This window comes from Oncorhynchus clarkii, chromosome 10 (genome assembly GCF_045791955.1).
Source record: "Oncorhynchus clarkii lewisi isolate Uvic-CL-2024 chromosome 10, UVic_Ocla_1.0, whole genome shotgun sequence".
Lineage (NCBI taxonomy): Eukaryota > Metazoa > Chordata > Actinopteri > Salmoniformes > Salmonidae > Oncorhynchus > Oncorhynchus clarkii.
In genome coordinates, this window is record NC_092156.1 from 47,573,754 (window position 1) to 47,812,419 (window position 238,666).

Genomic DNA, 238,666 nt, shown 5'->3' on the forward strand with positions numbered 1-238,666 from the left:
TCGGTCGACCTCTAGTCTGAATACTTTCCGAATGCACTGTAGTTCCCGTCTGAGTTAGAACAGTCATGAATTCTCCACTTCCATTTTACGTGGACAGAGCACGACAAAATAACTGACAATTAGGCACCTGCAGGCGTCAGAATTGTCACCCTCTCGACTGGGTCTGAGGACCGTGTGCGGGAAGAAAAGGAAATCCCGCTTTACACTTCGTTCCCCTCTCGTTTCTTTACTAACCTTGTGGGCACACCACATCTTGAGGGCGGGGATACAACCACAAATCTCACGTGCAGTCTCACCAAACACGCTTCCCATCTACACACAATGGAGGGGCATTGTGACGCGGACGTCCGGCTTGCCAGGCTATTTAAGATTTTTTACATTTTTTAAAAACATTACTTGGGAGATGGACAATCTGTTACAGTTAGAGGATGGGGGCAGCATCATTTTGTCTGTGAAAGACGATGGCTATTGGCGTGACAGCGCTTTAGGGCACATTATTAAGAGGCTGCACGTGAGCTCGTCAGGAAGCTGGAGGTGTTGGGAGGCCTTGACCCAAGTGAACCTGCCTTCAGTACAGCCAGCCTGCTACCGGGAGAGTATACTGATATCTATCTCTTTCTCCCACACAGGCTGAAACCTCAACACTGACAGAAACACTTCCCACTACTTCCCCAGTGTCTGCTGCCCTTTCTAACATTCCACAACTGTTATTGTATTTTGTTACTTTGTTCATGAGACACACACACACACACACACACACACACACACACAAAACAAGTCTACTGCCTCACGGCAATAGCTACACAGAAATCAATAACATGGGTGAAAGATTACACACCATACCATGCACGGTTGCCACTGGTAACGTTACGTTTATTTTCCATCTCAAAACAAATCATGACAGGACAGGATGGAGTTTTAGCTTTTACGGTTGAAATCGAGTTCGCTGCTATATTCAAGAGAGACAATGAGAAACATGGATGTAAATCCTTTCAGTTTCAGACCTCTCCGAAGCTTGGTCCCTAACTGCGTATCCATTCCCAGCGTATTCAAATCAAGACCAAGATCATTTAGTTCATTACACAAATTCCTAGTATAAAAGACATAAAAGTGATGTTGCAAATTATTGAGGTCAATCAATAAAACAGGTCATTGTGGAGGGAAATAATTGAAAATATACAAATAACTTTTTTTATTATTCATCACTAAGTATGCAACAGAGTATTTCCATCCCAATAGCCTTATTCCTCAGCGTGTCACTTTCCACCAATCAAACAAGGTGTGGGGGCAGTTTAGCAGATGTCAGGCAAGACTGTCCTTTTATATGCTGAACACAAGGAGGTGTACAGTGATGTCTGTGTGTCTGTCTACGTGTCTTCTTCGTCACTTCCTGCCAGGCTGCTGTCAGTGGAACTTACTTCTGCATCCTCAGAGGTCTTTGGTTCCACCCCAGGGTCTACTGCTGCCTTTGCTCCTGCTTCCTGGCTCTGAGAGTTGGAGGGCTCTGTCACAGGCCCCTCTGCCTTGCTGGATGACTCCTCTGTGGTTGTGGTTGGTCCCTCTGTACTCCCTGGCGGTGCCCCCGGCGGTGCAGGCCCCTTGCTCCCACCCTCTAGGTAGGCTGCCCATCCTTTCAGTCTCTCCTCTCGCTCCCTCGTGGTTTCCTCCACCTATAGACAGACACACGGCAAACACAGTTATTTTCGCTAGGGTACATTAACCGAGGTGGTTGATATGTTCCCCGGAAACAATTGACGAGGTGCTAAGCCTCTCTCAACTCTAACGTGATAGTGACCTAGCAACTGTACTGTACTACCTGTCGCTGCCTCTTCATGAGCCCCATCTGTGCTGACATGTGGGCCATAGCAGCTTCTAATGTTGCAACAGCACACGGTTCTTACCTGGTAGTCAGTGGATCCATCCCACAGCTGTGCTGATAACTTCTTGCCACCAAACCAGCGGCCGTCCAGCGCCATCTGACACACGTCTGCATCCTCTGGCTCTTTGAAGGCTACCGAGGCCACTCCATCAGGATGTCTCTATGGAGGACATAGGAACCCATGTCACTAGCTAGGTTTCCCCTCCAAAATTGACCGAAAGATTTGAATGCGAAATTCCCCCCCACCGGAGGTGTTTCCTTCTAACTTGCTGGTTTGCGAATCAAGAGCTGCAACCCAGTGACGTCACACGTGACAAAACACTCATCGCAGAATCTTTGATTGATCCATTTTAAAAGTTTGAAGGGTTTCTATTGGATTTTTTTCTGACATGGTAGCCTACACGACAGCGAGGCACCGATCATCACGTCACCAGCAAACAAATACCCCGGTGACGTGAAAATGCAGTCCCTTCACCACCCTGTCACCATAACTTACTTCAGTCCGTTCACCTGCATAGCCTAATAACCTCCATGGTTATCCACCATTTGCTTTTTCCACCAGGCCGGCTGTGAGTTTGTTTTATGCAACAGGGCATTCACTGCATAAAAATGGTTGGATAGAAACATGGCTACTGTCAGAACACTAAAGATATGGTTCCCAATTGACACCTTAACGGAGGACATGTTTCGAATTTTGGAGTGTGTTATTTTGCTTTATAAACTGGATGGTTTGAGCCCTGAATGCTGATTGGCTTACAGCCGTGGTATATCAGCCCGTACACCACGGGTACGACAAAAACTTTTTAAAAACTGCTCTAATTACGTTAGTAACCAGTTTATGATAGCAATAAAGGCACCTCGGGTTTGTGATATATGTCCAATATACCACGGCTAAGGGCTGTGCCTAAGAACAGCCCTTAGCCGTGGTATATTGGCCATATACCACACCCCCTCGGGCCTTCTTGCTTAATTATACCAGAGTGACAGAAATGAAGTGAGCCGATTCCCATCAGTAGGCACTTACATCAAAAATGATGACCTTCTTCACCTGACCAAATTTCTCACATTCAGTCCGGAGGTCGTCTCGGTACTCATTTAACACCAGGGGGTCTTCCTGTAGGACAGAGATACAATACACAGGTGTACTACAGTGCAGAAAAGGACTGGAGGTGAAGTGTTGGGATGTGAAACTAGAACACAACGATTCCTGACTCCCTAAAATACCACAGTGCTGTCGATGGTAAGGAGTCTAAATCAGTTTAAACGACTCATTGCACTGGGGGTATATGCTGTCCTCACACCAGTCATCTATATCTATTCACACCAGCTCTTTGTGGTCGTGAGTGAGAGAGTGAGTGAGGTATTTGCTCACCTCAAAGTCACTGGGGTGGAACATGTTCTGGATGATGAGCACACGTTCATGCCTCTTGCGCGCCTCCCCTTTCTTCTCTGGCCTCCAGTCCAGCTGCCTATCAGTTAGATCAACGGTGAGAGATGAGCCACACAAAAGCCAGTTAAGGGACACCTAATGCCCAGAAGCATTGAGCTATTCCAATTCCGGTTGCAGAATTTGTCAGGACGGGACATACTTCTGCTGTGCCTTCATCCTCTTGCGGTAATCCTTGCTCTTCTTCTTCTTCTTACTGGCGTCGTACTGGCCCTTGAGCTCGAACCTGGCAGCCTCCACGTGGAGCTGATACCCCCTGATCTCTGACTCGTCAATCAGTCGCTCAGCCAGGGCCACAGACTCCTTCTGCAAGGGAGGGGGAACGGAGAGGCATGCTGAATGGAAATGCCACACACTACACACACACAACCTCTCATGGAAATAGACGCATAGCAACAAAGAGATCCAGCGAGACATTTCCCACTAACGCTGGGAGAACACTAATCGTCTCGATTACACTCCTCGTAAGACCAAAACACACACAACGATCCATGTCAACGCTAAGCCCAGAGCACTCACCTTTAAGTAACAGCAGAGTCCGTCGCCTTTCTGGTTCCCCTGGCCGTCCCTGTAGAGTTTGACTTTGTACTCCTCGGAGATGGGGTCCCTCATAACAATGCCACACTTAGACATGACCTCAACAAACTCCTCCGTGGTGATGTCCGGTGGAAGACCTGAGGAATAGAAAATAACTTTCCTGACTGAAAGGACAGTAGGAACTTGCCCGAACAATTCATTTCTGCCAAAACAGTGAAACTCAATTGTGTTGGTAGCCATCACATCTGGGTTCAAAAGACAAGTGTATTTAAATATTTGTATTTCTTATTTTTCTGTGTATTTGAGTATTTTCAAATACACTGGCCAAAGCACAGCCAAAAACAACGACTTATATTTGAAGTAGTTGTAAATACATGCCAATACTTTCAAAACATATTTCCAAATCAGGGATCCAGACAGCGACCATTTAAATCGCACCACCACACTAAATACATCCTATTTTTGGGGGGAGGCTCAAATCATGATTTGTAATGGAAGTGTCTTCCTGCCCCTGTTCCACTGGGCCCTGATGCTGTGTTGAGCGAGTCTCTCTCTCTCTCAAAAATGCTCCGAGGTAATTTTGTAAAAAAACATTTTAAAATCCAACTGCGTGTAAAACACAGCTATCCTGTTGTCACGGTTGAAGAGAGGAGGTTCTCAGATTTCTATAGGTATAAAATGTTTGTTTTTTTCAACTCTCAATGTTGAGCTCAATAGCAACTATTTTACAGCCAACATAATTGATATGGCTTTGAGATACAGAGTGCGCTAAATGGTCATCAGCCATTACGATTGCATAGGCCTCAATTAATTGTTAGATTAACGCATGGCTACTAGCAGTGGGAATTATATTTAGAGCTAGCGATTTAGCTAACGTGTTTTGCGTTTCCATTTACTCAGGTCGTGAATTGGCCTTTGATATTAGTGCACATACACTACCGGTCAAAAGTTTTAGAACTCCTACTCATTCAAGGGTGTTTCTTTATTTTTACTTTTTTTTTGTTGTTTACAACATTTTTGGTTACTACCTGATTCCATATGTGTTATTTCATAGTTTTGATGTCTTCACTATTATTCTACAATGTATAAAATATTAAAAATAAAGAAAAACCCTTGAACGAGTAGGTGTAGATGCAGGCAAATAGATAAAAAAATAAATACATGTAAAACAGCATTCTAAAGGCCTATTTTAACTGTAAAATATAACAACAAAAGCCTACTGTCAACCCACAATTCATGACATTAGATGGATTAGGTTGCACATCTAAATATTTAGAATCACAACATGTTAAATAAAACAACTTATTTATTGAATACCATCTCATTAGTCTATTACACTTTTTAATAAAGCACTGTGAATAACTTTATATGATGAGTACACGTTTTCTAATGCGCGACGCTGCAAAAAACATTGGAGCATGGTGCCACCAAGAACTTAGTGGTACCAGGAGAAAATGTTCGTCTGGAGCCCTGCAAATACATTCCAATATTCAACTACTTGTATTTTCAAAGAAACTTTGTCTAAATAATTGTTTTGAAATGTATTTGAAAGTACTGTATTCAAAATACAGTAAATAGTATTTGAACTTAGGTCTGGTAGCCATATTCAGAGAAGGGAGACTTACCTGACACGTACACATTGGTATTCTTGTCGGTTTCCACATCAAACCAGGCTGCAAAGACAATGACATTTGTTTGAGTATTCCCTTTGAGGACGCACCAAGTCACATGTCGATTTCACGCTAAACACATGTACCTGCAGTATCAGCCTTCCTTTTCTCTCCTTTCTCCTTTTTGCCATCTTTCGGCTGTTCCGTGTCAGTGCGCTTCTCGGCTTTCTTCCCCTCCTCTGGCTTGGCTGTTGTGTCCGTGTCAGGTGCACACGCAGCATTTGGATCATGCTGCCCATCCTTTGTGAAGCCGTAGTTAGCTTGATACGCAGCAAGGAAGTCCTCTGTTATCTGGACAAGACAAGAATTAGCCCAACCACTATTTCGCACAACATATTCTCACAACCAAAAGGTGATCAATGGAAACTGACAGAGGGTCATGGCAATTCTAAAAGGTTCTAGAAACATAACATTAAAACAGGGATGGGCAACTTTGTTGGGGGTGGGAGCCATCAAAAAATCAGAACTCGTCATGAGGGGCCGCAGTGGCACGTGGGTCATCCCCCACCATTTCTCACAATTCTGCACATTTTGCCATGGGGCGTAGAGAAAATGTTGCCGTTTTAAAGCAAGTTTGCTGCAATTCTAAACATTTTGCTATGGGGAGGAGAGAAAAATGTGCTGTTATACAGCTAATTTCCTACAATTATACACATTTTGTCATAGAATGGAGAAAAATGTTTGCAGTTTTTTTTATATGATAACTGATGACCAAAGTCGGTTTTTCGACCATGCTTACAACACGTTATGATAGCTGGCCGCTAGACTAATTAACCAATCTAAAAATGTTTGCTGACATGGGCTAATTGAATGACTGCTGATGCACAAGCACAAGGGTGGAAATTGGTCCGCAAGCCTACAAAAAGGTGGGCCGCATCCGTCCGCCAGTTGCCCATCCTTGTATTACAACATCAAGTTGTTGCAGACAGAAATTAAAGGTTGTAGTTAAGCAGAAGACGTGAAGGTAACACACTTTAGGAAACCATGCTTTCTTGTCATGGTCCCAGTCATACACTGTCCCATCCTCTGGGTCCACGAAGGTGTTAGGGTCAGCTCCGTCCCCCTGTCTCTGGCCATACAGCTGCTGCAACCGGAGCTGCTCATGGAACTCCTTATTTCCATCAGTATCACCACTCATCTAAACAACACAGGAAAACACAGGTGGATACAAGAACATACATTGAAGATCTTGCTTGTTTAGAGGACATGTGTTGTTGTTGAATGGGCCCCTACTAGCTAGAATAGTGGGCCAGCCAGCCAGCCAGCCAGCCAGCTAGAATAGTGGGCCAGGCGGCGAGCCAGCTAGAATAGTGGGCCAGCCAGCTAGAATAGTGTGCCAGCCAACTGGCCAGCTAACAATTTAAAACAAACGTAAGACTTGTGAACTGTCAAGAGTTGCAGCTAGCAAGCTGTCGATAGCTATGTGGACAGCTAGCTGGTTAGCTAATGTTAGTGAACTAGCTTTAAATCTATACTGAACAAAAATATAAACGCAACATGCAACAATTTTACTGAGTTACACTTCATACAAGGACATCAGTCAATTTAAATAAATAAGTCCCTAATCTATCGATTTCACCTGACCAGAGAGGGGTGGGCCTGGGAGGACATACGCCCACCCACTTGGAACCAGGACAACCCAACCAGAATGAGTTTTCCCCCACAAAAGGGCTTTTTTACAGACAGAAATACTCCTCAGTTTCATCAGCTGTCCGGGTGGCTGGTCTTAGACGATCCCGCAGGTGAAGAATCTGGAAGTGGAGGACCAGGGCTGGCGTGGTTACACGTGGTCTGCGGTTGTGAGGCCGGTTGGATGTACTGCCAAATTCTCTAAAATGACGTTGGAGGCGGCTTATGGTAGAGAAATTAACTCTGGTGGACATCCCTGCAGTCAGCATGCCAATTGCACGCTCCCTCAAAACATCCGTGGCATTGTGCTGTGTGACGAAACTTCACATTTTAGAGTGGCCTTTTATTGTCCCCCAGCACAAGGTGCACCTGTGTAATGCGCATGCTGCTTAATCGGCTTCTTGATGCGCTACGCATATCAGGTGGATGGATTAGCTTTGCAAAGGAGAAATTCTCACTAAAGGGATATAAACAAATTTGTGCACAGAATTTGAGAGAAATACGTATTTTTGTGCGTATGGAACATTTCTGGGATATTTTATTTCAGTTCATGAAATCAAGACTTTACATGTTGCGTTTATATTTTTGTTCAGTATAGCTACAGTAACGTTAGCTAGCTAACGAGTGAGCTACGTTAGCTAGTAGCCCATGGGTGCTGCGTGACAATCTGAAATCAGACAATGAAAATTATATTATACACATCTTTTTAACTACTAACGTTACTAATATCTAGCCAATTGACTGGACCTAGCTAGTTAGCTTTGTTTATTTATAAAAATTGTAGCTACTAAGTTAACGTTAGCTGACAATCAAGCAAGTGTGCCTAGTTAGCTAACAAGCTAACGTTAGCAAACTCTGCTTTGTGTGTTTAGCCAGGAATTTAACTAGAAAGTAACGTTACATAACGAGCCAAATGGAAGCAATGTTTGTCTTTGAAGATAAATTATTTGTATGTGGATTATTGATTAGTTCGCTAATTAAACGTTAAAACATTAGCCAGCTCAGCTACCTTTGGCTTTGACGGTCCGCCGCCAACGATGACTGAAGATACACTTCCGGTGTCAAAGAAGAACTTCTGGTAGTAATAAACCCATGGAGTCAAGGTTAGAACGATTCCAGCTTTTGTCAACTCAAAACGTCAAATGTTTTTTTTAAGTACAAAATATGAAGCATTTTAGCTAACCCTAACCTGCTATGAAAAGTGAAATCTGACAAAAGCTGGAGGCTTTCTAGCCATAACCAAAACCTGTGTCGTCACCAAGGGAGAACAACTGCCTCTCAATGAAGCCAGAACAAACAAAAAATCCAAAATTCGATTGGTTTGCTAGACATGTTTGATGTAGCAATGTAAGTTGATTTTTCGTATTATGAATAATAAAAATAAAAAAATGAAGCCAGAACATATTTGATGAAGCCACGCAATTCAAGGCCGACCCTGGTACTACAGGCAGGCATTGTTTGCAGAAAACAGGATCCCCCAATATAGTCCATGGAAGTATGGCGATTTTCATGACTTTTTATGGGCAAAGATGATGGTATGTGTAATTGCAATAGTCTGTAAAACAATGGACAAAGCAATTACTGATTATGGTCCCAACGCGAAGTAGACAGGCTTCTGAGTGGCACAACGTCTAAGGCACTGCATCTCAGTGCTAGAGTCGTCACTTCAGAACCTGGTTTGATTCCAGGCTGTATCACAACCGGCTGTGATTGGGAGTCCCAAAGGGCGTCGTACAATTGGCTCAGCGTCGTCCTGGTTAGGCTTGTTAACTGACTTGCCTAGTTAAATAAAGGTTAAATACATTTAAAAAGACAGCACCTTGAATGACGTTTTACATCGTCACATCCGAATGAGCCTTGATCTGAGAGGCAAAGTCCTTGTTGGAAATCTTGAAATTGAGCCAAAAAAACAACAATATTGAATCAGTATCGAGCAAACATTTTTTCAACCAGTTTATCTTGAAAGTGTTATTTATGTCAACAAAATCCAACACTTCTAGACCGCCTTCAGCTCTTTTGTTAGAAAGGACATATTTTTTTTTAGTTTGTGAGACTTATTTTTCCAGATGAAGTCAAGGAAGGTCTTATTGATCTCTTTACAAGTAGCTGGATTTACACATAACGATAATGAGGGGTACACAAACGAGACAGTCCCTCTGCCTTGGACAGAAGTACTCTCCCAAGTATAGAAAGATCTCTTTGTAGCCAATTATTAAATATATTTTTAGTTCTCTTCATTTTAGGAGAGAAATTCAAATGTTGTCTGACTAAGTGGTTTTTTGACAGATGTATTCCTAAATATTTAACACAGTCCTTTACAGGAATATTTTCAATTTCTTTATCATCAGAGTCAAATAAACATAAGATTTCACATTTAGAAATATTCAGCATTAATCCTGATGCAATAGAAAATGCAGTTAGAGCATTAAGGGCATGTGCGACCTGGTCTTTGTCTCTTAAGAAAAGAGTAGAATCATCAGCCAGTTGGGAAATTTTGATTTCTTTGTTAAAAATGGTTAAGCCATACAAATTTGCATAATTCAGAGGTAGAAGTTCCACAACCAAAATGAATACAAATGGCGAACCACATTATATGTTATAGCAATCTGTCAGTCGCTGACACAGTCGATGACGTGGCACGCAACTATTGGTTGATGCATGCAACGTCTAAGCGTTAACTCTAGTTGAAGGCCGACTCGGGTACTGCAGGCTGCCATTTGCAACTAAATTATCCTCATGACTTCTGTGTGCGCAATTTTTTTTATCTGTTCATAATTAAATTGTCAGGTTAGGAGGATTAATGTAGCCGGTTAGGAGAATGAATGTAGCCAGTTAAGATAATTAATGTGACAGGTTAGGAGAATAAGGTTAAGGTTAGGAAAAGCGTTAGGATTTGCTAAAAATGCTACAAGGAAGCAGCAAGCAGCCACTGAATGGTCTTGAGAGGCAACCAATCTTCACATTTAGCTGTTAGGTTTCCATACATACACCCACTTATGTTGATCCCCCCACTTCTTTCTCAACTCCCACGTTCAGACACACTCCACATATGCAGGTACCCATGACACTAACCATGTAGCATACCAGAGTGGAATGAGTCTAAACAGAATCCTTGGGACATCTTGCCAGTGATACTCTAATGACGAGATGATCCAAGTATGGGTAACTGCTTACGAATTCTGCATTCATAACCAAGTAGGAAGGTGGTAATTCCCAGTTGGAAAGTCGTAAATACCAGTTGAATGCATTCACGGGGTGAGTTCTAGTAGTACGCCTAACAAAGCCGACTGCAGACGAAAGTTGAGTAAAGTCTGACACTGGTGGTTTTCCAACAGCAAGGCTCAGATCAACACGGCAATGTCAACATAGCTGCTATTGTTTCTCAAAGTTTCCGTATGTCCAAATAAACTTTTCTATACCCCCATATTACACACTCACAAACTGCAAACATAATGCGTGGAAGATGAATTGGTTAGAGCGAGGTCGCAAATATCACTTTCATGTATATCTCCCGTAGCTTTAGAACCGTGGCAAAGTTGGCTCCTGTTTCAGTCATGTCTTTGGCCACATTCACGTGGGTTAACAAAAATACCCTAATGATTGGTTGACAAATAGTGTCTCCAACCTGCATTGTATAGTGATAAGCAATCGCAGCTACTTGAAGGCGACTTCATCAAAAACTGCATGTCCTTTGATCACATGATTTTTGTAAAGTTTATACACTCATCACGTAGTTGCAAGTCGGACAATTTGTATGCCCATAATGCAACACACCTTTGAAAGGTGGTGACCATTGAGAGTCACCGACTTGACAAAAGTGATCACTCAAACGCGCCCACGTTCTTGGAACTCCTTGAGAAACTCTGATTGGCTAATGGCCAACATGCTTTGTCAACCATAAACTCAAAGTACAGCTATCATGTTTGTAAACAAATCATAGTGTTCAAAAACTATATTAATAGATAGCTTTTTATAAATAATGTATTGTTGTTGCAGTTAACTGTCGAAAATATGGCCTCCCGGGTGGTCTAAGGCACAGCATTGCAGTGCTAGCTGTGCCACCAGAGATTCTGGGTTCGAACCCAGGCTCTGTCGCAGCTGGCCGCAGCTGGCCGCGACCGGGAGGCCCATGGGGCTGCGCACAATTGGCCCAGTGTCGTCCGGGTTAGGGAGGGTTTGGCCGGCAGGGATATCCTTGTCTCATCGCGCACTAGCGACTCATCGCGCACTAGCGACACTACCGACTGTGTCGGACGGTGCGCAGTGCACGCTGACCAGGTCACCAGGTGTACAGTGTTTCCTCCTACACATTGGTGCGGCTGGCTTCCATGTTGGATGTGCATTGTGTCAAGAAGCAGTGCGGCTACGTTGGGTTGTGTTTCGGAGGACGCATGGCTCTCGACCTCCCCCTCCCGAGTGCGTCCAGGAGTTGCAGCGATGAGACAAGACTGTAACTGGATACCTGCAATTGGATACCACGAAATTGGGGAGAAAAAGGGGTAAAAATATAAATAAATACAATTACAAAAAAATCTGCCGAAAATACTGATATCAAGGTAATTTCTTTAGTAGTTGACATCAGAGGTGGGAGAAGTCGGAGCTCAGGGATGATAGACTAGTAATTACCAGTTGAAGGGTCGTTCAAGTTTATTTTTCCATTAAAATACTACTTTCCCACTTTGTTAAGAACGCAGCATTAGAGTGTGTCTGAAAGTGGGTGTTGTGATAGAAATGGATGGATCAACAGCAATGGGTGTAACATCTGCGCTCTGTTATTTGTTAGACGGTTTTGAGTGAGCAAAGTTTTTTTTTTCTTACCATGCAACTACCATACCACGAGAGTTTGGACTTCTGTTTTGTCTGAGTTGAATTTTACTTTTACTCTCTTGTATATTTTTCAGTTAATAAAACTCACAATTGTTTATATTTGATTAAAAGTACTGATGATGGTGGATGTACTGTTGCTGGTATGTGTGTGAAAGTGATCCCCTCGAACACGCCCATGACACAGATCGTCTTGTCTCGTCCCTCAAAAATAGGAGTCGTTGGGCGTGTTCGAGCGGATCACTTTTATCAAGTCATTGGTCACCGCCTTTCAATGTGTGTTGCATTATGGGGATAACAATTGTCTGGGCTCGATTGAGTGGTCGGGCGTCAGAAACCGACTGTAGACAAATTGAGGATTATGTGGATTGGCGGTAATGCACCATAAATAGAAGGCGGAAAGGCAGGCGACAGGAGGCGAGATCAGGTGGGAACATTCTAGCAAATGAGAGGGCAGATACGTGTGCACAGCAGACAACTTTTTGTTGATGCCACGTGCGTCCACTTATATCAGTACATTCGTAACTACCGTAACATTACAAAACTATTTGATCAAATCAGATCCAACACTCTCATACAAAGAATCCTTAGTCGGTCTGCTTACCGCTGTATTCTCACATGGACAGATTCTGACAGGTGTGGAGCCTCTCACTTCGAAACTTGCTCTCTGCCCGTGCATATAATGCATGGCAACAGGGGGCAGTAGAGAGCACCACCCGTTAACCACAGATCAATAACATCTCCCATCCCAACTTTTCAGGCACATACTGGTATTTTTCATCTCGCATAAAACTTTGATACACAAATATTAATATTAAAAAAAGATTGCAGCCAATGTCATTTATTGTCCGTTTTGCACACATGCATACTAGTCTAATTTGTCACACCTTCAGTACAATAAATAGATCAGTGAAGATGGACAGGACATCATTCATCAGATAGATCATCACAAAGAACTTCATTTTTAATTTGCTCCAAAGTAAGTAGAAATTAAAAACACCATTCATATTGTGTCCTAAATGCTGCTTTATCAGACATGTGCATTCATGTCCCAGATTGAGGTCAAAGCGAAAGCTGCCTTGTTACACAGAACCATGCCTGGTCTGATATCTCAGATTGCACAAGTTACAATCTTTGTTTCTCTATTAATTCATTTAGCACAAATTAAGGTGTTCCTCCTTGCCATATTTCAAAGGTCTTAAGGAATGGGTAGCCGATGTCTTGGGTAAGATCCGTCTTGCCAAGAGGGCCCCTCGCAGTGCCCCTCCTCTGGGAAAGAGGCACTCTTGTGAGGTAGAGGAGTGGAGTTGCGTTGGACAAGTGGTAGTGCCAAGTTATTCTCATACACAAGGTCTGCCGAAAACAAGCAGAAAATATATTTCTACACCATGCGCTCGAGCTCAAATCACTCATTATAACGTCATCACAGGAGTCATAGAATAATTCAAAATCAGAATAGTTCTTCCTTCAAAAAAATGGGATCTCACCCAAGTTAGGTCTTCTGATGGAGACCTGTCGTTGACTGGAGTCGGAGGAGGCCGAGGTGCTTTCTGTGGCACTGGACTTGATGGACCTCACCGAGGGCATGCGCACCAGAGGGTTAGGTCTGGATTTGGCACCAACTGTAAAAGTCTGGCTCCACTCTGAATAACAAGACAAATTACACATCCATAACTTTAGATTTTCAGGATCAACATAATCCATACAGTACCAATCCAAAGTTTGGACACACCTCATTTCAGGGTTTTTCTTTATTTTTTGTATTTTCTACATTGTAGAATAATAGTGAAGACATCAAAACTATGTAATAACACGTGCAATCATGTAGTAAACATATACATATTTTAGATTTTAGATTCTTCAAAGTAGCCCCCCTTAGCCTTTGACAGCTTTGCACACAGCTTTGCATTATCTCAACCAGCTTCATGATGTAGTCACCTGGAATGCATTTCAATTAACAGGTGTGTCTTGTTAAAAGTTAACTTGTGGAATTTATTTCCTTCTTAATGCGTTTGAGCCAATCAGTTGTGTTGTGACAAGGTAGCGGGGGTATACAGAAGACTTGCTTGGGCCAAGAAACATTAGACCGGTGGAAATATGTCCTTTGGTCTGATGAATCCAAATTTGAGATTGTTGGTTGCAACCGCCGTGAGACGCAGAGTAGATGAACGGATGATCTCCGCATGTGTGGCTCCCACCATAAAGCATGGAGGAGGAGGTGTGATGGTGTGGGGATGCTTTGCTGGTGACAGTCTGTGATTTATTTAGAATTGAAGGGACACTTAACCAGCATGGCAACCACAGCATTTTGCAGTGATACGCCATCCCATCTGTTTTGGGCTTAGTGGGACTGTCATTTGTTTTTCAACAGGAGAATGACCCAACACATCTCCAGGCTGTGTAAGGGCTATTTGACCAAGAAGGAGAGGGATGGAGTGCTGCATCAGATGGCCTGGCCTCCATAATCACCCAACATCAACCCAATTGTGATGGTTTGGGATGAGTTGGATCACAGAGTTAAGGAAAAGCAACCAATAAGTACTCAGCATATGTGGGAATCCTTCAAGACTGTTGGAAAAGCATTACAGGTGACGCTGGTTGAGAGCATGTCACGTTCTGACCTTAGTTCCTTTATTATGTCTTTGTGTTAGTTTGGTCAGGGCGTGAGTTGGGGTGGGTAGTCTATGTTCTTTTTTCTATGTTGTATTTCTGTGTTTGGCCTGGTATGGTTCTCAATCAGAGGCAGCTGTCGATCGTTGTCCCTGATTGAGAATCATACTTAGGTAGCCTGTTTTCCCCATTTTGGTTGTGGGTGATTATTTTCCCTGTCTGTGTTTGCTCCATACTGGGACTGTGTCGGTTTCCATTTATTCTGTTATTCTTTTGTTTTCTGTGTTCAGTTATATTTCATTAAAATTACATTATGAACACTTACCACGCTGCGCATTGGTCCGATCCTTCCTACTCCTCCTTAGAGGAGGATGAAAACCGTTACAGAGCATGCCAAGAGTGTGCAAAGCTGTCATCAAGGCAAAGGGTGGCTACTTTTAAGAATCTCAAAAATAAAATATGTTTTGATTTGTTTAACACTTTTTTTGGTTCTACATGATTCCATATGTGTTCTTTCATAGTTTTGATGTCTTCACTATTATTCTACAGTGTAGAAAATAGTAAAAATGGAGAAAAACCCTTGAATGAGTAGGTTTGTCCTAACTTTGACTGGTACTGTATATATATATATATATATATATATATATATATATATATAAAAATGAACATTTGTTTTATTTATTCAAACATTAATTACATTTCTGATTTGGGTGGTTATATTACAGTATATTGATATGTGGTTGCATTACCAGAGTAGTCTTGGAGTCTGAAGCGGCCAAAGCACAAATGGATTCTCCATTGTTTTCTCACATTCTCCTTCATCAGACAATGGAACAGAAATATAAAGAACCCTAAAACACACCAGTGACACTGGCATCAGGTTTATACCCTCTATACATTACACCCTATGATAGGATAGTGCAACATCTTGGCAATTCCATTTTTGTTCTACTTACCCAGAGTCAGATGAACTCATGGATACCAGTTTCACGTCTCTGCGTGCAGTTTGAAGGAAGTTTAAGGTCATTTCTGGAGCCATTGCTAACTAGCGTTAGCGCCATGACTGGAAGTCTACAGGAACAGCTAGCATGCTTTAAACAAATAAACGCCTGGCAGCAGTCACTCACCTTGCAGACTGTTGAGGACACAGAAGAGGTAGAGGAAGGGAACCTTGGCTGGCCCCCAGGCGAAGAAAGCCACAGTCCAGGTGAGACCCAGCAGGAAGGTGAGACTGGAAACCCCCTTCAGGTCCTGCAGAAGGAGGCCGCTGTGGATGCCAGCCGGCTGATTGACCCGCATGTGGCGGATCTGGACCAGGACCACCACGAAGATAGCCATGTTGCACAGCATCACTAGCAGAATGTAGCCCACCACAGACACATAGAAAGCCACTTCATCCTGGATCCAGCAGCTGATAATAGGATAGAGGGACTTTATCTACACATCTGAATAACAACCTCAGTCCAGAATCCAGGGGTGTAACTTTCACTGGGGACTGGGGGGGACATGTCTCGTATCCCCCCCCCCCCCATTCTGAAATTGCATTTTTGTCCCCCCCCCCCCCCCCCCCCCAGTTTTATCATAGGAATGTGATACAAAACGAGGCGCGGTGTACTTGAGGACCAGGTACCAGGCCTCTGAGCTGTTTGGAGTGTTTATCTGACTGGAAGAAAAAAATATATATAAATATATATGTCCCCCCCACTTCTAAAACCAAAGTTGCCCCCCTGCCAGAATCTACAATACCCAGACTTTAGTACCACACAATGATCATTCATGATCTACACGTAGCCCAATGTAACTGTCGAAAGTTTTGAATTGACATTGAGTGTCAGATACATGTCATTCAGGGTCAGAAAAAGGTGCTGTTCATCTAATGATAGTGACATGGAACAATCAAAGTACAACAGGATGAATCTAATACTTACAACGCCTCGGAGTTATCTAGTGGTTCCATGGACTCACTGCCGAGGGAGCTGCCGTAAGACTCTCTCTTCACAACCAGAACTACGCAGCATATAGCCAGAGGGATTCCTGCGAGAGGGGAGGAAGATGGAGAAGTAGAACACGTGATATGGTTCAACTGATAAGACTAAGGGGGAAATACAGATAACTGTAGTTTAAAAAAATATAGCATTTCACTATTGTTCTAATTGAATGAAGTTGATCTCACCCCATCCTAGGGAGCAGAACTTTAGGATGTATGAGGGCACATAAACATTGAAGACTTTGACCAAGGCAAAGTACATGTGCACAGCCTCCAGGCCCATCCAGGTGAAAGAGGCCAGTAGGAAATAGTGCAGTGCGGAAGCCACCGCCACACAAAGCCCATAGCTGCCAAAGGAGGAGAGCCAGGAGTTGACCAGGAAAACCATGTTGAGCCCCAGCAGCGCCAGAGACAAGTTAATGAGGATCTTGGATGGGTAGTCTCTGCGGAGCTTCCTGTGAGGGAAAATGGGGGTATGTGAGATTGAGAGAAAGCTGAGAAGGCAAAATTTGAGCAGATGGTTTAAAGTACATGAAAAAAAAGGAGGCTGTGGAAAGAACACTCTAAGCCACTTTACAAAACGCACAAAGACGATACAGTGTGAAAACAGGAAGACGGTGCCACTCCAAAAACTGAAGGTGCAGAGTGTAGATGTAACTGAATTGATTCTTACTCAAATGCTGTGTATGTCAACACAGTGATTCCCAGGAAGACGGAGGACACACCGCAGCCCAGATGAGTGATGATGGTCAGGATTTCCTCATTTGGTATGTCGATTTGAGTCCTGGATACATCCTACAGTACGAGGGAGGATCGTGGCATAGAGGAGAACATCGTGGTGAGGACAAAGCTTGTGTACCGTTTTTTTGCAAGGTAACCACCCTTGGTGCATTTCAAAGAGGCTCATTACCAGAAGTACTCCAAAATGAGTGAGGTGGTCACACAGGCATGTGGTATAGTCAGCACTGGTGTTGTGCTTCCTGCATCCATGCTGTTCCCATCCTCCCCTTCCTTCTGTAGTAAAATACAATATTTATCTACCCCATGCCTCCTCTGTACCCCACACACACACACTACACAGATCAACTCGGAGTACACACTTTCCAAAATATTAGGATTTCATTTGCTGGATTATTCCTCTGCGGTTTATAATAGGACCCACCATTTTGATTGAAGTCCCAGTAGACACACTGCACCTCCTTGCCAAGCTTCAAGAGAAAATCCAATTAGATCAGGCAGCAGAAATTATGGGTTTGATTGATAATTTTACAAGTGATTGTTCAGTTGATTTCTTGTCAGGAAGTGTTCCACATACTGGATTGGACGTCAAGTGATGTAGTGTCACCTCTACATCCTCCTCTAGGTCCTTGATGGGGCCACTGGCATTGGTGACACTGGCTGAGACCACATAAGTGTTCAGGATCTTCCCATCCGGGTTGTTCTGAAATTTTAAAGCACACAAGACCGGCGATTTAATTCTATCCAATAATACAGTGCCGCTCTGACATAATAAAGGCAGCCCTGCAGGGGTACAACTCGGTTACCATGAAGAGAGTTGGGACTCCATAAAACTGAAACTGAACCCGCGGCTGGGCTCCACTGTGTTGAGGAAATCTGTACTTCAAGGCTGAGGGTAGGGAGATGAATGCAACAGTCCCTTTGAACGGATCCTTGTTGATATAAATCTACAACACCAAGATTAAGGCCAGGATCAGAACAATGCCATCTTAATATCAATGACTGTACAGATGGGTAAAATGGAGGGGTTATATCACCTAGTGTTTAGAAGTATATCTCTGGGGAATCATTTTAATGTTTGGCAATGAATTAGCACTAACCTCGGGGCTTAGGCCCTCTGCAGCAGACGAGACGCCAAAAGTGAGGACCTGAAACTGGCCCCGGTCTACGTCCACCACGGAGATTGCCATAGCAGAAGTAACCAAAGTGTAATTTGTTTGGTCAAAATAAGACATCTTGTCGCCAACCATCTCCGTAATGTCCAGTATTCTGCAGAGCAAAGAGCAGGGGGAAAAGTTGAGGACACAGTAAATATTGATAGCAGGACGTACAGGAAAATGAGAGAGAACACGTTATCCATTTGTACAGCTTCAATAGTCCAGGGCTACGTTCCAATATCCATACTAACATTAGCCCAAACATTCCTTCATTCTAATTGGTAGGCTAGTATGGATCCTAGATCGGATCCCAGGCGTATCTCGTACGACCGTGTGGTTTTGAGGAAGCCTCCTCCTGATCACCCCTCCATTTCTTTAACCACCTGATCTGTGTGGGTGGGATGAGTGGAACAGAGAGAAAACACCCACTGGTTGGTGACATGCTGCAGGTAGCTCTTAGACTCCAAGATGTCTGAGATGATGTTGATGATAGCTTCGCCCAGAGGTGGGGTCATACAGCTGATGAAAACAACGTTTTTGAGTTTCTTCAGAATGGTGCTCAGTTCAGTGCAGTTGAGGTCTGGATGGTCTTTCAACAGGCCCTCTATCATCTCCACCACATCCATAGCATTCTCTGAAAACACAAAAAGTACAATGCATTGGTTATTATGGTCACAGACAGTGTGCGTCCCCCCAAATGGACGCAGTAGAACTACCCAGGTAAAGTCAACTCACCAGGAGTGACATCAATGTTGTCTAGGTCTGGAATGGTCTCAACCACAAACGGGCACTGGTGCAGATCTGGGACGCCCCAATGGATTGGAAAACCCAACAGACTGTCAGCAGGACAGGTGTGTCAGGCGTCATCCACCCATGGTCAAACAGATGACAGACAGAAATATCAAAGTCAATGAGTATAATATACACTGAACAAAAATCTAAACAACATGTAAAGGGTTGGTCCCATGTTTCATGAGCAGAAATAAAAAAAATCCCAGACATTTTTCATACGCACAAAAAGCTTATTTCTCTCAAATGTTGTGCACAAATGTTATATCCCTGTTAGTGAGTATTTCTCCTTTGCCAAGATAATCCACCCACCTGACAGGTGTGGCATATTAAGAAGCTGATTAAACAGCATGATCATTACACAGGTGCACCTTGTGCTGGGGACCATAAAAGGCCACTTTAAAATGTGCAGTTTTGTCACACAATACAATGCCATAGATGTATCAAGTTTTGAGGGAGCGTGCAATTGGCATGCTGACTGGAGGAGTGTCCACCAGAGCTGTTGCCAGAGAACTGAATGTTAATTTCTCTACCATAAGCTGCCTCCAATGGCATTTTAGAGAATTTGGCTTCACAACCGCAGTGTAACGTTCGTCGTCTTCCTCTGATGAGGAGTACGTGTTCATTTTAATAAGACAAACTGAACACTACAAACATACAAAATAACAAAGTGACACAAACGAAACGGTCCCATGTGGTAACAAACACTAACACGGAAAATAATCACCCACAACTCAAAAGTGAAACCAGGCTACCTAAATATGGTTCTCAATCAGGGACAACGATAAACAGCTGCCTCTGATTGAGAACCATACCAGGCCAAACACAGAAATCCCAAAACATAGAAAAAGGAACATAGACAACCCACCCAACTCACGCCCTGACCAACTTAAACAAAGTCATAATAAAATAACTAAGGTCAGAACGTGACACGCAGGAAAATTCTCAGTGACAATTTTGCACGCCCAATTTTTCAGTTTTTGATTTGTTAAAAAAGTTTGAAATATCCAATAAATGTCGTTCCACTTCATGATTGTGTCCCACTTGTTGTTGATTCTTCACAAAGAAATACAGTTTTATATCTTTATGTTTGAAGCCTGAAATGTGGCAAAAGGTCGCAAAGTTCAAGGGGGCCGAATACTTTCGCAAGGCACTGTATTTATTGTTATGGAGGCAAACAGGTCTCAGAGACAAACACTATCACGTCCCTCGCAAACAGTATTTAACACCCATAATAAAATTGATCATGGTTATAATTTAAATATTAACTCTGCTTATTATCTATAACAAATTCATGCTTTTATTGCAGGACTTATTCCAGATGTACAGTCATCAATTGATTTAGTCATAATTGTTCAATGCAAATAGCCCTATTCTAATGTTAAAGAGAGACAGCTTGGTCATTATGTTGCAGACAGCGCATTGTCTCTGACAACAAGATGAAATTGGCTATAAAATCAATGAGCCAGAAACGATAAACCTCTACAACTCAAGTTGTTCACTGAGAGACACCATTTGAGACCACAAGAGCCCTTTATACGTTGGTAATTTTCATGACCTTGCATAACATACTAACTACATCATGTACTACAATATTCTAGCTTGACAGCTTGTCTCACCAGAGCCTGCTAGCTGTCTTGCTGGTGTCTCCCTGACATGGCAGCGTGGCAGTCCGGGGGGCCCAGGTGCCTGGCCACACAAACAGGCCCTGTCTGGTCTGGTGTCGGTGCTCAGGACAACTCCCTGGCGCTTTGGGGAACAAGGAAGACAAGGCATCAACTCCTGCACAATTCACAGGGACAAAGGGTGTATTTTCAAATCATTCACATCAAAGGGAATGCAATTGTTGTCCTGGTTCTTAGATCCCTAAACCTCTTTTGCTCTTGTCTAGACAGTACCAGAGTCCATTCAATTTCCGTTTTTCATGGGTCTTGTTTCATATCAACAAAGTGAAACTGACGTATATGACGGATGTTAATGTCGTTGGACTTGTTTTCCATGGTTATAGTGCCATTGGTGTATGTCCTCTCCAGGAGGGTACGGATCCGTGTCCTTGTCTCCTCTTGACTTGATGACGTTGTCACCCGCATCTGGAATCGGCAGCCGTGTCTGTGGATGGATGGGGAAACATTACATACATCTGGAATCGACAGCCGTGTCTGTGGATGGATGGGGAAACATTACATACATCTGGAATTGACAGCCGTGTCTGTGGATGGATGGGGAAACATTACATACATCTGGAATCGGCAGCCGTGTCTGTGGATGGATGGGGAAACCTGACATACATCTGGAATCGACAGCCGTGTCTGTGGATGGATGGGGAAACATTACATACATCTGGAATCGACAGCCGTGTCTGTGGATGGATGGGGAAACATTACATACATCTGGAATCGACAGCCGTGTCTGTGGATGGATGGGGAAACATTACATACATCTGGAATCGACAGCCGTGTCTGTGGATGGATGGGGAAACATTACATACATCTGGAATCGACAGCCGTGTCTGTGGATGGATGGGGAAACATTACATACATCTGGAATCGACAGCCGTGTCTGTGGATGGATGGGGAAACATGACATACATCTGGAATCGACAGCCGTGTCTGTGGATGGATGGGGAAACATTACATACATCTGGAATCGACAGCCGTGTCTGTGGATGGATGGGGAAACATTACATACATCTGGAATCGACAGCCGTGTCTGTGGATGAATGGGGAAACATTACATACATCTGGAATCGACAGCCGTGTCTGTGGATGGATGGGGAAACATTACATACATCTGGAATCGACAGCCGTGTCTGTGGATGGATGGGGAAACATTACATACATCTGTGCGCCAAACTACTTGCTCTTTAAGTTAAATCATACATATGGCTCACTCCCATTTCATCATAAACGACATGCGGTGTCTTGTTGTCTTCAGTGTATGTCTGACTTTTGGGGTATTCTTTTGTATGATCATACCTTGACGTTTTGAGCAAGGAAGGCTGTAAGAAAGAATTACACTGTTTAGTGGTTACAGACCTTGAATATTTGAGCAGAAACAGTAGCGGAAGGTCAAAGCAGTTTTTATTTTCAAAAGGAATATGTTAACCTCTCGCAATTACATGTATTGCTGCCTCAACTAATAATTTGAATGTCCTGCCGATACCTAACCCACTCAACAGTGTTTGATCGTGGAGATGGATGCTGCACACTGAAAGATAGAACACCTACTGATTAAATTGATACTCTCTGCGTTATCAGTTTTTTCTTAAAAGGCCCAATTCAGCCATTTTTATCTCAGTATCAGATCATTTCTGAGTAACAATTACCTACCATTCTGTAATAGGTTCCCATTAAAATTGTCAAAGGAAAAAATAACTTTTACAGTGTTAGTTTCATCAGCTCTTTTAGAATATGATACAAAACACAGGACATTTTATATGTTTTACTGCACTGGGCCTTTAAGAGGTTCAAATTAAGAGCTCACTAAATCCCACAAATGGAATTATGGGAGATTTTATCTTGCTCTTAATTCGAACCTCATAGGCCCAGTGCATTCAAAATGCAGTTTTTCCTGTATTAGTGAGTGTTTTTCTGATACATACCTGTATGCCTTTCCCAAAAGCTGGAAGGTCAGAACAGACATCTCACCAGGTAGAGTGACATGCAGCTGAAATTGTCAGAGAACAGGCAGTGTGAGAGGAAACCTGGGTTCATCAGGAAATCAAGGATTTGAATGAAGAAAAGCTGTCCTTTCAGGCTACATACCCAGGTAATGATTGTCAGTTCCGGATGGATACAGAACCCAGTAAGGGTCACGTTCACATCAACTTCAAAATATATGTCTGTGATGAAAGACAACATTAAGTAGTTTAACACTGAGAGTGTGAGATATTTGAAACCAATACACGTATTTCAGGCCAGATATGATATCACATGCTGTAATTAGTTTGGTTGTGTCACACCCTGACCATAGAGAGCCCTCGGGGTGTTTTTTGTCAGGGTGTGGCCAGGTTTTTTTTCTAGTATTGTTATTTCTATGTCGGTATATTTGTATGGTTCCCAATTACAGGCCGCTGATTATCGTTGACTCTAATTGGGGATCAGGTTGTCCCCTTTGTAATATAGTATGTGGAACTCTACGCACGCTGAGCCTTGGTCCGCTCATTATGTATACGACGAACGTGACAGGTTGTGGTTGGATCATTTCCTGAAACAGAAGAGGGCACTAACCTGAGAGTTCGCCACCAGTCGTGACAATAAGGTCTGTGGCTGTGTCAGAAGAGGTTCCAGTGGCCATGACAATGGGAGGATTGACTGTGGCAGGGGGGAAGTCCTCTGGGGAAAGAAACAATCACTCTCATCATCACAGTGGAACCATGGACCTGCATTGGCATCACTCTTCTATATCATATATAGGGCCAGGAATCTGTCCTCCTGGCCATGTGACCAGGAAAAACTCTGGGCCTAATCATTCAGTAACCGTTCTTCCCCAGTTGGCTACTCTTTAGTTATGACTTTCTCTCCAGAGGTGGGATTCCTTTTGGAATGGTTTGTGACTTACCTACAGCGTTCACTTGGATGCTCTTGGGGTTAGCCATTAGCGTGAGATATCCGACGTTGTGAGGTGTGTTCAGCAACTGAGAGACCTGTTTCTGCACTGTACTGACATCAGAGCTGGGGATCACGTTGAGGTGGACCAGGCAGTCAAAGCTGTGTGGTGAATACAGCAATTATCAAACCACAACAAGGGCAAGTCCTTTTAGTCCCAAACCTATAGCTTCAATCAGCTCCTGGACATGTTAAACAGTGTGTATATTTTTGTGTTCATTTCTGCCAATTGTAGTGTCACAGAGACCATAAAAACAAAAAGGGAAACTCAAAACTTATGAACGCCACCAGAATAATGTCTTTCTTACCGGTTTGCATCAAATTCAGCCCGCAATATTGGTTTGTCCTGGGGAATTGAAATTGTAGTACATGCAATCATGTGTGCTCTAAAAACGTTGCACGGATTATCATCAGAGTAAATGTATATGTAACTATCACGTTATTGTTGTTACTGTGTAGTATCGTCATTCTGTCAAGTTCAACACTTACATGGGCCTCGTCCTCATATGTCTCACCGACACTGTCAAAAGTGTGAAATAGCTTGTGTTGGTGATTGCAATTGAGATGAAAAGATTATTGATGAGAATATTACATGCATAAATCCATGATACACCTGTACTCATTTTGTATTTTGTACTTTCCTTACCTGGTTGACACAGACACAGAGACTCTGTACAAATGATATTTGTTGGATGGTAATATGTGTCTGAGCTGCAAGGACATAAAGGTAATGTAGACATTCAAATTGAGAACACTGCATGTGCTGAGTCATCTCGGAACCATTTAAAACACTGTGCAACAAACAGTAAGTGAAATGTGACCCCATTAGCTTACCCATTTCTGTGCAAGGTCTCTGGCTTTGTATACGTCTGTACTGTTTCCATCGTAGCAGATGATGGCGATCTTGACTTTAAGTTCGTACAAAGACCAGGCTGACACAAATTAGGAAAATTATGGCATTGATCAGTAGCAATGTATAACAGACAAAGCATTACCTTGGTGTTTAGCCCATTTACCTTCTGATTTGTAGCTAACGCTACTTAACTTACCTATATATCTACACTGAACAAAAATATAAACGCAACATGCAACCATTTCTTCGATTTTACTGAGTTACAGTTCATATAAAGAAATCAGTCAATTGAAATTGAAATTGATTAGGTCCTAATCTATGAATTTCACATGACTGAGAATACAGATATACATCTGTTAGTCACAGATATTTTAAGAAAAATGTAGGATCAGAAAACCTGTCAGTATCTGGTGTGACCACCATTTGCCTCATGAAGCGCTGCACTTCTTCGCTTGTTAATCAGGCTGTTGACTGTGGCCTGCGGAATGTTGTCCCACTCGTGTTCGTACACGTCGATCCAGAGCATCCCACACATGCTCATTGGGTGACACATCTGGTGAGTATGCAGGCCATGGAAGAACTAGGACATTCAGCTTCCAGGAATTGTATATAGATCCTTGTGACATGGGGCCGTGCATGTCATGCTGAAACATTAGGCGATGGCGGCGGATGAATGGCACGACAATGGGCCTCGGGATCTTGTCAGGGTAACTCTGTGCATTCAAATTGCCATCGATAAAATTGAATTGTGTTCGTTGTCCGTAGCTTATGCCTACCCATACCATAACCCCACCGCCACCATTGGGCACTCTGTTCACAACGTTGACATCAGCAAACCACATCGCCCACATGGCGCCATACACGCTGTCTGCCATCTGCTCGGTACAGTTGAAACCGGGATTCATGCGTGAAGAGCGCACTACTCCAGTGTGCCAGTGGCCATCGAAGGTGAGCATTTGCCCACTAAAGTTGGTTACGACGGCAAACTACAGTCAGGTCAAGACCCTGGTGAAGACGACAAGCACGCAGGTGAGCATCACTGAGATGGTTTCTGACAGTTTTGCGCCGCAATTCTTTGGTTGTGCGAACCTACAATTTCATCAGGCCGTGTTGGACATACTGCCAAATTCTCTGAAACGACGTTGGAGGCGTCTTATGGAACAGAAATTAACATTAAATTATCTGGCAACAACTCTGGTGGGCATTCCTGCTGTCAGCATGCCAATTGCACGCTCCCTTAAAATTTGAGACATCTATGGCATTGTGTTGTATTACAAAATTGCACATTTTAAAGTGGGGTTTTATTGTCCCCATCTGTGTAATGATCATGCTATTTAATCAGCTTCTTGATATGCCACACTTGACGGGTGGATGGATTATCTAGGAAAAGGATAAATGCACATTAACAGGGATGTAATCAAATCAACATTTGAGAGAAATAAGCTTTTTGTGTGTATGGAACATTTCCAGGATATTCTATTTCTACACATGAAACATGGGAATAACACTTTACATGTTGCCTTTATATTTTTGTTCAGTGTACTTAATACAATGTTAAAGGACCATCTCTAACGACATGAAAACATCTGCAGTAAGCTTTGATGTTTAACAAGTTTAATTATGCACCCTGTGTGTGCGCCATTAAAATGGGTTCACAAGATCAATATTTTCCAGTCACGTAACAGGAACAGGAGATGAGGCCACCAGAGACGTGGAAACATGACAAAAAAGGCTGCTCATTAAAGCGAACACCAATCAGTTTTTCCATAGAGAATGACATTCAATATACATTTATAGACAATCAAAATTGATATAAAATGTTAATGGTTTCCTGCCTCACCACACTGTAGATGGGAGTCTGGGACTGGAGGGCAGCTCAGGGTAAGCCAGTCAACAGCATCCCAGCGCACCTCATCCCCCTCTGTGCAGCTCAGGTCCGACACCTGTTCAGGGGTGCGTGCCTGCCCCCACACGCGGAACAGAGAAACACTCCCATTGAGGTTGGTACCGTTTTCCACATGCATCTCCCCTTGGATGAAGTAGTGGGAGACACCCAGGGTGAGCGTGCCGTGCGTGGCCAGCCTGCAGCAGGACGGGGACAGGGGGGATTCGTTAGCATGGGCTGTAACATCCACACTGGTCCCATTGATGTAGAGGGCTGGCTGGTGAGAAGCCCCAGACCAGGTTATACAGACGTAGTGCCAGTGGCCCAGGGGGAGGTGGAGGGGGGCTGACCACCTCATCCCAAACAGCCAGGTGTGGACCAGGCCCTCCTGACCCGCCAGGCCCAGCTCAGCCTGCAGCCCGTCAGGGTGGCGGTACATGAAGGCTGTCCAGGCTGGTGTGCTGATGTGCCGCTGGAGGTGAACACACACGCTGAGCTCCTCCAGGGCAGGGATGGAGAGGTCCGGACTCAGCTGCCAGTAACTGCACTCCCCTGTGAAGTCAGCCATCTTCCCCCACAAGCTCACGCTGGAACATTCTGGTGTACACAGGGTAAATGGGCCACTGTCAACAGGCACATTTGGATTTTGTTATCTTCTACACTGAGTGTACAAAACATTAGGAACACCTTCCTAATATTGAGTTGCACCCCCCTTTTCGCCTCAGAATAGTCTCAATTCGTCGGGGCATGGACTCTACAAGGTGTCGGAAGCATTCCTACAGGGTTGCTGGCCCATGTTGACTCCAATGCTTCCCGCAGTTGTGTCAAGTTGACTGGATGTCCTTTGGGTGGTGGACGATTCTTGACACACACGGGAAACTGTTGAGCGTGAAAAACCCAGCAGCGTTGCATTTCTTGACACACTCAAACCGTTGTGCCTGGCACCTACTACCATACCCCGTTCAAAGGCACTTAAATCTTTTGTGTTGCCCATTCACGCTCTGAATGGCACACATACACATTCCATGTCACAATTGTCTCCAGGCTTAAAAATCCTTATTTAACCTGTCTGCTCCCCCTCATCTACACTGACTGAAGTGGATTTAACAAGTGACATCAATAAGGGATCATACAGTAGCGTTCACCTGGATTCAACTGGTCAGTTTATGTCATGGAAAGAGCAGGTGTTCCTAATATTTTGTCCACTCCGTGTACATCTCCAATATTAACTTACACATCTTACAGATACAGTGTCTCTCAGAGGATTGGCTACGTGCGTGTTATTGATCAGTTGTGTGTGTTATTGAGTGTGAGTAAAGAGTGCTGAGCAGTGCTGTGGCCAGCTGCTAACCTGGATCCCGGCGAGAGCCACAGCTTAGTAGAGACAGGCTGAGAAGGAGGAGTGTCTCACTGAACTTCATCACGGCTCTGAAATAAACACAAATAAGAATAAGACCCGTTCTCAAGCTTTTGCTCTGATGTTTTATCTATCGGTATAATGTCTTTTCTTTGAAGATCGTATTTTGCAGGACAAAATGTGGTTCTCTGTAGTATCAATCTATCAATCACTGTATAAGCTTTACATTTGGGTGAACACTTTACAGGGCGGTTGTCAAGACTGCTATTATCCGACACGATACAATATCAAAGCAAATGTAGCTACCCAATTGCACTTTGTTCATGTGTTTGCATATTTTCTTTCTATTATATTGCTTCCACTGTCAAAGCCTTTCTAGTCCGTCGAGGGACGGTTGAATTTAATTCCAAATGAGACTGACAATATTTACAGTAATGAACATTTATAATAATCCCAACAGAATTATGGACAATCATAAAAGATGACAATGTAGGACATGAACGGGAGATGACATTAAGATTCAAATGAAATTGAGTTGGAAATGGATTTTCTCAGAGAATAGAGTTTAAAACATCACTTTACACTTTACCGCTGTGTAAACCATCATCTTAAAGTACATTTTAAAAGGTCAGTAATATAAATGGTAAATTGACTTACCAAATCATTAGAAGGCATACAACTGACTGCAGATATGATATGTAGTAGCCTATTGTATGGCGTTATTAAGCATCCATCGTCTCTATCCCTGGATGGATGGATGAGACCGAAGGTGTTTTCTAGTGTCAGTGAGACCTGTAGGTGTACACACATGGAAAACCCCGACCTGACTGTCGCTCCACCCCCCCCCCCCCCCCCCCCCCCCCCAGCCTTCAGGGTATGAGCTCTTCTCTTCCCCACTTTACTGCGCTCTCCAAACGCTTATAATCAATGGATGTTTGTTACATTTTCAATCTCTTGGTTGGGATGGCACAGTAAACCGTCTGTGTTGCTGGATAATATTAGGCATTTGTCCATGGGTCTGAGATGTTGTATTTTTATTTGAGTAAGGATGTTATACCTAGTATATACTGAACCCAACATATGACAATTCAATGTAATTACAACGATCATGACAAAAGAAACCAGAGTCCCTCCCAATGCTTGGGAACACAGAAAAAGGAAAATCACACAACTTTGTGGAAATATATTTTGTTTATTGCTGATTACAGACCCACATATGCAAGACACCAGACATGCAGTTCATTATATTGGATTTTCAGATATTTTCATTGGCTTTGTGCACGGTAAGTGACAAATTAAAAGTGCTTATAATTACCCATCACAATAACTATTAGCTAAGCAATCTCTCTGGGACACTGTTTTTCCCTTTAAGACTTTTGAATTAACAGCTACGGCTTTGAAGTTCCCCAGGGTTGAAATGTCTCCTGTAGAACATGACCCCAATCTTTAGGAAGATACTCGATTACCCCACCGAATCCACAGATTTCATCCAAATATTTGTATCCCTCGCTATCGCTGTAAAATGAAAAGTAAAACAATTGCTTTCAGCTTCACATCCCTGAAAAGCTGGCATAGCAGACCCACTGTTTCTGTTCCAAGTTCACATCAGTCCTTGGCACAGTCGGAGCAGAAGATGTTCCCTCCATTGGCCACAAAGCGCTTGTTAGCCAGGCTCAGGGAACACTTCTTGCAGTTGAAGCAGTACTCATGCCACGAGCTGCCCTCGTAGTTCACCACATTGGTGGCTTTGCCGAAACCTGGATGGGACCGAGAAAAAACAACAAACAATTACAAATGTGTACAATCGTTCAATAGTGGCGTTAGAGAGAGAGAGAGAGAGAGTGTGTGTGTGCTTGTGTGTGTGCGTCTGTGGGTGTGCGAGCGTGTGTGTGTGCGAGCATGTATTGACCTGTTATGGGGTTCTGGCAGCCGCTGCATTTCTTGGCTACAGTAGTCTTGTAGCAGTCCACACAGAAAGCCTTCTCCTCGTGGGAGGTGAAGCGGGTCCCAGACAGAGGCTTTCGGCAGGAGCTGCAGACAAAACATTCTGAGTGCCATGGCTGCTCCTGGTAGTTCACTCCCCCGGAGGTGATGGTCTAGACAGGGGTCGGCAGAGAGTCAAGTCAGTTTAGAGGGGAATCGTAATGTCCTTTATACAGGAGAACCATTGGTTTCAAATCAACCACTTTGGTCCAATTGGCTTATTGACAATGAACATCCATCAATGATATCCAAGAATTTGGAGGTCATTGAAAAAATGAAATCTTTATGTTACCTGCTTACAGCTGACACAGGTCTTAGCAAACTTCTTCTCATGGCAAGGGCCACAGTAGATGTCAGTGCCTTTGGTCAGGAAGCTTTGGGAGCGGATGGGCTTTTTACACTGGTAACAGGTGAAGCAGTCCTCATGCCACACATTGCCTTTATACTCCACATTCTCAGAGCCTTTAGGAAAGAAAAAAACACACATCAGTCTCTATGATGGTTTAAGGGGCAATCTGCAATTGGTACATACATTTTTTGACTTTTGAATTAATGATATATAGATATATATAATATAAATATATATATATATATTTATATTATATATATATATAATATATATAGATATATATATATAATATATATATATATATATATATATAAATAAATAAATAAATATATATATATATATATAGTCGTGGCCAAACGTTTTGAAAATGACACAAATATTAATTTTCACAAAGTCTGCTGCCTCAGTTTGTATGATGGCAATTTGCATGTACTCCAGAATGTTATGAAGAGTGATCAGATGAATTGCAATTCATTTCTAAAGTCCCTCATTGCCATGCACATGAACTGAATCCCCCAAAAAACATTTCACTGCATTTCAGCCCTGCCACAAAAGGACCAGCTGACATCATGTCAGTGATTCTCTCGTTAACACAGGTGTGAGTGTTGACGAGGACAAGGCTGGAGATCATTCTGTCATGCAGATTGAATTTGAATAACAGATTGGAAGCTTCAAAAGGAGAGTGGTGCTTGGATTCATTGTTCTTCCTCTGTCAACCATGGTTACCTGCAAGGAAACACGTGTCGTCATCATTGCTTTGCACAAAAGGGGCTTCACAGGCAAGGATATTGCTGCCAGTATGATTGCACCTAATCAACCATTTATCGGATCATCAAGAACTTCAAGGAGAGCAGTTCAATTGTTGTGAAGAAGGCTTCAGGGCGCCCAAGAAAGTCCAGCAAGCACCAGGACCGTCTCCTAAAGTTGATTCAGCTGCGGGATTGGGGCACCACCAGTACAAAGCTTGCTCAGGAATGGCAGCAGGCAGGTGTGAGTGCATCTGCACGCACAGTGAGGCAAAGACTTTTGGGGGATGGCCTGGTGTCAAGAAGGGCAGCAAAGAAGCCACTTCTTTCCAGTAAAAAACATCAGGGACAGACTGATATTCTGCAAAAGGTACAGGAATTGGACTGCTGAGGACTGGGGTAAAATAATTTTCTCTGATGAATCCCTTTTCCGATTGTTTGGGGCATCCGGAAAAAAGCTTGTCCGGAGAAGACAAGGTGAGCGCTACCATCAGTCCTGTGTCATGCCAACAGTAAAGCGTCCTGAGACCATTCATGTGTGGGGTTGCTTCTCAGCCAAGGGAGTGGGCTCACTCACAATTGTGCCTAAGAACACAGCCATGAATAAAGAATGGTACCAACACATCCTTAGAGAGCAACTTCTCCCAACCATCCAGGAACAGTTTGGTGACGAACAATGCCTTTTCCAGCATGATGGAGCACCTTGCCATAAGGAAAAAGTGATAACTAAGTGGCTCGGGGAACAAAACATCGATATTTTGGGTCCATGGCCAGGAAATTGAGAACTTGTAGTCAATCCTCAAGAGGCGGGTGGACAAACAAAAACCCACAAATTCTGATCAACTCCAATCATTGATTATGCAAGAATGGGCTGCCATCAGTCAGGATGTGGCCCAGAAGTTAATTGACAGCATGCCAGGGCAGATGGCAGGGGTCTTGAAAAAGAAAAGTCAACACTGCAAATATTGACTATTTTTGCATCAACTTCATGTAATTGTCAATAAAAGTATTTGACACTTATGAAAAGCTTGTAATTATACTTCAATATTCCATAGTAACATCTGACAAAAATATCTAAAGACACAGAAGCAGCAAACTTTGTGGAAATTAATATTTGTGTCATTCTCAAAACTTTTGGCCACGACTGTATATACCTATTGATTCTTGCTGAAAATAACTTATGAGCTTAGTTGTCGTACCCCATCAGAACCCAAAATAAAATATTGTTTTACTCCTTTGGTTATCAATAATGTCATTGTAAACAAGTACTGAATAGTCTCAAAACATCAATTTTATGGATGGTCAGTCATTCCATCTATAGCTCTGTCTATGCATTTGAAACTGGTTACATTTCTCCAGACCCAACCCTCAGCTATTTATCAAAACAGTAGTGGGGTGTCCACTTTGTTATTTTTTGAACTGCACATTTCCACTTAACTAAAATTCAGGAAAGTGTTTACTAATCTAAGTTCACGTGATGGAGAGCATCTAAGAAATGAATCATACAGAGGGCATAAATATCACTAGCTTCATCTAGTGTCAAACGCAAATCAGTGAGTCTTAGCCCATAGTGTCCCTTACCGGCTAGAATGGCTTTGTAGCAGGCGTGACAACGAGGGGCATCCTCCCGGGAGCTGCACTTCCCACACATGATGCGGTCATCCTTAGCACTGAAGGACTCCTTGGCTAATGGCTTGTAGCACTTGTAGCAGCGAAAGCAGTCTGCGTGCCAATAACGGCCTTTATGTTGCAACTCCTGAAGGAAGGAAGGAAGGAAGGAAGGAAGGAAAGAAGGAAGGAAGGAAGAAAGGAAGGAAGGAAGGGAGGGAGGGAGGGAGGGAGGAAGGAAGGAATGAAGGAAGGAAGGAAGGGAGGGAGGGAGGATGGAGGGCAGAGAGAAGAAGGGAATGGAGGAGGGAAAGAAAGTCAATGTTTTCAAATCAAATCTAATGTTATTGGTTGCGTACACATATTTTGCAGACGTTATCGTGGGTGTAGTGAAATGCTAATGTTCCTAGCTCCAACAGTGCAGTAATACCAAACAATACAAAACAATACACATAAATCCCCCAAAATAAAATTAAACAAATTAAGAAATAGAAACATTTCAAAGAGCAATGTCAGAGTCTGGAATATAAATATATATGTATATAATGGTGTGTACAGACATTATGGACAGTATATGAATAGACAAGGTGTGGGCAGCAGTAGTTATATAGGATGAGCCTTGACTAGAAAACAGTATATACAGTTGAAGTCGGAAGTTTACATACACTTAGGTTGGAGTCATTAAAACTCGTTTTTCAACCACTCCACAAATTTCTTGTTAACAAACTATAGTTTTGGCAAGTCGGTTAGGACAGGGACTTTGTGCATGACACAAGTAATTTTTCCAACAATTGTTTACAGACAGATTATTTCACTTATAATTCACTGTATCACAATTCCAGTGGGTCAGAAGTTTACATACACTAAGTTGACTGTGCCTTTAAACAGCTTGGAAAATTCCAGAAAATTATGTAATGGCTTTATAAGCTTCTGATAGGGTAATTAACATAATTTGAGTCTAATGGAGGTGTACCTTTGGATGTATTTCAAGGCCTACCTTCAAACTCACTGCCTCTTTGCTTGACATCATGGGAAAATCAAAAGAAATCAGACAAAATCTCAGAAAAAAAATTGTAGACCTCCACAAGTCTGGTTCATCCTTGAAAGCAATTTCCAAACGCCTGAAGGTACCACGTTCTGTACGAACAATAGTACGAAAGTATAAACACCATGGGACCACGCAGCTGTCATACCGCTCAAGCATTCTGTCTCTTAGAGATGAACTTACTTTGGTGTGAAAAGTGCAAATCAATCCCAGAACAACAGTAAAGGACCTTGTGAAGATGCTGGAGGAAACAGGTACAAAAGTATCTATATCAATAATAAAACGAGTCCTATATCGACATAACCTGAAAGGCCGCTCAGCAAAGAAGAAGCCACTGCTCCAAAACCGCCATAAAAAAGGCAGACTACGATTTGCAACTGCACATGGGGACAAAGATTGTACTTTTTGGAGAAATATCCTCTGGTCTGATGACAGAAATAGAACTGTTTGGCCATAATGACCATTGTTATGTTTGGAGGAAAAAGGGGGAGGCTTGCAAGCCGAAGAACACCATCCCAACCGTGAAGAACAGGGGTGGCAGCATAATTTTGTGGACATGCTTTGCTGCAGGAGGGACTGGTGCACTTCACAAAATAGGTGGCATCATGAGTAAGGAAAATTATGTGGATATTGTGACAAACCTCTTCAAGGTTAGGAGCGTTTGTCACAAATTAAGTGGTAAACTGTCACCAAATCACCCAAGAATGAGAGTTCTTTCGAACAGGACAGTATCTGTGTGTTTGTTTCTCCATCCTGGTCCACCCAGGCCGTAGGCGAGGTCAAGGATAGCAGGGTTTGGTACACGAATCGGGTTCTCGGTAGGTCCAGGTCCAAACGCCAACAGGTAAGTCCAAAACAATCCAGCTCATACACGGTAAATCCAGCCAATCTCTATTGTCTCTTTCTCTATTGTTCATAGATCGTTCCAGCACTCTCTCTCCCTCTTCCTGGTTTTTCTTGACCCTTTATCTGTGGGTCGGCTCCACCTTCTGAGGGTTCCCCTTGCTTCTGGGACTTGTAGTTTTGGCGGTCGGCCATTTTGTGGTCTGTAGTTCTGACAGGGGTGGCCATTTTAGTGATCGGGCAGAGCCCATTTATTAGTTCTGCTCTCACATATCTGCCATTTATCACTCGACCCCCTTCTTTGCCACAATATATTGAAGCAACATCTCAAGACATCAGTCAGGAAGTTAAAGCTTAGTCGCAAATGGGTCTTGCAAATGGACAATGACCTCAAGCATACTTCCAAAGTTGTGGCAAAATGGCTTAATAAGGACAACAAAGTCAAGGTATTGGAGTGGCCATCACAAAGCCCTGACCTCAATCCTATAGTTTAAATATATTTGGCTAAGGTGAATGTAAACGTCCGACTTCAACTGTACATATAAAGTGGGTAAAAGAGTATGTAAACATTGTTGAAGAGACCAGTGTTCAATGCCTATGTACATTGTATCATGACGCCGGAGAAGATGGCTGATGTTTTACGTGCTCCTATCCAACTGTATGTTTTAGTTTTTTTTTTGTGTTGTTTATAACTTTTTTTTTTTAAACTTCTGGACATCAGAACAGCGATTACTCACCAATAACTGGCAGAAGCTTTTTTTTCCTTTAACGAGTCAGACGAGCCCGATGTGAACGACATACTGCTTTCCCGGGAACAGGCCCAAATCCCCGTCACTTGGCGAAGAGACGATGAAAAAAGAGGAAGGAGGTCGGGCTGCCTTCTGAGAATTCGTAGGTGATCGAATAACCCCCCCCCCCCCCACCTTCTGTTCTACTAGCTAACGTGCAATCATTGGAAAATAAAATCGACAACCTACGAGGAAGATTAAACTACCAACGGGACATTAAAAACTGTAATATCTTATGATGCACAGAGTCGTGGCTGAATGATGACATCATCAACACACAGCTGTCTGGTTATACGCTGTATCGGCAGGATAGAACAGCGGCGACTGGTAAGACAAGGAGGGGCGGACTATGTATATTTGTAAACAACAGCTGGTGCACGATATCTAAGGAAATCTCAAGGTGCTGCTTGCCTGAGGTAGAGTATCTCATGATAAGCTGTAGACCACACGATCTACCTAGAAAGTTTTAATCTGTATTTTTTTGTTGTTGTCTACATACAACCACAGATCGATGCTGGCACTAAGACCGCACTCAATGATCTGTATTCCGCAAACAGGAAGACGCTCATCCAGAGTCGGTGCTCCTAGTGGCCGGGGAATTTAATACGGGGAAACTTAAATCGGTTTTACCAAATTTCTATCAGCATGTTAAATGTGCATCCAGAGGGAAAAAAACTCTAGACCATATTTACTCCACACACAGAGAAGCGTGCAAAGCTCTCCCTCGCCCTCCATTTGGCAAATCTGACCATATTTCTATCCTCCTGATTCCGGCTTACAAACAAAAATTAAGGCAGGAAGCACCAGTGACTTGCTCAATAAATAACTGGTCAGATGAAACAGATGCTAAGCTACAGTTCTGTGTTGCTAGCACAGACTGGAATATGTTCCGGGATTCCTCTGATGGCACTGAGGAGTGCATCAATGACGTTGTCCCCACAGTGACCGTACGTACATGCCCCAACCAGAAGCCATGGATTACAGGCAACATCCGCACTGAGCTAAAGGCTAGAGCTGCCGCTTTCAAGGAGTGGGACTCTAACCCGGAAACTTAAAAGAAACCCTGCTATGCCCTCAGACGAATCATTGCAGACTACAAAGGGGAGCACAGTCGAGAGCTGCCCAGTGACACGAGCCTACCAGACTAGCTAAACTACTACTATGCTCGCATCGAGGCAAATAACACTGAAACATGCATGAGAGTACCAGCTGTTCCGGACGACTGTGTGATCACGCTCTCCGCAGCCGATGTGAGTAAGTCCTTTAAATAGGTCAACATTCGCAAGGCCGCAGAGCCAGATGGACTACAAGGACATGTACTGTGAGAATGACCAACTGGCAAGTGTCTTCACTGACATTTTCAACCTCTCCCTGACCGAGTCTGTAATACCAACATGTTTTAAGCAGAACACTAAGGTAACCTGCCTAAATGACTACCGACATGTAGCACTCACGTCTGTTGCCATGAAGTGCTTTGAAAGGCTGGTCATGGCTCACATCAACACCATTTTCCCAGAAACCCTATACTCACATCAATTTGCATACCGCCCTAACAGATCCAATGATGCTATCTCTATTGCACTCCACACTGCCCTTTCCCACCTGGACAAAAGGAACACCTATGTGAGAATGCTATTAATTGACTACAGCTCAATGTTCAACACCATAGTGCCCTCAAAGCTCCTCAATGAGCTAAGGACCCTGGGACTAAACAACTAAACACTGGATCCTGGACTTCCTGACGGGCCGCCCCCAGGGGGTAAGGGTAGGTAACAACACATCCGCCATGCTGATCCTCAACACAAGGGCCCCTCAGGGGTGCGTACTCAGCCCCCTCTTTTACTCCCTGTTCACTCATGACTGCACGTCCAGGTACGACTCCAACACCATCATTAAGTTTGCCGATGACATAACAGTGATCACCGACAACAACGAGACAGCCTATAGGGAGGAGGTCAGAGACCTGGCTGTGTGTTGCTAGGACAACAACCTCTCCCTCAACGTGATCAAGACAAAGGAGATGATTGTGGATTACATGAAAAGGAGGACCGAGCACGCCCCAATTCTCATCAACGGGACTGTAGGGGAGCAGGTTGAGAGCTTCAAGTTCCTTGGTGTCCACATCGCCAACAAAATAACATGGTCCAAGCACACCAAGACAGTCGTGATGAGGGCATTCCCCTATTCACGCTGGGTCCTCAGATCCTTAAAAGGTTCTACAGCTGCACCATCGGGAGCATGGTGCTACTGTTTGCATCACTGCCTGGTACAGTAACTGCTCAGCCTCCGACCGCAAGGCACAACAGAGGGTAGTGCGTATGGCCCAGTACATCACTGGGGCCAAGCTTCCTGCCATCCAGGACCTCTATACCAGGCGGTGTCAGAGTAAGGCCCTCAAAATTCTAAACAGCTTCTACCCCCAAGCCATAAGACTCCTAAACATCTAAGAAAATGGCTACCCAGACTACTTGCATTGCCCCCCCCCCCTCGTTTACACCGCTGCTACTTTGTTATTATCTATGCATAGTCACTTTAATAACGCTACATACATGTATATATTACCTCAATTACCTTGACTAACCGGTGACCCCATTGACTCAGTACCAGTACCCCCTGTATATAGTCTCGCTATTGTTATTTTACTGCTGCTCTTATTCCTATTATTTCTTATTCTTATTCATATTTTTTAAACTGCATTGTTGGTTAGGGGCTCGTAAGTAAGCCTTTCACGTGTGACTAATAACATTTTATTTGACCTGTTCACCGGACGTGCTACCTGTCCCAGACCTGCTGTTTTCAACTCTCTAGAGACAGCAGGAGCGGTAGAGATACTCTGAATGATCGGCTATGAAAAGCCAACTGACATTTACTCCTGAGGTGCTGACTTGCTGCACCCTCGACAACTACTGTGATTATTATTATTTGATCATGCTGGTCATTTATGAACATTTGAACATCTTGGCCATGTTCTGTTATAATCTCCACCCGGCACAGCCAGAAGAGGACTGGCCACCCCTCATAGCCTGGTTCTTCTCTAGGTTTCTTCCTAGGTTTTGGCCTTTCTAGGGAGTTTTAGCCACTGTGCTTCTACACCTGCATTGCTTGCTGTTTGGGGTTTTAGGCTGGGTTTCTGTACAGCACTTTGAGATATCAGCTGATGTAAGAAGGGCTATATAAATACTGGGTGGTAGTAACAGTGACTAAAGTTGAGGGCAGTGTACTGGGCGGAGGCCGGCTAGTGATGACTATTTAACCGTCTGATGGCCTGTAAATGGAAGCTGTTTATCAGGCTCTCAGTCCCAGCTTTGATGCGCCTGTTAACAGGCCGTGAACAGGCGTGGCTTGGTGGCTGAGGACCTTGCTGATTTTCTTGGCCTTCCTGGGACACCGGGTGCTGTTGATGTCCTGGAGGGCAGGCAGTGTGTCCCCGGAGATGCGTTGGGCTGACCACACCCCCCTCCGGAGAGCCTTGCGGTTGTGGACGGTGCATTTGCCGTACCAGGCGATGACATGGCGCAACAGGATGCTCTCAATGGTGCATCTGTAGAAGTTCATGAGTGTCTTAGGGGCCCTCACCTCCTCCTTGTAGACTGTCTTATCATTGTTGGTAATCAGGCCTAGCACTGTTGTGTTGTCTGAAAACTTTATGATTGAGTGGCCATGCAGTCATGGATGAACAGGGAGTACAGGAGGGGGCTGAGCACGCTCCCTTGTGGGGCCCCCGTGTTGAGGATCAGGATAGTGGACTTGTTGTTGCCTACCACCACCACCTGGGGTCAGCCTGTCAGGAAGTCCAGGACCCAGATGCACAGGGAGGTGTTCAGACCAAGGGCCCCGAGCTTAGTGATGAGGGAACAGAAACTATGGTGAACAGCTTGAAGAAAATAGGGACAACAGACTGGGATAGGGAGAGATTGAATATGTCTGTAAACACTCCAGCCAGCTAGTCTGCATATGCTCTGAGGACGTGGCCAGGGATGCCGTCTGGGCCGGCAGCCTTGCAAGGGTTAACACGTTTAAATATCTTTCTCACGTCGGCCCCTACTACTGACGAGGAGGAGTAGTAAGGATCGGAGGACCAATGCGCAGCGTGCTACGTGTTCATGCTCTTTATTAAAACAAGCGAACACTGAAACAAAACAATAAACGACACGTGAAATAACCAACCGAAACAGTTCCGTGTGGAACACACAGACACAGAAAATAAACACCCACCAAACACAAGTGGGAAAAGGCTACCTATGTATGATTCTCAATCAGAGACAACTAACGACACCTGCCTCTGAATGAGAACCATACCAGGCCAAATGCAAAACACAACATAGAACACGGAACATAGACAACCCAGACCATACTAAAACAAAGACATAACAAAGGAACTAAGGTCAGAACGTGACAATTGAAAAAACAATCCTGAAGCATAGATTCCGACTGGTCAGACCAAAGTTGAACAGTCCTTACACGGGTACTTCCTGTTTAAGTTTTTATCTTTAGGAAGGGAGGAGCAGAATGGTTTTCTCCCTCAACTGCTGTGTAGACAGTGTGCACTCATAAACAAGTCTAGACAGACAGTCTGCAGTCATGAAAACACATGCTGACCGTGTGCAGGTATAGACAAACCCATATGGAAACACACAAAAAAACATAACATGTAATATGTAAAATACATTTCATGGCAGTATATTAGACATGGGAGGTGTCACTGAACACACACACACACACACACACACACACACACACACACACACACACACACACACACACACACACACACACACACACACACACACACACACACACACCTTGGAGTCGATGCCAATAGGACGGCGGCACTCAGTGCAGTTGTTGGCACAGAACTTGTCATGGCATCGGACACAGACAGGCTTCTCCTCCTGTTTAACGTACTTCTTCCCACTCAGGTCCTCCCGGCAGTATTTGCAGTTCATACTGTCCGCCATGGCAACATCAACAGCAGGGTAGCAAACACCTGGAAAACACACAGGTGTAGAGGACATACTGAGCTGTTGCTCTGTTTACCACAAGTGGTATGTTTCAGGAGCTGTCGTCAGAGTAAAATGGTGTAAGTCCTGCAGAGTACATCAATACAATTGAAAGCTATCAGATGTGGTAATGACTGGGTTTTACATTACTTGGCCACTTGCATTTACTTCTTGTTGCCACAGAGGGACAGCGTAGCTCTAGTAGTGTAGCTCTAACGATATGAGGGAATGAAAGAAGTGAACTGTGAACAAGGAGAGACGGAACACTATTCAATCGAAACCGTTCCCAGGGAAACCATGCCGTAATATTTACTGAAGGTGTTGATAAGATGCTATTTGTTCAACATCTTTTAACAAGGGAGAACATTGAACTGGGTTGGAGCCCGGTTGCTTTGCTGTGTAATCACAGCAAACAAGAGGTAGACTGTGCATGTTCCTCACATCATGCTTATCTTCAACTAATATGACCGGCAGGGATGTTGTAAAACAGAGAATGAACTGTGACTGGTTGAAAGGGCATAAAAAGGTCTGGAGAAAATCACCACGTGCCCTGCCATAGATCACAAATAGATCCCTGATGGTAGGGTTAGGATGACAGAAAATAAATCAAATCCATATGTAAAATGAGTGGAACCTAAACAACGGAGACTGATTATAGCCTACACACACCTTTTTGACTATATCAGCATGTTCTTGTGCATGTACTAGGTGTGAACGGTATGTTTGTGCAGGGAGGTGTGCACATGAAGGAATGCCTGGTATGAATGTGGTGAGACCTGGACTGTTGACACAGCTCTTTGACAGACCCAGTGAACGTACCCTCCCTTTGGACCCCCTCTGTGAAGCAGAAGAGGTACTAAGGACCCACAGCACACAAAAACTAGACTCTTACGTTCATCTATTACAATGTGTACGGTTATTCCATTGTTGCTAGGACAGAAATATGCACGTTTAACACAACAAAATCCAATATGCTGTGTGCAAACACTTACAATACAGAACCGATGGTGTTTGAAAAAAGAAAATCATGTTAAAGAGCTTGTTGTTGTAAGTGCAGTGTAAAACAGTCAGAACCCAGGGAATGTCTGCCACTTCCTTAGACCTGACCACAGACTCAAATAGCCCGGCCATTTTCACTGCAGTAGCATATTTCAGACAGTGACATTTTACTACAGTCTGAATGCACAAACCAAATTGGAGCTCATTCATGTCACATGTTGTCTCTACCTATCTTCCCTACCATCTCCTCATCTCCCGTAGTAACCTGTAAAAGACTGACGCATCACTTAAGCACATGAGAAAACAAAAACGAGAGGGGCCAGTGCCCACAGAAAGTTTCCATAATCGAACGTATCTTCTGTTGAGTTGACAGCCGAGGCCAACCCACACCTTCTCTGTCTTTTCTCTTCTTCACTTCCTCGGTTGAAATCCTTCTTTTTTCCCCTTCTATTCCACCATCGCTCACCCCCCCCCCCCCCCATCTCTTGCTCTCTCTCTTTCATAGACACACGTGACGTTATCTACATTTCCCCCTCCTCTTATGTTGCTTCTACCCCCCCCCCCCCCCCCCCCCCCCCCCCCCAAAAAAAGGAGAACTGGCATCTATGTTAAGGTATGACCAATGAGAACATTGAAATGAAAGAAGTCAATGACTTTATCTCTGAGTGAGCCACCACCACCATTATCAGTAGCCCGGGTGGTTTGGCAGTCAGAGGTAACTTGAGCTACTCAGAACAATGACCACCATTCATAGGCCAGCCATTCTGCTCTGTGCTGCATGCTATCATCACTGTTTTCTGGTCAATCCTCGACAAATGCAGACACGTACACACAGGAACTTAACAATGACTCTGACGATGACGTCAGAGGTAAGCAAACTTCTTTTATCTGAATTGATCTCATCTCCATGGAAACGATAAGAGTTATTTGGAAACAGAGCGGTAGACTCTTGCTTCTCTGACATCTCGTGCCAGCATCTGGATCCTGGTTGGGTATGTGTGAAGGGCTACAGCCAAAGAGGGGACACGGCAAAACCAGAGCATCTGTGGCCAGGTCTCTCTCAGCAGGGGATATGCATCAGCCACGGGACTCTACGGAAATTCCAAAGTGGTTAGCAAGCCATATACTGCCTTGTGGCCTCTCTCCCCCTCCCTCTCTCTCTGTAGTAAAGTTGTTTTTATCCCTCTGGCCATGGAAAAGGGTTTGGTGCTTTACCTCACCCTAACCAGTGGCACAAATGAGGGAGACCTAATTAGAATTGGGACAATGACATCATCCTGTGGTTCAAACAGCTTTTAGACACACACACACACACACACACACACACACACACACACAGAGAGAGAGAGAAGACAATTCAGCAGCTGGGGAAGCATTGTAGGGTTCTGGTATGTTGGCATGAGCTTATCACTAAAGAATGTGGAGGAAAGCTGAGAAACAGGACGTCTGGTAGACTGGTGGCACAGTCTGCTTCAAGCTGTCAACCGTCTGCAAAAACTGCCAAACTATTTTCAGAAACTGCCTATAGTCTAGTTCACACACAAGTACACACTATCCTTCCAGCAATACACTTTTACTAGACATGAGCCAGATATCTATCAGCAGCTGACTGACACCGACCAACATGGGCATTTTACAAGACATCTGTGTGAGTCATACGTTATGATCACTTTCACAGATACTTGTAAAAAAGGTTGAAAGTAGGCCAAAACAGGCAATGTATGCCCCCCCCCCTCCCCTCTCGGTCTCTCTTGCTCTCTCTCAGTACCTCTTTCCCTAAAGAGCTCACCTGAACTCAGTAGCTCGGTAACTGAGAAGTTAGGTTGTACAGAAAAGAGCAGACACTAAACAGCTAACAAAACCTTGGGGTTACTTGCATAACCCTGGTTCCACGATAATGTGAGTGAGATGTCTCACAATCGGATTCACTCAGTGGATCACTTATGGCTCGAGTAATGACTCACACAATGTCTGTTGGAGACAGACAAGGTGAGTGGCGAATGAGGTGAGCCCCTCTCCTCCGAATAAGACGCCACTCGCCCACCCACTGGTCATTCTCAAGCGTGCCTCTGTTCCTTGCGCTCTTTCGAGCATGGAAATGCGGTGAGACATCTACTCATATTATCGTAGAACTGCTTCGATGTCTGACGCTCAAATCAAATCACATTTTATTTGTCTCGTGCGCCGAATACAACAGGTGTAGACCTTACCGTGAAATGCTTACTTACAAGCCTGCAATGCAGTTTTAAGAAAATAAGAGTTAAGAAAATATTTACTAAACAGTCCATGACTCGGGTGACTGGAGTCTTTGACAATTTTTGGGGCTTTCCTCTGACACCGCCTAGTATATAGGTCCTGGATGGCAAGAAGCTTGGCCCCAGTGTGTACTGGGCTGTGTGCACAACCCACTGTAGCTTCTTACGGTCGGATGCCGAGCAGTTGCCATACCAGGCGGTGATGCAACTGGTCAGGATGCACTCGATGGTGCAGCTGTAGAAGTTTTTGAGGATCTGGGGACCCATGCCAAATCTTTTCAGTCTCCTGAGCGGGAAAAGGCGTCTGTCTTGGTGTGTTTGGACCATAATAGTTTGTTGGTGACACCAAGGAACTTGAAACTCTCAACCCGCTCCACTACAGCCCCTTCAATTTGAACGGGGGTGTGTTCGGACATCCTTTTCCTGTAGTCCTTTGTCTTGCTCACGTTGAGAGAAAGGTTGTTGTCCTGGCACCACACTGCCAGGTCTCTGACCTCCTCCCTATAGGCCGTCTCATCGTTGTATGTGATCAGGCCTACCACCGTTGTGTTGTCAGCCAACTTAATGATGGTGTTGACGTTGTGCTTGGCCACGCAGTCGTGGGTGAACAGGGAGTACAGGAGGGGACTGAGCACGCACCCCTGAGGGGCCCTGTGTTGAGGATCAGCGTGGAAGATGCAACCTGGAGACGGCCTGTCAGGAAGTCCAGTTGCAGAGGGAGGTGTTTAGTGCCAGGATCCTTTGCTTAGTGATGAGCTTTATGGACACTATGCTGTTGAACGCTGAGCTGTAGTAAATGAAAAGCATTCTCACAATGGGATATGGCTAACTCCCGTATTACAGACATGTTCTCCAAAGCCAGGGTAGTCCAAACATCATCACCACTCCTTCTTCTGTAGAAGTCAAGGGCGGCGGGTGGAAAGCCATAAGCTCTAAGGCGAGACAATTGCAATTGAAACGGACCTCAGGTGTAATGGCGGGATTGAGTAAATGTTACCTTGGATAAACTTTAGGCACGAGTGGTGGACTGACAGTGCGTGTAGCTTACTCAATCGCTTTGCAGATGTAAGGGCAATCAGCAAAGATGTTTTGAAGGAGAGATATTTCAACTCCAAACCTTCCAGAGGCTCAAAAGGTTGCTGTGGAATTGCCTCAAGCACAATAGACAGATCACAAGATGGGGCTAAAGGCCTGGAGAATGGGGGTAAGCGTAACATAACAGAAGGTGTTTCCCAATGATGCAGATCTCGTCCCATAGGTCCTGGTTTGGCTGTCTTTGATTAAGAGATTGCCCATCTCTTGTAACAAATCTGCCTGGTAAACCAACAGTGGGGATGTTACGTTCAACGCCTGTACTGGACGTGCCGCAAATACGTAAACTTTTTTGAATATGGAGACTGTGAAGCGCTCCGTCTTCCCATGGCGGGTCATAGAAGAGAAACTGGGGTTGAGGTGGCTAGCCAATGACGGCTCACCACCGGCAGCTTGCCAAGGCCTATCAAAGTGTCTGGTTTGGACCTTGCTGGACAAGAGCTTGTCCCAGTTGAGTTGGGTTTCCGCCACGCAAGCTGGGACCACTGGGACCACTTCACCTTGATGGAGAGGAGCAGGGATGTTCTCTTGATAAGTGCGTGAATTGGACCATTTTCATGTCATGCTAAGCATTCAAAATATAACAAATACTTTTGTGTGTCAGGGACAATGTATGGAATAAAAAATACATTATTTTCCTTAGGACTGTAGTGAAGTAAAAGTAAAAGTTGTAAATAATATGAATAGTAACGTACAGATACCCAAAGAAATTACTTAAGTACTTTAAAGTATTTTTGCCTGCTATCATAGCCCAGCATGGACATGGGTGTGTCAGTGCTGGGGCAGGAGACCTGCTCAATTCTCCCTGTGTAAGGGCAGCATCCTCCATGGCTCTAATAAATATTATTCATTGAGCAAAGTGTGATCTAGCTCGTGTTCCAGGTAGAAAAGCTAGACTGATGTAGCTAGCCTAGACTGGTGCGTCTGGAATTTTCTCACTCATCATTATTCACGACTCATTCAGGAATATCGGTAATCGTGGTAGCATCCACATGAATGTAAAAGTGGTTAGAAACATATTCGATTCTTATTTGCAGTAAAAGTGACTCCAAAATGACACAATACATGATTTACCATTCATTTCTATTGGGCACAAAATAATCTGAAACATTTACATTTGAATTTTAGTAACTTAGCGGATGCTCTTATCCAGAGCGATTTACAGTAGTGAGTGGATACATTTTCGCACAACCAAAACAAACAGCAAATGCATCCAACAAGTTTGTAGAGTCACAACCTTGATTTAATCATTGAGTGAAAGGAATATGGGACCAAATACTAACTTTTGACTACTTTGATACACATACAGTAGACGTGAATTTGTCCCAATACTTCTGGTCCCCTAAAATCTCATAGTCATTGTATAATTTCAAATCCGAAGTGCTGGAGTACAGTGTCACGCCCTGACCTTAGAGAGCCTTTTTATGTCTCTATTTGGTTTGGTCAGGGTGTGATTTGGGGTGGGCATTCTATGTTTTTGTTTTCTATGATTTTGTATTTCTATGCTTTGGCCGGGTATGGTTCTCAATCAGGGACAGCTGTTTATCGTTGTCTCTGATTGGGAACCATACTTAGGTAGCCCTTTTCCCTTTAGGGTGGGAGGTTATCTTTGTTAGTGGCACTATAGCACTGTAAGCTTCACGGTTGTTTTCGTTTGTTGGCGACATTTACTAAATAAAAGAGAAATGTACGCTCACAACGCTGCACTTTGGTCTCCTTCCAACGACGGCCGTGAGATACAGAGCCAAAACAACAACTAATCTGTCCCTGTCCCAATACTTTTGAAGCTCACTGTATGTAAAGATATACAGTACCAGTCAAAAGTTTGAACACACCTACTCATTCAAGGGTTTTTCTTTATTTTTACATTGTAGAATAGTGAAGACCTCAAAACTATGAAATAACAAATATGGAATCATGTAGTAAGCAAAACAGTGTTAAACTAATCAAAATATATTTTATAGTTGAGATTCTTCGAAGTAGTCACCGTTAGCCTTGATGACAGCTTTTCACACTCTTGGCATTCTCTCAACCAGCTTCATGATGTAGTCACCTGGAATGCATTTCAATTAACATGTGTGCCTTGTTAAAAGTTAACGCATTCTTAATGCGTTTGAGCCAATCAGTTGTGTTGTGACAAGGTAGGGGTGGTATACAGAAGATAGCCCTATTTTGTAAAAGACCATGTCTATATTATGGCAAGAACAGCTCAAATAAGCAAAGAGAAATTACAGTCCATCATTACTTTAAGATATGAAGGTCAGTCAATCAGGAAAATTTCAAGAACTTTAAAAGTTTCTTTAAGTACAGTCGCAAAAACAAACAAGCGCTGTGATGAAACTGGCTCTAATGAGGACCGCCACAGGAAAGGAAGACCCAGAGTTACCTTTGCTGCAGTGGATAAGTTCATTAGAGTTACCAGCCTCAGAAATTGCAGGCCAAATAAATGTTTCACAGAGTTCAAGTAACAGACATATCTCAACATCAACTGTTCAGAGGAGACTGCGTCAATCAAGCCTTCGTGGTCGAATTGCTGCAAAGAAACCACTACTGAAAGACACCAATAAGAAGAAGAGACTTGCTTGGGCCAAGAAACACGAGCAATGGACATTAGACCGGTGGAAATCTGGCCATTGGTCTGATGAGTCCAAATTTGAGATTCTGTTCCAACCGTGAGTCTTTGTGAGACGCAGAGTAGGTGAACGGATGATCTCTGCATGTGTGTTTCCCACCGTGAAGCATGGAGGAGGAGGTGCTTTGCTGGTGACTGTTAGTGATTTATTTAGAATTGAAGGCACACTTAACCAGCATGAATACCACAGCATTCTGCAGCGATACGCCATCCCATCTGGTTTGCACTTAGTGGGACTGTCACTTGTTTCCAACCGGACAATGATCCAACACAGCTTCAGGCTGTGTAAGGGCTATTTGACCAAGAAGGAGAGTGATGGAGTCCTGCATCAGATGACCTGGCCTCCACAGTCATCTGATCTCAACCCAATTGAGATGGTTTGGGATGAGTTAGACCGTAGAGTGAAGGAAAAGTGTTCAGCATATGTGGGGAGTCCTTCAAGACTGTTGGAAAAGCATCCCAGTTGAAGCTAGTTGAGAGAATGCCAAGAGTGTGCAAAGCTGTCAAGGCAAAGGGTGGCTACATTGAAGAATCTAAACTCTAAACTAAACATATTTGGATTTGTTTAACACTTTTTTGGTTACTACATGATTTCATATGTGTTATTTCATAGTTTTGATGTCTTCAATATTATTCTTCATTGTAGAAAATAGGAAAAATAAAGAAAAACCCTTGAGTGAGTAGGTGTGCCCAAACTTTTGACTGGTACTGTAGGTATTTTGGTATTTTATTAGGATCCCCATTAGCTGTTGCAAAAGCAGCAGCTACTCTTCCTGGGGTCCACACAAAACATAATACAGAATGACATAATGCAGAACAGCATTAGACAAGAACAGCTCAAGCACAGAACTACATACATATTTTTTTTTTTTTTTAATTTTAAAAACGCACACATAGCCTACATATCAATGCATGCACACAAACATATCAATGCATACACACAAACTATCTAGGTGTCTAGATCTTTGTGGTATACTGCCTACCATTTTACAGGATGGATAAGAGTCAGCTTTATATAGCAGCCATACAGAAATATGAGCAAATTAAGATTTTATGGAGCACTGAGCTCATAGTAATTAATTTTCTGCGTGCGACCTCTGACGTTAGCTCTTTTAAGGGAGCGGGAAAGCTGCTGAAAGAACGCGCTCTATGGCCCAACATCTGTCCGATAGCACAATTGGACTTTAAACCAGACAAACACAGACACACAGAGACGGAGAGAGAGGAGGTGAGAGAATGAGTGCGATACATAAAGAGAGAGAGCGATAGAGAGAGAGAGGACAGGAATTCATTTAATTGATCTTGGTGATGCATGTTTCTGCCATCACATGCCTCAGTCCCAGAGGTCCATCCCTACACTGAAAAATCTTAACAAGAAACAGATTTTGGAGGAAGATTTTCACAAGTCAGCATGTTGCATATGATATTTCAGCCAACGCCCCAACCAACTCAACACATTACTGCAAATAGCCCTACAGCATTTTTAAAGTCTCTAATTGATACAAAGGAAATAGTATTCGGCGTTTAAAGAAAGATGACGATCTATTAAAGCAGGCATATTCCTATTACTAACGCCGGCGATTTAACCGAAGTCGCCAGAGTTTGCTATGTAATCATCATGGAGCCAATTCATGTGCAGAAAACTATTAATAATAGGCTTGTTAAAATGCGGTATATATTGCTGATTCTCGAATAAAAGACAGACATGAAATGCAGAAGTCGAAGATGCACATCAGAAACAATATCAGTATATGTTGCCATGTTGCATTATATGGACTGGCTAACGGTACATTCGTGTTTACATAGCTTTTACATTCACAATTGAATCGAAAAACATGCCTTGCCAACAGATCTACAAATACTTTCTAATGTCCTTGTATTAATCAATAACGACAAGATTTGGATCTGTCCATGCATCTTACCAAGTTCAAATAAAGTTGTGGGACGCGCACCCTGATCTGCACAAGCGCCAGTTATTCTGCACAGGATATAGCCTACTACTGTATAAGGCACCTACAAAAAATGCAAACCACTCTGGAGGCAGGATATAGGGTAATAAATCATGACAGGATATGACTGCCTTGAATAAACGCAAAAGTACTGTATTTCCATGCAGAATATATTGGCCAGGTCTTCAGGAAATGGTTGAATTAACAATAAGCCTACTTATTGGTCTGAAATGTTGATTGATCTTTGTTTTTAATTGTAGCACTATTCTTTACACAATTCTTTTAAACTGAAAGTGTAGCCTATTTTAGGGGTTTTCAAACTGGGATCTGCGGAGGTACTGCAGGTGGTCTGCGATTTTTAAAAATATATAATTGGGAAACTTTTGGGGGGGGATTTTTTGGTGATTTAAAAAACAAAATTATGAATAACGCTAGGTGCAAAAGAATACCATCATGGATACAATTTCTATGTATTTGCATCCAGTATGAAAGAAGTTAGAAGTAGTTTCATGAGCCAATGTTAACTAGCGTTAGCGCAATGACTGGAAGTTAGCATGCTAGCTGTTCCGGTTCAACGGACTTCTGGGGAAGTAGATAAATGGCTTCATTGCCAAAATCTCGAACTATTCCTTTAATATGGAGGAAATTACTGGCGCTAATTACAGGGTTGTTTCTGCATAGAAGTGGTAATTTTCGGGATGGAAAAACAGTTAAATGACCAAAAACAGATGGAAAGCAAGCAGATTTTTTAAGATAGATAGATATATCTATATATATTTAATACCATCTTTGAGAACTAACAATCAAATAAAAGCTCGACAGTAAGGAAGAATCAAAAAAAAAAAACAGGCATTCAAGGCACATGGCCATTGATTTTGTTGAGCAGAGGAACATTTAGCCATGGCAAAATGCATAGAGCTAAAATGTCTCTCAGCTCCATGCCAAACTTGCTGGAAATTAGATTCAAAACTGCAAAGTGTTCTCTCAGCTCAATAGAAAAACCTGAAGAATTGCAGAAAATTTGCTTTACAATAGCAACATTTTCTCTACTTCGCCAATATACCTTTCTAGCTAGATTACTGAGTTCACACTTGCTCTTCCAATGAACTGTGGGGAGTTCAAATAATGACTGTCTACCAAATATATTTATTTTATAATGTTGATTAACGTTACTTCTACTTGCCATTATCATTCACTTGATGATAAAACAAGACGTGATGTTGTTTTGTTATGCTAACATAAATTGGGGTCCCTGGGTCGCTGATTTGCCTGGGCAGGGGATTCGGGGCAAGAAAAGTTTGAAAACCCCTGGCCTATGTGATATAAAACAAGTTACAGTTTAACAGTTATAACATACTTGCACATAAATACACACACAGTGAGATGGATTTGCTTTTTTTGGTAATAGCAACATTTATTTTTATTCACCATTAAGTTCACATTAAGTTCACATAATAAAGTATTTTATTGTGCTGTTAGTAACTTTGTCACGTACACATGAATAATACAGATCTAAGGTTTTGTTTCTCCCCACATCCACCAATTTAACTTTATTTTTTGAATTCACATTTCAAGGCAAAAACAAAATATACATCAATATCATACACCCAAATACGGTTGGAACAAATAAAGAATGCCTCACCTTTTCAGGTTGAATTTGCTGCTACTTCGACAAATGGCCTTTTATATACTAAATATCTACAACCCCACCCACAACCCTACTTACAGACTAGATTTGTTCCAGGGTAGACTATGTGAAGAATTCCATTCATATACTGACTACAATACACTGGTACAGTTACAGTACTCATAACATGTGGTTACACTATCTACTGTCTGTGGTAGGGTAGAATTTGTTAGCGTAAGTGGCTTATGTTAAATAAAGATGACAATAAAAGAAAATACAAAAATGTAATATAGAACAAATGTCAGAATATGTCTATAGTTGTATTCGGCGCATGTGACTAATATGATTTGATTTAGATTTAGTTTCTGCCTACCTGACTAAAAAAGAAAGGGTTTGGCCAGGTATAATTCTTTGAAAACAAAAACATATCCTGCATAGCGGGAGCTCGGAGTTACAGTTCCAGCTTCCTGTCTTGGAGCCCATACACACATTAAGCCAGGGTGTACTCCATAGACAGCAGCTCTGTACAGTGTCATATCAAACCCTTCTTCGGGTCAATAGATTCAGTATCAAGGCATCTGCTTATGGATAAGGACATTGTAGTGCACAGAGCAAGACTTGAGTAGGCAGGGATCTCCTAACATAAATCTGCTTATGAATAAGTCTGCTCATACACATTATATTCCACAGTGTATTGGTATAACATTGAGCTGGGTTTCAAGTTATAATAATCCAAATGATTTGCTGTAAATTATTCATTAATATGTACAAATCACAGAAGGCTCAGGGGTGTCGTCCATGGGCAGGACCAGACATGTTCCCCTTATGATCAGTTCATGCTCCCCAAACACCACCACCTGGTTCAAGGAGGTCACACCCCTTGTGGAGGCAGACAGGCATTTGCGGTTGGTGGTGCGGGTGCTTGAGGCATCGGTGCTCATTGTAACGTCACAATACATGGTTGCATTGCCGTCATTCAGTTCGTCAGATTCATCATTGTGCAGGCGCCCTTCATTCTGGACAGAGAACGAATCAAGAACCACTACCATTACATTACCAGTGTGTGGGAGTGTGTTTGCTTGTGAACACTCACCTCATATGCCTGAGGGCTGGTGAGACAGCGTGCCAAGGGGCCACAGCAGCCTGGCAGGGTGGCAGTAAGGGGTGGGCCGCTGTGAGTCAACAGCGGATTCAGGTAGCTGGAGGAGGCTACACTCAAGAGATCTAATCCTCAAAACGCCACGGATTCCTTTAGCAATTCATTAGGAGATTACTATACATTAGTCTTGGCCTTTTGGCTCGGCTCCTTCTGGGTAGCTCACTGCCAGAGCATATATCATGTAAGATATAATAATAGCAGGCAGTGAACAAGGCATGCTATACCAATCCCCCTGACCGAAACAAAAGCAGATCCCAAACAGGTGGAGGCCGGGGTGGTTGGTGGGAAAGCAGAAAACAGATAAGCGTTGCGAGTAACGCATGTTACAGCATTAGAATGTCACCGAGAACACCAGCCATCAGAGAATGTGTGCTCAACCTGGTCGGCTAAATAGACCAACATATTAAGGGTAGTGTGATGAATCTATTTCATGTGATGCTATCAGCTAATGAAACAGTCGGGTTTCCTGTATGAAACTGCTGCGCTTGATTTATAGTAGTCTGAGCACAATCATCATCAATAAAGGAATAACCTCTATAAAGGCACTCTCGTCATATTTTCATTGATTGTGTATCACATGAACTGACTTTCCTTTACATTGCAAACGGAATTCAAAGAGTGCCCTCTAGCGTATAATGTTTAACATTGCATCTGCACTGCACTATTCTGTACATACAATCACCATTGAACAGTGCTTCCCGAATGGTGGGTCCAAGTTGAACACTGGATTGTTATGGCTAGAACTGTTGTGTTTATCTAATGAAAAGTGAACATTTTAACACCAAAAATCTAAATTCAAATGTCAGGCCAGGCATTGTCTAACAAAAACCAACAGCATGGTTTTAGAGACCAATGGACTGGCATCTGTTCCAGTACCGGTTGGACTCTGTCCTGGGAGTCAGACGAAAGGTCGTTGAAGGTGTAGTGAGCCTGAGTCCTCCTTCACAACAACATGGCCGCCAAAACTGCAGGACAAAGCACACACACACAAGCATGTGATAGACTCACCTATGAAAGGTAGGGTGAAACCGTGTGCGTACCTGTGTGTAAATATGTGTACCAGTGGAGGCTCCTCAGAGGAGGAAGAGGACTATTCACCTCCTCAGTGAATTTAATAAAAATAAAAAAGTTATCCTTTATCCTTTAGATAAAACTACACTAAATATCACACGTTGTTTTGGGATGAAGGTCTACAGAAGTCTCAGCGGCACTCTGTAGGGTAGCACCATGGTGTAGACGGAGGACAGCTAGTTTCCGTCCCCCTCTGGGTACATTGACTCCAACACAAAACCTAGGAGGCTCTGGGTACTCACCCCCATCTATAGACCTACACAGTAATTATGACAACTTCCGGAGGATGTCCTTCAACCTATCAGAGCTCCCCAATCAAAGGATCAAAGAATGAATCTAGTACTGAAAGCATAAACTACAGCTAGCTAGCACTGCAGTGGCTAAAATGTGGTGAGTAGTTGACTCAAAGCGAGAGTCAACGACCAGCAACACGTGCCAGTATTGTGGAAAAACTCAATAATTATACCCATTCCTAAAGCATCTAATCCCTCTGGGCTGAATGACTACCGCCCTGTCGCCTTGACAACCTTAGTAATGGAATGCCTTGAGAAAATTGTGAAAAGTCATGTTCTCAGCGCCACCCAGAAGCTCCTCCATCCGTTTCAGTTTTTATTGGTCACATACGCAGATGTTATTGCGGGTGTTGCGAAATGCTTGTGCTTCGAGCTCCGACCGTGCAATAATATATATCAAGTAATATCTAACAGTTTGACAACATAAACCCAAAATACACATAAATCTAAATAAGGAATGGATTAAGAATATATATACATATATTTCAGAGCGGCATTGGACTAAGATACAGTGGTATAGTATAGAGTACAGTATATACATATGAGATGGGTGATGCAATATTTACAAACAATTAAAGTGACTAAGATACCGTAGAATAGTATGGAGTACAGTTAACACATATGAGATGAGTAATGCAAGATACTGAAACATTATTAAAGTGGCTAGTGTTTCATTTCCTTAAAGTGGCCAGTGAATCCTAATCTATGTCTATAGGCAGCAGCCTCTGATGTCCTGGAGCTGGCTGTTTAACGGTCGGTGGTGTAGTACAGAATACAATACAGTATGTGAATGTGAAATGGGTGATGCCATATGTAAACACAATTTAAAAGTGACTAAGATACCGTAGAATATTGTGGAGTGCAGTTTATACATATGAGATGAGTAATGCTAGATACTGAAACATTATTAAAGTGGCTAGTGATCCATTTCTAAAAGTGGCCAGTGATTCCTAATCTACGTCTATTTGTCTACATTTTTCTGATGTGCTAGTGATGGTTGTTTAGCCGTCCGATGGCCTTGAGATAGAAGCTGTTTTTCAGTCTCTTGGTCCCAGCTTTGATGCACCTGTACTGACCTTGCCTTCTGGATGATAGCGGGGTGAACAGGCAGTGACTCGGGTGGTTGATATCCTTGTGTCACGCCCTGACCTTAGAGATCCTTTTTATGTCTCTATTTTGGTTTGGTCAGGGTGTGAGTTGGGGTGGGTATTTTATGTTTTGGCCGGGTAGGGTTCTCACTCAGGGACAGCTGTCTATTGTTGTCTCTGATTGAGAATCATACTTAGGCTGCTCTTTTTCCCACCTGTGTTTGTGGGAAGTTGACTTTGTTTAGGGCACATAGCCTTTAGCTTCACGGTTTATTTGTAGTTTTTATTGTTTTGTTCGGCATCATCTTAAATAAAGAATATGTACGCTCACCACGCTGCACCTTGGTCTTCCTCCTTCAACATCCATTACACCTTGATTATCTTTTTGGCCTTCCTATGGCATAGGGTGCTGTAGTTGTCCAGGAGGGTGGGAACTTTGCCCCCAGTAATGCGTTGGGCAGACCGCACCACCATCTGGAGAGCTTTGCGGTTGTGGGCGGTGCAATTGCCGTACCAGGGGGTGATACAGCCCGACAGGATGCTCTCAATTGTGCATCTGTACAAGTTAGAGGGGTTTAGGAGTTAAGCCAAATTTCTTTAGCCTCCTGAGGTTGAAGAGGCGCTGTTGCGCCTTCTTCACCACACTGTCTATGTGGGTGGACCATTTCGGTCCCATTGATGTGGATAGGGGGGTGCTCCCTCTGCTATTTCCTGAAGTTCACGATCATCTCCTTAGTTTTGTTGATGTTGAGTGAGAGGTTATTTTCCTGGCACCACACTGTGATCAAGGATTTCTATTGGCAAAAACTGCTTCTCCAATCTTCATACTGTACTGTCTTTGGTTCTAGGTCGATTTTCAACCATTTTGAATGAAGTGCCGTTTGGAAGCCAAATGATGCGGCATTTTTAATCAAGCAATCAATCAATCAAACCTAGAGAAACCTAGAGAGGAAGCAGGCTCTGAGGGGTGGCCAGTCCTCTTCTGGTTGTGCCAGGTGGAGATTATAACAGTACATGGCCAAAATGTTCAAACATTCATAGATAACCAGCAGGGTCAGATAATAATAATCACAGTGGTTGTAGAGGGTGCAACAGGTCAGCACCAGTAAATGTCAGTTGGCTTTTCATAGCCAATCATTCAGAGTTAGAGACAACTGGTGCGGTAGAGAGATAGTCCAAAACACCAGGTCTGGGACAAGGTAGCACGTCTGGTAAACAGGTCAGGGTTCCATAGCCACAGGCAGAACAGTTGAAACTGGAGCAGCAGCATGACCAGGTGGACTGGGGACAGCAAGGAGTCATCAGGCCAGGTAGTCCTGAGAAATGGTCCTAGGGATTAGGTCCTCTGAGAGAAAGAGAGAGAGAAAGAAAGAGAAAGAGAGAAAAAAATAGAGAATTTGAGGGAGCATATTTAAATTCACACAGGACACCGGATACTCCAGATATAACAGACTGACCCTAGCTCCCCGACACAAACTATTACAGTATAAATACTGGAGGCTGAGACAGGAGGGGTCGGGAGACATAAATTCTGCCAAATGATGCTCCACACCGAAAAGACTCGGATTGAGAATGCTAACCAGCTGGCTAGTAACTTGTGACTCGAGTTCACACTGTTCCGCCAGCCTAACAAACTTCAGAACATCCTGTTGGAATTATTAAATGCATTAAAAAAATGTAGCTCATCATTAGGCCTAAATACCGTAACTTATCAGTGCAGCTTTTCTCATGAACTGCACAAAAATGGGCCTGTTGTTGAGTCGTTAAATGCAAGTGGGACCTGAAACACTTCGGTTGGTGACAAATCAAAAATACTTAAAAAAATTAAAGTTACATTTTTTGGGGCATTTTAGTATCGGCTTGCCAGATACAGTATGTCTGGATAAAGATACAGTAGTTCACTCAAGCCCAGGGGCATAATGTATGGAGATCGATTTCCAGAGGTGTGGACTCAAGTCGCATGACTTGGGCTGGAGTCACAAATATGATGACTTGCAACTCGACTTTGACTTTAACACCAATGACTCGTGACTTGACTTGGACTTGAGTCTTATGACTCGACCTGACTTGATACCCTCCCCAAGCCCAAATATTAAAAATGATGCTATTAAAAAAAGTGTGCAGCGCATCAACTCTTCATTTAACAGATTACAGTTTGAATCGGACAGCAGCCAATCAAATTGTGCCAGCTGAGAAAAAGCTGTGCGTGGCAGTGTAGAGGAATGTCGGCGGGTGAATTCAGATGGAGCCCTTGGAAAGATGATAACACCAAATTATTATTTTCGGACATAAAGACAACGCTGTATCAACAAATAACGGATTGCAACTTGCAAAACATGCAGGAAGAAAATTACAGACATTTGATGCTGCACAATGAACGGTAAGTCGTGGCTAATATAGCCGACAGCTATATATTTTATTACTTTACTAGTGTATCATGTAAGCTAACGTAACGTTAAATCAATGAGCCTCCACATAGTCAGTCAGTGCAGGAACGTAATCATTGCACCCAAGATTGAGCTATAACTGGCTAGACAGTTGGTAGCCTAAATCCTGCCTGATGTTACTGCTGTTCCTAAAACCATTGACATACATTAGCCTACTGTAACCACACAGAGTGTGTGTTAAGATTGGGCGATTGTGTAGAAGCCTACATTGTCTAACATAAATCATGTAGCAGATATAGGATATGGTATAAAAAGTAGGTGGTCTTTTTTGTAACTCCAGGCTGGAGATAAAATGTATGACAATGTATGAGACGGACACTTTTTACATTATGCAGGTTTATCCAATCAAATAGCATAACCTAAATGGCGCCCAATCAAATAAAAATGCTTTGTCATGTTAACAACAAACAACATGTCCTTAAAACAGGACAGGTCAAAGTAAAATGGACAATATGGAATGGACAATCACAACTGTTGTCCAGGAGTTTCACCCCCCATTGTCATGATCAGTGGTTTCCATCAAGTCCATCAATTTTTGATAAGCTGACCATTGCGAGAGAAAAAAACAAAAACTTCTGAATTTCCCGCTGTGTAAACACATTGCAAAGAGGCTCACAATACCTCCTGATGAAGTTGGGTAGCTGATATTCCGAGCTTAAATAGACAAATTGATTCACATTTTTGCAGACATTGTAGGCTACACCCCAGTAAGCACGAGCCAATGTCTTTTGGACATATTTTTTTGGTTCTTGATTTCCTCATCCACAGACATTGGTTTTTGGTCTGGTCTAGACAAAATCTGAGCCACTCATAGATGTCTATCTTTGGTTCAGATTTGGTGAGGTCCAGACCAGCCTGGATTTGGCGAAAACATAAACAACAGGTAATGAATGGGATTGAAACCAGGTGTGTAGGAAGACGAGACAAAACCAATGAAAAATGGATTAATGATGGCTAGAAGACCGGTGACGTTGACCGCCGAGCACCGCCTGAACAAGGAGAGGCTTCGACTTCTGCAGAAGTCGTGACAGTCAGTCCTGTTATTTTTTTTTGATGAAGAGCAAATACCTATGCATGTGAAGCTTGGTTATGTAAGATATGCTGTAAGAGCTTTTGTCTCCAAGCCATTGCAGTGTAAGAATTGTAAAGTATTTGGCCATGTTTCAAGTGTGTGCAGACGGACAAAGTTATTGAAGAACGGTGAGTAGAAGGATTACGGACGGTGTTGCAATTGGCGTGGGGATCATGATCCCGAGTTCCTGGAGTGCCCTGTAAGGGTGAAAAAGCTTGAGGTAGCAAAAGTTAGAGCGGTCAATCGAATCTTCTATGCGGAGGCGATACAAATAATTGAGAATACAAGTGACGCTAGTGAAGATATGGTAGTGGACGCATCACAGCCTGTATTAAATGTTTGCTGCCAGGCAAAAGATACCCTGTGTGTTAAAAAGGTGGATTTTGTGGCATTCATTGACACAGTTATAAACTGTATGGCACAAGTCTCAAAGAAATCTAAGTAACTGGATGTTATTGTGGCTGCTGCAGAAATTCTTTGGGGACTCAGAGGCAGGACTTGCAGAGAGATCTGCGTCGCAAATATAACTGACTTCTATTTTACAGGCTGTCTACACCGCCCGCGTTGCATCTGCGTTGCCAAGAGCTAAAATAGAAGTCAGTTCTATTTGTGATGCAGATCACGCTGCTAGTCCTGTCTCTCCCATCTCCTCATTGGTTTATAGAAGCAGGTACCCATGTTGGTGACTGAAAGACGAAGGAGGTCAGTGGCGGTAATGCACCTAATTTATGAAAGTTGCCAATCGCAATATAAAGTCTAGAGAAGAAAAAGCCTAGAAGATCTCAATGTTTATATCCCAGGACAAATTATCTAGCAACAGCAAGCTAGCTAAATTGGACAAATTAGCTAGCAAGTGCAAGCTAGCTAAATTGCCATAAATGTTTAATGCTTTTCGACCTGTCCCCAAATGAATGTAAATGGTTCAGAGTTTGTTTTGATATTTTAACCTGTTTGGTGTAGGGTGACAAAATAAATGTATGCACGATGGTGCAGGCACAGCCGGTTTGGGTTCCGTCGAGCGAGCAGTGTGGGTGCAATAATTGAATAATATATAGATTTCTACATTTATTTTGCAACGCTCGCGTTGCAGAAGTCAGTAGTTGTAGTCAGCCTGTTACAGTCGACTACTCTCTACAATGTCTTCAGCCCAACTCTCCCATATGTCATTGAACTTTTACTGCTTGCATCTCGTAATCCAATCATTTCAATGCAAGAATGGAAACCCCATTGTCATTTGTTAATTAAAATAACTCAACCCCTGCACACAAACCCCATTGGCTATTTGCAACCATTTAAACTCTAAACTCATTAACACATACATTTGTCAATACACCACATTTTGGTATTTTGTTCCATTTTTGCGAATCCTGTCTCCATCCCGGACAGTAGGTGGCGGAGCACATATTCCATCGCACAAAAAAAAAAATATATATATATACCATAGAAGAAAAAGATTACCGTTGTGTGTGTGTGTGATGTGTTTACGCCGCGTTGAAATTTGCTGAACACATCAAATCAAAAGGAGAGATCTAGCTGAGAATTGTTCCTCGCTATTGAGTTTTATAACGTGAACATCCTGCGGGTTGTCGGACAAGGAAGATGTCAGATCCCACGGTGGCTGATACTCGCCGGTTAAATTCAAAACCTCAGGACCTGACGGATGCTTATGGTCCCCCCAGCAATTTTCTTGAAATGGATGTTTATGACCCCCAAACTGTTGGAGTCGGGCGGAACCGTTTCACAACGTACGAAGTCCGTATGCGGGTAGGTTATTATAGCTAGAAGTCTGTCGTCACGACATAGTTAGCTAGCTGAACATGTTTGTAGCTTTTGCTAAGGTTAGATGGATGAAAATCGAGGCCCAGGACTTGTTCTGGCCTACTAGCTAGTTAGCTTTGTGAGCTAAGGAAGTGTTTAAAATTGCACGTCAAGCTAAGATGGGTTAGCTAGCTTGCTAGCTAGCGTTTACTTGATGGCTGTCTATTGACGAGAATATATAATTGTATTGTTTTTGTTTTCAATAAATGCAGACAAACCTGCCGATTTTTAAGTTGAAGGATTCTACTGTGCGAAGAAGATACAGTGACTTTGAGTGGCTGAAGAATGAGTTGGAGCGAGACAGTAAGGTGAGTGAAAGATTGTAGCTCTGGCTTGCCTGATTAATCAGACTGTGATACACATTAATTTGAGGGGTGGCCTCCACCAACTTCTGTTTTTAGCTCTTGCCATAGGTTGTGATTCAGATCTGGACTTTTCGCTGACCACTCCAGAACAGTCCAGCGTTTCTTTCTGAATATTTCCAAGGTTCTGTTGATGTGTCTTTGGGTTGTTGTCCTGATGGAAGACCCACAACCTTCAACAGCAACACTTGGTTGGACATAGCACTCCTAAACACATTGATAATCTGATGATTTAATGATGCCTCCCCAGTACCAGAGACAGCAAAGCAACCTCGCAAACTTCTCCCATGTTTGATTGCATAGAGGGTGTTCTTTTCTTTGAATGGTTAATTTGGTCTTTGGTAAACATAGGAAGACCCCACTGCTGAAGGAGACCCAAGGAAGCCTGATTGAAGAAAAAATATGAACCAAAATTACAGCTCTTTGGCAATACAGATCTGTGTTAACTGCCGACCAAATGAAGCATTCCATGAAAAGAATGCCCTCCCTACAATCAAACATGGGAGAGGTTTGATAATGCTATGGGGTTGTTTGGGGTTGTGGTTGTTTGGGGTTGTTTTGCTGTCTCTGGTACTGGGGGCCTTAAGGGTGTGAAATCAGCAGATTATCATGTTTTGAAGTCCAATGTTCAACCCAGTGTCCAAAAACTGGGTCTCCATTGAAGGTTTTGAGTCTTCCAGCAGGACAATGACCCCAAAACACACACCAAAACCCCCCAGGGATGGTTCAAGAAGAGATGTTGGCCACTCCAGAATAGTCCAACAACAGCTTTGAAATTTAGGCTTACAAGTGTTTTAACAATGCAACGGGGAAAAAATGCGTTTCCCAAAACGTCACGCAGAGAAAACGTTCACTAAGTGTGACGTTGAGGCATTTGATACTGATAGGATTGAAAGAAAGCCAGCTCTGCTCTCAAATCCACTTTCTCCATTCAAATCTTACCTTAGCATTAGAATTGTTCCACAATAGTGATTGATCAGCTCCTGGAGTCCGATTCAGACTTTCCTACGCACTTCTCAGTAGCTGGTATTCAGACTTACCTTACGCAGGTGCGTAATGGGCTTTGCAGGCGTGGTTGCCTTGCGTGCACTGAGTACATAAAATCAACAGCTGAATACCTTCCCACTTGCTGTCCAACAGATTCTCATGGAGTTCATTCGAGTTTTCAGTACATTTATCTAAAGCCATCCCTTTCAATTTGGTGATCCTTTAATTAGAATTTTCTCGACAAACTGACTACTATATGGAGAGTGTGCATATATTGGGGCGGCAGGTAGCCTAGTGGTTAGAGCGTTGGACTAGTGACCGGAAGGTTGCAAGTTCAAACCCCCGAGCTGTCGTTCTGCCCCTGAACAGGCAGTTAATTAACCCACTGTTCCTAGGCCGTCATTGAAAATAAGAATTTGTTCTTAACTGACTTGCCTAGTTAAATAAAGGTTAAAAAAAAATATATATATATATTTGTGTACTTTTCAGGAGCAATTTGGTTGTTAAAAAATAAATAAAAAATCTATTAATTTAGGGTTAGGAAGTATTTATATGAATAATAAAAAACTGGTTTGAAAAGCCTTTACGGACTAAATATATTGGTGAATCAAAAATAGTGGTTTGATTCATCCAGAGTTGCCGTATTACATTTTTCAATCATGGCGCAATGAGAGATGACATCCTCCTCAGTTTCATCAGCTGTCCGGGTGGCTGGTCTCACACGATCCCACAGGCGAAGAAACCGGATGTGGAGGTCCTGGGCTGGCGAGGTTGTGAGGTTGGTTGGACTTCCTGCCAAATTCTCAAAAACAACATATAGTAAAGAAATTAACATTAAATTCTCTGGCAACAGCTCTAGTGGACATTCCTGCAGTCAGCATGCCAATTGGATGGTCCCTCAACCTGAGACAACTGTGGCATTGTGTTGTGTGACAAATGCACATTTTAGAGTTTTTTTGTTGTTGTCCCCAGCACAAGGTGCACCTGTGTAATGATCATGCTGTTTAATCCGCTTCTTGATATGCCACACCTGTCATGTGGATGAATTATCTTGGCAAAGGAGAAATTTTTACTAACAGGGATGTAAACATTTTGTTTTGTTTTTTTCCTGCTCGTGAAACACGGGACCAACATTATACATGTTGTGTTTATTTTTGTTCAGAATAACAACACTTTTTTGGTTGTTTTACGAGTGGTCTGAGGCAGTCGGTAAAAAACAAGGATTTTCAAGTGAAACTTTAGTAACGAAGGTTTTGGGACGCTACTCAGCATTCTAACTATGACCTAAGCCATAAGATGCTTTTAGGAAATCGGCCCTGATCTGAATCGCATCTAAAACCTATGGCGAGATCTGAAAGCAGCAGTTGGTGGAGGACACTGTAAAACATTGAAGAATTAGAGCAGTTTTCTGCTAAAAGTGGGCCAAACTGCCAGCAGAAAGGTGCAGCAAACTCAATGATGGCTACAATGAGTTATCTTGGCCAAAGGCTGTGCAACCAAGTAAAAGCTCCAGGGTGCCAATAATTTTGTCCATGCCATTTTGTTTTAATTTTAAAAATGTAACTTAAGTTGACAAAAATAAAATTATTCTGCAATGTTAAATCCGATTACAAGATGTGGTGACCCATTTATTTTTTAAATTTTATTTTTTTAAATGTATTTTAGAAAAGAAAGGTGTAACTATTTAAGAAAGGTGCCAGGGTGCCAATATATTTGGCCTCAACTATATCTACACTACACAATATGATTTTACTCCATGGTGATGTCTCCATAAGTTAGGCTAAAAACATTTAGCTAGAGCAATAATTAATGAATCATGATTAAGTGGATCTGCTATGTCCTAAATGCATTGCTATTGATTTTCTTCCCCCAGATTGTAGTGCCTCCCTTGCCTGGGAAGGCACTGAAGAGACAGCTACCTTTCCGTGGGGATGAAGGCATTTTTGAAGATGCTTTCATTGAAGAGCGGCGTGTGGGTCTTGAGCAGTTCATCAACAGGTGGCCCTCAATTTATTAAACATTACAGATGTAATGTGAAATAACCTGCATAAACTTGAAGTTTTTTTTGTGGCAGATTTGGAATTGGCTTCTGCTGGTGTGGGTCATTTAAAATGCATTCATTTGTAGACACCATTTTTGAACTGCACATAAATTACTTTTAATGAATTCATGTCTTATATATTTTTTTCTAGAATTGCAGGTCACCCTCTGGCCCAAAACGAGCGCTGTCTTCACATGTTTTTGCAGGACGAGAGCATCGACCGCAACTACGTTCCCGGAAAGGTACGTCTGTAGGGTTTGGAGTTGGGGTTGACAATGTGGTGTGGAAAGGACTGCTTTCTATTATTGTCCCTCTGCTCTTTCGTTGTTGTTTATACATAGAGCTCTTTGCCATTCAAAGTGGTGCAGTACTTTTTATTTGATATTTTGTATACAGTGGGGCAAAAAAAGTATTTAGTCAGCCACCAATTGTGCATGTTCTCCCACTTAAAAAGATGAGAGAGGCCTGTAATTTTCATCTTAGGTACACTTCAACTATGACAGACAAAATGAGAGAAAAAAATCCAGAAAATCACATTGTAGGATTTTTTATGAATTTATTTGCAAATTATACTGGAAAATAAGTATTTGGTCACCTACAAACAAGCAAAATGTCTGGCTCTCACAGACCTGTAACTTCTTCTTTAAGAGGCTCATCTGTCCTCCACTCGTTACCTGTATTAATGGCACCTGTTTGAACTTGTTATCAGTATAAAAGACACCTGTCCACAACCTCAGAGTCACACTCCAAACTCCACTATGGCCAAGACCAAAGAGCTGTCAAAGGACACCAGAAACAACATTTTAGACCTGCACCAGGCTGGGAAGACTGAATCTGCAATAGGTAAGCAGCTTGGTTTGAAGAAATCAACTGTGGGAGCAATTATTAGGAAATGGAAGACCTACAAGACCACTGATAATCTCCCTCGATCTGGGGCTCCACGGAAGATCTCACCCCGTGGGGTCAAAATGATCACAAGAACGGTGAGCAAAAATCCCAGAACCACACGGGGGGACCTAGTGAATGACCTGCAGAGAGCTGGGACCAAAGTAACAAAGCCTACCATCAGTATCACACTACGCCGCCAGGGACTCAAATCCTGCAGTTTAAAGTTTGCTATAGAGCATTTGGATGATCCAGAAGAAGATTGGGAGAATGTCATATGGTCAGATGAAACCAAAATATATGGTAAACTCAACTCGTTGTGTTTGGAGGACAAAGAATGCTGAGTTGCATCCAAAGAACACCACACCTACTGTGAAGCATGGGGGTGGAAACATCACGCTTTGGGGCTGTTTTTTTGCAAAGGGACCAGGACGACTGATCCGTGTAAAGGAAAGAATGAATGGGGCCATGTATCGTGAGATTTTGAGTGAAAACCTCCTTCCATCAGCAAGGGCATTGAAGATGAAACGTGGCTGGGTCTTTCAGCATGACAATGATCCCAAACACACCGCCCGGGCAACGAAGGAGTGGCTTCGTAAGAAGCATTTCAAGGTCCTGGAGTGGCCTAGCCAGTCTCCAGATCTCAACCCCATAGAAAATCTTTGGAGGGAGTTGAAAGTCCGTGTTGCCCAGCAACAGCCCCAAAACATCACTGCTCTAGAGGAGATCTGCATGGAGGAATGGGCCAAAATACCAGCAACAGTGTGTGAGAACCTTGTGAAGACTTACAGAAAACGTTTGACCTCTGTCATTGCCAACAAAGGGTATATAACAAAGTATTGAGAGAAACTTTTGTTATTGACCAAATACGTATTTTCCACCATAATTTGCAAAATAAATTCATTAAAAATCCTACAATGTGATTTTCTGTATTTTTTTCTCCTAATTTTGTCTGTCATAGTTGAAGTGTACCTATGATGAAAATTACAGGCCTCTCATATTTTTAAGTGGGAGAACTTGCACAATTGGTGGCTGACTAAATACTTTTTTGCCCCACTGTACAATATTGTGTAGGAATATATACAGTGCCTTTGGAAAGTTCCTTGACTTTTTCCACATTTTGTTACAGCCTTATTCTAAAATTCCTCTTTGCCTTGATCCTGATTAGTCTCCCGGTCCCTCCCGCTGAAAAACATCTCCACTGCATGATGCTACCACAACCATGCTTCATCATAGAGATTGTGCCAGGTTTCCTCCAGATGTGACGCTTGGCATTCAGTCCAGAGTTCAATCTTGGTTTCATCAGACCAGAGAATCTTGTTTCTCATGGTCTGAGAGTCTAGGTTTCTTTTGGCAAACTCCAAGCAAGCTGTCATTTGCTTTTTACTGAGGAGTGGCATCTGTCTGGCCACTCTACCATAAATGCCTGTTTGGTACAGGGTGCTGCAGAGATGGTTGTCCTTCTGGAAGTTTCTCCCATCTCCACAGAGGAGCTCTGTTGCGTGACCATCGGGTTCTTGGTTACCTCCCTGACCAAAGCCATTCTCCCCTGATTGCTCAGTTTGGCCGGGTGGCCAGCTCTAGGTGGTTCCAAACTTGGTGGTTCCAAACTTCTTCCATTTAAGAATGAGGGAGGCCACTGTGTTCTTGGGGGGCCTTCAATGCTGCAGAAATGTTTTGGTACTCTCCCCCAGATCTGTGCCTCGACACAATCCTGTCTCTGAGCTCTACGGACAATTCCTTCGACCTCACGGCTTCGTTTTTGCTCTGACCATGTACTGTCAACTGTGGGACCTTATGTAGACAGGTGTGTGCCTTTCCAAATCATGTTCAATCAATTGAATTTACCACAGGTTGACTCCAGTCAAGTTGTAGAAACATCTCAAGGATGATCGATGGAAACCAGATGCACCTGAGATCAATTTCAAGTCTCATAGCAAAGGGTTTGAATACTTATGTAAATAAAAATGTAAACCTGTTTATGCTTTGTCATTATGGGGTATTGTGTGTGCTGTAGATTGCTGAGGAGTTTTTATTTAATCCGTTTGAATAAGGCTGTAACGTAACAAAATGTGGGAAAGTTAAGGGGTCTGAATACTTTCCTAAAGGCACTGTATGCTAACGTTATGTAGTGAGTTTACTGATTGAAATGTATTCTCTCTCTCTTATGCAGGTATGAATGAAGTAAGTTTGACTTTTTTTTACACTCTAAAATCTATTAGAAGGTTTAGATCATAGCATGGACACAATCATTAGTTTAAAAAAAGGTGGACTCCCTTATCCCGGGGGGCTAAAGGTCCCGAAGCGTCTGCGCATGTGCGGGATTCTCTATTTACACAGCTTCTCTGCTCTATTTACACAGCTTCTCTGCTCTACTCGTAGAGAACAAGCTTCTCTTGCGAATGGTGCTTGTTCAATGAAGTTAGATCAAAGCGGAATCAATATCTGCAACATCACGTTATGATAGTATTGTACATAACAGAATCGAATATGATAGCATAGTTTAATCTTACCGTAAGACACAAATTACTGCATTTCTTATGAGATTGTAAGGTGATTGTGCGAATGGTCACTTTTTTTCCCCGTCTTTTTATGTGGCCACAGCTCAACAGTGCGCGCCACTAGGCAAAATGTAGACTGCAGTTTTATTAACGTCAACGCCTCAATTTGCTCACCGCACATACCAGTAATTGAAACAACACTGTACATAACCAAGAATATCTTATATTATGGATATAATGCATATTCCCATGAAACTGATTGAGATCCAATGGTTGGCATGCAGATGCTGCATGGACATTTCACCAGTCAAAACTTTATAAGAATTATAATTCAAGATTGACAGTGAGAAATGTGAAGGGATGGTAAACCACAAAATGTATTCGTAAAGAAACACAGAACACGATATGGATCTTTTCAGGGGGGAAGAACAGGACAGTTGCCTACGAATCCGCAGTCTCAGGCCCCCTCAACAAACAAAAAAAACGAGTTGGACCTGACACTTTGAGGATAAGCATTTCACAATTTTTGCAACATCTCTTTCAGTAATGGAAAGACCATCTGATCATGTGACGCAATTGTTTGGACTCCAGATCCAGTAATCCAGAGGCAAGACGTGCCGAACGCAGACCAGGACTTGTCTGTTTTATCACCTCTGCCTGATTAAGCCTACCGCACCCTATCCCCGTCGTGGCCGCAACCACCTTTGACAGCTGCCTGCGTCACTCTCTAATGCCTTGTACTGTATACAAAAAGTATATTCTGCTAGTTGCCCCAGCAACAATGGTGCATGTCCCTCTGCAGCACTGTATTGGGGCTGTTTACTCCAAGAACACTAAATGGGGGGTGTGACAGGGAAGTTGGTGCATTGTTGGAGATATATAAAAATACATGAGAAATAGTGTTATCCCATCTAAGTATTCAATCATAATGTCTCTGTCCCTTCATACCCACAGTAACCAACATTGTTCTTCCAATTGTATGTTTCCCATCTCTGATGGATGTCAGTAAATTATACCTTCCAAAGTTAAGCAAAACAACTATTTTAAATGGGAGATTTACTTCCTGTAGCATGACATTCCATGTTTCTTTGCACGTCAACATGCTCTTCTTAGTGTGATTTTTGTATTATGATTTTTTTCTTTCTGTAACTTTGCCTTGAGCTCTGCATAAGTTGTCTTCAGTCTGCTTATGGAATGTCAGGTAATCAAACCACTGTGAAAACAAGGGGCTGATCAATAATCCACAGATTTTTATTGATAAAGCTTTCGGCATGAAGTTTATTGACCCAAAGTATTCTTTCAATTGCTTTCTGTCATGTATTTTACCTTTTCATCATTCTGTACATTTAATCATGCAGCTTTCAGTTTTCATATAAACTGCCTTGTTTGTACTATCAATAAAATCTCTGCCTGCTGTGCCATGTCCAAAACGGTATTTTCAAATGAATTTCAGGGGATGGTATATGGTTCTCATTTGCATCTTGTACGTTTTATTTTTTTCTAGTGCATTTCCTTATGTCGCCAGTTCTTATGTGGCCAGCTAATTATGGAAGTAGAATGGCATCTCTGTTCCAAGAGATTATCTTATGGAAACACAGTTCTTGGCGAAAGAAAGTCCATATTTTCTAATGAACCTAGTATTTTCCAGCAATCACAGTACTTGTAAAAACATAAGATCTTTTAATAACAATTTAATAGGTCCGCATGTTTTTACGATTACACTACGTGGACAACCAAAAGTGCTGTAGTTTGTGTGGATGTATGGGGTTACTTTGTTAAAGTTGAACCTCTTCAATTTAATTTAGTAGCGTACTCCAGGAATTGACAGGATTAACAGGGAGGAGGGGAATGTAGTCAGGTGGATTAAATGTACCCCAAAAATAGCTTTTGATGTGTGCCTTGACCTGTATAGTGCATGGTTCAAAAATAACACACAATTTTCCCAAATAACCGTCTGTTAAGTTTTAATTGAAAGTGTCATTAAGACTAGTAGGATTTTCCACTCCTTTGTAGCCACCCGCATATACAGTGGTCACTCAGTTACTTTAGCAGGGTATAAAATGTGGGTGGAGGAAATGATCTGCAAAGGGCTGTTCATGAACAACTATTAATAGGAATCAGGGATTGACATTAAAGTCTAAAATGCAAGTCAAGAGTATTTTTGGGGGGGGGGGGGGCTGCCTGAAGATTATGATCACTGGCCCAAAAATGTAAATTGTCTAATATGCAGAAGTACCATATATTGTCTGCCTTTCACGTACACAGGGGAGGAATCAAAAAGTTTAGTACTGAAATTCTTCGTATTTTAGTTATCAGTCAAGAAAATATATAATATCAGGCTCAATTTGCCTGTCTTTCACTTAAACAATGGGTAAGAACCATTGTGTCTTGTCATTTTTAGGCTATTGGAATTCTTTGCAGTTTGGTTGTTTCCATTATTCTTTTTAAATCACCTGCCCAATGGGGAAACCTCGGAGCAGGTTCAACTTGCTTGACTTCAGTCCACTTGCCCCAGGCAATAGGACAACCCTTAATGTCAAGCCCTGGCCCTGGGAATGCTAGGGTTACAAACACAACACACTTTTTCATTCGAACATGCATTCATGTCCCCATGTCAAATGTCTTGGACTATAGTGCTATACAAAAATGATAATGTATGTGTGGTCATCTGGTTGTGAAGTAGAGTTTAGCTTTTGCAGAACCCATGACGAAAACTAGAGTGCACATTTGATGCCAATCGAGACTGACTCAGAATATCTACTGAAGGCAAAAACCCACAAGCCTGTCTTTGATCTCCAGGCCTTGTCCTGTTCAATGAAAGCAGACAAAATGGATGAGCTGTATGGGACAGCAGTGAGATTAGCAGTGTTATGTTAATGGCGCAGATGCAGATACAATCCCAGAATGTAAGGCTGTAGCCTGGTTTTCAGCGGTGACGCTTGTTTTATTTAGGGAGACATGCAGTTTTGCTAGCTTGATAAAGTGGAAGTTAATTGAAAGAGCAACTCCATGCTGGCCTGAAGGGAGGCAGATGTCACTGAGCAAGGACAATAGGTTGGGTATTACCCAAAGTTAAAGGGCAATTCCGCCACTTTTCAACCTCATATTCATTATCTCAAGCATAATACCCGTGTCTACATAATATGAAAAAGGCAAGACAGAAGGTCCTAATTACTGCTTCTCTGTAACCACGTTTCCATCCAGTTTTTATGCCAGTAAAGTCATAGCGAAAACTGAAAATATATCTGTGATTGAAACAGGACGTTTCGTTATTTTTAAAAAATGCAGACAGAATTTGTTAGTTCGACATGATGGGATCTTTTTGGGTCGGTAAAATTAATTATGCGAGAAATGGCAGTGGAAGCACCTTTTATGTGAAAATATTTCTATAATAACCATATCGAAGTAAACTTGGAGTCACGTGACTCGGGAAAAGATGCAGTTTATCAGGATACAGATAAAATAACTTGAACTTCACAGGGTGGTGAAAGTGCACGTTAATCTTGATGCTCCTTTCCAATAAATATCTATCGATGCTTGACTGACGTTTGATAAATATAAATATTCTCGTTTTTAGGCTACCCATAATAATCTCATCATGTAGATTAGTCTACCTGCACTGTTTGGCTAGAGCGCAAATGCCAAGACCATAGTAGGTACGTTTGCTATTTAACGCAACAGTTTTCGTGACAAAACTATCCGTGGAGTTAAAAATGTGATTGAAACACATTGATCTTTAGATTATTATTTGGAACATGAGCAAAAAAATACATTTTGTGTGAACTACATCATAATGCAGTGAAGTCCGTTTGGTGGAAACACCACCAAATATTTTCTTTAGGAATGTAGTTAATTAAAAATAGTAAAAAAATAGAAATAGTAAAGTACAGATACCCCAAAAAACGACTTAAGTAGTACTTTCAAATATTTTTACTAAGGTACTTTACACCACTGGTAGACGCTGATATTGTGATGGGGAGGTAATGAAAATGAGTTTGAAAAGTATTAGAGTTGCCCTTTCAACTCAAAATATTACAGTAGAAAGAATAATTGTGTTTTCTTCTTTCCTATCATGGTCTGATTGGTGGGAGTAATATACCTCTCCTGTTGTGGAGTTTGCATGCCAGTGAGATTTCAGGACTGGGAAGGGCATATGTCATACCATAAGTATAGCCTCATTAAACATGGTCATTGCACCTCTAACACTCCAGACAAGGGCATTGAGTGCAGAGATGAAGAAGAACAATTCCCCCCCTACCCCCCTTCTATTAATCCGGTTGACAAAGCTACAGCGGATATAGTGAAAAGCCCTCAGTTGCTGGAGTGAAAGATCTTGAAAGGGGAATGACATGCACTCACACGCACAACACAACGGGCTTGAAAGGGCATAATGACTGCACACCTCTCCTGGATTTGTAGTATAATTTCTCTGAATTTTGCTTTTAAAAAACAATGTAAAATCAAAGTGTGGGTCTATCTCAATCATTTTCAAAAAAGCTTCCTCTCCCTGTTGCATTTCCTTCATTTGCACCGACGCGAAAGAAGTCGAGAAATTAAAGCGTAATTGCGTTTCGCCTCGTATGTTTTAAGATCAGTGCAATTGGTGGCGTGGAGGCGAATCGAGGAAGACACTGTAGTACATTGGAGATGCACCCTGGAACACATGAATGGTTTGCGCCACCCGACATAGGCGAGGGTTGTTTATACTACGAATATCCACGTCACTGTGTCCGCCCTGTTAACCAAAAAAACCGACACACAAGAACTAAGGAACGCGGGTTGTTTCATCAGCGAACGTGAAGTCAACTGTATTTGGTCGTGTTGTCGAGCCTTCGAACATTCCAAAGTAAACCCAAAGGTAAAGTAACAAACACCACACATTTTTTTAATTGTACTGAGAAGTATGTGCTTACGTTTCGATGTGGTGGTCCATGTGTAGAGACTCCGTAGTCTTTTACTCGCGCTCATTCTGACGCAATCATACCCTCGTGTGTTGTCAGAAACACTTAACTTTAGCCAACTATTATAACGATATTCCCTTTTAAAATCGTACATTACTGGTTACGTATTTTAGGGGTTAGAATAGTCATTAGGCTGTTTATTTTGAAATAAATAGTTAGATGGGTACCTAACGTTCTCCAACAAACGTTAGTTACCAATAGCATTGCTCGCGAGGCGGTTGTTTTTAGCGGGGAACGTTAATTTAGCCAGTTAGCATATTGACTATTAACGGTAGCTAGCTAGGTAACGTTATAATCGAAGATGTGCTGTGTAACCTAGTTCGTTGCAGCAACGTGGATTTATCTTGTCGGGTGTAAAAACTGCCGCGTGCCATCATTCATTGTTTTACTTGCTAGCTATCAAACAAAGTCCTCGGTCAACTAGTTCAATTTACTTTGCTAGCTAACGTTAGTTAGATAATGTTATCTAGCTATAACTATCGTCAGGTAGAAATGTACACATCAGCGAACTGTAGGCATGCATGTGTGCAACCTGTAAACTTTATCTTAACAGTGGGAATGCAACTGGTTTGTTAACTAATCACAAACAACTTTCATAATATACCAGTCTAGCTAGACAATAGACGGGTCCTTGGCTTGACTACTGCAGCTAACTTATTTTTTAACATGTTGCATCAGCTATTGCGTCAGCTTGAGTTCGCTAGCTAGCAGGATTTTATAGTTGCTGCTGTTAACTAGCCACAACTAGCAAACATGTTACACGTCACATTCACCCTCAGGAAAGTTGAAAGTTGTTCGCCCTCAGTCTCATGTCAGACGGTTGTTCATGGATCGCCAGCCCAATATGTACTCTTAAGGAACATAAACTTTACCGCCTTACTTAGTAATTGTTTCATGTGCAGGTTGGTCGTCATGCAGAGGAACATTTTTGTTTTATTGTAAGGGGGATTGAAGGCATTTATTTGGTCACCCTAGTATTCTAAGCTGATGGATGGAAATACAAATTTGCTGGGACATTTTCTGAAATGTTCAGGGGCAAATTTGCCCCAAGCTCTGTGTAGACTGGTAATGGCAGAGGCATTGAGGAAGAAGGAAGGGATCCTGTTGGCTCTGTTCCAGTGGCTTGAAGTTCACTCATAGCAGTAGTCCTTTTTTGACTAGAAAACGGATTGCACCATAGCGTCAAACAGCTAGACAACCATTGACTGTCTGTGATGCATGAAGTGTGCAGCCCATCACTCCAAGGGTGACCTCTCCCACTGAGATGAGAATGCTGAAAGGGCACTCTGCACCAGCCTATTAAAGTATGAACATCTGAAAAAGCATATAAAAGGGGCAAGAAACACCATATGTAGGTGTTAAAATAATTTCCTTGTCTGCTTAACGTTTAATATATGGTAATTGTACCCACAAATTGCATGGTGAGCCAGTTTGTCAAATGATTCCACCTGGTCAGGAAGTCAGCAGTCATTAGTTGAACATAAAATGCAGGGCTGGAGTAAAGCTGTCGTTTTGAGGCATTTTCAAATCTGGTTATGTTATACAGTGTACCCATTAATTGATATGCTTGTTACAATGAACATCTTTGAAGATTATAGCAGTGGTGCCTGGACTTTGCAAACTGTTTTGCAAGCCTGTTGAGGACAAGTGACAGGCAGAACCACCCACTCACGTTCTCTGTCCCACACTCCAGGACTGAGAGGTGCAAGAACGCTCTTTTTAGGAACCAGGAAATTGTGGCGTGATTTCGGCGTAGTGCATCTTTTAAAATATTTTGGGTCGGATTGGATATGATTGTTATCTCTGGTATGTATTACGTTAACTGACTTGTCCGGAAGGGCCTGTACAGATCTGAACACGATAATTTTTGCTGCTGCTCTTGCTTTTCATGAGTGGGGTGTGGAACGTGTAGTTTGTTGTTGGAAATCATAAGTCATCAAAGTGGCAATAGTCTACAGTCATAGAGCCTCCATGTGTGGCCAAAGTAAGGAGATATCTAATCAATGGAAGATGGAATGAAAAATTAAAGGAGAAGGATATGCAGAGAGAAAACAGGCTGCTACTTAATTTTTTGAATGGAGTTATTTGTAATTGTAGGATGACGACAATTTTAAAATATTTTTTTTTTTAACTTGGGGGGAGAATACTTTCTTGCCATAGCCCTGACTGGCTTTAAACATGCGCTTGTCTGAGGTGTCGGACTAGACAACAGTTGCTATCAGATTTGACCGCTGTGGTTGGTTGCTCAAAATTATGGGATGGGGTTTAGCATAGGGTACATTTTGGGGAGGTACTATCTAAATCGCTCAAATCTCAATTTAAGATACTGACTTTATGACATTGTGCTATTTACACTTTGTAGTACATTTTTACACTGTTTTTGACTATCAATGTAACGTCGGTCGTTTTGAAGCAGAGAAGTAGGTTTTTGAGGTCAGCTGCCTTTTAATAAATCTTATCTTAATTGTGTGTAATTATTTGTCTAAATTTGGTCCATATCCATGTATTTCAGTGTCTATTGCTAGGTTTCCATCCAATTTGGCAACATATTTTCATTCAAATGGTCTTAAACAAGTGCCGTGTTCCCACCAAATGGACTTATTGCAGATACAAAGCAGTGGGTGATTACAGTGCACACAATGTACCTTTTCACTTAAGTTTTTATGTACCGAATAAACATCTAAAGTTCGATGTGTTTCCATCACATTTTCAACTCTCGATAGTTTTGTCACAAAACTGTTGCGCCAAATAGCAAATGTGCCTACTCTGGTCTTGGCACATGTGCTCTAGCCACCAGCTTGCATTGTGGGTAGGCAAGTCTACATGATGACATCATCAGTTTGGATAAGTGAGAATGTTTTTATTTGTCAAGCATCAATTGTCAAGTCGCCAGATTCAGACCCTCAATATTTATTGGAAAGGAGCATCAAGATCACCATGCACTTTCACCACCCTGTGAACTTCCTCATAAGTTATTTAATCTCTAGCCTAATAAACTGCATGGTTTTCTAAGTCGCTCTGGGATGACCACACACCATATCATTGCGTGACTCTACGACTATTTCTTTCATGATTTAATTGTACAGACAAAGATCCCACGATGTCGAATGAACAAATTGTACCAAAACAACATCCTATTTCAGTCATAGCTGTTGTGATTTTATTATTTTATAAGGTTTGACATAACTGGATGGAAACTGCCACGAGGGAATAAAAATAAATGTGATCCTACCTACCAGTGAGTAGGAACACTAACCAATAAGGGAATCCACTCTTTCCACTTTATAGAGTATCATAGGTTAGCTAACGATGAGGGCCTAGGTCTTAACTTTTGTTTATTTCATATGCTATCATAAAGCCAAGGAAGCTTAGGACACCCTGATAACAAACTAGGCTAATCATAATACCGTATCGTGATGGCAGAGTTGAGGCTAGACAGTGAGTCAAAAAAAAAAGTGCTTTGTGTGGAGTGAGCAACGGTCTGTAATGAGATTCAGAGCTAAGATAATCCTCTTAGTCTGTTGCAGCATGTGCTTTGGAAAAGCTCAGTGAGGCAAATAATATACAGTATCTGCGGAAGCTTCCGCTGGGTGGTTACTTGTGTGCTGGAAGTCCTAGTTAAAAGCCTTATAACATACACCTAAATCTAATCTTTATGGTATTAGGTAGCAATACCATGGCTCTCTTGTCCCCCTGCGGCAGAGGTGAGCAATATTTGGAACATCGAATCGCAATCAAATTACAGTATCGAATCTCGATACATTTCGTATCGGCACCTAAATATTTTGATAATATCGTATTGTGATGTCCCTAGCAATTCGCAGCCCAAGTATTAGGCAATTAGACAAGCCTAGTTTTTAATGCTTTTTAAGTGGTTGAAGTACTCCTACCCATTGTATACTATAGCCTACCTATTACAGGAAAAGAGTCCCACTAAACCCTTTGGCCTGGAGGCTCCAACGAGCATGCCTGATTTTGAGCATCCAGGTGGTAAATTAGATTAGCTGCGTGTTGGTGTCTTCACAACCTGGTCTGAAGCTGCCGCTGTTTCACAGAGGCCAGCCACCCCTCGTGAAGACCACAAGGAAAAGATTAGCCTAGTTGGTCTAGGTGACGCAGGGTGGCCTACCTCCAGAGCTTACTGTGTGGGCAGAACAGACTAAACCTCTCAGGCGCCGCACATTAATCGCAGGCAGGGGGACTCTCAGAAGTGAACCTTTCCCAGGGCCGGAGATGATGCCTGCCCTGCCCGCCGGCCTCCTAAAACAGCTAATGCAACTCTTCAGGAGAGCAGACCCTGTATGCGGTTTCAGTCTTGCCTAACTATTCCGTTGTTCAATCATAATCCCTGGAGAGCACAGCCATGGTGTGTTTTTTTTATTTTATTTTTTTAAACACTGGTTTAAGTTACAAAGTGGATATGCCAAGCCCATGCAGACTTCAGTAAGGAAGCCATTGTGCATGTCCCAAGTGCAGGATGGAATATAGTTGGTTGCACCATTGTGATCCAATCACGGACGCTAGCCCAGGCTGACTGCCCGATCAAACCAGCGTTGACTATTTTCCCTGTAGACAGTTTGTGACAGTGACAACAATGCCCGATACATGAAAGTTATTTTTGAACAGTTTTAATTTCCTGTTACCTTCAGAGACCAGGGGATATGTTTATTTTATACTGACATTCCTCCTTTTTTTGTTCTGTGTTTGCAAATTGTTTTCTCAATAACCTTCCGGTGATTGTGCACAGTGTCCTATGGATAACAACGTAGAATGGGCCGAAAACCTTTATTATTATAGGTGTTAGAGGCTAAGCTACACCTCCAAGTCACCAACCTTTTGTGGAGTATTTGGTGTGCTGCTGAAGAGGCAGTGTCTCAGATATCTCGAATAAGCAGTAGCCATGATGACCTTACGGTTGGTCGGGACAGGGACCAGACGTTCTGTGCAACGTGCTTAATGTCAACATGGAGCTGTGTGGACAGCTGCCGCCAGTTAGACAAGGTCATGTGACCAGAGCCTCCAATGCTTATGAGGTGGTTGTGTGTGAGTGTCCCTGCAGTCTGGCACCTGCACAGATAGCGATGCTGTCTGTCCTTGAGCTGAAGGGGGCCGGGGTTTGTTGTAACTGGTGCTATCAGTATTAGTCAGCGATGCCAAAACGCTACGTCGCTGACGTGAATGCTATGATTTTGTTGTCGTTAACACGAGATTGCTGAGCAAAAGTTTTGCTTGAAATGTTGCGCTGTTGTCACTTTTCTTTTTTTTGTGGGACATGCTAGATGTAATAGAATGTGGGATACCAATTTGAAGACTTGTTATAACACTTGAGTTGTGGCGTGTTTCTGCTAGTGTAGGGCCAATCTACTGCCTAGCTCTTGGAGGAAGGCAAATGAACCTTGTGAACTTAGATAATGAAAAATCTGATTTACCTATCTAGGCTAAATGCCAAGTGGTTGTATCACTTCATTTGGTTTTGAATTGTAACTCTGTATTTTGACATGATATGGGCCTCTATTCAAGATAGTCTATTGCGTACTACCACGTAATAGACTACACAACGATTGTTTCTGATGACTAAAGGTGGTCTGCAAAGGTGGTAATGGAATTTCGCCGAGACTCGGGATTGTTCAATTTGAAACGTATGCCAAACCACCACCATTTTGATTTCAAAGTTGAACAAATCATCGCGCTCTATGGACAAGGACTACTTTTTTTATTATTATTATTATTTAATTTTTTATAAATGTACACGCATTTTACACAAGCACATTTTATACGAAGAACTGCAGGTATAAAATTTGCTAGCAGAATACAACCAAGGGAGATTTTACTGTAATTCTGTTACCAAAGTTTGCAAAAGTTGTTAAACTTTTGGTTTGGCATACATTTTTAAAGTGAAGAATCTGAGTCATTGGGAATTGCCCATGTCTTTTAAAATTGTAGTCTTTCAGTAAGGTTATTAGTGAATAACGAGGCACAGAGAGATTGGTGTTCACTATCGTGTCTGCTTATCGAAGCTCTCTACCGGTCAGGTCATGTTTAGAAACATTTTTTACAAAGCACTATTGAAGGTGGAGAAATGTAATTCTGGGAAGACTAATAATAGCAGCATGCTGTTCCTTAGAAGAATGTGGTTTGCTTGTCTGGAAACCTGCAGGAGGGGAATTAAAACATTACTGGAATTACCCGAGTAGGAGGAAACAATACGAGTGTGGCACCATACAGAAATGTAACGTATCAACTTGACTAAATACGCACATGAGAGCTAATCAGTCAGTTCGTTATCCCAGAGACGGTTGATTTGCAAAGAAGAGATCCGCACGAAACAAAGTAAAGCAACAACAGCTAGCTTAAACTGTAGCCTAATCTGCTTCCCTTCTGTTTGATCATAGGATCTCTCCCGCTCCGTCTCAACTCTTCGCCGCTCTGCTCAGTCAACCCCTTCAGCTTCGCAGCTCCCTCCGCAGGCGCGACCATGGTAGACCAGATGGCCTCCTTTGGGCGGATCTTGTTGCGACGTAGGGTACTGGACTGTTCCGATGAGGGAAGCCGATTCGCCCGCTGCCTCTCCACACTGGACCTGGTGGCCCTGGGGGTGGGCTCTACGCTAGGGGCAGGGGTGTACGTCCTAGCTGGTGAGGTAGCCAGGGAGAAGGCTGGTCCTGCCATCGTGCTCTGCTTCCTCATCGCCGCGCTCTCCTCCATGCTGGCCGGACTCTGTTACGCCGAGTTTGGCGCCCGCGTACCCAAGACTGGTTCGGCGTACCTGTACAGCTACGTGACGGTTGGTGAGATCTGGGCTTTTATCACGGGGTGGAACCTCATCCTCTCATATGTCCTCGGTGAGTTTGTAGATTGGATATTGCTTCTGTTTTCAAATGCTTTTGCGTTGGGCCACAATGTTCACTGTGGTTAGTCTCTAGTCTGCCTTATCCTCTTGAGTTTGGTCGATGGTTTCTATGACGTTTACTTCTTCTCCATGGTCCTTTTTAGGTACAGCCAGTGTGGCCCGAGCCTGGAGCTCTAATTTCGATAGCCTGGTGGAGCAGAGGATATCAGACTTCTTCAGGTCATCCATGGCCATGAGCGCCCCGGGTGGGGTGTTGGCTGAATACCCGGACCTGTTTGCGCTCATCCTTGTGCTCTTATTAACCGGTGAGGACTTCAGTCAACTACAATGTATAGTGTTGGGGGAGGCAACACATAAGTTATAGCCTCATTGTAAAAGCTTGCATGTATTGTAACATACATGTACCTAATGCGACTTGATTTGTGTCTCCTAATGCCATACTGTTGCTTCTTCCAGGGCTGCTGGCGTTTGGCGTGAGTGAGTCGGCTCTGGTGAATAAGATCTTCACAGGGGTCAACCTGGTGGTGCTGGGCTTCGTCATCATCTCAGGCTTTGTGAAGGGAGACACAGTTAACTGGAACCTTACTTTGGAGGACTTTAACAACGCCAGTAACACCAACGTGTCCAGCTTATCCAAAGAGTGAGTCCTCCAATACAGATTAATACCGGCTGAGATTTAGCCAGAGATTCCATTATAGGACACTGGCATTGACTAAATCATGCTTTCATGTGTCTAGCTGTGTTTTAATCTCTGCATTTGGCTTCAGAAATAAAACCGTATAGTTGACGCGTCTCCCTGCCGCCTCTATGTCCCTCAGGGTTGTGGATAAGACGTTTGGCACTGGTGGTTTTGCTCCTTTTGGCCTCCGTGGCATTCTGTCTGGTGCTGCCACGTGTTTCTATGCCTTTGTGGGGTTTGACTGCATCGCCACTACAAGTGAGTTATTTACTGTACTCCAAAGCTAAACATTAGATAGGACCACGTCGTTTGTTCTCAGTAGATTGAGCGCTCACTTACATGCCACTTAATCAAAATGTAGCTTTTTTTTAATATGGTGGCCAATTTTCGCTAAATAGTTGGAATGTATAGTTCTACTTGGTTGTTACTCTCGCATAGTTCCAGACAAATAAATGTTGTGCCTTGCCCCCCCCCCAGGCGAAGAGGCTAAGAACCCAACTCGCTCCATCCCTGTGGGCATCGTGGCCTCTCTGCTCATCTGTTTCTTCGCCTACTTCGGGGTGTCTGCGGCCCTCACACTCATGATGCCCTACTACCTGCTGGACACCAAGAGCCCTCTGCCAAAGGCCTTCATCCACATAGGCTGGCCTGCTGCTCACTACATCGTGGCTGTGGGCTCCCTCTGTGCTCTCTCCACCAGGTCAGTTAGGCTGATAGACTGCACTATGGCTACTGTTCTGTAGCTCCCTTGTCTTCTACACTCCTCAGTACTTGGTGTTCTTGTCAAGCTATCAAATGCACTCCCTTTGTTACGTGTGTGTATATAATGTTGGTTTTGTTGTCCTCCTAGCCTGCTTGGGTCCATGTTCCCCATGCCGAGGGTTATCTACGCCATGGCAGAGGATGGGCTCCTGTTCCGGGGCCTGTCCCGCATGAACACGCGTACCAAGACGCCCCTGATGGCCACCATCGTCTCTGGCTGTGTGGCATGTGAGTTCAGCCCTCCACCCTCTCTGTTCATTCATCTGGTTCTGCTCTACTACCTCTGGGTTCCACTGTAGTCCTGCTGTTATGTTTTTGTTTATGTATGAAACTATGAATGTGCAGCAGGAGGGACGCCTGTGGAAATAGACCCTTTGATCAGTGGAATGCTTTTTAAGTGTTTTTTTCTCTCTATTTTTTCTTCATTGTTTTTGAATGCCGGAATAACTAGAGTAAATAACCAACTGAGGGGATGTGGTTTGTGTTTTCTATAGTATGTATGATGGTAATGCTCATTGTCCCCTCTCCCTGTAGCTCTGATGGCCTTCCTCTTTGACCTGGCTGCCCTGGTTGACCTCATGTCCATAGGGACACTGCTGGCCTACTCACTAGTGGCCATCTGTGTGCTCATCCTCAGGTGGGTGACGACTTGTGCCGCTTTTTCTTTTAAATATACTATAATGCCTAACACCGCATTTTTGTGGTATTGAAATTATGATTTGTCTCCAATTATGTGATTTGCTAATGGTGTTTGACATTCTCAGTGCGATTACCTCTCATGGTCCAGGAAACTGACCTGCTCTTCCCTCCTGTCCGTGTGTGTCCAGGTACCAGCCGGGCACCCTGAGCTCGTCCAGTCAGAGTGAGAAGCTGGTGGAGCTGGTGGGAGGGGAGAAGGTGGCCGTGTCCGGGCGAGACAGCGGTGACGAGGACGGCCTGGATCTGGAGGACCGACCCCTCCGGGAGAAGTTCTCCCCCCGCCGCCTCCTCTTCCCCAGCGGGAATCTACCCACTAAGATCTCTGGGAACATCGTCTATGCCACCACGGCCATTATCTGTGAGTGCCGCCTCTTCTCTTTCTCTCTCACTTATGACGTTGTAATGCAGTTGACCACGGGTTGTTTTCAAAGCGGCTCTTTTTAGAGAAAGCACATTTTGATTCTCTCTTCGTCCTCTCTAGCGGTGCTCATCACTGTGCTGTGTGTGGTGTTGGCGGGGAAGCTGGATGAGTTGATTGAGGTTCAGCCTGTGTGGGTCACGGTGTGTGTAGTACTGGCCTTGCTCTGTGCCCTTTGTGTCGTCATCATCTGGAGGCAGCCCGAGAGCAAGGAAGCTCTCACCTTCAAGGTTAGTTTCTGGATACTTCAGTGTTTGTTCACGGCTTATAACCAATTCATAATACAACTTGTATGCAGTAAAACAACTCACTTGTTTCACCCCCCCCCCCCCCCCCCCCCCCAGGTGCCCTTGTTGCCTTGGCTGCCTCTGTTCAGTGTCTTTGTCAACATCTACCTCATGATGCAGCTGGACCTGGCTACGTGGTGCCGCTTTGCTGTTTGGATGGGCATTGGTAAGTTAGATTACATTTATACAGAGTAGGAAATGTTTCTAAATTCACAATCGAATCACATGTTAATCACGGAATCTGCTGTAGTGGAAACCGTCTGCCCCATGGTCAATGTAATTGCAGTACATATTCTGCTGTTCTATCGCACGTGCAATGATGCCGGGGGGGGGGGGGGGGGCGTTTGTTTGCAGTAACTTTGTAATATCGCAAACCGACGTGGCAGATTCACCATTTTAAACATTCCCTCTTTAATTCAGTCAACTTAATTCCTCTCTCTTTCTCCTTCCCCCAGGATTTGCAATCTACTTCTGCTACGGGATCTGGCACAGCAGCGAGGCAGTCAACAGCACCCCCCGGAAATACGAGCCTGCCCTCCAGACCAAGAAGAAGCCCATCTACCTGGGGAAAGACGAGAGTGAGGCGGAGGGGATGAGCACCTGAACGGCTAGGGGCTGGAGGAAACCCCACACGTCTGCCTTCCTTTCAGTGGTATAACAATTCAACTGACACTGCAATGTGTGTCTATAGATTGGTTACCTTTCATTTTTGGGAGATCTGTCTTACACTTTATTGGACAGTTGATGAGTAATACTTTCAACACTTAAAGTTGCTATTAACATTACTAGTGATTTTTTTATTTATTTATTAACCGTTAGTCTCTTGCTAGTTGGTGGCCGTGCCTCCAATCGTTAGCCCACCCGGGGCCTCCAGCAGCAATATGCTGTACAGGATCTGTTGGTTAGGGCCATATGTATTACTGGGTACCAGTGCGTCTGTGGGGTTTACAGTCTTGGTCAGGGCCTCCATAGACTTGTTAACCGTGCCGAGGCCCGATGTGGGCGTTTTGTTTTTGGGGTGACTGTCGTAGACGAGCTGTCCTCCACCTGCCAAAGAGCAACCGATTTAACAGTAGTACCTTGTGCACCTAGTTGCAGAAATGAGAATTTTTGTTGGTGGTGTCAGCTTCTTCAGTAAGCTGCATGAGATGGAAATATCACCACGGAGACCTCAAACTACATATCCTATAATGTTAAAGGCGTTTATGAACAATCTGTTGCCGGTGATTCTTTCTGTCGTACATTTTGTCTTCGAACGTATGGTAAAAATAGTCAAAGTAATGATGTATGTTATCATTTTCATGGTGATGTAAGTCCCTGTGTTACTTGCCTCTGAGGTCCATCCAAAGAATTGACTGAGGTAAAATCAACCTTTTGGAGGGTGATAACGCATCCCAGCACCTCTGCACTGTCTGCTGAATAATCTTTAATTTCGGTATCATCATTGGGGCTGTTCTGTACTCTTGTAAACCCCTTTTATATGCATTTCTATTTATCTCTGGTGTTTTGATTTACAAATTCGAGCTACCCTTTTTATATGTAAATACTTGAGTTTGAGATCTCTGCCTCGATTGCTTGAGCTGTCTACAGACGTAGATTTAACTGTCAAACAAAGAAATGACCCGCGTGATCTAGACGATGCGCTGTATTGAGTCATTTTTTTAAAGGCAGTGATTTTAGTCCTGGTCAGCTATTACCACTAATATTACTTTAGTTGTAGCTTCTTGTGAACCTATTTTCACAAACATTTTTAGTTTCCATTGAAACTTGTTCTTGGCAGCTTGGCTGTCGAGTTTGCATCATTTTAGTCATCTATTTTCCTGCTCTGCCCTTCAACTGACTTTAATCGAGTAATGTGCTTTTTATAGATGTTTTGTGTTCTTTACATGTACTCTTGATTACCCCCTTGCTTTTAATGTGTTACTGTATATAGCAAAACTTGCTTCACCAAATAATTGACAGGTCTACTCGTGAATCTATTTGTTAATAGTCACTAGTTGTGGTGCTGCTTGACCAAATTACATTTTGCTTTGGAGACACTGGTTCAAGAACATGAGTATGACCAGCAAAAACTGGTCTCTAAATTTGAACTTTATTTGCTCATCTCCAAAGACCCTGGAGATGGCGAGGATAATTGATAGATATGGTATTGTAGTACAGTAGTAACTGTAGATAATAACTGTAGATGTACAGTGTGTATAGCTGTATTTTTATTAGTAGAATGCTGTATATTATACAAATGGATATGTTTTATAGTTGTGCTTCTTGGCATTACTTTTAACATCGTTTGTTAGACATCTCCAAAAGAAACCGTTTCCTAAAAATGCCTACCACCTCAAAGATCCCACTGGCTGGTAAACCAAGACACAGGTTTTATCTTCGGTTTTATATACTGTAAATACACTGCATGACCAAAAGTATGTGGACACCTGCTCGTCAATCATCTCAGTCCAAAATCATGGGCATTAATATGGAGTTGGTCCCCCCCCCCCCCTGCTGATATAACAGCCTCTACTCTTCTCGGAAGGGTTTCCACCAGTTAGAACATAGCTGTGGGGATTTGCTTCTATTCAGCCATGAGCATTAGTGAGATCAGGCACTGACGTTTGGCAATTAGGCCCTGCTCGCAGTTGGCGTTCCAATTCATCCCAAAGGTGTTCGATGGGGTTTAGGGCAGGTCTCTTTGCAGGCCAGTCAAGTTCTTCCACACCGATCTCGACAAACCATTTCTGTATGGAACTCGCTTTGTGCACGGGTGCATTGTCATGCTGAAACAGGAAAGGGCCTTCCCCAAACTGTCTAGAATGTCATTGTATTCTGTAGCATTAAGATTTCCCTTCACTGGAACTAAGGGGCCAAGCCCAAACCAGAAAAAATGCCCCCAACCATTATCCTCCTCCACCAAACTTTACAGTTGGCTCTATGCATTCAGGTAGCCTTATTGTGCTGACGTTGCTTTCAGAGGCAGTTTGTAACCCTGTAGTGCTTGCAATTGAGAACAGACTATTTTTACGGGATTCAGCACTCACCGGTCCCGTTCTGTAAGCTTTTGTTGCCTACCACTTCACGGCTGAGGCGTTCCTGTAGATGTTTCCACTTCACAATAACAACACTTACAGTTGACCCGGGCAGCTCTAATGGCAGAAATTTGACAAACTGACTTGTTGGACAGGTGGCATCCTATGAAGGTGCCACGTTGAAAGTCACTGAGCTCTTCAGTAAGGCCATTCTACTGCCAATCTTTTGTCTGTAGAGATTGCATGGCTGTGTGCTTGATGTTATATGCCTGTCAGCAACGGGAGTGGCTATAATAGACACAGCCACTATTTTTGAAGGGGTGTCCACATACTTTTGTGTAATTGCCTGTATAAATGAGCTGTATTTTCATTGTTCTTTTCTAAATAAAATGGTTAATTATCAATTCTATGCCTTTTTGATTCTCAAGAATAAATGGAATTGTTTTAGAAAATTCATAATCCTATCAAGCGGGGGAGGGAATACATTCATAAAACAAATTGCCCTCATCTACAGAGCCACAACTTTTGAATGTTGCATGTACAGGTAACTGCCAAAATAGTTTTAATGTGCCTTGAAGGGATGGGAAACCATGTACATTTTTTTTTTTTTACATTTATTGGTGGTCCCTAAATAGCCCCATTGAGATCAAAAGTGAAACCAAATGTACCATGGTCAGTGCTATAGATGCCACAGGCCATTTTCAAACTTTTTTTTTGTTCAGTCGCTCTTAATTTGGTTCATGTGATGAATATGTGTTCAGATTCTCCTGGCCTTGGTCTGTGCCCTTTTGTGTCATCTGGAGGCAACCTGAGAGCAAGGAAGCCCTCACCTTCAGGGTTAGTTTCTGAATACTTATTGAAGGTGTAAACAACAGGTGCAGTGTTTATTCATTGGTTTTCAACCTTGTCGTCACAGTTTTTTATAATACAGCTAGATATGCAGTAAAATGATGACAGTTTTCTCTCCCCTTTCTAGGTGCCCCTGCTGCCTTGGCTTCCTCTGTTTAGTATCTTTGTCAAAATCTACCTTATGACGCAGCCAGTGGTGTAAAGTACTTAAGTAAAAAATACTTTAAAGTGAAAACGGCAGCTACTCGGCCTCCGACCACAAGGCACTACAGAGGGCAGTGTGTACAGCCCAGTGCATCACTGGGGCCAAGCTTCCTGCCATCCAGAACTAGGCGGTGTCAGAGGAAGGCCCTACAAATTGTCAGACTCCAGCCACCCTAATCCTAGACTGTTCTCTCTGCTAATAATGTACTTTTTACTCCATACAGTTTCCCTGACACCCAAAAGTACTTGTTATATTCTGAATGCTTAGCTGGACAGAAAAACATCCCTGGTCATCCCAACTGCCTCTGATCTGGCGGACACACCGTAAATGTCTGAGTGTTGGAGCGTGCCCCTGGCTATCCGTAAATGTAATAACTAGAAAATGGTGCGGTCTGGTTTGCTTAAATCAAGAGGTCTGAATACTTTCCAAAGGTACTGTAAAAGTATAAATAATTTCAAATTACTTATACTTTTACAGTACCTTTGGAAAGTATTCAGACCTCTTGATTTTTTTCCCCACATTTTGATATGTTATAGCCGTATTCTAAAATGTATTCAATATTTTTTCCTCAGAAATCTACACACACTACCCCATAATGACAAAGTGAGAAAAAAAGGGTTTTATAAATTTTTGCAAATTTATTCAACTTAAAAAACAGAAACCTTATTTAAGTATTCAGACCCTTTGCTTTGAGACTCAAAATTGAGCTCGGGTGCATCCTGTTTCCATTATCCTTGAGTTGTTTCTACAACTTGATTGGAGTCCACTGGTGGTAAATTCAAATGATTGGACATGATTTGGAAAGGCATACACCTGTCTATTTAAGGTCCCACAGTTGTCAGAGCAAAAAGCAAGCTGAGGTCGACGGAATTGTCTGTAGAGCTCCGAGATAGGATTGTGTCAAAGCACAGATATGGGGAAGGGTACCAGAAGGAAAGCCATCTCTGTAACACTCTGCACCAAACAGGCATTTATGGTAGAGTGGCCAGACAGATGCCACTCCTCAGTAAAAGGCAAATGACAGCTTGCTTGGAGTTTGCCAAAAGAAACCTAGACTCTCAGACCATGATAAACAAGATTCTCTGGTCTGATGAAACCAAGATTGAACTCTATCATGAATGCCAAGTGTCATGTCTGGAGGAAACCTGGCACCATCCCTACGGTGAAGCATGGTGGTGGCAGCATCATGCTGTGGGGATGTTATTCAATGGCAGGGACTGGGAGACTAGTCAGGATTGAGGGAAAGATGAACAGATCAATATGCGAGAGATCCTTGATGAAAACCTGCTCCAGAGCACTGAGGACCTCAGACTGGGGCGAAGGTTTACCTTCCAACATTACAATGACCCTAAGCACACAGCCATGACAACGCAGCAGTGGCTTCGGGAAAGTCTGAATGTCCTTGAGTAGCCCAGCCAGAGCCCGGACTTGAACCCGATCTAACATCCCTGGAGAGATCTGAAAATACCTGTGCAGCGATGCTCCCCATCCAACCTTACAGAGCTTGAGAGGATCTGCAGAGAACAATTGGAGAAACTCCCCAAATAGGTGTACCAAGCTTGTAGCGTCATACCCAAGAAGACTCGAGGCTGTAATTGCTGCCAAAGGTGCTTCAACAAAGTGCTGTGTAAATGGTCTGAATACTTGTGTAAATTTAATATTTCCGTTTTTTATTCTTAATACATTTGCAAAAATGTATTAAAAAAACTGTTTGCTTTTTCATTATGGGGTATTGTGTAGAGTGATCTATTATTATTTGTTAAATCAATTTCAGAATAAGGCTGTGATAAAATATGGAAAAAGTCAAGGGGTCTGAATACTTGTCCCGAACACACTGTACTTTTGATACCTAATTATATTTTAGCAATTACATATACTTTTGACAGTTAAGTATATCTAAAACTACTTTTCTTTTAGACCTTTACTCAAGTAGTATTTTACTGGGTGACTCACTTTTACTTGAGTAATTTTCCATCTTTAATTTTACAATTGGGTACTTTTTCCACCGCTGGATGCAGTTGGACATGCTGCTTCGCTGTGTGCATGGGCGATGATGATTAAGATGACATTATATACACATTCAATAGGAATTCTTTCTAGATCTAGGGTAGAATCCCATATGTTTTTGTCACCCTGTATTTGAACCATATGTGTCTTTAACTTTTAATGTTGCGCCTTGTGATTGTTACCGTCCAACCATTTACAAGGCCAACTCTTTAGTGTGTGCTGCCCTCTTGTGTTTGTACATGACATTGCAGCATTACACTAATGGAGACTACAAACGGATGTTTTCGTATCAAGTGTTCACAATTTAATAGGGAGTTAGTTCATAGTATCTTTGTGGTACAAATAGATACATCACCGACATTACATTAATTTAGTCTCCATGTGTTTGACCTGCTTGTATATCCAGTTTCACTTACGGAATATCAAATTCTTTCAACTGCTTGTTGAATAAACAGTGTTTTTTCCAGGCTGGGGGAATATCTAAGTCATTGGGGTTATAAGTGTGCATGCAGAGGTAACTAACACTGAACACATGTATTTTGGATGGGCATCATAGAGCATTGGTAATATTGACTGTGCCTTTGCTGAGATGAAATGTTTATTCCTTACAAGCATGAGACATCAAACCTGCCCCTTCTATGCACCCCAAACCTATACAACGCTAAAGGAACATGGCTTTATGTTTGTTTCAAATAACATTTACAAGTCACATAAATGAATTGGAAATCCATCTTTGCTTTGACTAGAGATATATGTCGCCATTTCAAATTGCCACGCGACGTTGTGCAGGTAAGCTGCGTCATCCAGAGCCTCCGGTGTCTAGCAGAGATCATGAACTACGGAGAGCCGTCTGTCTGAATGTTCTCTCGACATACCCTGTATTACAGTCAGTCAGTGGTTTAGAAAGAAAGACAACGGTTGTTTGGCGCCAGTGCTGTGATTGTAAAATGAGCAGCTGTTCTGGTACCTGGCTTAAGCAGAGATTGCAGACAGGAATCCATTCAACAACAGACTGCAATGTGTCTGGCACATGTAGGCTCAATAAGCATGTAGGGTATTTAGGTTCCGGATGACAATATGAAGGTTGCGGACGTTCATTTCTCATATATCTCCTTTCATATGATACATGGGTACGACTTCAGTGAAAGTGGGGGAAACCAAAACTCTCTTAATACCCTGAACAGAGCAACACCCATTCAAAGCCTTCTCCCTTTCCATTCCAGTTACTGTATGATACATCCTACAAATATTGAAGCATATGGCATTTTCTCCCCATATCGTGAGAAAGTAAAACTGGAATTCTATCACGCCAATATTACCCTTCATGTTCTAGAAATAAATACACCCAGTACACCCTGGCTATTTACAATATGTTATATCAGAAATCCATTAAGACACTTGTAATTCTTTGGAAAATCAAATGTAAAATGGGTGAAATGCAACTATACACGTGCAGCAATGAACAACCCTCTTGTTCAACACATTGTGAGGGTTTGGAGGACAGTAAAATGAATGAATGCATGTTGTAGCTTTCCTTTAGAGCAAATGGTTAGTTTCTCGGTGCATAGATACTTTGAACCCAGGAGGCTCCTGATTATTGCTCTCAGACATGGTCTGCTTGCAGAAATATGGACATGGGGGCCCTTGAAGCAAAGGGGTTTGTAGCTTACCGAAAAGTTTTAATAAGGTGGGTGGAAACTGGCATTGAGGAAGAAAACTGCTTAGGAGGTACTAAGGGTTGAGGTTGGAAGTCTTAATGGTTAGATAAAGCACATGGCTGAGTCTAATACACTGTAAAAAAAAAAGTGGGAAGATGCTGTTGTTCTGCAGTGCATTTACTGATTGGAATGATAACAAATTACACTTTGGTTCATTCAACCTATTCTATAAAATTTCCCTGAAATCAAATAACAAATTTGACAATCAAAAAAATTATTGAATGAAAGTTCTAAATTGCTTTCAACACCTCATGAGCGAGCGCATGTGCATTAAATAGCGGTGGGGCAATGTAGCGGCGGCAGCCTATCAAAAGCGCTGGAGGTATAGCTTATTGGGGGGCGTGGCTTTCAGTTAGTTATTTTTGCCCACCTGTGAGAGTAAATGTCGTTCCTGTTAATGTGGTCTATTGTATCTGTTATTCAAACTCAAACTCGTACACTGACAGCATCTGTAATGATACTTGCATGAGTGCATATGGTACTAAAGAGCCTGTTAAGGTTTCTATGTTAAGGTAGCTAATTCTTGGTTATGATATTGTGGCTACTAAATGTATAAAGAATATGTTTGGAAACATTATTTCAAGTTATCGAACCAACTTAATTTCTTGATTTACAGGGAATTGATTTAATTGGATTTGGATAGGTAATTCCAAATTAAAAAGTGAACTTGAAAAAAATTGGTTACATTTACATGAAATATGAGTTTGTATTTGTTATTTATTAGGTTTAACCGAAAGGGGGAAAGTAAGTTGAGTTTAAAAAAAAATACATTGCAACTTCAAATATAGGTTTGGTAATAATGAAATAAAACTGTCGTCATTGAATCATGTACAGTCGTATGAAAAAGTTTGGGCACCCCTCTGAGGCTGCATAATAATTTACTCTGTCGTCACAGAAAATGATCACAGTGGCATGCCATTAATTTTCTAATAAAAGCTGAGTACTGGGGTATTGTCCAGACAAAGATTTTTAGTGTAGCAATATTAAGTTGTATGAAATTAAATCAGATGTGAAAAATAGGCTATGCAAAAAATGTGGGCTCCCTTGTCATTCTGTTGATTTGAATACTTGTAACTACTTAGCACTGATTAATTGGAACACACAATTGGTTTGGTGAGCTCATTAAGCCTTGAATTCCATAGACAAGGGCATCCAATCATGAGAAAAGGTATTTAAGGTAGCCAATTGCAAGTTGTTGTTCTCTTTGACTCTCCTCTGAAGAGTGGCAACATGGGGCCTCAAAACAACACTCAAATGACCTGAAAACAAAGATTGTTCAACATTATGGTTTAGAGGAAGGCTAAAAAAAAGCTATCGCAGAGATTTAACCTGTCGGTGTCCACTGTGAGGAACATAGTGAGGAAATGGAAGACCACAGGCACAGTTCTTGTTAAGGCCAGAAGTGGCAGGCCAAGTAAAATATCGGAGAGGCAAAGGATGGTGAGAACGGTCAAAAACAGCCCACAGACCACCTCCAAAGACCTACAACATCATCTTGCTGCAGATGGTGTCACTGTGCATCGTTCAACAATTCAGCGCACTTTGCACAAGGAGAAGCTGTATGGGAGAGTGATGCGGAAGAAGCCTTTTCTGCACACACGCCACAAACAGAGTCTCTTGAGGTATGCAAACGCACATTTGGACAAGCCAGCTTCATTTTGGAATAAGGTGCTGTGGACTGATGAAACAAAGATTGAGTTATTTGGTCATAACAAGGGACGTTATGCATGGAGGCAAAAGAACACAGCGTTCCAAGAAAAACACTTGCTACCCACAGTAAAAATTTGGTGGTGGTTCCATCATGCTGTGGGGCTGTGGCCAGTGCCGGTACTGGGAATCTTGTTAAAGTTGAGGGTCGCATGGATTCCACTCAATATCAGCAGATTCTTGGGAATAATATTGAAGAATCAGTCACAAAGTTGAAGTTACGCCGGGGCTGGATATTTCAACAAGACAACGACCCAAAACACTGCTCAAAATCTACCAGGGCATTTATGCAGAGGAACAAGTACAATGTTCTGGAATGGCCATCCCAGTCCCCAGACCTGGATATCATTGAGAATCTGTGGGATGATTTGAAGCGGGCTGTCCATGCTCGGCAACCATCAAACCTAACTGAACTGGAGACGTTTTGTAAGGAGGAATGGTCCATAATACCTTCATCCAGAATCCATACACTCATTAGAGGCTATGGGAAGCGTCTAGAGGCTGTTATTTTAGCAAAAGGAGGCTCTACTAAATATTTATGTGATTTTTCTATTGGGGTGCCCAAATTTATGCACCTGTCTAATTTTGTTTTGATGCATATTGCACATTTTCTGTCAATCCAATAAACCTCATTTCACTACTGAAATATTACTGTGTCCATCAGTTATTTGATAGATCAAAATGAAATTGCTGATCCAAACCCCCAATTATTTATAAATGGAAATTGTCAGGGGTGCCCACACTTTTTCATATGACTGTATTTGGTTTCCACAAATGTGTTGTTTTTCAATAATGAGAAACCTTAACTTAGTTACTTGTAACCAGTTGGAGTAATTTTTTTTAGGTTGATCCAAAAAAGTCATTTTTATTTATTTATTTATTTTACAGTGTAGGGTGGGAAGAAATATCGGACATGTTGCGTTATGCAGAATGTTGCTTATAATCGTGTTAAAACTACAAGCATACGACCATACTGTATGGAGGTCTTAAGACACTAAAGGCAAACAACCCTAGTGCAGCCGACCCCATTTAAAGCTTCAGTGTTCATCAGGAGGCATATGGGTAGATGTCAATGTTTAAGGGGTGGGCGTACAGTTTAAGCCAACGAAGTACATAAAACGGCTTTCTCATGAGACACATTCTCTGTAATGATTATGATCGATGGACAGGGAAGCTATAAGGGGTGATATGTTGTACATCTACCTTCTGTCACCAACTGTGCATTTAATATGAGCAACGGGGACGCAAACCGCAATAAAAACATTGATGTTAGGCATTTCACAGTGCATACCCACACTCAACGGTACAAATTCCCTGTGGATACTCATATAGAAACACAGTTGGCAACTGAATCGGTACACACAAACTTTGGTTCCATCTTATCTATGATCAAAGGGATGATGGCAATGATGTGTTCTCAGGTTGTTCATTTGTCTGGTGGTGCCATCAGTCTCACGAACTAAAGCAGAGGAGGCATTGAACACAGCAGTGTGCCATTCCCCGCATGCTCACGCAGTGCTAATACAACACATGCTTCCCTCTGTGAATTGGATCTTTCCATAGAGAGGGTTTAAAGAGCAGAGCTAGATTTGGTGTCCCCTTGTATTGCACTCACCAGCCAGCAACAGACTAGGGAGGTTAGGTGTCCTCCCGAAAGTTGTGTGAGTGCTCCAGACTACAGGACAGACTTGTAAAGTTTGAGGTGTGTTCCTTCCGTAAGGGCACAAGATGAGGCATAACTACAGAGAGGAAAATCTCACCATAAAGCAGGGCATTTCTTTTCTTTCAAGTGCATCTAACAGGTAAGACAGAGGCGAGGAAGGTTACTTTGGCAATTGGGTCGTTCCACCAATTCGGTGCCTTTTGAGAAGTGTAGCTTGGTACATTTTTGGGGGAGGGGGGGGGGGGTTCACCTAATTTTAACATTCTGTCATAACGTGACAGCACATGTTCAACTTCATAAAAAAAAAACGAGTTTTCCCATTCCTATAGCAATGGCCTATTAAGTGCCAAATAGGGTTGACCATAACAGGGTTGACCATAACAGGGTTGACGATTTCATCTGAAATCAGCCATCAATCCCCTTGTGAAGGGGCAATGGAAGCTTGTTGTGTGCACAGGGATTGGCAATTGAATGCGAGCTTCACCCCCCCCCACAAAAAAACATTTCTAGCCTGTCTATCTATGGGTGACAGGGTTGATGTGTTGTGCTCGACCCGCTCAGTTTTCCACCACAAAACACCAGAAAATGGCCCAAAATTGTAGAACCAGCTCACCTGCTTTTACTCTATGATTTCGCTATTAGGATGTTCAATGTTTCTTTAAAGGAAATATATATATATTTTAAAAGGAATAGCTTCACCATATTAAAACGGGAGTTCAGTTTACCTTAAAATGAGGGACGGACATAAACACTAATCACATGAAATGAATAATAATCTTCAGAAAAAACTTTGGCAAAGCAACAAAAAAAATTTACTTTGAGAAATGTTGGGATTAAGTGGGTTAAAATCCTCCTAGAAGAGACACGGGGTTGAGAGAAGGACATGTCAAAATGCAACAAGCTATTCAAATTCAATATTGGTGCACAATTTCTACTTAAAATATCCAAGGGACACAAAAGGCACTCTTTTCATGGAACGACCCAAATCGCTTTGTCCATTTTTGCTCCAGTGGTAGACTAGAGCTGATATGGCCTTCCAGTATTCAGGATAGGAGTGAGAGAGCCAAATAAATGGCAGGTGATAAGATAGGGAGCTAATGGGTCATAATGTTACAGGAATACATGGGCTGAGCGAGGGGGGGGGGGGTAAAGCCAACTAGACAGACAGGACATTCAGCAGAGGCACCGGCGGTCACTCTTGGTGACCTCTTCTGAGGAGTGCACCACATTGGGCACAAAGCCACTCTTCACCCCCTCCCAACCCTCCTGGATGTTGATGTCACCGCTCTTCACGAGCTCAAAGATGTCCTGCGTTAGCTCAGTGAAGGCCTTTTCCACGTTGATGGCGTCGCGAGCCGATGTCTCCACATAGCGCATGCCATAGGCACCTGCCAGCTTCTCAGCCTCCTGCTGGCTCACCTGCCTCTGGGACTCCAGGTCACACTTGTGACCCACCAACAGGAAGACGATACTGTGAGGTTGGACATGACTGCGGGCCTCCTCCAGCCACTCATGCACATTCTGGAAGGAGCGACGGTTGGTGATGTCAAACAGCAGTAGCCCACCAACAGAGTTGCGGTAGTACGCCCTGGTAATAGACCTAGAGAGGGTTGAGGGGGTTAAGCAAAGAAGAGAGAGAGAATTGAAAGAAATTGTAAATATACTTATTGAGAAGTGGGGAAATGGAAAAACAAAGGATGTGACAGGGAAGTGGTGAGGTTCAAACATCAAGACAACGAAAGGCTCCGAGATGAATAATACAGAGATCTAAATACTATATTGTTATAACAATAATATTGACAGATGACTATCAACAACAAAAAAACGTGATTTATTGAAAGACAAATGATTTCGTCTTTACAATGGAAGATTTAAAAAAGGAAAATACAATCTAAAAACGTAACCTGAATCGCTCTTGTCCAGCAGTGTCCCAGATTTGAAGTTTAATGCGTTTCCCTGGCTCTATCTCCACTAGCCTTGAGAAGAAGTCTACACCGACTGTGGGGTCGGACACCTGCGCAAAGCGTCCCTCGGTGAATCGCCGGATCAGGCACGACTTTCCTACTGTCGAGTCCCCAATGACGATGAGTCGAAACTGGTACAGCCATATCGCTTCCATATCTCACAGAATCTATGGCACAAAAAAACGAATAGTAAATGGCCTATAATCAACCTATAATCAAGTAGACTAGCTTAAATCTAGACTCCTTCGTATCTACAGTACATTCATTAATGATCGCCTATATACCCACTGATTCTTGAAGAATATCACTTAAACAGTATATTTCTCATGAGCTTAGTTGAACTGGTGTAAGCTTCCACTGGGCACAGACGTCAATTCAACGTATATTCGTTGAAATGACGTGGAAACAACGTTGATTCACCAGTGTGTGTCCAGTGGGTTGTTTTACTCCAATGTTTTGTTTGACTCCAATTTTTGTAAACATTGTTTACAAAGTGTTATCCTTATCGGCCTATTTTTTTTATGTAGTTCTTTGATGGGCCTGACAATTTTGTCGAGGCCTATTCGTGATGATGTGTGCGCAACATCCAAAATCGACATGAGTGGTGCTAAGAACTATTAAATGTAGAATTTCAATAGCCTACTGCGGCCGGACTAATTGCGTATTCTTGAAAAACAGTAGTCTGCCTGCCCTAGCCTACATTACAATGAGGGAAAGGCCGCTCCTCTTTCCAGTGTAAATGCACAGACAGCTCTAGCAAAATAACACTTGTGTATTCTGCTCCCATAGAAACACCGTTGGTTCTTAACTCGTATATTTAGCTCTCATAGAAACACCGTTGGTGTAAAGCCAATCAAGTGCAATAACATAGATTTTTTAATTACAAACTAAATTAAAAGGGCAGTTATGGACATTTTATATACAAACAATAGGCTACATATTGAATACTCATTTCACCCGTGTCAAAATTTGGAAACGTGTTAGGTCTGGGCTACATAAGTCTGACATTTTACAATAAGCCATCTTAATTTAAAACACATTCAACTGATCTTCTTTCCGCCCTTCATAGATCGAGTTACAACGGTCTTCTCTATGGCAATGCTATATTAATCCATAATAAACACAACATCGGCATGTAGGTCTACAACCTTATGTTAAATTACCTTGTTGGATGGGCGATCAACGCCTGGCAATAGCAAACCCCATGATCTTGAGAAATATTTTCTCTCGAAGATGCTCTCTGAAACAGTGATCCCAGGAGGCCTAGTCAAACACCGTGTTTTACACCAAGGAGTAATCCGCAAATAGGCCTTGTCCTAGGCTATCATTTTATTTAATTATACACTGAGATTTGTTACTATACTGGCGAGTTTCATGTGAAATAGGCTAATGGCCGTCCTTAAAACTTGTCGATGGTTTCATTTTATGGTAATTCCATGTTTAAAGATGGAGAGATATTTTTTGAAAATCCGCTGATGAAATGGCAGTAACAACAGCATCACATAGCGCGACTCATCCCTCATCAGCACCATTACCGTAAGAACCCAGACAGCAACGCAGCTAAAATGTCTCCGAAATTACGCGCTGCTCTCCATAGAGGGTGCTACACCGGGTGCTATAAAGGGACATTTAAATGTAGGTTTTTTTTCTCGTAGATTAGATTCGGGTTATCTTTGTGGACTACTGTGTAGCCTAATGTCCCCGAATGATTAAATAGCTTGTGCGCGAATCCTGCTCTGAAATAGACCTACAGTAGGCTATTGCAGGGTAGAAGATAATGGGTGTGGCTGAGTCTTGGCAGCTTTCAAATGTTTTGGTATCATGACATCGTGTAGCAAACTGGTCTCGAAGCGACTGGAGGGAGGGAAACTCATTGCGGGGGTGTTAGAGCTATGGAGTAGACTTTCTTTTGAGGAGAAAGTTGGCCTATGCTGAAAATATTATAAGATTACAAGTTAACATTTCGTGTTGGCTACGGTGGATGGAATCAAATTGGATTACATAATTTGCTCGACTTCATCCTTTGGATATGAAGGCATAATTTCGTATGGGTGCACGGTGACATAAGCCTACAGTCAACATTCAATGTTCTATATGGAAACACTTGAAAGAATGTAGGCTGTAGTTGGAACAGAATTAGTATTAAATCATAATCTGTCTTTTAGAAAGCCATCATCACTGGCAAATAGTGAATCCTGTGGTGGTGCGTTTTGAATGGGCTGTCAGACCATGCCGCAGGAGCATTTGTTCAAAGTTCTCGTTATAGGCGACCTTGGGGTCGGGAAAACGTCAATCATCAAGCGTCATGTCCATCAGATCTTTTCTCAACATTATCGCGCAACTATTGGTGTCGATTTTGCGCTCAAAGTTCTGCACTGGGACAGTGACACCGTTATACGACTACAGCTTTGGGATATTGCCGGTATGTCTTAACCAGTCCATTTGACTTTGATATTTGACTTTATATATCCATTCATTGTAATACCAGTGGTTTGGACGATTCGTCAGACTTTATTCATGTTTAGCATTTTGCGAAAAATCACATTGATGTTTTCAACAACTCAACAGGCTTATCAATGAATTAATTAACACACTTTTATGAGACTTATATTTGGTTTTATCCATAGATAGCCAATGTTACATTAATCATCCTAATGAATAGTGTAAAGTATTTCTCCCTATGGTATTTCATGTGCACTGTGGAGGAATGTTGTCTTGTGTTGGGCTCAGCTGGTGTCATGCTCATATTAGAGAGTCACATGAGCACTGCAGTTATTGCCAGGAGTCTCTATCTCTCTCTCTGTAATATGAAAAACCTGACCAGTTTTCGGATCGTGCCAAGTCATAATGCAATATAATTAGATAGTTAAATACATATAATTCAAGTATAGATAGACCAGTGCTGTGTGCCTCTGACTCTGATGTGTGCTGTTCTTGTATTTGTTTGTCCAAGGACAAGAACGCTATGGAAATATGACTCGTGTGTATTATCGGGAGGCCGTGGGAGCTCTGGTGGTGTTCGACGTGACCCGCGCCTCCACATTTGATGCCGTGCTCAAGTGGAAGGACGATCTGGACTCTAAGGTCACCCTGAGTCATGGCAAACCTGTCCCAGCTGTGCTGCTGGCCAACAAGTCCGATCAAGTCTGCTCCCAGCAGCCCAGACTGGACACATTCTGCCGGGAAAATGGATTTGTGGGATGGTTTGAGACCTCAGCCAAGGTGAGGAAGAAAGATACTGAAGCTTGTGTACTGTAGTCATAGCTTCTCCCAACTGACGCATGTGGGCTGCTTCATGGCTGGCTAGAAAGTCTATGGTTGCCCTAAAAGACATAATGTCTGATCACTTGGAGTGTGTGTGTGCATGTGACAGACAAGCCTCACAATCTCAATGATTCTAAATACATTCCACCGACTCCTGCAGGGTAATTTTTTGGCTGCTAACATTCGACAGTCTTGCCCCTATGGAAGATCACTATGTAGTATGGTATCTCTCATTTTTGGGGCTCCCGAGTGGCGCAGCAGTCTAGGGCACTGCATCTCAGTGCAAGAGGCGTCACTACAGTCCCTGGTTTGAATCCAGATTGCATCATATCCGGCCGTGACTGGGCGGTGCACAATTGGCCCAGCGTCGTCCGGGTTCGGCCGGGGTAGGCCGTCATTGTAAATAAGAATTTGTTCCTAACTGACTTGCCTAGTTAAATAAAGGTTAAATAATTTAAAAAACAAATGAAATTATAAAGAGCATATAAAGAGCTTGACAACAGCCTTTGATTGTCAGCTTGGGTTACTTTAATGTGTTCAATGAAATGCAATCACACTCGGCTGATAAATACATGAGATCAGTTGGAATGAAATGTTAGCATACCCTGGGGTATAAGGACTACAGGCTAATTAGCCGTGGGGAATGTGAACAGGAACGTGTGAAATGGTCCAGAAGGCTGTGAAAGGTGTGTTCCCTTCTCACAGACGAGTTGGGTATTCACCCAATCAGCCTTCACACCCAACTGAGTAACTCATTAGAGAGTGGCTGTGAGTGTCCCCTTCCTCTCAGGTTCACCAGTTGGGTGTGAAGGCTGATTGGGTGAATACCCAACTGGTAGCTTACATTAATTTATTTTTACCTTTATTTATTTATTTAGGCAAGTCGGTTAAGAACAAATTCTTATTTTCAATGATGGCCTAGGAACAGTGGGTTTACTGCCTGTTCAGGGGTAGAACAACAGATTTGTACCTTGTCAGCTCGGGGGTTTGTACTTGCAACCTTTCAGTTACTATTCCAACGCTCTAACCACTAGGCTACCCTGCCGCCCCATAATAATGATGGAATATTAGCAACATCCTTCTGCCTGAGGTAAGAGGATTTTGAATCCTGAGCAGATCTGGCCAGGGAATACTTCCCATCTGAGGTCATTCTAATGTCTATTTGTCATTTAGCTGTACATGAGTGTCTTCTGTTTCATCTTGTAGGAGAACACTAACATTGAAGCTGCAGCGAGATGTCTGGTTGAACATATCCTGGCCAATGAAGAGAGTACAGTCTTGGATTCAGACCCAGATGTGCAGGTTCTGCCTGGGTTCAACAGCAGTGTTAAAGAAAGAGTTCGCTGTGGATCATGTAACAAATTCTGACCCATCAAAGAGAATGGAGAAAGAGGAAGATCTTCAAGGGTCTGTACGTGTCTCTCTGTAGTCTGTCGGACCGGTCCAATTAAAGAACATCTTCAAGAGAAGCTGAGAGGGGCCATGGGAAAAAATATGTTATGAGAGAGACGTGGTGTATTTCTCTATGTGGATTTATGATCATGTTTGTGTGGGAAATTGTAAAATAGTAATATAATGAGTGGAACATTTTTCTATTCACAAGAAATACATTATTGTAACTTCTTGGTGTGAACCACCTCTCTACATTGTGAAAGCAGGGCTCCCCCTCATTTCAGTCCCTCAGACAACTAAATGACAAAGCAGAGAATATCAGCAACGAGATGACACACATTGTGACGTCTACAGTTGTATAACCAAGGATATATGACCGTGTGATATAAAGATGTCGTTTGATTGACATCAGACTGATACAAAAGGGGTGTTTCTGTTTATAGGAGAGGGACAACACTGCCACAGTGCCTTTGTGTACCTATAATGTACATGCAGTGTAGGCTTATAGCTTTAACTTCATTAAAATGGCTTTGATGTGAGTTGTCTTGTCCATTTTTGTAGCCTATTTTGACCATGTCAGTTGTCCAACATAGCATGTTAGTGCAACATTGTTACTATGTCATTGTATTATTCCTACACAGGTATAAAAGGATAGCATTGATGTCAGTTCTCCTCTCATCCTAATCTGCATCCTCCACCATGAGTTGATCCCAGGACGAGGCTGGACCAGAAAGGGAGGAGAACCAGTGAATTTCAAACCTTTTCATACAGTTGGTAGCCTATGAAAAGGCATATACATCCTGTACAGCATTTGTAAAATAGAGGAAGACATCTCAATGCCAAATCCGACTCATATTAAGGATTTTATCTCACTTGCAGGCCGAGTAGAGTCACATTTGGGACAATATGCCTAGACATTACATGTACTGTATGTCCTACATTCCTATAGAGAGCTGCAGGAAACTGAGAAGCTGGTGCTTTGTGAAAGGTTGTTGTTATAGTCCAATGACAATGGTATTAACATCAATAGCATACTAACCCAGGGGGTTGTCTTCAGATGTGTCTGGATCTGATTGGACAGTACTGCAGAGTCGGACAGATTCCATCCACTTCAAATCAAGAAGCAGCTGCCTAATATTCAGTTGCGGTGTTCCGCTTTAAGGTGCCCTCCCCGGACCCTTTCTGTGTTGCCCAATCAACCCCTTTCTAAGTCACCTGATTCATAGGCTACACTGCCATTTTACACATGAAGTTTAAGTGAGAAAAAAAAAAGAATAATCGACTACCTAACAAAAAAAATAAATTGTAGAAAGATTAAATGCATTCAGAATAAACCATATGGAGCACGTCAATTAAAGGACATGGAAAAACGAGGAGGAGTCACTGTTACAAGACTTCGACACCAACAGAGGGGAGCTTGAGAGAAAATACATTCATATGCTATTTTGTAACGTCTTCAAAATTAGTCTAGCCCCAATCATAACCAGAGAGAACGTCGCGTGATCACCGACCGAGGATTGGTAGGCTAACTAATCAATGATTGTCTCTCTCCTGATGCTCAATTGTATTCATGCAGGCTACTGTTGCGGCTGTACACTCTAACCGGAATCACCATTGGAAAGCTATTACGCGGATACATTGTAGCATCGCGACCTCCGAACGAATCATTCTGAGCTGATATTGGTGTGGGTCGTTTGGTTTAGGTTTTTGTATTTGTGAGGACAATTGGATTGCCATTTCGTTGACTGAATGTAGCCGTCAATTTTATTTGGCCGCCGTATGAATTCTCACATCGGATTCGCGTCAGTGTACGTTTTTGTTTTCAGACGGGCAGTTTGTTTAGAGGGCACCCTCTCTATCACAGCTGAAGACAATTTGATTTCTGATTCCCCAATCACTGCTTCTGGAATATGTCTGGACAGTCTATCACGGATCGGATCGCTGCGGCTCAACACAGCATGACCGGATCCGCTATAAGCAAAGCCGTCTGCAAGGCCACGACGCATGAAGTCAGCGGACCCAAGAAGAAACACCTTGACTGTAGGTTAAGTACACCACCAGTGCACCGCCGTTGTTACATATTAGCGACAAAAGCATTGGTTACATTGAATATTCAAGACGACCTTTATTTGTCGTTATGTACATCATGTTTGGTATGGCCAAGGGTTTATCGAAATGATTCTATTGGGCTATGAATAATTGCGCATCATAGGCTTCAACAGCTCAGTAGTCAATCATTATCATACAGTGTCATTATCCTACGGTAGTCTTCCGTGTTGTAGTCTGAACACGATGAGACAAATATTATTATTACTGAGTGTCATACAAGAAAATCAAATGTATTTATTTATAAAGCCCTTTTTACATCAGCAGATGTCAGAAAGTGCTGCACAGAGAGAGACCCATCCTAAAACCCCAAACAGCAAGCAAATCAGATGCAAATGCCCACATAGCCTACTACACTTTGTTCAGCACTGTATGCAGTAATAATTTTGTAAATGTCCCTTTTTATAGGCTATGAAAATGTTCATGGCAGCGTAGGTTTAAAGAAGCACAATTGGATTCAGTCTACCTATTGCAAACCATTTCTTAATTTCCTACTGAGTTCTAGATTAAAATGTGTCTAATTTAGGATTAATACCTTAGTATATTGTGGTGTATGTAGCCTTTGAGTTTCTCAGCTACTTCAGTTTGTGATGAGCTGGTGTCCATGGGTCATTCATATTTATTCAGTGGCAGCAGCGTCATAGACCATCTTGATCTCAACGTGTGTGTTGATCTGTGTGGAACTGGAGCAATTATTGGGTCGAAAGTGTTTTCTCCACGTTTAACTACTGATGGTTAGGTGGCTTTATACCCAAATGATGACATGACACAGTCAACATTGTGTCCAGTCAATCAATTAAGATCAATCAGTCCCGGTTCTGGGCTGCAACAAATGCCATAGACCCAGAGGGTTATTGGTTCAGTGAAACAAGGTAGGCTCGTTGGGTCCCAGGTCTCATCATGGGCTGCCAGTTTGATTATTTTCTGAGGAAGGAATGTTTTAATTGTACAATTCTTTGCCCAACCTCTATCCAAAGTAATCCAATTGTGAACATTTTAGTCACCTTAGAGTCACGCAGAGTGGAATTACATAAGCTAAAATCTTGTAGTCATATAAAACTGCCATTTCTCTGAGTGGCATTTGGGAAGACTTTCAAATGTGATTTAAAAATGTGGTACCCGACTGCAATTTAGTTAAAGAGTGTAATTCCTCTGGATTATCCCGGATGCCTTGATATTCCGTTTATGTTTCCTTTATGTTCCCTTTTAAGGTTTAGCATAAGCTTAGACTCCTCCTACAGTGAAATGTCTTGAAGGACTGACGACACAATCGTATGAGGTTTATTTTGTTTATGACTGTCTGTTTTACAATCAGATTTCCAATTTGAAATGTTAATTGCAGGCTTAGTCGCTGTAATTTAAGGCATAATAAATGGGAGTTAATTCACTAGTAAAAGAATGTCTCTTTTTGAAGGGTGTGAGGGGGCCGAGCAGAGATTCCAACTGCTGCTAGGAATTTTCAGCATGACAATGTTTTCACTAACACTTGTGTTCAGCCTCGCCACACAAGCTTTGCCCTTGTGTGGGTGCAAGCAAGCTGGGTAGTGCTAGGTATCAGCAGCCTATCTAGCAGGGAGGGGGGGGGGCAAGCCATAGTGAGCCTCGATTGGTCTAGCTCATCGACATCGCAGAGTGTTTGCATGAAGTTCAGCTTCCCCGACTCTGGTCCCACCCTGTTCACGTTTGTCGCCCAGGCTCGCGTCGTCAAAATGGGCCTCCGCCCACTTCGCTTCCATTGGGAATGAATGGTTTCCCGTAGTTTCATCGCCCACATCGTCTTCAGTGAAGAGGGAACTGAGTTGGTCAGCCTCAGTGTAGAGTAGAGTACAGCACTTCTTAAGCACTATCACATTTTTCTAATGTCACCATTCTGTGTCGTCGGCAGACCTGATCCACTGCACCAACGAGCTGAACGTGAGTGTCCCCCACCTGGCTGACACGTTGTTTGAGAGGACGGCCAACAACAGCTGGGTGGTGGTGTTCAAGGCCCTCGTCACCACGCACCACCTCATGATGTACGGCAACGAGGTGAGTCACCCGCTGACAGACTGGCTTCACTGTTAAAAGTGGTCCTCTTGTCGCTCAGCTGGCAGAGCATGGCGCTCGTAGCGCCAGAACAGTGGGTTCAATTCACGGGACCACCCGTACAAAGAAAATGTATGCACGCACGACTGTAAATCACTTTGGATAAAATTATCTGTTAAATGGGTTACAGTGTATTATTAGATGTTATTCACTGATTTAATCTTTCTTCTTACTGTTTATGACCACGCTGCTGCTCTCTCTCTCTCTCTCTCTCTGTCTCTCTCTGTCTCTCTCTGTCTCTCTCTGTCTCTCTCTGTCTCTCTCTGTCTCTCTCTGTCTCTCTCTGTCTCTCTCTGTCTCTCTCTGTCTCTCTCTGTCTCTCTCTGTCTCTCTCTGTCTCTCTCTGTCTCTCTCTGTCTCTCTCTGTCTCTCTCTGTCTCTCTCTCTCTCTGTCTCTCTCTCTCTGTCTCTCTCTCTCTGTCTCTCTCTCTCTGTCTGTCTCTGTCTCTCTGTCTCTCTCTTTGTTTCTCTCTCTCTTTGTTTCTCTCTCTCTTTGTTTCACCAGCGATTAATCCAGTATCTGGCGTCCAGAAACACACTTTTTAACCTGAACAACTTCTTGGATAAGGGAGCATTACAAGGTACTGTTGGGAATTTGTCCGTGGAAGCAATTCCACGCCACACTGTACATAAGTCACAGGTACAAAACAACGTAGAAACGTGCAATGCATGAACAAAAAATGCCCCAGTTCAAAAATTCAAACCGTCGTTCTGAACGCGTTGCAGAGGTTTGGCTCTGTAAGCCACCAGCTAGCACTTACACGCATAGTAATACAAGTGCTCCCTCTCTGCCAGGTTATGACATGTCAACGTTCATCAGACGCTACAGCAGGTATCTGAATGAGAAGGCCATGTCCTACAGACTGGTGGCTGTGGACTTCACCAAGATGAAGAGAGGGTAAGATGTCCTGTTTGTGGCTAGCGTGGAACACCTCCCCTGTGTCACACTAAAATGCATCAGTAAGCTACATCAGTGGAGGCGGGTCTTAAATGGAGTCACGGTAACTCAGCTCAACTGGCCAACTCATTTCAGCAGACACTTTGGAAATTGTGTGCCTTATATTGAGTTTCAGCATGATTGACACGGAGATGCTTGATCTGTTCGCGTTTTGTCCGTCGCTTGCCCCGTTAAAGCGGTCCTCCGTGCCTCTTGTCGACAGGGTCGACGGTGTGATGCGCACCATGACGGTTGAGAAGCTGATCAAGACTCTACCGATCATTCAGAATCAGCTGGATGCACTGCTGGACTTTCAGGTAGGCTGCAGGGGTCCATGGTCTTGGCGTTGGTGGTCCTTAAATGAACACGGGCAACAAGATGACCTTGAGCTCTCTGCATGAACTCTCAATGTGTGGTCTCTCGATCTGCTGTTTTCCCAGGCTAACTCTAACGAACTGACCAATGGCGTCATCAACAGCGCCTTCATGCTGCTCTTCAAAGACTCCATCCGCCTCTTTGCCGCGTACAATGAAGGAGTCATCAACATGCTGGGTAAGTACACTCTATATCTGTTAGATAACTATGGTGCCGCTATGCCACTATGCTGTTTGTAAGTGTACGCTATATAAAAGAAATAGCCCAAGTCCTTTTTTTCTTTTTTTCAGTTAACCTATCTTCTTTTTTTGTACCCTAAAGAGAAATATTTTGATATGAAGAAGAACCAATGCAAAGACGCCCTGGAGATTTATAAGACGTTTCTGAACAGAATGACCAAGCTGTCAGAGTTTCTCAAAGTTGCAGAGGTAATGTTTTCCCTTTTCCACTTGTTTTGAGGAAAGGAAGGTGTCAGATAGATCCAGCAAGAAGGTGGGGCTCTTCTCCCGGACCTCTGCTCCTCTCCCCCTTTCTCTCTCTCGCTCTCTCTGTTGCCGTGTGGTGGAGGCTAATGCTGGTCATGAATGCAGAGGTTGGCCTATTAGTGAGCCTGAAAAGCTCAAGGTGAAGGCCCCTCCATGTGCTGCCTGTTCTGATGCCTGCGTTGCATGTCTTAGCAAGAGTTTTTTTTCCCCCTTACTCTTTCCTTCCCTTTCTCTCTTTTTCAATGATGAATGTCTGCTGTTATCCACGTAAAGTACTACTCGCAATTCACAAGGCCCTATTGCAAAGATAATCCGTATCTCTCTGTAGTTTTCTCATTTCTCGTGCATTATTTTATTGAAAGGCGTTCTTGCTGTCTTTACTGATTTGGTAACTATTTGGAGGAAGGTTTGGGGTGATGGGGGTGTGTTTCTATCCAAAAACGGACTAACGTTGACTTTAAGGGCCCATTTCATTTACTCGTCTAACAATGTGTTTGTCATTTGTTCCCCAGCCTTTTTTTTGTCGTTTGTTGTTCAAAGTCAACATTAGTTGTGTGTTGCTGTTGTTTTGGATGTTTCTCACCTTGCAGTCACATGACTATTACAGCCCAATGTACCCGGCACACCTGTCAGTGGCATTTCAGTGTGTAAACATTCATTTCAAACCCAAGTCTTCAGATCCTGTGCGTGAGTACGTATGTGTGTGAGTACGTGTGTGGGCATGCCAATTCCCCTGCCTGTTGTCTTTTTGTTGTTTTGTTTCTAGTCACTGCATGGAGTAATGGATTCTTTGGTTTGATTCTTCTTTCTCCCTCCTCCACACACCTACCCCTCCCCCTTTTTTTATTCTGTGGTTGTGTTCGTTTGTTTATTATGTTTGGTTTTTGTTTGCCCCCCCCCCTCCCTTTTTTTTTTTGTGACACAGCAAGTTGGAATTGATCAGGGTGACATCCCCGATCTCACACAGGTCAGTGGTGCATTTCATCTCAATATCTCCCATGTAGCTCCATTCTGAACGCTCCCATTCCCTACTCACCCTACAGGCTTCCAACCGCCCCCTCCTTTTCTCCCTGATTTTACCTCCCTCTCTCTGAGCTCTAGGGTAGAGAGGGCCTACTTCCAAAAAATGGCTTCCTAATATGTGAACCTTGGATTCTGCTGCCCCATATTTCGTTTCCTCATTTTGGAGATTGTGCAAAACACCGTCTTATGTCTTTTGGCAGATTTTTAGGTAGACCGATCCTTTATGTCTTTACTTAGACTTGAGTCTTTTGTATAGTTGAGCCGCTTGTGTAGTTGAGTCGCAGTTTTTGAAAGTTAACCCACAAAAAAAATTTTTTTTTGTTTGATTTTGAAATGGTGCTGAAAAGTCAGGCACCTCTTCAGCCTCTGTCCTAACGAATATGGGCGTATGGTGCTTGTGTCAGGCCCATATAAGCCTTTTGTACGTTAAGGGATGACATCTCTTGATAGAGTTCAAGCTCTTGATTTCTCTCGCAGTTTAACTTTGCGTTGCTTCAAAATGAACACTATTTGTATATCTTTTTTTCCCGGAAAAGATGTCCCATCAAAATAGCTGTGGGGAGAGCAGTGAATGGTTTCTACCAAATAGGTTTCTGCAAATATTACTTGAATGGTATACATAATGCAATCCTAAGCACTTGCGTAACATCTGACGTGATGCTACAAACACTGGTTGAAGCTTTCTTCAATGACACTAATGGTGTTTCCCTCCACAATAAACATGAACAAATGTTTCTGTCAATTTATGTCATGTTTGCAGTGCTTATGAAGATCTTCTGTATCCCTGTTCAACTAAATAGTAACCCATGTCTTTTCTGAGCTGTAGATTTTTTTTTCTTTCTGCTTATTTGAAACTTTTAGTATATTCTAGATTTCTCAGAAGAAGGATATCCAGAATTCTCATTATTCTCTCTTATTACCCCAAAATAAGTATATGGAAATTCTTATTTTTGCAAGTTACTGCACGTGTTAAGATTGCATTCTGTAATGAAACGCAAATGTTGGGTTGAAACCTGGGTATCACGTGTGGGGAATTGAATTCACTGATCCTTGGTTTATTTAACCATCATTTTGTTATGTCTTTATAAAATACAAAGTTCATTTCCCAAGTGCGTGTACCTCATTTTCATCAGACGTTTTGCCTTTCTGTGAGTCAACTCGTTCGGCTTCCAAACCTTTTTGAACTAGACACTAAAGCTAATGACCAAATTTGACCGTCTGCTAGTAGAATTTCTACTCTAACCTGTAAAATACATTTATGAAATGTGATATTCATGAATGAATAGTTACCCAAATGATTATAGGAAACGGAATCCATTGGTTAACTCACAATTTATGCACTGGGATGTGTGTGTGTGTGTGTGTGTGAGAGAGCATTTATACACACCTGTGAATGGGCTTCTAAGCTCCTTTCCATATGCCAACAGACGATGTGATGTGTTCTGAACCCCACAGGAGCTGACACACTGTACAAATGACCTCCCAGGCCTGTGTACTTGCTTGCATGAGAGAGGACTGATCTGTGCATGTCTGGCTTGGAGCCAAACCTAATTATACCAGATGTATTGTCTTACGTAAAATACCTGCAAATATGGAGACTAGACTGAACATGAATAAAGCTTAGGACAATGTGCCACTTGGCCGCTGTGTGTGTGTGTGGTGTGTGTGTGTGCGGGCACGTGTGTCTGCGCGGGCTTGTGTCTGCGCTTGCGCCGGTGCCAAATGTCTGTGTGCCTGTACGCGAGTGTATGCAAATGCAGTGTGTGTGTGTGCGCACGCGTGATTGTTTTCCCAATTGTTCTACACAGTGCTATCCTCACTTGGTGCATTAATGTTTCCCCATACCCCCCCCCCCCCCCCCCCCCAGGCCCCTAGCAGCCTCCTGGAAGCTTTGGAGCAGCATTTGGCCTCTCTGGAGGGGAGGAAAATCAAGGAGCTCTCCACAGCCACCAGGTAACCAACAGACACATGCGCACACACAGATGCTAATGTTTCAGGCTTTGTGTCTGAAAGAGGCATTTAGACTGAAGCAGGCATTTCAGAACATTTGTCACTCACTAAAGCTTTGATAGGTATGAGGACGAATGTGCAAATGATGCTGTGCCAGTGTTCCACCCTTAGCTACTATGTCATCTGGACTACAACGGCAATGCGGCCTCATTTATCCTGGATTTGGGAGTGTTTTAATGTGTTTGTGTGTCAGACCTGTCTACTATATGACAATTACGGCACGCAAGAGTCAGAAACGTTTGCCAAAAAAAAAAAAAAAGAATTATTCATCAGTGGTCAGTCCCAGAATGGCCTTGTGTGACAGTGAAGTGTACGTGGTGGTCACTGATAAGCGCTGTGTGGTCTCTCCAGAGCTAACACCTTGTCCAGTGCTGTGTCGTCACTGTCCAGCACTGGAATCTCCCTCAGCCGCATGGACGAGAAGGAGGACGAGAACAGGCTCAAGGTCAGACAGGGTCACTGTACAGCAACTTCTCATTACAATGTCGATGTGCTACTGTATGAATGAGTCTGAATATATATTATTTTCTCAACCCTGTTGTACTGTCACATTTTTGCGGCTTGACTTGATGTGTTTGTCCCGGGCAGGACGAGGGAGCCAAGGTGATTGACGTGCAGACGCCGACCGTCTCTCCCAGCTCCCAGTCAGTGGGCAGTGCCAATGGCAGCAGTGGGGTCACAGACCTCTTCTCCAACTCATCTGTTGTATCTGTTACAAATAAGTAAGGCAGACCCTACGGTCTGACAATCCTTGTGCTTGAGTTAATACCTATGGGTATATTTCACACAGGTTGTTCAGTTTGTTTAATATAACCTGTTATTTTAAAATGGCAGGTGGTTAAATCACTTCACAGTATATTAGTTGGGTTATTAGTGGGAAGGATCTGTGAGCCACGTTAAAATGGATGGCTGAATGGCAGTGCTCCAAGTGGTTGGTCCTGGCCGCTGTAACTCTCTTCCTCTCTGCCCTGTGGCCTGAAGGGGTCTGCTCTGCTATGATTTTTATCTCTGTCTCTCTCTGCTCTTGTTTCCCCAGCGTGCCAAATCTCACCAGTGACTTGTTCAACCTCCAGCCCACCTTCAACCCGAATATCCAGACCACACACACTGTGCCGTCTAACAACAACGCCTGGGGAGGTGAGGGACACAAAAACACATACTGACACATGCGCACACACACACACACTGTATACTCTTGAAGACTAGTATTGTATTTAAAATGAAGGCAGATATATTGAGCATATTGTGATGGACAGAAATCAGTCACTGCAGGACATAAATAAGATATTAATTGATGTCAACCCCAACCTTTATTAGAAGAAATTAAATGTCCAGTTGTGTCCCCAATGCAATTTTTTCCTCTCCTCTTCCCTGCTACGATACCTATCCCTGCTGGATGCCCTCTCTCTCTCTCTCTGATTGGTGAGTCAATATGGCTTGTAATCACTCTACTGGACAGCTGACAGGACTGAAATAGCATTACAATATGCCTGGGGCTAGGGTTATTGCCTGTAGCCTGATTCACTCTCTCCCTGTGTAACCTGCATCCTGTCTCTCTGTCTCTCTGTGACCTGAGACTGACTTTGACTCTCTCTCCCTGTGTGACCCAGGGAGTGCTAAGCGATTAACCATTTTTGTTTGTTAGTTGGGGTTATTAACCAGACCTGCCAACATGCAAGCATTTAGCGTACCAACTAAGCAATTCTCTGTCCATGAGATCCGAGTGAAAAGTATGCAGAAATGAATAGGGCCTGATTTTAAAAAATATATATTTATATTTTAATAAAAACATAAATCCACTGAGTAAATCTAACATTCCGATTCTCGAGCTGCAACACATGTACAGAGTTTGTGTCAACGGACATGGAGATTAATACATCATTATTCGACACAGCTACCCCGTGTCTGCCTCTCCTGTTTGTTGTGATGCTGAGTTTGCCGACTGTCAGCTGTAGGTAAACACATGGCCAAATCCCTTTTCGATTCTGTGTGTTGTGGAAAGGTAAACACTAATTGTTTCAAGCTAAAGTTAGCGAACATAAGATGGACATTCAGTGGGCTCTAAAGTGCCAGCAGTTCACTCGCATTTGCTAGTGAAAGAAAATCAATACAAATACGACAAAATACCTGGTCGCATTTGTGCGAGTGTGATATACATTTTAATTTTGCGTCCCGTTAGTTGTATTTTCCACAACATTACGAGGATCACGCAATCGGATAGACTGTAATTATGATCCACGTCACAAAATGCATAATAAAAAATAAATTAAATGGAGTCGGCAGTTTAGAAGACTGCGAGATGATGCCTACCCAATGAGTGTCCGGTATTAGCTATAGAGGCAATGCTTTTAAAAATGCACTTGCACTAGAATTACAAGTTGAATCTCCAATTTGCCGCACGCGTCTGGTACTCTAAAAAGTTGGACAGGGTTGGCAGGTCTGTTAAACAACTAATTGACCGATGTCAGTACTATTACTTGAATTCCATTGAGTTGTGTTTTATTTGTGAGCCCAGTGCGCGGTTTCTCTAGAGATAAATCAAATCATTCCCGAGAGAAATAATATCAAGAACTACGTGCGACGCTGAGATGAAGGGAGTTGTAGTTTTCACGAAGCAAATATCTAATTTATTTCAGCGCCAAAGTGTGGTAATTAACGACAATTGCCATAATCCATTGCGCCTGTCGTTTCCGGCTCAGACAGAGACTGATACACTTTTCCGCCTGGTAAATTAGGATTCACACAGACCGCATGAGAGAGGAACGTACACAACACAACGACAGAGAGGAATAGAGACAGTTCGTGAAAGTATGCGTTATCTACCTTGAATAACAAGTCAAATGATTTCGTCAGACAGCTCTGCAGCATACTTAGGCAGGCTAGCCTAGCTAAATAGGATGACTAAAGACAGTACAGTATGGGGAGCACAGAGATGGCGTTAGATCAGTGGTATTCAAGACTTTTCAGCGGAGATCCTATTCCCTATTCCCCCCCACATAATTTCTTGCAACTCGAAGTCACCCCACATCCGATGATGCAACCTTAAAATCGATACATTTAGATTTTGAAATCAACAAATGACCTTCAATCAATTTAATTTTCTCGTCAAAAGAAAATAAAACCAATCAAGACATTTACTCAATACAATTATATATTTCAAATGATCTTCCTCAAACATTTGTATATCGTCCCATACAATAGTCTGTACTCTTAATTTTTTGTTCCTAATTTTGGCTACCCCACTGCAGTTGGGGTCGTGACCCCTACTTTGAATACCACTGTGTTAGATGGGCTGGCTGGCTGGCTGCTACTTCCTAAGCCGAGATGATGTTCTGAATAAAAAATATTAGTAATGAAAATGAAGTAATATACAGAACGGAAATATTGTATTATTTCATAGCAATTTTTCTATTGATGCCTACCCAATGTGGACATGCCAGAGACTATGGAATATTTTCATTGTTTTGGCAATTGAATGTTCACTATTTCGGGGTTTGGAATTTCCAGTAAAAAGCTCTAAAATTTGTCATTATTTCATTTCCTTGATTCCTTTTTTAAATAATCAAACTGAAACCGAACCGACCTCAAAAAGCACTAATCACTCCGCATTAGCCAGACCTGACTCTCTCTCCCTGTGAGACCCGGAGCCTGACTCTCTCTCCCTGTGAGACCCGGAGCCTGACTCTCTCTCCCTGTGAGACCCGGAGCCTGACTCTCTCTCCCTGTGAGACCCGGAGCCTGACTCTCTCTCCCTGTGAGACCCGGAGCCTGACTCTCTCTCCCTGTGAGACCCGGAGCCTGACTCTCTCTCCCTGTGAGACCCGGAGCCTGACTCTCGCTCCCTGTATGTCTCTGTCCTCAGGTTTGGGGCTCCCAGGGGACCTGTTGAAGCCAGCTCAGCCCACACACATCCACAGCCCTGGGATACCACTGCAATCTGGGGGGAAGATGATGCCCACTGACCTGGACTCCTCCTTAGCCAACCTTGTTGGCAGTGAGTCTCTCTTCCACCCCCCCCCCCCCCTATTTTACATGTAGCTTTGCATATTATAACATTTTTCAGTAGTCATAAAATGGTCATACACAGTAATGCTCTGTAACCGCATCTGAACATGTAACATATCTTAATCGCTCATTTTCCAGACTTGCAGTTCGGAGGAACACCAGCCAAAAAGTGAGTATATGATATTTTAAAAGGAGCTGAGAGCACCTACAGTAATATATTTGGATGTAGCTATTCATCCAAGCATTTATGAATCCTGATCTAATCTGTCTTGCTCTAATGCTGTGGGTGTATTTGAACCCTGTGTTTGTCCATCAGACCAGAGCCCCAGTGGGCCCAGCTGGTAGAGAAGAAGCCCACAGGAGGGACTCACTGGCAGTCCAAAACCATGTGCACCAGCCCCAACTGGAACCATCATACCCCCATGGCTCCTCAACCTATGCCCATACCACAAATGGTGAGACATACACGCCTGGTCACGCTCACTAAATATAATACAGAGAACAAGCCAGCAATGCAGAAGGTAGTGTACTTTTTTCCTTATGAAATCTAGTAGCACACATTAGAAAACTCTGTCTGAAAATCACATCTTCGAAAAATGGAAGGGGTTATTGCGGCTTTTCCACAGGCGCTGCCGATTCTCATTTGCCCTCTTGTCTATTTGAATTCGTTTGCACTCTAATTATTTGTCTCTCCTCTTCTCATTTCGCGTTTCATCTGTCTTCTCTCGAAAAATTCCCACTGAATTATCCACCATCCATTCCTATCTCCATTTTCCTCGTTCCCTCCTCCTCGTTTCCTCAACCCTGCTGCAGAATGGAATGATCTATACTGGCTATGTAAGTACGTGACTCTCTGTAGAGGGAGTCGCTGCATTCTTCCACAAGTCCATTTCTCAGTGTGCTCTACTGGTCTTTCATTTTTCCGTTCCGCCCTTTCTCTCCGTAAGGCTCCGGCTCCAGTGGCTTTTCCTATGACGACACCTCAAGTGCCTGTTTATGGAATGGTAAGGAATGATCTGCACCCGTGGTACAGTACCCAGGTCTAACAGTCAAATCAAATTGTATTTGTTGTCACGCGTCAAATACAACAGGCGTAGTAGACCTTACCCTGAAATGCTTACTTACACGCCCTGAAGCCCTTAACCAAGAAATAGAGTTAAGAAAACATTTACTGAATAAACTCAAGGAAGAAATCGAATAAAACGTCACACAATATAAAATAACAATTCCAATATAAGGTCGGGTCTAAGGGGAGGAGGGGGGGGGGGATCTGCACACCAAGACCATTGATACCCAGTTTACATTTAATCTCTCTCTCTCCCTGTTGGAGATGCCGCCTCATCAGATGGGGCAGATGGGTGGAGTCCCTATGATGGCACCACAGCATATGATGTACAACCAACCTGTCCTTCGGCACACCAACCCATTCGCTCCCATGCCAGGAGCCCAGGTAATCCCACTGTCCACTCCCCAACCACTTCTGGCATGTGAATCATGATTCAAGGCATCAGTTCCTAAAGTATGTTAATCATAATTGTAATGCTGTCTTTGCTGCTTTATAATGTCACTGTTTTAATACTTAATTTGCCGACGCTAACTACTGTTTGTTTACCACTAGGTTCTGGAATTATTTAAGATCTTGTTACTATGAAACCTTTGGTATTACAGTACCCCTTTTTTATTTTTTTTTATTTGACTGAGATATTTATAATCCACAGTCTCGAGCCTTTTTAAAACCAGACGGATATTATTAAACCGTAACAGGCTTATTTTCCTATGCAGATGCACTTCATGTAGGACTGGGAGCATCTTACCATGACAGTAAAAGCAGAGAGACGAACCAATCCAGAACCAAATGCAACGCGAGGTGGAAGAGAGAAAGGAGCGGAAGACGGTGGTGGAGACAGACCGGTGATGTGTTGGTGTCGGTGCTCTTTCAGTGGCCTCCCTGTGGGATGGAACCTCTGTTACATTCTGCATCATGGCTGATATAAGAGTCCCATTCAAGTCCTTTGACAAGTCACAGCTCACATTCATTCTGTATTTGATTTGCTCATTTGAATGGGTATCGTTCCAACCTGTTTGAACCCATGCTATGACGACAGCTGAATTCCAGTTTGGAGCTTGGCCCCTTTGCAGTGAATTCTAGACAACTGCCATCACCCCCCTCATCCGTCAGTGTCAATGGACATCTCTTTCTCTGATAGTTTGCACGCACTTTAATCAAATGTGAACTTTGCCACGGGTGTACATACGCATTGTCCAATTAGGGTCTCATACAAACCACTACAACACTCCTACGTCTTTTCTCCCCAATGTTCATGTCAGAGTTGCGGTAGCTACCGTTTTCATGCGTTTCAATCGATGTTCACCAAACATTTTGGAGTCGACTCCGTATTCATTCCATTTTTTGTTGTTTCACAACCAGTTATAGTATTGGATAAATGGCTTGGAGACACATGGTTTGTACGCGTGTGCATGTACAGTATATCTGTGTGTTCATTTGCGGTGCACTCTGATCTAAATGTACAACCGCTATTGTGTCATGTTTTCTTCGGTTCCTGTGAAAGCCATGATCTACGTGGCGAGGGCTGCCCACTGTACTCTTGTTTTTAAACGGTGTGCTCCATGCCAACATAGACCTACGGTGTACTCCTATGAAAGAAGTGAAGGCGGCCCACTCATTTCATACGGAACCGTCGTAGGTCATGACACGTTCTGCCTCTGCCGTGCCACCCGTTGTTCGCTCTGCTCGGTGCTATTTGAGGTTGTTTTTTTTTTAAATACGTGATCCATGTTCCTTTAGCTACCACAACGGAGCATGGAACTTCCCGCCATCGGATTTCGCTTCTGCTCTTTGAAACCGATACACTGTCCTTGTAACGGACCTGCCCCCCCCCCCCCCCCCCATGTCAGTGAGTAAACGTTGGGAGAGTGTTCTTTGTGTTTTCTTCTCGTATCGCTCCAGGTCGATGCCCAATGAGTTGTCGCATGTGTCATTGTTGTGTTTCTGAGTGGCAGTGTGTTTGCGGTGTAGCTCCCCACCAACCCCTGGAGAATGTTGTTGAGGAGCTCGTTTCTGAGAGACTGCTTCGCGAGACAGTGAAACTGACAATCGCTCCAGTAAGTCAGCAACTATCTGCTACGCTCCAACTCCAGCCCCAGAGAGAGCCCTAGCTTGCTGTCCTGGACATTTTTTTTTGTTTGCCGGAGGGCAGAGGACAAGCGAGGAGGAAAGTAGAGCGATCTGTAAATGTGATCGAGGGTCATGTCTGTCCAGAAACTCCCCAGTGTGCGTAACGGTGACAGAGAGACAACATATATAGCACAAACCCTGGAGGGGGGCGAGCGTTTTACTGCACAAAACTAAAACCATTGCTGGGATGTACAGTCAAAGGGGCTGGGGGAAATCCTTGTTTTTCTATTTATTGTGTTTCTATATGTCCATGCCCTTCCCGGTGAGATAAACAGGGTAGTGTTCCTCAACGAGGCCTCCCAGCTTCTGGTCCTCCGAGGTCAGTGGGGGTCACTGAAGCGATCCAGGCCATCTGGTAGTGTATTTAGCCATGAGTAGTCGAGTGTCGTAACGTGTCTCAATACAAGTCGGTCGTCTGTTAGATTTGCTATAGAGCCTCTCATTCTGCTAATCATGGGCTCTGTCAAGACTACCGCATTCCGACGCCCTGTGACCGGCTTACATTTTGTAGATGTTCTTTGAAACGTAATTCTGTCTCAATGTCACCTGTGTCAATTGAATGCTTTTATGCAAGTTCACGCAGTCCCATAGACCAATTCTGACTGTTACGCTGTCCTCTGTATGTAACCTTGTATGTTTTTTGACATGTGCTCGCTCTGTAAGTGATGGCCCCATTGGGAGACGGGGGTTGTTTTATTGCCGTGTCTGTGGTGCGGGTCATTGTGCTTGGCGGTGTCATGGGGTGTACGTCTGTGATGTTTTGTGTATATCTTGATGGGGGGGGGGGTGTGTTAGGTTCAACAGTATCACAACTGGTCTACCAAGAGTGTCTTCATTGTGGCAGTGGACACTGTCCTCTCCGTAACAGGAACATTTTGCACCAAAGTCATCAAGCGCAGCTTTTTCTCCGCGGTCACATTGCTGATATCCAATTTGAGGAATTTGATTTCAGCGACAAGTCTCTTCTTGCATGATTAGTGTTGTCTTTTTCTATTGACTTGTGTGCCCGGTAAAGAGCATGATCATATGTGAAATTTCACTTACCGGTGTGTTTGCAAATGTTTAGGAATTTCTCTTGACTTGCCTCTTTTTTACATTAGCGTTCATAAATGTGTGTCCCACCAGATAACTGTCTTCTTTTTTTTTTTTTGCATTTGAAATGCATTTCAAAGCTCCTATCAAATACCTATTCAGTTACGAGACCACACATTTTGTGAAACATGAATATAAATGCTATGCATCACCTAGCTAGCTAGACATTCAAGTCTTGTAAAACGTTGCTATTTTCAATACATTTGTTGAGCGCTTGCTCTTTTTTCTTACGAGTTTTTGGGTTTCTCCAAGTATGTTCAGTCTTGTCCCTCTTCCATTGGATCACGTCATTCTCTGCCAATATTGGTCATCTTCCTTTGCGCTTGCAGTGGAAAATCACGCTCCCTGGTCTTTTAGCCACTGAAAGATGTCAACGTGCATTGTCACTTTGCCCGATGTACTCTGGCGATGTATAATGTACATTTATGCATATTTAACAATATGAGCACAGTATACCTGTGTTCTACTCCATATTGCCCATCTGAAAACTTTTTTTTTTTCTCCCCTGTGATGAAACGAAGCATTGTCCAGGATGTCCTGTTTTTGGAAGTGAGGCTCCATACCTTTTTGTTGTTGTTGAGTACATCAAATGGATTGATAACACAATACACTGTATTGTCAATGCTAAATTACATTGTTATAAACAATTGGTTTTTCTTTTAAATGCAGAGGTTGTTGTTTTTTGGAAGACAATTGAATAAAATGTCATATGTTGCTCAGGTTATGTCGTTATTTTTTCAGCGGTCCTAATCTTCCTGCTCATTGTGCCTTTCATCAGTGACCGCTTGTTGGTAGATGTGCAATGCATGTTTCTATTGGATATACAGGTAATCACCTTGACAGCGAATATCGTCAGGTTAAAGCATCATTCATACTCGTGAATAATTGACAGATAGCCAACTCGTAAGATGCAATGTTAGGGCCTTGAAGCACTGTCACTCACAAAGTGTACAAGATGAAGATTGCCACTATACTGTATTAATCAAAGATCCATACAGTACACCTGTCACATCACAATAGGAAAATTATCATTTTCAAAAGCAGCACTACCACTAGTGTTACGACAACCGCTCACTCTGACATAGAATCACAGTGCACCATCTTTATGGTAAGAAATATCTACCTGCTGTGAATAACAAGTCTGGAAACCTAGCTTCATTCATTTTTCTGAGAATCTGCCATATCAGAGGAAGTTAGTATTTAAAATACTGGGACCCCTCACAGCGATTGTTCATGTCAGGCACAGGCTTGCTGGGATATATCAAACAAATTAAACTCCATGATGAAAAGGTTGGGTGACTAGATAAAAATCAGGTTCTGAGCCCTACTACAGTATGTGTTGCTGTTAGCTAATTGGAGGGCACAGACTAATAGAAGCTCATTGGATGGCACATGCACCGCTTGGCAAGAAGTCCTGGGCGTAGGTGCACACAGCTTTGCAGAGGTAGGTCATAGTGCCGTAGCGGCCACTAGGGGCGCTGTCATACAGCAGCCTGCAGATCCCATTGGAGTGATCTTTCTCCAGAAGGGTGTCGTCAGCCCCCAGCACTTTCTGCAGAAGAGGGGAATATGGACACAACGTAAGGATGACATTGCAAAGACGGCCCGTTGTGCTATTTAATGTCCTTTAACATGTGGGGGTTTACAGGAAATGTAACTGAATAGTAAATAACTGAATAACAAGCACAATAAACAATGTAAAATAAACATGTTCCACTGTGAAAATCAATGCTGAAAGAACAGAGGAGACTACCGTATGGCCACTGACTGACCTGGTCGTGGTAGAACATTTCACTGGCCATGTGGACTATCTTATCTACATGGACGACACTGCCGATGCTCTCCAGCTCCACCTCAGCCAACAGGGTGAGCACCAGTATGGCCTCCACCAGCAGCTGGCGGTACTCTGGCTGGGGCACGCGATTCAGCACCGTCTCCACGTGCACTGCAAACTTGATCTCACCGGGGGTCATCTGTGATCAACAACCCCCCCCCCAGGGGAGGTGGATAGGAAATAGATAGTGCATCATGTAGTGTGATATTGAAAAAATCTGGTTCAGAGGTGAGAATGTGCTTGAATGAGTACAGGAAGGTGAAATCTGGGTTGCCCCCCCCCCCCCCCCCCTTGGGTTGTGCCGTGGCGGAGATCTTTGTGGGCTATACTCAGCCTTGTCTTAGGATGGTAAGTTGGTGGTTGAAGATATCCCTCTAGTGGTGTGGGGGCTGTGCTTTGGCAAAGTGGGTGGGGTTATAATCCTTCCTGTTTGGCCCTGTTCGGGGGTATCATCGGATGGGGCCACAGTGTCTCCTGACCCCTTCTGTCTCAGCCTCCAGTATTTATGTAGTAGTAGTTTGTGTCTAGGGTCAGTTTGTTATATCTGGAGTACTTCTCCTTTCCTATCTGGTGTCCTGTTTGAACTTGTGTGCTCTCTCTAATTCTCTCTTTCTCTCTCTCGGAGGACCTGAGCCCTAGGACCATAACTCAGGACTACCTGACATGATGACTCCTTGCTGTCCCCAGTCCACCTGGCTGTGCTGCTGCTCCAGTTTCAACTGTTCTGCCTTATTATTATTGGACCATGCTGGTCATTTATGAACATTTGAACATCTTGGCCATGTTCTGTTATAATCTCCACCCGGCACAGCCAGAAGAGGACTGGCCACCCCTCATAGCCTGGTTCCTCTCTAGGTTTCTTCCTAGGTTTTGGCCTTTCTAGGGAGTTTTTCCTAGCCACCGTGCTTCTACACCTGCATTGCTTGCTGTTTGGGGTTTTAGGCTGGGTTTCTGTACAGCACTTTGAGATATCAGCTGATGTACGAAGGGCTATATAAATAAATTTGATTTGATTTTGATTTGAAATCATTTAGATGAAGGAGTAACGTGAAGTTGATGTGGCTCAGCCTGGAGATCTTTTAGGGCGTACCTCTCTTGTGGTTGACGCTGGGAGAATGCACCCCACAATAGATAGACCGTCACACTGAAAAATAAAGTAGGGCAATTACATCTATGAACCAGGTAGAAACAAGTTTCACGGATGCTAATTATACATGTACCAGCTAGAACAAAGTGTTTGGACTACTGTGCAAAGAGTACCAGCACCCGTCGCCCACAGCATCTCACCTTCTGGAGGATGGACCAGACCTTCTGGTAGAAGCCAACAGGGACTCTGTTGAGGGCTCCGTCTAGACGTCTCCTACGTAACCACTGGCCATGGCGGCTGTCTCTCACCGCCAACTTTTCTGTAGCGCTCTGCAACGACTCGATGGATGGGAGTCTGTACCGCTGGAGCACACCAGGGGAAAACAAACACTTATAGTTAAGCTCTCTCTTCATTGTTAGATCGTATAAAACCACTTGAGTTTATCACATAATACATATTTGTGGTATTGTATTCCCAGAAGTTATGTACAGTACCAGTCAAATGTTTGGACACACCTACCTAATCAAGTTTTTAATTTTATATATATATATATATATTTTTTTAAACTATTTTCTACATTGTAGAATAATAGTGAAGACATCAAAGCTATGAAATAACACATATGGAATCATGTAGTAACCAAAAAAGTGTTAAATCAAAATATAGTTTATAGTTTATATTTTTCAAAGTAACCACACTTTGCTTTGATGACAGCTTTGCACACTTTTCTCTTGATGACAGCTTTGCATTCTCTCAAGCAGCTCCATGAGGAATGCTTTTCCAACAGTTTTGAAGGAGTTCCCACATGTGCTGAGCACTTGTTGGCTGCTTTCCCTTCACTCTGCGGTCCAACTCATTCCAAACCATCTCAATTGGGTTGATGTCGGGTGATTGTGGAGGCCAGGTCATCTGATGCAGCACTCCATCACTCTCCTTCTTGGTCAAATAGCCCTTTCACAGCCTGGAGGTGTGTTGTGGGTCATTGATCTGTTGAAAAATAAATGATAATCCCACAAAGTGCAAACCAGATGGGATGGTGTATCGCTGCAGAATGCTGTGGTAGCCATGCTGGTTAAGTGTGCCTTGAATTCTAAATAAATCACAGAGAGTGTCACCAGCAAAGCACCCCCACACCTCCTCCTCCATGCTTCACAGTGGGAACCACACATGCGGAGATCATCCATTCACCTACTCTGTGTCTCACGGCGGTTGGAACCAAAAATCGCAAATTTGGACTCGTCAGACCAAAGGACAGATTTCCACTGGTCTAATGTCCATTGTGCGTGTTTCTTGGCCAAATCAAGTCTCTTATTATTATTGGTGTCCTTTAGTAGTGGTTTCTTTTCAGCAAGGCAAGCAACCATGAAGGCCTGATTCACGCAGTCTCCTCTGAACAGTTGATGTTGAGATGTGACTGTTACTTGAAGTCTGTGAAGCATTTTTTGGGGCTGACAAATGCTGAGTCTTTTAACTAATGAACTTATCCTCTGCAGCAGAGGTAAGTCTGGGTCTTCCTTTCCTGTGGCGGTCCTTATGAGAGCCAGTTTTATCACAGCGCTTGACGGTTTTTGCGACTGCAGTTGAAGAAACTTTCAAAGTTCTTGACATTTTCCTGATTGACTGAACTTCATGTCTTAAGGTAATGATGGACTGTCATTACTCTTTGCTTATTTGAGCTGTTCTTGCCACCCCTACCATGTCACAACACATCTGATTGTCTCAAACACATTAAGAAGGAAAGACATTCCACAAATGAACTTTTAACAAGGCACACCTGTTAATTGAAATGCATTCCAGGTGACTACCTCATGTAGCTGGTTGAGAGAATGCCAAGAGTGTGCAAAGCTGTCAAGGCAAAGGGTGGCTACTTTGAAGAATCTCAAATATATTTTTATTTGTTTAACACTGGTTATTACATGATTCCATATGTGTTATTTCATAGTTTTGATGCCCTCCCTATTATTCTGCAATGTAAAAATAAAGAAAAACCCTTGAATTGTCACGACTCCCGTGACAATATTGGCACCCTTGATAAATATGAGCAAAAAACACTGTATACAATAAATAATACAAATACTGAGCTATAATGCTTGTTAAAAAAAGGGAAATTATATTATTTTATACTAACATAATTGCTCAGAGAAAGAGATTCTGTTCAACAGGTAATAAAAAAATGGGTCCAAATTATTGGCACCCCTGTTTTGAGTATTATAGAATGAACCCGCTTCGTGAGGATAAAGACACAAAGTATTTTTCTAAAATGTTTATGAGATTGGAGAACACATTGGGAGGGATCTCAGACCGTTACTCCATTTAGAATCTTTCCAGATCCTTGACATCCTTCGACCACAAAAATCAACATTCTCCAGACTTGAAGCCCATTGAAAACCTCTGGTTTACGTTAAGAGAATGGAAGGGTCAAATGCTTTATTATTAAAATATAGAAAAAAATTCAGACAGAAAAAGACAAACAACATGATCTGAAGTTAGATTGGGCAGAGTCTTACAAGCATTAGAAACATCGAGCTTCCTGTTAAGGCAAGGGCTGATTTCAAGGTTTTACTGCTAACCTACAAAGCATTACATGGGCTTGCTCCTACCTATCTTTCTGATTTGGTCCTGCCGTACATACCTACACGTACGCTGCGGTCACAAGACGCAGGCCTCCTAATTGTCCCTAGAAGTTCTAAGAAAACAGCTGGAGGCAGGGCTTTCTCCTGTAGAGCTCCATTTCTATGGAATGGTCTGCCTACCCATGTGAGAGACGCAGTCTCGGTCTCAACCTTTAAATCTTTACTGAAGACTCATCTCTTCAGTGGGTCATATGATTGAGTGTAGTCTGGCCCAGGACTGTGAAGGTGAACGGAAAGGCTCTGGAGCAACGAACCGCCCCTTGCTATCTCTGCCTGGCCGGTTCCCCCCTCTCCACTGGGATTCTCTGTCTCTAACCCTATTACAGGGGCTGAGTCACTGGCTTACTGGTGCTCTTTCATGCCGTCTTTAGGAGGGGTGCGTCACTTAAGTGGGTTGAGTCACTGACGTGATCTTCCTGTCTGGGTTGGTGCCCCCCCCTTGGGTTGTGCCGTGGCGGAGATCTTTGTGGGCTATACTCGGCCTTGTCTCAGGATGGTAAGTTGGTGGTTGAAGATATCCCTCTAGTGGTGTCGGGGCTGTGCTTTGGCAAAGTGTGTGGGGTTATATCCTTCCTGTTTGGCCCTGTTCGGGGGTATCATCGGATGGGGCCACAGTGTCTCCTGACCCCTTCTGTCTCAGCCTCCAGTATTTATGCTGCAGTAGTTGATGTGTCGGGAGGCTATGGTCAGTTTGTTATATCTGGAGTACTTCTCCTGTCTTATCCGGTGTCCTGTGTGAATTTAAGTATGCTCACTCTAATTCTCTCTTTCTTTCTCTCGGAGGACCTGAGCCCTAGGACCATGCATCAGGACTACCTGGCATGATGACTCATTGCTGTCCCCAGTCCACCTGGCCATGCTGCTGCTCCAGTTTCAACTGTTCTGCCTGCAGCTATGGAACCCTGACCTGTTTACCGGACGTGCTACTTGTCCCAGACCTGTTGTTTTCAACTCTCTAGAGACAGCAGGAGCGGTAGAGATACTCTTAATGATCGGCTATGAAAAGCCAACTGACATTTACTCCTGAGGTGCTGACTTGCTGCACCCTCGACAACTACTGTGATTATTATTATTTGACCATGCTGGTCATTTATGAACATTTGAACATCTTGGCCATGTTCTGTTATAATCTCCACCCGGCACAGCCAGAAGAGGACTGGCCAAGGATTTTGGCCTTTCTAGGGAGTTTTTCCTAGCCACCGTGTTTCTACACCTGCATTGCTTGCTGTTTGGAGTTTTAGGCTGGGTTTCTATACAGCACTTTGAGATATCAGCTGATGTAAGAAGGGCTATATAAATACATTTGATTCGATGATCATTGGGTGTGGATACTGTCGGAAGATGTGGGTCTGAACAAGTGTGATGTCATCAATGTACAGTGCCTTGCGAAAGTATTCGGCCCCCTTGAACTTTGCGACCTTTTGCCACATTTCAGGCTTCAAACATAAAGATATAATTTTTTTTTGTGAAGAATCAACAACAAGTGGGACACAATCATGAAGTGGAACGACATTTATTGGATATTTCAAACTTTTTTAACAAATCAAAAACTGAAAAATTGGGTGTGCAAAATTATTCAGCCCCTTTACTTTCAGTGCAGCAAACTCTCTCCAGAAGTTCAGTGAGGATCTCTGAATGATCCAATGTTGACCTAAATGACTAATGATGATAAATACAATCCACCTGTGTGTAATCAAGTCTCCGTATAAATGCACCTGCACTGTGATAGTCTCAGAGGTCCGTTAAATGCGCAGAGAGCATCATGAAGAACAAGGAACACACCAGGCAGTTCCGAGATACTGTTGTGAAGAAGTTTAAAGCCGGATTTGGATACAAAAATATTTCCCAAGCTTTAAACATCCCAAGGAGCACTGTGCAAGCGATAATATTGAAATGGAAGGAGTATCAGATCACTGCAAATCTACCAAGACCTGGCCGTCCCTCTAAACTTTCAGCTCATACAAGGAGAAGACTGATCAGAGATGCAGCCAAGAGGCCCATGATCACTCTGGATGAACTGCAGAGATCTACAGCTGAGGTGGGAGACTCTGTCCATAGGACAACAATCAGTCGTATATTGCACAAATCTGGCCTTTATGGAAGAGAGTGGCAAGAAGAAAGCCATTTCTTAAAGATATCCATAAAAAGTGTCGGTTAAAGTTTGCCACAAGCCACCTGGGAGACACACCAAACATGTGGAAGAAGGTGCTCTGGTCAGATGAAACCAAAATTTAACTTTTTGGCAACAATGCAAAACGTTATGTTTGGCGTAAAAGCAACACAGCTCATCACCCTGAACACACCATCCCCACTGTCAAACATGGCGGTGGCAGCATCATGGTTTGGGCCTGCTTTTCTTCAGCAGGGACAGGGAAGATGGTTAAAATTGATGGGAAGATGGATGGAGCCAAATACAGGAACATTCTGGAAGAAAACCTGATGGAGTCTGCAAAAGACCTGAGACTGGGACGGAGATTTGTCTTCCAACAAGACACTGATCCAAAACATAAAGCAAAATCTACAATGGAATGGTTCAAAAATAAACATATCCAGGTGTTAGAATGGCCAAGTCAAAGTCCAGACCTGAATCCAATCGAGAATCTGTGGAAAGAACTGAAAACTGCTGTTCACAAATGCTCTCCATCCAACCTCACTGAGCTCGAGCTGTTTTGCAAGGAGGAATGGGAAAAAATTTCAGTCACTTGATGTGCAAAACTGATACAGACATACCCCAAGCGATTTACAGCTGTATTCGCAGCAAAAGGTGGCGCTACAAAGTATTAACTTAAGGGGGCTGAATAATTTTGCACGCCCAATTTTTCAGTTTTTGATTTGTTAAAAAAGTTTGAAATATCCAATAAATGTTGTTCCACTTTATGATTGTGTCCCACTTGTTGTTGATTCTTCACAAAAAAATACAGTTTTATATCTTTATGTTTGAAGCCTGAAATGTGGCAAAAGGTCGCAAAGTTCAAGGGGGCCGAATACTTTCGCAAGGCACTGTATGTAAATGTTAAGTTGTCTTTTGTTTTTGCTTATGTAAAAAATTCAATCCTGTGATTTGACTCAAAGAGGGCAGTCCATAAGTGCAGGCGAAGGATATCTAGGATATGAAAAGATTCTGTATGGAGGAATAATCCAAGATCCCTCCCAACGTGTTCTATAATCTCATAAAACATTTTAGAAAAAGGCTCAGTTCCATCATCCTCGCAAGGGGAGGGTGCTGGAGTATTGAAAACAAAATCTCTTTCCCTGAGCAATTGTATTAGTATAAAATAATATATATTATTTTTTCCATACAATATAGCTCAGTATTTGTATTGTATAATTTACAGTCTTTTTTGCGCATCTTTCTAAAGGGTGGCAATCATTTTGGACCTGGTATCTACTGCCATACCCTGTTCAAAGGCACTTAAATATTTTGTCTTGCCCATTCACCCTCTGAATGGCACACGTGCACAATTCATGTCTCAATGGTCTCACGGCATCTACACTGATTTGAAGTGGATTGAACAGGTGACATCAGTAAGGGATGACAGCTTTCACCTGGATTCACCTGGTCAGTCTGTCACGGAAAGAGCAGGTGTTCCTAATGTTTTGTACACTCCGTGTATATGCATACGTGTACATGCTCAATCTCTACTTTCTGTACTCACTGACCCAAGCCACTCACCCCTGATTCAATGTTCTCGATGTCAAGGGAATGCACGGATAAGGACTGCAAAACACAAGGTAAAAAGGCAAATCGATCAGCGGGCACATTAGTACGTCTTCAATGGTATGTCTGTATTGATTACGTAGATCACCATGCAGTTGGAGGCTGTTGGATCTCTGTCATGTTTACTGTTTCTGTATGCAGTCATACATAACACAGTATAGTGTCCTCACCAGCTTCCTCACTTTACTCTGATGTTTGCTCCCGCCCACACTCTTAGAGTTAGGCGAAATATCCTGGATGGCAATGGAGTCTGTACCTGTTGCACCCGAACGCACTGCAAATATACAGTGGGAACAATTATCCACTTAAAATAAAGAACACCACAGACAAAATGGCTTCTTGACAAAATACAAGTAAGTTGAAACGGAGAAAACGTACGTGCTGGTTTTTGAGCAGCTCTCCAGTAAGCTACTAATATCAACGATGATCGAAGCCATTGTCACTCACCACTCTTCATCAGCCCAAACTCTTTCCCACTGAGAATGTGGTGCAGGAGGTTCTTTAGCTCTGAAGGGCTCATGTTCATCAGGCACTCCGTGGCCTCCTCGCCTGGAACACGCACAGAGAATACACACTTATTTCTACATGTTCCCTCCTCTGACCTCAAAGAGACACATCACATATAAATGATAGAAATGGTTGCTTTAAAAATGTGCCCGACTGTCTGCAAACATCTAATGTAGTGATGCCATCATATACTGTATAACATAATGGAAGGAACCATCACTAAGATCAATCTGAAGGTTGTAACATCTGACCCTAGCATTAGTGCTATGTCAGCGCACCAGAGCAGTTGAGAGACTGGGCCAGCTCAGTAGCCATGACCTGGATGATCAGTCCGATCCTGAGACGGAACATCTCACTGAAGAGTTTTGGCTGGGTGCGGATACACATTGCCAGGAACACCATAATCTCCTGCAGGGGGAACACAAACACCAGTGTACAGCACGCTGAGGCACAAATCAATACTTAACATACCGCTGGGACTAGTATGTAACCATTACATTCAGAATTATAATTTTAATATCTGAGCCACGGGCGTTCATATCGTCCTTACCTGAGTGAGAATGGCGATGGTTAGATTATTTTCACTGGCCACATCAATTAGCTTTGCCAGCTTGTCAGGGGGCATGGGGCTATGTGGATACAATGACAACATCACTCACAAAGCAGAGCTCGTTTCTGTCTTGTCTCCATTTGGTCTCTTTCTAAAAAATATATGCTGAATACTGTCATGAGGGTGCCAGGTGTGTGAAGGATTGAGGACGGTGAGCTCACGCTGATATGGTCTTCTCCCTTGGCTCAGGGGGGAGACCCACTGTCAGGTGCTTCTGGTGGGCCAGCAGATCTGAACAGGCCTGTCAACAAAGCAAAAAAAAAAAACTAAAGTTCAGAGGTCAAAAAAACATTGGAATGGTCACCTGAGACGTGGCACTACCTTCCTGTCATTTAAGAACTTTGGATTTGGGGGCCTCCCGGGTGGCGCAGTGGTTAAGGGCGCTGTACTGCAGCGCCAGCTGTGCCATCAGAGTCCCTGGGTTCACGCCCAGGCTCTGTCGTAACCGGCCGCGACCGGGAGGTCCGTGGGGCGACGCACAATTGGCTTGGTCGGTAGGGATGTCCTTGTCTCATCGCGCACCAGCGACTCCTGTGGCGGGCCAGGCGCAGTGCGCGCTAACCAAGGTTGCCGGGTGCACGGTGTAGCCTCCGACACATTGGTGCGGCTGGCTTCCGGGTTGGATGCGCGCTGTGTTAAGAAGCAGTGCGGCTGGTTGGGTTGTGTATCGGAGGACGCATGACATTCAACCTTCGTCTCTCCCGAGCCCGTACAGGAGTTGTAGCGATGAGACAAGATAGTAGCTACTACAACAATTGGATACCATGAAATTGGGGAGAAAAAGGGGTAAAAATAAAAATAAAAGAACTTTGGATTTGATCAACCATGTATGTTGGCTAACCTAAATAACAGTGCATGAATCAACATGAGTAAGGAGGATAAACCGTTATGAATGGATTTGAAATGTGTCTGTGGTTCTGCGGCTAATTTCCGACACCAAGTTCAAGTGTAACCAGTCCTATCAATGGTGTGGTGTGACAGTGAGATGGGCAGTGAGTGGATAGATACCTCATCCAGCTCCTCCACTTTCTTCCGGAGCATGCCAGAGATCATGCGGACGAGGCCCCAGTGTTTCAGGTTCCCAGCCTTGTCGTACAGACTGCTCAGCAGTCGTCTAACAGTGGAGCCTTTACCGTGCAGCTTAGTGTCCCAGTCCATACCCCTGACACACACACGCACACACAGACAAACACAAATCAGCCCATCTCTACAACATTTACCTAGCTAGTATGAACCAGCAAAACCAAAACCAACCACTCATTGGGTATAGGGAATTTGTGGTTTAGAATGGGTCCTTACTTGTCTTTGAAGAAAATGTAGAGGATGTCGGCCTGATCCTGAAGGTTCTGGGTCTGCTTCAGCACCTGCACCAGGGCCTGGTAGTCTATAGCTCCAGTCGTGTCCCTGGGCAGATTCATCTGGGCTGGAGGTGTGGCATTGGAGCCCTGGGAGACAGAGACACGGTGCACAACTCAGTGTTGTGTGGATACAGCATCATACTGGTTAACAATCCGCAGACATGACATTCACAAGATACACTGCCATACCCTGCCATCTACATCCACCAGGTGAAGGCTTGGCTGACGGGAGCGAAACAGTTTGGTTGGGAGGTACATGTGCACATCTGTGGAGGGAGAGGTCAGAGGAACATTGTCATGATACCCAGATGGTGACCGTGTGTGTGAGGTTTATCTGAAATACATTTCAAGAAAAGAACAAAAAAAGTCCTCCACAAAACGACAGATAGTATAGAGTAGAAGGCACGCGGCTCACTGTGGATGTCGAGCTCCCGTGCTTTGTGCACCAGTGAGACCATCTCACAGGTCTTTCTGGCCAACGCCCGGAAGCGGTTCAGACCGCCTTTATGGGAGCTGATCTTTTCGCTGTGTTTCGGTATGGACAGCAACTGGTCCAGATACTGAGCCAGGTCATCCACCTCTGAAAAGAGTGGGACACACGCACAGGTAAATTATCTTTCAATGAATCTATAAGCATGCTTACAAAATGAGCAACACGTGCAGCCAGCCAGTACACTGTCAGTTAGCTGACTTGTTATCAGTCAGCTACGAAGACTCCAGTAATATACAGAAGAAATGTCAAATGTAAGAAAAAAAAGGTCACAGACAACCAGGAATTCAGTTTCCTTTACGAGATGGTAGGGAGATTTTAAGATGGTTAATTGTGTGGGAATTGACAACATGGTAAGGAAGTAACACAATCAAAACAGGCATTGTTGTTGTATTGACAAGGGTTTACGGCAATGTGAAAATAGGTAAACCTATTTTTTTCTGACATTTTTTTTGCTAGAGATTAACTTTAGGATCTTGCGATGTTTTGTCTGAGACAAAAGTCATTTTCCTAGGCTTTACCCACTATAGCCCATCTCCCTAACATCATTACACTATCAGGCCATGCACAGCTTCAACAGCATTGTAACCACACAGACACTGTTCTCATGGTGACCACTGTAGTCACCACCCTGCTCACCATCGTCCATGAAGGACAGTTGAGAGCAACAGGAAGTATTCATGAACTTGGACAGTTTCCCTGTCTGAACCCTGCATGAGGAGGGGAAGAGCAACCAACGTCATTAGGTGTGCTTGCTGAAAGCAAGAACAACTTTGAAAATCCGACAATTACTCGTATTATTATTTGCTTTCCGCTGCCACCTGTAGTGCCAAAACTGTAAAAGCTATCAACACCAAAACAACATTAAAGTGTGCAGGCTGACTGTCTTCAGTGTGCTTGAAAACAACTTTTTGATGCTACTTACAGTTTTCACACGACAACCATATTTGCATAACTCCCAATGGATTTCAATGTTCATTGGTTCGAATCGTCAAAATTCCGGTCGTAACTGGTCTTTAACCATTTAAGCTACAAACGCCATTCAAACTTGAAAACTGGAATAGGGTGCTTGTATTCAGCTTTGTATGTATACTTCTTGAACTATAACCATTTTAAATTAGCATAAAAGCTCCATAGGCTTCAATGGAAAATATGTTGATTTGCCGGCGTCGTGTCCACATTTACCATTGAAGTCTATGGAGCTTTTATGCAAATGTAAAATGGTTATAGTTCAAAAAGTATACATACAGTAGTATCAACACACTTTTGACAAGCAATGTAAGTTGTGTAAGTCTGCATATTTTAGAATTGGTTTAGTGTTTTTAACCATAAACAGTTCAAGAACAATGTTAAAATGTGCTGAATTAATCACAATTGATTGCTTGTCAAAATAATTTTTATACTGATTATACTTTTTCAACTACAACCATTTTATATTAGTATAAACTCTCCATAGGCCACTGTAGTCAGGATAGGATGGATTTGCCCCTGCTCTTGAACCATTTATGCTGCATACTCCAAACCAACATATTGACCCAATTTATATTGCTTATCAAAGTATTGTTGATATTATTTGTGAACTATATCCATTCAATACTTGCGTAAAAGCTCCGTAGACTTCAAAGGTAAACGTTAGATTCGCCACTGCTCTTGATCCGTTTCAACGACAAACACCAACCCAACATTGAAATGTGCAGACCGACTCAACTTAGATTGCTCCACTACAGGTTTTTGCTTCAACTCACACTTCATAACCTATAAAGCTTGTTGCGTCGCCATTTATTTCAATGGCGGAATAACGGCTTCAACATTCTGAACTGAAATCATGTCCACAGAACTATCAGAACGTTCAAACTAAAACATTGTTCAGAGCTTAAGTACTCACTCTAGCCGACTATACTAGCTCACTATAATAACTCCGCACTTACCAACCACCCTAAAATAACTCACTATAACATACACATAGCCTATGAAAGCCCTATTACTACTAATCCCTACACCACTACTTTCTGCCGTCACTAACACTGTTTCACAACCATTAAATACCTCCAGACCACACAGACACACATTTCCCTTTAGGAAATGTCCTTTTCTGCTTTTGACACTGACGTTGATCATTCTAATAGGCCAGTCGGTGGAACTCAATCCCACGATCTAATTAGCCATTCTTCTATCAGGAACACCTCACCTTGCTCCGCCGTAGTAACCATCCTGCAGTTTTCTCAGAACGGCTAGTACTGCAGGGTCCAGCGCTTTGTGGTCATCAGCTGAAATAGAGTTCCAGAGAGTGGATTGTCAGGAGGACGTTACGTACGGTATACTATTTGATTAGGCTGCAGAGTCATGATGGGGCGGTGGTCCGGTCAAGTGACTTACTGAGCATATTGGATGAGATGGGGAAGGAGACCGTGGGACAACCGGTAATTCTCCAGCGGGAAGCCAGGTAGGAAAGGTCATTGCGCAGCATCTCCAATATCATGTGGTTGTCCAACGCCAAGTAGAATTCCTGATGATCAATGAACTGGACATAACAAGAGAGACAGGGAGATGTCCGTGTTGAGTGTAATCAACAGCTGGTAGCTAACACACAACATGTCCTGACAGGGCTTCATCTCACCTGAGGGGTGAAGGAGAAGACAGTGTCACGGATGATGTAGAATTTTGATGTCCCCAGAGTGCCAATGCGTCTGTATGGTCTCCCAGTGAGGCCTAGTCTCTGGTTGCGACCTGCATGGCCAACACGATGAATAGTTTTTGGGACAATCATGGCATACATTATATTTCTAAACCTGGCTTACACATCACATAAATGGGCTCTTAAAGCCAAGGAGTCAAATTAACATCATAAACAACAAAAGCTATTAGCACAAGCATTAGGCTATATCTTTATCCTTTTAATTAATCTCTAGGTGTAGTGTTCAGTTCACCTAGCCTTGCATAGATGTGGCTCAACACCCTGGAGGGTTGGACTCTGATAGGATGGATGTCCTCCAAGGTATCAGCATCTATCCCTTGTTTCATCAACAGATGTTTGATGTGGTCCGTCTCAGCTAAGATGGACACTGAAAGCAAATCAGACAAGAACACTTCAATTTTGTCTAGTTTGTAGGAACCTCAAGAGCTAAAGGAGTCTCTTGTGTATGATAAGTCATTTAAAACAATTAACACCAAGAGAATGTATTATTTAAATCACTGTAGCAGATTTATGAGACTCAGTTAGGCACAATCTCTTCCAAATGGCATCTTTTGTACTGCAATTTATCACAGTCACCTACTGTACACATGAATACAAATATGTGTATTCTCCTGCTGAGGTCAATATCTTCTCTTCTTCCAGACTGCCTGATGTAATCATCTTACCTTGAACCACAACATCAGGTTTGGATACAGTGGAAAACCGTCTGTTCAGAGGATCAATCTCTCCTGGGGCTAAAAAACCCTTAAAAAAAAGGACATGGAAATCAATTGAGAATTTGTCAGTTTCCGTTGTATACATTTATCCGAAATAACCAAATACTCTCCCTTCTGGCTATTGGGGAAAAATCCATAGTGCTATTTCAAAATGTTTGTAGCAAGGTAAGCGAGCCTGAATAAAATTAACAAACAAGGAAAGACATTGGACTATTCGTACCAAACTTGAACGTGTATTTCCAGGCACTAGCATTTCACCCCAATCAAAATGGCATGCTCATACTCCAATATTTTACAATAAGACCTGGTTGGCGCCCCCCTTGGGTTCGTGCCGTGGGGAAGATCTTCGTGGGCTATACTCCGCCTTGTCTCAGGATGGTAAGTTGGTGGTTGAAGATATCTCTCTAGTGGTGTGGGGGCTGTGCTTTGGCAAAGTGGGTGGGCTTATATCCTGCCTGGTTGGCCCTGTCTGGGTATAGTCGGACGGCGTCACAGTGTCTCCCGACCCCTCATGTCTCAGACGCCAATAATTATGCTGCAATAGTTTGTGTCGGGGGGCTAGGGTCAGTCTGTTATATCTGGAGTATTTCTCCTGTCTTATCCGGTGTCCTGTGTGAATTTAAGTAGGCTCCCTCTAATTCTCTCTCTTTCTCTCGGAGGACCTGAGCCCTTGAACCATGCCTCGGGACTACCTGGCCTGATGACTCCTTGAGGTCCCCAGTCCACCTGGTCGTGCTGCTGCTCCAGTTACAACTTTTCTGCCTGCGGCTATGGAGCCCTGACCTGTTCACTGCACGTGCTGCCTTGTCCCAGACTTGCTGTTTTCGACTCTCTCTCTCTACCGCACCTGCTGTCTCTAACTCTGAATGATCGGCTATAAAAAGCCAACTGACATTTACTGCTGAGGTGCTGACCTGTTGCACCCTCTACAACCACTGCGATTACTTTTATTTGACCATGCTGGTCATCTATGAAGGTTAGAACATCTTGGCCACGTACTGTTATAATCTCCACCCGTCACAGCCAGAAGATAACTGGTCAATCCTCAGAGCCTGGTTCCTCTCTAGGTTTCTTCCTAGGTTCCTGCCTTTCTAGGGAGTTTTTCCTAGCCACCGTGCTTCTACATCTGCATTGCTCGCTGTTTGAGATTTTAGGTTGGGTTTCTGTATAGCACTTTGTGACATCGGCTGATGTCAAAAGGGCTTTATAAATACATTTGATTGTTTGATTTGCTCCCCCCCCTAGTGGTCCAAATGTGGAATATGTACCCTTGCCGATATCATGTAATGGCTTGAGAAAATTCCAAGATTTGAAAGACACATACACATTACCAGGCAACTTCTTTTTCCTTTATTTACAACTTAGATCAGCTATGCTGGGCTATGGAGTCCCTTGGGAAACCCAACTACCGAATAGGCTTTATAAATAAATTATCAAAAAATACATTAACATTTGTTCACAGACTGTATTCAACAGCAAGGAAACACTTTACGATGAGATTGGCCCCAACTGTTCACTTTGTCCCCTAAATAAGGTAGGCACATTCCTCCATATGACGTGGGAGTGACCTGCAGTTGAATGCTTCTGGGGCAAAGTTACTAAATTAATTTTGAAGTGCATGAATATAAATATTCAATGCTTTGCATCTATTATGTTACTTAACGATGATAGCTTCTTGAATCTCTCAGTCAATCAGAGACGATTACTGCTGGTAGGCAACGCAGCTGTGAAAAACGTTGGCACTTAGATGGTAATCACCTCACTCTCTCCCAAGTCACCAGTGGATACAGTTACTATTAGAAGCTCTAACATCAGAATTATCAACAGAGCGAATGAATGGTGCTCGTCAAGGAACAACTGAGGCCTGGACAAATATACTTGACTCTGTAAATAATAATCTCAGCTAAATCCCAACCCATACAAAGAAACAATCCACAAAGGCCAACACATACGTACAAACAACATACTGTATAGACACTGAGTGTACAAAACATTAAAAATACCTGCTCTTTCCATCACATAGACTGACCAGGTGAATCCAGGTGAAAGCTGTGACCCCTTATTGATGTCACTTGTTAAATCTACTTCAAATCAGTGTAGATGAAAGGGAGGAGACGGGTTAAAGAAAGATTTTTAAGCCTTGAGACAATTGAGAATGTGTACCATTCAATCTGACTGACAAGCAACCCTAGGGAGGTGGGAAAGGGTGCGAAACATGGTTTCCGGGAGTGGGAGGTGGGGGTTGGATGGAGACATATTGGCTGGGTGGGGTTCGGGGAATGGGACACTGAATTTAGTATTTATTATTAAAATCTGTATATATTCCTTAAAAACATTTTTTTCATTTTTTTTTGGCAGCCTACGGGTACAGGTTTGTATAAACTTTGAATTTGAAATGGACCATTAACCCCTCCAACACAAAAATAACTCAACAAATAAAACTTTGGTCTCAAAGAAAGGAAATAACCGCTGAGAGTCACAAGGGCATTACGTACAATATAACGCAACAATAATAATGTTGATCATAGTAGTTCATTGCATTAAGATTTCAATGCACTCTACATTTTGTTTGGGTACTTGTAAACACCTCATCCATTCAAGGAGAAATAATGATACATTTTCAACAATAATGAACATTCTTGACTCACCCTGTGTAGTGTAATTTTAAAGGAAAGCCGGGTCACACTATTTGGATAGTCTAGTCTAGTATAGTCTAGTCTATAGATGCTCTACAGATGGACATACTGCCAACCAACTTGATAAGCAACTGCTTGCTGAGGTTACAGTTAGGGTTGGGCTTAGAATAAGGGTTAAGGTTCGGACTAGGGTTTGGGTGAGGGTTAAGTTTAAGCTTAGAATAAGGGTTAAGGTTATGGTTAGGGTTAGAGCTAGGGTTAGTAGATAGTCTGTAGAGCATCTACAGATGGACTATCCCAATAAAGTGTTACCGAAAGCAGTGAATAGATTAACTTACATCAGCCATCAGGTTTCCCAGTATGTACAGAGACTGTCCCCACATCAGAGGCAACTTGCCCATGGGAACTCTCTCTACAGAATGGGGATTCTCATACTCCTCGTCTACCTGTATAAAACACACACGGTACTAATTTTACCTGCTGTATATTCTAAGTGGACTCAGTTATTATGATAATGAATGTAGATGAGGTTGGCCCTCACCTTGTCTGCAGGGACACTATAGAGCTCAGGCACCAGGCTAAGGCCATCCTTCTGTTTGATCATAATAGCCTCCAGGGCATCTCTGTATTCTTGCACCTGATGACACAGGACAAACTCTTGATCACAATAGAACCCACACACGAGACCGAATGGACGCGGTCTCCGAATGGAGCCATTACCCGCTGGCCATTGTATGTCCGCATCCCCCCTGACTGACCTGCTCAGGGCTGTTGATGAAGATCCCATCCAGAATGAGGTAAGTCCAGAAAAGTGGCCACTCACATTCAATATTCTCAAAGAGCTTCAGCTCAGATGACTCATAATATATGCGACTGGGGTCCTGGAGGATACATGAACATGTACAGAATATATCAACATTACACAAAGGAATCCGTTCATCAGTTGACGGTGGAAGAAGGCTGTGGGGGTAGATATCTTGGCCAGTCAAAAATGAGGCAAACATAAATATGAAACATCATTTTCACCTCTTTGGGGGTTTTGTGTCCATCTCTGAGGAACCTGCAGCATCCATATCTCCCCTAAGAGGAAAGATAGAGACAGCTAGTGACACATCGACCATATGGGCTGTGCTCTCATGCTACAGTCGTCATTACAGTGTTCTGCTCTAACAGACAGAGAATGTCGGCACACCGCACTGACCGGCCCTGTCATCACCTTCCTATTCCAATACACCACACGTTTCACCACACTCTCCTCGGCAGTTAATACCAGACTACTAAAAGGCTAATATATAACACAAAATGTTTAATAGATAAACTCCAAACAAGGACAGCACTGAATGTAACGGTAGAGGACAACCTCACCTGCAACTTGGAAATGATTTCCTCCTTGGTCATATTAACGATGTCAATGTCTTCCACAGCGAACGCTGGGTACGAGATAATGGACAGAACCCCAGCATCCACCTCTTTGGATGTGGAAGCTCTTGGCAACATGGAACTAAGGATAGACTGACCATGTAAAAAAGGGAGAGAGAAAGGGGGGGAGGGAGAGAGTAATGTCTTCTTCAAAGACTTGAGAAAGTGAGTATGAACGTGTCGCTGGGAGTTTGGGCTCCTGTCCTCTCTCTATGGCCATCCTAAGGCTTACCGTGCAGCGCTGAATATCGTCAGCTAAAGCATGGACTACCGATTCATGACCCCCCTTGGCGCCAAACAGATTGAGGCCATCCAAGGCCTCAAGTGCAGCCTACAGACACACATTGGAAAATAGATGGCTGTTGTCAATATGACAATCCCTTTGTCAGTGTGCACACATTACTATGACACTGAAATAATACCCATTGGTATCACCCACAGTAAAAGGTCGCATTTATTATAAGTTGCTAGTTGATGAAAAGACGGAAGGTCAAACATAATTGGCTGAGTGTTATTGGCGTCCGTGATTTGTGCTATCAACCGCGTTCCATAAGTATAATTCCAAGATGTCAACAGACATTGATATACAGCACATGTTGCGTAAAAGACAACTTACTTTCGCCATGCCGATTGAGCTGACGTTGATCTCCGGAATCCCCTGGTTTGTCTTGTCCCCACGTTCCCACATGCCAAAATCCTGGGAAAATCAACACAAATCAAACTGATTAACAACTGGTTCATACTTCTAGATCAAAGACACGGGGCTACCGTAGCACTCAGCAAATACACTGAACGTCAACATCATGTCCAAAATGTTTTTTATTTTTACATACTGCCACTTTATATGCAGCCTCGATGTAGAACATAAGATTCTGGATGATGTCCACCTCATCCCGAGTGTAGACGATGTGAAGGCCTGCCAATGACAGCAGACAGGGTTGAAAAACAACTTTGGAATGTTTATCTTCAGTTCACATTAATATAATTTCAAAATATGCATTCAGGTCTTTGTAATGTAATATACTTGTCAAAAACAAAATGTAGAGATTGATAAATGCATTTCTATAGATTCCAAAATAATTTCATAGGTTACGTCCATATGTTGCGTGCTTATCCCGGACTGCATCTATTAAGGTTGCAGCAATGCTGGAGGAGAGGGCACACCATAGGAGAAGTTGACATATAAGAGGGGGGGGGTGACACATCCCCCCTCAATATTCAAGAGGGCTTTTTGAACCCCCCTCCAATAATTTTCTATCCAATTAATCCAGGTGGATAAATGTTATAATTTTTCTTCCACTTTGACATGAGAGTATTTTGTGTAGATCATTAACCAAAAATTACAATTAAAACACAACAAAATGTGGTACACGTCAAGGGTTGCCCATTATTTAAATTGTATTCGTGACTGTTTGTCACAACCGTCATATGAATAATTGGACCAAGGCGCAGCGTGAGAAGAGTTCCACATTTTAATGATAGTGGAACTTCCAAAAACAACAACGCAATAACGATCGTGAAATACGTCGCACACATAGGCACTTAAACAAAACAATATCTCACAATGCAGGTGGGAAAAAGGACACGTTAAGTATGATCTCCAATTAGAGGTAACGATCATCAGCTGCCTCCAATTGGGAACCATATACACACCCCCCCCCTAGTCACACCCTGACCTAAAACACCATAGGGAACCCTATGGGCTCTCTATGGTCAGGGCGTGACACTGTTTATGTACTGTATATTGTATTCCAGGTTCCTGCTGAACACAACTCCTTTCCCACATTTTGTTGTGTTACAAAGTGCGATTAAAATGTATTTAATTGTCATTTTTGGTCAACCATCTACACAAAATCCTCTGTAATGTCAAAGTGGGAGAAAAACTATAACATTTATAAATAAATAAAACATCTATATATCTTGATTAGATAAGTATTCACCTGTAACGATTGTCGAACAAAAACAACAAACCGACAAACGAACAGTTCTGCAAGGTGCAACAAAAACACTAAACAGAAAATACCTACCCACAACCCACAGTGGGAAAACAGGCTGCCTAAGTATTGCTCTCAATCAGAGACAATGAGCAGCAGCTGCCTCTGATTGGGAACCATACCAGGCCAAACACAGAAATACAAAACCAATACAAAACCTAGAATACACAACATAGAATGCCCACCCCAACCAACTCACGCCTTGACCAAACTAAAACAGAGACATAAAAAAGGAACTAAGTTCGGGACATGACAGTACCCCCCCCCCCCCCCCCCCCCAAAGCTGCAAAACTGCAAAACCTAAATCCATAGGGGAGGGTCTGGGTGGGCATCTGTCCGCGGTGGCGGCTCTGGCGCAGGACGTGGACCCCACTCCACCATAGTCTTGGACCACTTAAGTGGCGCCTTTGGAGCAGCTCCCGACTGACGGGCGGCTCCGGCAGCGCCCGACTGACGTGCGGCTCCGGCAGCGCCCGACTGACGGGCGGCTCCGGCAGCAACTGACTGACGGGCGGCTCCGGCAGCTCCCGACTGACGGGCGGCTCCGGCAGCTCCCGACTGACGGGCGGCTCCGGCAGCTCCCGACTGACGGGCAGCTCCGGCAGATCCTGACAGACGGGTGGCTCCGGCAGATCCTGACAGACGGGGGAACCTGGAGGGAGGAGACGGAGAGACAGCCTGGTGCGTGGGGCTGCCACAGGACCCACCAGGCTGGGGAGACCTACAGGAGGCCTGGTGCGTGGAGGAGGCACCGGATGGACCGGGCTGTGGGGGATCACTGGAGCTCTGGTGCGCAGCCTTGGCACCACTCATCCAGGCTGGATGACTACTTTAGCCCAGACCCTCCAGAGTGCAGGCACAGGTTGAACCGGGCTGTGGGTGAGCACTGGAGATCTGGTGCATACCACTCGCACCTCTCCCTTAGGCTCAATACCCACATTCGACCGGCACGGGCGGAGCATAGGCATAGGACGCACTGCACCCTCCCAGCGCACCGGAAACACAGTACACAGAGCCGGCACAGGATACCCTGGGCTGAAAAGGCGTACCGGAGACCAAACACGCTGGGCACAATACGCCCTGGCTGGATGCCCACTCTCGCATGGCACTTGCGGGTGGCTGGCCTATAGCGCACCGGGCTATGAGCACGTACTGGCGACACCGTGCACTTGACTGCATAACACGGTGCCTACCCAGTACTGTGCTTCTTCCGGTAAGCACGGGGAGTTGGCTCAGGTCTATCGTCTGACTCCGCCAATCTCCCCGTGTGCCACCCCTGGGGGCTGCCTCTCGTGCCTGTTGCGCTGCCTTACCTCATATTGCCGCCGCTCAGCTTTCGCTGCCTCCAGTTCTTCCTTGGGGCGGCGATATTCCCCAGCCTGTGCCCAGGGTCCCTTGCCGTCCAATATCTCCTAATATAAGTCCAGGAGTCCAGAACCCTCTGCTCCTGGTTACCACACTGCTTGGTCCGGTTGTGGTGCGAAGTTCTGTAACGATTGTCGTTGGGAGAAGGAGAAGAGGACCAAAGTGCAGCGTGGTACGTATTCATCATACTTTTAATAAAGATGAATACTCGAACAAAAACAACAAACCGACAAACTAACAGTTTTGCAAGGTGCAACAAAAACACTAAACAGAAAATACCTACCCACAACCCATAGTGGGAAAACAGGCTGCCTAAGTATGGTTCTCAATCAGAGACTATGAGCGACAGCTGCCTCTGATTGGGAACCATACCAGGCCAAACACAGAAATACAAAACCTAGAATACACAACATAGAATGCCCACCCCAACTCACGCCCTGACCAAACTAAAACAGAGACATAAAAAAGTAACTAAGGTCAGGACGTGACATGACGTGACCTTATACTCCCCTACATGTTAGAAACACCTTAAAGCTGTGAGTGTTTTGGGGGTAAGTCTAAGAGCTTTGCACACCTGGATGGTACAATATTTGTCCATTATTCTTTTGAAAATTCTTTAAGCCCTGTCAATGTTACTCAGTGATATCTTGTGTTGGAACAGAATGCTTTGTATTCAGGACAAAAAGTGAATTGCTTTGTCAAAGTTTGTGCAGCATTACTTAAGTGCCTTGTTGCAGACAGGATGCAAGTTTTGGAATATTTGTATTCTATACAGACTTCCTTCTTTTCTCTCTGTCATTTATTGTGGAGTAGCTAGAATGTTGTTGCTCCTCAGTTTTCTCATATCACAACCATTAAACTCTGTAACTGTTTTAAAATCACCATTGGCCTTGGTGAACTCCCTGAGCAGTTTCCTTCCTCTCTGGCAACTGAGTTAGGAAGGACCAATAGCTTCATCTCTCAGAGCAGTCATCCCTCAGGGCCTCTATGCTGCCACCTATTGATATGTCATCTCAGTGCATCTCAGGAAAAGTTTTTTTTTTTTAATGAGTCGGCTTTCAAAAGGAACCATATAAGGAGAAGTGGGCATTTAGAAAGGAACCATATAAGGAGAAGTGGGCATTTTAAAAGTAGTATTTTAACACTAGAAGCTCTGAAATTCCATAACTACTAGAACCGCCATGACTAGATATTTAAATTATTATTATTTCAAATTTTCAATAATAAATAATACATTGTAAAATGTATTCATTTTTAATAAGTTAATGTAGCTAACGTTAGCTAGCAACAATTAAAACAAACAACATCTTGAGTGGCACCTTTTGAAACCCCTACTTCTCCTTATATGGTTCTTCTCGAAACCCCCACTTTTCCTGAGAGATTACATATCAGTGGGTGGCAGCGTAGAGACCCGAAGGGCTCTCAGAGATGATGTTGCAGCTGGACCCCTCTCGGAAGGACGCCTGTATCTTTCTAGTGACTAGGTGTATTGATACACCATCCAAATTAATAACTTCATCATGCTCAAAGGGACATTCAGCATCTGCTTTTTTACAGAACCACCAATCATTGCCTTTCTTTGCAAGGCATTGAAAAATCATCCCTGATCTTTGTGCTTGAAGCTGTGCTTGAAATTCACTACTCTATTCAGGCACCTTACAGATAATTGTATGCGTGTGGTAGAGATGGGGTGGTCATAAAAATGTCAACCACTATTATTGTACACAGAATGAGTCCATGGAACTTATTATGTGATTTGTTAAAGGGATACTTTGGGATTTTCCCAGAGAGATGAACTTGTGGATACCATTTTTATGTCTATGTGTCCAGTATGAAGGAAGCTAAGAGGTAGTTTCGCAAGCTAATGCTAACTAGCGTATCTGCTAACAATAGTTTTTGGAGATTGAGAGCTTTTCAGTGTTATTTGTTGGGTCCAACCCAAAGCATTCTTGACTTAACAGAGTTGTAAAGGCTTTCTCATTGCAATGTTGCAATGGGGTAGAAAATCAATACCATGCCCGGGGCTAGGTTTCCCAAAACCATTGTAGCATTGCAACCTGGTCTCAGAGCAGGAGCACTAAAATCATCTTTCGTCCATTTAGTTTCAATGGAATTAAGATGATCATAGTGCTCATAACGCTTTTGAGAAATCCAGCACAGGTCATTCACTAGTCACCTCTCTGTCCTCCAATTGTTTTCCAATCTGGCAGCAACCTGGTGGCACAAACTCCCGGTGGAAAAAGGGGCTACGTTTGGAGCCACTTTGCTTATTGTGTTGATTCAAACAAGACCAAATGCCACGTTTCTACGGGAGAAACGTTGACAGGGAAAAAATACTATCAACCTCAAGAGACATCTGAAAGCGCATCATTCCAACAAATACGCTCAGGTAATAACAGATTGATAAGACTAGTTAGTTAGCTTGCTGCAACCTATCAGACCACTACTTACGACAGAACTTTGATTTCAATAGCTATAGTATGTCAAGGGCAGGGCTCCAGTCTGCGATCATTTACTCCCATTTTGCTAGCTTTTGACTTGGCTGTGAGTCAAATTTCCCATTGGTCGCATTAGTGCGAGCTGAACATTCATTACATGGCGACCTCGCTCAAAACGTCCTATTTTTTGGGGGGGCTGCTAAAAACCATGATTTGGTCAAACAGTAAACTACATTATCATCATGAGTCCTGTAATGAACGTGTCTGCCCTGGCCCTGGGCCTGTTTCGCTGCTGCTGTGATGAGCGGGCTTATGATGTGCGCTCCGGGAGAGAAAAAAGGCTTCTGATTCTCGAACATTTCAAAAGCAATTGGGAGAAATCCATAGCTTTTGAAGAAACTACTTGAATCATTTGTAATGATAATTGACAGTGCCTTTACAGTCCTTACAAAAGCTCCACAGCATACGACAGCTCGAGGAGAGAATACTACAACGCGCGCAAGCTCATATTTATTTATTAAAGAGAAACAAATGTGAGCTAATTAGTTGTTGAGAGGAAAGGAACATGTTTGATTTAATATTGAGCTTAATGGCAACTATTTTACAACTGGGATTTGTTATATGGCTTTTAGACAGGAAATGCGCAATTGCGCATCATCCATTGCAAGTGCATATAGAGTTGCAGGCTACAACTGCATCGTTTGTTTTTAGGACATTGCATTTACTGTTAGATTAATACATGACTACTAGCAGTGGGTAATATATTTAGTGTTAGAGATCTAGCTAATGTGTTTTGAGTTACCCCCCCTCTCTCTCTCACTCACCCCCTTTCTTTATGCGATATGTTATGCAGAAAAATATGCTGGTAGGACAAGGCTATGTATGTTTGTGCACATGAAAGTCAGTGATGTATGCTTACTATAGGTTAATGTGTCACACCCTGGTCAAAGTATTTTGTGTTTATCTTTATTTATTTGGTCAGGCCAGGGTGTGGCATGGGTTTTTGTATGTGGTGTGTATTTATGGGGATTGTAGCTAGTGGGGTGTTCTAGCTAAGTCTATGGCTGTCTGAAGTGGTTCTCAATCAGAGGCAGGTGTTTATCGTTGTCTCTGATTGGGAACCATATTTAGGCAGCCATATTCTTTGAGTTTGTCGTGGGTGATTGTCCTTAGTGTTAGTTTGCACCAGTTTAGGCTGTTTCGGTTTTCATTACGTTTATTATTTTGTAGTGTTTGTATTTTTGATTCGTGTTTTACGTTTGTTTAATAAACATGGATCGCAATCTACACGCCGCATTTTGGTCCGACTCTCCTTCGCATCAAGAAAACCGTTACAGAATCACCCACCACAAAGGGACCAAGCAGCGTGTCAACAGGCAAGAACAGCCCAAAGTGGAGTACAGTATGGACTATACTTCTTGGGAGGAGATAGACAGGTGGGCGGTCGACCCAGGGAGAGTGCCGGAGCCCGCCTGGGATTCGATGGAGCAGTGCGCGGAAGGATATAGGAGAATGGAGTTTGCGAAGCAAGCAAGGCGGCGCGGACGGAGGCCCCATAGTCAGCCCCAAAAATTTCTTGGGGGGGGGCTCAGGGAGAGTGTGGCAGAGTCAGGAGCCAGACCTGAGCCAACTCTCCCTGTTTATCGTGAGGAGCCAAGGAGGAGACCAGAACCAGAGCCGGTGTTGGAGGTGAGCGAAACAGAGACTGTGAAGGAGTTAATGGGGAAATTGGAGGAGAGAGAAATGAGGGAGTTGCTGTGTTGGTGTTTTAAACATGGAATTCGCCCGACGGAGCGTGTCGGGGATTTGATGGCACCTGGGTCAGCGCTCCATACTCGTCCTGAGGTGCGTGTTAGTCGGCTGGTGAAGATGGTGCCAGTCTCACGTACCAGGCCTCCTGTGCACCTCCCTAGCCTTGCACGTCCTGTGCCAGCACCGCTCTCAAGATCTCCAGTACGCCTTCACGGTCTAACCCATCCTGTGCCACCTCCACACCCCAGCCCTCCGGTAGCAGCTCCCCGCACCAGGCTTCCTGTGCGTGTCCTCGGCCCAGTACCACCAGTGCCAGCACCACGCATCAGGCCTACATTGCGCCTCGCCTGTCCAGCGCTGTCGGAGCCCTCCTCCTCTCCAGCGCTGTCGGAGTCTCCCGCCTGTTTAGCGCTGTTAGAGCCTTCCTTCTCTACAGCGCTGCCGGAGTCTCCCGCCTGTTCAGAACTGCCAGTTAGCATAGAGCTGCCAGTTAGCATAGAGCTGCCAGTTAGCATAGAGCTGCCAGTTAGCATAGAGCTGCCAGTTAGCATAGAGCTGCCAGTTAGCTTAGAGCTGCCAGTTAGCAAGGAGCTGCCAGTCTGCAAGGAGCTGCCAGTCTGCATGGAGCTGCCAGTCTGCATGGAGCTGCCAGTCTGCATGGAGCTGCCAGTCTGCATGGAGCTGCCAGTCTGCAAGGAGCCGCCAGAGCTGCCTGTCTGCAGGATGCCGCCAAAGCTGCCAGTCTGCAAGGAGCCGCCAGAGCTGCCAGTCTGCAAGGAGCCGCCAGAGCTGCCAGTTAGCATGGAGCAGCCAGGGCCGCCAGTCAGCATGGAGCAGCCAGGGCCGCCAGTCAGCATGGAGCAGCCAGGGCCGCCAGTCAGCATGGAGCAGCCAGGGCCGCCAGTCAGCATGGAGCAGCCAGTCAGCATGGAGCAGCCAGTCAGCATGGAGCAGCCAGAGCAGCCAGTCAGCATGGAGCAGCCAGAGCAGCCAGTCAGCATGGAGCAGCCAGAGCTGCCAGTCAGCATGGAGCAGCCAGTCAGCATGGAGCAGCCAGAGCTGCCAGTCAGCATGGAGCAGCCAGTCAGCATGGAGCAGCCAGAGCTACCAGTCATCATGGAGCAGCCAGTCAGCATGGAGCAGCCAGAGCTGCCAGTCGACCAGACTCTTCCAGATCTGCCAGTCGACCAGACTCTTCCAGATCTGCCAGTCGACCAGACTCTTCCAGATCTGCCAGTCGACCAGACTCTTCCAGATCTGCCAGTCGACCAGACTCTTCCAGATCTGCCAGTCGACCAGACTCTTCCAGATCTGCCAGTCGACCAGACTCTTCCAGATCTGCCAGTCGACCAGACTCTTCCAGATCTGCCAGTCAGCCAGGATCTGCCGAAACCACCAGCCAGCCAGGTAGATTCATCAACCTGCCTGAGCTTCCTCTCACTCCTGAGCTTCCTCTCACTCCTGAGCTTCCCCTCAGTCCCGAGCTGCCTCAGTCCCGAGCTGCCCCTCAGTCCCGATCTGCTCCTCAGTCCAGTGGGGTTCTGGGTGAGGACTACTAGGCCATGGTCGGCGGCGAGGGTGGACTATCCAGGGACGCGAGGAGAAGGGACTAAGACATTGATTGAGTGGGGTCCACGTCCCGCGCCGGAGCCGCCACCATGGACAGACGCCCACCCGGACCCTCCCTATTGTTTTGAGGTGCGTTCGGGAGTCCGCACCTTAGGGGGGGGGTTCTGTCACACCCTGGTCAAAGTATTTTGTGTTTATCTTTATTTATTTGGTCAGGCCAGGGTGTGGCATGGGTTTTTGTATGTGGTGTGTATTTATGGGGATTGTAGCTAGTGGGGTGTTCTAGCTAAGTCTATGGCTGTCTGAAGTGGTTCTCAATCAGAGGCAGGTGTTTATCGTTGTCTCTGATTGGGAACCATATTTAGGCAGCCATATTCTTTGAGTTTGTCGTGGGTGATTGTCCTTAGTGTCCTTAGTGTTAGTTTGCACCAGTTTAGGCTGTTTCGGTTTTCATTACGTTTATTATTTTGTAGTGTTTGTATTTTTGATTCGTGTTTTACGTTTGTTTAATAAACATGGATCGCAATCTACACGCCGCATTTTGGTCCGACTCTCCTTCGCATCAAGAAAACCGTTACGTAATGAGGCAATACAAATGTAACGTGACTAAAACGAAAGGGCATTTCATTGACTAAAATGGCCCACTGTTTTCGAAAGGTTGACAATAACTACACTAAATCATTATTCAACTGACAAAAAAATGTGACTAAGACTAAACTAAATCTACAAAATGAACACTGGAACATTGACCAACAGAGCATCTTTGAATAGACCTCTTCGTGTACACCTAATAACAACAAACAAGTGTTTAAAAAAAATGTTTTAATCTTCTGTATATAAAGTGTAATATTGGGATGTAAACCCAAACTTAAACACATTTAACTCAATATCTGACATGGGACAGGTGCCTTCTTCAATTTGAACCAAAACCATGTGTGTGTGTAGTGTATACTTTTGATACCATGAAGATTTGTAAGACTACCAAAAAACACCCTGTGTGACCCTGTTTTAGCCCATTGTGACGCAGGGGGTGAACACTATTTGCCAGCTAACACTATTTGGCATGACAGGAACCTGACACATTTTCAATATCTTTGGGTGCAAATCAGGGGAGAATGACTGCCCCCTGTATTGAAACCACAGAAGTTCCCAGGCCGACCGCGGTACTGCAGGCATTGTTAGCCGAAAACAGGATACACAATTATAGGAATGGAAAAATGGCAATCTTTGTACAGTCAATTCTGTTTTTCATGTGTTTTGTATCATATTTATACAACAGCTGAAGAAACTAACACTTTAAAAGTGTGAAAATGTTATGTGATATGTAATGGTTGCTGGTTGAAAATTCAATCTTCACAGGACTTTCGCATCAACAGGTTTTCCATGAGTGAAATTTTGGCTTGCCAGGTGACATCACCAGGTGGTATAAGTTAATACACCAATAACAAAGAGAGTTCGAAACCTCTCTGCCAATAACAGCTCATTTCCAGGTTACATATCCCTCCCATTAGGCCCCTCTATGTTGGTGGATTGATCCACATTGTGGTTAATGCACTGCTTTGGCGCCCTACCCCTCCCCACTCAGATCAGTCCCAGACAGTCTTGCAAAATTACTGCTTGAATTCGTTTTTGGGGCTAAAATCTGTTTTTGGAGCTTTTTGACAATTTTAATGCGAAACTATGACAGCAAGGTACTTAATCGTTACCCAGAAACAATTTGATATTTATATTTTTTTGTTTGTTGCTGCACTGGGCCTTTAAATGCAGAAAATGCTGGAGGGGGGAAGACCCCCAGACCCTGTGCTGAAATGCGTCCACGCCATTGCTAAAATCATGCCGATGCCACTGGGGCACACAGTGGAGTATGAGTTTACCTGATGCAGTCATCTGGGCCAGGAAGAGCAGGAATATGGAGGTGGCATCCACCTGCAGGTGACCCCACTCATCGTCTCCCACCACCGTGGCAGTTGTCTGGGAATCATACTTGGCGTGCAGGCAGTCAGATTTGTTCTTGCTGTATTTAAACTTCTCCACTTTGTCAATCTGAGAAAAATGGAACAACCACAAACACCAGGACTTAAGACCAGTTCATTTGAGGTCAATAGAAAAAAATGCAGTTTGTAGGCTAATCCTAAAAGAGAAGCCACAGGTCATATTCTGTCATCTGTGTACAGTATGTTGATCTATCGACATGTTTATTTCAAACAGTGACCTTTCCTTTGATCTCCTTTGCTCGATTAGAAATTAACCACCACAGCATGCAAGCTGAAGTGTGATTAAACTCTTTCCATGGCCCACATTCACAACTGTGAATGGCACAATCCTTGCCTGCATACCTGCCTCATCATACACTGCAGCAGGCTCCTCATGAGTTTAACAACATTCTGTGGAGAGATAGAGGGAGAGATAGTCAGCACCCAGTCTCAACTATGACCTTCAACCTCCCCCATCAGCCAGCAGAATCAGAGTAACCTGAAACCCGTCCCCAGCGTAATGGCCTGCCCCCTGGCATTTCCATGTGGGAACAGACACACACACACTGACCTATCATGGGCCGTACCAATTTAGGTCTATTTACAGCTGCTAAATCCCTATGCCAAGGACAGACGTGAAGATAATTATAGGGGTTACTGTCAGCCAAGTATTAGAAAAGATATACTTGCGTTACTCCCATTCAAACTTTTTAAAAACAATACTGGTTTGAGACAGACAGGTAACTGGAAGGGCCCTCCCACCTGTTCCAGCTCGTAGGCCTTCGCCTTGTCCTCATCTCGGTCAGCATTCTTGCGGTAGGCCAGGCTGAGGGCCCACACAGACAGGATGCCGTAAACATTGTCCCGGACCCAGGCATGGTGGTTCTCCGGGTCCCCTGGGAGAAGCCCCGTCACCGGATCCTGGTCATAAGAGGAACACATCATCACATTCAGTAACACTGGACATACACAGATACATGGTGATTACATGCATACATACATACATACATACATACATACTTAACATGAATGTTTACACACAATATCACCCATGTGTAAGCATTCACATGCAATTATAATCATAATAATAATCAAACTAATAGTAATCATTGAGATTTTATTTCTTCCTATGATTTCAATTGATTGTAAATCAAAATCCACTATCATTTACACACAATCAGACAGTCATAGTGAATGAATTCTAACCGCCGTTTATGTTGACTGATGTGACAAATTATGAATTGTTCCAATAGGCAAGCAGTGCAGTTTAAAATACAAATTATATTTGTAAATTGTTATTTCAGTTTCTGTTTGGTAGTTAGTAATTAGGCCTAGCGGGGCCTCAGATTTCCGTCATATGGATTCTGGAGAGGGCGTTTTTTAGATCAGTGTAGAACCTCAATAAAAATTCATTTTGGAGTTGGGAGTCCTTTTAAAAAGTCCCTAGAACTGAGCCTCTCATTCCGTCTACATATAAATGATCCCAGGGAATACCCCAGACCCACTAAGCAAGGGGACTGGAATTGGTCAAGCTCGCAGTTTAATATACTTATAAAATCTTCTTTCCCTAAAAGCATGATGGTCATTACTTTTTTATATGAAAGAGGAGGTTAACTTGGCCCCAGACAATCGATCTGAGATTGACTTAAAGACAGCTCTACTCAAATACTATCTTTTGGTATTTTTTTTTTCATTAGTCCATTGTTGATACAGTCCCAAAATGTTTTGCATGTCAGCAGTCAAGTTTTTAAGATATTGGACTTTCTAGAAGCAAAGTGTCATCGATCACATCCTCATGAGGCCAATATCTTGAAAACTTGACTGCTGTCATGCAAACACATTTTGGGACTGTATCAACAGTTGACTAATGAAAAACAAGACCAAAATATAGTTTTTTAGAGGAGTTTTCCTTTAAGTGTCAGTCATGGGATTATTATTTGTTGCTTTACATGAGCTGAACATGGGTAAATAAGTACTACACATACAGCATGTCAAGGGTAACCTATTGTCATAAATAGGCCCACACTGCACTCACCTGGTGACGTAGTATTGTTTTCGTAACCACCCGTGCATAATTGTCGAGTTTCACCCCAGAGTTACTACGGCTCCTCATGATGTTGCTTGATGTTTTGCTTGAATTTCAGCCCTCAAACCTCGCTGACATTCTCTCTAATACAGCTTGTTATGTAGTTGCACCATCGGATGAGAACATGAGAGGGAAGCAAATGTCAAAGTCTAGGCGGGTGCGTTCTGCTCACAGTATCTGTTACACTGCCCATGGCTGCTCACAGACCAGTTGGTTTGTATTTTCTGTGTGCAGTAGGCCTATACCCAGTGTACAGTTGACTAGCATCTTCTAAAGAACAACGTAACAATGTCATTAGATGGAGTTGTCATAAACTATAACATCAAGTTAAATATAAAGTTATTAATGCTAAGTTATAAAGTTTTGAAAGTGTGTATATATATATATATATATATATATATATATTCATACAAATAAAGCTATAACCAAAAAGTCTACAAAATGTGGAAATATATATATACCATCAATATGAGCAGTCAATGTGTCACGTCTGCTCCTCCCCTCCGGCAGACAACATCGCCAGAGTACTAACCACCGGTCCTGGGATTCATCATTACGCACACCTGGAACTCATCATTACGCGCACCTGTGAATCATTATGATTCACACCTGGACTTCATTACCTTCATCTTTTCCTCCCCTTTATATGTCACTCTCCCAGGTTCACTTACCAGATGGTATTGTTCTTGTGTATCGGTGGTCTGCCTTATGTTAGTGGCGTGTTCTTGGTTTTGTTGTTTTATTAAAACGTTTCACCTGCTTCTGACTTCACTGCCGCATCATTACAGAATACCAACTAAAAATATGGAAGCAGCAGGGCAACCGGACATCTCCCAGATGATCAATGAACAAGACAACCTTCTTTGTAAACACCATGATCAACTGGGGATGGCCATGGAAAAGATTCTCCGCAGTCTACAACGTCTCAACAGTGGAGGATATTCTAGAGCCAGTCTACCCAACAAGTCAGGCCATTCAGCAACCCCGCTCAGGTCAGAGATGCCATCCAAATGCCGTGGCTTCTTCCCTCAGTGCTCCTTCTATTTCGCACATCAGATGGGAGCTCCCACCACCGAGACGTCTACGGTTGCCACAGTTATTTCTTTGCTGACTGGGCGGGCATTGGAATGGCCTACGGCCGTCTAGGGGGCGGGGGGAGCTTGAGTCTTATGAGGGTTTCATGGCTCTGTTTTAATTGTATTTCCGATCATCCCGCGGAGAGGGAGGTAAGCGTCTGCTCCAGCAGGGGAATCAGACGGCTGCTGAGTATGCGCTTACCTTCTGGACAGTAGCATCTTCCGGTGGATGGAATGAGTCGGCGCTCAGCACTTTATTTAGAAGAGGTCTGCGAGAGGAGGTCCAGACGGAACTGGCCTGCCGAGATGACAACCTCACTCTGGACACGGTCATTGCGATGGCCGTCTGGTTAACGGGAGCGTTGGCATCTACATCGCTTCTCTCCCTCCTTTGGCGAGTGTTTGGGCTCAGAGCCTGAACCCATGGCTGTAGGGGTCACACGTCTTCCCACGGCGGAACGCCGCAGACTGAGGCAGCTGGGGCTCTGTCTGTACTGTGGCCAGGGAGGGCACAAGCGCCAGCGGTGTCCATTACTTCAGAATCCGGGATACTCTAGAGCAGAGGGATGGTCATGTGATGTTACATCACCTGGACCAGGAGTGAGTATTCCATCTACTGCTCTTCCTGTTAGACTCTTTTAGGTTCCCATCACTCTGGCTGACTGTCCCTCATGCCCTGTGTCTACAGCTTTAGTGGAGTCCGGCGCCACAGAACTTTATGGATCAGACCCATCCCTCCTCAATATTACCTGCTCTCCTCTCAATCAAATGTATTTATAAAGCCCTTCTTACATCAGCTGATGTCAAAGTGCTGAACAGAAACCCAGCCTAAACCCCAAACGGCAAGCAATGCAGATGTAAAAGCACGGTGGCTAGGAGAAACTCCCTAAAAAGTCCAGAACCTAGGAAGAAACCTAGCGACGAACCAGGCTCTCCTTTTCCGGTTCAAGGTCTAGACTGTTGGCCTCTAGGATTCGGAACCATCACACACATCTCCCACCACTCACCCTCACTGTGGAGCCCAATCATCAGGAAAACATCCCCTTCATCACCAGTTTACAAGATCATCCTCGGCCTACCTTGGCTTCAACGCCATAACCCTACGATCTCATGGTCGAGGATGAGAATCACCGACTGGTCACCTGAATGTCAGTAGACCTGCTTTCCTGTCCCTTGTGGTTCCACGTTGGTTTAGAGTCCTGTGGTTGCCCTCCAGCCCAACAGATCCTGATACTCCTACGGGATAAGGCAGGCATTCTCCAAGACCTGCGCTACCTGTCTTCCTCCTCATCGCCCTGGGATTGTGCCATTGACCTGTTTTCCGGTGCTACACCGCCGCGCAAACACATCTACCCTCTGTCAGTGGCTGAGACCCAGGCCATGGAGGACTACATTCAAGAGGCGCTCCAACAGGGTTTCATCTGCAGGTCCACATCCCCTGCGCCGGCTGGCTTCTTATTCATTGCCAAGGAGGGAGGATTACGCCCTTGTATTGATTGCCGTGGACTCATTGACATCCCCACGAAGTATCGGTACCCTCTCCCGCTGGTGCCCTCAAGCAGCTCTGCGGGGCCCAGTTCTTCACCAAACTGGACCTGCGGCGTGCCTACAATCTCATTCGCATCCAGGAGGGGGATGAGTGAAAGATGGGGTTCGGCACGATGTCTGGTCACTATGAGTACTTGGTTATGCCCTTTGGCTTAGCCAATGCTCCGTCAGTGTTCCAGGCATTCGTCAACGAGGTGTTCAGGGACAGGCTCTGACGTCAGGTGACTGTACATCGACGACATCCTGATCTTCTCCACCAACCTGGAGGATCACATCACTCACGTTTGAGCAGTCCTGAAACGCCTCTTGTCTAATCACCTGTTCGTCAAGGCGGAGAAGTGCCAATTACATCAGAGGGCTGTCTCCTTGGGCTACCAAATCAGCCCGCAGGGAGTGAGGATGGAGGACAAGGTAGATACGGTAAGGTCATGGCCAGGCCCAACCACCAAGGGGTTCCACAATTTCTGGGGTTTGCCAACTTTTACTGCCGCTTCATCAGGAATTTCAGTACCGTTGCTGCCCCTCTCACCTAGGTTGCTTTGGTCTCCAGCAGCCGACAAGGCCTTTCGTCTCAAGGGGCGTTTCACCTCCGCCCCCTTACTAAAACACCCAGATCCCACACTCCCTTTTGTGGTTGAGGTAGACTCATCGGAGGTGGGTGTGGAGGCAGTTTTGTCAAAGACAGGGGGACACATTAAAATGTGTATCCAAGAAACTGTCCCCCGCAGAGAGGAAGTACATTGGCCATCGTGAGCTCTTGGTGGTGAAGTTGGCATCAGGAGTGGTGACACTGGCTGGAGGGTACCAAGGAACCATTTGTCATCCTCACGACCATTGGAACTTTGAGTACATACGGACAGGGAGGAGACCGAATAGGCGCCAAGCCAGATGGGCCCTCTTCACCAGGTTCGACTTCCCGCTGACCTATCGCCCAGGTTCTAAGAACATCAAGGCTGATGCCCTGTCCCGTATCTACGATTCAGGAGAGGCTCCTGTCCAGAGGGCACCCATAATCTCATCCTCCCGAGTCGTGAGTCCAGTGGTTTGGGACGTAGATGTGGACATCCGCCAGGCTCTAGCGGGAGCCTGCACCCCGGAATTGTCCTTCCGTGCACATCTACGTTCCCACAGGGATAAGGGATCGGTTGCTGACCTGGGCACACACAGCTGTCGTCAATGGCACCATCCATTCCATCACTGAGAAATACTTGTGGCCCACCTTGGTGCAAGATGTTATGCTGTATGTCAACTCCTGTTCCGTGTGTGCTCAAACCAAGTCCCCCTGGAATCTCCTGCCGCTTCCCGTGCCTCAGCGACCTTGGTCCCATCTGTCATTGACTTTGTTACTGATCTTCCCCCTTCTGATGGTTTCACCACCATTCTGGTGGTGGAGTGATTCTCCAAGTCATGTAGTTTAATCCCTCTTCCTGGTCTTCCCACTGCTCCCCACTGTCACATCTGATCCTGCTCCTTCCCTCAATTCGGACGGCATAGCCAGAGTACTAACCACCGGTCCTGGGATTCACCATTATGTGCACCTGAACTCCATTACCTTCATCTTTTCCTCCCCTTTATGTCACTCTCCCAGGTTCACTCACCAGTTGGTATTGTTTTTGTGTATCTGCGTTCTGCCTTATGTTAGTGTCTTTCTTGGTTTTGTTTTATTAAAACGTTTCACCTGCTTCCGACTCACCGCCCCAACACAATGAATAAACAATAAGATCAAAATTAGCAGAAGCTTTTTATTTTTGGAGCTTTTAGTTTGTCTTCTCTTGTTTAACAAGGTGGGCAGGCAGAGTACATTGACTTCTTTACACTCTCCTCTTATGAAAATATTTCACCATTGCTTTAATTTGTGAGCAAATCTTTGGTGTGCTATTTAAAAAAATATAGTCTCTTGCCTCTTGATAATAGCATTTCTTGCTTACACCCTTTGCATACATTGCATACTACATATTACAAGTAAACACGATAGGATGTTATACTGTACATGGACATTTATGCAATGTTGACTGGTGATCATTGTTTCAGGCTCTTGATGTATTATACAAATGTAAGTTAACGTGCTTTTAATGTACATGTGAGTTGACTATACCTTAAATAGAGAACCACTCCATTGAATTTGTTTAAATCCCTGACCTAATTCTATTTTACAATGACGGCCTACCCCAGCCAAGCCCTAACACTGGGCCAATTGTGCACCACCCTATGGGACTCCCAATCACGGCTAGCCTGGAATCGAACCAGGGTCTGTAGTGAAGCCTCTAGCACTGAGATGCAGTGCCTTAGACCGCTGCGCCACTCAGACAACAACACAGAGTTAAACATGGAGTAAACAATAAACAAGTCAATAACACAGTAGAAAAAAAATAGAAAAAAGAAAAAAGAAAAAAAAGAGTCTATATACATTGTGTGCAAAAGGCATGAGGAGGTAGGCGAATAATTACAATTTAGCAGATTAACACTGGAGTGATAAATGATCAGATGGTCATGTGCAGGTAGAGATACTGGTGTGCAAAAGAGCAGAAAAGTAAATAAATAAAAACAGTATGGGGATGAGGTAGGTAAATTAGGTGGGCTATTTACCGATGGACTATGTACAGCTGCAGTGATCGGTTAGCTGCTCAGATAGCAGATGTTTCAAGTTGGTGAGGATGATGTTGATGTGGATTCACTGTCAATGTCTTCATTTTCACCGTTAATCTATACATTTTCAGACGATGCAAGTCAGAGCAACAATCTTTTGGATCCTTTCAGCTTCTTGTGGATAGCAAAGCAGAGACCTATCTGGTGCTAAAGAAGTAGCAGTAGCAGTAGTGTGTTTAAGGTTGAACCGTCATGCTGACAATGAGTCTGTAGATGCTACAAAGTCAGTCTTGGTGTTATTTGAAACCTTACCGTGTGCTTTGAAATATGAGTAGTGTTAAGAATACAATTTCTTTACATTAATTTATGGATAATAAAACATATAAAGTAAATATCTCAAAAGTACCCTTTTTGGTTTTGCTAATTTTTAAACATTGTTTTAAACAATATACTCTACAAGTACATCACATTTCCAGAGTGGGCTCTCTGCTACTTTTGAAGTTATTTTTCATTTTATGAGCACCACCAACAGAGTGAATCAGAAAATGGATTCAAAGGGAACTTCCTCTGCTGGTGGTTGATTATATATATATATATATTATGACCTATAATGCCAAATGATATGTATAACATGGGTCATATCTTCAAATGTACCAGAGAGCCCACTCTGGAAATTGTATGTACTTATAGAGTATATTGTTAAACACATGTCTAAAAATGAACAACATCAAAAATTGTACTTTTGAGATATTTACATTTAAATGGTTAATTATCCCTAAATGTATGTAAAATGAAATTGTATTATTAATATAAACACTTCTCATATTTCAGAGCACATGGTAAGGTTTCAAATGTCACCAAGACTGGCTTCATCTACAGACTCATCATTGTAGTGTCTTAAAGAAGGTCCAGGTAAAGCCAAAATGTCACACATTTTCCAAATGTAATTAATTATTTATCCATTTATTTAAAGGACCTTTCTATGTATTTTATTTCAGGAAGATCCAAAACATCTTACATATATTTGGGTCATCCTGGCATGGAATAACCCAATAACCCTCAAGTGAGTCCAAATCACTTGAGTGTTTCTTTTTCTTTTGGCCCCTAATATGAAAAGTTCAATCAAAGTAGATCTTGCGTCAGCAGAATCATGCATTTAACACAAAAAAGCAAAAATATAAACAGCTACCACATATTGTGTTCCTAAATGTAGCTGTAAATCCCCACTGGGCACAGACGCCATCTATTCCACATTGGTTCAACGTCATTTCATTGAAATGACGTGGAAACAACGTTGATTCAACCAGTGTGTGCCCAGTGGGACTTCTCATAGCTTAATCTTTGGTGGAGCAGTGGCAGGGGAAAGAGAGATTTACGTGTTAAGAACTGGGATTATGAGTTGTGCCATGCAGCTTCCACTCATTATTCAGAATTAGTCATAAATATTCATAATAGCCCCAGGACCAGAAACAATGTAGCCATAGGGAATACAAATATCCATAGGGTGACATAGAGGATGTAATTCATGACCCGTGTTGTGACATGTTTGGATGTTTTGTCATACTAATAAATAACACAATAATTTTGGGAAGTTTTTAGGTCTCCATGCACAGACTTTTATACCAGGTTTGATTATTTAAAAAATCAAATCGAATTTTGTGGGTCTCCTACATATTTTGCAGATGCTATTGCAGATGTTAATGCAGGTGCAGCGAAATGCTTATGTTTCTAGCTCCAACAGTGTAGTAATACCTAACAATACAATACACACAAATCCTAAAAATGTAAATCAATAAATATTATAACAAGCATGTCAGAGTCTGGAACAGAAGCACATACAGGGGGTCGGCTGGTGGTGACTCAATTTTTAACAGTCTGATGGCCTGGTGACAGAAGTTGTTTTTCAGTCTCTTGGTCCCAGCTTTGATGGACCTGTACTGACTCATACCCCAGACTAATTCTGTAGACCAGCCTACATGTCAATTGACAAAATTTCGCTACACTCGCATTAACATCTGCTAACCATGTGTATGTGACCAATAACATTTTATTTGAATTGGCTATCTATCATCTTGCATTCCAGTCATTGATTGTCGTGAAAGTACTGAACTGGTGGAGGTGATTTGCTTATCGTATTGTTTTCACTTAATCCTATGTCCAAATATTGGTGCAGATGAAGCAGAGATGCCAAGGAAAGGTCACTAGGCTACATATGTACTGTGGACAAAGTCTGATTGATTCAACTGAGGGTACACTAGGATACTAACTCTCACCATTGTCTGTGCTGTGTTTATTTTCTAGAAAACAATGAGGTTGACAGTTTTGAGGAGTCATTGAACCTTCTACAATACATGCTTGAATAAATAGTGCTTGATTTCAATAATGAACATACAACCCACATACTTAATGCTGATAACTTTGTCATCTGCATACATGCACATATACAGGTCTGTGTGTGACGCCCAGGGAATCATCATTGGCAATGAGTTTGGGGATTAGACGAGGCATAATGTGATCCTTGTTTGCTGTACTGGTGGGTTCAATAGTCAAATAAAATCTACTCTATTTCCATTGTGACGGGTTTCTAGCCAGAATCCTTAGGGAAATAAAGGAATAATCCATCAACGATCAGTATTAGCATCTGGGATCCGCTCTTAATGTCTGTTGTGGCAGGAAGTTGTTGGAATTCGGTTAAAATCCGATAGGATAACAACAGCGGAGTTATCTGTCGAAATCCATCAAACGAAGTAATAACGACTTGTTTTATTTTATTAATATGATGTCAATAGTATGTGCTTGCACAGGAAGCTCTGTGCTTACTATTGCTTTCAAGGTTTATGAGTGTGTGGCTGATGCTACCGCGCTAGTTAACTTAGCTTTAGTTAGCTGTCCAGCCACCTATCTAACGTTAGTTAGCTAACGACGTTAGATAAATAGCTAGCTAGGTTCCATGCCGGTTGATGTCAGTCAGTATTTAGCTAGAAGCTAACCACAACAGCCAGTCGAACACAATAAATTAAAACAGACGAAGCTAACTAGCCAACGTTAGCTAGCTCACGTCTCACCCCCAGATGTAGCTAGTTTAGCGAATGTAGTTAGGTGGAGGATTCCTTTGAACTCTCTGCTTTTGGACCCTGACCTTATGCTGTGTGTATTCCGTTAGGATTCTCGATGGATAACACCGGATATTGCAACGAGAGCAGCACAAGTGACGAGGACATGGTGGAGATAGCAGGGGCGACGTTAGACTTCTCTAATACAGAGGATGTACCACCCTTGGACAGAGACAAATGTTCTGGTAAGACCAACGCCTGTCTGTGTTGTATTGATTTGGGTATTGCAATGCAAATGTGTTATTTTATTTGTATTATTTCACACCAGAATGTGTGACACTTTTAAATCCTCAAGTCTCTCCCTTCTCGTCCAGGGGATAACCCAGGTATGGAGGAGGTGATTGGGGTGCCTAAGCTGATGGACCTGCTGGATGATCCGGTGCCAGGGGTGGGCACCTATGAGGACTTTAACACCATAGACTGGGTGCGGGAGAAGTCCAAAGACCGCGACCGCCACAGAGAGGTGACCTACAACTATTTACTTCCTTGTTCTTTTAACTCTTAACTAGGGTTGTTGCAGTGACCGTATTACAGCCACACCGGCGGTCATGAAGGCAGTCAAATTCCACGGTCATGGTAATTAGACTTCTTCATGCTCTGATGCTGCTCATGGTCATTCATAGCCTACCAAACTTGGTAATTCGTAGCCTAACTACCTGGTACTCAGCACTCTATTGGCCCTCTAATCACACTGACATGAATGCAAATGTATTTGAAAATCTAATCAAACACTCCACTCCACGCTGCCCCTGTTTCGAAGCAGGTGCATTCTAAATCATGTTCCATTCTAAATCGGAAACAAATTTCACAAATATATTCTTTATTATATGTAAATAATGTTAAATCAAGACTAGTCTAATGGGTGATAATATTAGCCTATCACTTGTGAATGATGCCCAGCATAAGAAACAATGCCTTTTTTGTGTGACTTTTTCGAAACATAGTCGCAAATCTCATGTAGCCTAGCCCGTAGGCCTATATTTTTTAATAAGGTTTGTATCACAACTAAAGTGGCCAAATAACTTCTTAAAATTAAGCACATTAATCCACTTTAAAAGGGGTGTAGAGCCTAACTAGCATATTTTTTTATTTAACCGGGTAGGCTAGTTGAAAACAAGTTCTCCTTTACAACTGCGACCTGGCCAAGATAAAAGCACAGCAGTTCGACACATACAACAACACAGAGTTACACATGGAATAAAAAATAAAATAAAAAAACATACAGGGAAAAACGATGTTTACACGGGACAGGAGGGGACAAGACAAAAACACACATCCGACTGCTTGTATCAACATTGGTAACATTGATAATCAAGCAGCGCGTGAGTTTCAAGTTTGGGGAAGATAATTTTCACCATAAAAATGCACCTTTATAATAAAAGCATTACATGCATAATTGCATTTGCGGTCACTTTTGATAATGGTGTTTTCCGCTAATGGAACGTTCGCACTTATAGCCTTGCTGCGCTTATAGTGTGAAGAAATAGCCTAATAGTTTATCAACATTTTAAGATAAACGTTCTGATCTGTTTAATTTGGGATCTATCGCATCCCACAACTGTCCCAGTCTATGTTTGGAATATTTATTTCTAGAACAGAATAGAATAGGTCAACCTTTGCACTATTGGGGATAGTGCTTTTGCTGTTCGTTGGGCCTACTCATCTTGTTGGCTGATGAAAAGTAAATGTGGACAGTTCTTCCAATATCTTCAATATGCCACTTGGAATTGGATAAGGACGCGTGCAGTTGCATCCCCGATGTGTCTGTCTTCACTTGTAGCCTGTGAGAAAGACCTGATCATGTGATAGAGCTCGCAGCACTCAGGAAGAAGGGCACTACGGCCACAGGCTGCGAATGGCATGGATTCTTTTAGGGTGAATTAAGGACACACAAAGGGGATGCCGCTGTGAAATTCTAGGCATTATCAAGTGCTTGTCAAATTGTGACTGATGTAGTGTGCAGCCTGTGCAAAAAAAACAAAGCAGAGCTCATGCCTTTCAAGCAACCTTTTTTCAAATCATCATTAGTCACATTATGTCGTACAATGTATTCAAAATCCAAACATATCCCAACGTTTGTAGAACAACCAAAGTTACATTAATAACTCTAAATTAAGCATATAGGAATACTTATTTCTTAACGCTCAGCACAGACTAGCTGCATGTGCATACTCCCTCAAATCGTTTGGAGAAAATATTATTTCCATTTTATTCAGCTTTGTTCAATTGTATTCTTCATACTCTAGGTAAAAAGAGCCAGCATAATGAGCAAAGTTAATAGCTAACGCCATTTTTGTTAATTTCCAAATAAAACCAGAAGGGGGCAGCAGACCTTCAGGGTGTGTATCTGCTATAGCTAGTGGGAGAGGGCTTCTGCATGGGGGATGTTTGTATAAAGACTTTGAACATCCATAGTTATAAGTATATCATTACATTCAACTTGGACATTTTCAAGGGTCTTTAGCACATCAGTGGTGTCGATATTGAATGCTGGGAGGGAAGGAACCAACTTTTAAATGAAAAAAAAATAGACAAATTGGGATAGGGGTTCTGTGAGACGATCGTTACCAGAGACTTTAGGCCTCAGAGGAGGATCTGGTAGTTTCTTGTGAATCTTAGGTAGGCCATAGTAAGCTGAACATACTGGGTGAGGGGTGATGAGGAAATCCCTCTCCTTTTCAGTAATCCAACCTTGGTCTAAAGCACTGTTATTAATGTATGCATCAATTTCACTCTTTAAAAAAATAGGTTCATATATATATATATATATATATATATAATATTAACATTTAAAAATATATATATTTTCCTTATTATTTTCCCCTAACCCTAACACCCCTCCCCTAATTGGAGTAAACTAATGGACAACAACACTTTTAATTCCAGCTCATGCATACTATATACATTTTACCAACTTATCAATTGACTATGACTTCCCAAATCACCCAGCAGTGCTATTTTAAGAGTTAGCTCCAAGTAAATGCAATTTTTCAGCCCTTCCTGAACCTGTGACCAAAATCAAGCTACCTTATGGGGAGTACCAAAACAAGTAATCTAATGATTGTCTCTTCGCAGCAAAATCTGCAGAGCTGGGATGGTTGTATCCCCCATTTATATGACATTCTATTGGTTGCAAGAATTTTGTATAATAATTTAAAATGGAAAATAAGTTTTGAATCCAGCTTTGGTTTATGAACTGATACACAAAACATGTGCCATGGAATCGGTACATCAAATATCTACCAACTATTTTGCGACCAGTAAATTGTTTGGTCCTTAACCTCTTAAATGTAATGTAAAAATGTAGATTTCTGCCAAAATAGACGAGTAACTGCCATTCATGTGTAATTACATGATTCTGACATGTCAAAACTTGTTATATTTGGAAAGAAAACATCTGGGTGATTATGAGGAAACCAGAAGATAGGATTTACATAGTTCAGAATACACAAGATCAAGCACACACAAAATAACCATTTAAATATATATATATATTTTGAAAGTAATCTTTCATTGACAAGCTATAAGTGAATTATTGATTCCCACAGCTGGAAACGCATCAGATGGCTTCCACAACATGTGAACAACATCAGGGAAAAAATGGTATTGATAGACATACAGTTGAAGTCGGAAGTTTACATACACTTAGGTTGGAGTCATTAAAATGTGTTTTTCAACCACTCCACACATTTCTTGTTAACAAACTATAGTTTTGGCAAGTCGGTTAGGACATCTACTTTGTGCATGATACAAGTCATTTTTCCAACAATAGTTTACAGACAGATTATTTCACTTATAATTCACTGGATCACAATTCCAGTTGGTCAGAAGTTTACATGCACTAAGTTGACTGTGCCTTTAAACAGCTTGGAAAATTCCAGAAAATGATGTCATGGCTTTTTAAGCTTCTGATAGGCTAATTTACATAATTTGAGTCAATTGGAGGTGTACCTGTGGGTGTATTTCAAGGCCTACCTTCAAACTCACTGCTTCTTTGCTTGACATCATGGGAAAATCAAAAGAAATCAGCCAAGACCTCAGAAAAAAAATTGTTGACCTCCACAAGTCTGGTAAGTAAACTTCCCACTTCAACTGTAACAACTACAAATGGGCAGATGTTTTAGTTAGTGGTGTCAGGTGTGGTCACAGGACGTTTTTCAAGTGTCCCTAAACCTCTCTAAAGTGGCATATGTCTCTAAATTAGATAATTCCAGTGCTATTACATATTTGCAATCCCTAAATGCTATTTGTTCAGTATAAAAACACAATTTCTACCATATCAACCTCACTCAAACATTGTGATGGTGTTATGGGGTATCCAGGGTACGTTCAAGTGTCCTTTCAACCTGTCCAAAGATTTTGAATGTGGTAATTGCACTGTTTTGTTTCAAATATTTTGTATTAAACACACACAAGAATGGTGTACAATTCTTATCTAAACATAAAAGAGCATACAGGAACAACAAGACCCAGAGTTCTGGGTGCAGAACAAATAATACAAAACACGACATACAAAATAAGGACACGTAGAAAGAAAGAGGGAAGATGTCCCCCCCCCCCCCCCCCCCCCTATTCCCCCAAAACACCCCCCCCCCCCCCCCCCCCCATGCTGCCCAAAGGTAGATTAAAATATTACAATTGAGAGTGCGTTAATAAATACAAATTCACAGCGCCAACTCGTCCAAGTAGGAGAGGAAAGGCTGCCAGATTTTATCAAATGTTGATAATTTATTGTTCAGAATATGTCTAATTCTTTCTAAGTGTACAGTGTTTGCCAATTCACTGAGCCATAATTTGGTAGAGGGCGCTTCCCTCCTCTTCCAAAACAACAAGATTAGTTTTTTTGCCGAGATGAGACCGTACGAGATTAGTTGTTTTTGGGGGTTGGTTAATCCGTTTAGGGACTCAGATACTCCCAGGATTATCAGAAGCAGATCTGGATCTATTGAAGTCTCCAAAACTTCAGAGAGGATCCCAAAAATTCCACTCCAATAACCATGCAAGCTAGAGCATAGGGCAAAGCAGTGGAGTAGTGTACCCTGCGTAGCCTGACATTTATCACATGTAGGGGATGTGTCAGGAAATATCCTATGCAGTTTAGTTTTGGAATAGTGTAATCTGTGTAATACCTTGAATTGTATGAGACGATGTCTGGAATTAATGGAGCATGTGTGGATATACTCCAAGCTCTCTTCCCAGTCTGCCACCGAGATGTCAGTCCCTAGTTCTTCCTCCCATTTTGCCTTGATGGCATCAGTGGAAGGTGTGCTAACAGATTGAAAAGCATCATATAGACGCGATATCAGTTTATCGGAGGTGGGGCATATTTTTATACATCCGTCAAACATGGAAGGTTTAGCATTCCCAAATGTTGGGAGGTGTTTTCTAACGTAGTCTCTAATTTGTAGGTATCTGAAAAAATTACTTCTGGGAAGGTTATAGGTTTCCCTCAGCAACTCAAAGGAAGCAAAGGTCCCTTCTATGTATAAATCCCCTATGGTACTTATCCCCAATTCTCCCCATCGCTCAAAGGTGTTATCAAGGTTAGAAGGGGCAAAGGAGGGATTCCTGGCGACAGGGAGCATGAATGACATTGGTCTAAGCTCAAAGTGGACTTTAATTTGCTTCCAGATTTTGACTGTGCTATGTATAATAGGATTGTTACAATAAAGTGACATCTCCAGATTGACAGGTGACAAAATCACAGCGCCAATAGAGAAGGGGTGACACTCCTCACGCTCCATACTAAGCCAGCTGGATGCCGGAAGTACGTCATCCAGCAGAAACGTAACAATGCGGAGGTTAGCGGCCCAGTAGTAAAATATAAAATTTGGGAGAGACAATCCTCCTTCCATCTTGGATTTACAGAGGTGTTTTTTACCTATCCTGTGTGTTTTATAATCCCAGATGAAAGGATTGATAATTGAGTCCAGTTGTTTATGAAAGGATTTAGGTATGAATACTGGGATGTTCTGATATAGGTAGAGCAGTTGTGGGAGGAAGACCATTTTAATGGCATTAATTCTTCCGAGCAGAGAAATTGGGAGAGTTCTCCAAAATAGTATGTTTGCTTTGAGTTTTTGTATCAGAGAGGGGAAATTCTCTTTAAATAGTAAGGAGTATTGTTTGGTAACTACAATTCCTAGGTAGGTAAATTTTTCTGAAGATAACTTAAATGGGAGATGTTCTAGCTAGGAGGTATTTTGCGACCGTATGGGCATTAATTCACTCTTGTTCCAATTTATTCTGTATCCCGAGAAGGTACCAAACAAATTGATCACATCAAGAATAGCTGGGATACTAGGTTGGGGTTCTGTTACATAGAGGAGGATGTCATCTGCGTATAGGGAGATCTTATTTAGAGTATCTTTAGTATTATAGCCGTGTATTGCTGCATGAGATCTAATCGTCTGAGCGAGCGGTTCGATAATTAGTGCGAAGAGCATAGGCGACAGCGCACAACCCTGCCTTGTCCCCCTGTTGAGGTTAAATCGGGGCGACAATGATTGGTTAGTGAGTATTCTGGCACAGGGGTTCCTATATAAAAGCTGGATCCAATTTATGAACCTATCTCCAATATTAAATTTCTGTAGGACCTTGAATAGATAGGGCCACTCAACTTGGTCAAAGGCCTTTTCGGCGTCAAGAGATATGACGGCAAGGTCCACGTTGGGTAACCTCTGAATACATAATATTGAAGAGGCGCCTGAGATTGAAGAATGAGTTTCTGTTAGGGATAAAGCCGGTCTGATCCGAATGGACCAATTTGCCAATTAAAGTGCTAAGCCTGTTAGCCAGAGTTTTTGCTAAAATCTTTTGGTCTGTATTAAGGAGAGATATTGGTCTGTATAACCCATCCTCTTCTGGATCTTTACCCTTCTTATGTATAACTGTAATGAACGCTTCGTCCAAAGTAGAAGGGAGAGCTCCATCCTCATTGGCCTGAACCAACATTTTGTGCAGATAGGGAGAGAGCATGTTGCTGAATGTTTTATAGAATTCACCAGGGTATCCATCTGGGCCCGGGGTCTTGCCACTCTTTAGAGATTTAATTGTTTTCTTGAATTTCATCAAGAGATATTTCCTTATTCAGGAAGTTAGAATCTTCCTGGTTCAGGGCAGGAAGATTACAGTCCTCCAAAAATGTTTGCATAATTAAGGGGTTAGGATCCGCTTTAGATGTATATAGAGTCTCATAAAACTGCCGGAATCTGTCATTGATGTCTTTGGGGGAAGAGAGTAATTCCCCAGATGCAGATTTAACCCTGTGAATCATTCGGTCACTCACATTTTTTCGAAGTTGTCTGGTGAGTAATTTGTGTGGTTTGTCACCAAACTCAAAATATTTTTGCTTGGCATAGATAAAAGATTTAGCAATTTTAGCTGAGAGAATCTGATTATATTCAAATTTTAAAGAGGTAATTTTTTTATGTTTCTCCATAGATGGGTGGCTAGCATTCTCCCTATCCAATAAGTGAATTTGTCCCTCCAGTTCTTCCAGTTTTCCTCTGTTTTGCCTACTCCTGGCAGCCTGAAAGGAGATGATACAGCCTCTCAGATAAGCCTTCAGTGTTTCCCACAATAATGCTGGGAAGGTCTCTGTGTTGTCGTTGGTATCAAAGAAAAATGTAATTTGGTCTTTAAGATATTCACAGAATGTTGGTTCTGTGAGGAGCTGAGGATTCAACCTCCAGGCCCTCTCGTTTGGTACAATGTCACCCAATCTCAGGGAGAAGGTGAGTGGACTGTGGTCCGAGATTATAATATCATGATACCTCACATTACAGGTATAGGGGAGTAGTCTAGCATCCAACAAAAAGTAGTCAATTTGAGTGTAAACCTTGTGAACATGAGAGTAAAAGGAGTATTCCCTACCCGTAGGGTTAGCGATCCTCAAATAAGTTAGAATTTTTTATGTAGGTATTCAAGAATTTGCTTGAATAGGAGGTAGGGGTTCGCCGGGTAGAGGATCTATCCAAATATTGGTCTAGCACACAGTTAAGGTCCCCTCCAATGACCAGGTTAGTATGGGAGATATCTGGAATCAGGGCAAGGACTCTTTTGAAAAAAGAGGGGTTGTCAATGTTTGGCCCATAGATATTTAGTAGAGTTACTGAGGTAGAGTGGATTTCTCCTATTGCGATCACATACCGACCCTCTTTATCCGCAATAGTGGTTTTATGTAGAAAGGGAATTCCTTTCCGTACCAGAATCGCTGTGCCTCTCGTTTTGGCAGAGAAGTTAGAGTGATGTAATTGCACTGTTTTTGTACACTGGATGTGCCTAAAAGTTATTGTTCACTATAAAAACTCAATTTCTACAACACCAACCTCTCTCAAACATTGTGTGGGTGTTGGGGGACATACAGGGGATATCCAAGTGTTTTTTCAACCTCTAGAAAGTAGCTGAACGTTTAGCCTAGGCATATCCAATGTATTGGTCCCACATATAAATGAACTGTTTACAAAAACAATACAAAAGCAACAGATATACATAAAAAGTCTTATCAAACTCAAACTTGGTTAGACACGTGTCCTTCACTAAAAAAAGGTGCAAAAATAGAAATGAGCTGATCTATTTAAAATTGCATTCTTGTTCGTTTTACATCCCAGGTAAAGATGATTAGGTTTCACTTTCACCGTAGCTTGTGCATGTTGTGATAGTCTTTGAAGCAGTCCCTCACTGCCAGGATACGTAAAGGGAACTGGCATTTCAGACAGAAAATCTGCCATTTCACCCTTCCCCCCTTCTGGCATTCCCCCCCCCCCCCCTGTGTGTTTTGTAGATTTCTTAACCATTTGTAATAGTGGTGCACTGATTTTAGCGGCCTTTTAAGCATTCTAGTACAGTTAAATAGTTAGACCACTGTGTCCATGTGTGTGTTAAGGCACTGCATCTTAGTGCAAGAGGCATCACTACAGTCCCTGGTTCGAATCCAGGCTGTATCACATCTGGCCGTGATTGGGAGTCCCATAGGGTGGCGCACAATTGGCCCGGCGTCGTCCGGGGTAGGCAGTCATTGTTAATAAGAATTTGTTCATAACTGACTTGCCTAGTTAAATAAAGGTAAAATAAATTAGTTCACCCACGACAGAGAACGGTCGATTGTTAAGGGCAATTAATTCCATTATCTTGGCGTTAATGGCCTTCACCTTTGAGTTGTCTCGCTGAAATGTTCTTACTCTTTCAACTGCTCAGTCCACACAGCAGACATTGTGGGCTAGATTAGGAATGCTGTGCTGCACGTGAAGCGCAGCATTTGACGTGGCTATATAGGTGGCTGGATTATATAGGTATGCACATCGCGGTTAAACTAGACATCGGGCCGATGCCGATGTTGGCATTTTTAGCTAATATCGTCCGATTCCGATATGTTCACCGATTTTATATCATGCATCCCTAATTTGTAACGTATTCAGCTGGCGCTGCTCGTAACTGGTCTATAGAGTGGTAGCCATTTAAATTGCCAACCATTTCAACATGTAGCTATAGACCAGAGAGCATGGAGCTGTCGAGATTTTCTTCTTCTCTGTTGAAAGTTTCCGAGTGTCTAACTATTTTGTACCTTCCAGCTCACGCTGTCGGTCCCGCTGGTCTGATACAGTGGAGAGAACAAGTATTTGATACACTGCCGATTTTGCAGGTTTTCCTACTTACAAAGCATGTAGAGGTCTGTAATTTGTATCATAGGTACACTTCAGCTGTGAGAGACGGAATCTAAAACAAAAATCCAGAAAATCACATTGTATGATTTTTAAGTAATTATTTTGCATTTTATTGCATGACACAAGTATTTGATCACCTACCAACCAGTAAGAATTCCGGCTCTCACAGACCTGTTAGTTTTTCTTTAAGAATCCCATGTCCAGGCCTGTCTGAAGTTTGCCAATGACCATCTGGATGATCCAGAGGAGGAATGGGAGAAGGTCATGTGGTCTGATGAGACAGAAATAGAGCTTTTTGGTTTAAACTCCACTCGCTGTGTTTGGAGGAAGAAGGATGAGTACAACCCCAAGAACACCATCCCAACCGTGAAGCATGGAGGTGGAAACATCATTCTTTGGGGATGCTTTTCTGCAAAGGCGACAGGACGACTGCACCGTATTGAGGGGAGGATGGATGGGGCCATGTATCGCGAGATCTTGGCCAACAACCTCCTTCCCTCAGTAAGAGCATTGAAGATGGGTCGTGGCTGGGTCTTCCAGCATGACAACGACCCGAAACACACAGCCAGGGCAACTAAGGAGTTGCTCCGTAAGAAGCATCTTAAGGTTCTGGAGTGGCCTAGCCAGTCTCCAGACCTGAACCCAATAGAACATCTTTGGAGCGAGCTGAAAGTCCGTATTGCCCAGCGACAGCCCTGAAACCTGAAGGATCCAGAGAAGGTCTGTATGCAGGAGTGGGCCAAAATCCCTGCTGCAGTGTGTGCAAACCTGGTCAAGAACTACAGGAAACGTATGATCTCTGTAATTGCAAACAAAGGTTTCTGTACCAAATATTAAGTTCTGCTTTTCTGATGTATCAAATACTTATGTCATGCAATAAAATGCAAATTAATTACTTAAAAATCATACAATGTGATTTTCTGGATTTTTGTTTTAGGTTCCGTCTCTCACAGTTGAAGTGTACCTATGATAAAAATGACAGACCTCTACATGCTTTGTAAGTAGGAAAACCTGCAAAATCGGCAGTGTATCAAATACTTGTTCTCCCCACTGTATGTTCATTCTTCACAAGGGGTTTTATGCACTCTGGAAAAAGGGGCGTTCCATGACGTTTGGCATAATGTCTGTGCTCACGTGGACGTGTTCACTGACAGGTTAAGACATCATATAAAAAACAATTATCTCATTTAGAAGGCTGACATCATATTACATCTTCTCACAAATAGTTTCATATTTAATCATTTTAAGTTCCACAACATCTAGATGTGAATCTGATCACTGGGGAATATACACATTCAGAGGTAGTTATGTTGTTCCACTGTCCTTAGTTACATCACAAATTAGTAATGAATTCGACATTATTGCTCTTTAAGTACCCACGGACCCTTCCAACTATTTGGATTACAGAGATATTGTTTCATTATTCAAACTTTTGATGTTACCGTACTGCAACGTTTCTCTGTGGTAACACATTGATTTAACTTCCATTTATGAAAGAGTGGGAGAGAGAGTTTTCCTTCAGGTATTTACAACTGTCATAAAACTGTGGGGGTCCTGAGCTCTCTGGAGCAGGTTTAATCAAGAATCTCTCTGTAAGGAGGCCTACAAACCTGACTCAGTTAAACCAGCTCTGTCAGGAGGAATGGGCCAAAATTCACCCAACTTATTGTGGGAAGCTTGTGGAAGGCTACCCGAAATGTTTGAACCAAGTTAACCAATTTAAAGGCAATGCTACCAAATACTAATTGAGTGTATGTAAACTTCTGACCCACTGGGAATGCGATGAAAGAAATAAAAGCTGAAATAAATCATTCTCTCTACTATTATTCTGAAATGTCACATTCTTAAAATAAAGTGGTGATCCTAACTGACCTAGACAGGGAATTTTTACTGTGATTAAATGTCAGGAATTGTGAAAAACAGAGTTTAAATGTAATTGGCTAAGGTGTATGTAAACTTCCGACTTCAACTGTATATACAGCAACACCTCCCCCATAAGCATTTCTGTCTCTTCTATAGATGTTATATCCTTTTATTGCTACTGCTGTATCATCAAATTAATTATCTAAGTGAGTCTCAGAAATGGCTAATATATGAATATTATCTGATTTTATTTACCTTATTTCTAAGGCTACATATAGTAATATGGGCTATTTTCAGCCCTTTCCTGGGTGGATTATCAGAGATAGACATAATACAGAAAAGAGCAAACTAAACAAGCTGATATAAGTGGGTGTTTGTGCGCTGCAGGGTTGAAGCTATGAACACGTAGGCTTGGCTCTCTCATCTCTTCCAGGCTTTTGGGACAATGAGCCTGTCATAGCAGATGTAAGTAATGTCCCCACTCACTCTGGCAGCTTTCATGACTGGGATAAGTTCTTTCCTCTTCTGGCGCAGAGCTTCAGGATAGTCCTCGTTAAGGAAGATGTACCTTCCGATCATGTTCTTGGCTCTTTCTAGAACAGCTACCTTGTCCTTGAACCTCAGGAACTTGACCACTTTCGGCCTGGGCCAGTGTCACCTGGGCCAGTGGTGGGTTTCCGGTGGGCATGCTCCACCTCAATCTTCCTGTGATCCGTCTTTAGATTCTCCGAGATCATTTCCCTCACTTTGTCCTCCGACTCCGTCCAGATCTCATGTGGAGATTCCACAATTCCGTCCACAACAATGTTGTTCTGCCTTGATTTTCCCTCGAGAGTCTGATTTCTCTGTCATTGTCATCATGGATTCACATACAGAACTGATGTTCTCTCGCAATGGCTTACAGATGGCTGTCATCTTCCCGTTCTCATGTTTAAACTCATCGAGCTGACCCTGGGAGACCCTGCAAATTGTTCTTCAGGTCCTGAACATCTCTGGTCAGGTCTTCTATTCTTTTATTAGTTGACTCCATCAGTATTTGGCCAAAAACCTGAAGCAATTTTGTTGGTAGAACTCCTTTCTGTTCATTTTAAATATCCTTCACCTGTGATAGACATCACTATCCTCAGTGGTACTCCTGCTGGCTTTGGTCTTTGTCATGGTAGCAACGTAGGTTAAGCTGTCACTCCTCGCAGTTCCAGACAGGGCAGGTCACAGGGTAGATTGAACACAACAACAAACAGCAGGGATCTAGCCAGTCACAAGCCCAGGAAAATCCGCAGCCCCAGCCACAATGGCTAACCGTGTTACAGGCTGCGTTCAAGCCCTCAAGAAAACCCTACTAGCTTGATAGGCAGCTAGCTAGCTAGCAACTGGGCTACTTTCTACGCCAAGCAGCTCCTCAGACCCGGCCTTGGTCGGCAGGATCACAGGACAGATAGTAGTGGTTTCAGCAACTGATGCCAACCGTGTCACGGGATCCAAACTCAAAAGGTAGCTAGCTATTAACCAAACTTTTTCAATAGATTTTCAAAACTTTCCAAAACATCAAATAGAGCTCTCCCTCGTTCTGCGTTCAACAGGAAGTGACGTGAGCACTCTGTAGTAGGGCTCCCGAGTGGCGCAGTCGTCTAAGGCACTGCATCACAGTGCTAGCTTTGCCACTAGAGATTCTGGGTTCGAGTCCAGGCTGTGTCGCGACCTGGGGACCCATGGGGCGGCACACAATTGGCCCAGCGTTGTCCAGGTTTGGGCAGGGTTTGGCCGGCAGGAATGTCCTTGTCCTATCACACACTAGTGGTTCCTGTGGTGGGCCGGGCGCAGTGCACGCTGACACGGTCGCCATGTGCACGCTGACATGGTCACCAGCGTTTCCTCCGACACATTGGTGCAGCTGGCTTCCGGGTTAAGTGGGCATTGTGTCAAGAAGCGGTGCGGCTTGGTTGGGTTGTGTTTCATAGGACGCACGGCTCTCGACCTTCGCCTCTCCTGAGGCCGCGATGAGACAAGACTGTAACTACCAATTGGATACCACGAAATTGGGGAGCAAAAAGGGTTAAAAAAAATCACTCTGTAGTAGCACTCTGTCACATTATCTCTATCTCTGCTTTAGTCTTTGCAATGACAAGCAACATGAGAATCTAGAGAGCATTTGTTCAAAATATTGTCCTGTCTCTGCATTAAATGACTGTCTTCTAAGACAAAAGCAGGGAGAATTGTTAATTCTAGGCCCCTGAGAGATACTCCAATAGAATGCCATAATTGTCCAGTCTCTTTCTTTATTCTTCCAATTCTCTGTTTAATTTGTCAATGTCAGTCTTGGGTTCGATTGGCTCGACGAGATCTTGGAAGAGTGAATGTGATCAATGGAAAAAGGGTATACCGAATCGCACTTCAGCCCAGCTGAATATTTACGTCTTTCTCTGTAGATTACCAGTAAAAGCAAAGAGTCCACATGGGCGCTGGTGAAGAGTGTCAGTGATGCCTTCTCTGGATGGCTGCTCATGCTGCTGATCGGACTCATGTCAGGTCAGTCTAAACGGATACAGATGTTTATCATTAGACTTTTTCATTTGATCCCTTCTACTAAACCCCTCACAGCAACACCCTGGAAACCATTGGTAGTGTTAGTAATTTTACCTTGTGGTCTATTCCAGGTGCTTTGGCAGGTGGGATCGACATATCAGCCCACTGGATGACAGACCTCAAGGAAGGGGTTTGTCTGAACGGGTTCTGGTTCAACCATGAGCACTGCTGTTGGACCTCCAACGAGACCACGTTCCAGGAGAGGGACAAGTGTCCCCAGTGGAAAAGCTGGGCCGAGCTCATCATTGGCACGACAGAGGTGGGTTAAAATTGTACTACTCGAGCCATTGTTTTTGTTTTACGTGATTTATTTTGGTCAGTCTTATTGAGACATTTCTCTCTGCAGGGTCCCTTTGCGTACATTACGAACTACCTAATGTACGTGTGCTGGGCTCTACTATTCGCCTTCCTGGCTGTGACACTGGTCAGGGCCTTCGCCCCCTATGCCTGTGGCTCTGGAATCCCAGAGGTACGACTACTTTATGCCTCTTGCCTTGTTTGATATGTCTTTTGAAAGAGGACAAATGATGTGGTTCATTTACCCGTGATATTTATTTTCTCTCCCAGATCAAAACCATATTGAGTGGGTTCATCATCCGAGGGTACCTGGGGAAGTGGACCCTGATCATCAAGACCATCACCCTGGTCCTGGCTGTGTCGTCGGGGCTCAGCCTGGGGAAGGAGGGGCCCCTGGTCCACGTGGCCTGCTGCTGTGGCAACATCCTATGCCACCTGTTCACCAAGTACCGTAAGAACGAGGCCAAGCGCAGAGAGGTGAGGAACAATAGCAGTGGGCTATTCACAAACATTTGCACATTTTATATGGATGGACAGGTTAACCTTTGACAGTCTTTTTCATGGAGCTGACACAAATTCCAAAAACTAGGAACACTGATGTTGTTTTGCATTGACACCGTGTCAAAAGAATTTGAGAGAGCCTCAAGTCAGACTCGGCGCGGGAAACCCCATGAAATTATAAATAGCCTGTAGATGGTCTTGTGGGTTTACGATTTCAATAAACATATACCACAAGGTGATGCTTGTTCTCCCCTGCCACAGCGAGCTAGTATGAATGGAAGTGCAGTGCCAGCAATTATCGTTCTCAATTCTGTTAGCACTGCGCCTGAGATATTTGGCGTTGATTCACTGCATTATATGAGCTGTTATTCAGCTTTGTTGCCGTGCTGTGTTTTAAAGGCTTAGTGGAAGGACACACTGATCACCACCTTCTCCTTGGTTGTTTGTGTCAGGTTCTGTCTGCTGCTGCTGCCGTTGGTGTGTCTGTGGCTTTCGGTGCCCCCATAGGAGGAGTGCTCTTCAGTCTGGAAGAGGTGAGAAGCGACTTGGCTTCTTCTTCTTATGCAAATCTATGTGCTTTCTGATTCAAGTTGAACTACTCTTCAAGTTAAATTGAACATTGAATTCAAATCTTGACATTTGTCTATGGTAACTGTCCTGCTCCTCATGATCCTGCCAGGTGAGCTACTACTTCCCTCTGAAGACCCTGTGGCGGTCGTTCTTCGCGGCCCTGGTGGCAGCCTTCACCCTGCGCTCCATCAACCCGTTTGGCAACAGCCGCCTGGTGCTGTTCTACGTGGAGTTCCACACCCCCTGGCACCTCCTGGAGCTCGTACCCTTCGTCCTCCTTGGCATCTTCGGCGGCATCTGGGGTGCCTTCTTCATCCGAGCTAACATCGCGTGGTGCCGGCGGCGTAAGACCACGTGGCTGGGCCACTACCCGGTCCTGGAGGTGCTGGTTGTCACCGCGGTCACCGCGGTGGTGGCTTTCCCTAACAGCTACACCCGCACCAGCACCAGCGAGCTCATCTCTGAGCTCTTCAATGACTGTGGCCTGCTGGACTCCTCCAAGCTGTGTAACTATGACAACGCCAACGTCACCAAGAGCAGCAACGAGCTGCCGGACCGTCCGGCTGGAGATGACGTCTACACGGCCATGTGGCAGCTGTCCCTGGCCCTTGTCTTTAAGATGCTCATCACCGTGGTTACCTTCGGCATGAAGGTACGAGAGGACCACGTTCCTTCTACCGTCGCCTGTCTGTATGGCACATCTGTCCAGAGATGTCACCGCTTACTTGTATGATTTCAATGCGAGCTCTTCCATGGGATTTGAGTCTTTTCTATAAATCATGTCTTTCCGTTCCTCCAGGTTCCTTCCGGGCTGTTCATTCCTAGTATGGCGGTGGGGGCGATTGCAGGCAGGCTGCTGGGTATAGGCATGGAGCAGCTGGCCTACTACCACCATGACTGGGCGATCTTCAGGGGCTGGTGTTCTCCTGGTGCTGACTGTATCACCCCAGGCCTCTACGCCATGGTGGGGGCTGCTGCTTGCTTAGGTAAGGCCTGCTGATTGCTTAGGTAAGGCCTGCTGATTGCTTAGGCAAGGCCTGCTGCTTTCTTAGGCAAGGCCTGCTGATTGCTTAGGTAAGGCCTGCTGATTGCTTAGGTAAGGCCTGCTGATTGCTTAGGCAAGGCCTGCTGATTGCTTAGGCAAGGCCTGCTGATTGCTTAGGCAAGGCCTGCTGATTGCTTAGGCAAGGCCTGCTGATTGCTTAGGCAAGGCCTGCTGATTGCTTAGGCAAGGCCTGCTGATTGCTTAGGCAAGGCCTGCTGATTGCTTAGGCAAGGCCTGCTGATTGCTTAGGCAAGGCCTGCTGATTGCTTAGGCAAGGGCTGCTGATTGCTTAGGCAAGGCCTGCTGATTGCTTAGGCAAGGCCTGCTGATTGCTTAGGCAAGGCCTGCTGATTGCTTAGGCAAGGCCTGCTGATTGCTTAGGCAAGGCCTGCTGATTGCTTAGGTAAGGCCTGCTGATTGCTTAGGCAAGGCCTGCTGATTGCTTAGGCAAGGCCTGCTGATTGCTTAGGTAAGGCCTGCTGATTGCTTAGGCCTGCTGATTGCTTAGGCAAGGCCTGCTGATTGCTTAGGCAAGGCCTGCTGATTGCTTAGGTAAGGCCTGTTGATTGCTTAGGCCTGCTGATTGCTTAGGCCTGCTGATTGCTTAGGCAAGGCCTGCTGATTGCTTAGGTAAGGCCTGCTGATTGCTTAGGCCTGCTGATTGCTTAGGCAAGGCCTGCTGATTGCTTAGGCAAGGCCTGCTGTTTGCTTAGGCAAGGCCTGCTGATTGCTTAGGCAAGGGCTGCTGATTGCTTAGGCAAGGCCTGCTGATTGCTTAGGCAAGGGCTGCAAGAGTGCTGTATGTTGGCACCTTGCATGTCTACGAGTGTTTTCTTCACTTGGTTTTGTCTTTACTCTGAACTCCTTTGTTCCTGGTTAAATGTCGACATTAGGCATAGCCTCGAGACTTCTGCCTCCAGCCCTCTCTCTGTGCCCACAGGTGGGGTGACCCGCATGACCGTATCCCTGGTGGTCATCATGTTCGAGCTGACCGGAGGGCTGGAGTACATCGTGCCCCTGATGGCCGCGGCCATGACCAGCAAGTGGGTGGCGGACGCCATCGGGCGCGAGGGCATCTACGAGGCGCACATCCGCCTCAACGGTTACCCCTTCCTGGAGGCCAAGGAGGAGTTCAGTCATAAGACCCTGGCCATGGACGTGATGCGGCCGCGTCGCAGTGACCCGCCGCTCTCCGTACTGACCCAGGATGGCATGACGGTAGAGGACGTGGAGACCATGATCACAGAGACCACCTACAGCGGTTTCCCCGTGGTGGTCTCCCATGAGTCCCAGCGCCTGGTGGGCTTCGTGCTGCGCAGGGACCTCACCATCTCCATAGGTATGGATGATGGGTCATCGTCTTGTGTCATGCTAGGTGCTGGCTTTTGACCAACATGTTCATTGTCATCATAACTGAGTGTGGTTACATGGACACAATAAGGCAATTATCGTGGATAGTCAGGTGAATATGATGGTTTGATTCAAACGTTTACATGCTTTGCAAGAAGAACGATTTCCCTAACTGTCTTGTTTACACGGACACATTCTGAAATCAGGCTACCTGGTGGCACTCTGATCAATGCCGAAAATCGCCAAATCAAAATAAACTTTTGTTTCCACAGCGGGCTTGTTTTTTTTTGGAACGCATATTTGAGTCGGGGCATACAAACTTTGTATGTTCAAACTATTTCTAAGATGCGTACATTCAGTTGTTCTGAGCTCAACTTTACTCGCACTAGAGAGGGAGGCTCGCTCAGCTGGTGCTAGCACATCCGTAGATCAAATATACCGCTGGAACGCTGATTAAGGTGTTTAACATGTCCTAATATTTCAAAAGATTAAAAAAAAAAAAAAAAAAAAAAAAAAAACCGGGTGTTTTTAATTTTAAGATAAGCGGAGTAAGGTGTTAACGTGACTAATGTAATCTGCCTTCTGCCGTAATCAGTTGAATATCTAATTATTACTAATTATTATGTAAACGTTCTCAATGTCATTAGCAGTGTATTTAACACCTTTTTATTTGTCTCTGCCACTCCTCTGTAAAAACCCTCTCTCCCCTCTCAGATAATGCCAGACAGCGTCAGGATGGGATAGTGAGCACCTCGAGGATCTTCTTCACGGAGTACACACCCCCTCAGCCCTCCAGCAGCCCCCCTCCTCTGAAGCTTCGGGGCATCATGGACCTTAGTCCCTTCACTGTCACAGACCACACCGCCATGGACATTGTGGTGGACATCTTCAGGAAGCTGGGCCTGCGCCAATGCCTCATCACACACAATGGGTAAAGCTCCTGCTACTGAGAACTAGCTATGTAGCTAGGAACCACTAGTTCTATACACTACCGTTCTAAAGTTTGGGGTCACTTAGAAATGTTGATGTTTTTGAAAGAAAAGCAAATTTTTTGGTCATTTAAAATAACATCAAATTGATCAGAAATACAGTGCAGACATTGTTAATGTTGTAAATGACTATTGTAGCTGGAAACGGCAGATTTTTAATGGAATATCTACATAGGCGTACAGAGGCTCATTACCAGCAACCATTCCTCCTGTGTTCCAATGGCACGTTGTGTTAGATAATCCAAGTTTATCATTTTAAAAGACTAATTGATCATTATAAAACCCTTTTGCAATTATGTTAGCACAGCTGAAAACTGTTGTCCTGATTTAAAAAAGCAATAAAACTGGACTTCTTTAGACTAGTTGAGTATCTGGGGAATCAGCATTTGTGGGTTCGATTACAGGCTCAAAATGGCCAGAAACAAATAACTTTTTCTAAAACTCTTCAGTCTATTCTTGTTCTGAGAAATGAAGGCTATTGCATGTGAGAAATTGCAAAGAAACTGAATATCTCGTACAACGCTATGCACTACTCATTACCCATTATGCTGATAATGGGCCTCTGTACGCCTATGTAGATATTCCATTAAAAATCAGCCGTTTCCAACTACAATAGTCATTTACAACCTTAACAATGTCTACACTGTTTTTCTGATCAATTTGATGTTATTTTAATGGTACAATTTTTTTTGTGCTTTTCTTCAAAAAACAAGGACATTTCTAAGTGACCCCATACTTTTGAATGGTAGTGTACATTCATGAGTAGAACTGAACAGAAACCCCAAGACAGACAAAAAAAGTGACAGAACTTACTTATGTAAAAGAGTTTGTATATGGTAAGAAGTCCAGACCTCTGACATGTTGTCCCTGTCTATCTTGCAGTCGGTTGCTGGGGATTATCACAAAGAAGGACATTCTGAAGCACGTGGCACAGATAGCCAACCGGGACCCAGACTCGATCCTCTTCAACTGATGCTTCAGTACCAGCTGCAGAACCTTTGGCCAGACACCACTGTGGAACCACAGCTTTTACCCAGGCCGGTCTCCAGGCCAACTCCATTGCACTATGTTCATGTCTAACTAGTGGATTTCCTCCCACTTTTGAAAGCATTGCAGTGACAACTGACCGCTTCATTAGAACTATAGAGGCAGAGAATTCATTGCACTTCAACAGCAAGCTGGCTTTCCAGGATTGACCCAAACGATGAACTGGATTTAGGAGAAAGTCTATGGCTTAATTAAATGACCGTCGGTAACGGGGAGAACATTTTTCCCCCTTGGCCGTGAAGGCAGGAGTGGTCTTCCTCGTCAGCTGTTCAGGTATAGCATGTGTCTCCTAGAGCTACCAAGGATCCTAAAGGAGCTGAGACCAAGTCTGGAATCCTGAGGGACAAGCCAAACCACTGCCATTTGAAAACTTAACCCCCATACAATCACTAAGCTAGGAGTGGAAATAATCAGCTTCAACCTATCAATCACAGTTGAAAGTGTGAAGTTACTGTCTGCCTGACATATTTATGTCGGTGTTCAAGTCTTTTTCCCGGGTGTAATAGCTAAACACTTTAGCTCCAAAGAAATGTATGTTTCTTTGGCATTGTCTTTTTTGTTGTTGTCATGTAATGGGTGGTGGTTTTAACACAGACCAGGAGATGACAGACACACTATTACAGACTAAAATAACCTTCCTCGGAAACATGCGTGCTGTGGTTATCCTCTTTGACCACAGGGAGGCACTACTGTGCGCTAACCAGCACTAACCGGTTCAGTCTCCAGAATTCTGCTATCGATTCTTCTTTTTTTGTCAATTTGGCATATTATGCGATGGCTTGCACATTTGACCAATCACCGCAACAATTTCCACGTGAAACAGTCTAATTATTGCGTTAAACTGACCCATCACCGCAGGGCAAACGGTGAATCTCAGCCAATCACTGCACATTTACCGCGTAATGTGGTTCAATCTCAAGCCACTCGTCAACAAAATGCTTCCCTCATCAGCACATGCAAAATGTCAGAATTGCCGCAGCGAAGTCAAGGTTTTTGTCCTGCAAATATCACCAAAAAGCCCGGTGCAATCCAGGAGGGACTGATTACTAAACTTTATCAACTGATCAGTAACACTCAAAAGTGCAACCATGAAAATATGCATTACTCATTTTGAAGACGCACCCCTATATTTCTGAGCTTCATGACCTTTTCAGTGACTAGTATTTATTGCACCCATATACTTGCATCACAAGTACACCGATCACTTTATCCAGCACACTACACAATCATCAAGTCAGTGATGATCAGTCTTAACAGGCAGTCTGAGGTCATGGACGAGATCAGTGTTGGTATATTATGGAGTGATCGAGAGGAGGAAGAGGTCTCCAGTATGTCACATCTCATATCGTCTTCCTGTTATCTCCTCGTCTGTCCATGGTCTGAGAGGGGCACACGTGTCCAGTGTTCTTGTTGCGCTCACTTCCTTGTCTTCTTGCTAAAGCCCCAGGCAAGGGCTGGCGGATCTAGAGAGAGGACTGGCCTGTCAACACTAGTGAAGAACTCTGGATCTCTTTCTCCCTCTTAACTCATCCTCTTACTGTCTCACGAGACCCTCGTGTCGTAAGACGTCAAAGTCCACACTAAGAATGAGCGACTGAAGTGTAGCGTACGCTCTTAAACGCGAACCGAGCTGAGGAACCTGCCCTGCGAGGAATGCTCAAATCTCACTTTTACCTTGAGCAGGTTGATGGTGGCCATTCTTAAGCTATGTTTATGGATTCGTTGACACCCTGTTTTATCCATAAGTGTGTCTCCATTGTTGTATTACTTGTATACTGTAGTTAATTTTAACTTTAGGGTCTCATATTTCATTTTGAATGCACTTTATTTACAAATAAAGTACTTATCAGGTTTTTTGTTGTTGGGGGGGGGGGGGGGGTGTAGCTAGAGTTACATTATTAAACTGTGTGTCTGTTTGTATTAGTATTTATCCTCTCTGCAATGGTTTTGTATCACTACCATCTGCAATGGTTTTGTATCACTACCATCTCATGTAAAGGTGCACCTGAGATTCAAAAATGTGAAAGATGAATAATTTATTCCCCCTGTCATTTCAGCTTTGCTATGAATTAAAACCATGTTAACTTTCACATGAATAGATATGTTCTCTTTGTGCCCAGTTACTCACCAACAAGTACAGTACACGAGTTTGGAGTCATTCTCACTCCCAACATCATGAACCCGTTAAGTCTGTCCCTGAGGGTCTAACCAGAGTATGACTCACTGCTGTCGGTGAACGGCCTGGGTGGCCTTCCATGCCCATCATGAGAAAGTGAAGATGTCTTGACAGTAAATCCTGTTTATTGTTTCAAGCAATAGTCAGATACATAGTCAAAGAAAAGTCACTTTTTTTTTACATTGCCGTCAATAACACATTTTAGGATATGAGTCTACGTAGTGCTTAACAGGAAGTTCAAACTTGGCTCAGACTATACTTATTAGTGTTCTACTGTCCAGCTCGGGATTCTTTGTATGACTAAAGAATAGTACAACTATGATTAACCGCGGTAATCCATAATACCTCCACCCACAGTGAAGAACAACACAAAAGTTGTTACTGAACCCCCCCCCCGCCCCCCTCAGTAATTACTGCAGTTAATTTCTAAGCAGAAGAAATAGCAGAATTCTCAGTATAATGAAGGTCTCCCAAGAGGGCCATTATCAAAATCCCTTGTAGCCTTACTGACACCCCTTAAAGGTTTTGTACAAATTGGAAGATAATGGCAGGATCAACAAGAACTTAATTGTTCCTTGTTTTTACCCCTCGAGCCCATTGTTTGTTTCTTATCCATAATTAACTAGAGTTATGAAACCACATCCACCACAAAAGCTTGTAATGATATTGTCAATAGGTACATTCAACACTAAAAGAACCCTCCTGCTGAATGAGTTCTTGTTTATCAGAAAAGAAGAGTGGTTCCTTATGGACACCAGGGCTTTAGTTGCCTCTGGTAGCTGGTAGTGCTGTATACCTCTACATTACAGTGTTTGGGGATAATTCACACATCCTTTGTCTTTCTAATGGCCTCTTCCCTCAGTGCTGGTGATACTTATTAGTGATTGTGCCTCCGTACCTAAGTGTAATGCCAATTAGCCCACACCCCTCCATTCTAATGTAGAGTTGTTGATGCCAAGCCACCTGTGAGCCAGTTGTATAAATGGCCTGTGCACAAGTCTGTGGCTGGCTATTTCATAACCATGGATGATTTGAAGTCTGTCCACAGACTTGTCGGAAAATGTGTAATCTATACTGAACAAAAATATAAATGTAACATGCAACAATTTCAAAGATTTCACTGAGTTACAGCTCATATAGGGAAATCAGTCAACTGAAATAAATTCATTAGGCCCTAATCTATAGATTTCACATGACTAGGAATACAGATATACATGTGTTGGTCACAGATACCTTCAAAAAAAGGTAGGGGCGTGAATCGGAAAACCAGTCAGTATCTGGTGTGGCCACCATTTGCTTCATGCAGTGCAACACATCTCCTTCGCATGGAGTTGATCAGGCTGTTGATCGTGACCTGTTGAATATAGTCCCACTCCTCTTCAATGGTTGTGTGAAGTTGCTGGATATTGGCGGGAACTGGAACACGCTGTCGTATACGACGATCCAGAGCATCCCAAACATGTTCAATGGGTGACATGTCTGGTGAGTATGCAGGCCATGGAAGAGCTGGGACATGTTCAGCTTCCAGGAATTGTGTACAGATCCTTGCGACATGGGGCCGTGCATTATCATGCTGAAACATGAGGTGATGGCGGGGGATGAATGGCACGATAATGGGCCTCAGGATCACATCACGTTATCTCTGTGCATTCAAATTGCCATCAATAAAATGCAATTGTGTTCATTGTCCGTGGCTTGCCTGCCCATACCATAACCCCACCGCAGCCATGGGGCACTCAGTTCACAACGTTGACATCAGCAAACCGCTCGCCCACATGTTCTGCGGTTGTGAGGCTGGTTGGACGTACTGCCAAATTCTCTAAAACAATGTTGGAGGAGGCTTATGATAGAGAAATTAACATTCAATTCTCTAGCAACAGCTTTAATGGACATTCCTGCAGTAAGCATGCCATTTGCACGCTCCCTCAAAACTCGAGACATCTGTGGCATTGTGTTGCATTTAGATCAGTTTTATTATCCCCAGCACAAGGTGCACCTGTGTAATTATCATGCTGTTGAATCAGCTTCTTGATATGCCACACCTGTCAGGTGGATTTATTATCTTGGCAAAGGAGAAGTGCTCAAAAACAGGGTTGTAAACAAGTTTTTGCGAGAAACCTGAGATAAATCATATTTTTGTGCATTTGGAACAGTTCTATGATGTTTTATTTCAGCTCATGAAACCAACGCTTTACATGTTGCCTTTATATTTTTGTTCAGTCTATGTCCATGCTTAGTGTTTTCTTGTGTGATATAACTTTTTCCCCATCCTTAACCTCCATGCTCATTGGTCAAACCGGAACGCCCCAAAATAGCTGGATTAGTCCTCTGTGTGCACAGCTGTAGGTGACAACACAGAGACAAAGATCTCATCTCTGGGGTGCAGCTCAAAACAGGCCTCCCTGGTAGACAGAGTGGAGGGCATACTCAGTGTCAGGCGCCCAGCACTTGGTGCCCACCCCCTTCAGAAGCTGAATGGGCCTGGCGTATGATGTCTTCTTGTAAACACACTGGACCAGCTGGTAGCTGGAGGTGCCCCCATGGGGGTCACCCCCCTCGTGGGTGAGGGAGGGGTAGCGGAAGTAAACCTGGGCATATAGGTAATAGCATCCAGACTGGGGGATACGGAGGCGTCCGTGAGACAGGGTCATGTTGTAGAGATGGGTGCGGAAGCTCTGGTTTCCCCAGGACCGGACCGGGCGGAAGCAGGTTTTCCTCTAACTTTTTATCTGGGGTTTGCTCCTTCAATATTTCTATTTACTCCTCAGTCCCTGCCGGTGAGAAGCATACCCACAACATGATGTTGTGTTGTATTGGATGTGACCCCAGCCTGTAGTTTTTTATTTAGGCCAAAAAGTTCATTCATTTGCCCTTGTTGTTTTGCAGTATTGCTTAACAGCCTTATTGCAAACAGAATGGAGGATTTGGAGCAGATTTTTCAAAAACACAGGCTTCATTCTTTTTACTTGGTCATACAGGACTGTACTGTAGAGTAAAAGCAATGTTGTCGATCCTCTGTATTTTCAAGTATTGTCATGTTATGGGTATGCTTGCAACCGGCAGGGATTGGAGTGCCAGGATAAATAGAAATAGGAAAGGAGCAAAGCCCAGGTAAAATGTTAGAGGGAACCCTGCCTCAGTCTTCTAAATACCAAACCCTGGGATAGAGTTTTGTTTTTCAGTGGGACAATTATACACATTTTAATGCCAAATACACACAAGAATGACTTTGCAATAGCTGTTGAGTGTTCCTGAATACTCCAGTCTCATTCCTGACTTAAATCTGCTTGTCCACCAATGACTCCCAACCAAATTGACTGAGCTTGAGCAATTTTGACAAAAACTATGAATGTACAATATAAACTCAGCAAAAAAAGAAACACCCCATTTTCAGGACCCTGTCTTTCAAAGTTAATTTGTAAAAATCCAAATAACTTCACAGATCTTCATTGTAAAGTATTTAAACACAGTTGCCCATGCTTGTTCAATGAACCATAAACAATTAATGAACATGCACCTGTGGAATGGTTGTTAAGACACTAACAGCTTACAGGTGGTAGGCAATTAAGGTCACAGTTTGACAACTTAGGACACTAAAGAGGCCTTTCTACTGACTCTGAAAAACACCAAAAGAAAGATGCCCAGAGTCCCTGCTCATCTGTGTGAACGTGCCTTAGGCATGCTGCAAGGAGGCATTAGGACTGCAGATGTGGTCGGGGCAATAAATTGCAATGTCCGTACTGTGAGATGCCTAAGACAGTGCTACAGGGAGACAGGACGGACAGCTGATCGTCCTCGCAGTGGCAGACCACGTGTAACAACACCTGCACAGGATTGGGACATCTGAACATCACACCTGCGGGACAGGTACAGGATGACAACAACAACTACCCGAGTTACACCAGGAACGCACAATCCCTCCATCAGTGCTCAGACTGTCCGCAATAGGCTGAGAGAGGCTGGACTGAGGGCTTGTAGGCCTGTTGTAAGGCAGGTCCTTACCAGACATCACCGGCAACAACATCACCTATGGGCACAAAACCACCGTTGCTGGATCAGACATGACTGGTAAAAAGTGCTCTTCACTAACAAGTCGTGGTTTTAACTCACCAGGGGTGATGGTCAGATTCACGTTTATCGTCGAAGGAAGGAGCTTTACACCGAGTCTTGTACTCTGGAGAGGGATCGATTTGGAGGTGGAGTGTCATTCGTGGTCTGAGGTGGTGTGTCAAAGCATCATCGGACTGAGCTTGTTGTCATTGCAGGCAATCTCAACGCTGTGCATTACAGGGAAGACATCCTCCTCCTTCATGTGGTACCCTTCCTGCAGGCTCATCCTGACATGACCCTCCAGCATGACAATGCCACCAGCCATACTGCTCGTTCTGTGAGTGATTTCCTGCAAGACAGTAATGTCAGTGTTCTGCCATGGCCAGCGAAGAGCCCGGATCTCAATCCCATTGAGCACGTCTGGGACCTGTTGGATCGGAGGGTGAGGGCTAGGGCCAGGGCCATTCCCCCCCAGAAATGTCCGGGAACTTCCAGGTGCCTTTGTGGAAGAGTGGTTGTAATATCTCACAGCAAGAACCGGCAAATCTGGTGCTGTCCACAAGGAGGAGATGCACTGCAGTACTTATTTACTGTTACTTTTGATTTTGACCCCCCCCCCCGCCCCCCCCCCCCCCCCTTTGTTCAGGGACACATTATTCAATTTCTGTTTGTCACATGTCTGTGAAACTTTTTCAGTTTATGATTTTATGTCTCAGTTGTTGAATCTTGTTATGCTCATACAAATACTTACACATGTTAAGTTTGATGAAAATAAACACAGTTGACTGTGAGAGGATGTTTCTTTTTTCGCTGAGTTTATATACAAAAGTATGTGGACACCCCTTCAAATTAGTGGATTCAGCTATTTCAGCCACACCCATTTCTGACAGGTGTATCAAATCTAGCACATAGCCATGCAGTTTCCATAGACATACAATGCATTCGGAAAGTATTCAGACCGTTTTACTTTTTCCACATTTTGTTACATTACAGCCTTATTCTAAAATTGATAATTTATAAAAAAATAAAAATCAATCAATCTACACACAATACCCCATAATGACAAAGCAAAAACCGTTTTTTAGAAATGTTTCCAAATTTACAAAATATAAAAAACTGAAATATCACATTTACATAAGTATTCAGACCCTTTACTCAGTACTTTGTTGAAGCACCTTTGGCAGCGAATACAGCCTCGAGTCTTCTTGGGTATGACGCTACAAGCTTGGCACACCTGTATTTGGGGGTCTCTCCAGAGATGTTTGATCGGGTTCAAGTCCGGGCTCTAGCTGAGCCACTTAAGGACATTCAGAGACTTGTCCCCAAAGCCAATCCTGCATTGTGTTGGCTGTGTGCTTACTGTAGGGTTGCTGTCCTGTTGGGAGGTGAACCTTCACCCCTGTCAGAGGTCCTGAGCACTCTGGAGAAGGTTTTCATCAATGATCTCTCCATATTTTCCTCCGTTCATCTTTCCCTTGATCCTGACCAGTCTCCCAGTCCCTGCCTCTGAAAAACATCCCTACGGCATGATGCTGCCACCACCATGCTTCACTGTAGGGATGGTGCCAGGTTTCCTCCATACGTGACACTTGGAATTCAGGCCAAAGAGTTCAATCTTGTTTCATCAGACCAGAGGATCTTGTTTTCTCATGGTCTGAGTCCTTTAGGTGCCCTTTGGCAAACTCCAAGTGGGCTGTCATGTGCATTTTACTGAGAAGTGGCTTCCGTCTGTCCACTCTACCGTAAAGATCTGATTGGTGGAGGGCTGCAGAGATGGTTGTCCTTCTGGAAGGTTCTCCCATCTCCACAGAGGAATTCTGGAGCTCTGTCAGAGTGACCATTGGGTTGTTGGTCACTGACCAAGGCCCTTGTCCCCTGATTGCTCAGTCTAGCTGGGCGTCCATCTCCAGGAAGAGTCTCGGTGGTTCCAAACTTCTTCCATTTAGGAATGATGGTGGCCACTGCGTTCTTGGGGACCTTCAATGCTGCAGAAATGTTTTGGTATCCTTCCCCAGATCTGTGCCTCGACACAATCCTGTCTCGGAGGTCTATGGACAATTCCTTCGACCTCCTGGCTTGCTTTTTGCTCTGACATGCACTTTCAACTGTGGGACCTTATATAGACAGGTATGTGCCTCTCCAAATCATGTCCAATCAATTGAATTTACCACAGGTGGACTCCAAGTTGTAGAAACATCTCAAGGATGATCAATGGAAACAGGATGCACCTGAGCTCAATTTCGAGTCTCATAGCGAAGGGTCTGAATACTTATGTAAATAAGGTATTTATGTTTTTAATATTTAATACATTTGCAAAAATGTCTAAAAAACTGTTTTCGCTTTGTCATATGGGGTGTGGTGTGTAGGTTGATGAAAATTAATTTCAATCCAATTTAGAATAAGGGTGTAATGTAACAAAATGTGAAAAATATTCAAGGGGTCTGAGTACTTTCCGAATGCACTGTACATTGGCAGTAGAATGGCCTTACTGAAAAGCTCAGTGACTTTCAACGTGGCACCGTCATAGCATGCCATCTTTCCAACAAGTCAGCTTGTCAAATTCATGCCTTGCTAGAGCAGCCCCGGTCAACTGTAAGTGCTGTTATTGTGAAGTGGAAACATCGTGGGGCATCAACGGCTCATCCGCGAAGTGGTAGACCACACAAGCTCACAGAATGGGAGTGTTGAGTGCTGAAGCGCATAGCACGTAAAAATTGTCTGTCCTCGGTTTGTCGAGATTGGTGTGGAAGAACTTCACGGGACTGCACAGAGCCCTGACCTCAACCCAATCGAACACCTTGGGCATGAATTGGGACGCCGAGTGCGAGCCAGGACTAATCACCCAACATCAGTGCACAACCTCACTCACGCTCTTGTGGCTGAATGGAAGCAAATCCTCACAGCAATGTTGCATAATCTAGTGGGAAGCCTTCCCAGAAGAGGGGAAGCTGTTATAGTAGTGAAGGGGGGACCAACTCCATTTAATGCCCATGACTGTGGAATGAGATGTTCGACGAGCAGGCGTCCACATACTTTTGGTCATGTAGTGGATGTTGCCCTAAGAGTTGTTCAAAGTTGGTAGAATCTTATTCATAATGTTTCACAGCTGTAATGGCTGCCCAATGTGCTTCCACTAAATATTTACTCTGGGCTGTAAAGACATATGCAATCAAGACATCTGCGTATTACGTTTTTTATTCATTTGGTTTTTTTTGTATCATTTTTCTTTCACTTTGGAAATGTGGAGATAATTGTGTACATCAGTGTGAAATAAAAAATTCAATACATTTTTTGAATTTAATTTTAAGGCAGCAAAACGTGAAGACTGTGCAAGGGGTGTGGAGAGTTTTACTAGCCACTGCTACAGACAGTATGGTTAGATTCCTTTAACAATAGTTTCTTTAACTTTGGCAAAATGAGTGCAGCAGGGAAAGATCAGTAAGGAGGATTGGATGGGAGAAAGAGGCAAGCAAAACTTTCAGGAAAGAAGCAAATCAGTGTCAGCTGTTCTGACGTATTCATTCACAAGGATATCAGTGCGTTCTTGGCTGTATGATCAGACAGATCGCAGGTGGTGATATATGAAAATGGCGCCTCTTGTCTTTGAGGTCTGAGGTTTATGGGAGATCATGCTGCAGTTTGAGAGAATTGGATGTGGAGATAGATGAGCGATGCCACACCTTTATTTGCTCAGATGGTCTTTGTAGATGCTTGATATAGCCAGTGTTTGAGGAGTAACGGGTTACATGTAATCCGTTACATGTAAGGGATTACAAAAAAAACTGCAACTGTAATCCGTTACGTTACCAGCAAAAAATATTGTAATCAGATTACAGATACTTTTGAAAAACTAGATGATTACTTCGAGGATTACTTTTAAATTCAGAAAGGATGTTTGCAAAAAACAATCTTTGACACTTCGCTGTTTTCTCAATGACATTCAAATCAGCATTGAAAACGCCGCAAATTTTAATTTGTCCAACGTGAGCGAGTCTGACCATAAATCAGAGACCACTATGATGACACACCAAATGTGTTTGATGGATCGTGGGAAAATAGCAGAAACTGTCTTTTGTAGGCAACTGTCCAAGGTATGTCTTCCAATGGTGCGACTGCTATCGGCCTCCAAAGATTATCCAACTTGAATAAACGCTTGGAGGTAAGGATGACAGCAGTGGTGTAGTCTACGACGATACGGATATCACTCATTTATTGATATCTACGTATCGCATTGATGTGAATCACACTGCTGCTCTCTCATTTAGCTTTTTGCGCCTTACGGATTGTGGTTGATGTGGATGGCTGTTCACAAATCTAAATGTGTATTTGAACCCAATAAATGGTTGAATTCAAGAAGTTTAAGCTGCCTATCAATCATTGTTTTTGAAACCAGTCAACAGCCAGTGAAAAATGGGCTCTTGCAACAGCTGCATAGTGCGGATCCCAGCCTATGGAATAAAAGTGGGGCTTTTATTGATCTATCTAATTTATGCTGATAAAAAATTCTATAGGCCTAATGGACACAAACTCGCACACTTTTGACCGACTTCAATTTTTGAACTTGTAAATTATATACAGATGAAGTCGGGAAGTTTACATACACCTTAGCCACGTACATTAAAACTCGGTTTTTCACAATTCCTGACATTTAATCCTAGTAAAAATTCCCTGTCTTAGGTCAGTTAGGATCACCACTTTATTTTAAGAATGTGAAATTTCAGAAAAATAGTAGAGAGAATGATTTATTTCAGCTTTCATTTATTTTATCACATTCCCAGTGGGTCAGAGGTTTACATACACTCAATTAGTATTTTGTAGCATTGCCTTTTAATTGTTTAACTTGGGTCAAACGTTTCGGTTAGCCTTCTACAAGCTTCCCACAATAAATTGGGTGAATTTTGGCCCATTCCTCCTGACAGAGCTGGTGTAACTGAGTCAGGTTTGTAGGCCTCCTTGCTCGCACACGCTTTTTCAGTTCTGCCCACACATTTTCTATAGGATTGAGGTCAGGGCTTTGTGATGGCCCTATTTTGTGAAGTGCACCACTCCTGCAGCAAAGCACCCCAACAACATGATGCTGCCACCCCCGTGCTTCACGGTTGGGATGGTATTCTTCGGCTTGCAAGCCTCCCCCTTTTTCCTCCAAACATAACGATGGTCATGATGGCCAAACAGTTCTATTTTTGTTTCATCAGACCAGAGGACATTTCTCCAAAAAGTACGATCTTTGTCCCCATGTGCAGTTGCAAATCGTAGTCTGGCTTTTTTATGGCGGTTTTGGAGCAGTGGCTTCTTCCTTGCTGAGCGGCCTTTCCGGTTATGTCAATATAGGACTCGTTTTATAGTGAATATAGATACTTTTGTACCTGTTTCCTCCAGAATTTTCACATGGTCCTTTGCTGTTGTTCTGGGATTGATTTGCACTTTTCACACCGAAGTACATTCATCTCTAGGAGACAGAACACGTCTCCTTCCTGAGCGATATGACGGCTGCGTGATCCCATGGTGTTTATACTTGCGTACTATTGTTTGTACAGATCAACGTGGTACCTTCAGGCATTTGGAAATTGTTCCCAAGGATGAACCAGACTTGTGGAGGTCTACAATTATTTTTCTGAGGTCTTGGCTGATTTCTTTTGATTTTCTCATGATGTCAAACAAAGAGGCACTAAGTTTGAAGGTAGGCCTTGAAATACATCCACAGGTACACCTCGAATTGACTCAAATGATGTCAATTAGCCTACCAGAAGCTTCTAAAGCCATGACATCATTTTCGGGAATATTCCAATCTGTTTAAAGGCACAGCCAACTTAGTGTATGCAAACTTCTGACCCACTGGAATTGTGATACAGTGAAATAATCTGTCTGTAAACAATTTTTGGAGAAATTACTTGTCATGCACAAAGTAGATGTCCTTACCGACTTGCCAAAACTATAGTATGTTAACAAGAAATTTGTTGAGTGGTTGAAAAACGAGTTTTAATGACTCCAACCTAAGTGTATGTAAACTTCCGACTTCATCTGTATATTTATCCATTGATTCCTGAAGAATATAGCTTATAAATGCCTCATGAGCTTAGTTCAACTGTCACACTCCATGAGAACCCAAAATATAAGCTTGTTTTTCTGGAATGTTTACATTGTTAATGTAAACAAACACTATATAGCCTCATAACATGGTTAAAACAATACATTTGATATCTAGAATGGTCAGTCCTTGCATCCATAGCTCTGTCTGTTAATCTGAGAGTGGTTACATTTCTCCAGGCCCATCCCTCAGCTTTTGACCAAAACAGAGGCGGTGCAGCCGTTTTGTGTTGTTTCAACTGTTTTGCCCTTTAAACAGCTGCATATTATCAAGATATCAAAGTGTCCCCAACAAAAATGTATATAATAGGCCTCAAGCAATTGCAGCTCATGGCATTAATTTTTCACATGTAAATAGCACTTTCAGTAGTGCTCAAAGCATGCCATTTCATGAGAGCAGCATTTATTTCTCAACTCAAATCAATGAGCGCAATCAGTCCTCCATGACAACAAAATCCTGAACAACAGAGTAGGGCTGACTAATAAGTCCTTAGTTTGGGGTTTATGCTCAGGTAAAACAATTTGGATAATCTATACTTCCATATCTCCAAATTCTATTATTGAAGATCAAGGGGTATAACATGTATTGGATTGACTGGAATTCTGATATTGTTTTTAAAAAGTAAAGATATAATTTCATCGTATTATTGTCACGTTGGTCGTATACATAATGAGCGGAACAAGTTGAGTTGAGTTCCACATATTTAATAAAGTGAACCTTCAAAAAACAACAAAGAATAAACGAACGTGAAGTCCGTAGCACACATAGCACTAAACCAAAACAAAACAATATCCCACAAATGCAGGTGGGAAAAGGACCACACTAAGTATGATCCCCAATTGGAGGCAACGATCATCAGCTGCCTCCAATTGGGAACCATACTCACACCAACATAGAAATTAAAGACTAGAACACACCCTAGTCACGCGCTGACCTATTGCACCATAGAGAACCCTGAGGGCTCGCCATGGTCAGGGCGTGACAGTACCCCTCCAAAGGTGCGGACTCCGACCGCAAAACCTGAAACAAGATGGGGAGGGTTAGGACTGGGCACCGGCGCAGAGGAAGGCTCCGGCCATGGAGTGGGACTGGACGCCGTGCCCGGACTGGCTACCGGCGCAGAGGAAGGCTCCGGCCATGGAGCGGGACTGGACGCCGTGCCTGGACTGGGCACCGGCATAGAGGAAGGCTCCGGCCATGGCACCAGCGCAGGAAGCTCAGGGCCGTTGACCATCGCTGGAAGCTCCGGACCATGGACCATCGCTGGAAGCTCCGGACCGTGGACCGTCGCTGGAAGCTACGGACTGAACCGTCGCTGGAGGTTCCAGGCTGTAGACCATCGCTGGAGGCTCCGGACTGTACACATGCACTGGTGGACGAGTGCGGGGAGCCGGTACATGACGTACCGAGCTGGGGAGGCGCACTGGAGGCCTGGTGCGTGGAGCCGGCACAGGTGACACCGGACTGATGACACGCTCTTCAGGGCGAGTGCGGGGAGCCAGCACAGGTGGCACTGGACTGATGACACACTCTTCAGGGCTAGTACGAGGAACGGGCACAGGATGTACCGGGCTGGGGATGCACACTGGAGGCCTGGTGTGTGGAGCCGGCACAGGTTTTACCGGACTGATGACACACTCTTCAGGGCAAGTGCAAGGAACCGGCACATGACGTACCGGGCTGGGAAGGCACTCTTCAGGGCGAATGCGCTGCAGAATACACCTAACCATCATCTCTCTAAAATCTCCGTCCTCCAACAACTCCATCGACTCCCCGACAGTCTCTGGTTCTCTCCTCGGCTCGACCGACAGCCCCTTGTTCCCACCCCCAAAAAAATCTTGGGGTTTCTGTGGCCGCGGACCCTGGTGTCGTCGCTGTCCTCCTATACTCCTTGGCGACTCCCACCAAGGAAGGGTCTCGCATCCCCCCATTATTTCCTTCCATGTCCAGCTCTCCTTTACCTCCATGGTACGCTGCTTGGTCCTGTAGTGTTGGGATATTGTGTCACGTTCATCGTATACATAATGAGCGGACAGAGGCGCAGCGTGTGTAGAGTTCCACATATTTAATAAAGTGAACCTTCAAAAAACAACAAAGAATAAACGAACGTGAAGTCCGTAGCGCACATAGCACTAAACCAAAACAAAACAATATCCCACAAACGCAGGTGGGAAAAGGACCACACTAAGTATGATCCCCAATTGGAGGCAACGATCATCAGCTGCCTCCAATTGGGAACCATACTCACACCAACATAGAAATGAAAGATTAGAACAACCCCTAGTCACACTCTGACCTATTGCACCATAGAGAACCCCGAGGGCTCTCCATGGTCAGGGCATGACACTTATTATATGTATTAGAAAGCGATTGGTTAGACGAAGCCTACATAACCAAGCCATAAAGTAAAATTGAACATCCATTATGGCCAGCTATGTAAACTTTCACATTGATTTATCCTGCAATGGATGTCGTTCAACTGGTAACATACATTTTTGTCTTCTTCTAATGCCTCTTAACACCATCCATATTGGATTTATATTTGCCATATATTTTTTAACTGTGCTGTGATGTTTCACAAAAGTTCTGAACCTTTCTTTTCTCATTGTTTCTACAGATTGTAATTTGAAAGTACATTTTTTTTCCTAAAAGCATTATTCTGTTATTTATCGATTGACTATGACTTTTCAAATCACCTAGTAGTGTTATCTGCTAAGTTAGCTCCAGGTAAATATTACAATTCTTCAGCCATTTCTCGACCTGTGACCAAAAACAAGCTACATATGGACAGTACCAAAACAAATGATCAAATGAGTCTGTCTGTAATCTGAATAAAGGGGAAAATGATTTTCTTGAACATAAGGTGAGATATTCTTACAAATTTGCTAGAGAACCAGTTTGGGTTTAAGTATAACTTTTGTATGACTGAAGCCTTTTGTGAGAGGTCTAATGCTTTAATATTTAATAATTTCTGCCCTCCGAATTCATTCATTATATAAATAGGCCTGTTTAATTTTGTCTGGCTTGCCGTTCCAAATAAAATGTAGTATTTTTTTCTCATATAATAACAAAAATTGTTCGCTAGGTGTAGGCAAAATCATAAGCAAATAGGTAAATTGGGATATGACTAAAGAGTTAATCAGGGTGATTTTTCCTCAAATATAAAGGTATTTACCTTTCCATGGAAGCAAGGTCTTCTCTATTTTTGCTAACTTTCTATAAAAATGTTTTGAAGTGAGATAATTTAGAAGTTTTTCATGTTGTCTGTCTAATTGTGTAATGACTAGGTGCTGTCTATCTTGGCCAGGATGCTCTTGAAATAGTATCAAGGCACAAGGCGAGACCGAAATGCAGACACAGGAGGCAGATGGTTGGAGTCTTACAATGTTTATTAATCCAAAAAGGAGTAGGCATGAGAATGGTCGTGGACAGGCAAAAAGGTCAAAACCAGATCAGAGTCCAGGAGGTACAGATTGGCAGACAGGCTCGTGGATAAGGCAGGCAGAATGGTCAGGCAGGAAGGAACAAAGTCCAGAAACAGGCACGGGTCAAAACCAGGAGGACTAGAAAAAGGAGAATGCAAAAAGCAGGAGAACGGGAAAACCGCTGGTTGACTTGGAAACATACAAGACGAACTGGCACAGAGAGACAGGAAACACAGGGATAAATACACTTGTAAAATAAGCGACACCTGGAGGGGGTGGAGACAATCACAAGGACAGGTGAAACAGATCAGGGCATGACAAAAAGAGATTGCAAATCTCAATGAGCCTTCCTGGTTACATTTTCTTTTTTGAAAATGTTTTTATTTCGGGATATGTATACCGTGTATATCCACATCACCATCACACCATTTTATTGGTAAACTACATGGTAAAGTAAAAGTAGTATATTTTAGTGATCCAATACGTAATATAATATGGGAGACCAGATGCTGCTGGAAGTGGTTTTGGAGGTCCAAAGGGAGGCACTCTGTCCTCTGGTCTAAAAAATATCCTAATGCCCCAGGGCAGTGATTGGGGTCATTGCCCTGTGTAGGGTGCCTTTGTAACGTCTGCTTCCAGCTCACACTCTCAAACACCTAGAACCCCTGAACGCAGCTCACTTTCTAGATCCCAATCAACTGAATTATAATCATCTGTTCAGACAACTGTATGTCATTATCACACACTATTTAGTTCAGTTATTTGCAACCCATCACTGTGAGGTATTGATTGTTTTGTGACACACGTCTTTCAGAGCTCTGTTTGTCACATTATTTACTCCTCCTGTGTATTGCCTGCCTCACTAACGGTGCCTTTTGCCTATTCCCTGCCTGTACATTAGCCTATTGGATTTCCTGTTATCTACCCATTGCCTGATCTCCCGGACTATGTTACAAGCCTTTTCCCTGCCTGTACTGTTTCCCTTTCGGGACCCCTGTGTATGACCTTCTGCCTGCCCCTTGACCCAGCTACCTGCCTCCTCCTGTGGTCCTTTGCAATAGACACCTGCTGTGCCCTGCACTTGAAACCAGCTCTCTGTCTCCCCTCGTGTTCATTACAGCCGTCTTCGGATGGGACATTAAACAGGTGTTCTGTGGTCACTAAAGATCCCACGGCACTTATTGTAAGAGTAGGGTCGTTAACCCTGGTGTCCTGTCTAAATTCCCAATCTGGAACTCATACTATCATGGTCACCTAATCATCCCCAGCTTACAATTGGCTCATTCCTCTCCCCTGTAACTGTTCCCCAGGTCGTTACCTGATAAAATGAGAATGTGGAGGGATCCAAGTCGTGGATTCAAAAGAAAACATGAATCATGTTTACAATGACACCTTTGTTTTTAAGCCCTGTATTTCTAATCCCTTGCTATTATTGTTGCATCTGATTTTAATAGCTAACATTTCAATATCCCTAATAAATAGATATGTCAATAGTGGACAACCTTGTTTTACTCCTCTTGACAGTTTAAAACTTTCTGAGAAGTAGCCATTATTTATTATTTTACACCTAGGGTTACTATACATGGTTTTAACCCATTTTATAAGAGATTCTCCAAAATTGAAATCTTCCAGGCATTTATATATAAACTCCAGTTGAACTTTATCAAAAGCCTTTTCAGTCTGCTATGAACAGCAGGGCAAGTTTCCCCGATTTTTCATAGTGTTGTATTGTGTCAACGGTGGGTGTAGCTGGTGGATGGAAGCCAGGCGCAGGAGAGCAGAGTTGAGTGAACACGAAGCACTTTACTGGGGCAAATAGTAAGACCAGAATGCAACAGCATCACCAAAACCAAATGCCCAAAACAAGTAAGGCAGCACAAAGTTATTATTATACCACAAACAAAGTACAAAGTACAGACTGCCACAAAACACAGGTAATACATAAAACCAGCCAGAAGCGTGCCAAGCTCGACAAATAAACAATAGCCCACACAGACATGGAGGGAATAGAGGGCTAAATACACATAGTAATTATGAGGAGACGTAAACCAGGTGTGCAGGGAAACAAGACAAAACAAATGGAAAATGAAAGGTGGAGTGGCGATGGCTTGAAGACCGGTGATGTCGACTGCCGAACGCCGCCCGAACAAGGAGAGGGGCCGACTTCGGTGGAAGTCGTGACATATTGTTTACAGTACTTGCCTTACATTATCTCCAATGAATCGTCCATGTAAAAAAAATGTCTTATAAGAATGAATAATGTCTGACAATAACTTTTTAATTCTATGCGCTATACATTTTGCCAGCATGTTTGCATCACAATACTGAAGTGTGAGGGGCCTCCAATTTTTATAATGGACTGGATCTTTACATTTCCCACTTGTATCATATTTCAGTAATAATGAAATCAGACCTTCTTGTTGAGTGTCTGATAATCTACCGTTTACATAGGAGTGGTTAAAACACGTTAATAACGATCCTCTGAGTATATCATAAAAGGATTGGAATACTTCCACTGGTATGCCATCCAGCCCTGGAATTTTCCCAGACTTAAAGGCTTTAATTGCACCAAGAAGTTCCTCCTCGTAATTTCACCTTCACAATGAGTCTTTCTGTATGGCTGTTAATTTTATATTATTATTAGAAAAAAAATCCATACAATTTGACTCGGTTAGAGGAGATGGAGAAGACTGAAACAAAAACATATGCTTAAAGTACTTTGCTTCCTCTTTCAAAATATAATTTGGTGAATCATTGCTGACTCCGTCGTTTGTAATTTTTTTCAGTAAATTCTTTTTGGTAGTATTTTTACGTTGAAGATTAATAAATCATTTGGAGCATTTTTACCCATATTCCATCCAGTTTGCTTTATTATTATAATATATTACACTTGATCTTTGTTGAATAAGTTCCTCCATTTCTTTTTGTTTTTCCTCTAACTTATTCTGAGCCTCTATGGTACAGTTTTTTGGCTGCTAATCTGTACTGTTAGTCCTTCTTTGTTCCTTTGTTAGTATGGACATGTCTTCTGTCAGTCACACTGCTGGAGTTGCACTTTTTCCAACATGATAAACGGAAAAATTGCAAATATTCCCAGAAACATGTTTTTGCTTTGATTATGTCACGATGTGCGCAACTGGTTGAAGGTAAGTCAGGTGCAGGAAAGTCCTTCTCGAACGCCGCCCACTCCCCCGGCCAGTCCTGGCAATAAGACCGCAGAAACCTACTTATATCCTGGTTCACTCTCTCCACCTGCCCATTACTCTTGGGGTAAAACCCGAGGTAAGGCTGATCGAGACCCCCAGACGTTTCATGAACGCCAGACCCTCGAAGTGAACTAGGGACCCCGATCAGACGCTATATCCTCAGGCACCCGTAGTGCGGGAAGACGTGTGTAAACAAGGCCTCCGCAGTCTGTAGGGCCGTGGCGAGACCGGGCAGAGGAAGGAGACGGCAGGACTTGGAAAAACGGTCCACAACGACCAGGATTGTGGTGTTACCCTGTGAGGGAGGAAGATCGGTGAGGAAATCGACCGACAGGTGCAACCAAGGCCATTGTGGAACGGGTAAGGGGTTTAGCTTACCTCTGGGCAGGTGCCTAGGAGCTTTACACTGGGCGCACACCGAGCAGGAGGAAACATAAACCCTCCCGTCCTTAGCCAAGGTGGGCCACGAGTACTTCCCACTCAGACATCGCACCGTCCAACCGATGCCTGGATGACCAGAGGAGGGTGGCGTGTGGGCCCAATAGATCATCCAGTCACGGACAGCAGACGGAACGTACAGACGCCCAGCGGGACACTGGAGGGGAGTGGGCTTTGCACGTAACACCCGCTCAATTTCCACGTCCAGCTTGAATACTACCAATGCCACCAGGCAGGAGGCCGGGAGTATGGGGGTAGGATCCACTCCTCTGTGTCATACAGCCGGGACACTGCGTCTACCTTAACATTCTGGGAACCTGGTCTGAAAGAAAGGGTGAAAACAAAACGGGTAAAAAACATGGCCCACCTTGCCTGACGAAGATTCAGTCTCCTCGCTGCCCGGATGTACTCCAGGTTGCGGTGGTCAGTCCAGATGAGAATAGGGTGTTGAGCCCCCTCAGGCCAATGTCTCCATGCCTTCAACGCCTTGGCCACAGCCAACAGCTCCCGGTCCCCCACATCATGGTTTCGTTCCGCCGGGCTGAGCTTCTTTGAGAAGAAGGCACAGGAGCGGAGTTTTGGTGGCGCTCCCGAGCGCTGAGAGAGCACGGCTCCTATCCCAGCCTCGGACGCGTCCACCTCTACCATGAACGGCAAAGAAGGATCCGGGTGCGCCAGCATGGGAGCCGAGGTAAACAGAGCCCGTTGGTGACCAAAAGCCCTGATCGCCTCAGCCGACCACTGCAAACACACTGGGGCCCCCTTCAGCAGTGAGGTAATGGGAGTTGCTACCCGACCAAAACCCCAGATAAACCTCCGGTAGTAATTGGCAAACCCTAAAGAATGCTGCACCTCCTTTACCGTGGTGGGAGTCGGCCAATTACTCACGGCTGAAATGCGGTCACTCTCCATCTCCACCCCTGAGGTGGAAATGCGGTATCCTAAGAAAGAGTTGGACTGCTGGATGAACAGGCATTTCTCAGCCTTGACATACAGGTCATGCTCCAACAGTCGACCAAGCACCTTGTGCACCAAGGACACATACTCGGCGCGTGCAGCGTATCAGTGTATCGTGCAGTGTATCAGAATGTCATCGATATACACCACTACACCCTGCCCATGCAGGTCCCTGAAAATCTTGTCCACAAAGAGCATTCATCAACCCGTACGGCATGACGAGGTACTCATAATGCCCTGAGGTGGTACTGAACGCTATCTTCCAATCGTCTCCCTTCCGGATACGCACCAGGTTGTAAGCGCTCCTGAGATCTAGTTTAGTGAAGATGCGCATTGACTCAATCGCTGTGGCTATGAGAGGTAGCGGGTAACTGTACTTCACAGTGATCTGGTTAAGGGCTCGATAGTCAATAGACGGTCGCAGACCTCCCTCCTTCTTCTTCACAAAAAATTAACTTGAGTATGCAGGTGAAGTGGAGGACCGAATGTACCCCTGACGCAGAGATTTCGGAGACATATGTCTCCATAGCCGCCGTCTCCGCCTGTGACGGGATACACGTAACTCCTGGGAAGTGTGGCGTCTACCTGGAGGTTTATCGCACAATCCCCACGACGATGGGGTGGTAATTGAATCGCCTTCTTCTTGGAGAAGGCAAGAGCCAATGCGGAATATTCGGCGGGAATACACACGGTGGAGACCTGGTCTAGACTTTCCACCATAGTAACACTAACGGAAACCCCTAAACACCTCCCCTAGCACTCTCATGACCACCCCGTGAGAGCTCTTCGTTGCCACGAAACAGTGGGGTCATGACAGGCTAACCAGGGTAGGCCTAGCACCACGGGAAACGCAGGAGAGTCAATGAGGAAGAGACTGATTCTCTCCCTGTGACCCCCCTGCGTCACCATGCCCAGGAGAGCAGTGGCCTCCCTAACCCTGACCCTATTAGTCGACTGTCTAAGGCGTGAACTGAGAAGGGCTTAGCCACTGGAACAATGGGGATCCCTAAACTATGGGCAAATGATCTGTCTATGAAATTCCCAGCCGTGCCTGAATTGATGAGCGCCTTATGCTGGGAATGCGGGGAAAACTCAGGAAAGTTAACTTGCAAAAACAGGTGGGCAACAGAGGGCCCTTGATCAGAATGGTGCAGGCTCACCTGGGGTGACGCCAGAGTGCCCTGCCTGCTGCCTCGACCCCCAGAGGAACCAATCCGACACTGACCGGCAGTGTGCCCTCTGCGGCCACAGATGATGCACGTGAAGGACCCTCTTCCAGCCTCCCTGAGCGCAGTACCTCCCAGCTCCATAGGCACCGGAACGGCGGTGCTAGGAGATGGAACCGACAGAGCTACGTCTAGCAGGTTGTCCAGCCGGATGGACAGGTCCACCAGCTGATCAAACACGAGGATGGTGCCCCTGCAGGCCAACTCCCGATGGACATCCTCACGCAGGCTGCAGTGATAGTGGTCGATCAGGGCCCTGTCGTTCCATCCCGCTCCTGCGGCCAGGATCCAAAAGTCCAAGGCGAAGTCCTGAGCGCTCCTCATCCCCTACCTCAGGTGGAAAAGACGTTCACCCGCCGCTCTACCCTCGGGCGGGTGGTCGAAGACTGCCCGGAAGCGGCAGATGAACTCCTCAAAGTGGTCCAGCGCCGCATCTCCTTCTACCCACACAGCGTTGGCCCACTCCAGGGCTTTCCCCGAGAGGCACGAGACGAGGGCGGACACCCTCTCACATCTTGTAGGAGCCGGGTAGACGGTCGTCAGATACAGTTCCAGCTGCAGCAGGAACCCCTGGCAGCGTGTTGCCGTCCCATCAAACTCCCCGGGAAGGGTGAGACGAATCCCACGGGGACCGGGTACAGGAGAGGCGAGTAGTGGAGACCCCTGTTGTGCTGGGGAGGGCGCTGGAGGGACTCCCTGTCTCTCCCAGCGGGCCATTGTTTGGACGACGCAGTCCATGAAGGCGCCCAAAGTACACAAACAGTACAATAAACAAAACACACGGGTCAAACACATACCCGGCGCCAACCAGCCTGATGCGAACCACACGTAACAAACAAACAATTCCACACACAGACATGGGGAAACAGAGAGTAAAATACGTTTAGTCAGATGAGGGAATGTGAACCAGGTGTGCGGAAAACCAAGACAAAACAAATGGAAAATGAAAGGTGGAGCGGCGATAGCTAGAAGACCGGTGACGTCAACCGCCGAACATCGCCCGAACAAGGAGAAGGACCGACTTCGGCGGAAGTCGTGACAGATTAGTAGTGAAGTACAAGCTCAGTTGTGTAAATTATTAGGCCGTTCTTCATGGGTGCAATCGAAACAACAACACACCATTCCCTGCCCCCTTGCCGACACCTCCTCACATAACCTTGCTGACTCTAAACTTGTCAGCTTTCGTAACTTTGTACAATTGTTAGACAGGCCTAGTTTTACTTAGTCTTGAGTTGCAGTGGACTACAAATCCAACTTTCCATCTCAACTAGTATTTGCCTGGTGAGTGGGGATTCATAGAATAAATAAAAGACTCAATCATTGCTACCCATTACCAGTTTCATTGTCATGACCAATGTCTGTGGTTTACTTCAAGTTTCAAGTTGTAATGTCACGTGCACAAGTACAGTGAAATGCCTTTCGTGCAAGACCTAACAGTTCAGTAATCAATATCAACGTAATAGAATGTATTTCTCAGGGATGTGGTTAGTTTCCTCGACCGTATGGTCGTATTTGTGACTCACAGGGTCTTTGCTAACAGACTTTGTAGTCATTGTAACAAACCCGGGACTGGAGCCAAACCATGGGATCCCATGCCAAACTACAGAGAGAAAAGAATCTGACCAATGACACTGATCAAACCTGACAGCCTTAGTCTACTTTGATTATCACAGTCATTCATCTCCATGCAGTAACAAAGTCTTCAGTGTATGCTGATACTTTATGCAGACATAATTCACGTTTAATCAGCAGGTAAAATCTAAATGGTTAAGTAAATTGGAGAAGTATGCTGCAAATTATATTTCTGATCAAGAGGTGAAGAATAATGTAAGACTTTGTATTTAGGACAGACATTTCATTTTTTTGCACCGATATTCCATATCTGCTTTTAATTTTAATTGAAAAAAAAAAGTTTTTGTTGTTGTTGCCATTAGCAATAGGTGCCCTTAATTGTGAGGCATTGGAAAACCTCCCTGGTCTTTGTGTTTGAATCTGTGTTTGAAATTCACTGTTGGACCAAGGAAACTTACAGATAGATAATTTTATGTGGAGTACAGAGATGAGGTAGTTGTTCAAAAATCATGTTAAACACTATGATTGCAAACAGAGTGAGTTCATGCAACTCATGTGACTTGTTCAACAAATGTTTACTCCTGAACTTATTTAGTCTTGCCATAACAAAGTAGTTGAATACTTATTGACTCAAGACATTTCAGCTTTTCATTTTTTTATTAATTTCAGAAAAGTCCACTTTAACATTATGGGGTCTTGCGTGTAGGCCAGTGACTGTTACGCTCGTTGATGAAGGATCGGACCAAGGTGCAGCGTGGTAGGCGTACATCTTATTTTATTCAATGAACACCGAAAAAAGTAGGGCTAAACAGCACAGTACCAAAACAAGATCCCACAAACTACAGGTGGGAAAATCTGCCTAGTATGATCCCCAATCAGAGACAATGATAGACAGCTGCCTCTGATTGGGAACCATACCCGGCCAACAAAGACATAGAAAACATAGATTGCCCACCTTAGTCACACCCTGACCTAGCCAAAATAGAGAATAAAAGGGCTCTCTGAGGTCAGTGCGTGACAGTACCCCCCCCCCCCCCCCCCCCCCAAAGGTGCGGACTCTGGCCGCAAAAACGGGTGGGCATCTAGCCTTGGTGATGGCTCTGGTTTGGGACGTAGACCCCGCTTCGCTCGCTGATCGCTCCGTTCGCGGATCCCCCCGCTTCCGTGGAACAGGACCGTGGATCGTCGCCGGAGGCTCTGGACCGTGGATCGTCGCCGGAGGAACCGGACCGTAGATCGTCGCCGGGGACTCCGGACCATGGATCGTCTCTAGAGGCTCCGGGCCATGGATCATCACTGGTGGCTCCGGGCCATGGATCATCACTGGAGGCTCCGGGCCATGGATCATCACTGGAGGCTCAGGGCCATGGATCATCACTGGAGGCTCAGGGCCATGGATCCTCACTGGAGGCTCCGGGCCATGGATCATCACTGGAGGCTCCGGGCCATGGATCCTCACTGGAGGCTGGAGTCTTCGGCCATGGATCATCACTGGAGGCTCTGGGCCATGGATCATCACTGGAGGCTAAGGGGCCATGGATCATCACTGGAGGCTCCGGGCCATGGATCATCACTGGAGGCTACGGGCCATGGATCATCACTGGAGGCTCCGGGCCATGAATCATCACTGGAGGCTCCAGGCCATGGATCATCACTGGAGGCTCAGGGCCATGGATCATCACTGGAGGCTCCGGGCCATGGATCATCACTGGAGGCTCGGGCCATGGATCCTCACTGGAGGCTGGAGTCTTCGGCCATGGATCATCACTGGAGGCTCTGGGCCATGGATCATCACTGGAGGCTAAGGGGCCATGGATCATCACTGGAGGCTCCGGGCCATGGATCATCACTGGAGGCTACGGGCCATGGATCATCACTGGAGGCTCCGGGCCATGAATCATCACTGGAGGCTCCAGGCCATGGATCATCACTGGAGGCTCCAGGCCATGGATCATCACTGGAGGCTCCAGGCCATGGATCATCACTGGAGGCTACGGGCCATGGATCATCACTGGAGGCTTCGGGCCATGGATCATCACTGGAGGCTTCGGGCCATGAATCATCACTGGAGACTTCAGGCCATGTATCATCACTGGAGGCTCCAGGCCATGGATCATCACTGGATATACTGGACTGTGGAGGTGCACTGGAGGTTTGGAGCGTAGAGCTGGCACAACGCGTCCTGGACAAATGACCACCTTCGCACGGCAAGTGCGGGGAGCTGGCACAGGATGCACTGGGCTGTGAAGGTGCACTGGAGACACAGTACGTATGGCTGGTGCAGGATATACTGGGCCGTAGAGGCGCACTAGAGGTCTGGAGCGTAGAGCTGGCACAACGCTTCCTGGACAAAGGACCACCATCACATGGCAAGTACGGGGAGCTGGCACAGGACGCACTGGGCTGTGAATGTGCACCGGAGATACAACGCGTAGACCGGCGCAGGATATCCTGGACCGAGGAGGCGCACTGGGGACCAGGCGCGCTGCGCCTTCACTACCGTCCTGGACAGATGCCCACTTTCGCACGGCAAGTGCGGGGAGCTGGCACAGCACGCACCGGGCTGTGGATGCGCACTGGAGGCACCGTGCGTATCACCGCAAAACATGGTGCCTGCCTGGTCACATGCTCCCCACGGGGAGTACGGGGAGTTGGCTCTGGTTCAAACCCTGACTCCGCCAACCACCCCGTGTGACCTCCTAAAAAATGTTTTGGGGCTGCCTCTCAGGCTTCCGTCGTGGTCGCGAACCCCGGTATCGTCTTTGTTCCTCCCTTGCTGCCTCTGTCTGCTCCCATGGAAGGCGATCCTTTCCGGCCAGGATCTCCTCCCACGTCCAGGATCCCTTACCGTCCAAGATGTCCTCCCATGTCCAGGATGTCTGCTCCTCCTGGCCACGCTGCTTGGTCCGTTTGTGGTGGGATCTTTTGTTATGTTCGTTGAAAGATGGATTGGACCAAGGTGCAGCGTGGTAGGCGTACATTTTACTTTTATTAAAATGACACCGTAAAAACAACAAAATATAAAAATGAATGTAAAGCTACATGCAGTGCAGAAAGCAACTACACACAAACAAGATCCCACCAACTACAGGTGGGAAAAGCGGCCTAAGTATGATCCCCAATCAGATACAACGATAGACAGCTGCCTCTGATTGGGAACCATACCCGGCCAACAAAGAAATAGAAAACATAGATTGCCCACCCTAGTCACACCCTGACCTAACCAAAATAGAGAATAAAAGGGCTCTCTAAGGTCAGGGCGTGACAGTGACACAAAATCGGAATTGAATTCATTTTAAATTCAGGCTGTAACACAACAAAATGTGTAAAAAGTCAAGGGGTGTGAATACTTCCTTAAGGCACTGTAGTTCAAATATTGTTAATTATTGGATAATATGTCATTTATAAATCAGTTGACTAATAAACTGTTCTTCACTCACTTCCAATGTATCAGCTCAAAAGACTGTAGGATACCTCATACATCATGAAAGTTTTTTACCTGAGCAACCGACATGTTCAAGAAGACGAGGAGTCCAGTTTTCGAAGCTACAGTACCCGCAGTACGACCACAACAATAACGATCATTGTGACCCATACGTCGTGTCGGCTGTTTGATGCAGCCATGAGGAATGTCTTTGTTCAATGACAGGTCTGAATTGATCTGAGTTGCTTTCCGTAAAAGCCCAAAATAATGAGTGGAGGAGAAGGGTGAACACGACCCCGTCATCCATAACATTGTAAATACTTTCTCACTGGGAGTCTTTCAGTTGGAAGGCTGCGGGAGCTAAACTGTCAAAATCCAACAATGCCCCCAAATTGATGGCGCACACGGAGGCTCGCTTTTTTTCCTGAGCTCTTTTTTGTAACCTACAGTTCCGTTTGGAAAACTTGAACAGTCACTGTTTTATTCGCCTCTAATGCTATATGTTTGGATCTTCTTTTTGCAAATACATAAGTATGCCTACATGGTTGGCTTATTGATCCTTGATTTGTATTAGTGTAAAAATATCCAATCTGTTCAGTAGGTTATTGATATTAAGCTTGACTTTACTCAAAGGCTCGCATTCCTTCATTATACAGATGTGTCTCAGAGTTAACAGAGTGAACAGAAGACACATAAGCGTCAATTGTGTCTGACCACAAGCCAAACTGGTGGCCCCCAATTCCCTTATGCCCCCAAAAGGTACAGTATGTCACAGCTGACATGTGGGGGTGAAATGGCTTAACCTTAATCACAGCTTTGTGTACATGATATAGACCTACTCAAACTTTGAACTTGTGCTGGCTGTTGAATGGGGACTTTACAACATTATACACTGCATTCAGAAAGTATTCAGACCTCTTCCCTTTTCCCACATTTTGTTACATTACAGCCTTATTCTAAAATTGATACAGTTATTGTTTTTCCACATCAATCTACACACCCCATAATGACAACGCGAAAACAGGTTTTTAGAAATGTTTGCAAATGTATTCAAAATAAAAAAACGCAAATACCTTATTTGCGAAAGTATTCAGATCGTTTGCTATGAGACTTGAAATTGAGCTCAGGTGCATCCTGTTTCCATTGATCATCCTTGAGATGGTTCGACAACTTGATTGTAGTCCACCTGTTGTAAATTCAATTGATTGGACATGATTTGGAAAGGCACACACCTGTCTATATAAGGTCCCATAGTTGACAGTGCATGTCAGAGCAAAAAGCAAGCCATGAGGTCGAAGAGCTACGAGACAGGATTGCCTTTATGGTGGAGTGGCCAGACAGAAGCCACTCCTCAGTAAAAGGCCCATGACAGCCTGCTTGGAGTTTGCCAAAAGGCACCTAAAGGACTCTCAGACCATGAGAAACCAGATTTTCTGGTCTGATGAAATCAAGATTGAATTCTTTGGACTGAATGCCAAGCATGCTCTGGAGGACACCTGGCACCATCCCTGCGGTGAAGCGTGGTGGTGGCAGCATCATGCTGTGGAGATGTTTTTCAGTGACAGGGACTGGGAGACTAGTCAGGATCTAGGGAAAGATGAACGGAGCAAAATACAGCGAGATCCTTGATGAAAACCTACTCCGGAGCGCCAGGGCCTCAGACTGGGGCCGAAGGTTCACCTTCCAACAGGACAATGACCGTAAGTACACAGCAAAGACAATGCAGAAGAGGCTTCGGGACAAGTCTCTGAATGTCCTTGAGTGGCCCAGCCAGAGCCCAGACTTGAACCCGATCTAACATCTCTGGAGAGACCTGAAAATAGCTGTGCAGCGATGCTCCCCATCCAAGCTGATAGAGCTTGAGAGAATCTGCAGAGAAGAATGGGAGAAACTCCCCAAATACAGGTGTGCCAAGCTTGTAGCATCATACCCAAGAAGACTCAAGGCTGTAATTGCTGCCAAAGGTGCTTCAACAAAGTAAAGGGTCTGAATACTTATGTAAATGTGGTACAATATTGCTGTTTATTTACAATACATTTGCAAAAATGTCTAATAAACCTGTTTCTTTGTCGTTATGGGATATGCGTACTATGTGTAGATTGATGAAGGAAAAAAACAATTTAATCCATTTTAGAATAAGGCTGAAACGTAACAACATTTGGAGGGATCTGAATGCTTTCCGAATGCTTTCCGAATGCACTGCATGCATTTTCACTCCATTCTCAGTCCCCCGCTGTGTCTTGACTGCTTTCCTTGGCACTGCCTATCCCATTCCATCACAGCTGGATCTTGTATATGCAGAGGCCTTATGGACCTTGCATCTGTGCTCCAGACTACAAATTTAACACACATTCTACATTCCTGATGTTTTATGATTCCAGGGATTCAGGCCTATTTGTTCCAGATATAATGTCTCAAGCAGTCTTCTATTCCGTGACATTTTCATTGTTCTCTCTATCCAATGGCATGGACTAATTTGGCACATTCCAGGCTACTTAACAGCTGAAGCAGCAGTCAATGGCATGATGATTCAAATGCACATAGTGCCCTCTACTGTCAGAAACTGCCATTACATAACATACTACAACAACACTATGTTGCTGCTGGCTGGGGTGTTGGTTACCAGGGATAGTCGCATGATGTAGAACAATAGCTGGCGCTAGATTGATTTTGGGTTCCAAGAGTCAGCATTTCTAAGCACCTTCACAGGGCTTATATAAACGCTTCACAAATCATTTATAAGTTGAGTTATGAAATGTTTGGCAAAGCATAGGTTAATTAATGGTTGTACAGGCCTAGGTAATGTCACAGTACCAGAACCATAGAAATCGAATCTCAATCTAGTTCTGTGACCAGCACTCTGGGCCATCATTTTGGTGAAGCATAATGTTGTTGTCGTGGCAACACAACCCGACAATCCAGCTGTTGCACAAAATGTGTACTTCATTTCTTAGCCGCTTCCACTGAATATTTGGAGAAGAGCAAAACACAAATCTATCAGCAACCTATTGGCCAGAGTGACACCTAAGTCTAAATACTCAGCTGGAAATTGATAGACGTAATTTCTTGTCTTAATTTCAGATACAGTGCCTTGCGAAAGTATTCGGCCCCCTTGAACTTTGCGACCTTTTGCCACATTTCAGGCTTCAAACATAAAGATATAAAACTGTATTTTTTTGTGAAGAATCAACAACAAGTGGGACACAATCATGAAGTGGAACGACATTTATTGGATATTTCAAACTTTTTTAACAAATCAAAAACTGAAAAATTGGGCGTGCAAAATTATTCAGCCCCTTTACTTTCAGTGCAGCAAACTCTCTCCAGAAGTTCAGTCAGGATCTCTGAATGTTGACCTAAATGACTAATGATGATAAATACAATCCACCTGTGTGTAATCAAGTCTCCGTATAAATGCACCTGCACTGTGATAGTCTCAGAGGTCCGTTAAAAGCGCAGAGAGCATCATGAAGAACAAGGAACACACCAGGCAGGTCCGAGATACTGTTGTGAAGAATTTTAAAGCCGGATTTGGATACAAAAAGATTTCCCAAGCTTTAAACATCCCAAGGAGCACTGTGCAAGCGATAATATTGAAATTGAAGGAGTATCAGACCACTGCAAATCTACCAAGACCTGGCCGTCCCTCTAAACTTTCAGCTCATACAAGGAGAAGACTGATCAGAGATGCAGCCAAGAGGCCCATGATCACTCTGGATGAACTGCAGAGATCTACAGCTGAGGTGGGAGACTCTGTCCATAGGACAACAATCAGTCGTATATTGCACAAATCTGGCCTTTATGGAAGAGTGGCAAGAAGAAAGCCATTTCTTAAAGATATCCATAAAAAGTGTTGTTTAAAGTTTGCCACAAGCCACCTGGGAGACACACCAAACATGTGGAAGAAGGTGCTCTGGTCAGATGAAACCAAAATTGAACTTTTTGGCAACAATGCAAAACGTTATGTTTGGCGTAAAAGCAACACAGCTCATCACCCTGAACACACCATCCCCACTGTCAAACATGGTGGTGGCAGCATCATTGTTTGGGCCTGCTTTTCTTCAGCAGGGACAGGGAAGATGGTTAAAATTGATGGGAAGATGGATGGAGCCAAATACAGGACCATTCTGGAAGAAAACCTGATGGAGTCTGCAAAAGACCTGAGACTGGGACGGAGATTTGTCTTCCAACAAGACAATGATCCAAAACATAAAGCAAAATCTACAATGGAATGGTTCAAAAATAAACATATCCAGGTGTTAGAATGGCCAAGTCAAAGTCCAGACCTGAATCCAATCGAGAATCTGTGGAAAGAACTGAAAACTGCTGTTCACAAATGCTCTCCATCCAACCTCACTGAGCTCGAGCTGTTTTGCAAGGAGGAATGGGAAAAAATGTCAGTCTCTCGATGTGCAAAACTGATAGAGACATACCCCAAGCGACTTACAGCTGTAATCGCAGCAAAAGGTGGCGCTACAAAGTATTAACTTAAGGGGGCTGAATAATTTTGCACGCCCAATTTTTCAGTTTTTGATTTGTTAAAAAAGTTTGAAATATCCAATAAATGTCGTTCCACTTCATGATTGTGTCCCACTTGTTATTGATTCTTCACAAAAAAATACAGTTTTATATCTTTATGTTTGAAGCCTGAAATGTGGCAAAAGGTCGCAAAGTTCAAGGTGGCCGAATAATTTCGCAAGGCACTGTATATATTTTTTCCCCCACCGACCTAAAAATCCAAAGAGGAAAACAAACAACATCCTTGTGCTCTGAGTATGCCCTGATCGATCATCTGTAGCCTAATCAAGTAGCCTATTTGGTTGGCTATTTTCTTAAACAATCTATCTAACTGTACTAATGTATTATAATGTCCCCTCTGTTACTAAATGTGGTTAAATATGACTTTTTCTGTTTCACTGTATGTCAATAATGGGGCTAGACGAGACTGGACTGGACTAGACTGGACTAGAATAGACTGGACTGAATATAATAGAAACCAGGTTTCCCTTTGTAATCCATGTTAGTTTGCAAGCCCTGCCACATCTGACCAGCGTCAGAGCTGGTGTAGTAGGATTTGATTTTAGACCTGTATTGACGCTTTGCCTGTTTGATGGTTCATCGGAGGGAGTAGCAGGATTTCTTATAAGCTTCAGGGTTAGCTCCTTGAAAGCAGCAGCTCTAGCCTTTCTTTAGCTCAGTGAGGATGTTGCCTGGTTGGAATATGTATGTACGGTCACTGTGGGGACGATGCACTTATTATTGAAGCCGGTACTGGTGTGGTAAACTCCTCAATGCCATTGGATGTGTCTCGGAACATATTCCAGTCTGTGCTAGCGAAACAGTTCTGTAATTTAGCATCCATTTCATTGGACCACTTCTGTATTGTGCACGTCACTGGTACTTCCTGTTTGAGTTTTTTCTTGTAAGGAGGAATCCGGAGGATAGAGTTGTGGTCAGATTTGTCAAATGGAGGGTGAGGAAGAGCCTTGTATGTGTCCCTCTGTGTGGAGTAAAGGTGGTCTAGAGTTTTGTTGCCTGTAGTTAGTTGACACGTTGGTAGAAATGAGGTAAGACCGATTTCAGTTTTCCTGCAATAAAATCACCGGCCACTAGGAGAACCTGTTGGACGTGAGACTGAACAAAGAAAGGACAAGAGCAGCGGTGGATGAGAGGAAATAGTCAAATCGCTAGACTTATCAAGACTTATCAAGTCGTTGAAAAGAGAGGTACAGATACTTCACTCATACCTTCTCGTAATGTTTCCTTACCTTGACGGTAATCTGAGACTGAGATCCACACCCTGGTTTGTATACCGAATAGAAATATAAGCTACAATAGTGCAAATAGCCAGAGCCATAGGAATACGACAATAATATTAGACAGGTACAGCCACGTTTCGCTAACATTAGCTGGTACATTGCCAGAGCCACTATTCAGTTGAGATTGAATGGACCACACACGTAGCATATTCTTGTTTGTAGCCTATGCATAAACTAGCTCAAAATAGTGATGCTGTAACTGTAGAAATTACTGAATTGTTTCTTTCACTTTCAGATTCCCAGACTGGACAGGTATAGGGATTATTACATCCCCAACCTCATCAAAAGGGAATAGGATGAAGAGAGGAACACACACACACACACACACACACACACACACACACACACACACACACACACACACACACACACACACACACACACACACACACACAAGATGATCCATCCATGTGATTGATGTGGCATATCAAGAAGATGATTAAGCAGCATGATCAATACACAAGTACAGCTTGTGCTGGGGACGATAAAAGGCACATCGATGGCAATTTGTATGCACAGAGATACTGGGATGAGATCCCGAGGTCCATTGTCGTGCCGTTCATCCACCCCCATCCACATCATGTTTCAGCATGATAATGCACAGCCCCATGTTGCAAGGGTCTGTACACAATTCCTGGAAGCTGAAAATGTCCTAGTTCTTCCATTGCCTGCATACTCACCAGAAATGCCACCCATTGAGCATGTTTGGGATGCTCTGGATCGACGTGTAAGACAGAGTGTTCTAGTTCCCGCCAATATCCAGCAACTTCACACAGCCATTGAAGAGGAGTGGGACTATATTCAACAGGTCACAATCAACAGCCTAATCAACTCTATGCGGAGGAGATGTGTCGTGCTACATGAGGCAAATGGTGGTCACACCAGATACTGACTGGTTTTCTGATCCACGTCCCTACCTTTTTTAAAGGGATATATCTGTGACCAACAGATGCATATCTGTATTGCCAGTTATTTGAAATCCATAGACTTCAAATCCATAGACTTCAATCCTTATATGAACTGTAACTCAGTAAAATCTTTGAAATTGTTGCATGTTGCGTTCATATTTTTTCTCAGAAACTGCCTTTTCACGCACGACAGTGTCTGGTGCGACAAACAAAAACCATCCAGTCAGCAGCAGTCCTGTGGGAAAAAAACAGCTTGTTGATGAGAGAGGTTGAAGGAGAATGGCAAGAATTGTGAAAGCTGCAGGCAGGTCACAAACAGACAAATACCAGCGCAGTACAACAGTGGTGTGCAGAACAGCATCTCGGAACGCACTACTCGTCGATCCTTGTCATGGATGGGTTATTGCAGCAGACGACCACACCACACAATCATTTTCAGGCCTTGACAGATTTTCAAGAAGATTTCATTCAAAGCTGTAACTCGGCCACTCAGGACTTATTAGGACACTTCAGCTTTTCATTTTGTAGTCATTTGTAAAAATGTCTAAAATTAAAATTCCACTTTGACATTGATTTCACTTTTGACGTAAATCTACACTACCGGCCTAAGGTTTTAGAACACTTTTGACATTAATCTACACTACCGGCCAAAGGTTTTTCATTCAAGGGTTTTTCTTTATTTTTACTATTTTATACATTGTAGAATAATAGTGAATACATCAGAACTATGAAATAACACATATGAAATCATGTAGTAACCAAAAAAGTGTTAAATAAATCAAAATATATTTTATATTTGAGATTCTTCAAATAGCCAGCCTTTGCCTTGATGACAGCTTTGCACACTCTTGGCATTCTCTCAACCAGCTTCATGAGGTAGTCACTTGGAATACATTTCAATTAACAGATGATCTCATATGTATTTTCCACCGTAAAGCATGGAGGAGGAGGTGTTATGGTGTGGGGGTGCTTTGCTGGTGACACTGTCTGTGATTTATTAAGAATTTATTAATTTATTTATTTAAAATTTTACCCCCTTTTCTCCCCAATTTCATTGTATCCAATTGTTGTTAGCAATTACTATCTTGTCTCATCGCTACAACACTCGTATGGGCTCGGGAGAGACGAAGGTCGAAAGCCACGCGTCCTCCGAAACACAACCCAACCAACCAACTACTTCTTAACACAGCGCGCCTCCAACCTGGAAGCCAGCCGCACCAATGTGTCGGCGGAAACACTGTGCACCTGGCTACCTTGGTTATCGTGCACTGCGCCCGGCCCGCCACAGGAGTCGCTGGTGCGCGATGAGACAAGGATATCCCTACCGGCCAACCCTCCCTAACCCGGACGACACTGGGCCAATTGTACGTAGCCCCATGGACCTCGAGAACACGAGAAAGTAAGAAGCTATATTCAGGGTCAGTTCCAATACCATATTTACAATGTGCAGGGATACTGGAGTGATAGAGGTAGGTATGTATAGTGGTAAAGTGACTAGGCTATACATTGAGTGTACAAAACATTAAGAAGACATTCCTAATATTGAGTTGAATCCTCCCTCTTTTGTCCTTAGAACAACCTCAATTTGTCAGGCCATGGACTCTACAAGGTGTTGAAAGCGTTCCATAGGGATGATGGCCCATGTTGACCAATGCTTTCCACAATTGTTTCAAGTTGGCTGGATGCCCTTTGGGTGGTGGACTATTCTTGATACACCCGGGAAACTATTGAGTGTGAAAACCCAGCTGCGTTGCAGTTCTTGACACAAACCGGTTCGCTGGCACCTACTACCGTACCCCATTCAAAGGCACTTCCGCACTTCAATCTTTTGTCTTGCCCATTTGTCTTGCCCATTACACCACTGATTCAGGGTTCACTCAAACATCATTTTAAGCTTCGTTTTACTATTGACAATTACAGCTGATTTCGGAATGTGTATATCGATTCGCTCTCCTTAAATATGTCATCAGATTTATTAGTTTCAATAACCACGTTTCCATCCACAGTTTTTATGCGAGTAAAGTCATACCGAGTCAATGGGGTGGAAACACATTGAACTTTTGATTTTTATTCAGAAGATGAAAACTTAAACCAAAAAGTTAATGTTTTAATAGTCCCATGGACATCTGTCGCCAATTGGATGGAAACTTTACTAGTCTCTGAATTGTTTAATCCAACTGTTCGCCGCCATCTCCTGACATCAGGGCATAAAAAGTACAATTTGTGTCCTGAATTAGCATAGTGTGCATGTGCGCCCAGAAGGCCTAAACTAGCTTTCCCCAGTTTTTCCTGGCTAACCTAGCTGGCTCGCTGAATTATGCTATTCTTTTGTCCTCATTGCCAAACTTCATAAATACTGCACCCACATCTTCAAAACTCCTTTGCTAGTTATGCAATCATGTAACTAATAAATTCACTGGAAGGAAACTGGAAAATTATTTGTTTTATTGTTTTGTTGAATAGTCATGACTGGTTTGAGATACAGTGAGCGCCAAAAGTATTGGGACACTTTTGTTGTTGTTTTGGCTCTGTACTCCATCCAGCACTTTGGATTTGAATGATAAAATGCCTATGAGGTTAAAGTGCAGACTGTCAGCTTTTTGTACATAGTCCCCCCATTTTAAGGGACCAAAAGTATTGGGACATATACACTTAAATGTGTATTAAAGTAGTAAAAAGTTAAGTATTTGCTCTCATATTCATAGCATGCCAATGACTAGCTTGTGACAAATTTGTTGAACGCATTTTCTGTTTGTTTTGGCAGTGAATCAGATTATTTTGTGCCCAATAGAAATTAATGGTAGGTAATGTATTGTATCATTTTGGAATCCCTTTTATTGTAAATAAGAATAGAATATGTTTCTAAACACGTCTACGTTAATGTGGATGCTACTATGATTATGGATAATCCTGAATTAATTGTGATAATGATGAGTGAGAAAGTTCCAGACGCACAAATATCATTATTATTTAGTTTAGGTAGATCCTCAATACGGGGGCCACGCACGTCTCCAAATAAATCAGCAAGTTTGCTGACGACACAACAGTGGTAGGCCTGATTACCAACAACGACAAGACAGCCTACAGGGAGGAGGTGAGAGCCCTGGCGGAGTGGTGCCAGGAAAATAAATGATCTTCCTCAACGTCAACAAAACGAAGGAGCCGATCGTGGACTTTAGGAGACAGCAGGGAGAGCACAGCCTGCATCCACATCAGCAGGGCCGGTGAACAGCTTCAAGTTCCTTGGCGTGCACATCACGGATGACCTGAAATGGCCCATTCACACAAACAGCCTTGCCCCCCGAGCCATGGCCTGTTCACAGGTACATAAAAGCTGGGACGGAGAGACTGAAAAACAGCTTCTTTCTCCAGGCAATCAGACTGTTAAATAGTCACCAAGACCCGGCCTCCACAACGTACCCTGCCCTGATCCTTAGTCACTGTTACTAGCCAGCTACCATCCAGTACCCTGCCCTGAACCTTAGTCACTGTTACTAGCCAGCTACCACCTGGTTCCTGCACCATAGAGACTGCTGCCCTATGTACATAGTCATTGAACACTGGTCACTTGAATAATGTTTAGGTACTGTTGTACTGTACAGTATATATAAATATACATATGTATATTTGTAATCCCGGACTCTGACATTGCTCGTTCTGAAATATTTCATAATTTGTGTGTATTACTGCACTGTTGGAGCTAGAAACACAAGCTTTTCACAGCACCTGCAATATCATCTGCAGATATGTGTACGAAATCAATACAATTTGATTTGTTTTGGTGTGGTTTGTGTGGTGTGGCTATTAGCCTATTATACTGCAAGCCTATGATATGAAGGCAGTGCGCGCAGGCGCTCCAACTGACTCCGACAGTTAAACTTGAGATGAGGAAGAATGTTTTAGGCCTACCAGAGTTACTCCTGTAACCTGTATTTTATACAAAATATTCTGAAAGAAAAGTAACTTTTAGCCTTCTTCTGTCCTTGGGACAAGGATAAAGAAATGCATGTTGGTTTCGTAGCATGCCGTCGGCATATCTCTCTATCTGGGGCAAGGCTTAAGCTTATCTTCCTTTTAAATATATATATTTTTTATATTAATATCATACAGTGGACGTCTAAGCCTACAGGCCTATACATGCAATGCCCCGATACATTTAGTGCTAAAATCTCCAAAATCTGAACAGTGAGGTGGACAATTATTGTTTTAGAAAGGTAAAAACCAATAAAACAACAGGCTATGAAGTTCTGCATATGCAACGAAACACAAGGAACACGGTTTTTGAAAATGTGTTTTTGTAATTTGTTAAAGGCTATTTTTAAGGACATGTAAATGTGGCTAATTTGGACAATATCCCTTATTTATTGGTGGAGCTGGCTGCGTGGGTGGACTCCCTAATAGGTTACACACCCAGTGCATATGGATGGCTTGTACATTTCTCAAATGTCCGATCAATTTTTATCTTCCCAGTCATTTGTCCGGCACTACATTTTCCTAACGGCAAAAAGTAAATGGACAGTCCTTCAACTTAGTGGATTCGGCTGTTTCAGCCAAACCCGTTGCTGACAGGTGTATAAAATCGAGAACACAACCATGCAATCTCCATAGACAAACATTGGTAGTAGAAGAGTGTACTGAAGAGCTCAGTGAATTTCAACGTGGCACCATCATAGGATGCCTCCTTTCCAACAAGTCAGTTCGTCAAATTTCTGCCCTGCCAGAGCTGCCCCGGTGAACTGTAAGTGCTGTTATTGTGAAGTGGAAACGTCTAAGAGCAACAATGGCTCAGTTGCGAAGTGGTAGGCCACACATGCTCACAGAACGCGAGAGCTGAAGCACGTAGTGCGTAAAAATCGCTTGTCCTCAGTTGCAACACTCAATACCAAGTTCCAAACTGCCTCTGGAAGCAAGGTCAGCACAAAAACTGTTCGTTGGGAGCTTCATACCCTGTCAGCCAACAACAACATGTCTAGGACTGCTAGCGGAACCCCTCGCCAACAGCCAATGAAATTAAAGGGTGCCAAATACAAATCAACAGAAATCTCATAAATCAAATTTCTCAAACATACAAGTATTAGGCACCATTTTAAAGATAAAATTCTCGTTAATCCAGCCACAGTGTCTGATTTCAAAAATGCTTTACAGCGAAAGCTCCACAAACGATTATGTTAGGTCACCACCAACACACAGAAAAACCCAGCAATTTTTCCAGCCAAAGAGAGGAGTCACAAAAAGCACAAATAGAGATAAAATGAATCACTAACCTTTGATGATCTTCATCAAATGACACTCATAGGACTTCATGTTACACAATACATGTATGTTTTGTTCGGTAAAGTTCATATTTATATCCAAAAATCTCATTTTACATTGGCGTGTTTGTAACGGTTTTCTGTATGAGAAGGAGAGTCGGACCAAAATGCAGCGTGTAGATTTCGATCCATGTTTTAATAAACAAACGTAAAACACGAATCAATACAAACACTATAAAAATAAAGAACGTAATGAACGTAACGAAAATCTAAACAGCCTATCTGGTGAAAACACATAGACAGGAACAATCACCCACAAACACACAGTGAAACCCAGGCTACCTAAATATGGTTCCCAATCAGAGACAATGACGAACACCTGCCTCTGATTGAGAACCATATCAGGCCGAACATAGAACTGGACAAACTAGACATGTAACATAGAATGCCCACTCAGTTCACACCCTGACCAACCAAAACATAGAAACATACAAAGTAAACTATGGTCAGGGTGTGACAGTACCCCCCCCCCCCCCCCCCCCAAGGTGCGGACTCCGGCCGCAAAACCTGAACCTATAGGGGAGGGTCTGGGTGGGCATCTGTCCGCGGTGGCGGCTCTGGCGCTGGACGTGGACCCCACTCCATAATAGTTTTAGTCCACCTCCTTAGCGTCCCTAGATAGGTTACCCTCCTTAATGACCGCTCGGGACAGAGGGGCAGCTCGGGACAGAGGTAGCTCGGGACTGATGGGTAGCTCAGCACTGAGAGGAAGCTCAGCACTGAGAGGAAGCTCAGCACTGAGAGGAAGCCCAGGCAGGTAGTTGGATCTAGCAGATCCTGGCTGACTGGAGAATCTGGAAGAGTCTGGTCGACTGGCAGATCTGGAAGAGTCTGGTCGACTGGCAGATCTGGAAGAGTCTGGTCGACTGGCAGATCTGGAAGAGTCTGGTCGACTGGCAGATCTGGAAGAGTCTGGTCGACTGGCAGATCTGGAAGAGTCTGGTAGACTGGCAGATCTGGAAGAGTCTGGTAGACTGGCAGATCTGGAAGAGTCTGGTTGACTGGTAGATCTGGAAGAGTCTGGTTGACTGGTAGATCTGGAAGAGTCTGGTTGACTGGTAGATCTGGAAGAGTCTGGTTGACTGGCAGCTCTGGCTGCTCCATGCTGACTGGCTGCTCCATGCTGACTGGCAGCTCTGGCTGCTCCATGCTGACTGGCTGCTCCATGCTGACTGGCAGCTCTGGCTGCTCCATGCTGACTGGCTGCTCTGGCTGCTCCATGCTGACTGACTGCTCCATGCTGACTGGCAGCTCTGGCTGCTCCATGCTGACTGGCTGCTCCATGCTGACTGGCAGCTCTGGCTGCTCCATGCTGACTGGCTGCTCCATGCTGACTGGCGGCCCTGGCTGCTCCATGCTGACTGGCGGCCCTGGCTGCTCCATGCTGACTGGCGGCTCTGGCTGCTCCATGCTAACTGGCAGCTCTGGCGGCTCCTTGCAGACTGGCAGCTCTGGCGGCTCCTTGCAGACTGGCAGCTTTGGCGGCATCCTGCAGACTGGCAGCTCTGGCGGCTCCTTGCAGACTGGCAGCTCCTTGCAGACTGGCAGGTTTATGCAGACTGGCAGCTCCTTGCAGACTGGCAGCTCTATGCAGACTGGCAGCTCCATGCAGACTGGCAGCTCCATGCAGACTGGCAGCTCCATGCAGACTGGCAGCTCCTTGCAGACTGGCAGCTCCTTGCAGACTGGCAGCTCCTTGCAGACTGGCAGCTCCTTGCAGACTGGCAGTTCTGAACAGGCGGGAGACTCCGGCAGCGCTGTAGAGGCGGAAAGCTCTGACAGCGCTAAACAGGCGGGAGACTCCAACAGCGCTGAAAAGGAGGAAGGCTCTGGCAGCGCTGGACAGGCGAGACGCACTGTAGGCCTGATGCGTGGTGCTGGCACTGGTGGTACTGGGCCGAGGACACGCACAGGAAGCCTGGTGCGGGAGCTGCTACCGGAGGGCTGGGGTGTGGAGGTGGTACTGGAAAAACCGGACCGTGCAGGCGCACTGGAGCTCTTGAGCACCGAGCCTGCCCAACCTTACCTGGTTGAATGCTCACGGTCGCCCTGCCAGTGCGGCGAGGTGGAATAGCCCGCACTGGGCTATGCAGGCGAACCGGAGACACCGAGCGCAAGGCTGGTGCCATGTAAGCCGGCCCAAGGAGACGCACTGGGGACCAGCTGCGTAGAGCCGGCTTCATGGCATTAGGCTCGACGCTCAATCTAGCCCGGCCGACACGCGGAGCTGGAATATACCGCACCGGGCTATGCACCCGCACTGGAGACACCTGCGCACCACTGCATAACACGGTGCCTGTCCGGTCTCTCTAGCCCCCCGGTAAGCACAGGGAGTCTGCCCAGGTCTCCTACCTGGCGTAGCCATACTCCCTGTTAGCCCCCCCCAAGAAATTTTTGGGGCTGCCTCTCAGGCTTCCATCCGCTACGTCGTGCTGCCTCCTCATATCTGCGCCTCTCAGCTTTCGCCGCCTCCAGTTCTTCCTTGGGGCGGCGATATTCTCCAGGCTGAGCCCTGGGTCCTTTACCGTCCAGTTCCTCCTCCCATGTCCATTTCTCCAGGTGGTGCAGCCTCTCCCACTGCAGCTGCTCCTGCTGCTGCTGCCTCTTCTCCTGCTGCACCTTTAGGCGGCTACACTCCCCTGGTTTAGCCCAGGGTCCTCTCCCGTCGAGGATTTCCTCCCATGTCCAGAAATCCTTATTGCGCATCTCCTCGCGCTGCTCCTGCCTGTTGACACGCTGCTTGGTCCTTTTGAGGTGGGTGATTCTGTAACGGTTTCCTGTATGAGAAGGAGAGTCGGACCAAAATGCAGCGTGTAGATTTCGATCCATGTTTTAATAAACAAACGTAAAACACGAATCAATACAAACACTATAAAAATAAAGAACGTAATGAACGTAACGAAAACCTAAACAGCCTATCTGGTGAAAACACATAGACAGGAACAATCACCCACAAACACACAGTGAAACCCAGGCTACCTAAATATGGTTCCCAATCAGAGACAATGACGAACACCTGCCTCTGATTGAGAACCATATCAGGCCGAACATAGAACTGGACAAACTAGACATGTAACATAGAATGCCCACTCAGATCACACCCTGACCAACCAAAACATAGAAACATACAAAGTAAACTATGGTCAGGGTGTGACAGTGTTATGTTCAGTAGTTCCAAAACATGCAGCCACATGAATTCACAGAAATACTCATTATAAATGTTGATGAAAATTCAAGTGTTATGCATGGAACTTTAGATACACTTCTCCTTAATGCAACCGCTGTGTCAGATTTTTTTATTTATTTATGGAAAAAGCATAATCTGAGAACGGCGCTCAGAGCCCAAACCAGCCAAAATAAATATCCGACATTTTGCGCAGTCAACATTAGTCATAAATAGCATTATAAATATTCACTTACCTTTGATGATCTTCATCAGAATGCACTCCCAGGAATCGCAGTTCCACAATAAATGTTTGTTTTGTTCAATAATGTCCATCATTTATGTCCATTCATGTCCAAATAGCTTCTTCTGTTAGGGCGTTTGGTAAACAAATCCAAAAGCGCGTTCTGGTCCAGTCAGACGAAAAGTTCAAAAAGTTATATTACAGGTCGAAGAAACTTGACAAACTAAGTATAGAATCAATCTTTAGGATGTTTTTATCATAAATGTTCAATAATGTTCCAACCAGAGAATTCCATTGTCTGAAGAAAAGCAATGGAACGAGAGATACCTCTCATGTGAAATTCTTGTGATTGAGAACGATGCTTCTGGCAGACCCCTTAGTCAAACAGCTCTCATCTATCTGGCCCCCCTTCACAGGAGCAGCCTGAAACAACGTTCTAAAGACGGTTGACATCTAGTGGAAGCCTTAGGAAGTGCAAAATAACCCATATCCCACTGTGAATTCGATAGGGGCTGAGTTCAAAAACTCCAAACCTCAGATTTCCCACTTCCTGTTTGGATTTTTCTCAGGTTTTTGCCTGCCATATGAGTTCTGTTATACTCACAGACATCATTCAAACAGTTTTAGAAACTTCAGTGTTTTCTATCCAATAATAATAATAATATGCATCTAGGACTGAGTAGGAGGCAGTTCACTCTGGACACGCTATTCATCCAAAAGTGCAAATGCTGCCCCCTATCCCAAAGAAGATAAAATGGCTTTCCATGGCCGAGCAAGCCTAAGATCACCATGCGCAATGCCAAGTGTCGGCTGGAGTTGTGTAAAGCTCCCCACCATTGGATTCTGGAGCAGTGGAAACACATTCCTTGGAGTGATGAATCACGCTTTACCATCTGGCAGTCTGATGGACAAATCTGGGTTTGGCGGATGCCAGGAGAACTCTATCTGATTGATTGCATAGTGCCTACTGTAAAGTTTGGTGGAGGAGGAATAATGGTCTGGGGCTGTTTTTCATAGTTCGGGCTAGGCCCCTTAGTTCTAGTGAAGGGAAATCTTAACGTACAGTGTACAATGAAGAATAACTTGACTGGCCTGCACAGAGCCCTGAGCTGAATTGGAATGCAGACTGCGAGCCAGGCCTAATCGCTCTTGTGGCTGAATGAAAGCAATCCCTGCAGCAATGTTCCAACATCTAGTGGAAAGCCTTCCCAGAAGAGTGGAGGCTGTTATAGCAACAAAGGGGGGACCAACTCCAAATGCCCATGATTTTGGAATGAGATGTTCGACAAGCCCGTGTCCACATACTTTTGTCTGTATAGTATAGGGTACAGTAGGGTATAAAATAAACTTTCCAGGGTCACTGATTCACCCAATGATGAAGATGAAGCATAGACTACTCACCAGTGATGGCCGATGCGGCTCGTGCCAGTATCTGAAGTTAAGCTACTTTTAAAAGAAAACAGTGCTGTTCGCTCAGAATGGCTTAAAAGTTTTGAGAGGCGAACTAACAGCTGCAATCAACCATAGAAATATAATCCATAAATGGCAGTTCCCATTCAAGTCAGGACTGGCAGCCGTCCTCTGTAGTTAAATGATGCCCTCTATTAGTAGTAGTATTTTCTAGTAGTAGTAGTATTTTGAATTAGTATTTAGTAGTAGTAGTATTTTGAATGATTTTATTTATGTGTATTCAGACAGGAGTAATATCATTTTGGGGAGAATGATTATTTATAGCCTGATTTTGTCCAAATTATTTCAATTTATCAAGGAGTGCTGCAGCATCCCCAGCACGCCTACTTCCCGCGACTATGGACGTGTACACTTATCTTTTTTTTTAAACTGACTATTGTATTTCTTGATTAAATCTGACTTTGTTTAAAATAATTATTAATCCAGGAATGTCACATGTTTGTAGACACTAGATAAATCGTTGACATTTTTCTCAATTACTTCCAAACCCTCGTGTCCGCAGAGCTCCTCTTAACCACTCTATTGTCTCTCTGTCATTTCAAATCCTGAGTCCAGACATGTCCAGGCCGTGCTGTTTGGGAATATATATGAGGTATTATTGAAAATTGGGTGGCACGGAGAGAATTAGAGGAGAGAAACAGGGAGGTGGGCAGGGTGGAGACACAGCTGCAGCCTTGCTTCTCTTCTCTTTTTTCTCATTAGATGAGTTGCTTCTGTCAGAGGTCATCTTGGTCTGTATGGTCCACCTAGTTTAGTAGCACCAACGCTTCCACCCTGGCCAGTGTCACTGAAGTCATGCAGAGACATATCTCTGGTGGACTTTTACCAATACAGTGTTCATCGGTGAATAGGTGCACATTTACAGACTCATATTTTTTTTCTTCCGGAGAGTAGGCCAAATAGACTTCCTGTTAGGATTTTCACGATTAGAGCATAGGGTTGATAGTCGAAATATAGCAAGATCTGTTGTCAATCTGCTTCAAGTGTGGTCTGGGGAATGCTAAGTAGCATGTGGGAGGCAATGTGGTCTCGATATTGTGTCTTGACAGATAAGTAACACAAAGAGGTTTGATTGCGTCACCAAAAAAGGGAAGTGCAGAAGTGAAAGGCATGCAGGGTGAGATATGTGGCTGTACAAGGGAGTTGACCAGTTTTGGTCTATTTCTGGGAAACCGCATTTCCTTGATAAGATTTGTCCCGTCTCGAATAAATATATTTTGTAGAAGGTACGCACTCAAAAAAATAAAATGTAAAATTGATTTATGCTATTTTATCATTGTGTCTCATCTCTAACCTAGCGGGTGCAGATAGTAACCTGAGTGTTTCCCAGTGTCTCCAGCTGATTCTGGTCTCTGTCACGTCCCTATAGTGTTTGCTGAGATGTCCATGGGCTGACCATTGGGCCATATGTCAGACAGAGGGCCCTCATGATAAAGCAAAGTACCTCCTCGTCGTCCTGGATATGTCATACCTGGTTATTCCCCCCTGGTCTGAGGGCCAAAAACATGGGCAGAAAATACAGATCTTTTTCTCTGCTTTGGCCATGTTGCTGAGCCATCAGCCATGTCAAGACTCTTTAGTGCCAACTGGTTGGCACAATGACGGCCTCCATCTACAGTAGCCCTCGGCTATACCTGTGATAATCAAAAAGTAAACAGCACAGCGTTTATTCATAGCCTACGTTGAAATGAGGACAGTTGGAAAATATTTAAAACACCATTGAGGGGGTTAGGGACATGAGTGCAAGACATAAAACAGATATTTTTTGGGGTATTGACAGTACAATATGGTAGGCTGTTTAAAACGTTTAGTAGTTATTTCACAAATTGTGCAAGAAATTCACATTCAGTTGAAGAAAGAGAACCCTGTCTAATAAAACACAATGTATTTTGCAAGAGGAAGGAAGCTTTCAAACAGACTACATTTGAAATGCATTATTCAGCAAGTTTCATCATCTTCTCTGAAGATGATGTGGAGATCTGCCTGGTTGAATAAATGTTGTTGTCCAATTGAACCAACGTGGAACAGACTTTGAATTGACATCTGTGCCCAGTGGGTGCGGGTATTTCCCAGTGAGCAAAATGACGTTGAAAATAAGTATTTTCCAGACGTTGAAATTAGGTTCATTTTCAGTTGTGAATGAAAGTTAAAAAGAGGTATTTTCCGGAATTTGAAAAGACGTCATTTACGGACAAATTTCATTCACTTATACATTCACTTATATCTACATAAAGAAAGATCACAATATGTCATATGTATTATTCCTCCCATCTGTCATATGCATTTATGTTAGCTTTTTCGATAGTGTTAAAAAATGTCGTTCCCTACTCAGGGAGCTGGGCCGTCACTGACGCTCGTTTAATGTGAGCGGTTCAGAGACGTCTTTGAGTGTGGTGTGGGGGCTGTGCTTTGGCAAAGTGGGTGGGGTTATATCCTTCCTGTTTGGCCCTGTCCGGGGGTGTCCTCGGATGGGGCCACAGTGTCTCCTGACCCCTCCTGTCTCAGCCTCCAGTATTTATGCTGCAGTAGTTTATGTGTCGGGGGGCTAGGGTCAGTTTGTTATATCTGGAGTACTTCTCCTGTCCTATTCGGTGTCCTGTGTGAATCTAAGTGTGCGTTCTCTAATTCTCTCCTTCTCTCTTTCTCTCTCTCGGAGGACCTGAGCCCTAGGACCATGCCCCAGGACTACCTGACATGATGACTCCTTGCTGTCCCCAGTCCACCTGGCCGTGCTGCTGCTCCAGTTTAAACTGTTCTGCCTTATTATTATTCGACCATGCTGGTCATTTATGAACATTTGAACATCTTGGCCATGTTCTGTTATAATCTCCACCCGGCACAGCCAGAAGAGGACTGGCCATCCCACATATGCTCTCTCTAATTCTCTCTTTCTTTCTCTCTCTCGGAGGACCTGAGCCCTAGGACCATGCCCCAGGAATACCTGACATGATGACTCCTTGCTGTCCCCAGTCCACCTGACTGTGCTGCTGCTCCAGTTTCAACTGTTCTGCCTTATTATTATTCGACCATGCTGGTCATTTATGAACATTTGAACATCTTGGCCATGTTCTGTTATAATCTCCACCCGGCACAGCCAGAAGAGGACTGGCCACCCCACATAGCCTGGTTCCTCTCTAGGTTTCTTCCTAGGTTTTGGCCTTTCTAGGGAGTTTTTCCTAGCCACCGTGCTTCTACACCTGCATTGCTTGCTGTTTGGGGTTTTAGGCTGGGTTTCTGTACAGCACTTTGAGATATCAGCTGATGTACGAAGGGCTATATAAATACATTTGATTTGATTTGATTTGATATGATTGGATTAGAGCAGTCCCTTACATCCTAATATTTTCAAACTATTTTCTTGTAGTTTGAGATGTGCAAGGACAAGTTTTGAGAACAGTGATCAGCAATAGCCAATGAGAGCTCGCCAGAGAAGAAGCCAGTTAGATGATGGCGTCTTATCACATTACCCAGAATGTGTAGACTCTCGAACAGGAGCGATGACTACTACTAGCCTACTAGTATGCATTTGTGCTTGCCTTTAACCAAAGCCGAAGTGTTAAATCATTACAGCTCTGAAGTTCACAAGCAATGTTATACAATTCAAATTAATTGACAGTAGTTTAAGGTAGTACTTAAGTAAAAATACTTGAAAGTACTACTTAAGTCGTTTTTGGGGTATCTGTACTTTACTTTACTATTTCTATTTTTGACAACTTTTACTTTTATTTCACTACATTCCTAAAGAAAATTATGTACTTTTTACTCCATCCATTTTTCCTGACACCCAAAAGTACTTGGTACATTTTGAATGTTTAGCAGGACAGGAAATGGTCCAATTCACACACTTATCAAGAGAACATCCCTGGTCATCCCTACTGCCTCTGATCTGGCGGACTCACTAAACACATCGTGTTCGTTTGTAAATTGTGTTGGAGCATGCCCCTGGCTCTCCGTAAATTTAAAAAACAGGAAAATGTCTGGTTTGCTTAATATAAGGAATTTGAAATGATTTATATTTTTACTTTTACTTTTGATACTTAAGTATATTTTAGCAATAACATTTACTTTTAATACTTAAGTATATTTAAAACCAAATACTTTTAGACTTCTCTCAAGTAGAATTTTACTGGGTGACATTCACTTCTACTTGAGTCATTTTCTATTAAGGTGTTTTCACTTTTACTCAAGTACGACAATTGGATACTTTTTCCACCACTGTGAATAAGCTAGATCAGTGGTATTTAAACTATTTCTGCGAGGAACCACATTTTTGCTGCAAGCATTTCTGGGATCCTATTTTGCAAGAATTTGTCTGAAAAGCAATCCATTTCGATTTTTACTTCAACAAATAACCTTCAAATCATTACAATTAATCTCTTATCAAAATGAAAAGAAACATTAAATACAGTGCCTTGCGAAAGTATTGTGGCCCCCTTGAACTTTGCGACCTTTTGCCACATTTCAGGCTTCAAACAAAGATATAAAACTGTATTTTTTTGTGAAGAATCAACAACAAGTGGGACACAATCATGAAGTGGAACGACATTTATTGGATATTTCAAACTTTTTTAACAAATCAAAAACTGAAAAATTGGGCGTGCAAAATTATTCAGCCCCCTTAAGTTAATACTTTGTAGCGCCACCTTTTGCTGCGATTACAGCTGTAAGTCGCTTGGGGTATGTCTCTATCAGTTTTGCACATCGAGAGACTGACATTTTTTCCCATTCCTCCTTGCAAAACAGCTCGAGCTCAGTGAGGTTGGATGGAGAGCATTTGTGAACAGCAGTTTTCAGTTCTTTCCACAGATTCTCGATTGGATTCAGGTCTGGACTTTGACTTGGCCATTCTAACACCTGGATATGTTTATTTTTGAACCATTCCAATGTAGATTTTGCTTTATGTTTTGGATCATTGTCTTGTTGGAAGACAAATCTCCGTCCCAGTCTCAGGTCTTTTGCAGACTCCATCAGGTTTTCTTCCAGAATGGTCCTGTATTTGGCTCCATCCATCTTCCCATCAATTTGAACCATCTTCCCTGTCCCTGCTGAAGAAAAGCAGGCCCAAACCATGATGCTGCCACCACCATGTTTGACAGTGGGGATGGTGTGTTCAGTGTGATGAGCTGTGTTGCTTTTACGGCAAACATAACGTTTTGCATTGTTGCCAAAAAGTTAAATTTTGGTTTCATCTGACCAGAGCACCTTCTTCCACATGTTTGGTGTGTCTCCCAGGTGGCTTGTGGCAAACTTTAAACGACACTTTTTATGGATATCTTTAAGAAATGGCTTTCTTCTTGCCACTCTTCCATAAAGGCCAGATTTGTGCAATATACGACTGATTGTTGTCCTATGGACAGAGTCTCCCACCTCAGCTGTAGATCTTTTGCAGTTCATCCAGAGTGATCATGGGCCTCTTGGCTGCATCTCTGATCAGTCTTCTCCTTGTATGAGCTGAAAGTTTAGAGGGACGGCCAGGTCTTGGTAGATTTGCAGTGGTCTGATACTCCTTCCATTTCAATATTATCGCTTGCACAGTGCTCCTTGGGATGTTTAAAGCTTGGGAAATCTTTTTGTATCCAAATCCGGCTTTAAACTTCTTCACAACAGTATCTCGGACCTGCCTGGTGTGTTCCTTGTTCTTCATGATGCTCTCTGCGCTTTTAACGGACCTCTGAGGCTATCACAGTGCAGGTGCATTTATACGGAGACTTGATTACACACAGGTGGATTGTATTTATCATCATTAGTCATTTAGGTCAACATTGGATCATTCAGAGATCCTCACTGAACTTCTGGAGAGAGTTTGCTGCACTGAAAGTAAAGGGGCTGAATAATTTTGCACGCCCAATTTTTCAGTTTTTGATTTGTTAAAAAAGTTTGAAATATCCAATAAATGTCGTTCCACTTCATGATTGTGTCCCACTTGTTGTTGATTCTTCACAAAAAAATACAGTTTTATATCTTTATGTTTGAAGCCTGAAATGTGGCAAAAGGTCGCAAAGTTCAAGGGGGCCGAATACTTTCGCAAGGCACTGTACATTTGTATATTGTCCCACACTTTGAATAACACTGAGCTAGATATTACAGTACTGTATGACAAGCATTGAATGTATAACTGAAAACTTTTATGAATCTGCTTTGAACCACAGCTCGTTCTAGCTACACAACCTAATCACATCATTGTTTTTGCGAGACAGCGTGGTAAGCGTGGTATAGCGAATCCACATGACCAAGTGAAGATCCTTGTATTGTGTGACCCCCTTTTGTGTAACATTGGTCAGTGTGTGCACCACTACGTTGGCAAGACAAAAAACTTTAGGAAAGTTATTATTTTTGAAAGTCTAGATAAGAGCATCTTCTAAAAGCCCAAAATGTAAATGTAAAAAGGAACACTTGCAAAGCAAGTTTTATTCTAATGGGCTCCACCCCCAAACAAGACCACATTTGGACGTCTATGTCTCACAAGTTTGGACAGTACAGTAGAGTTTAGTTCAGTACAGTACAGTAGAATTTAGTTTAGTAACAGTACAGTAAAGTTTAGTATAGTAGAGAACAGTAAGGTAAAGTACAGTAGGGTAAAGTACAGTACAATATACTTTACTCTACTGTGCTCTACTGTAGTGTACTGAACTATAGGCTACTCTATTTTTACTGTATATTACTGTACTGTAATTAACTGTACTCTACTTTTCCTTACTGTACTCTGCTGTATTCCACGGTATGGTGCTGCATTGTCCACACTTGTGAAACATAGACATCTATGATGGGTTCAGGTTTGGTCCAGTCCGGACATATCTGTACATTGAAATCAAATCTGTGCCAAAAGACGTCTATTATTGGTTCAGATATGGTTCAGTCCAAGGCCAAATGTCAATGTCTTTTCAATGTCTAATGAACGTCGGCGCCGGACAGTGCTCACTGGGTGGGTTTGTTCTCGACTTGAAGTCAGATGATACACGTTTTCAACTGTAACTGACGCAGATTATACACCGACAGTTCTCATGGAAGGAAGCTGAAAAACATGGGGTTATGGATGGAAAACACGTTTTTGAGGAAGTGAAAACGAAAAGGGTGCGCAGAACATCCGACAGTATCATCGGCGGTATGTAACTTCTCGCTTTGAAATACAGTAGATGGGTTATCCTATGTAAAGACATACAAGCGTTCTCCAAACACATAGGCTACATGTTTTATGTGTGAACTGTGAATTAATTTGCATCACTTTGCTCTTATACAGACAGAGTTTTAGGATTATCAGTTCTAAATAGCCACTCTAAATAGCCACATTTGTATAAAGCCACAATCCTTAATTCGTTTTCAAATGGAAGCCCTAGCCATTTGAATTTGATTAGCTATAGCCTAAAGCTGAGGGATGGGCTGAAAAAATGTAAACATTCTCAAATTCATAGATGGAGCTCAGCATGCAAGGACTGACAGTGCATGAGATCAACATGAGTTCGTTTTATCAGGGAGTCATACTGAGACCAAGGTATCTTACAGATGAGCGCTGAATTACATAAATGACAGAAAATACACACATCAAAATATAAATACTAAATGCAAGCAGAAAGAAAAACACGGTCATAAAAAACAAACACATCTATCAGTAATAAAGTCCTCAGTCAGCTTTCTGAAAAGCCCTAAAGCCCTACAACTGTTTTTGTGTTTTATTTTTAGAAACTCCGTCGGGGTCTCATCTTACTGTTGAGAGTTAGAATAATAGAATACACAAGGTGCAATTTCGAAATTTGGTGGTGCATCACTAGTCAATAGCTCAATTAGCCCATGTCAGCAAAACTAACAGCTGAGGCATGGCAACCTATCGATCCCGCTGAGGTATGGGAAACCAACAAACCGGCTGAGGCCTCCCAGGTAGCTCCAGTTCTAACACCCCGATCACCTCCAAAACAAAAACTTTAAAAAAAACAAACAATCCCTGATGCTTCCCTTTGGTGAAGCGTCATTCTCGCGTAACGATGGTGACAGGTGTACGCCATTTTTTTACATATATTTTTTACCTTTATTTAATTAGGCAAGTCAGTTAAGAACAAATTATTATTTTCAATGACGGCCTAGGTGGGTTTAACTGCCTGTTCAGGAGATGAACGACAGATTTACACCTTGTTAGCTCGGGGGTTTGAACTTGCAACCTTCTGGCTCTAGTCCAACACTCTAACCGCTAGGCTACCCTGCCACCCCAACAAGCAGCCTGATGACTTAGAGCCCGGAGAGGGAGCACACATGACAGACAGTAGGTTACGTTTTCTTTACAGACAAGTCGATATTGTTCATGTAAAAAGTACAGCACCCAGAATCGGTTTGTACGCCTTCCACACGTTGGGGATAGTGACAGATATAATAGTCAGGTAAAAAATATTGGTCACTGATTCAGCAATCCCCAGTAGATTTTTTTGTTTGTTACATCAATATTTTTTTTAAATTTAATTAGGCAAGTCAGTTAAACATAAATTCTTAATTACAATAACAGCCTACCAGGGAACAGTGGGTTAACTGCCTTGTTCAGGGGCAGAATGACAGATTTTTACCTTGTTAGTAACAATACTTGTTGTTAGTATTTTGCTGTTTCGTATCTGTAATATATACTATGGGACAATGATACCTGAGATCATTTGCAAATACTCCAATAGACAAATATTTATGGGGAATTAAATCAATCAATGAGGAGTAAACAGGGTTTTTCACATTTAGCAGTGTGGGTTTTGAGATCAATTGAGTCATATTAAAACCAATCCATATACTCTTAAATAGATCTAAGGCCGGATATAGCCAATCTAAATTAAAATCCCCAAAATAACCAACTCTGAGGAGAGAAAAGGTGTTGAAAGGTGTTAAACACTCAGATGTAGCACCAATAGCATCCGCCATGGCAGCAGGGGGGCGATAAATCCCAGCAACAAATATGGTTTATGGTTTATGGACACATCTACAACCATGAGCTCAAATTTCATTATAATAATATACTTCACTGTCTTTATCAGACACAGAACCATGTTTCCAAGAGACCCAGAATGTCAGGACACGAGTCCTGTCCTCAAATGTAAATTGTGTAATTTAAAAAAAAACATCATACTTCGCACACTTATTAGCATTAGCCCAACACCCCTAAGATATTTAAAGTCAGAGGGGGTATTCAGCTCATTCCCATAAGTGCTAACAGGCATAGGGTCATCTGCAGCTATTTGTTGAGAGAGCTGAGACTTTGCCAAGGTCCCTGGCCAATCACGTGAGAGCAGAACAGACTGAGCATTTGACAGGCCTCCCTCAAGTCGCTGGATGCAGAGCTGGAACTGGGAAAGCAGCGTTGCCAGATCTCAGTCGACACGGATGAAGGTCCCACCAAAAGAGTTCAGCTGCTGCAGGGGACCGGAGTGGCTGCCAATGCTCCATTCTGGGTGTGCACAGGAGGTCTTGATATTTGTATGTATTAAGGATCCCCATTAGATGCTGCCAAGGCATCAGCTACTCTTCCTGGGGTCCGGCAAAATTAAGTCAGTCATACATTTTTAAAAACATTACAATACATTAATAACAGATTTCACAACATATTAAGTGTGTGCCCTCAGGCCTCTACTCTACTACCACATATCTATAACACAAAATCCATGTGTACATGTGTGTATAGTGCATATGTTATCGTGTGTTTCTGTGCATGTGTCTATGTTTGTGTTCAAGTCAAATCAAATTTTATTGGTCACATACACGTTGATTAGCAGATGTTATTGCGGGTGTGGCAAAATGCTTGTACTTCTACATGTAGCTCCGACAGTGCAGTAATATCTAACAAGTAATATCTTACAAATTACACATCATATACCCAATACACACAAATCTAAGTAGGAATGAATTTAAGACTATATGTCAGAGCAGAACAGACTAAGATACCGTAGAGTAGTATAGATACATTATATACATATGAGATGAGTAATGCAAGATATGTAAACATAAAGTGACTAATTACCATAGAATAGTATAGAATTCAGGTTGTTTTCCAGGCACCACACTCCCAGAGCCCACACCTCCTCTCTGTCTCGTTATCATTGGTAATCAAGCCTACTACTGTTGTGTCGTCGGCAAGCTATCCCCTCAGAATACCATGACCTCCTGGAAGTGTTCAGTAAGGCACGTGCTACTTTCCCTTCCCCCCCACCGTCCTTATGATTGTACCATTGATCTTCTCCCAGGCACTACACCACCTCGGGGTCTGTTGTATTCTCTGTCTGGACCAGAGACCAAAGCTATGGAGGATTACATAGAGGATTCTCTGGCCACTGGGGCCGTCCATCCGTCTGCATCTCCTGCCGACGCAGAGTTTTTCTTTGTGGAAGAAGGACAACACCCTGCATCCGTGCATTGACTACCGGGGATTTAATGACGTTACTGTCAAGAATCGTTACCCCCTTCCTCTCCTCAGCGTTTGAACCTCTCCAGTGGGCCACCATATTTTCCAAGTTGGACCTTCGAAATGCCTACCACCTGGTTTGGATACGCGAGGGGGATGAGTGGAAGACAGCCAGTGGACATTTTGAGTTCCAGGTCATGCTATTTGGACTCACCAACGCCAATGTTTTCTAGTCTCTTTGGTCAATGATGTGCTTCGGGACATGCTAAACCGGTATGTGTTCGTGTACCTTGACGACATCATGGTTTTTTCGCGATTTGCACAAGATCATGTTCTTCATGTCAGACAGGTCCTTCAGCGCCTCCTGGAGAGCCAATTGTTTGTGAAAGCCGAGAAGTGTGAGTTCCACCGCTCTTCTATCACCTTTCTGGGATATGTCATTGCTATGGGCAATGTTCAGATGGATCCTGGAAAGGTGAAAGCAGTGGTGGATTGGCCTCAACCAACGTCCAGGGTGCAGTTGCAATGGTTTCTTCGTTTTGCAAACTTCTACCACTGTTTAATTCGGGACTACAGCACCCTGGTGGCCCCCCTCTCGGCACTCACCTCTCCCAAGGTACCGTTCAAATGGTCTCCAGCTATCGACAAAGCCTTTGTGGACCTGAAGCATCGGTTCACAACAGCAACCATCCTCATCATCCGGACGCCTTGCGTCAATTTGTGGTGGAAGTGGATGCTTCAGATGTTGGAGAAGGGGCCATCCTGTCCCTGCGATCTGCCCAGGACCAGAAGCTTCATCCCTGTGCCTTCCTGTCCCATCATCTCAATCCTGCAGAGAGGAACTACGATGTTGGCAACCGTGTTCTCCTGGTGGTGAAGATGGCATTGGAATAGTGGAGACACTGACTGGAAGGAGCAGAACAGCCATTCCTGGACTGGACCGATCATAAAAACCTGGAAGATCTACGTACATTCAAGCGCCTCAACTCCAGGCAGGCCCTGTGGGCCCTCCTGTTCACCAGATTTAACTTCAAAGAATGTGAAGCCTGATGCTCTCTTCCACCTATACAGTTCCTCTGCCACACCCTCGACCCCTGAAACTATTCAACCATGCCTTGCTTCCACTGGATTGGGGTACTGAGAACCTGGTCCACGAGGCACAATGCTCCCAGCCTGGACCTGAAGGGGGCCCAGCTAACCGGCTGTTTGTCCCTAATCTAGTCCGGTCCCAGGTCCTGGAATGGGCTCATTTATCCAGGCTAATAAATCCAGGGTCCCGTCGTACACTAGCCTTCTTTCCACAACGTTTCTTGTGGCCCACAATGGTCCCTGACGTCTCTGCCTTCGTCACTCCATGCACCGTGTGTGCTCAAAACAAGACTCTACGGCAAGCTCCTTCTGGCCTCCTGCAGCCACTACCGGTTCCTCATTGTCCCTGGTCTCATATCTATCAACTTTGTCACTGGGCTCCCTCCGTCTGATGGCAACACTGTCATTCTGATGGTACTCGACCGGTTCTCCAAGGCTGCCCATTTCATCCCTCTCCCCAAACTACCCCAGACGACCCAGCTTATGGTGCAGCGTGTCTTCCGGATCCATGGACTCCTGGTAGACATGGTCTCCAATCGGGGTTCTCGTCTCAGTTCTGGAAGGCATTCTGTACCCTTGTTGGGACGTCGGCCAGCCTGTCATCCGGATTCCATCCCAAAACCAACAGTCAGTCGGAGCGAGCCAACCAAGACCTGGAGACCCCTTTAAGGTGCTTGGTCTCAACCAACCCCACTACCTGGAGCCATCCACTGGTCTGGGTGGAGTATGCCCGGAACACTCTTCCCAGTTCTGCCACGGGACTCTCCCCTTTCGAGTGCTACATGGGGTATCAGCCTCCACTCTTTCTGGCACAAGAACAGGAGGTCATCGTACCCTCGGCCCAGTTGTTTGTCCGCCGCTGACGACGTACCTGGAGAAGAGCCAGGGTGGCTATTCTCAAGACCAACTCCAGGTATCGTTGACAAGCGGACTGTCGTCGGACCCCAGCTCCCCGCTACCGCATTGGGCAGAGGGTGTGGCTGTCCACACGGGACCTGCCCCTTCAGGTAGAGTCCCGCAAACTGTCCCCTCATTTCATTGGTCCTTTTCCCATCTCCAGAGTCCTGAGTTCCACTGCTGTCTGTCTTGTGTTACCCCGTACCCTCCGTATTCACCCTACCTTCCATGTGTCTAAGATTAAGTCCTTGTCTCACTGTTCTTTGTCTTCTGTCTCCAGGCCCACCCCCCCTCCCCATGTTATTGATGGCCATCCAGCCTACACGGTAAAACGTCACCTGGATGTTCGACCACGGGGCAGGGGTTTCCAGTACCTGGTTGACTGGGAGGGTTACGGCCTGGAGGAGAGGTGCTGGGTTGCCGCTAGAGACATCCTGGACATCCTGGAGACATCACCGACTTCCACTGCCGACACCTCGGTCAGCCAGGTATGCGCCCAGTTAGGACACCAGGTGGCGTCCCTAGAGGGGGGGTACTGTCACACCCTGATCAGTTTCACCTGTCCTCGTTGTTGTCTCCACTCCCTCCAGGTGTCACTTGTTTTCCCCAGTGTATTTATCCCTGTCTTTCCTGTCTCTCTGTGCCAGTTCGTCTTGTATGTTTAGTCAAGTCAACCAGCGCGTATTTCCTGTACTCCTTTTTCTATTTTCTTTTTGATAGTCCTCCCGGTTTTGACCCCTGCTTGACTCTGGACTACTTTCCCACCTGCCTGATCATCCTGCCTGGCCTGACCTTAATTCTGCCTGCCCTTCGGTACCTTTTGAACTCTGAACTGGTTTTGACCCTTTTGCCTGACCTCGACCATTCTCTTGCCTTCCCCTATTGGATTAATAAATATTGTCAGACTCCAACCATCTGCCTCCTGTCTCTGCATCTGGGTCTCGCCTTGTGTCATGATACATTCCCTGTAAGCGTCCTGAAAGTCTGTCAATTTGTTCACTGTAAAATAGCGTTGTATCTGGTCAAACACAATTTTTTTCCAAATGTTTACTAAAGGTTGGTAACAGGCTGATTGGTCAGCTATTTTAGCCAGATAAAGGGGCTTTACTATTCTTAGGTAAAGGAATAACGTTTGCTTCCCTCCAGGCCTGAGGGCACACACTTTCTAGTAGGCTTAAATTGAAGATGTGACAATATCGTCCGCTATTATCCTCAGTAATTTTCCATCCAAGTTTTCAGGCCTCGGTGGCTTGTCATTGTTGATAGACAATAACAAAAAATTCACCTCTTCCACACTTACTTTACGGAATTCAAAATTATAATGCTTGTCTTTCGTAGTTTGGTCAGATATACTCGGTTGTGTACAGTAGTGTCATCATTTGTTGCTGGCATGTCATGCCTAAATTTGCTAATTTTGCCAATGAAAAAATTGTTAAAGTAGTTGGCAATATCAGTGGGTTTTTGATGAATGTGCCATCTGATTCCATGAATGATGGAGTTTGCCTTTTTTCCCAAAATGTCATTTAAGGTGCTGCAAAGCTTTTTCTATCATTCCTTGTCATTTTATCTTTGTTTCATAGTGTGGTTTCTTCTTTTTTTTATATTCAGTTTAGTGTCATGATTTCTCAATTTGAAGTATGTTTACCAACCGGTTGTACATTCAGACCTATTTGCCATCTCTTTAGCCTCATCCCTCTCAACCATACATTTTTTCAATTCCTCATCAATCCACGGGGATTTATCAGTTTAGTAGTTTTCTTAATGGGTGCATGCTCATTCGTAACTGAGATAAGCAATTTCACATGTGTCAAGTGCAACGTCTGGTTGCTCATCATTACACACCACAGCTCAAAAATCAACAACATAGGAATCACTACAACACTTATTGTATGTCCTCCTATACACAATATTAGGCCCAGCCTTTGGAACTTTGGCTTTCCTAGATATGGCTGCTATATTGTGATCACTACATCCGATGGCTTTGAATACTGCTTTCAAACAAATTTCTGCAACATTCATAAAGATATGATCAATACATGTTCATTTCATTCCTGTACTGTTTGTAACTACCCTGGTAGATTGATAACCTGAACCAGGTTGCAGGCACTAGTTACAGTTTGAAGCTTTCTCTTGAGTGGGCAGTCTGATGAAAGCCAGTCAATATTTAAATCACCCAGAAAGTATACCTCTCTATTGATACGACATGCATTATCAAGCATTTCACACATGTTATCCAGATACTGACTGGTAGCACTTGATGGTCTATAGCAGCTTCCCACCAGAAGGGGATTTAGGCGAGGCAGATGAACCTGTAGCCACATTACTTCAACATTATTTAACATGAGATTCTCTTAAAGCTTTACATAAATTAGGTTCTTAATATAGACCGCAACACTGCTCCCATCTGCATTTTATTTTCTGTAGATCTTATAATCATGTATTGCTACCACTGTATCATCAAAGGTATTATCTAAGTGAGTATCAGAAATTGTCAGAATATGAATGTCATCTGTTTCTAGCAAATTATTGATTGCATGAACCTTAACCTATTTCTTAAGCTACATATGTTAACGTGGGCAATTTTTGACACTTTTCTGGGATTTTTTATTATTTTTATTGATTTACTGGGAAGCTTAGCAGAGGTAGACACGCTCAGGTTATTTATATAAATATATATATTGGTAAATTAATCTAGCAAGCTATCTAAATTTGTAGTAGGCCTAATCGTGGCCGAATTACCGACCAGGCATGAAGGGTACGTGCCCAGGGCCCTGACCTCCAGTTATGAAACATTTTCTCTCTTTCTGCTTTTAGGCTACACAGTGTTGGTTAACATTTACAATGTTTAAAGACATTGGAGTGAAACAAGTGTAGATTTTGGGTTTTGATGGGGTGCGACAGTTGAACTAAGCTAATGAGGAATTATTTTCATTCAAGAATCAATGGGTGTATATATATATATACTGTATATACACTCCCCTCCATATGTAGTATTTAGTTGTTTATTTGCATCCTCATTAGCTAGTGCTAAAGCACCAGCTACTCTTCCCGGGGTCCACACCAAACATAAATCATGACATAATACAGAACATTGATAGACAAGAACATCACAAGGAACTATAAGAACTATATACATTTAAAATGAGTATACACGCTTTCATACATTTACCGTATGCATTCATATTCATGTGATTCATAGATGCTACTGAATGCATGTGCAACACATTTCAAATGGAAATTGGAAATGCAATAACAAGGAGGGGGGTTGCAAAAATATGTATTTTGACAGTGAAGCAACATTTTAAAATTTGCTTCTACTCCAGCGTTTTGGATTTGAAATGTTTAATATTAGGCAGTATTTTCATATACAGTGGGGTGCTAAATTATTGACACCCTTGATAAAGACGAGCAATAATGACTGTTTAAAATAAATCATTCAAATACTGAGCTACATTGTATGCTCCAAAAAATTGTGGAATTAGATTATTTTATACTGTTACAATTGCTCAGAGAAAGATTTTTTTTAACAAATAATACTTATTTTCTCAAAAAGTTAGGGGTCAAAATTATTGATACCCCTAAAGATTCTAATAATAAGTTGTCACCCTGGGGTGGCAGGGTAGCCTGGTGGTTAGAGTGTTGGACTAGTAACCAAAAGGTTACAAGTTTGAATCCCTGAGCTGACAAGGTACAAATCTGTCATTCTGCCCCTGAACAAGGCAGTTAACCCACTGTTCCTAGGCCATCATTGAAAATAAGAATTTGTTCTTAACTGACTTGCCTAGTTAAAATAAATAATAATTCCTAGCACGCAATGACTGCATCAAACTTGTTGGATGCAGTTTGTTTTGGTTGTGTTAAAGATAATTTTGTGCCCAATAGAAATGATTGGTAAATAATGTATTGTGTCATTTTGGAGTCACTTTTATTGTGAATAAGAATAGAATTTGTTTCTGAACACTTCTACATTCATGTGGATGCTACCAGGATTACGGATAATCCTGAAGGAATAATGACAAATGATGAGTGAGAAAGTGACAGAGGGTACCCTACAAGCAGACATGCTAATCTCACCATTACAAGGTTAGCATGTCTTCTTGCAGAGTCACTGTAGACTTTGTAGGGTCACTATATATGGACCAAATACTAAACTTTTGACTACTTTAATACACTATAACTGAATTTATACAAATACTTCTGGTAGTTTACTGGTAAACGTCGAACGTTTCCGGTAATATACCATCCCTTTGCTACCCTACCTGGACCACCTATTGAGATGTGCCTTTTGTTAAGTAAATCCGGAGATAAATTAGGTGAAAAGGAGACTGGAGTGGGGCCTGGTTTCCATATGTTTGATACCATTCCATTCACTCCATTCCAGCCATTATTATGAGCCGTCCTCCCCTCAGCAGCCTCCCGTGCTTTACATTAACCTGGGTTGAACATGCCAGACATCAGTGTTGGCGCTGCAAGTCTTCCCTGGAATGAAGGTCATATTGTTTTTGAATCACTTCTGACTGTGGAACTGGACTGAGGACCTATTTGCCTACACAACAGAGGAGGCCTGAAAGTTTTTTTTTTTTTTTTCAGCACGCTGTTCCCATATGAGAGCCAGACAGTCAAATGCATGAACAGCACTACATAGACCATTTAGAAGGGGATATTCTGTAAGGCTTCCAGCATGTGGTTTTTCATCTACGGTCTAAGTTCCAGCACAAATATTATTTTAAATGCAACCTCATAATATAGGAACATCATTGCTTATGTCTGCAACATGTGAGCCCACCTAAGATGAATAAAAGTTGTGTTAAAAGAAGCAACGGTATCATGAAACATGCATCTTACGAAGACCAAATCATATACTTTATTCTTATCGTCGTAGTCTTGTTTACCCCAGAACTGAAATCTCACAGAATTTGGTCAGCTGGTCATGAGAGATTACCATTATTGTATGTGTTCTGTTCTCTGTACAGCAGCTGGAAACCTCAAATATAGTGTGTTTATATTCTTGCCTCTGAGTTCAAGGGAGGTTCAATGTGAGGGACACATGTTGCTTCTTCAGTATTATACTGTACAGTAAATGCATGTTTCAGACAAATGCATTTCCCATAATGTTCCCGAAGGGACACATTAACAGCCCAATTCCATGTGTTTGTTCTTACTACTATCTCTGTAGTGCTTTTTATAATTTCCTGTGCAAACCGGGCCCATCTCTGAAAGTTTATGTCAGAGATGTTAACGAAATGGATCTAATTTTGGGAAATCTCAGGAAACCAACAGGTTCGTTCTTGAATTGCTGTGGCATTTGCGTCCCTCGCCTTTTCCCCCATGAAAAACACTTGCAAATCACAAAAAGTTACACAT

At 43.6% G+C, this 238,666-nt stretch overlaps 9 protein-coding genes across 22 annotated transcripts; 5 read left to right on the forward strand and 4 right to left on the reverse strand.

Annotated features, from left to right (window-relative positions):
• Nucleotides 1-847: 847 nt before the first annotated feature.
• Nucleotides 848-12,674, reverse strand: LOC139418669 (HIV-1 Tat specific factor 1). 3 transcript variants are annotated; one of them, XM_071168303.1, is made up of 11 exons: nt 8,352-8,412; nt 8,172-8,237; nt 6,507-6,671; nt 5,620-5,824; nt 5,489-5,536; nt 3,846-4,000; nt 3,469-3,632; nt 3,252-3,348; nt 2,904-2,993; nt 1,902-2,039; nt 848-1,670 (listed from the first exon to the last, which is right to left on the reverse strand). In XM_071168303.1, exons 3-11 carry the CDS (start codon nt 6,669-6,671, stop codon nt 1,368-1,370), a joined length of 1,365 nt encoding a protein of 454 aa, XP_071024404.1. In that variant the 5' UTR covers nt 8,172-8,237; nt 8,352-8,412; the 3' UTR covers nt 848-1,367. The 3 variants fall into 3 exon arrangements, with proteins under 3 accessions (XP_071024404.1, XP_071024402.1, XP_071024403.1); XM_071168301.1 differs by lacking the exons at nt 8,172-8,237; nt 8,352-8,412 and adding an exon at nt 12,591-12,674; XM_071168302.1 differs by having other exon boundaries at nt 8,172-8,431.
• Nucleotides 12,675-29,141: 16,467 nt separating this feature from the next.
• Nucleotides 29,142-50,919, reverse strand: LOC139419605 (four and a half LIM domains 1b). 2 transcript variants are annotated; one of them, XM_071169581.1, is made up of 6 exons: nt 49,232-49,335; nt 40,134-40,318; nt 32,629-32,803; nt 30,245-30,414; nt 29,879-30,065; nt 29,142-29,726 (listed from the first exon to the last, which is right to left on the reverse strand). In XM_071169581.1, exons 2-6 carry the CDS (start codon nt 40,287-40,289, stop codon nt 29,575-29,577), a joined length of 840 nt encoding a protein of 279 aa, XP_071025682.1. In that variant the 5' UTR covers nt 40,290-40,318; nt 49,232-49,335; the 3' UTR covers nt 29,142-29,574. The 2 variants fall into 2 exon arrangements, with proteins under 2 accessions (XP_071025682.1, XP_071025685.1); XM_071169584.1 differs by lacking the exon at nt 49,232-49,335 and adding an exon at nt 50,901-50,919 and having other exon boundaries at nt 29,345-29,726.
• An 8,527-nt stretch (nt 50,920-59,446) lies between these two features.
• LOC139418671 (sorting nexin-12-like) lies at nt 59,447-68,039 on the forward strand. Of its 3 annotated transcripts, none has more exons than XM_071168305.1 (5): nt 59,447-59,779; nt 60,046-60,141; nt 63,056-63,180; nt 63,375-63,465; nt 66,282-68,039. In XM_071168305.1, the coding sequence occupies exons 1-5, from the start codon at nt 59,615-59,617 to the stop codon at nt 66,285-66,287; spliced, it is 483 nt and encodes a 160-aa protein (XP_071024406.1). In that variant the 5' UTR covers nt 59,447-59,614; the 3' UTR covers nt 66,288-68,039. The 3 variants fall into 3 exon arrangements, with proteins under 3 accessions (XP_071024406.1, XP_071024407.1, XP_071024405.1); XM_071168306.1 differs by having other exon boundaries at nt 59,453-59,779; nt 67,154-68,039; XM_071168304.1 differs by having other exon boundaries at nt 59,456-59,779; nt 67,201-68,039.
• Nucleotides 68,040-71,328: 3,289 nt separating this feature from the next.
• Nucleotides 71,329-84,686, forward strand: LOC139418673 (cationic amino acid transporter 3-like). Its single transcript, XM_071168307.1, has 12 exons — nt 71,329-71,467; nt 77,963-78,412; nt 78,564-78,725; nt 78,877-79,060; nt 79,239-79,357; nt 79,577-79,799; nt 79,950-80,089; nt 80,396-80,498; nt 80,689-80,918; nt 81,042-81,208; nt 81,323-81,431; nt 81,721-84,686. Exons 2-12 carry the CDS (start codon nt 78,046-78,048, stop codon nt 81,867-81,869), a joined length of 1,953 nt encoding a protein of 650 aa, XP_071024408.1. The 5' UTR covers nt 71,329-71,467; nt 77,963-78,045; the 3' UTR covers nt 81,870-84,686.
• Nucleotides 84,687-93,494: 8,808 nt separating this feature from the next.
• Nucleotides 93,495-95,640, reverse strand: LOC139418677 (ras-related protein Rab-39B). Its single transcript, XM_071168318.1, has 3 exons — nt 95,559-95,640; nt 94,336-94,562; nt 93,495-94,031 (listed from the first exon to the last, which is right to left on the reverse strand). The coding sequence occupies exons 2-3, from the start codon at nt 94,548-94,550 to the stop codon at nt 93,605-93,607; spliced, it is 642 nt and encodes a 213-aa protein (XP_071024419.1). The 5' UTR covers nt 94,551-94,562; nt 95,559-95,640; the 3' UTR covers nt 93,495-93,604.
• A 627-nt stretch (nt 95,641-96,267) lies between these two features.
• On the forward strand, nt 96,268-99,590 carry LOC139418678 (ras-related protein Rab-38-like). Its single transcript, XM_071168319.1, has 3 exons — nt 96,268-96,817; nt 97,349-97,617; nt 98,866-99,590. Exons 1-3 carry the CDS (start codon nt 96,610-96,612, stop codon nt 99,025-99,027), a joined length of 639 nt encoding a protein of 212 aa, XP_071024420.1. The 5' UTR covers nt 96,268-96,609; the 3' UTR covers nt 99,028-99,590.
• A 669-nt stretch (nt 99,591-100,259) lies between these two features.
• Nucleotides 100,260-117,079, forward strand: LOC139418675 (phosphatidylinositol-binding clathrin assembly protein-like). Of its 9 annotated transcripts, none has more exons than XM_071168312.1 (19): nt 100,260-101,091; nt 103,043-103,185; nt 103,748-103,823; nt 104,038-104,140; nt 104,403-104,496; nt 104,620-104,731; nt 104,876-104,982; nt 105,965-106,006; nt 107,930-108,015; nt 108,424-108,517; nt 108,661-108,794; nt 109,109-109,209; nt 111,935-112,066; nt 112,216-112,246; nt 112,394-112,532; nt 112,891-112,914; nt 113,025-113,081; nt 113,408-113,527; nt 113,860-117,079. In XM_071168312.1, the coding sequence occupies exons 1-19, from the start codon at nt 100,962-100,964 to the stop codon at nt 113,872-113,874; spliced, it is 1,740 nt and encodes a 579-aa protein (XP_071024413.1). In that variant the 5' UTR covers nt 100,260-100,961; the 3' UTR covers nt 113,875-117,079. The 9 variants fall into 9 exon arrangements, with proteins under 9 accessions (XP_071024413.1, XP_071024416.1, XP_071024410.1 ...); XM_071168315.1 differs by having other exon boundaries at nt 100,750-101,091; nt 113,423-113,527; XM_071168309.1 differs by having other exon boundaries at nt 100,750-101,091; nt 113,842-114,102.
• A 244-nt stretch (nt 117,080-117,323) lies between these two features.
• LOC139418674 (phosphorylase b kinase regulatory subunit alpha, skeletal muscle isoform-like) lies at nt 117,324-149,462 on the reverse strand. The gene is made up of 32 exons (XM_071168308.1): nt 149,195-149,462; nt 147,922-148,080; nt 147,523-147,570; nt 147,061-147,229; nt 136,902-136,984; nt 136,685-136,765; nt 136,301-136,399; nt 136,015-136,161; nt 135,676-135,729; nt 135,408-135,530; nt 135,191-135,286; nt 134,988-135,095; nt 131,963-132,041; nt 131,530-131,664; nt 131,220-131,329; nt 130,979-131,123; nt 130,791-130,869; nt 129,242-129,312; nt 128,528-128,692; nt 128,302-128,378; nt 128,054-128,199; nt 127,763-127,916; nt 126,916-126,995; nt 126,695-126,773; nt 126,423-126,552; nt 126,085-126,186; nt 125,808-125,911; nt 125,593-125,637; nt 119,487-119,648; nt 119,290-119,343; nt 118,138-118,338; nt 117,324-117,917 (listed from the first exon to the last, which is right to left on the reverse strand). Exons 1-32 carry the CDS (start codon nt 149,270-149,272, stop codon nt 117,744-117,746), a joined length of 3,537 nt encoding a protein of 1,178 aa, XP_071024409.1. The 5' UTR covers nt 149,273-149,462; the 3' UTR covers nt 117,324-117,743.
• A 7,620-nt stretch (nt 149,463-157,082) lies between these two features.
• On the forward strand, nt 157,083-179,568 carry LOC139418679 (H(+)/Cl(-) exchange transporter 5). The gene is made up of 13 exons (XM_071168320.1): nt 157,083-157,202; nt 157,619-157,753; nt 157,883-158,031; nt 171,523-171,622; nt 171,751-171,938; nt 172,026-172,148; nt 172,247-172,453; nt 172,930-173,010; nt 173,157-173,699; nt 173,847-174,033; nt 175,033-175,431; nt 176,157-176,373; nt 177,314-179,568. Exons 2-13 carry the CDS (start codon nt 157,627-157,629, stop codon nt 177,402-177,404), a joined length of 2,412 nt encoding a protein of 803 aa, XP_071024421.1. The 5' UTR covers nt 157,083-157,202; nt 157,619-157,626; the 3' UTR covers nt 177,405-179,568.
• Nucleotides 179,569-238,666: the final 59,098 nt, after the last annotated feature.

Bases quoted from the DNA above. Each gene is read 5' to 3' on its own strand.
- LOC139418669 (XM_071168301.1), bottom strand. From the start codon at position 12,674: ATGCATTATATGCACGGGCAGAGAGCAAGTTTCGAAGTGAGAGGCTCC. The intron at 3,349-3,468 runs GTATGTCCCGTC...TCTAACTGATAG, and splicing joins AGGATGAAGGCACAGCAGAA to GCAGCTGGACTGGAGGCCAG. The intron at 2,994-3,251 runs GTGAGCAAATAC...TCTGTCCTACAG, and splicing joins TCCACCCCAGTGACTTTGAG to GAAGACCCCCTGGTGTTAAA.
- LOC139419605 (XM_071169581.1), bottom strand. From the start codon at position 40,289: ATGGCGGACAGTATGAACTGCAAATACTGCCGGGAGGACCTGAGTGGG. The intron at 30,415-32,628 runs GTAAGGGACACT...TCTTTCCTAAAG, and splicing joins CTACAAAGCCATTCTAGCCG to GCTCTGAGAATGTGGAGTAT. The intron at 29,727-29,878 runs GTCAATACATGC...GGTCCCATCCAG, and splicing joins CTGCCAGAACCCCATAACAG to GTTTCGGCAAAGCCACCAAT.
- LOC139418671 (XM_071168304.1), top strand. From the start codon at position 59,615: ATGTCAGATCCCACGGTGGCTGATACTCGCCGGTTAAATTCAAAACCT. The intron at 59,780-60,045 runs GTAGGTTATTAT...CAATAAATGCAG, and splicing joins CGTACGAAGTCCGTATGCGG to ACAAACCTGCCGATTTTTAA. The intron at 63,181-63,374 runs GTGGCCCTCAAT...ATTTTTTTCTAG, and splicing joins CTTGAGCAGTTCATCAACAG to AATTGCAGGTCACCCTCTGG.
- LOC139418673 (XM_071168307.1), top strand. From the start codon at position 78,046: ATGGTAGACCAGATGGCCTCCTTTGGGCGGATCTTGTTGCGACGTAGG. The intron at 80,090-80,395 runs GTGAGTTCAGCC...CTCTCCCTGTAG, and splicing joins CGTCTCTGGCTGTGTGGCAT to CTCTGATGGCCTTCCTCTTT. The intron at 80,919-81,041 runs GTGAGTGCCGCC...CGTCCTCTCTAG, and splicing joins TGCCACCACGGCCATTATCT to CGGTGCTCATCACTGTGCTG.
- LOC139418677 (XM_071168318.1), bottom strand. From the start codon at position 94,550: ATGGAAGCGATATGGCTGTACCAGTTTCGACTCATCGTCATTGGGGAC. The intron at 94,032-94,335 runs GTTACGTTTTTA...AACCCTCTCTAG, and splicing joins GCTGGACAAGAGCGATTCAG to GTCTATTACCAGGGCGTACT.
- LOC139418678 (XM_071168319.1), top strand. From the start codon at position 96,610: ATGGGCTGTCAGACCATGCCGCAGGAGCATTTGTTCAAAGTTCTCGTT. The intron at 96,818-97,348 runs GTATGTCTTAAC...TGTTTGTCCAAG, and splicing joins ACAGCTTTGGGATATTGCCG to GACAAGAACGCTATGGAAAT. The intron at 97,618-98,865 runs GTGAGGAAGAAA...TTCATCTTGTAG, and splicing joins GGTTTGAGACCTCAGCCAAG to GAGAACACTAACATTGAAGC.
- LOC139418675 (XM_071168309.1), top strand. From the start codon at position 100,962: ATGTCTGGACAGTCTATCACGGATCGGATCGCTGCGGCTCAACACAGC. The intron at 104,732-104,875 runs GTAAGTACACTC...TGTACCCTAAAG, and splicing joins AGGAGTCATCAACATGCTGG to AGAAATATTTTGATATGAAG. The intron at 112,533-112,890 runs GTGAGACATACA...ACCCTGCTGCAG, and splicing joins CTATGCCCATACCACAAATG to AATGGAATGATCTATACTGG.
- LOC139418674 (XM_071168308.1), bottom strand. From the start codon at position 149,272: ATGAGGAGCCGTAGTAACTCTGGGGTGAAACTCGACAATTATGCACGG. The intron at 128,379-128,527 runs GTGAGCCGCGTG...CTCCCTCCACAG, and splicing joins ACGGGAGCTCGACATCCACA to ATGTGCACATGTACCTCCCA. The intron at 128,200-128,301 runs GTATGGCAGTGT...TCTGTCTCCCAG, and splicing joins TGGTGGATGTAGATGGCAGG to GGCTCCAATGCCACACCTCC.
- LOC139418679 (XM_071168320.1), top strand. From the start codon at position 157,627: ATGGATAACACCGGATATTGCAACGAGAGCAGCACAAGTGACGAGGAC. The intron at 171,623-171,750 runs GTCAGTCTAAAC...GGTCTATTCCAG, and splicing joins GCTGATCGGACTCATGTCAG to GTGCTTTGGCAGGTGGGATC. The intron at 174,034-175,032 runs GTAAGGCCTGCT...CTGTGCCCACAG, and splicing joins GGGGGCTGCTGCTTGCTTAG to GTGGGGTGACCCGCATGACC.